The sequence below is a fragment of the Pongo abelii genome, chromosome 1 (assembly GCF_028885655.2).
Source record: "Pongo abelii isolate AG06213 chromosome 1, NHGRI_mPonAbe1-v2.0_pri, whole genome shotgun sequence".
NCBI classification, from domain to species: Eukaryota; Metazoa; Chordata; class Mammalia; order Primates; family Hominidae; genus Pongo; species Pongo abelii.
In genome coordinates, this window is record NC_071985.2 from 185,807,249 (window position 1) to 186,076,262 (window position 269,014).

The following is a 269,014-nucleotide window of genomic DNA, read 5'->3' on the forward strand; positions in this document are numbered from 1 at the left end:
CACGTCCGGCTAATTTTTTTTGTATTTTTTTTAGTAGAGACGGGTTTTCACCGTGTTAGCCAGGATGGTCTCGATCTCCTGACCTCGTGATCCACCCGCCTCGGCCTCCCAAAGTGCTGGGATTACAGGCATGAGCCACCACACCTGGCCAGAGAAACATTTTACTAAGAGATAAGGGAGGGAATCTACCAGATCCTGGGAAGACTGTTCCAGGCAGAGAGAACAGTTTCGTGCGAAGGTTTTCAGGTGGGAGGAAAAACCCTGAGGCCCAAAGGGAGAGAGGAGGAGGAAGAGGAGGGGAGGGGAGCAGGAGGGTCTAGGCCAGGCTAACCAACATGTTCACCCATCCCTCTGGCTCCAAAATTGACAACAGACTGAAGGGAAGTGGGGCAGAATTTAGGAAGTTAACTTAATAATCCAGGAGTGAGATCCAGGAGATGATGGTGTCTGGGACCTGGAGGGTAGCGGTGGAGGCTGAGAAGTGGTTGGATGATGAATAATTGTTTGAGGGTAGAATCAGCAGGGTTTCCTGCCTGGTTATCGAGGAGTCTAGAGAAATGCGTATGAAGGTCTCAGTGCACATGCCAGGGGCATAGACCTGACCCTCAAGTAGAGGCTCCATAAGTGGGCTGTTAGGCCCCACTCAGGACTGCGTGGAAAGCAGCTGACAAAGAACAGCATTGCACCAAAAGCCTCTATAGTGCAGCCAAGCAAGAAAGTGGTATCCCCAGAGCCTGTGAGCCCCTCCCCACCACTCCCTGCCCGAATAGGACCGCAGAGGCCACAGGTTACGGAGAGGGAGCTCACACCCCGGCAAAGATTGATGCCTTTTAAACAGACCCAGAGTGAGAAGGACAGAGAAAGTCAATATTTGTCCGAGCAAGCCAAACAGGCCGGCTCGCCCAGGAATGTGAGGGAGGGAGGGAGGCCCAGTGCCCAGAGAACATTATTTCAACAGACAGATATTTGGAAACCGTCACTGTCCTGGGGATGGGGGAAGGGGGCAGTTCACCCAGCCCTCATTCCTGCCCAGGGATGGATGGGACCAGGCCTGGCAGCAAGGTGGTGAGAAGGGAGGGGACAAAGGGACAGTGGGGAGGGAAAAAGCAGATCAGGGCAGAGGAGCTGGAAACTGAGGGTCAGAAAGGGGAAGGGATTACCCAGGACGTACAGGTGAAATCCTCCAATGGTTTTTCACATCTTTCAATTCAACTGCAAACATTGTAGCCTGCTCGAGGCGGCTTTCCACCATCCGGACCCTGCCTACCTGTCTTGTCTCACCTCCCTGCACCCCCAGCGAGTCTGAGCATTTTATGGTACCAAAGCATACCCAGTGCTGAGCTTGCTTTTGCATACACCATTCCTCCACTGGACACACCTTTTTTTTAACTCAGATTCATTCTTCAAAACCTAGTTCAAGGTTCACCTGCACCAGCAGTCTTCTTGTTTGAGGTTAAGAGCTGGAGGCTCAAATCCAAAGAGGGCGGGATTTGCCAGTTACTGGCTGTAGAACTTTAGGCAAGTTCCTTGACCTTTGTAAGTCTTAGTTTTCTCATCTGCAAGACGGTGTGGGAGGCTGAATAATGCTCCCCACCCTCAAGATGTCCACATCCTCATCCTCAGAGTCTGTGAGTATGTTACCTTACATGGTGAAAGGGACTTTGCAGATGTGATTAAATGAAGGATCTCAGATGGAGAGATTACCATGGATTATCAGGGTGGGCCCAGTGTAATCACAAGGGTCCCTATAAGAGGGAGGCAGGAAGGTCGCAGTGAGACCAGGAGATGTGATGATAGAAGCAGAGATTGGAGAGATGCAGGGGCCACAAGCCAAGGAATGCAGGTGGCCCCTAGAAGTTAAACAAGGTAAGAAAATAGATTATTTCTCAGAGCCTCTAGAAGCAACAGCCCAGGTAACACCTTGACCTTAGTCCAGTGAAACTTGTTTTGGACTTCTGAACTTCAAACTGTAAGATGATAAATTTAGGTTGTTTAAAGGCGCTAAGTTTACAGTAATTTGTTACAGCTATAGGAAACTAACTCAGCTAAGTACCACATTCATACCTACCTCCAGGGTTCTTGTAAGTAAGAACTAAATAACTTTATATATAAAGTTATAGTACATATATATTATGTCTATATAGTTTATATATATATAAAAAAGTGACTGTATATATATATATATACACACAAAAACCCTGGAGGTAGGTATGAAGACCCCTTAGCATTATACCTGATACAGAGAAAGGTCTCAGGGGCTGTTGAGTATCCCTGTTGGTGCTACCACATCCACATCCCCGGCCTCTTCACAATCCCTTCCAACTTGGTCTTTAATTGTCTGTCTGCATCTCTGCCTGCTTCTCCAGATAGTGAGCAATTTGAGGGCAGGCACACAGTGTTATATTAGTCTTGGTATCGTCAATACCAGCCACTTAACAAATGCTCAAAAAATGTTGAATGAATAAGTGAATGAATGAATGAATGAATGCTGGCATTTGTCCATACACAGTGTGGCTTTAATCATACAAATTCGACAACCATGGGACCAAGCTTTAGAATCCAAACCCCAGAAGCGATCTCTGGAAATAGTTGGGTCCTGCAGGGCGGACAGGTGGATGGAGGATACCAATCACCCACCTAGGCTTGTCTCGGAATTTCCAAGTGGCTTCTCCTTGCTGACACTGCAAGAAGCTGAGGTTTCTCTTTTTCGAGACAGGATCTGGCTCTGTCACACTAGCTGGAGTGCAGTAGCGCAATCTTGGCTCACTACAACCTCTGCCTCCCAGGCTCAAGCCATCTTCTCACCCCAGCCTCCTGAGTAGCTGGGACCACAGGCGCACAACACCACACCTGGCTAATTTTTGTATTTTTTGTAGAGACAGGGTTTCACCATGTTGCCCAGGCTAATCTCAAATTCCTGAGCTCAAGCAATCCACCCGCCTTGGCCTCTCAAATTTCTGAGATTACGGGCGTGAGCCACGGTGCCTGACTCGAGAAGCTGAGGGTCGTACCCAGAGAGATGGTTGCCAACCTCTGGACCCAGGTTCCCACACGTGGCTGCTGCCTCCAGGTCAGAGGTAGTGCCTGGGAAGTCAGCACATGTGGTCAGCAGATTTGGGCATGCATCACAGTGATGAGGAAGTAGATGATCGGCATCCAGTGGCCTTTACTATGTGCCAGATATGTGCCTTGTGTAGTGTAAAGTGCTTTACATCGTTTTTTCATTTCATGCTCAAGTGTCTGTTATTCTTCCCATTTACCAGGGAAGAAACTGAAGCTTAGATAGGTTATGCAATTTGTCCAAAGTCATACAGCTTGCAAATCCCCATGCTGCTTGCCTCAAGAGCCTGTTCTTATCACCACCACCCTCCAACTGCCTATCAAGCTGTCATGTCCTCAGATTTGTATTGTCCCTTCTATAGAAGCTGGATGGGACCTCAGGACAGACAGCTTGGTATATTTATTTTTGCCCCCTCTAAAGTCATTCAGCAAACATTTATCAAGCCTCGTCTGGGTCAGGATCTGCTCTGGGCATTGGATTCGGAGAGGTGACCCAAGCAGAGGGACAGGCCCTGAACAATTGCAGCACAGTGCTACATCCTGAAATAGTGGGACATATGAGGCCATGGAAGACCAGATGAAGGCTTCAGAAATAAAGCTCCCTCAGGAATAGCCAAACACATGGCAAGGGGTACCCTTTGAAAGAAGGAATTCCAAGCCAAGGGAACATCATAAGCAAAGGCCCAGAGGAAAGAAAGTGGGACACTCAGGAAAGCACAGATCACTGGGGGTGGCTGAAAGGTAGTGGTGACAGAGGAATGAAGCTGGAGCATAAGCACGGCCATATGTAGACCACAGTACTGAGGATGCATTTGAGCCTGAGGGCAACAGGATGCTACAGAAAGGATTTAAGCAAGAGAAGGGTTTGGTTGAATTGTACAATCTTCTTAAAATAATAACACCAATATCTATCATGTATCCAGTTCTTGTTATGTCTCAGCTACTCTTCTAAGCAACCTACGTGGATTAATTAACTTAATCATCACTACAGCACCATTGCTATCATATAACATCTCCAGTTCACAGACGAGAAAACTCCAGCACAGAGAGGTTGAGTAACTTGCCCAACATCACACAGCTAGTAAGTGACAGAAATGAGATTTTGAACCCAGATCATCCGGCTCTAGATCTGAGGTACTCACTCTGGCTGAACTGCTCTCCTGGGACACAAGGTTTAGATGTGGCTGTGTGATACCGGAACCCAGCATAGGGCAAAGCGAAGAGGAATTGTCCAGGAATTCTGGGCGAGGCTGCCCAGCAAGTGGGCCTGGCTCAAGGAGATGGAATCTGCTCTTCAGGCTGCTGTGGGCCCAAGGCAGCTGGATGACTACTCACAGCCCTGCCTCCCTTGGACTTGGGCCTCCAGGACTGGCTGATGCTTCAGGAGCTCCCCTCTGCCCCATAGCCCACCCTCCCACAGTGCTGCTGTGAGTTCTTGGGCATTGCCTTATCATCTTCCCAGATTTCTTTGGGGTTTTTCCCAGCTGTAATTTTCTGAAAGGTCTTCCGCTTTGCTGCAGATCCTATCTCCCTGTGTGTTTCCCATTAGCAAAGCGATTAGCACTCATCCATTTACATAAGCACAGAGGCCCCCCAGACCCAAGCGAGCCACGGCCTCTCCTTGGCTGGAAAGGAGTTCCCCTGGCAAAACCTGCCCAAATACCTTCTCAGCAGCCACTTTTCTTCTCTAGGTGCCTCAGTTTCTTTATCGTAAAGTGAGGATGATGATATCACATATTTACAGGCTGTTGCGATGAATACCTGTGTAAGCATAAGCAATGTGTATTCAATGTAGTACTATACATACGGGGGCTATTACTATTATTGAAGTTATTACTGCCATCCAATCATCATAGTTAAAGAAAGACAGGTAAACTGAACATCCAATTGTGTCATAAATATTCTCTTTTTTAAAGAAATTAATAATGCTTTTTTGACAAATAGAAGTACATATATTTAGGGTTTATGACATGGTGTTTTGATGTACATTGTACACTGTAAAATGATTATCACAATCAAGCTAACTAACATATCTATCCCTCACATAGTTACCATGTTTTTGTTGTGTGTGCTGAGCACTTTAAGATCTACTCCTTAGCAAACTTCAAGTAGACAATACAGCATTATTAACTATAGTTATCATGTTGTACAATAAATCTCTTGAACTTATTCTTCCTATCAAACTGAAATGTTGTGCCCTTTGATCAAAGTCTCCACAACATCCCCTCCCGCCCACCCTAGGCGCTGGTAACCACCATTCTACTCTCTGCTTCTATGAGTTCAACTTTTTTAGATTCTATGCATGAGTGACATCATACAGCGTCTGCCTTTCTGTGCCTGGTTTATTTCATTTAGCATAATGTCCTCCAGGTTCATCCTCATTGTCACAACGGCAAGATTTCCTTCTTTTTAAAGGCTGAATAGTATTTTGTTGTATGTGCACGTTTGTGTGTACGCGTGTGTGTATACACATCTTCTTGATCCATTAATCTGTTCACAGACACTTGGATTATTTCCACATCTTGGCTATTGTGAATAATGCTGCCGTGAACATGGACGTGCAAAGGTCTCTTCAGCCTTAGACCCAAAAGTTAGATTGCTGGGTCTGTCACAGACATTCTGAACAGCAAAAAGGAACAAACCCACATCAAGAATCATTAACTCCTGGCAGGCAGTGAGGGAGGAGCTTTCATGACATTTCATGATGCTCTCTCATCTAATTCTCTCAAATTCTCTATGAGGTAAGAATTGTCCCCATTTTACAGATGAGAAAACTGAAGTGTGGTGATGTGAGGTCAGCTGACCAAGGTCATCTACCTTGTAAGTGGCTTTGAACCCAGATCTACTTGGCTGCACAAGCCTGGGCTCACTCTGCTGGACCATGCTCCCCCTACCCACCAGGCCACCTCTGAAATGAGGCAAAACCCGTGTGCCCTTGTGGAGCTGCCACTGACCCCAGTCATAAGACTCATAAGACAGACTGGCGGGAAGTATTCTTGTGCAAAATAACACAAATAAGAGCCAGCATTTGTTCGACTATTACTAGATGTCAGCATTCTCATGAATTTAATCCTCACAACAACCCTATAAAGTAGGTTATCCCCATTTTATGGATGAGAAAACGGAGGCACAGAGAAGTAGAGTGACTTGCTTAAGGTCCTACAACTAGTAAATGGCAGAGGCAGGATTTGAACCTGAGTAGTCTGGCTCTAGACCTTATGCCCTTAACCTTAACATCTACACACAATACTGGAGATGCCGAGGGGCGAGACATGCCCCTAACATACTCACACACACACACACACATACACACACACACACATACCACAACCTCAGTGTCCCCACTGTACCTGTTCTGGCCCAGCCCCACCTTCTACTATAGTGTATCCATGATGTCCCTGGATAGAATACCTGGGGGAAAGGTACATGCCCTACATGCCCAGGTTCCCATGCATCAGGTTCCAAGGCACCCACTTTGGAGTGAGCCACCCCGTGATGCATAGGAGGTCAGCAGCCTCAGGCCCACTTCCCTACCAGACCTTGCTGTCATTTTAATGTCACAGGCCTCTGATTGTGCTCACAATATGAGGACTTGCAACTGTTTCCCTGGGCCCTCGCCATGGTCCACAGGTTACCTTTAGCAGGGGCTCAGTGGTCCTGGCTGAGGGGCTGGGGAAGTGGCTCTGTGTATATGAGCATAACCCTCTCTGCCACCCAGCAAGCTTGCACCCCCAGCTTCTCAGTGGGCTTTGAGGAGAGAAAAGCACTCCGCCCTCTCCATATCCTCGTTTCCCCCATGGTTCCTGGGTGTCTAGGCCCTGCTTCTCTTCTAGAGATAACCTGGGGGAGATTCTGCCAACCCTTCTGGTGACCCAGCAGGCCCAGGAAATGCCCAGCACTTTAACCATCAAACGTCCAAACCTCAGAGCCATTCACTCCCATCCTCAGCATCCCAGGATCCAACTCGTCCCCAACTCTGGGGATCACCTGGGAACACCAACAACAGAGGCCTTTGCAGATAACAAAGCCTTTCAAAGATTCTACTTCCAGTGGCTTGACTGACAGAAACAAACAACTGACTGACCTATAGACAAAGGCTGCATCTATACAAGCAGCTCAATTTTGGAAGAAAGGGAATGAGTCTGCTGGTGTAAACACAACCGCCTGCCAGGAAAAGAACCTACTGAGTGCCGAGCACATTGGACCAGGCCTCCATCATCTAATTTGTTCCCTGGGTCAATGCCTACTGGACAAAGAAGCCAATGAACTAAACTCAACACGAGACCAGAATCTTGGTGTACGCATTCTGTCACTGGCTTTCTACATGACCTTAAGAGAAGACTTCTTCCCTGAGCCCCTATAAAATGAGGCTTTGGCCTCTGCACACTCCTACAACTGAATGATGTTGATTTCAAGGGCTCTGGTCCAGCACGATTCTGCTCTTATCAACTCCAGATTCTTGGTAAAACACTCACTAATGACCAGATATGATCACAGAAGGTGTTTCCACTCACCCCCCTTGCCTTATTCCAGTTTGCCCACACCTCGTCCCTTTTGGTAAGAGAAAACAAAGAGGCCAGACGCTGGGATAGGCTTAGAGAAGATTCTCAGGACATCTTGGATCTGCCAGAGGGCGGACCTCTTGGCTGGAAGCCCCAACCCTTGAGCCAAGCAATTGTCCCCTTAATTAAAGACATACCCCGGACTATGGAGAGAGCCAGTGGGGACTGACTCATTTACACTTGGACCATGAGCCAGGCTGTGCTAAGGGGTCTGCTCTCTGGCTCAGAGGAGGAGGTGGACCTTTTTATGGAAATGACTTGAGATTTTCCTCTTTCAGGAAAAACAATCTTTTTTTTTCTTGGAGTAAATAAAATATCTCAGCCAAGATAGAGGTTCTGCCATAAACTCCAAACCAAGAAGTCCAAGTCTCATTGCAGGAACCTTCCCTGGGGGTTTCCCTCCTCTGTGGGGGTATTGGCTGTGGGACAATGGGACATAAAGGGACAGAATTGCTCAGGTAAGGCTGTAGCTCCCATAACCTAAAGTCCATGAGATGCTCCAGAAAATGGTGGGTCCAGATGGATAGGGACCACCCCTTCTTGTTTTTTTGTTTGTTTGTTTGTTTTTGTTTTGTTTTGTTTTGTTTTTGAGACTGAGTCTCACACTGTCACCTGGGCTGGAGTGTGATGGCGCAATCTCGGCTCACTGCAACATCTGCCTCCAAGGTTCAAGCAGCTCTCCTGCCTCAGCCTCCCGAGTAGCTGGGATTACAGTTGCCCGCCAACACGCCTGGCTAATTTTTTTGTATTTTTAGTAGAGACGGGGTTTCAGTATGTTGGCCAGGCTGGTCTCAAACTCCTGACCTCGTGATCTGCCGGCCTCAGCCTCCCAAAGTGCTGGGATTACAGGCACGAGCCACCGTGCCCGGCCCAGAGCCACCCCTTCTTAAGGTCCACCTGACTCAGACACCCCCCACTGCTTCAGCTACATGGTGTCCTGCTCCCTGCCAATTCTCCATCTCTAGTCTAGAGAGGCTCAGAGACAGCTTCAAACTCCAGCCTCCCAGGATGCACCCCTGTCCCCACCTCCCCTGCCACCTATTGTTCCACAATCATGGACCTCTTCAGGCTTCTTTACTGCCCTGTCAATCACCCCAGCCAGAAACCCAACTCCTTCCTCTCTCTTACACCCCACACCAATTGGTCCACCAATCCTGTCAATGCAAATTCCAATGAGCTGCCAAGTCCATCCATGCCCTCACCTCTGTAGCACTGCCTTGCCTGGTCACTACAATCCGCCCTTCACAGGGCAGCCAGGATCTAAGCCCAAGTCTGACCATCTCTCCCTTCTTTAGTCACCCGTGCCTCCTCCCCACAGCCCACAGAAAGGAGAGGAAGTTGGCTCCGTGGCTGGACCAGCCGCTGGGGGCAGTCCACATCTCCGACACACACCATGTGTCCCCTGATAACGCCTTCTGCTCTGTGTCTACCCCATTCTCTGCCAATCCCCGGCTTTGTGCCTCTCCATATGCTGTTCCCTCAGCCAGGAATGCCTTGCCCCCACCTGCCTTTCAAGATTCAACTCGGGGCATTGCCTCCTTCAGGAGAGCATCCTGATGCCCAGGTTGGGGCAGACCTTCCCCAGCGTGTTCCAGCTCAGCCCAGGGTGACTCTGTTGGGGCCCTCATCTTGCCCTCATCTCACTATGTATTTTGCCATGTGTCTGATCCCTCAGGGTCTCCCCAGAGCTTAGTAAGAGCCTGGCACATAGTGGGTACTCAGAAAAGGTGGGTTTAACTAAGCTGAACATTTTCAGGGAAAAATAAGGAAAAGCTGAAGGAGTTGGTAGGTTTATATGTTGAGTCAAGAAATGCCCAGTGAGCTCTGTGTGCCAGGCTCTGCACCATGAATATAGAAATCAGTCACTTCTATAGAATTATGGAGTAGAAGTAAGAGTGATGAAATGACCCAGTACCTGGCAAAGTGCCAGAAACAGACTAAGTATTCAAAAACAACATGAATGAATTAATAAGTGGAGTACTAGAGGTAAACTCCAGTTGCCTTTACCCCGATGAACCACTAACCATCTAAGAGTGGCCAATTTTTAATTTCTTTATTAAAAAGTCATGATTGGAAACTCCGCCACCCGCCATTCTTCTTGACTATAATTTATTCTCTTGACATGAAAGATAGCCTTTCTGTGTAACCAGAATCCCTCCTGCCCTCTTGGATGCTCAATTCATCTTGTTCTTTCTGGGCACGGGACATTCCTCCCTGTCCAGCTGCCTGCTCCCTCACCTCCCTGCTCCACACAGCTGGATTCCTGTACTTGCTAGGAGGGCCATGAAGAAGGCTTGGCTGCCGTCTCTTCCTGTAGGTATCCTCATGGGACTCAGTTAGGGTAGCAATGAGCCTACCTCAGCTTTCCTGGCCCCACTTTCCCACAGGGAGCCCCCATTCTGACAGGATAGACACAAGCCAGCCCCACCCCTAAGAAGGGGGGGTGGTAGGAAACCCCAGTCCCTCCCACTCACTGCAGAAGCAAGGGCTGTAGCTGTAGTCACAAATAGAGATGATGGGCCTTGCAGGAGGAGGGAGGGTGAGATGGGTGGGGGAGGGCCCCTGCTTATTGTGTTCCAAATGACCCAGACAAGAGGCTTGCCAAGGGCTCCTTCTCACTGAAAGAAGCAATCAGGAGAACCACATGCATATTTGCATAACATTTGCATTCAATTTGCTTCTGATTTACATATGTCCCTAGCCAAGGCCCATCTTCTTGGGCAGTTCTCTAGGTAAACATGTACCTCCTGTCCCAGAAAGCACCAGCCTTGTCTCAGCACTTCTCAAGGCTCCTCTCTTAGCCTGCCTAGGTCATCGAGGGCATGGGGTGCGGGCTGGATTCCCAAAGAGCAAGCATGCCAGGCTGGCCAGGTCCTGCAGGACACACAGCTATGGAGACAGCCCAGGAAGAGATGGAAGCAGAAGAGAGATACCTGTCAGTCTCTACATGCTACCTGTTCCCACTCTCCTTTACCATCTGCCCTTCAACAAAGCACAGGAACAATTAGAACAGGAAGCGGGAAACTGACTGAGGTGGAGAAAGCAAGGAAGACTTTATGAAGCAAGTGCTTGAGCAAAGTTTTCAAGAAGGAATGGGATGTGAATAGGTAAATGGGGACTACAGTGTTGAGAAAGAGGTCATTCATCCACAGCATGATTTAACTATTCATTCAATAAATTAGATAAGTAGGTAGATAGATGATTGATAGATAGATAGATAGATAGATAGATAGATGCCAGGTGTCTTGGCTCACACCTGTAATCCCAACACTTTGAGAGCCTGAGGTGGGAGGATCAATTCAGGTCAGGAGTTCAAGACCAACCTAGGCAACACAGCGAGACCCCATTTATACAAAAAATAAAATAAAATAAATAAAAAACGTAAAAGATAGATAATAAGTGATTGATAGATAATAGACACATAGGTTACACTGGCAGATGATAAATGATTGATAGATAATAGTTACATAGATTACATAGATAGATAGATGACAGATGATAAATAATTGAGAGAGAGAGAGAGAGATGGATAGACGCTACTGCTAGCCCAGCTCTGTGCTGGGTGCCAGAGATGCAGTGATGGGTTAAGTGTGCTCCCTTCAGCCAATAAGATGGATGAGCAGCAATTAATTAAAATTCAGCGTGGCGAGTGCTATGCAAGAGAGAGGTACATATTGTTGTGGGAGCCCAGAGGAGGGAACTATTAATTCAGCTGGGAAAGGGGACACAGAAAGATGTGAAAGAGACAGTGTCACAAGAGTGGCATGTGAACTGAATGTCCTGAAGAATAAAAAGAAGGTTGGTGAACAGGAGAAGGTACAAGGAAGAGCACTCCAGGTAGAGAAAATGGTCTGAGACGAGGCATAGAGGTATGGGTGAAATACAAAAGGGCCAGGCAGAAAGGGAGAACTCAAGTCCGAGACAATAAGACTAAAGAAAACCAAGCCAAGGGAGACCCTAGTAGAAGGACAACTGCAGAGTCTGGAAAACCCTCTGAGCTTTAAAAAAAAAAAAAAAAAAAAAAAAAATTTAAGTGGTTATAGATACTTTGTAGAAGGTACCTACAGTGTCAAATGGATGGTTATAAATTGGAAGGTAAGGAGATTGGGAAGGCCACTCAGAGAAACTGGGTAGCTGAGATAAAGAAATGCCATGAATGATTCCTTGTCTGATATTGGGGAAAAAGAAAAAAAAAAGAAATGCCATGAAAAGGAAATCATGAAGGATGGATGGATGGATGGATGGATGGATGGATGAAAAATTAGGTTCATTATCTGGTTTATCATTGTTATAAATATTGAGTGAATTGAATCAGTGAGTGGGTGATTGCTGGTGGGTGGATTAGCATATGCAATGGAAGAAAGGAAGAAAGGGAGGGAGGAAAGGAGGGAAGCAGGCAGGAAGGCAGGTAGGCTGACTGAGAAGCTGAATGTACATGAATAATGACCTTGGTGTGGGAGAGGAACCTGCTCACCTATAAGGAGATCCAGGAAAAGACCTCCAGATTGATAAAGAAGACAATTTCTCACCTTGAGGGAGATACGGAGATGCTATTAATAATAGTAATAGTAATGATGAACATATACTTTTGAAGATAACTCTTAAAATGTACAAAAAAAATGACTACATACTTGTTTTATTCCAGTGAAAATTGTTATTGTTATTGTTTTGGGTTTTTTTGAGATGAAGTTTCACTCCTGTTGCCCAGGCTGGAGTGTAATGGCACTGTCTCAGCTCACTGCAACCTCCACCTCCCGGGTTGAAGCAATTCTCCTGACTCAGCCTTCCAAGTAGCTAGGATTACAGGCGCCCACCACCACACCTGGCTAATTTTTGTATTTTTAGTAGAGATGGGGTTTCACCATGTTGGCCAGGCTGGTCTCTAACTCCTGACCTCAGGTGATCCACCTGCCTCGGCCTCCCAAAGTGCTGGCATTACAGGCATGAGCCACTGCATCCAGCCATTTCAGTGAAAATTAAAAAGATGTGAAATTCAGGTTTGACACCCCGTACCCACCTGAGTTGGAAATCGTACATATGTAGTGACAAGATTTTCCTACCTGACATTCAGCACACCTGCTAACTCCCGCTCTGGGGAATCGAGTGACAACAGAGTGGAGCATATGACAGAGGTATTGTCCTGAAGAACCTGGGAGCTGTGGTGGCTGTCAGCATGACTCCAGTCACCACCAACAATGATGGCAGAGGTCTAACCCACAGGCACCCACTGGGTCAGGAGGTAGGCAGGGAGAGGAAGGAGTGTGGTGAGTGGTAAGGGTATATGAAAGGAAAAGTGTGGGCACACATGCACCCTACACAAAGGCCACACAGAGGTGCCAATCCAGGAAAGCTTGACATGACCAGAGCTTGGCAGAGGAAATCAGGGAAGCTTCCTGGAGGAGGTGAGAACTAGGCTTAGGTGAAGGATAGTGTCTTTGCTAAGACAGGGATACCAGAGGAGGAGCAGTTTGGTGGATGGGAGAAGTAGAAGAGGCCAAAGGGACACAGAGTTGGGAAATTGTGGATTCAGTCAGCCCCCTTCTTTCCATCTATTACTCCATCTGTCTAAAAACCTCCCCATCCTTGGAGTTTTAAGGGACAACTCTGGAAAAACAAGCCCACAGCTCCACCCACATGTCTCCTGCTAGCGCTCAAATATCTTTCTGCCTGTCCTGGGCCAGCTCAGCCACCTTCCCCCTCCCCTCTTCCCGCGTTCCCCAGCTGTCATAACTGGAAAAGATTTCTGCCTCCTCTATCCAGAAGAAACAAGGTTAGCTGTGTGACCTTAGTCAAGTCAGAAACTTATCCAGTATTCAATTCCTTTGCCTCTAAAACAAATTTAATAATCCCAGAGGTTTTAATGAGAAGGAAATAAAATGCAAACTGTCACCTGTTGTACATTCATTAAAGGTAAACCAACACGATGACATTAAGCTGATTTTTTATGTCCTTCTTTTTGCTCATAGTCACTTTTAACGTTTTTACAATGAATAAGAATTACTTATTTAATAAGGTGGGAAAGCAAAAATTTGAAAATATAAATTATACTTAGGGATTGAGAAAAGTTAGCATTTTAAAATTATAAGGGACATTTCCTGTATTGTTATTTCTTGTGAGGATTCTTAACTATAGGTATTGTTATCATCACTAACTATGGATTATTATTCTCATCTTACAGATGAGGAAATTGAGGCTCAGGAATACTAAGTAACTTGCCCAAACAGGTGTAGCCAGTAACTGATGCTGTCAGCACTTAAATCTTTTGTCTCCAACTCTAGTGGCCTTTACATTATAGGACAAACATGCTTTTGTGTGAAATCTTCCCAATGTTGACTGTGCTTCCATCTAATTTTTTAATTATCATATGTGTCCAATTGTCACAGATCTAAATATACATACAGTAAAACTTCAGCTATCTAGAAAGTTTGATTAATGTATTATTCCAAATACCTAAGCTTTTGGATGACTACAGACTTAAGTATCAATTTTAATCATTCTTGGCCAGGCACAGTGGCTCACGCCTGTAATCCCAGCACTTTGGGAGGCCGAGGCAGGCGGATCACGAGGTCAGGAGATCGAGACCATCCTGGCTAACACAGTGAAACCCCGTCTCTACTAAAAAATACAAAAAATTAGCCGGGCGTGGTGGTGGTCGCCTGTAGTCCCAGCTACTCAGGAGGCTGAGGCAGGAGAATGGCGTGAACCCGGGAGGTGGAGCTTGCAGTGAGCCGAGATTGAGCCACTGCACTCCAGCCTGGGCGACAGAGCGAGACTCTGTCAAAAAAAAAAAAAAATTTAATCATTCTTAGAAATTGTTCTTTAAAAATATGATGCTCTTTCTCTAACTTTTTAATCAGGATATACAGAAAGCAGTTTATCCATTTCTTAATGCCTAGGGGCATCCATTCTAGTCCCAGCTCAGCCTGAGTGCATGCAGCCTCATCATATCCCTTCTTTCTCAAACTTCCATTTTCTCAATAATAATAATTAATAATAATACCTTTTATTGTGCAGTCACCACATGCATTGTTCTAAGCAAGTATTACTTCCATTTTCTCAATAATAATAATTAATAATAATAATACCTTTTATTACACAGTTACCACGTGCATTGTTCCAAGCAAGCATTAGCTCATGTAACTGTCCTAACCCCTGGCAGGTAGATGTTGTTACTCTGGCTTTGTAGACAAAGCAAGGGAGGCACTGAGAGGTTAAATGGCTTGCTCAAGATCACAGAGCTGGCAGGCTGTGGAGCCAGGACTTGAACCCAGGCTGTGCAGCTCTGGCAGTGGGACCAGGTGCTTCTAGCTCTGGCATCCAGGGCCTCGTCTTCCAACCCTGAAGAGGAGTCTAGTGGGCACAGATCCCTACCCCCAGAGTAGCCAAGGCTCTGCAGAAAGAAAGCACACACCCTCCTCCAGAAACTCCATAGAGCCTTCCACAGGCCATAGCAGATGCTTCGTGGAAATTCTTCTTTCTTTTTTTCCCCAGCTCCTAATGGTTGCCGCAGCTTAGAAAACTCAAAGATCCTCAGCCCTTCCCTGTCTGCCCTCCAGCCCTGCCAGTTCTGAACTTTATACCTTCAGCTTTTTTCTGGCTCTTGACAAGTGGAAAAAAAATCATTCTTAGGATTGGTGTGCATGTGTGTGTGTGTGTGTCCTTATTCATAGAAAAAAAAAGATATTTGAGGCCCCTCCCCCAACTCCCAGTTTCATAACACCGGAAGAGACAAGGAGCTGGACAGAAACTCCAGGAGGTGGCCACAGACTCCTGCCCACCCACCCCCATCCAACCATGGGCCACACAGCAAATCCTCTGTGGCCCAATCCTTTCCCTTTCCTTTCTGCAGGGAATTACTGTTGTGGCCTCAACTCCAACCTGGAGAATGTTGCATTCCTGCCCGCCTTCCAGCCTCATCGCCCACAACTCCCTGGCACAAACCCTTTTTTCCAGACAAACCAGGCTCCTCATTGATCTCAACACATGTTTCATGCTTTCCTACCTCTGTGCTTTTGCCCACATGACTTCTTCTCCAGGAATGCCCTCCCTTCTCCTCTTCCTTTCTCCAAATCCTACCATCCTTCAAGGCTCTGCTGGAGACAAACACCTGACTGAGAACTTACTATGTGGTTGTAGATTCTGGAGATACAGGGGTGAGTGGATAGGGTCCCTGCTCTCAAAATAGTAATTAAAAAGCAATTACCCAATTGCAAGGAGTCCAAAGCCTTCCCTGTTACCCCTTTGCTCACTTTCCCTCTGCCTGAGTGCCTGCTCCATCACTTCCTACAGTGCCTGCACAGAGCGGCGCTCAATAACCATCCATCTCTCCCTTCCACTACCATCTCCACTTGGGAAATTCTCTTAAATCTTTACATCCTTCAACCAATGCCCATCTCCTTCAGAGAACCTTCCATAATCCCCTTGTCCTCTAAACTACCCCTCATTGGGCTAGGTGGGCTTCTCTGTGGGCAGCCCTGTGCTGAATCTCATTATTTCACTTTCCACAGTGGGTGTCATCACCAACCCCACAGCCTCAGGGCCTCTGACCTGCAACTTTCCTTCCACTTGTCCCAGTGTGCCATACAAGGACCATCATGTCTGATGTGTGCCATGCCACAGCAAATCTGGGGGCACTTCAGTGGACCGCCATGATGTGTACAGGGTACTTCTGATGTAAAAGCCTGCTGGTCTGGAAAGTCTCAGTGTTAACTGCACAGATGTAGATGTTTGTGTTGAGCAGTGTCATTCTTATGGTTAAAGCCAGATCATTTTTAACTTTATTTTGCTCAAAATTACTATATCGGATCGTCCTTTGATATTGTTTTAGTAGTTGTTGAATGGGTTGCTTGACAGACAAAACATGGCATGGCAAACAGGTACAGCTTCAACCAACAAAATTCATCTCTCCATCTACTGCCCCAAAAATTGTTCAGGAATTGGAACAATGAAAAGTCTTCATTAATGACTATTGGTCAAAAATAATCTGGTAAGATACAGAAACTCAGCGTGGAAAGGGGCTAAATCAGTGTAAGGTGGTGTTCTTTGTAGAGTACATTTAAAAGGAAGTGAGAGCTAAATCAAACTCTGTAATTTCAAGAAGCACATTATCACAAAGATAATGAGAAGCCAGTCAAAGATGCAATCGTGTCTCAAAACTCTTGGACAAACGATTGGAATTTCCTGAGGTGTTAGCTCCTTCGGTGAGGTTACTGCTTGCCCTAATAGGATGAGCAGGTTTCAGTGCTGATGGGGAGTAGGAAAGGCTTTGCTATTGAGCAGAGTAGAGGTATAGTTTAGAAGATGTAATGTGATCTTGCTCCAGCTCATCACACTCTCATATGATGATCCCATGACAGGCAGCTCCAGGGGCAGCCATCTGCCATGCTGAGGATGATCTCCACTCAGCCAATTGCTTTAGAAGCCACTGTCCCAGGTGGCCCAGCACTTGGTCCCACATCAGAAAGACAGGCATCACGGTGTGAGGACTTACCTGTCTGTAGAGGGTCCTCACACCTCCCTGGGGTGTGCTTGGAGCTACATGCAGAATGTTCAAGGCTTATCCAACAGACCTGAAACCATTGTCTCAGATGTCATGAAGGAGCAGAAAGTACCTGAAAGCCACAGCTTACTCTAAGATGGAAGAACTCCCTCCTGCTGCTTCCAGGCACATACCTGTCCAAGGAACCATCACTACAGGCAGGACTTTACATGAGTGAATTCAACGTCCAAAAACTAATCATTGGAATAGAAGCAGGACCACTCACTAGTGCATTAAGAAAGAGATCCTTGTGGAGAATGGAAAGCTGCAGAGGATCACAATTATTAGTAGTAACTACTATCAATATTATTAACTTGAGGAGGAGCGGAAAGATTCACTGCATCTTTACAAAAGAAAGTAACTACCCTAGTGACAATTAAATGACTCAAACCATAGGGATTGGGGCCACTGGAGAACTTGGTCCCCTCCGCTTGATAGGAAACTCCTTCCTCAGGTGGGTCTGATTAGGAACACTGAATGTGGTGCATGAGGGAGTTAGCATAACCTAGCCAGACCTAGAAGGGTCTTGCAATAACTTACCGGAGAAAGGTAGAAAAAGAAAAGACATCCGCTTACAATATGTAATAATATATCAAGTTCTTCTGCAGAAAAACAAACACCTCCATAGATATACTTCACTGGATGATCAGAATACCAGTGCAAATGATGCATCTATCCCTATCTTATGAAATTAAAATGGGATCTCTAAAAAGGTAGAAGATAGATGAAGGAAAATCTTGATAATTGTTGCATCTAAGTGGTGGGTATACACAGGGCTCATTGTACTGCTCTTTCTGCTTCTATATAGGTTTGAAAATGTTCATAGGAAAGAAACGTTCATTCTGTCGCCCAGGCTGGACTGCATAGTATGATCACAGCTCACTCCATCTTTCAACTCCTGAGCTCAAGCAATCCTCCCACTTCAGCCTTCCAAGTAGCTGAGACTATAGGTGTGCACCACCATGCCCAGATAACTTATTTTATTTTTGTAGAGAGGAGGTCTCACTATGTTGCCCAGGCTGGTCTCCCACTCCTGGGCTCAAATGATCCTCCCGTCTCAGCCTCCCAAAGTTCTAGGAGTACAGGCTTGAGCCAGGGCACCTGGCCAAGAAATAAATTTCTAAAAAGTGGCCTCAAAAATTCAGAGATACGGCTCCTACTTTTTAAAAACTGTTGAAGCTTTTGTTTGTGATTTAGGTGACTCTTGATTATACCAGACTTGAAACTACCCTCTTTGTGGTATATGCAAAATAAAGATTCTTGTGTGATTGCAGAAAAGAGAAGGTGGGGGTGAGGTGGGAGGGGAAGAGGGCATGACAAAGGGAGGGGGGCACAGCAGAAAGAGATGAGCTTTCATATGAGCTGGACAGGTTCCCATCCCAGCTCCATCACACTCTAGCTGTGTGATGCTGCGGAGGTGTGTGCTACTCTCTGTGCATCTATTTCTTCTGGAAAATTAAAATACTGCCCCCCATAGGCTTGTTATGAGGCTACAATTAAGTAATAGATGTTGAATATTCGGCACACATTAAGCACTCAAGAAATCCTGACTATTACTACTTTATAAATATCAGTACTTTAAAAAATAGGTACATTCGGGAGATTGTTTGCTTTACAAAAGAATTCACCACAGGGTGCCTTTAAGCCCTCAGCCCTGCCAGTGCATTTTAAATGGGATTGAGTTTGCAAACATCCATTTTCTCATGACTTTTTCAGAACGCAGCCAAGGTACTAATGAAGGCAGGCGGATCTACAGCAAGAGCTCCCTGGGCACACTCTCTCAGTCTCAGATCCTGTCCAGCAGGATTCTCTGAAAGATTGGAGACTAAAAACGTTTTCTCTGAAAATCCACAAAAACCCACTGGCTGCCCTCTGGGAAGCCTTTTTTCCATGCATATTTGGAAGGGCTGTGGTACCTCCAGCTACGGGTCCAGGCTTATGAGGACAATAGCAATAGCAATAGGCTAACAACATTACCTAACATTTATTGAGGGCTTCCTATGTGAGAGGTGCTGTGTTAATTCCCATGCATTATCCTGCACAAGGCAATAAAAGCTAATGTCTGCATAACCACAACAAGTGCTTTCAGATGAAAGAAGTTCTGGTTATTCCTCACAAAAGTCTCGCAGGGTATTATGATTAATGTTGTTGTTGTTTCACGTCGAGAAACTGAGGCACAGAGTAGAAAAGTCATTTGCCGAAGGTTACCCACGGTAAATGATGGGTTATTTAGAACCCGTCTGGCTCTGAAGCCCACCCTATTACAGACTCGCTGCTCCCCATCCCATACCCACCCCCCCCAGCAGCACTAGATCCAGCAGAGACAGGACTATAGGGCAGAGGGTCCCTGCGGACAGGCGCTGCCCCTCCCTCTACACCCTCCCCATCACACTTAGCCCTCCACAAGCTGTTGTCAATTGCACTGAAGTATTTACAGCAACCAGCAACTGCTGACACCTCTGCCCACGTGGGCTATAATTTGATGCTCAAGTTGTTAAACAGCCGCTTTCGAGCGCTGAGCTCTTCATACATGAGTGTCTCTCCCAAGAGCCAGGCTAGCTGCCTCTCTACTGCTCCTGAAGGCTTGCACACTTCTCCTGCTGGCCCCAGGCATGCACACATGTGCACACATGCCAAATACACCATCACACACAGACATCTTCACACACACCATCACCATCACACAACAATCCCAATTTGCTATTGAGGACACAGCCACCAACACACATGATATGTATCACAGACTCCCAGACTCACCTAGTTCACAATCCTCTTGTCATCAGCACGTGAGACACTACAGAGATAATGGCCGTAGATACTCTGTGTAGAGCAGTATTCACAAGTGAGTGATTGCTAGTAATGCCCATCCCAAACAGAGTCCCAGGAAGTATACTCTTCCCGAATAATTATCTATCAGAAAATTACCCACACGCTCAACTCTGCATTAGGGTAACCAGATAAACACTACATATATTTTTTCATTTCCTTGTGCTAAATGTAGCTTTCACTTGGATGCATTGCATTTGTATGTGGCTTCCATCCTGGTATACCTACCTAAACCCCTGACTCCATATCTATTTGCCAGGGCCTGTATGTGTTGTGGGATGGGGGCCGGGGATTGTGGTGTACATGTGCTCACACACCAATACATGCCTCTGTGTGTCTGTTCGCACAGAGCAGATCCAGCAATTTGTTGACGGTCCTCTCCCCAGGGAGTCTCTGCAAAGTAAAACTGCCCTCTGCATAACTATCCAAGAGCAAACACATCCCTAAACCATATTCCAGCCACACACCCCCCCAACCCCATATATAGCAATGGGGGGTCAGAAAGAAGAGAGAAACCAGAGAATAAGGAAGGAGATGAGAGGGGGTAAGGGCCATGTGGGCAGAGGAAGAAACTGGGGTCCATCCACCCAGGAGAGAACAGGTTCAGGAACATGTGCAGTCACTGTGAAGATGGCCCAGAGGCTGGGCGCAGCAACTCACGCCTGTAATTTCCAGCACTTTGGGAGACCGAGGTGGGCGGATCACCTGAGATTAGGAGTTCAAGTCAGGCCTGGCCAACATGGTGAAACCCCATCTCTACTGAAAATACAAATATTAGCTGGGCGTGGTGGCGGATGCCTGTAATCCCAGCTACTCAGGAGGCTGAGGCAGGAGAATCGCTTGAAACCAGGAGGCGGAGGTTGCAGTGAGCTGAGATCGCACCACTGCACTCCAGCCCAGGCAACAGAGCGAGACTCCATGTCAGCCTTAAAAAAAAAAAAAAATGGCCCAGAGTTGACCAGCTGAGGGTCTGAGGAGGATGCAGGTTTCCAGCCCCTCTGGGACCCTCCTGGATCCCTTGCTCTGTGAGGTGCTTTGGAAAGGGTGCCTAGGAGGCTCCACGGGGTGCAGGCAACAGAGTGAGCCCCAGCTGAAGAAGCCCTGCACATCCGCTTTCCTATGGAGGTTTGGGCCTGTGCAAGACAAGGAGATTCAGACTAGGCACAGAGATAGGCTAGAAAGATAAATGGGGAAAGAAAGAGCGGGAATAGCAAAGGAGAGGAAAAGAATGTCTGAATAGGATGGATGGGAAGACTCAAGCCCAAGGCAGATTCAGAGCTACGCTCAGAGATAAACGACAGTAACTGTTTCTCACTGCAAGAGCCATCGATGAAAGGACTCAGGGCAGAGGGATCTCTGCTGCAGCTTTAGCAGGCCACTGATAAAAGGCAGGTCCTACCCTGTGACCCTCTCAGCAGTTCGGGACAGGAACCATCCCAGGGGCCTACAGCAGCAGAGCAGGAGAGGAGTGAGCATACCTCCCAGAAAACCTGCAAAAGGATCTCACTGGGGTCCCCAGGACAAGCAGGAAGCCAAGGGGAGAGAATAAAAAGCAAACCTCCGAGTGGGGATTGGGGAGCACCTGGACCCATGGATTCAGAAGTTCAAGTTCTGATGCTATTTATGGTGCAAACCCACAGCAGCCACAGAACTTCACCAAGTCTCATCTGGAAAATAGTGGCTACAAGTGCCCATCTCAAGGCACCGTGAGGACTTAATAAGGCAATAAGGGTAGAAATGCTTTCTAGCAATTTCTGTGAATCTCCTTGTTAATCAAGATTGCCAGGAGGGGCCATGTGCAGTGGCTCATGCCTGTAATCCCAGCCCTTTGGGAGGTCAACATGGGTCAATTGCATGAGCCCAGGAGTTCAAGACCAGCCTGGGCAACATGGTGAATCCCCATGTCTACAAAAAAAATACAACAATTAGCTGGGTGTGGTGGTAAACACCTGTGATCTCAGCTACCTGGGAGGCTGAGGTGGGAGGATCACCTGAACCTGGGGAGGTTGAGGCTGCAGTGAGCTATGAATACACTGCTGCACTCTAGCCTGGGTGACAGAGTAAGACAGACCCTGTCTCAAGAAAAAAAAGATTGCCACCCAGGAGGGGAGAAGTCACAAGTCACAGGGTGGAAGTGACAGTGAGTAGCTCTCCATCAACATGGAGATTCTATTATTATTAATAACTTATGTATGCTTATGTGTCCTGCCTAATTCCACAAAGAAGTTCATTCCAGATGTAAATGTGATCAGGCAGTATTTGAGTATTTGCCTTTCTGTGTCTGGCTTTTTTCCCTTAACATATTATTCTCCAGATTCATCCATGTTGTCACAAATGACAGGATTTCATTCTTTTTCATGACTGAATAGTATTCCATTCTGTATTTATACCATATTTTCATGTGTGCGTGTGTGTGTGTGTGTGTGTGTGTGTGTGTGTGTTGAGACGGTCTTACTCTGTTGCCCAGGCTGCAGTGCAGTGGTGCGATCTTGGCTCACTGCAACCTCTACCTCCCAGGTTCAAATGATTCTCATGCCTCAGTCTCCCAAGTAGTTTGGACTACAGGTGCATGCCACCATGCCTGGCTACTTTTGTATTTTTAGTAGAGAAGGGATTCACCATGTTGGCCAGGCTGATCTCGAATCCCTGACCTCAGGTGATCCGCCTGCCTCGGCCTCCCAAAGTGCTGGGATTGCAGGTGTGAGCCACCGTGCCCAGCCAATACCATATTTTCTTTATCCATTCATTCGTTGTTGGACACTTAGATTGATTCCATATCTTGACTATTGTGAATAATGCTGCAATAAACATGGGGATGCAGATATCTCTTCAGCATGTTGATTTCATTTCCTTTGGATATATACCCAGTAGTAGGATTGCTGTATCATATGATAGCTGGATTTTTAATTTTTTGAGGAACCTCCATACTGTTTTCCATAATGTTGTACTCCACAAAGCATTTGAGTTGGCTGAAAGGGAAAGATTATTGACAGACTGGCCAGGCGCGATGGATCACACCTGTAATCCCAGCACTGTGGGAGGCCAAGGCAGGTGGATGATGAGGTCAGGAGATCGAGACCATCCTGGCTAACATGGTGAAACCCAGTCTCTACTTAAAAAAATACAAAAAATTAGCTAGGCCTGGTGGTGGGCGCCTGTAGTCCCAGCTACTTGGGAGCCTGAGGCAGGAGAATGGCATGAACCCAGGAGGTGGAGCTTGCAGTGAGCCGAGATTGTGCCACTGCACTCCAGCCTGGGGGACAGAGCCAGACTCCGTCTCAAAAAAAAAAGATTACTGACAGACTGTCTGAAGGACAGTTGGATAGACAGAGGAACGAGGACAGAGGCAACAAGAGGGAAAGAGATATCCAGGGAAAGATCATCATTCATTCAGATGTTCAATGCAACATTTATTTAATGAGCACCTATTATGTGTCAGGTACTGTTTAAGTCCTGGTTATGATCAGGGAATTCAGGCGACTTTACCCAGATTAAAGCTATGGCAAATGTGACTTGATTCCTCTTCCTTCCACACACACTTATGTGAGCCTCTTTCGTGCACCCATGTGCTACCATTCTCAAAGAGGATCATTTCCAATGGAATCTGGTGATGAGAATGAGGTGGAGATGGAAAAGTGTTGTCTATGGAGCAGGTCTCCATCTGGGGATCCCACAGCCTGCTGGGAAGGCTTTTCTGGGTAACCTCTCTGCATAGGGTAGTACATGGGGTGTGTAGGAGCCAGGGAGAGGAGAGCTGTACTTGGCTCTTGGCTCTAGGAGCCACTCAGCACAAATCAGAGCCCAGACATCTGTGTGCCACTTGAACTGGACTTACTAGACTTGAAATATCTCTGTCTTCCTCTCTCCTTTTCAAGACATCATGATGTCCTCTGTGTTTGTCAACAAAGCTAGTCAGTCTCTCACCTGGATCTTTTTTTTTTTTTTTTTCTTGAGATGGAGTCTCACTCTGTCACCCAGGCTGGAGTGCAGTGGCGTGGTCTTGGCTCACTGCAACCTCTACCTCCCTGGTTCAAGCGATTCTCCGGCCTCAGCCTCCTAAGTAGCTGGGACTACAGGAGTGTGCCACCACACCCGGCTAATTTTTGTATTTTTAGTAGAGACGGGGTTTCATTATATTGGCCAGGCTGGCCTCAAACTCCTGACATTGTGATCCACCCACCTCGGCCTCCCAAAGTGCTGGGATTACAGGCGTAAGCCACCATGCCCAGCCCATCTGGATCTTTAAAACACTGAATGGGGCCGGGCGCAGTGGCTCACACCGGTAATCTCAGCACTTTGGGAGGCCAAGGCAGGTGGATTACCTGAGGTCAGGAGTTCAAGACCAGCCTGGCCAACATGGCAAAAACCCCATCTCTACTAAAAATACAAAAATTAGCCAGGTGTGGTGACACGCACCTGTGACCTCAGCTACTCAGGAGGCTGAGGCATGAGGATTGCTTGAACACGGAAGATGAAGGTTGCAGTGAGCTGAGATCGAGTCACTGCACTCCCACTTGGGCGACAGAGCAAGACTCCATCTCAGAAAAAAAAAAACAAAAACAACAACAACAACAACAAAAAGAAATACTGAATGGAACAGAAGACTCAAGGAGACTCTACATGGCAGCCAATGTTGCGTAGTCATCAAACCCCATTTCCCTTTCCTCTTGCACATACAGCAAGACTTCATTTCCCACTCTCCCTTACAGTTAGGTGGAGCCAAACGACTGGGTTCTGGCCAAGGAATGTGGTTAGAAGTGACTCTTGCCACCTGCACAAATTTTTTTTTTGAGACAGAGTTTCACTCTTGTTGTCCAGGCTGGAGTGCAATGGTGCAATCTCAGCTCACTAAAACCTCCACCTCCCAGGTTCAAGCAATTCTCCTGTCTCAGCCTCCCGAATAGCTGGAATTACAGGTGCATGCCACCATACGTGGCTAATTTTTGTATTTTTAGTAGGGACGGGGTTTCATTATTTGGTCAGGCTGGCCTCAAACTCCTGACCTTGGGTGATCTGCCCGCCTCGGCCTCCCAAAGTACTCGAATTACAGGCATGAGCCACCATGCCTGGCCGTCACAAAATTTTTAAATGATTTTGATAATTTAATCTCAATATAATCGGCTTATTTCATAGTCCTGTAAATTTGATTTCATGAATTAAAAAATGTTTATTTTTAGGTATCCATAAGCTGATCATTAATCTACCTAAGGGTGTCCATGGTACAAATAATAATAATAAGAGCCCTTCCCCTAGAGAATGATGGAACCCCTAGATGGAAGGCCACTTGGTCTCTGAATGACTATGTAGAACAAAGCTTCCCCCCATCTCACTACCACCACCAGTGATCCAATATTTGGACTACGAGATGAGTGAAAAATAACCTTTATTTGTTCAACAACTGAGACCTTGAGGACCATTTATAATGTAGAGGGATTCTATTACGTGACTACGGGAAGAGTACAGGGAAGACCTCTCAGCTTAAATTAACTTTGAACTCACTCAGCTCTCCCAAATGCCCTCGCTCATAAAGGATGAAATGCCCTAGATGTCTTCCCCTCACACCCAACCTTCTACGGTCCAAATTCTCCCCAACTTTCAAGGCCCAATTCAAATGCCACTTCCTCCAGGAAGTCTCCTGTGCCTGCTCTCCACTCACAAAATGTATCGCCCCTGAATTGAAGCACCAAGAGCTATTAACTTCAGACTATGAGCTTTCCCAGAGAAGAAAGTTGCATAAATTCCCTTCCTGTCCCCAAACCTACACCCCACACCCACAGTGGGCCTCTTCCAGGGATACCCAGACATAGTAGGATCAGTAAATGTTGCATGGGAGGCAAGACGGTAGTCAGAAAATGGTTTGATTCAGCTCTATCCCCCAACAGCCTGGCCCAGGTCCCCACAGATTATGTGTGTTTAAGGAGAATGTATGATACAAGCGGGGCTGGGGAAGTACTAGTGTTTTCCCATATTAGGGCCTCAATCTCCCTTCTCTAAAACTACCTTCACCCAGGCTGGATTTTCAACCAATGTATATCATCCTCCAAGTCTTTGTAGTTTTGGTAGCCAGACAAGGCTAGAAGTCACGAAGGGGTTAAAAGAAAGATGGTTCCTCTCCAACCCTGGAGAATGATACCTCCTCAGGGGTCCCAGGAGAATCAGCCTCTTTGTCCTACACCCTTGAAAGCCACTCCCTCTGCTCAACCCCTCCCTTCTTCTCCTGCCTCCGCCCTATCCCCAACAAGCACTTGGAGCCTCTGTCCTTGGGCTGGGAGCACTCATCTTCTCTGTGCAGCTCTAGAGAGCTGGGGCCTGCTCCCTGGACAGCTGCTGCACCATGGGAGTGTAGGGATGGTGGGGAAACAGCTCTCTAGCCCCCTCCCTCAAGGTAGAACTCCTCCAGTCCAAGCTCCTTTTGTCTTGAGAACGGAGGTGCTCTGAGCTTGAGTACAGGCTGCCTCTCTCCCTTTGGGTTATCTTGCGACACTGGGGCTCAGGGGCCCCCAGCCACTGCTGTTCTGGACACTCTTCCCCCACTCCCCCTTCCCCACCACGCCAGGCACCAGAGATCATTATTGCTCTATGAAGGGACATATTTCTGAATCATATTAACTCCACTTGTGTTTGGGCAATGCAACACATTTCTGGGGCCCTTCTACACATGCAGTTGATTCATTCTTTCATGTTCCAGGCCTCGTGCTGTGTACTGGAAAAAATGAGGGAGGGGGAACAGCAAGCAGAAAATAATACATCACAGTAAGTTCTTTAAAAGTATGAAGAGTCTTAGGATTGGGAGGCTGATGTGTGAGGATTGCTTGAGCCCAGGTGTTTGAAACCAGCTTGGGCAACATAAGGAGACCCCATTTCTACAAATAAATAATTAGCCATGCATGGTGGCTAGCTTGTAGTCCTGGCTACTCAGGAGGCTGAGATGGGAGGATCGCTTGAGCCCGAGAAATCAAGGCCGTAGTGAGCCATAATCATGCCACTGCACTCTAGCCTGGGTAACACAGCGAGACCCGGTCTCCAAAAAAAGAAAAAAAAAAAAGTCTGTGGGAGTGGGGAGATGCTAGTGAAGGCTTGGTGGGGGAGGTGACCCTGAGTAGGGAGTGAACCAGGTAGAAAGTGGAAGAAGGAACAATCAGATAATCAGACCCATGAACCACAGAATCACTCTGGCTATTGGGCTCATTAAAGAGTAGGCTCCTAGAATTATCCTTTTAATCAACAACTATTTATCGTGCCAGACAGCATGCTGAATAGAGACCTCAGTGTGACTGTGGCCTTCAGTGAAAAAGAAAGAGAGGGAGAGAGAGACAGAGATCTCAGAACTGAAGCGATTTCATATCCCAAAGCCAGCCTGGCTTCCACACCCTGGTCTTGAGGGGCAGACTGCCTCTTTCAAATCCAAGACCTGGGGAGAGGAAGCTGCTCTGGGTGCTGGAATGAAGGGTGAATCCCTCCTGGTGATATTGGAGGAGGGCTGCTCAAATAGGAATCTGGGATGGATGATGACACACTGGGAGGGGCTCCTGGCTCCCTATAGTTGCCATGACCAGCAAGCCCAGTGGTTAGAGGTCTGTTGACTGAAATAGGAGTCAAACAGGATCAAGTACGGGGTGACGAGTTCTCCCCACAGCAGGCTCCAGAGCTGGGGAGGAATTCCCACCCCATGACATCCTTCAGCTATTCTCTCTCAAGGCAGTTGGCATTCTTCCCTCTGCGCCCATATTACAGCTTTAATTCCACATGCATTTGTGTTTCTTTCTCTCCTCCACTAGATTGTCACCATCCTGAGGACAGGAACCACATCGATTTTGTTCACCACTGTATCCCCAGTGTAGACGAGAGGACCAGGCACAAAGTGAGTAATAAAAGAATGGTGAAATGAATTGAGACTGACAAGGACATTCCAGCAGATGAGGGCAGAGTCTGGTGATAAGCTCATTTCATTTTACAGAGAGGGAGAGTATGCCCAGGAAGATGGAGTGGTGCAAAAATAAAGCCGCTTACCTATGTGGAGAGGGTGTGGGTGTGGCAAGGCGGGGCTCTGGGGTCAGGAGCACAGACAACAGAAAAGCACTCACAGTCCTGGCCCCCAAGATGCCCCAGCCTCCATAAAATCAGTTCCCTCCCCACAACTCAGCCACCTCCTCCTTGAGGTTGTGAACTCCTCCTCCCAGAGGTGCAGGATGTGCCCAGCCATGGCAGCCTGCTCTCCAACCAGGTGTCCCACAACTGCCCCCAAAGGGCTGGGGGGAGGAATAAAGCAGCTACCAGTTTGGGGGTGGAACAGGGCATCCCTGCTGCGGCGCAAGAGCTACAGGGACCATAACAAGGACTGCAAGCCTTAGCACCTAATCGGTGCAGGGTAAGCCTTAAGAGGGAGCTCACAAAGCCAATCTTGGTAGCGCAAGCACATCCGGTTAGCATAGGATCTGCCTCGGTCAGTTTAAGGTCATCTCTGTTAGCACAGGGTCAGACCGACTACAAGCAGAGTCACCCCCGGTGGTATAGGGTCATCCCTTTTTAGCGCTGGGTCGTCCCGCATAGGAGCAAGATCGTCCTAGTTTGCAGAGTCAGCCTCTAAAGGAGGGTCAGCGCGGAGCGGGGCGGGGTGGCCCGGTGAGCGGAGCGTAGGGTAGTCTCTGCCAGCCAGGGTGAATCCTGGTCAGCGGAGGGTAAAGCTCCCGGTACTTTGGGGCCAGCGGCGCCCCCAAGTGGCTGGGCCCGGCCTGCGCTCAGGATCCGGTGTCAGGGAGGCTTTCAGGAATCTCGGTCCGGAGCCCTCCACCCTGGCTTCGCTCACTCGAACTGGGAGCCTCGCCGACTCAGTCCCGGGCCTCGCTCTTCAGAAATTGCTTCTGCTTCTGAATATTCTTTGTACGCGTGTTTGAGACTTTTTCTGTTCACAGGATGCAATCTGGGGGCGCGATTGCATCTGAGACCCAGAATCCGAAATGTAGGCAGAGAGGAGAACTTCGACTGGAAAATTGGAGCCCCAGCTCCAGGGTAAGCGGCAACAGAGCCCGCCCCACCCCATTCCCTTCGCGTCTCCATCCTCAGACACTCACTCGGCGGACTTGTCTCTGAGAGCTCCGGTCCCGGCCCCCAGGCTTCGAGTACTTCCAGCTACAACCCCACAAAAGCAAGTTCTTTAGTTTGGCCTGGGCGGGGACTTTTAGGGAGGCAGCCAAGCCACAGCCCCCTCCCCACTCAGGCTTTGGGAACGTTCTGACCCCCTCCCCCACATTGACAGGTTACAGCCCTCCAGCTCCTGTGGGGTGCCCCGCCTCTCCCCACTACCCAGCACTCATCCGGGCAAGGCTTCCCGGAAAGAAGCTGGGTGGCTCAGGGTGAACAGAGAGGAGTAAAAGGGACCTGGGTTAGAGGCTCCCTTTTCCATTTTGTGCCACCCTATCTCAGTGCCACGGGAGACACAATGGGATGGGCTGAGCTCTGCCAGCTTCAGGCAGCGACTCGCCTTCAATCTCATCCACATTTCTCCTTCTCCTCAAAGGAGGTACATTTATGCAAAACCGGCAACCAAAACATACACACAGATTTGGCCACCCCTCCATGGCCCTGCCAGGGAAGGAAAAAGCTCTGGGTCCCACGTGGAAGCCTCTTAGATCCAGAAAGGAAGTGAGCCAAGCTCCCAGTAAGTAGGCAGCTATGGTAGAAGTCCTGAGGCAGCTCCTGAGATGTCTCCAAAGTCCAGCACTGTCCCATCCAGCACCCTTGCTGCAGAGGGACAGCTGAGGGAGGGGCATGAGCTGTTCAGTAGACTAGAGGGAGGAGCTGGGAAGCAGCCACTGACCACAGACCCAGGAGGTGAGTCCAGGCTAACTTTCCCCAGCTCCATTTCTGAGACAGAGAAATGGAAGCCCAGTGGGGATAGGGGGAGTACTTGCCCAAGGACACAGAGAGTCAGCACCCCGGCAAGAATCAGGAATCTTCTCACCTCCTCCCCTTGTCTACTCCCAATATTAAATAAGTATCTTCAGGGTAGGTGCTAAGATAGAGATCCAGGAGGAGTGGAAAGAGGCACCAAAAAGCCCTGGTAGCTTCCAGAGGTAAGTGTAATTCAGAATTCCTAATGCTACACTTGAGCCTACACACACACACACACACACACACACACACACCAAAGCCCTGAAGCTTGGTCAGCATATCTGACCCAGGAAGGAATGGCTCCAGCCAAAGCTGCCTGGGACCTGAGTGGCCCAGATTTTCTTTGTTTATTCTTCACTTTATAAAAGGCCTAGAGTCAGGTGGGGTGAGGGAAGCAAGGCTTGGAGCACTACAGTGGGCCAACTGACAGACAGATTCTCCAACAGACTCATGGAAGCAAAAGAAGCAGGGAAGCCACCACACTGGAAGATCTGAAAAATAGAGACATTCACTGGCAAACTCTGACCATTCCCCCACCCCTGCCTCTCCTCCAAGGGGGTCACTGGCGCTGGACCTTCTGCTCTGCCTAGGGCTAGGAGGAGAACTGGACCACCTCTCCCAGCCCAGGAACCCTGGGGAAAGTGGAGTGCCAGACGCTCTTGCTAGCCTACACTTCTCCCTAAAGCCACGAGCACCTCTCTCACCTAAAGGTGATCTATTCCATGCCTGATTTATCTGGATAATTGTCTGCTATCCTTCACCTTGATCTTGACCTTACTCCCATCCTGCCTTTAGGAAGGAAGGGGCATTCAGAAGCATTGACAGCCCAGGTGACATTTGAGATTTCTCTAGAGACAAGAGGAGATGCTAGGTTTTTAGTTTCCTCAAAATAGCTATACCTTAATTAAAACAAAATTGCAGCAAGATAGGAGAAACAAGTTCTAGTGTTCCATAGCACTGTAGGGTAGATATAGTTAACAATAATTTATTATATATCTTCAAAAACCTAGAAGAGGATTTCTAATGTTCACATCAAAAAGAAATGATAAATGTTTGAGGTGAGAGTTATGCTAATTACCCTTATTTGATTGTTACATATTGTATGCATGTATCAAATATCATTCTGCATCCCACAAATATGGGATTTACATACAATTAAATCCCATATTTGTGTGGTTGTAATAATTGTAGTAAATTATTTACTACAATTATTATGCATCAACTAAAAATAAAAGGAAAAGATCTGGACCAGTGTCTATTGTCTATGTTATTTGTCTATGTTAATTGTCTATGTTAATTTTCTATGTTAGTGCATAGATGCTGCAGGGTCCAACTTTATATCTAGGATCCTGCTGAGCAACTCTGGGCAAATGCCACCCCCACCTCCTCTAGACCAGTTTCCCATACAATGTTAGCCTTGGAGACCCTGCAAGCTCTGGCATTTCAGGCTCTACAGCCTGCACCTGCCTCCTTGATGTAGGTCAGTTTTCTGGCAATGGAAGGGAAGACTCCACAGTCACCTAGGACCAGTAGCCAAGACCCTCTGTGTGGTCTAGAGGGGAGGAGACTAGCAGCACCAGGCCAGAGAACAGGTCCAAGGCCACACAATGGAGCCTCTCAGCTGCTCTGGAACAACCTGGATCCTGATCCCCAGGCAGGCTGCAGGGGCTGGACATAGCAGGAAAGGTAAGAGGTAAGAATCTTGGGAGGAGGGCTGACTGCTCCACCACTGCCCTCACTGCACTCCATTAGCACCTTCACTTTGTGCTCCATGTTCCCATCCTTGTCTGCAGTAGGGAAGGAAGCTGGAAGAAGGATACGTCCTAATTTTTGTTAAGGAACAGAGGAATAGGCTGGGAACTCAGGCAGGGACTCATTCCTAACCCTTCCACTCCAATCCTCTTCACTCACATTTCTCCAGCCTCTGCCCAAGACAGTCAGGGAGACTTACCGTACTCACAGACTCACAAGATACATCACAAGTATACCTTAGCACACACATAGTCATTCATCAATATTCACCCCTAAGCACATTCTCCTGCACACACTGATGCATATCCATACCCTCTCACACACAAGCATAAACACAGTCACAGACCCCAAACACCCAGAAGGCACACATCTATGGGCTGTAATACCTGCAGCCGTCATGACAAAGTGAAAAGCTACAAACTTAACCCTTAAAACACCAAAGTTCTTTTTTCTTTTTTTTTCTTTTTTTTTTTTTTTACTTCAAATATGGTGATAGTCAATCGTTATATCTTTCTTTGGTTTCTCAACTACCAAGTTAGATTGCTTGTAATGATGCCAGGCAGAAGTTCACTGCTTGTACCTCCAGGACAACGCCCAGCACACAGTAGGTGCTCACTAAATATTTAAGGAAGGAAAGAAGGAGCCAGACAGGAAAAAGATCTCCAGAGTTGGGGGCAAATGAACTCGCCTGTGTTTGAGCATTATCAGGTAACTCCTCAAACAGGAAAACTGTTCTTGGTCACACACTGAGCCCTGACGCTGGCCTTACACATTTTAGATGGTCAGCAGATGGACCAAGGTGAGGGGTGCTCAGATCAGGGGCCGGAGAGGTCGCGTGGCTCATCGGAATCCGGAACTCGCTTCGTAGTTTGTCTGCCCTCGCATTGCAAGACCCATGGGCTTCCAAACAGACACTAGGAACGATCCTCAGTCCTTGCAGATCTTCGATCTGCGATCCTCCTGCCTGCCTTCGGGCTCTGCAAACCATAGCTGACTGGGGCAGCCGGCACCCAGTGAACTGGGGCCAAACTGGCCTTAGGATACATATCCTCATACCGTTCGGGTCCAGGGCTCATCTTCCCAGCTGCACAAACTATCTGCTGTGTGACCCCCGCCAGGTAGGTTCCACTCCAAAGCGGAAAGTAGAGCCGTGCTGTCCTCAGAACCCCCAAGCTCCTGCAGTCTGGGTCAAAGGCTAATTCACGCAATAGCCTCACTTAGTTGCCCTCTTTGACTATGATGACTGTTGAGGAGGCGAGACCTATCTCAAAAAGATGTACAGGCAACTCAAAGTTGAGACAGGAACACAAAAGGCCCAGAAGGGGCGTCGGGGAAGGAAGGTTTGGGCCGGGGTGGGGGTGGGGAGGTGGACTCCTCACACTCAACCCGAACCCAGCACATTTGCATCTGAACGGGATGGGGCATCTAAGCCCAGGAGTCCGAACTCCACAGACACCTGCTGGGGGAGGGGGCGCGAATCGAGGGTCCTCTGTAAGCACCGGTGAGTTAATGTGAACAATAAAGTCCACTCCTGTACCCTCAGCGCTTACCCCACCCTCCGCCACCACACACACACCGGCAGTGTCTACACAGATAACTCGAAATGCACTTTTCAGGTCTGCAGTGATTTTTAGGAATCGAAAGGACAGATTTGAATTTTTTGTTCCCCCAATGATTCGCCCTTTCCAGAACTGAGATCCATGCAACTGCAATTCCAAAGATCCTTCTGCCTGCGTAGACAGAAATGCCCCAGAGATGAAAGCAGCCTGAGGCAACTTTCCAACACCTGGAGAAGTGAGCACAGATCTCCAATGCCCGGGCTTCCCGTGGTGAAACGCGCGGAATCCCTGTAGCGGCATCGGAGCGCATCCTTCCCAGCCGAGCGCACTTGCGGGGTCTGATGAAAACCCCTCGGAAGCCGCGTATCTCTTAAATAACCGAGCAGGCAGTGGAGTGGCAGTAAAGCCTGGGACTCGGTTACCCACTCCGGGACGACGAAATTTCGGCGAGGAGGCTGGCGTGCCGGGAGGAAGGCACCGGGCAGAGACCCCTGCTGCGGGAGAAATGCAAAGTCGCGGACAGCGAGCGACTTCCGCTCAGAGTCCGCGTGGAGCGAAAAGACAGCGCTCCGCAGGGACCCAGGACTCGAGGCTGAGAGCAGAGGGAGGGCCAGAAACAACCCAGAAGGTGACGGTGCGGAGTGCAGTACCCGGGCGCTGCGGAGGAAACCGCCTTCCTTCCCCACCAGTCCAGCAGTCCGAAGCCTCCAGGCCTCCGGAGCGGCCGCAGCCTCGAGCGGCAGCTCTAGCTCCGCTACGGAAGGAGGCGGTGCCCGCTCCGCCCAGCGCCGCGCCGCGCCCACTAGCCCGCGGAAAAATCCGTTCCCGAAACTAGAGCTGGAAACCTCAGTCCTGTCTACAGGTTCTCTGCTGGTACGTGTCTGCGCCGACCTTAAAGAACAGAGTAATTCCGCTCCAAAAAACCCAATCAACATTTGTTTTGCTCACAAATGCTTTAGGAGGATGAGTTATCCTGCCCGACCGCTGCCCATCTTTAGTTTTCTTTCAACGTTTCTCCAGAGCGCCAAACCTCAGAGCGTCAGCCCCAGAGACAAATGTGGGCTGGATGTCATCGTCCTGGTTGGCCCTCCTGAACGCCTCCCCAGGCCCCAGCCTAGACAACCTTTTGAAGCACGTATCAGAATTAAGTTAGGCGCAAACCCAAACTCGCCCCGCTTTTCTTTGGCTTGATGCATAGGGTTCGAAATAAACTCCGAATTCGGTCCGTAAAGACTCTAGGCGAGCTGCCTCCTCCCAACTTCTCCTAAGCACGAAACCTTACGAGGCACGCTCCACACACAAAATCTTTTCTCCCTTTCTCTTACAGGGTCCTTCGTTTAAACAGCGTCGGCGCCTTTATTCGCCTGACCCTGTGCGCAGGAAAACCCGCCTGGTCGGTCATTGTCTGGTCCGCGACTGCCCCCGCCCCCGCCCCAATCAGTGTCACAAAACGCCCCTTTCAACAGATTCCAAACCCTCTTCACCCGGGCTCACCGAGCCTTCAACTTCATTAAGTGCGCGCTGCGGCGGCGCTGGAGGAGGCGAAGTTTAAATAAACCGGAGCGGAGAGGGAGGAGGGGTGGGCCTGGGGAGGGTTGCTAGTTGAAGGTGGGAGAAAGAAGTGTTTTTGAAAAGGGGAAAAAAGTCATCAGGGAAAAAGCGCTTTGTAACCACGAAGACGCGCCCGCTGTGGCGAGAACAAATTGGATATGGAGGGGAAGTGTCCGCCCCCACCTCAACTCCGGCTCCTGGGTGGTCCGAGGAGCCCCAGGAGAAAGAAAGAAAGATGGGGAGGAATAAGCGGTGAAAAGAATTAACCGCTTTAATTGGGCTGCAAGAGAGAAGTGCGGAGAGCCTCACCGATGTGCTTCGATCACCCAAACCAAATACCTTTCAATAAAATAAAATGTCTGCTCTTAGCGGCGGCTGAAAAACGTACGTCAAAGTTTCAGAATCAAGGCTGTTTTTCACAGCCCTAGAAAGTAAATCTACAAGATGAGGGAAATTCGCCCGGAAAGACCCCCTCCCCTTCCTTGTGGCCTCGGGCCTCCGGGCGCTGGATGAAAAGGAATGAAATTGAACGAAATTGAACGAAATGAAGTGAAATTGACCAGTGAAATTCGCCAATTTTCTTTCCCTTTAAACTGCCCGCTCTCAGCAGCACTCTCTGAACCCCAGGCCGATTTCCTACCTTCTTTTTTTTCTCACCTTAGAGAGATGAAGGTATGCCCTGAATATTTTCTTATTATTGTCACTGATTGTTGGGGCCTGCAGGGCAGCAGAACCTCAGTTGCCTCCACCCAAGCACAGACGGAACCTACAGGAGCCCCTCCAGATGGGATAGCCTGTTTCTCCTCTCAGGATGCCTAGTGAATCTCCTTAAACTGAACACCCACCCTATGCACCCATAGTTTGGGAGGAGTCACCCATTAGACCCTTCCAGTCAGGAGGAATTAAAAAACATCCAGGAGGATTCTACCATACAAATCCTAAAACTCTCTCATCCTTTGCCTTGAAGTCCAGATCCCAAATGGGCCCTTCCCAGCTCCTAACAGGTTCCCCACAAAGACAACCTAAAGGAGCCCCAAACTCTAAATACCCTCCCTTCTTCTCTGCCTTCAGCATCTGGAGCCTTGGGAGCTCCCGCAGCAATTCCCTTTCTGAGGCCAGTTAGGCATCAGTGGCTTCTCTCTGACTCCTGATCCTCAGACCACAATCTTCTCTGGCTCAGGTCTACCCTTCTTGGCCCACTGAGAAACTGGGGTCTGAGTCATGGGTCTGGGGCTCCAAGATCCCTAGAAGCCCCTATAAGGGTACATCTTGCTCTTGTTCCCCAGTCCTCTTTTTTCTACCTTTTCCTGATATGGATTCTCCAACACACATTGACACCAAGCAATATGCTCAGATAAATTCACACACACACAAACATACACACACACACACATACACACACACACACACACACACACACAGAGAAGGGTCTGCTGCTTCTCCTATAAATAGCAGTTGTGGAAGTATCTCATCCAACTATCCACCATCAGACATAATTCTGGCTGACTTAATTTTCTCCTCTAAAGAGGAAAAACCAATTAATAAATCTTTTACGTAAACCTCCAATCTAATATCTGGGAGTGACATATTCATGGTAAATGAGATCACATAGCTACAAAGTGCTTTACTGGCAGCACATACACACACACACACACGCTCACTTGTGTGGGTGCATGTTCCTTCAGTCATAGTCACCATTCCTCAAGTGAAAAGAAACAAAATTAAACTCAGAGAAATTTAAGTAGACGAAGCAACCAGCCAGAGACCTTCATCCCAGTATCAGCAGATGTTTCTCCCTTTATACCATCCAACCTAACCTTACTTTGCCTGGGCCATTTGATAAAATGGTGGGAAGGTGGCCCACTCCGTTTGACCTCCCTCCACTTCTACAGTCTCTCAACAAGGAGAGGGTTGCCTTGCCTCTGGCAGAGGGACTGCGTGTACTCTTTGCACCTTGAGCCTCATCTCTTCTCCACTGGTGAAGGCGATGAGAGACTTGGGAACCCCAAACAACCCTTCCCCAGCTCTGGTGTGTTCTTCCCACCCTAATCCTGACTTTGACACCCTTTCTACAGTAGTCTCAGTTCTCCACCTCCTCCTTCTTTTCTACTATTGCCAGCTGCAGGGATCCTAGCTGAAGAGGCCTGTGTGGCTCATCTCTCTCAAGTTCCCTGCATCTGGGTCTCTGACCCTGTCTTCTTCCTTCTCTGTCTGTCACTTCATCTCCCAACCCTTGCCCTCAACATGTGTCTGTTTTCTGTGAAGGCTACACTGCCTCTTCTTGCACCTCTGTTTCTCCTCTCGTATAATCTCACTGGAATAGACAGAGAAAAGAGCTAAGCAATCATCTCTGCTTCACCCAAAGATCACCTCTCACTCAACACACTGGCAAGTCTGGCCACTGGGAGTCCTGGGCATAAGCAGAGAGCTGGGAGACTCAATGGGTTTATGGAAGACTCCAACCAGACCAATGGATTTGCTCTCAGGCAGTAGCTTCCAGCTATGAGTCTGGCTCAAGGGATGGGAAGTTTTACCTTGAGTGTTACCCCACTGACTCTTTCATTCAGCTCATAGTGCCCCTCTAACCCTCTTGGGCTGGAGGAAAGAAAGGTTTCACAGTCCCCAGTCCAAGCCTTTTACTCTGTTACATGTGTTGGGGGGTGGCGGGGGGAGAGGGGATTCCAGACAAGGCCCTAAAGCGGCCAGGGAGAAACCTCTCTCCTCTCAGAGACAAAAAGACAGCGACTGAGAATCACAAACACACACAAAGACATGTTCACCAACATACATAGAAATAAAAATGCAGATATTCTGAAATACAATTCACACACACACACAAAGGCAAAAAGCAAGGAGCTGTGCTGACCCAAACACAAAAACGAATCATAAGTTCCATAAAAGCCCTTCACTCAGAAACAGAGGCATACAGAGTACACATCACCAGATATATTCACCTTAAATTGTACTTAGTGGGTAGAGTGTTCATGAACCCTTAGCACCCAGATCTACCCAGGCCGTGCCAACATCCAAACTAGAAGGACATGAGAATGCTCAGGTGCATTGGAAACACCCCAGGCAAAACTCCAGGCAAAAACCTTCTTAGGACTAGAACGAAAATGAAAGTGCTGGAGAGGCCACAGGCTTCCCAGAGATTCGGCCTTATTAACAGCTGAAGGCCAAGACCAAAGTGCCCCTTGCATCCTCTAAGCTCAAACCCCTCTCTGCCTGCTTGGGCTGCCCAGGGGCCTTTCCTCACTCCCCCTCTGCTGGGGAGCTAAGCTTTTCTGGGAGAGCCCCATCAGGGGCAAGGGAGTGCAGGCAAGCAGACAGAGCTGGTGACTGCTGAAGTTCACATACATTTATTCAATTGACACCAATGGGGAATAGGGGGTAGACAGATTTTTCTTTTCTTCCACACAGACCATCAGACGATTTCACAGAGTTTCCCCACAGTGGAGAAGTTTAAATCAATGCACACCCAGTGGACAGAGAACGCCGACAGCAGCCCGCTGTACAGATATTTACACAAAATTATAGGACCCCCTGCCACAGGGTGTGCCCTTGCCCACTCCACCCCCACCTCTCCAGTCCCTGGCCCAGACCCTTCTCTTCCACCCAATCTCATTGCCTTTAGCCACAATAAATATTACAAGGTCTGGGACAGGGTGGAACACTGACAGGGTTGCTGGCCGGAGATGGCTGGACCCAGCCAGCCAAGAGAAAGGAAATAAATTCCTTTAAAAGCACCCAAACACAAAAGAGAAAGGATTTTCCTCAGTGGAGTGGGATCCAGGGTTTCTGCAGGGAATATAAACACCCCCTGCTTCACCTCTCCGTTCAGCTCCGCCTGCGTAGACACTGGTTTAGGCTTCAAAGGAAACGAACTTCCTTGGAGAACAGCAAAAAAAAAAAAAAAGGTTGAATTTTTCTTTTAAGCACAAAGCAGATAATAGATGTCTTTAAATTATAATATTGGACAAGCAGGGTCTCAACGTTGGGGAAGAAGTGAGAGGGGAAAGGCAGAAAGGGAGACCCTCTGTTGGTGTTTCTGGCGGGATCCGTGGAGCCTGGCCGGGCATCTCTCCCGGAATGTGTTCGCCGACAGGCGCAGAGGCAGGGAAAAAACGAAGCCCCCACCCCCCTGCTTTTATTTCTCAAATTGTAAAGGATCTTGGCCTGCGACTTCTTCGCGTAGCCCCGGGCCTGTCGCCCTGAGCGATACAGCCCGCTTAGTCCCAACTATCTGCGAGATTCTGTGCGTGGAGCCTGAAGTGCCGTGTCACGCGTGCCGGCCCAAGGTCTGGAGACTTCATAAATAGACTCCCTGAGTTCCTCTGGGACCGCAAGAGCTCCCGGGAGAGGCTGAGGAGTGCGGACCTAACCGGCCCTGGGCCTGCTGCGGTCAGAAGTGGCAGCCACTAAGGCCGGCGACTTTGCTGGCAAACGGGGACCCTGAGGACAGCAGCGCGTCCCCGGGATGCGAGAGACGAATGTGGCCAGCAACGGGAGCCAGGGCCGGAGCAGTCAGCATGGCCAAGACCTGGGCTTGGCCCCCAGGACCCGCGGCTGCAGCGAATGGCGGTCCTGGAGAGCCCTCGCTGGCGCCCGGGGGTGCTGCCCCGCCGCCACCGTGGCCCATGATGTGGTCTATAGAGAAGGAAGGCCTCTGCCCTGCCCCGGCGCCCCCGCCGCCTGCACCACCGCCCGCGTCCGTCTTGAGGCCCTGGCGCAGAAGTGCGGTGGGCAGACCCGCCGCGGTGCCGGCTGCGGGAGGGCTCAGGGACGCCGGGTAGAAGGCTTTGGCGCAGCCCAGCTCCGCGCCCAGGAAGGCGGGCAGGCCTGCGGGGCCCGGGCCCGAGCCTGAGGCAGGCGCAGGAGCTGGGGCCGATCCCGCGCCTGCGAACACCGAGGCCGTCGGAGGTCCGGGTGGAGGCGCGGCGGCGCGGCCTGGGGGTACCGACAGCTGGCAAGGAGCGGCGGCGGCTGCCGCGGCGAAAGCGAAGGCGTGCGGGTGCGGGTGCGGGTGCGGGGCCGGCCCCGGCGGGGGTGCGCCGTAGGCCGGGAGAGCCAGCCCGTAGCCGTAGCCGTAGGCGCCGTAGGCAGCGAAGCCGGGCAGGAAAGCGCCGGGGTCCCCGGCCGCCGCGGCCCCGCCACGCAGCAGCAGCTCCGGGTGAGGGTGCGGGTGTGGGTGCGGCGGCGGCAGGGGCTGCCGCTTGAAGCGCTTACGGCGCCGCAGGAAGCTGCCGTTGTCGAACATGTCGGCCGACTCCGGGTCCAGCGTCCAGTAGTTGCCCTTGCCCGGGTTGCCCGGCTCGCGGGGGATCTTGACGAAGCAGTCGTTGAGAGAGAGGTTGTGGCGGATGCTGTTCTGCCAGGCGGGGAACTTCTCCCGGTAGTAGGGGAAGCGGCCGCTGATGAACTCGCAGATCTCGCTCAACGTCAGCCGCTTCTTGGGGCTCTGCAGGATGGCCATGGTGATGAGCGCTATGTACGAGTAGGGCGGCTTCACCAGCGGGCTCCGCGTCGCCGCGCCCCCCGACGGCGGTCCCGGCCCGGGCCCCGCTGCGCCGCGGGCCGCCGCCGCGCCTGGCCCCGGGCTCCCCGCTGCGGCCGCCGCCCCCCGGGGCGCCAGAGCGCGGGGCTCGCCGTCCGAGCAGCCACCCGACTCCTCCTCGTCCTCGGCTACGTCTGCCTCGGCTTCCTCCGGGGGAGGCTCGTGGCCGTGGGGGAGCACGTCCCGGGGGGCGCGGGGCCCGGAGCGAGCTGGGAGCTCCCCCCCGCCGCTGCCGCCGCCCACCACGTCTATGTCTGCGTCGGCCTCGGACAGCGCGGCCGGGGAGCTCTCGGAGGACATGATCTCGCAGCAGCAGCTGCCCAGGGTCATGGTGCCGCTGCCGCCGCCGCCGCCACCACTCTCCGGCTCCGCTCCGGCAGCGGCTGGGGCTCGGCCGCGCTGCCTCTGGGGCGAGTGCGTTTTGCGCGCGGGCGGGGAGGGGGCGGGGGACTGAGGCAGGCAGGGAGGGGTGTCCCCCGGCTCCGCAGCGCCTCCTGGCGGCCAAGCTCAGCCGCGCTCACCTTCCAGGGCGCGCCCCGCCGGCGGCCCCCGCCACTACCCTGGGAATCCAAGCTGGGACCCGCCGCTATGGCGCTGCGGAAGGAGCTGAGGCTTTCCCTTACCTGGGCGGGCCTCAGCCCCTAGTCCCCTCGGGGCGGCAGTGGTTGGTGGTGGGGGATTGTCCCTCCCGCCTAGCGGCTGCCTAAGGCGGAAGAGCCGCGGGCTAGGGCGGAGCTCCCTGGGCGGGGTGGGGCGAGGAGGCAGGGGCGGGCGTAGCGCCTCCGCTGAGGGACCCGGCGGGAACAAACCGCCGCCGCGGCGGGAGCTGGGCTCGAGTGGCCGGAGGCGGGCCCTTGTCTTCGCCGCCGCTCCTGCACCGTGTGCTCCCTGAAGCCGCCGCCTTCAGAACGCTCAGCCCCTGGATGTTAAGGCTCACTCGGGCGCCAGCCGCAGCCAGGGAAGTAGCGGCGGTCCCCACCCGTCCTCTCCCCAAGGCGGCGCCCGGGCCACCGGGGCCGAAGCGCAGTGGGAGCGCGAGCCTGAGACGCCGGGACCCACGCCGCCCCGCCGGGACCCACGCCGCCCCAGCGCGGCCCGCCGGCGCCCACCCGAGCCCGCACGGCTTCCAGCCCGAGGGGAGACGCATTCGAGTGATCACCAGGAGCGAACTTGGCGCCCGCAGCCTTGGGCCTGGGAGAGGTGAGATTGCGGCGGCGCCCTCTCCTCCCTCCGCGGTCGGGCCCGCCACCCCTCTCCGCGCGGGGAGGCCAGGCAGAGCGCCGGCCGCTGTGGCCGCGTTCCCGGGGCGCGGGCCGGTCTACTGCTCCGAGTTGGCCTGTTCTCCGACCCTCTCGGTCTCGGCATCCGTTTGTCTCAGTCTCTGTGACTATCTCACTCTCCGTGAGTCTCTGTGGAAACGGCATTTGTCTGGGTGTCTGTTCATGGATCTGGGAATCCGCTTAATTTCTCCCTCCCCTCTCCCTGGCCCCAGTTGCCCTGAGGACTGGACATCCCCCACCTTCCTGGCTCCCAGGGTTCTGGGCCCCACCGACAGGCGGCAGGACCTCCTCCGCCCCCTGCCCGACACCCTCTCAGTGAACCCTGACCTCGACCAAGTGTTGCCTTCATCTCTCAAAAGTCTTGTGCAGCTAAGGTTGGCCCTGTGCCTTGTTTCTCGCTAGCCGGGTTCTTGTCCATCCTATTAGACCCCTTTCTCCCCCGGCCTCCCTCCAGGACCCAGAAACAAGAAGCTTCAACACAGAGTGGGCCCATTTCAGCCTCTGGGGCACGGAAGGGGAGATGGGCGCTGGACGTGAGCAAGAACTGAGCGGATGCCTGGGCTGCTGCCCCGACAGCGCCGCACAGTGGCCAAAGCTTGGGCGTGAGAGGCCGGAATCCCAGCTGCCTCCGCTGTCGCAAGGCTGTGTGACCCTAATTAGGTGACTTCCCCGCTTCGGAGCCTCAGTTTCCTGTCTGCATAGTAGTTAAGAGCAGCGACCTTAAGTCAGGCTCCTGAGGTTCCAATCCTGCCTTCACTACTTACCCTGTCTGTCACCTTGGGCAAGGTTCTTTGCGCTTTGTTTCTGCCTTTGTAAAAATGAGGCTAGTAACACCTACCTCAGAACTGATGTATAAGTGTAGCCATATTCTAGGCCATTTAGGAAAGGGTGCTGAGAACACTTTGCAGTTTCATCTAACAGCAGCCTCCAATCTACGGGATAGCCTGGTGTTAATCCAACTCTCCCATTCCACAGATGGAGCTACAGAGGCCCAGGATAGGGAGAAAGAACTCACCCAGGCTCCTGCAAAGAGATAGAACAGAGTCAGGTTGCAACCCTTTTCACAGAATCCTCAAAATAGAGTTCTTCATCCCCCCAAGGTAAGGGCAGAAAAAAATGGAAGGCAGGTCTGACTACTCATGTCCTTTGAGAGGAAGTCACCTGGGCCCTCTCTGGGACCTCTGACCAAGGGGATCCATTTAATGTGCTGTTCCAGCATAAACTGTCATTGGAAGAAAGAGAAATCTCGTCCTCAAACCATGGACAGCAAATTGGACAGGGACTAGTAGCCCTGGAATTGGAATTTCCTGGGTGACAGACTGTCCGGGGAAAAAGGTCTTGGAGAGAAGCTTCTTGCGTGAGTCTAAGTAAACTCACATACCTAGGGTTGCTAGATTTAGCAGATTTATTTTATCTGGCAACCCTACACATACCTCAAGCTTGCTCTTGACTACATGGATATCTCTCACACTCCCAGAACCCCACTCACAGATACCCCACACCATGGACCACACACCAACTCCAACCCAGCTTAGCTCTGCTAGTATCTAAATAAGTGGAGAGAAAAAGTGTTGGCGTCATCCTACTCCATTTCACCTTCTGAATGTCCTGAATGTCCTCATTTCTTTTTTTTCCTTTTTCTTTTTCTGTCTTTTTTTTTTTTTTTTTTTTTTTTTTTTTTTACAGTTTCGCTCTTGTTGCCCCTGCTGGAGTAAAATGGCGTGATCTCAGCAGCTCACCACAACCTCAGCCTCCCAGGTTCAAATGATTCTCCTGCCTCAGCCTCCCAAATAGCTGGGATTATAGGCATGCACCACCATGCCCGGCTAATTTTGTGTTTTTAGTAGAGAGGAGGTTTCTCCATGTTGATCAGGCTGGTTTCAAACTTCCTACCTCAGGTGATCCACCCGCCTCGGCCTCCCAAAGTGCTGGGACTACAGGCATGAGCCACCCTGCCCGGCCTGAATGTCCTCGTCTCTAAAACAGCAAATGGGAACCAGTAGCTTCCTTCCTTGCCAGCACTCCCCTGGCTCCCCAGGCTCCGATCAGGGTAAGACTAGCCAGGGTATTTGCTGCCCAAATTTCCTACTTCAGACAAGAAGTTCTACCAAGCAGCTACAGCAGCCAGCCCTTGCCTCTGCCTGGCCTTGCTGCACATTCACTGCTACTGGAGACCTACACTGGGGAAGGGGAGTACAGAATCCCCAGCTTCTTCTCTGCAGGGTTGGGGAGGGAGAATCCAGACCCTTCACATACATACTTTTTACAGGAGCGGAAACTGAGGTCCAGGAGATCATGTTACTTGTCAGGCTTTTGAGGGGCGCTAAGCTGGGGTGGACCTACGTGTCCGGGTTCCCAGCCCAGAACCCCTCTGTTTATCCAAATAGCTGTTTCTCTAACCGAGCTCCGCTCTGTATAAAGGGATTTCTAGTAGCCTCTCATCCCTTCCAAGGTTCTGGGCCAGTCTGTTTTCAACAGTGTCAGGAGTAAGCGCACTGGGGGCTGGGAGAAGGGCAACCGCGGGATTCGGAATTTATTTCGTTTTCTTTGCTTCTCCCGTGACCCTTGCTTCTTTCGCCTGCCGGCTCAGCCTGTTTGGCGTCCTGCAGCAGTGCCTGCGATCCCGCGTGAGTTCGTCGCTCCCTCCGCGAAAACCTGGACCCTTTCCCGGAAGCCTTGGGCTCCAGCACCATGCCTGCTGCAGCCGCCAAAGAGCGGGAAGCCACAGGCTCTGCGGGTCTTGGTTACAGCGTCTCTGGTCGTGCTGGGCCTCCTTCAGCATCTGTTCCACCGCCCGGCCATCTCCCTCGTGCAGCCCAGAACAATTGGGAGGAAGCGTTGGCTGGCGGAGGGGGATGCCTGTTGGGCTTTTCCACTAGTTATTGTTTTTTGCGAAGAGTACGTTGCTATCAGTGGCGTCCGGGTCGTCTCTCCCTCTCTTCCTTTTGGTCCCCATAAATGAGCTGTTCTCGGCTCTGGGAATGAAAAGCCCTCCAGCGATTATGCGGATCTAATTAAGTCAATCAGGAAACTGCCGGAGAGCGGCACTGGCTTGAAGCGGAGTTTGTCCTGAGGCACAGCGGAACGATTGCACGCGGCCCTTTTCAGCGGTTCGAGCTTGGCCAGCGCCGGGCTGCAAACGGAAGCCTGAGCTGGGCTTGGGGAACTACGCCCGCAGACTTCTCTAATTTTATTCACAAAACTGGACACCCTCAGGGAAAGCGGCAAAGCCGGCGCGAGCCTCCTTCCCACTCTGGACCTAGCTGCAGCTCCAAAGCGAGACAGCTGTCTAGCCTCAGCCGGTACATCTCCCGGCCCCTTTCTCCACCCGGATCTTCGGCTGCTCAGAAGCGATCAGCTCCCTTAGCCCAGGGGGAGGCGGGAGACTCCGGATCCTGTGACCCGCGGAGGCAGACCTCAGACATGTTCCCCATGCACAGAAATGACTGGGGCTCCAGTATGTGCACCTTCAACTCTGAAGCCCACCTGCCCACTTCAGGCGCTGGCGCGGAGATAACCACCACGCGTCTGCCGGGCAAAGTTCGAGAGTATGAATTTACATCTTCTCTTTCCACTACTCCTGGCCACCGTCCCCTCCCAGCCCCATCTGCCCCGCCCCCAACCCTGGACTATGTGGTAGGGGACTCGCTTAAGCACCCAAGTACTGCGCGGTTGTTGAGACCAAGGCGAGCTGCGGAGCCTGTGGGCCGTTGTTCGTGGGAAGAGGGTTGCGACCTCAGGAGAGACCGAAAACAGCGCCACTTGAAACCCGCTGGTCCTGAAGATCACAGAGTTCACGGAGTGATAGGGAAGGCTCCACGCTCTTGAGAGAAGAGGCGGCCAGGGGCAGTGGGGGACGCTTCCAGGTATGTGGGAAAGAGAACTTCATGTCTAAGTGCGCTCTTGTGGGTCTCTCGGCCCCCTGGGCCGAGCCTCTCTTTCTCTGTCCTCATGTGTCTGTCCTCTGGACAACAGTGGCTCTGTATGGCGGATTGCGACCCTGAGTGACGGGCGCCTGTCTTGCGTCCTGTGTCCTGTGTCCTCCCCTCCAGACCTCACGCTTGGTGTCCACAGAGTGGACCCAGGACTGCCTGGAAGGCTTATCATCCAGGCCCACGACTTCCCCCCAGAGTCTGAAGCCTTGCGACCTGGTCGGGGAGGACAAACCTGCTCGGGATCAGCAGCGAGACCCTAGTGGGGAATGAGGATGGGCGAGGGTGCGCCTGGGTTGAGGGTCTGTGACTGTAGCATGGAAAAGGAGAAGTTCATGCAGGGATCGCACTGAGGGACAGCCAAGAATACTCCAGCGGCAGCCTCCCTCCTACCAATTACACGCCGCCTGCTGGCACAGGGGCACCTCGGGAACCGGACGCCCTTCCCAGGCCCTGAATTGGGGCAGCGCAGGAGGGAGGGTGCAGAGCCATAGCGACCTATGTGTACCATAGACATGCACATGCGCTCGCCTTCACGTGTAACCCTTCTGAGTCCCAGACAGGGTAACTGGCGAGGCCGTAAGTACCCTCATGGGGGCGGAAATATTGCCGGGTCCCTGAGTCCTCTGGGCAGATACAGAGCCGCGTAAGCCTCATGGAAACAGCCAGGGAACAGTGGGAGCTCTGGCCTCGCGGTGCGGACGGTAGTGATGGATTCCTGGGGAACAGCGACCTCTGGAGGAGCCTCTCATCCACACAGAGTCAGGAACTGGAGGACTAGTTCTGAGACAAAGCACCCTTTCCTCACCCTACTCCCATTCCACCCGCTTGGAAAAGTTATCCAGAGACTTATAACCTCCGGACTCCACTCTTCGCTTATGTTTACTTTTTTTTTCCAACCTGTACCCACGCTTCAAAATCCCTGCTCCAGTCCTGCCTCTTCCAGAAAGAAGCCTTCTGGCCAGCCCAGTTCCTCTTCCCCTCTTCCTGTTCTGAGCTCATTCTCAGGCCACACTGCACAGCCAACCTGCTTCCTGCCTGCTCTTCTCCAAAAAGACTGTGAATCCACTCCACCCACGCCTTGTGTTGCATGCTGGGCATGCCGTTACCTGCCCCACCCCACCCCACCCCGCAGTGAATAAAGACTGAAGTTATTCATTCCAAAACTGGACTGTAGATTTTTCAAAGTTAATTTCACCAATGGGGAAATTGAGACCCAGAGAGAGGGATGACTTGTCCAAAATCACACAGCAAACTGGTAGCAGAGGTGGAACTAGAACCCTACACCATTTCCCAGGCCAGGGTGCTCTTCATCTCACCTGGATGGGGAGCAGGTAATTTGGGGGAGAACTCGCTTTGATGGGTGAGACCTGAATTGAGGTTTCACATTGGAGCGGGGAATGCGGGAGGAAACTGAGAGAATGGTCATTGCTCCAGGATGAGGCAGGGAGGGCAATGCTGTGCTGGGAGGCCAGACCCTTCTTTCTCCCATCCTCAGCCCAGATCAAGCTACTTGGAAGGACTTCACATTTCAGGGGTTGGCTGCATTTCTTACATCAGCAAGTGGGCAGGGCTAAGGTCTGGGAACAGACTCAACTCTGGAAAATACCACCCTCCCCCATCCACCACCACCACCCAAGGGAAGGAGGAGCTGAGAAACCTCTCCTGCTCATACACTCAGAGGGCACTGCTGAAACCCCAGATCAACAGGAGGCCTTCTGGTGTTTGCAATTCAATTAGTGGAAAAGGTGGAAGTGTGATTTGCATGAGGCTCCAGTGATACCTGCTCAGTAGCCTGAGGCCTTCTCAGAGCTGCATCACTTTCTGTGTATAAGGTCCTTGTCTGCACAGGATACCTGGCAGCCTGGCCCCTACCTGGTTGTCCAGCCCCTACCTCCAACTACTGTTCTCTACTCACACCTGATTTCCTCTTTCTTCCCTCTTCACCTTTGCAGGTGGCTCACTTTTGCCTGGCTCACTTCTAATCCTTCCTAGTTAATTTCACACATCAAGTTTGTGAGATGCTTTCCCTGACAACACTCCTGCACTCACCTGACCGCCACCTCTGTGTTCTTGAAGCTCTTAGCTCCATCTGTTTTTGTTACTTGTTTTTCAGTTTGTAGATTTTATTACAGACCAGGAGTCTTCAACCTTTTTGGCACCAGGGACTGGTTTCATGGAAGACAGTTTTTTCCACGGACCAAGGTGGTGGTGGGCAAATTGTTTTGGGATGAAACTGTTCCACCTCATATCATCAGGCATTAATTAGATTATCATAAGGACCATGCAACAGGCAGGGCACGGTGGCTCACACCTTGTAATCCCAGCACTCTGGGAGGCTGAGGTGGGTGGATCATTTGAGGTCAGGAGTTTGAGACCAACCTGACCAACATGGTGAAATCCCGCCTCTAGTAAAAATACAAAAATTAGCCGGGCGTAGTAGCGGGTGCCTTTAGTCCCAGCTACCTGGGAGGCTGAGGCAGGAGAATTCCTTGAACCCAGGAGGCAGAGGTTGCAGTGAGCCGAGATTGTACCACTGCACTCCAGCCTGGGCAACAGAGTGAGACTCCAATCTCAAAAAAAAAATAAATAAATAAAAAATAAGGAGCACGCAACCTAGATCCCTCACATGCACAGTTCACAATAGGGTTTGTACTCCTATGAGAATCTAATGTCGCCACTGATCTGACAGGAGGCGGAGCTCAGGTGGTAATACTTGCTCACCCGCAGCTGACCTCCTGCTGTGTGGCCAGGTTCTTAACAGTTAGGTATCAGTTAGTGGCCCGGGGGTTGGGGATCCCTGCATTAGACTGTGAGCTCCTTGAGAACACGGCTCATTTTGTGTTCATCTTTATCTTTCCTCGTCTGCAAAATGGGGATAATAATTGTACCTACCTCATTGGATTGCTGTAAGGATTAAAAGAGATGATGCACATGTAAAGCACTTAGCCTACTGCCTGAAACTTTGAAAGAGCTCAATAAAGGCCGGGCGTGGTGACTCACGCCTGTAATCCCAGCACTTTGGGAAGCTGAGGCAGGCAGATCACGTGAGGTCAGGAGTTGGAAACCAGCCTGGCTAACATGATGAAACCCCATCTCTATTAAAAATACTAAAATTAGGCCGGGCGTGGTGACTCACGCCTGTAACCCCAGCCCTTTGGGAGGCCGAGGCGGGCGGATCACGAGTTCAGGAGATCAAGACTATTCCTGGCCAACATGGTGAAACCCAGCCTCTACTAAAAATACAAAAATTAGCTGGGCGTGGTGGTGCATGCCTGTAATCCCAGATACTCGGGAGGCTGAGGCAGGAGAATAGCTTGAACCAGGGAGTCGGAGGTTGCAGTGATCCAAGATCGTGCCACCGCACTCCAGCCTGGCGACAGAGTGAGACTCCGTCTCAAAAACAAAACAAAAGACAAAAATTAGCCAGGTGCAGTGGTGGGCACCTGTAATCCCAGCTACTTGGGAGGCTGAAGCAGGAGAATTGCTTGAACCCGGGAGTGGAGGTTGCAGTGAGCCGAGATCATGCCACTGCACTCCAGCCTGGGCAACAGAGTGAGACTCTGTCTCAAAAAAAACAAAAACAAAAAAAAAGCCTCAATAAATGTTTTGCATCATCATTATTAATCACTCTACCTCCTGCCAGGCACAAAGCCTGACACACAGTAGGTGCTCAATTAATGTTGGATATGTGGATATATTAATGAAAGAAAAGAGGAAGGAAGAAAGGAACGTATGGCCTATCTCTCTCTCTGGGACTCCCTATAGAACTCTAGGGAGTTCATCAGTAAATCATCAATGGAATTCTGTATTCACTGAGAACAGAGGTTGTAGCTCAGATCATCAATAGAACTATGTGTTTGCTAAGAACAGAGGGTTGCTTCTCTCCCATCAGTCCCCATCTTTGAGGGGAGGAGAACATGTCTCCCTCTCAGACAGAGTTTATCCATGGTTTCTGGCTGTAGCAGTCATTGGATTTGTCTGTTGTTCTCTCTGCCTCAGTTTCCTCCTTTTAAAATGGTTGTGACAAATCAAACCAGCTTCCAGACTGAGCCCTGCCAAAGTCTTCCAGGGGCTCCACATTGCTTGTAAGACAAAACGCAGTCTCCCTGGCATGATGAGCTGAACATGCTTACGGTTTTTGCATGTCTCGGCCCTCTGTTGAAGGAAACCTTCCCTCCTGTGTTCCATGTGGTCCTGATGGGGCTGTCCAATTTGTCCCCCTCACAATTACTCTCCAGGAGCAGACAGGCAACCAGCTGGGTCATACATACCATTGCAAGTTCAAGGCCCAGTGATTGGTCCAGGCAGTGGTAAGTGACCTAAGTAGCCAGTCACCCCTTCTACATGATTTGACATATGGACTCTGAGATTTGGGACTATGTAGACCATGGGACTGGCACTCTGGGACTCTGGGAGGAGCGCCTCTCCTTTTGGATCAGAAGACAAGCACACAGGCTTAGCTGTCAGAAGCCATCTCCCTGCCACATGGAGAGTGTTGTTTGACACCAAAGCCCACACACAGAGGAAAACAGCCTAAAGAGAGAGAGAGACTTAAAAATAGTGTTTGAGTCCCTGGATCCAGCTCTGCCTGAAACTAGAACCCCTAGACTTTCCAGACATTGAAAAAGAAAGAAATCTCCCCTTTTGCTGAGCTAGTTTGAGGTGGATTTCTGCTAGTTGAGTTGAATTTCACAAATAGCAGAGCCACAAAAGAGAAGAATCCTGGGTCTCCGAGACCACTGAACTGCCATACCACCCTGAACTGCCTGCACTGATTTATGTAAAAGAGAAATAAACTTTGGTCTTGTTTAGACCACCGATGTGAGATTGGGGGGGCCAGTCTGCCATTCACAACTGAAACTAACCCTGCTTAACGCACGAAGGTTTGAGAAAATGTCCTATAAACACGAAAGAAAGGTCTGAGGTAATTAGCCTGGAGAATAAAGGCTTAACACAGCCAGCATCTCCCAGTCTCCACAGGGCTGATCTGGGGCAGAGAGACCAAGGCAAAAGAGAGCCAGAAAGGGGTAAAAAGCCTCGCTTTCTGTGTCTCCATGCAAGGAGAACATTCTAACAGGGCTGTCTCTGAGATGTAGTAGATTACCTCGGTGGCTCTGAGCTCCTTGTCACTGAAAGTGCTAGAGTGGAGGCTGGGTAATCACTGAGTATGAATCATAGAGGCACCCAGGTGTAGCAAGAAGAGTTCATGTCTTAGAGCTGGGTTCAAATTATGCTCTTGTCACTTATTAGTCTCAGACAAATAATCTCTGTAAGCCTGCATTTCCTCATTTGTAAAGTATCCAGATAGCTGGGTTGAAAACGGACTAGGGAAATTTCTTATCCTGCCACCTCATGGGGACTCCTGAGACCTAGTGCTCTAGCTGGAGCCCGTCATGGATCAGGATGTCTCAGTGAGGTTCCTTGCCCTCCTCTCCAACCTTGACATGTTCAGGGACACCTCCATCCTGCCATGAAAATGCATTACCCACTGGTTTGTTCCTGCAACTGCAGAGGAACAGTGGGGCCTGAGCCAAGAGGCCTGGGCCCTACTGTCTGTCTTCTCCCTGACTTCCTATGTGACCTCAGGCATGCCCCTGCCTCTTCCAAGGCCTCAGTTTCCTCATCCTACATATGAGAAGTATATCTTCATCACAGACAATCTGGGTCTAGAACCAGGGCTCTTAACTACTGTGCCATACCTATCACAACAATCATAATCATGTTACTGCCTGGCCTTGCCCTGCCCAGCCCCCTCAAGGTCTGCTAGAACAGGCTACTCCTCATCCTCCGCCTAGGTCAGCCCAAAATGGTGACAACTGCTACATGAGCTGACATCACAGGCCTGGGCAACCCAGAGGTTCCCAGTCTGCTAAGGGCCTCATTTCCAGCCTTGAAGTTTGACTCCCCATTAGTTGCATGAACACCTCTCACAGGGGCTCTGTGTGATCTTCCCTCATCCACGCCTTCCTTCAAAGTTGGGGCCACTCATATCTGGGGGACTAGAGGCAATGAAATGGGAAATCTGAAACAGTAGAGGAACAGATCTTACAGCATTATCCTATGGTCAGAAGAAAGGAGTCACAACTGGGGACCCAGATGGGGAGACAGCACCATTTGGCAGGAAGCCTGGAGGCCTGAATGGTGGAGGTCCAAAAAGCTGGTTCCCTACACCTGCCATGGATGCCCAGGATTTGGGGGCTAAAAAGGAAAAAGAGCCACCACCTTGAATGGATTGACAGCCAGGGCACAGCACACCCCAGGGTGGGCATGGCAAGTACCCACACTGCCCAAATCGAGAGGCCAGGATACCTTGTGAAGGGACTGGTGGCAGACTGATGGAAAGGCCCTGGAGAAGAAGGCAGTCGGGTTTGAGAAGGTGAAAATCTGACTGTGGTCACCAAGGGCCCCTTTGAGAAATAAAAGGGGACTGCTGTTAAAAGGAGCCAGTGTGACCACACAGGGGATGTAGTGTCTTGACAAAGGCTGCATGGAAATCCACTTCCAGGGATTTCTCCTGCTGGTGTATCTGCACACATATGGTATGACATATGTACAAAGTCACATTGCGGTGCTGTTTGGAATGTCAAAAGGTTGGAAACAACATAAATGTCTATCAAGGACAGGTTAAGCAAATAATGAAACATCTGAAAAAGGGACTAGTATACTATAAAAGTAGAATATAGAAGTTCTTTATGTACTCATCTGGAGAAAGCTCCAAGATACGTTGTTTGTTTGTTTGTTTGTTTTTGTTTTGTTTTTGTTTTTGAGACGGAGTCTCGCTCTTTCTCCCAGGATGGAGTGCAGTGATGTGATCTTGGCTCACTACAACCTCCACCTCCCGGGTTCAAGCGATTCTTCTGCCTCAGCCTCCTGAGTAACTGGGATTACAGGCAAGTGCCACCACACCTGGCTAATTTTGTATTTTTTGCAGAGACAGGGTTTAACCATGTTGGCCAGTCTGGTTTCGAACTCCTGACCTCAAGTGATCCACCCACCTTGGCCTCCCAAAATGCTGGGATTACATGCATGAGCCACTGCACCCAGCCAAGATACATTGTTGAGTGAAAAAAAAATTTCAAAATGTATAGAACAGTGTAAACATGCATCCAATTGTGTTTTTCAAGGAGAAAATAATGTATACTTGTATTGGTTTATGTATGCAACAAAAATATCTAGAATGATGCATAAAAATCTAGTAACTGATTATCCACTAGAGCAAACTGGAAACAAATGGGAGACTTCATGGATGACTTTTTTATATTTGTAAAGTGAAGTGAATGTATTACTTATTCAACAATTAAATAAAAACTTTAAAAGAAACAGTTGGATTATTTCAATAAATAAGACTGAGTGTGCACAGCATAAGAATAAAAACCGTTACTATGGGCTGAACACTTTTTATGGGCTCCAACTTGAAAATATGGTTGGTGGCTATGAAAGTTGAAGCAAGGGATGTGAAGCCAGACATGTGATGTGCCTGTGAGTATCACCTGCCTGCCCATCAGACAGGGAAGCAGTTGAGTCTGCTAGCTAGGACCCCGGATTTTCTGCCTTTCCTCCTTCCTGTTCTGTTCCCATCCCTCCGTCTTTGGCTCCCTCCCTCTGTTTGTCCCATCTAAATTACTTTGAAAGTAGTCCGTTTTTTTCAGTCTGCCAGCTGGACAGGGGTTAGGATGGATAGAGGAAGAAGAGATTTCATAGGAACAAGAGCAGCAGGCCCTCCCCTCCCTCCTTTCAGAACTCCAACCCACCACCTTCAGGAAGCCTTCCTTTGTGAAGCCCACAAAACCCCAGCCCCTTCATAACTCAAGGGAGACAGACTGATGCCCAGGGTGGGTCCTGTGTCTCCCTCAATCAGGGTCCAGGCCTCTTGTCTCTAAGTCTCATCAACTCCCTAAACCCCAAGTCCAGCCTCCAGATAAGGGCAGTTCAAACCAAAGCTGCAGTATGCCCAGCTCTATCCAGGCTTTCCAGTGAGGGACATAGTGGAACAGAGAAGACACAGGCCCTGTCTGGGAAGCCCCCAGTCAGGCAGGGTAGAAAATCCTCACCCATCATCACAATGCTTTAGCAGTCACAAAGGCCATCCCTACCCAGGCAGAGAGGATAGGGCACATTCTCTATTTCCAGAGGTAGACTGAGGCTGAGTCAGGATAGAGGCTGGAATTGGTGAGTGACCAAGGAGACCTAGCAACCCCTCATCTCATAAAGCATTCTACATACTATATTGTCATCTGCCAATATTTGAGCTCTCTGAGCGGGGACAGTGTCTGATCCATCTCTGAGTCCTCAGCTGGGAAAGAGCACAGGGCCTGGCACAATCAAGGGACTTGGGGAGAGGCAGTAATTGCAATGAAGTGCAGAGAAAGGAAAGGACTTGCCTAAGTGTTTGACCTGAGACTAGACCCCAGGTTTTCTGCCTCCAGCCCAGCCCCCTTTCCTCTATCTCCCTCTTACAGAGTAGATAAATTGTCTGCACCTAGGGCCACCAACCTCACACCCATTCCAATTCCATTTGCAGTGGAGCAACTACCAAAGCCTGTCAAGAGGAAGCGGGGAGGGTGAAAGATCTGGGAGGGTTTTCTAGAGGAGGTGGGAACTGCAGCTAGTTTTCCTCTTCTGCACCAAACAATTGGTTTCCCTGCTGGAGCAAGTGCCTTTCAGCCACCAGGGGCTCCTGCCAGCCCAAAATAGCATCCAAATGGATCCTGACTTCATTCCAATGATTTCCTGCTCAAATCAGGTGCACACGAGGTGGCCAATAGGTGGCGCTTTTATCTCCAAAAATTGATGGGAGAAAGGAGATTAGAAAGAGGGAAAGGGGAGAGAGGGGAGTATTCGGGTTTGGAAAAGGTGTGGGGAGTGGAAGACAGACAAAAAAAGAGGAAACCAAAGACCTGTCATCACGGCTGGAAAGGCTCTTTTCAAGATCGGGACAGTGAGTGCGGGTGTAGGGGAGGGGGATATTAGGGTGAACTGAAGAATTTTATTGGTGCCTGGGGCTTTTGATCCAAGTTTCCACCTCCATTTGTTTCTTCCTGAGAGAAAGGAGAATGACTTTGAAGTCAGGCAGACCTGGAAGCAAGTCCTGGATCAGTCACTTTGCAGCTTGACCTGGGCAAGTCACTTAACCTTTATGAGCCCAATTTTCATCATCTATAAAGGTGATGATGCACAGTTCCTACAATGGGGAGCAAATAATTCTAAGAATGCCATCTTTGCATTCCAGGAATAAACTGCACGATTGCATATTTTTTTTGTAATACGTTACTAAGTTTAATTTGCTGATATATTGCTGACAAGTTTTGCATCATCTTTCATAGGTGAGATTAGGCTATATTTTGTGTATTCCTTTATCAGGTTTTGATAACATAATTAGATAACATAGTCCGTAGAATTGGGATGACTTCCATTTTTTTCTGTGTTCTGGAGCAATTTATGTAACTAGAGAAACAGGTTCCTCAATGGTTTGACAGAATTCACAGGAAAAAAACAGCTAACCTAGGTGCCCTCTGGTGGGAGCAGTGGAGGAACCATCTCTGACAATGTTGTCTGTTCCTTCTGAGCTAATAGGTCTACTGAAATTAGTTACTCTTTAAATTAGGCAAGCCAGACCAGTGGTGACTACCAGCAAAATGACCACTCCAAGCTTTCAGGGTTGGCCTGAGGCTATGATTAAATGGGAAAGCGTTTGGCCTTGGTAGATTAGGATGTTAGCCAATGGCTGATTCTTTCTATAGCTTTGCATATCTACTTTTTTCCACTTGCACCTCCACCTCTACCAAACCACCACCCTTTCCTGCCTGGATGCTGCAGTAGCCTTGTAACTGGTCTCCCTACCCCACCCCAGGGCCCCTCTAACTCTGTCTCCATGACATATTTGGGGCTATGAAATTTCCTCTGAGCACAAGTTTGACTACATCCTTTAGATTTTAATATGTACTGTTCTTACCTTTATTAATTTATAAATAGTCTATAATGGCAACTTTCTTCTAACCAAAGATTTATTTAGATAAATGTTTTAAAATGTTTAATTGCTTAGTTTGAAGTATGGTCCAAGAATATATACTTTTTTTTTTATTTTTGAGACAGAATTTTACTCTTGCTGCCCAGACTGGAGTGCAATGGCACGATCTCGGCCCACCACAACCTCTGCCTCCTGGGTTCAAGCGATTCTCCTGCCTCGGGCTCCCGAGTAGCTGGAATTACAGGCATGCACCACTACACTTGGCTAATTTGTATTTTTAGTAGAGACGGGGTTTCTCTATGTTGGTTAGGCTGGTCTCAAACTCCCGACCTCAGGTGATCCACCTGCCTCGGCCAAAGTGCTGGGATTACAGGTGTGAGCCACCGCGCCTGGCCCAAGAATATATTCTTATTCATGTGGGAATTTATAAAACTTTTTGAATGTTGTTTTTTTCCACCATAGTAAGCACATTCATATAAGCATATTCTGGATCACATAGATGACTTCCTTGTAAGAGATACCTAATACTTGAAGCCTTTATTTGCATTTATTATCAAGTAGTGCTACTTTAATCTTGAGATTTATAAAATGCAGATTTTATAAATATATGCTGTATTTGGGCCCGTTGGTATCATGGCCTGCTACATGAAGGAATGCCTGCAGTTCATTCAAAAGAAAAAAATGGTGTTAGCCAGGCATGGTGGTGCAAGCCTGTAGTCTCAGCTACTCGAGAGGCTGAGGCAGGAGGATCGATTCAACCCAGGAGGTCAAGGCTGCAGTGTGGTATGACTGCACCACTGCACTCCACCCTGGGTGACAGAGTGAGACCCTGTCTTAATCAATCAATCAATAAAATTAAAAATGGTGACTTTAGTCATCACATGGCCCAAGGAATGACAAACCCAGAAAACCTGCTATGGAGAAGTCAGAGCCACATTCACGGAGCAACTGATGTAGTCTCAGCAAAACCATATATATAGTTTTTGTTTTGTTTTGTAGATGGAGTCTCACTCTGTCACCCAGGCTGGAGGGCAGTGGCATGATCTAGGCTCACTGCAACCTTTGCCTCCTGGGTTCAAGCAATTCCCCCGCTTCAGCCTCCTGAGTAGCTAGGACTACAGGCGTGTGCCACCAGGCCCGGCTAATTTTTTGTATTTTTAGTAGAGATGGGGTTTCACCATGTTAGCCAGGATGGTCTCGATCTCCTGACCTCATGATCCGCCCACCTCAGCCTCCCAAAGTGCTGGGGATTACAGGCGTCAGCTACCACGCCCAGCCAAAATATATTCTTTTACATTTGACTAATGTTATGAACTTGAATTTTTATTTCATTGTTTGAATTTAATTTATAAACAGTTTTAACAAACACATAAGAAATACAAGTCTAGGGAATTTATACCTGCAAATACTGACATTATAATAAAAAAATTAAAGTCAGTACTGGAAGTCCACAGAATTCTTTCCCTTTAAAAGTAAACCACAATAACCAGTATCGTGCAAAATCCCCTCACCCCCATACTTCTAGGATCTCCCAGAGAGGTAATACACTTGGGCTCAAAACCAATCCAGTCACTACAGTGGAGGACTCTCTTGAAGGAGCCTCTCTGTTACCATGTTTGCCAGTGTCCCTGCCAAGGGTGTCACTTTCCTATGTACTCAATTTTCCATGTGCAAGGGTAATGTTGGCTTCCTTCTTAAATGGATCCAGGAGACCCTGAAACCAGCTCAGCACTATCCTGGGCCCAAAGCTACCCTCCCTGTGTTCCAATTCCCCCTAAGTCAGGAAGTCACCCCTCTCAGGGCTTCTCCTCTCAGGTTTCCTTCTCCTATAAGGGAATCTCCTGAGTTCTCCCTCCCTGTCCTCCTGCCAAAACTCTAACCCCTCATTTCCGTAATACTCCACCACCTTCCCTGCTTCCCTACAGGTAAAGCATACTAAGCTGAGAAAATATCTCCCATTCTCTGATTCCCTCCAAAAACAAGGTCTACAGAGAAGCACAGCATTGACGCAAATATTTCATTGTCAAATGCCTGCTTAGCTTCTCATGCTAAAACAATTTCAGATGTGCAAAGTTTCCAAAACATTTTACCTCGACTGAAACAAGGGAATAAACTAAGAAAAAAGGGAAAATAGTGACATCAGGAAGTAGAAGATCCAAAACAGGACACAGAATTCCCAAGGTAATGGTGAAGGGAATTTCCAGATCCAGCTCTGTTCAGCCAACCTGGAGCACCATCAGTCCAGATGAGCCGAAGGTTGGAAGGTTCTGGGAGAGATGCCGCAGGAAGGGAAAAGCACAACCACCAAAAGCAATTATAGGTTTCCTGGTAAGTTTGACCTCACCTCATGAAAAGCTGTACCACAGTGTTACTGGAAGATATGGGAAGATTTAGCTTCCCATAGATTTAGCTTTGTACCTTTGTAGATGCAAAGGAAGTTGAACAAATGAAAAAATAAGGCATTATTAAGTCCAGGTAAAATAAAAGGTTGCACACACACACAAAAGGAATTATAATTATAGTACACTAGTAGCTTATCACAGAACAATATTTACATAGTAACAATGTAAATGCTAAAACTTTAACTGAAAGCTGGTAATTTGAGGGGGAATGGAAGGAGATAAGAGATTTTAGAGGTAAATGTTCATCTATCATAATAGGAAGTTAATCGTTACTGTTTCAAGAGAAATGAGTATAAGCATGGAAATATGGAAGTATATTTCAAGAGAAAGAAATATGAATCGAAAGCAGATTTTTGTATGGAACAAAGCAGAGATCCTGAGAGTGGTGCAAGATACCACTATAAGCCTATGATTGCTACTTGACTTGTCAAATTATGTACTTCTTTCCATTTTTTTTTTTTTTTTGAGACAGGTCTCGTGTCGCCCAGGCTGGAGTGCAGTGGCATGATCTTGGCTCACTGCAACCTCCGCCTCCTGGGTTCAAGCGATTCTCCTGCCTCAGCCTCCCAAGTAGCTGGGATTACAGGCATGCACCACCACACCCGGCTACTTTTTGTATTTTTAGTAGAGATGGGGTTTTACCATGTTGACCAGGCCGGTCTCAAACTCCTGACTTCAGGTGATCCACCCGCCTCGGCCTACCGAAGTGCTGGGATCACAGGCATGAGCCACCATGCCCGGCCTGAATAAAGGAAAATTAAGGAAGCATTTAAAAAATAAAAATCTGATTTTCCAGTTCAAGGGTGACCCTCCTAGTATTTCCCTACAGATGTTTTCCACCTGTCCTCGAAGTGTTCCAAGATCCTGGGACCCAGACCTGCCGGGTAGTAGAAAGAATTGAATTCATAGCTCAGGAAGCAGTTCCTGGCTTCAGGAGAGCGAGAAGAGTCCTTTCCTTCCCTGGGATTTCTTAGACTAGGAAGGAATTTAGCAACAGATGCTCTGAGGCAGGAGGAGGGGCTATAATACTGTTTGGAGCAAAAGCAAGTTTGCATTTTGATCTTTACGGAGCTCTACTTCCTAGAGAATCAAGGGCCGGATCTTTCGCTACCTGCTGGGCCTAGGGAGGGGCAGTTTACTAAACTTAGAAGTTGGGAAATAGCCTCCACCTTCACCTCTTTCACCCTTTCTATAGGTCACTATGAGGATTGCCAGTGGATAAGAAGGTGCCAAAGTACTGTCCACTCAGTCATTATTCTGTAAGTCAGGCACAGTATCAGACAGCAGGGATTCATGCCCTTGAGCAGTCAAAATATGTTAAGTGAAGGACTGCTGTGCATCAGGCAAATCAGATCTGACCCTTGCTCAAAGGGGCTAATAGCTGGTGGAGGGGGTCTATCCAGGTCACTTCCTACCATACTGTGTAAACCTACTGCCCTACCCTCAAAGAGGGCCTTCCTGGTCTTCTCAGATTTTCATACTTTCTCTTCTATGGGCGGCCCATCGTCCACCCTCATCTTCCATCACCACTCCAGAGCTTCAAACTCTGGTATCCAAGAGAGGCACATCCTGCACGTCCTGCATGCAAATCACACTCATCCTGGGTTCAAGACACACTGACTCCCTCCCCCATCTTCTCGTACCCCTAATTCAGGCTCAACTAGACTGGGAGCCCTGGAGTAGGGGAGCTTGAAAAAGCCTGATGCTTAGCATTTGGGTCAGCACCAGACAGCAGGACAGGGTCAAAGGCTAACTCCCTCCCTCACACCTCAGAGTCTCTGCTCAGTGCTACCCTGTCCTTGGTGCTGGGGACAGTCAGGAATCAGCTCAGGTCCCTTCTGCCCTATCTTACAATTCAGCAGGGGAGGTAAGACAGGGGGCATAGCCAATGGTGCAGTGCCTGGAAGTTCAGAGTGAGTGGGGTGTGGTTCTGTGGCCTGGCCTCACTCTTTATAGTAGAGAGCTGTAATCCTTTAGGCTGAGCCCCTTGCCTGAGGCCAGCGCCTTTCCTCCAGAATACTATGCATACTAGTCACTTGGGAATTTTGCTAAAATGCAGAATCTGATGATTCAGTGAGTCTGAGTGGGGCCAAGATCCTGCATTTCTATTTACTTATTTATTTAAATGAGGTCTCACTACGTTAGGCCATGCTGATCCCAAACTCCTGGCCTAAACCGATCCTCCTGCCTTGGCCTCCCAAAATGCTGGGACTACAGGCATGAGCCAGCACATCCTGCCAGATTCGGCATTTCTAACAAGCTCCCAGGTGATGTTGTAGGTCTGTGGACCACACTTTGAGTCCAAGGCTGTAGAGCACTTATCTTGTTTCTCTAAGCGTTGATGGTTGGATTAATGACTATTCCCACTGGCCCACAACCTCCATGAGGCAGGGATTTTGCCCATTCATTCAGTAATATTTCCCCAGTGCCTAGCACAGGCTCGGCACATTAACTAACTGGAGGAGTGAATCAACGGCCAGTGCTCCTTTATCCATGGGAGCTGGGAATAATCCCAGAGAGCAGACAACCTGCTGCTCAGATACATTCACGCAAGTGTGTACACACACATGCCCAGCCCATCTCGTCTCTACCGGGCTGAGATGCAGGAGATGGCATTTGACTAGGCCTACTATGTGCACAGCTATGGCTGAATCACTTCCTTTTTAAAACAAAATTGTGTTAGCCACTAACCCTGCTGGAGAATCACTTCCTAATCCCATTTCATGAACTTCTGATTGATGTCTCACAAGGAGGTTCACCCCATGTGGCAACCCAAGATCTAGAATAAAGCTCACCCGTCTCCCCAGACCACTCCCCCCAAGTCACCAGCCAGCACACCAAGCCCAGAAAAAAGTTTCTTTCTTTTTAATTAAACCAGCTTTAATTAAAAATAATAATAACCCAGTAAGTCCTAAGTTTTCCAGGGGGTGGGGCAGACCTAAAGGCCCACCAACTCCCCTTTCAGTCAGGAGCCCTGGTGCTGCCTGTCTCTGAAATCTCCAAGAAGTGTCCTCAGGGCGTGAAGAAGGCAGCCAGGTGTGTCTACGTGAAAGGGGGGCTCTCTCCCAGGAAGAAGCTGAGGGCAGACAGGTAAGTGGAGGTGGGGGGCAAACTTGTGGGGAAATGAAGGGACGCTAGCAAGTAAGTCATGAACCCAGGAGTCTGACCTCTATAAAGTGTCGGAAAAACATGAGAAGGCTGATGAAGTACAGTCGGCGGAGGAGGCGGCTTGGGATCACAGATCTGGCTTCCAAAGGCTTGGAACTCACCAGGAAACCTGGGGTATGGACTCACTGGAGGCGAGTCAGCTCCGGGGCAAGGGACCCACAGACAGCGCTGGGGTGGGGGACGCCGCAAAGCTGGGGGCGCTCACAAGCGGAGGGAGAAGAAATGAGAGGCTGGCAGGTCAAAGGGGACGCTTCTGTCCGGTGGCGAGATGGTGGGAGCCTCCCCAGGGATCGGGGTCGGAGAAGGATGTAGCAGGAGTCTGAGTCCAGGAGGCCACGACGAGGGGCGCAGGGTGTGCTCCAAGCCACGGTGGGGGGCAGAGGTGGGGCGCTCGAGGGCGGCGCCCCTCGAGCACCGGGGCACAGGTCGGTGCCCGGGGGCACAGGTCGCACAGGTGACTGCCCGCGCGGTGCAGGCTCACAGGTAGCGCTCCAGTCCCGACGCGAAGCCCGGCTGCCTCAGGTAGGCCTCCCCCGGGCTGAGCGGGCCGAGAGCGGCTGCCGGCCCGGCCAAGGCCAGGAGGGGCTCAGCGGGCAGCGGGCTGGGGCCGGGGCGCGTTGCGGGCAGTACCAGGCGGTCGGGGACCTGCGAGTAGAGTGGCGGGGAGGCGGCGGCAGCGCAGGGCGGGAAGGCGGCGGCTGCGTCGGGCGCGGCGCAGCAGGGCGGCTCGGGGGCGCCCAGCCCCGCCAGCTCCGGCTGCAGGCTCACCAGGCTGTCGACGCTGAACAGGCGCGCGGGCGGCGCGGGGCCCGGGCCGGCATGGGGCTGCGGCGCCAGCAGCGCGGGGCCGGGCGCGGGCGTGTAGGGCGCGTAGGGGAAGGGGAGCGGCGGCCCAGGCGCGGCGGCCGCGTGCGCGGGCAGCTCGGCGCGCTTGAAGCGCTTGCGGCGCCGCAGGAAGCTGCCGTTGTCGAACATGTCGGCGGCCGCGGGATCCAGCGTCCAGTAGTTGCCCTTGCCCGGGTTGCCCGGCTCGCGGGGCACCTTGACGAAGCAGTCGTTGAGCGTGAGGTTGTGGCGGATGCTGTTCTGCCACTTGCGCGGGCTGTCGCGGTAGAAGGCAAAGCGCTCGGTGATGAAGCGGTAGATGGCGGCCAGCGTGAGGCGGCGGCCGGGGGCGTGCGCCAGAGCCATGGCGATGAGCGCGATGTACGAGTAGGGCGGCTTCCCGCGCTGCAGGGGCCGCCGCCGCCGCCGCCCCGGGCCGGGCGCGGGCGTGGGGGCCGCCTCCCCGCGGCCAGCCGCCGCCTCTTCTGGCTCCCGCCCTGGCTCGGCTCCTGCGAGCGGCGACGGCGGCGGCCCCGACGGCGCGACCGCTGGCAGGGCAGGGAAGCCAGAGAACACGGCAGGCGGATCCATGTCGCTGCGCCCCGCCATCGGCTGCGCGCCTCTGCCCGCGCGGCTCCGGGACCGCAGGGGCCGCCGACCCGCTTTTTATGGACACGGCCCCCCCCCAACCACCGCCGGGAGAGAGGGCTCAGGCCTTCCCTGCTGGCCAGCGCCTCCCCTCTAATTTCCTCTCCCAGCCCCCTTACTCTGTTCACGGTACCCTCCTCCATTTCGCCCCTCCCTTTCTGCCTTTGGATCAGTTTTTCCCAGACCCAGACTCACCCCTTCCCCATCTCGGTTAGATCAACCCCTGGCCCCATCCCACTGTATTTGGTCAGTCCCCTTCCCTTTCCACCCCTCCTTCTATCCCCTCTCCTTTGGATCATTCCCAATCACAAATCCACCCATTCACTCTCCCAGCCCCCTCCCCATTTTGCTCCTCCCAGTAGTCGGTCCCCCCATCCTTCTCCTGGCCTTCCATCCCCAGCTGGGACAGAGATGAAGGCCGCCTTGCCAGCCTTCAGTATCCTGATGGGGAGGCGTCAGGCCAACTCACAGACATTAGGGAACCTGGGCCAAGGTAATGAAGCAGCGGGGCAGGGCAGAGCCAGGCCGGTTTTGTCTCTGGGAGGATGTTTGACTGCTCCAGATCAGGGTCACCGTCTGGCCTCTCTGCCACCCCCATCCCCCATACCCCTGTCCTGCCCTCCCCCCAGGCCTTGAGAGCATTCTCTGAAAAAACAGAATCGTGGAAAGTGGTGCGGCCGCTTTAAATGAAGAGCCCCCAGGAAATCCACAACTTGGAGCTGCCTTTCTGGCTGCCTCCTCTCCACACCCCCCTGTTAAAGAAAACAGCTTTTCTTCACATACACACACACACACACACACACACTACAAAATGTAGGCTTCCACAGACTGGGGGTCTGAAAGAGCCGCCTTCTGACCCAGAAACACCACACTCACATCTCACTGGGGATGGGGGGTCTTTGGCAGTGTTTGTTAAAAACTCAGTCTGAGAAGTTCCACCCACAACTGGCATCCAGGGGGATGCAGCACCCAGCCTATTTTGGGAAACTTCTTCTCCAAAGAGACAGGAGAGACCCATCCCCAGCTCCAAGGGGACCACAGGGTGAAGGAGCCTTGTCTTAAAGTGGGTTGTCTTGGGGACAGGCAGATCAAGAGACTTGGACATGGAACAGGGCTGGAAGGACAGTGAGCCCACTGAGGTGCCTGAGGTGCTGTTTAAGGAGAGCTCAGTCTCAGGGCCTTACAAGTGCAGTCAGCACTTGAGAGCCAGGGCCTCCTTACGTTTGGGGCATCTCACTTGCCCCATCCTAGTCCCCCAGCCATGCTATAGAGTGTCCCTAGGTATAGGTGATCAAAGCTAGTTACAGCAGGCCTGTAAACTCTAAACTCAAAATCCAGTTCAAAATCCAAACTCAAAGCATGGAGCTCAAGGGCCCCTCTCTCAGCTCCAGTCTCAGCTGATGACATCACAGCCACCATTACTGAGCATTTTGTATTTGGTAAACACTTTATGTACATTATTGCACTTAAGTTTGGGCACCCCGTGAAGTGAGTACTGTTATTATTCCTGTTTTGCAAATGAGGAAACTAAGGTTCTGAGAGGTTAAGTGGTTTCCCTGACTTCACACAGCTAGTACTAAGTGGTAGAGCTGGAATTAAATGTGAAGTTCAAAGCTCTAGCACCCCACTCTTCTAAGAATGCCATCCTTTAAGGCTGAGCTGAGACATTAGAAATAATTAGAGTATTTCCAGCTCCCACAACTTCAGCTGCCAAAGTAGATTCTTAGCTTCTCTCCTCACTTCCTGGTCAGCATATCTAGGTGCCCACTGGGCATAACCACATGGATATTTCAAGGTATCTCAAACCCAAATGTCCTAAATGAAATGCATCTCTTCCTCTACCCAGTACATCCTCCAGCCCTGGCTGGCTCTCCTTCCAGCATTCCATATCTCAGCAAATGGACCTCTCCCCTTTCCTTCCCACCACCACCAACAGATGAAAGTGTGGTTATCGTCATCTTGGGCTCCTTCCTCCCCACTCACTCTCCACATTCAGGCAAGCGCCAAGTCCCGTCAATTCCACATGGATCCCAGATCCATCCCTCCTTCAGTTCTCCTGGCCTCAGTTCAGCCTTCATTGCTCACCAAGTACTTCTGGACCAGTCCCTTAGCAAGTGCTCCGGGCAAGACAGAGATGAAGACTCGAAATCTGGTGGAGAGACAGACAACTGCCAGTTATGATAGAGGTGGCCAGAGGGGCTACAGAAGCAGAGAGGAAGGAGATGACACTTGGAGATCTAGAGACAATCCCTAACCCACAACAATGAAGACTCAGCTCAGTTTATATTCTAGCAGGTCCTGCCTCAGAACCCTCTTCAACCTCACCACCCTGCATTCTTTTTTTTTTTTTTTTTTTTGAGACATAGTCTTGCTGTGTCACCCAGGCTGGAGTGCAGTGGGGCTATCTTGGCTCACTGCAGCCTCCAACTCCCAGGTTCAAGCGATTCTCCTGCCTCAGCCTCCAAGTAGCTAGGACTACAGGTGCCGGCCACCATGCCCGGCTAATTTTTGTATTTTTAGTAGAGACGGAGTTGCATCATCTTGGCCAGGCTGCTCTTGAACTCGTGACCCCAGGTGATCCACCTGTCTCGGCCTCCCAAAGTGCTGGGATTACAGGCATGAGCCACCGCACCGGCCCCACCCTGCATTCTACTGCCTGAAGGTAGGCCATATGGAACACAAGACGGTGCAGTCACAATGCCCAGCTCACCAAAGAAGAAGGCAGGACAAGCCACTGCAGCATCGGGAAATCTAGCTTCAAGAGCAGAGTGACCTGGGGCCAGTTCTCATTTGAGCCTCAGTGAGCCTCGGTTTCCTCAAACGGAATAATGGAAGCCCCCTCTCAGCATTTTGAGAGCCAAATGAGATCAGGTATGAAAGTGCCTGGCCCACAATGGCACTTAGCAAGAGGTGCTTTCTTTTCCTACTACACAATGGCATAATCAGTATTAAACCAGGGGAAGGAGAGAGGCAGGACCAGAGAAGTTATTTCAGCACCTGCATATTTTCAAGCAGGTGCAACATAATCCTGCAGCTAGACTCAAGTGCAGACCAGAGCTGACAAGGTCTCATCCACTGCCTTTCCCACCTTCCCTTAGTGATAGAGCCCCTCCAAAGCACCCACCACAGCCTCCATCTCACACCTCCAGGCAGTGTGGGGGTTGAGGGAAAAGTGGCTTTTATTACCACCCGTGGCTACGTGCAGTTTCCTTGTACTTTCAGTTTTCTGGTCAATGTGTACAGCCTAGGACATAGTACATGTTCAATAAATGAAACTGAATGTGTGGTTGGCTATGCTAATCCTGGGAAGGGTGGGGGTGGGGAACTAGGCCAAAGGGGTGAGAACCCAGACTTTTCCAGTTCTTTATGCCTGTCTGGCCCCCTCCATTGGGCCTGCTTCCCGGAGCTGGAGCCGAGCAGGCCAGTGTCAGGGGGCGGCCCAAGGGCTAATCCGTGTTTTCAGCGTGGCTGGGCCCTCTTTTCACAGGCCCTGGGCCGGACGTGATGCGGCTGAGCATCCGGGCATAAGATGGCCAGTGAAGGCGGCCCCTTTCTCATGGGCCTGGATTCCAGGCGGCCCAGCGTCTGAGTGGAGCCCCTGGGGCGGGAGGAACACAGTGGCTGGGCTGGGCAGTCCTTTGTCTGACCACACTGGGTGGATATTCGGGCTGGCAGGAGGGATTAATGGCCAGGGATTGGCCCTGGGGCCGGCCTTCCCACTGCCCTTTGGAGGCCAAAGGCCCAGGTCAGGGCACACAGTGTCGATGACTCTCTAGATAGGAGTGGAAATTCCCACCCTTGTCCAAAGCTGTTAGCACTAGCCCCCAAGACTCCCTGCCCCCAGCCCCAGCTCTGCAAAGGCACCACTAGCCAAGACAGACCTTGAGGCAAGGAACATGGGGTAAGGGCCAGGGCTTCCCAACTACTCTGCCTAGGAGAGAGGGCTGAAGCAGAAAGCCCTTTCAGTTCCTTGGCCCAAGATACCCATCCTCATGATTGCCCTTCAGAGCTCTGGGAAGAAAGAGCCATGTTAACTCAGTGAGTGCCCAAGGGACCAGCCTGAGGCTCCTGAAGGCTTCCTGGAATGTTCCTCAAACACCTCTAGTTTGAGGCCATCCCAGAGTCATTTGTATCTAAAGCCCTGCATCACAGCTTCCACCAATCTCAGAGCCCAGAGGCTGCAGAAGGGGCTCTGGAGCCAAGGAAATCTCAGATTCCCCAACACCATCTCTTGCCACTCAGAGGTCCTGAAGGCTGCTGCAGGGCTTCCTCCCTCTTACGCCCAAAACTAGAGCTGCCCAGAATACTTCTTGTTCCTCAGAAGCCCAAGGCAGGCAGTTTCCCACTGGCTGGGGGGTATCCTGGGACCCTCCTCTGGCAAGGCCTTTTCTGACCAGGCTGCTCCTGAACTAGGGATGACAGCCACAGCCACGTCCTTACCAGCAGGGTCTGACTCCAGAGGGCCTGAGCCAGGCTCAGGAAAGGTAGCAAGTTCAGGCCTGACTCTGGAGACAGCATCAGGGAATAACCCAGGAGGAGGATGCCCCCTTTGTGATTCTTTATTCCTCATGCTCTTTCATTCAGCAAATTCCAGTCATCTGTGTCCAGGCTGCCCTGGGTGCTGGATCCTATGGTGAGTCAGACTGTTCTCTGCCTTCACTGTGCTCAGGAGGAAGCAGTCTCTGAACTTCCCCCATAAAAGGTTGTTGGTGTATGGTGTGGGTAGAGTAGGGACTGCAGGAAGAAGAGACCTCACCCTGTCTGGCAAAGTGGGGAATGCATCCCAGAAAGGGTAAAGCTCTAGACGGCAAAGTGGGGAATGCATCCCAGAAAGGGTAAAGCTCCAGACGGCCAAGTGAGGAAGGCCCCAAACTGGATTAGGGGCTCAATCTCTGTGGCTCCATAACATCTCCATCACTGCGCTTACCTTATCATGTTATAATTGTTCCTTCATGTGTCTGTCTGCCCCATTCGACTTTGTATGCATTGAGGGCACATACCATGTCTCACTCAACTTTGGATCCCTAGTACTTAGTATAGTGACTGGGAGAAGTTAATGAGTAATAAATATGTATCAGATGGGTGGAAGGTTGATGGCCGAATACCAGGTGGAGACAACCTTGGGTGCAAGATCTGAAGGCAAGTGTGTATTGTCCATTCTGGGATGTGCAAGACTTTTTAGGAAGTGTTTTTCTTAGAGTTACGCAAGTTATATGTGAAGTTCTTAGAACACTGCCTGGTACATTTCAGTGCTGTGTAACTGTTAGCTGTTGTTGTTGCTACTATTATTCACTGTGGCTGGTGTAGACTGCCAAGGGACTGAGACAGGAATGTAAATGGGCTTAGATTGGAGATGACTTTGTGTGCTGGACCAAGTAGGACCTTTCTAGAGACAGGGAGTCTGAAATTTTTCTACCCGGGGAGTGACATGATCAGATGTCTCATTTAGGTCGCTCAGTCTATCAGGGGATGGGCTAAAGAGGGAAGAGGCTAGAGGCTAAGAGACCAGATAGAAGGCTGACCATGTGATGAGATGTGAACTAAGGCTATGGCTCTGAGCCACATCAGACACTTCGCTCCCCTTCACTCAAGACGGGGATGGAGAGAGAACCTTCAGCCATCCATCTCAGATGGTGGCTTAAACATCGACCTGTCACACAGTCCAGAAACTGGCCATCATCCTTTCCTTTCTCTCCCTCTCCAACCACCTCCAGTCACCAAGACCTGTTGGTTCTCAGAAAGTTCTGTTGAATCCATTCTCTTCACTGAAGACTGCAGCAGCCTCCTGGCTGGTCTCCCTGCCTCCTCCTCGGATTCCTTCACTCAGCAGCTAGAGCAATGCTTCATCTGTGGCCCCTGCTTAAACACCTCCAGTGGCTCCCTGTCACTCTCAGGGCTCAGGACCCATCATCAGCATAGCTGGCAGGCACCACACGACTGGCCAGTGAACCCCTCCTTCCTCATTTCTCACTGCCCTCCCTGTTCCCTGATTCCCTGCAACACACACATTCTATACTGAGCCAAGTAAGTGCCAAGTCTCCTCCCACTCTGTGTTTTTGCTAATCAAAATTACAACAACCCGACTGGCCAGCGTTAGATACAAATACTGTCTCGTGTATTTGTCTAACTAGCCCTTCCATCTCCAAGACCTTTATAGCAATAAGTCTCATCTTTCCCTCTGAAAAACTCCATTTCCACGTTGTCAAACAAAAAAGCAAATGAAAACCCGGAGAGTTTTCCCATCCAAAGGTAGAGAGGGAACTAATTACTTCTCCCACTGGCCCCTCTGCCAGCAGGGCCCTTTCTTCCCTGACCTGCCTGGTGTACTCCTGCTTGTCCCTTGAGAACCACTCACAGAAGATAACCATTTCATCTGCTAGAAAACATTTCCCAATTTCTTGCTCCTTCTCCAGGCACCTCTGGCCTGACTGTACCCAGAGAAACTGGATCACATGCTCCATGCCTGCCTCCCCAGCGGAATGGGAGCAATTCCTCCTTGGAACCTATGATAGGCTGCAGAGGGACACGGCTCAGTGAGCATTTGTTGAGTGCCTGACTGACTATCTTGCTGAATGAATAAGTGAATGAATGAATGACCACACCTGTCTGGAAAGGTAAAAGGTCTGTGTGCTGGCTTCCAGCTAGGAATCTGCCTCATGCCCTCACTGCCACTGCTCAGCTCTGTGGCCCTGGGCCAAGACCCCCCATGTGGGCCTTGCTTCAGCAGGGTCCAGGCTCAGCTCTGGCTCCAACAATGCTGGCTCAGCCCTGAGGGTGTAATTCCAGCCGCTCCTAAACCACACACAAGGCATCTGAAGTATGTTCCGTGTCATTTCAAGCTGTCAGCGTTCTGACATCCACCTCGCCCCCGCACCCTAGGCAATCTCAGTGCTCTCAGGCCTTCCTGCTTCTCATTTCCAGGGAAGCCGAAGGGGAGTGGTGCTGTCAGCAGGCTGCCAGAGCCAAGGGAACCCAAGCTGGAGAAGAATGAGTTTGAATCCACCATTCATGTGCTGTGTGACCCAATGCAAGTTACACATTTCCTGTGGCCCATGTTAGGGACATAAGCCCCTCATACTTGAAGGACTCTGAGATGATCTGGGCCGCTTAGCTAAAGGCATCTGGAAACCATGTGGCACCCAGTGCTGTCTGTAAACTACATGCACAGTGCGTCTCTCACATACAGTCTGAATGTTTTTCAAATGGATGTAGATGCTGCTGTGATTGATAAATACAACCACATTTAAAAGTGTGGCAGTTGTTTTTATTTTTGTTGTGATTTTTGGTCCATCAATGGATACTAAAAGCACAACTACTATCACATGAGGTAACTGGGAGGTGTTTTCTTAATCCCCATTCTTAAACTATTGCTAGAATCCAATATGTCTTCTTTACAGTTTTGGACATGGAGGTCCAGAAAGGGAAGGGGCTTGTCTAAAGTCCTGAAGCAAGTCAGTGCAAAGCCTAGGACTGTAACCACACTGCACTCAACCCTTCCTCCAGCCACCACCCAGCTCTTTCTTCTCTGCATTTATTCAACAGTATTTATTCAGCACCTGACTTGTGGCAGACTATGCTAGGCACCAGGGAGCCAAAAATGAAGACCAAGGATTCTTACTCTCAGGAGATGACATTTGGGGGAGGATGGTGGTTATGCAGGGAGGGACACATTAAACAGATTTGTCCTAAGTGTTAAGAGAAGCCATTGAAGAACCTCAGTGAGAAAGTGGTATAAAGCTCCTGTTGATTGAAGAACTTGAGTGAGAAAGTGGTAATAACTCGGCAAGCTGCTCATATGTGTCTGGCCTCTCCACTTGCTCTTAGCTCCTGAGGGCAAAGCCTGGGCCTCATCCTCTTGTGGATCCAGGAGAGCAGTCGCTGAAGAGAAAGAGGAAGAAAAGGAGTGGCTAGGAAAGAAAGTTTATTTCCACTGCAGGAAGCACTGCCTCCCATCTGAGAAATGTCCCAAGCAGGAATCAGGTAATAAGACTCTTTGAAAAATCATCTGGCTGGGTGATCTGGGGCAATCATCTTGACCATCATGAGCATCAGTTTCTCCTTTAGAGAACTGGGAGAGGATGTTTTTGTTCTTTAGCAACATTCACCTCCCACAAAATGTCAAGTCTCTATCACCTCAGAAAAGCCCCAGCCTGGGGGCTAAATGGGGAGGGGTTAAGAAGAGAGAGGGAGGAAAGGGAGATATGGGTAGCTAGAAAGACAAGGACTGGTGATCTGGAGCCAGTTCCAACTGGCTTGTGAGACTATGCATCTCATCCCAACACTGCTTTTGGTGACATCATGGTCGTAGTTTGAAATTGGCCACAGTGGGAGTGTTTACACCACAGAAATTGACAAATGCTACCAATCAGAGTGCCCCCCACCAGCCAGAAATCTAGCTGTTAAACATTCACCAGCCCGCCACTTGGCAAGACTGCAATGATTAAAATAATAAAGATCAGACAAGGCTGAGACTCCCATCTGGTTCAGTCAGCAAGCTCCAGGAAGGGAAGGTCTAGCAGGTGGGACCACCAGGCGAAGGGGCATACACATTTACTTCTCCTCTCCCTGGGACCCCTTAGGCTCACACTCACGGAACTCAGTGTCTGTGCCAAGCACTAGGCCAGAGTCTTACATAATTTATGTAATCCTTTAAGCAGCTCTGTGAATCAGGCCTGACTCTCCCTATTATATCCTGACTTCTAAAGGAGACATATGATTTGATTCAGTAATTCCCCTTCTAGGAATTCATCCTGAGGGGATGTGCCGAGTGATGTACGTTCAAAGATGCTCATCACTGTGTTATTTATCATAGAGGAGAAATTGAACCTAATATTCCTGGGTAAGTTTGGATCTATTCCTTGGAACATTAGGAGAACATTAAAAGAGCTATTTTTGAGGAATTTTTAATGAAGCGAGAAAATGTTCATGATATAATATTAACTATAAAAAGGGTATAAGTTATACAGCATGATTCCAATGTTCATATACATATATATTCACACATATACACACATATGTACATCGAAAAAGAAAATACACTAAAATATCAACAGTTTTATCTCTGGGTGATGGATTTGGGGTGATGTTTATTGTTTCTTTATCTTCTTAGGAATTTAAACTATGAACATTATTCACCATGTTGTGCTCTTGTGACACGTGCACTTTGCTATATATATGTTAATACTTCAACAGATTTTTAAAATATATCCCTAGTTAATATACAAAAAGCCAATAACAATGCTTGCTTCAGGCCGGGCACAGTGGCTCATGCCTGTAATCTCAGCACTTTGGGAGGCCGAGGCGGATGGATCACAAGGTCAGGAGTTCAAGACCAGCCTGGCCAACATAGTGAAACCTCGTCTCTACTAAAAATATAAAAATTAGCTGGGCATGGTGGCGCACACCTGCAGTCCCAGCTACTCAGGAGGCTGAGGCAGGAGAATCACTTGAACCCGGGAGGCACAGGTTGCAGTGAGCCGAGATCGTGCCACTGCACTCTAGCTTGGGCGACAGAGCAAGACTTTGTCCCAAAAAAAACAAAAAACAAAAGCAGTGGTTGCTTCATGAGGAGAGAACTGTGTGGCTATGAAACAGGAAGGAGAGGGAGACTTTAACTCTTTACTATTTGCATCTTTTGAATTTGGAATCATGTGAATTACATAACCTACTCAAAAATTATTTAATTACATTTTCAAAAAAAAAAACTACAAGAATGCATACATCCTTTAACTAGGAAAAAATGTTAATTTCAAAAACCATCCCCAGTTTACAGATGAGAGAACAGAAGGTCACAGCTGTGGAAGGAGCCCAGAGTTACCCAGCTAGAAGATGGCTCCAATGCCAGTACATATCCAGAGATAGCAATTCCTGAGTGTGTTTGAAGAATTAAGTTTGCAAATTACTGCCTCCCTACAGACTCATTACCATTTCATAGATGCAAAAACTGAAAACACCCAAATTTAGAACCCACCTCCCTCACCACTTTCCCCACTCCCAGCCTAGCACCTCTTCTCTCACCACCCCACCAGGCCTACAGGCATAGTCTCTGCAACAGTCTGTTAAGGCAAGGATCACCTAGACTGTCCCTGTGAGGCCCAGGGAGGACAGTCACTCACCCCAAGCCCCTCAGCGGGGCATATATCTCTCAAAAGACTATAACTCAAGAAAGAGTCCAGAACCTCGGGCGGGAGGAAGGAAGGGCCCTCCCAGAGGCAGGGAGCAACATCTGGAACAGTTTGTGCCTTTGGAGCAGGCGTGCAGTCATTAGTAGGGCTTTGGCATGTTGGGGCAATAACTGCATATTTTCTCTAGGGTGCATTGTGAGCCCCCTTTGCTCAAAATGTAATGAGTATGTCTCCTATCGGGGGAGGAGGGATGTTTACACTCCTCCCTGGCCTGCCTGGGCTGCTCTTCTGCCTTCTGGTTGGCCTTAGACTCACCCGCCTTCCTATTTTTAGAAGCGTCAGACAGCCCTAGACCAGCCGCTAGATGTCACAGCCAGTTTGGCTTCCCTGATAGGACCTGGGACCAGTGGGGCACCCTGATGGAGAAAGAATCATTTGCTCCAGTGCTCCTCTGTGGTCAAGAGCCACTTCTTTTCATCTATCTGCACTCAAAGACTCCACCCAGGGGATTTTCCAAGCTTAAAAAATGGAGAGGTATTTTGTCGTTGTTGTTCCCTGGAAGTTTCATGGGGGAAAAATACAAATAAGTTCAAGAAGAGTAGAGATGAACCTGCAGCCTCCTCTCTTGTGTCCCTTCCCCTCCCACCCAGGCTGTTGCTTTCTGTCATTCTCCTTTGGGCCCTTACAAAGGTAGGTTCTTCCGCTTGTAATACCTTTCCTTTTCTCTCTGCGCTCACCCCTGTCTGAAAAACTCAGCCATCTTCTCCAGGAAGCCTTCCAAGCAGGGATAAGTCCTCTGATTTCCCCACAGTGCCTGTGCTTCTCTCTGTCACAGCCATCATCACCCACGGTACTGAATCCTTTCTTACCTTTCTCCCCAACCTAACTATATGAGTCTTGAGAACTGGAGAAGTGATTGTTTCTCTAGTAAGATTGCCAGTGTCCAGCATAGGGCCAGGGACAGAATAACATGCACAGTAAATGCCAAGTAACTGATTGACTAATTGACTGAATGAATAAATAAACAAATACAGTAATAAAGTGTCAGAGATGAAAGAGGACAGGATGGGACCCCATCATCTTACAACTAAGGAAACTGAGGCTTAGAGAAAGGGAGATGGTATCATCAGGAAGGAAGTGACAGAATACCAACTCAAACTAACTTAAGAAAAATGTTGGCCGGGCACAGTGGCTCACACCTGTAATCCCAGCACTTTGGGAGGCCAAAGTGGGCGGGTCACCTGAGGTCGGGAGTTCAAGACTAGCCTGACCAACATGGAGAAACCCCGTCTCTACTAAAAATACAAAATTAGCCGAGCGTGGCGGCATGCACCTTTAATCCCAGCTACTCAGGAGGCTGAGGCAGGAGAATCGCTTGAACCCGGGAGGCGGAGGTTGCGGTGAGCCAAGATCGTGCCATTGCACTCCAGCCTGGGTGACAGAGCAAAACTCCGTCTCAAAAAAAAGTAAAAAAGAAAAGAAAAAGAAAGAAAAGAAAAATGTAGTGAGGAAATGTGTTGGCTCATAAATCAGGGCAAGGATGAGACTGGACTTCAAAATGTGTGAAACCCAGTGTTTGAAAGTCCTCTTCATGTCACCTTCACTCTCAGAGGCCACTTTCTTTACAAGATTGGGGTCTGGCTGTTGGCAGTAACAAGCCCCTCTCCTTAGAGTTCTGCAAATGAAGATACAAGAGCTGCAGTTGAAACAAGGCCCCAGAGAAGGATTCTGAGTGGCCCAGTGTGGACCCATGCTCACCCCTTGACAAATCACTGTGGAGTATGGCAGCTCCCAACTAGAGGAGGAGCAATTCTCCCAAACACGTGGGGAATCATAGCTATGACCCTTGGGGAAACCACTGTGAGTGGGACAGCCACCCAATTTAAATCTACTAGGGTCACCAGCATTTCTCGAATAACTCTGTACTCAACCCATGTTAGATATTTTCATACCCATTGTCTTACAATAACTCTGTGAGGTAGATATCATTACTCCCATTTTACAGACGAGAAAACTGAAGTTCAGAGGGAGTAAGTAATTGGGCCAAAGTCCTGGAGAGTTATGGAACCCAACAGGACGCTTAGTCCCATCCTCCTCTGTGTACAGATGAAGAAACTGCAGCCCCAAGATGGTAGAGACTTGCCTGAAGTTGCAGAGTAGGTCAGTAGGATAGTCTAGGAATTAGAAGTCATATGAGCATTTTGTCACACTATATTATACGTGTGTAATGGGCATCTTTGGGATATCTGCTCTGCTCCTATTTCCCTTCTTTCAGAACAGCCCACTCACCAATCCACATGACTATAAGAAATGACCCCCAGAGGTGTAGCCTAGCAGCCATGTTTGTTTTATATGACCCCATGCCACTACCCAAAGCTGATTGGGCCAGGGTTGGACATGTGGTTCTGTTACACCAGTCGCCTCCTCTCTTGGGAATTTGGAGATTGTTTTTACATGGCTGGACCTGTCAGGTGCTGTCAGCAGTCATGTTTTCCTCCATGTGATCTGATTGGTGGAGAAGGTCAGTCCGGGAAGAGAAAAGAGCACAGAGGCAGGGAGAAACTCCCATCTCCTGGGCTCTCCAGAGTGCTTTCACAAGTCTGGGCCAAGTCCTTTTATGCGTTTGGTTCTTTTAGACTTCCAGTTCCCTTGTAGTCACTTCCCCTTTCTTTGTCTGAACTGACTGTAGTGGATTTCTTATGAAAATAGCATCCTAAGATAGCATGTAGCAAAGTACCTTTACTAGAAAGGGTGCTGTTGTGTGAAATCATATCGGTACTTCAGCCATTTGAGATGATCAGATGAGGAGGCCAGTGTGGGCCAGAGTGGTTGGGAAGGCTTTTCTGTAGCAAGCAGGACCACTGTGTCCTTGAGGTGATGCAAGGGAGGCTGACTTGAAGGAGCTGAATGTGCGGCCAGGCAGGGAGGTGAAGCAGTAAACAAGAAAGAGTTCTTCTGGTCAAAGCCATCCAAGGTGTCAAGTGGGTATAGGGAGGGACTGGGAGGCATTAACTCGTGGAGGGGTGTCCCAGGGGTGGTTACAAACCAAATCATTACAGTGAAAGCAGTTATGTCCCCACCATATGCTCTAGCCTGACCCTGACATCAGAGGCTTTGCCATTTCCTGAACTTGTACCACACTATCCCACCTTTGTGCCTTTCCTCATGCAGTTCTATCTCCCTAGGAGCCCTTCCATCCTACCTCAGCCCAGCTCAAAGGCTGCGTAATCCCTAAAGCGTTGGCCTAGCCCAAAGAGAAAATAAGCTCTCTTCTTGCAGGTTCCCACTATCGTGTAGTTTATATTATAATTACCTGTGCAACATATACACCATGGAATACTATGCAGCCATAAAAAATGATGAGTTCACGTCCTTTGTAGGGACATGGATGAAATTGGAAATCATCATTCTCAGTAAACTATCGCAAGAACAAAAAACCAAACACCGCATATTCTCACTCATAGGTGGGAATTGAACAATGAGAACACATGGACACAGGAAGGGGAACATCACACTTCGGGGACTGTTGTGGGGTGGGGGGAGGGGGGAGGGATAGCATTGGGAGATATACCTAATGCTAGATGACGAGTTGGTGGGTGCAGCGCACCAGCATGGCACATGTATACATATGTAACTTACCTGCACATTGCGCACATGTACCATAGAGCCTAAAGTATAATAATAATAATAAAAAAAAAAAAAAAAAAAAAAAAATTACCTGTGCAAGTACCTGTTTCCCCCAGTAGAATGTGAACCCTGAGGCCAGAACTCTGATCTGATTCATCAGCTTCTCTATTGCCTAATGCTAGGGCTGGCCCGTGCATAGGTGAAAATTTGCTCAATGCCTGAGTATGTCCACTGTCCATGCTAACCATGGGAAAAAGTAATATACTTGCTGCCTCTTTATCAACCTCCTACCCCACCTACCAATAAGTAAAGAGAGAAAGATTTGAGGAGCCGGAAGTCCATCCTCCCATGGTGGGGGGTGGAGTTGGGAGCTGTGTGTGGCTCTGCATGTGTGTTACATGTGTGTATGTGTATGTATGGGTATGTGCAGGAGCTTTCTCTGGGTTGCAGTCAAGGAGGGCTTCCCCCAAAGGGAGGCCATGGGCAGTACCGCAGGGCCTAGCTGTGTCTGCCACCCGCTGCTCCAACTCTTCATTCTAGTGGCATGGTCTTATAGGCCAACAGGCATCAGGCCTGGAGGCTGATGGGAGATTTAGTTAATTGCAACAAAGCCAAGCATCCTGGGGCACAGTAGAGATCAGTCTAATCTGTCAAATTATGCCCCTTAAAGATCCTGTTAACCTTTGTTAACCTGCAGTTGTACATTTAGGATGATTAGATGCTTCCCTTTCTCATACAGCTCTTCATGCTTACACAGGGCCAGGAGAGAGAACAGAGTGGCCAGGTAAAAGGTCTGGATGTTAAAAGACTTGACAAAGAAGAAGGGAGCAGAAAATGAGCTAGCACTTATTGAATATCTGCAGGTTCCAGCTCTGACAAACATTTCACTTGTACCTCCCAACCAGCCTAGGAGCTAGTTATCGCTTCTTTATCTTAGAGATAAGGAAGCAAGTACTCCAGCACCAAGGTGGCTTGCTCCAGAGCACATGTCTTGGACGTGGCACAGTGGGCACTTGACCCCGTTTGCAGATGGTTGCCCTCTGCCTGGAGTCCCATCACCTTTAAAGGGCCTAGAAGTCACAATCTGAGCTTCTCCAGCATCTTTTCCTCCCAGAGCTTTGTGGCTCCAAACCCTCATCACCCTAAACTCCAATCCTCTCACAAACAGCTCTTCAGAGTAACTCACAACAGTGTTCCTGGCTACAGTCAGACCACTGTCATTACACCTGCTACTTCCCTACCTAGCATTTATCAACATGCATCATTCAGTTGCTCAGTCCTGTGGGTGACTGTCTGATGTCTGCTTCTACTGTCAGACCATAAGTTCCTTGAGGGCGTGGGCTTTATATATTTCATTGCTCTATCCCCATTAGTTCATTCACTGAACAAACATTTATTGCCCACTATGTGACAGACACTGTGCTAGGTGTTTGGGATACAACAGAGAGAGAGAGAGAAGACAGAAAATCCCTGCCCTCTGGAGTTTGACCCCTAGAAGAGAGAAATAGACATTAAGCAAGATAAATAAGCAAATTTTGCAGTGTATTGTTTTGGATGGTCATAAGCAATATGGACAGAAATAAAGCAGGAGAGTATACTAGAGAAGGAGGGGGTCCAATTTTATGTAGGAAAGTCAGGAAGGGCTTTGGAAGAGGTTAGAGAGGGAGCCATGTAGATACACACAAAAAGCATTCCAGGCAGTGGGAATACAGTGGGCTAGTACTAAGGTTTGGAGGTGGGAGAGGATCTGGTGTTTTCCAGGAACAGCAAGGAGACCCGTGTGGCTTGAGCAGAGTGAGCAAAGGGCAGGACATGAAAGTCCTGCGGGGCACTGTAAGGGTTATGCCTTTACTCTGATTTGGGAAGGCACTGGAGAGTGACAGAGGAGTAACATGATCTGGTTTAGGTTTTCAAAGGATCATTCTGCCTACTGTGTTAAGAATTGATAGTCAAGCTGGGTACAGTGGCTCACGCCTGTAATCCCAGCACTTTGGGAGGCTGACGCTGGAGGAGTGCTTGAGCTTAGGAACAGCCTGGGCAACATAGTGAAACCCCATCTCTACAAAGAATTTAAAAATTAGCGGGGCATGAGAGACTGAGGCAGGAGGATCGCTTGAGCTTAGGGGTTCAAGGCTGCAGTGAACTATGATCATGCCACCGCACTCAGCCTGGGTGACAGAATGAGACCCCATCTCTTTTAAAAAATGGAAAAAAATATAATTGATAGTCTCTGATGCACATTAGGTATTTAATAGTTTTGAATAAATGAATGAATTGCACATAGGAGAGTGAGAGGAAAGAAAGAAAGAAATTGCTATGGAGGGAAGATAAACCCAGAGGACACTTACAACCTTGATGCCCAGTGATCTGAGTCTAGTTATAAGGAGCTGAAAGAGGACAGATTTCTGCTGAGCAGAGTGTGAATCTTCTAGCTGTCCGTGTATCTCAGTAAATGTCCCAGGAGATCTAAACTCCTCATCATGGAAGATATACAAGTCAGGACTGGATGGCCTCAGGAAAACCTATGAGCTATGGCTTTCCACAGCTAGGAATAGCCTGTGTCCCCCAACTTCCCCTCCAGTCTTTTAGTTCAGATTTTGTAAGTGATAGAACTCAGAGATGTTCCTGTCTCCTGCTAAAGGACCTCCACCTGACCTTCAGAGTTGTGAGTCTTCTTGGTACATAATGACAGAGGAGACCCAGGAAGCAGGCCTGCAAGGACACCTTGGCTGTGGAGCATTAGAAACAATATTTGGCTGGGACCAGGAGGCTATCCAGGGTAGCGGGCACTCTGTGGCCAGAGTTCTGGATTCCAGGGAACCAAGGCCAAGGCAGGCCAGAAATTCCTTGCCTTGATTTTTGCCTCTAATTCCTCCCAGAAATGAGGCGTGTCCGTCTTCAAACTCTTGGGTTTTTATGAGGCGATTATGGTGATTACTATAAATCTCCTGTGTGTTGTTTTCAAAGGGGTAATTAAGTGGAGGAATCAGCCACCATTTTCATTTCTCATTAAGTGATTAGGGTTTGTTTGGCAAATCCTAGCATCTGTGGCTAGAGGCAGGCTCTGCTGAGCTTGACTTGGACCATTCACTGCCTACACACAAGCTAAGCATCCAGCACCTCCCTTCTGCCCTGGCCTCTCCTAACCTGAAGGAATTAGAAGGAATCCGTTCATTGTGCAGATGAGGAAACTGAGGCACAGAATGGGAAACTGACTCAGCAATATTATACCACACTAGAGCCAGGTTCTGCCTCCCAGAGCAGAACTCTAGTCAGCACACCATGCTGTCTATCTAAAGAAGGAGCTTTCAATAGGCTTGTTGCCACTGAGGCAGCTTTGCTTCTGGAAGTAGGGAAGCCTCCTTCTTTAGCCTTGGATCATTTTCACACCTAACTCTTTTTTCTCCTAGAGTCACCACACCAACAAGTATGGCAGACACCGTTGGTTGTCCACCCAACAATCATTTCCCTCTTCCTTTTCCTTTGCCCATTTCTCTCTTGGTTAGGAGAGGGTACAGCCCAATTCTGGCCAATGAGATATGCAGAGATAATACTGGGGGACTTCTGGGTTAAGATTTTCCTCCCTCTTAAAGTCACTCAAGGAGAAAGCCTTTGCTCTGTACTCACTTCTGCTTTTAGATATGGTTGTTTGAAGTGATGCTTGGAGGCCAGGTGCAGTGGCTTATGCTTGTAATCCCAGCACTTTGGGAGGCCGAGACAGGTGGATCACCTGAGGTCAGGCATTCAAGACCAGCCTGATCAACACGGTGAAACCCCATCTCTACTAAAAATACAAAATTAGCCGGGTGTGGTGGCAGGTGCCTGTAGTCCCAGCTACTTGGGAAGCTGAGATAGGAGAATCACTTGAACCTGGGAGGCGGAGGTTGCAGTGAGCAGAGATTGTGCCACTGCACTCCAGCCTGGGCAACAGAGTGAGACTCTGTCTCAAAAAAGAAAGAAAAAAAAGAAATGATGCTTGGAGCTGAAGCAGCCATCTTGTAACTTGAGGCAACAGGCTAGAAGAAGAAAGCCAATTGTTTTAATTATCTATTACTGCTTTACAAATCACCCCCAAATTTAAGGTACCAAATTTGGTACCTTAAAACGATTTATTATTATCTTTCACTGTTCTGTGGGTTGACTGGGCTCAACTGGACGGGTCCTACATGAGGGCTGTCATGTTCTTGCAGCCTGACCAAGACTCATTTAAAGACTCTACTGGGCTGGATGTGCAAGATGGCTCACCCACATTGCTGGCAGTTGATGCTGGATATCCCCTAGGAATTCATCCAGAGCTCTTGACCAGGGCACCGCCTTATGGCTCAGGTGTCTCACAGCATGGCAGCTGGTTTTCAAAGGCAAGTGTTTTAAGACTGAGACTTTTAAGAAGCCCAGACAGATGCTGCAAGACTTATGACCTAACGTTGAAAGTTCAAAATGTCATTTCCTCCACCTTCTATTGGTTAAGCTAGTCACTAAGGCTAGCCCAGATTCAAAGGAAAGAGAATTAGACTGTACCTGTTGATGAGGGAATGACAAGGTCACACTGTGGAAGAACAAGTGGCATGGGAGATATTGTTGTGTCCAAGTATTATATTGGGTAAGTACAATCTGCCATGCCTATATCCTTGGGATAATGATATAGTAAGATGGAAAGAGTTGTGGTCCCTGTTATCTCTAAGTTACTGCACCATCCCTAGAAGGACTTCTTGTTAAGTAAACAAATAATATCCTAAAGGTTTAAGCCAGCCGGGGGTGGTGGCTCATGCCTGGAATCCCAGCACTTTGGGAGGCCGAGGCAAGCGGATCACGAGATCAGGAGATCAAGACGATCCTGGCTAACATGATGGAACCCCATCTCTACTAAAAATACAAAAAATTAGCCAGGCGTGGTGGCGGGCGCCTGTAGTCCCAGCTACTGGAGAGGCTGAGGCAGGAGAATGGCGAGAACCTAGGAGGCGGAGCTTGCAGTGAGCCAAGATTGCGCCCCTGCACTCCAGCCTGGGAGACAGCGAGACTCCGTCTCAAAAAAAAAAAAAAGAAAGAGAAAGAGAAAGAAAGAAAGAAGAGAAAGAGAAAGAAGCTATGTATATATGTATAGAATATGCTTATTTTATGCATTGTGTACCTAGGGGAAAAATATACAGGAAACTTGGCATTGCTTTTTTGAGGGGGGCTTGTGGACAAAGAGAATGGGGGTTGAATGAAGACATCATTTTCACTCTTTGAAATCTTTACCATTTATTCTGCCTACATTAAGAAAAAAAGGCAAGAGAAGCATAATACATATATAGGGGCAAGTCTTAGAAGAAATGGCTGAGTCTGAAGTCTTTTACGTCATAGAAGGTGTCAGGCAGATGGAGCCTGTTGCTTTTTAACAATGATATGCATTACTTTGATGAGACTATTTTAAAAATTGTTTTTATTGTGGTAAAATAAACGTAACACAAAATTCACCATTTAACTTTTTTTTTTTTGAGATGAAGTCTTGCTCTATTGCCCAGGCTGGAGTGCAATGGCACCATTTCAGCTCCCTACAACCTCCCCCTCCCAGGTTCAAGTGATCCTCCTGCCTCACGCTCCCAAGTAGCTGGGATTACAAGCATGCGCCACCACACCTGGATAATTTTTGTATTTTTAGTAGAGATGGGGTTTCACCAAGTTGACCAGGTTGGTCTTGAACTCCTGACACCAAGTGATCCACCCGCCTTGGCCTCCCAAAGTGTTGGGATTACAGGCGTGAGCCACCACACTCAGCCCATTTAACCATTTTTAATTGTACAATTCAATGGCATTAAGTACATTCATGTTGTTATGCAAGCATTACCACCATTCATCTCCAGAACCTTTTTCATCTTCCCAAACTGAAACTCCAGACCCATTAAACAATACTCCCATTCCCCAGTCCTCCCAGCCCCTGGCAACCACCATTCTGCTTTCCGTCTCTATGAATCTGATTACTCATATATTTGGAATCATACAGTATTTGTATTTTTGTGACTGGCTTAGCTTATTTTATGTAGCATAATGTCTTCAAGGTTCATCTGTGTTGTAGCATGTGTCAGAATCAGCCTTTTTGTGGATGAGTAATATTCAGATAAAACTATTGTTTAAATAGAGGAATAGGAGGAGGAGGAAAAAAGGAAGATGTAGGTAGATAATAAGAGATGGCCTAGGTCAGGCAAATGATGTGCGGTTTGCCCGGCATAATAGTTTTCTATTGCTGCATAACAAATTACCACAAAGAGCAGCTTAAAGCAATCCCGTTTATTACCTCACAGTCCTCTAGTTCATATATCTGGGCGGTGCAACTGACTGGGCTCTCTGCTCACAGTATTACAACGTCTGAATCAAGATGTCAGTGGGGGCTGGGCGCAGTGGCTCACATCTGTAAACCCAGGACTTTGGGAGGCCGAGGCTGGCGGATCACTTGAGGTCAGGAGTTCAAGACCAGCCTGGCCAACATGGTGAAACCCTGTCTCTACTAAAAGTACAAAAATGAGCCAAGCATGGTGGCGTGCACCTGTAATCCCAGCTACTTGGGAGGCTGAGGCAGGAGAATCGCCTGAACCCGGGAGGGGGAGGTTACAGTGAGCCGAGATCGTGCCAGTGCACTCCAGCCTGGGTGACAGAGCAAGACTCCGTCTAAAAAAAAAAAAAAAAAAAAAAAAGACATCAGCAGGGCTGGGCTGTCATCTAGAAGCTCTTTCAGCCTCATTCACACTGTTGGCAGAATGTTCCTTCCAGCTGTGGAACTGAGGTCCTCATTTCCTTGCTGTCGGCCGGGGGTGAGGGGAGCTCCTAGAAGCCATTCTCCCTTCCTTGCACATGCCCCCGCTACCTTCAAAGCAAGTAACGGCAGGTCAAGTACTTCTCATGCCTTGATTCTCACTTCCTTTTCTCTTACCAGCCAGAGAAAACTCACTTTTAATGAACCCATGGGATTTGATTGGGCCCACCCAGTTAATCTATCTTTTGCCACATAGCATAACATAACCTTACAGGTTCAACACACACTCAAAGGGGAGGGCACTGTACAAGGGTGAGGGTCACTAGGGACATCATAGAACTCTGCCTGCCCCAATGACCTTCACCCTTGGATAATTAGCTCTTCTGTGGAATATGTTACATTACATGGCAAGAATTTTGTAGATGCAATTGAGGTTACTAACCAGTTGACTTAAGATAGGGAGATTAACCAGGTGGGCCTAAGATAATCATGTGAGCCCTTTAAAAGCAGAGTTTTGTCCAGCTGGTGACAGAAAAGAAGTCAGAAGTTCAAAGCATGAGGAGGACTCTATCTCGAAAGTGGAGAGTGCACGTGGAAGGGACCCTAGAGCAGCCTCTAGTACCAAGGCCACCCCATGGCCAGCAGTGACCAAGGTAATGGGGACTTGCTGGGAAATGGATTCTGCCAACAATGTGAATGAGCTTGGAAGTGATTCTTTCCCAGGGCCTCTGAATGAGAGCCAGGCCCAGCTGAAGCTTTGATTTCAGACTTGTGATACTGTGGGCAGAAAACCCAGTCAAGCCTGCACAGACTTCTGACCTACAGAACTGTGAGGTAATAAAATGGATGGTGGTTTTTCTTTTTTTTTTTGAGACAGTCTTGCTCTGTCGCCCAGGCTGGAGTGCAGTGCCACGATCTCGGCTCACTGCAACCTCTGCCTCCTGGGTTCAAGCCATTCTCCTCCCTCAGCCTCCCAAGTAGCTGGGACTACAGGGACGTGCCACCATGCCCAGCTATTTTTTTTGTATTTTTAGCAGAGACAGGGTTTCATCACATTAGCCAGGATGGTCTCGATCTCCTGACCTTGTGATTCACCTGCCTCAGCCTCCCAGTGTGCTGGGATAACAGGCGTGAGCCACCGCACCCGGCAATGGATGTTGTTTTAAGTCACTAAGTTAACGGTGATTTATTATGTAGCAAAAGAAAATTAATACACTTGGCTGTCCCCCTACCCGTCTGCTCCCAAAACTCTTACTCTGTTTATGTTCCAAGAGGTGTTTTAGACTAGACTGCAGACAGGCAGACCTGGATGAGAGCTTTCCCTCTGTAAGGATTTGCAGTCATGAGCACAGACAGGCAGACCTGGATGAGAACTTTCCCTCTGTAAGGATCTGCAGTCATGAGCACAGACAGGCAGACCTGGATGAGAACTTTCCCTCTGTAAGGATCTGCAGTCATGAGCACAGACAGGCAGACCTGGATGAGAACTTTCCCTCTGTAAGGATCTGCAGTCATGAGCACAGACAGGCAGACCTGGATGAGAACTTTCCCTCTGTAAGGATCTGCAGTCATGAGCACAGACAGGCAGACCTGGATGAGAGCTTTCCCTCTGTAAGGATTTGCAGTCATGAGCACAGACAGGCAGACCTGGATGAGAACTTTCCCTCTGTAAGGATTTGCAGTCATGAGCACAGACAGGCAGACCTGGATGAGAGCTTTCCCTCTGTAAGGATTTGCAGTCATGAGCACAGACAGGCAGACCTGGATGAGAACTTTCCCTCTGTAAGGATTTGCAGTCATGAACACAGACAGGCAGACCTGGATGAGAGCTTTCCCTCTGTAAGGATTTGCAGTCATGAGCACAGACAGGCAGACCTGGATGAGAACTTTCCCTCTGTAAGGATTTGCAGTCATGAGCACAGACAGGCAGACCTGGATGAGAGCTTTCCCTCTGTAAGGATTTGCAGTCATGAGCACAGACAGGCAGACCTGGATGAGAACTTTCCCTCTGTAAGGATTTGCAGTCATGAGCACAGGAAACATTCACTAAACAGCAGCTGTAATGATCGTTTTCATACTCGTACTCCCTCTGTAATTGATCCCAATTCCCTGCCCCACTTCTCTGGAAAGTTTGCACGCCCTCCCCTGCACTTTGCACTTATTCTCCTACTGCATTATCAGACGTTGCCTCAGCCCCTGTCATGATGAAAGAGCTCTGAGAATGTGGAAGAACACAGCGGAACTTTCTGGAAGTCTGAGCTATGCAGTGAAGAGGGCTGCTCAGGGAGGGGTGAGTTATCTGTTGCTAGGGTAGCTACCTGTCAGGGATGCTGGAAGGGGTTGACTTCATGACATCTTGAGTCTGCCTCTAGCTTGTGTTTTCAAGCTGGTATTGGAGGGGGGGGGCGCGGTGGGGGGGATTTTTTTTTTTTTTTTTAAGATAGTCTCTCTCTGTTGCCCAGGCTGGAGTGCAGTGGCACGATCTCAGCTCGCTGCAACCTCCACCTCCCAGGTTCAAGAGATTCTCCTTCCTCAGCCTTCCAAGTAACTGGGATTACAGGCGTGAGCCACTGCACCCAGCCTGGCATTTGTTTTACTGAAATACACACACACACACACACACAAGCCAGGAGGCAGGTGCTAGAAGGTGAGAGACCTCTCCAGCTGGGGTTAATGGGGAAGCCAGAGTCAGGTATTAGAGTGGGGCATTAATTCATTCACTGAATTACTTGAACATGTATTCTTGACTCTGGCAGTCTTGCACTGGGAGATTCTGACATAGACTGAAAAATAGGTGAGATTTTGACAGCTGCTCCTGTGGAAAAAGTTCCAGGTAGAAGTCACATCATGATCAAGACCTGACAGATCCATTTCTCCATGGAGCAGCCACAGGACAAGCAGGGAGTTCTGAAGCATGCGTTCTGCTAGGAGGGAGGAGGGATGGGACTTGTGGTTGTTTTGGTAGTGTGCGACAGGGAAAGGATGAGAATGAGCACAGTGGATCCTGGAAGGTTGGGGCTGGGATCAAGGAGTCTCCTAGTTCTGTGCAGGGATCCAGAACAGGGAGATGCAGGCTTGTGGGTACAGAAACAATTGACCAGCTGGCAGAAGCCATGAAAGGTGGATGCAGGATGGATCCTGGGCGCCTCTTGGTGGCCATACTGATAACTACACCTGGTAACACCCGGACAGCCAGTGCCCAGCTGATGGACTGCTTCACTTAACTCTGCACTGGGAGGACACACATACCTACCCCGGACTATCTCTCATTGCAGTAAGAATGATTTGTGTAAATGCATCTGTGCCTGAGGCTGTGTGTCTTGTTGCCCAAATGCGTTGGTGTATACTTGTGTATGAGTATATGCATGTTCATTTGTGTGTCTGAGAATGTGTGTATTGGTGCTGGTGACTGTGCACATGTGCAAGTTGTGCATGCATGTATGTACTAGGTGCTAGCATGTAAGTATGCATTTAAATGCACTAATGCCAAAACATGCATCTGTATGTGTGTGTTTGTGCAGATGCGATCTCTCGTGTGCTTGTGTCTGAGTGCATGTGTGCTAATTTAAGTGTATGGGGCTTGGCTTTCTGTTACACATTGAAATAGTTAAGCTCCATAATCTTATTGTTTGTTTAAAGTTTGCTCTTGGATGCAGGCCTGTTCCAGAATAACTAGCAGATGCGAAAAGCATCCATTATGTATTTTTGCAATTAGCCGAAAACCCAGAAACTTTTCTTAAATAACAGACACAATTCTGTGGGTTGCTTATTGCTGGGAGCCACCTCCTCTCCCAGCTCGTCTAGTGCCCAGCCCCAACCCTGGCCAAGCCAGAGAGGGTTTGCAAACTGTCCCTAGTGAGATGGAAAAACCATTAAGGGTTTCAGAATACAGCTCAAGGGACAGCTTACAGTGAAGAGGAGGAAGAGGAAAACGGAGCAGCCTCCTAAATCTAAAAAGCCCTTGTCAAACTGACTCATCCAGCCCAGCTTTCTAGTCTGGACTCAGCTAAACAGACACTGGATAAAATTCACCTTCCTTTACCTGTTATGAAAGGTTTATCGCTTTATCTTTACATACTCCTATCTCCCATTATTTGGTGCAGGGGCCCTCACCCCCTCCAGCTAAGTGGGTCTCTCCTGTCCCTCACTGCTATCTTTTTGCTACTGCTGTTTCTCTTTTCCAATGCAAACTGGGCACCTCCTGCCTACCAACAGCATTAATGCCAGTAAACTTGGTTAAGCACTTATCCCAGGCACTGGGGAGAACACCCACGGAGGGGGTGGGAGGCGGAAACAGAGGCTTAGGGAAACTTCTCAGCATTTGGGTTCTTATGGTAAGGCACAGATCCTCATGATGCCCCTTACCCTTTCCTCCCCACTTGTATATACAGGGAACTCTTATGTGTCAGAGAGTATGCCTGGAATTCCGGGTGGACTTCAGACTTAGATACCTACTTGAAGAAGATGATCCCCAAACCACAGAATCTCCAGAGTGAGACTAAAGCATCCTGCCAAATAAGCATCCAGGGCCTGCGTGCACACTTCCAGGGATGGTGATCACATCCTCAGGCGCTCCAATTCAGTGTTGGGTGGCTCTGACCTTAGACGGTCTTCCTTATGTTGTTTCCACTGCCCTAGCTCTGTCCTCAAGCCCACGTTGAATACATCTACTCCATCTCCCTTCAGAGGATTGTAGACAGTGGTGGTAGTCCCCTGGCCTCTCCTCACCATTTTGTTTTTGTTTTTGATATGGAGTCTCACTCTGTCACCAGGCTGGAGTACAGTGGTGTAATCTTGGCTCACTGCAGCTTCCACCTCCCGGGTTCAAGCAATTCTCCTGCCTCAGCCTCCTAAGTAGCTGGGACTACAGGAACGAGTCACCATGCCTAGTTAATGTTTTGTATTTTTAGGAGAGACGGGGTTTCACCATGTTGGCCAGGTTGGTCTCAAACTCCTGACCTCAAGTGATCCACCCGCCTCGGCCTCTCAAAGTGCTGGGATTACAGACATGCGCCACCGTGCCTGGCCTCTCCTCGCCTTTTAAAACAGTGGCAGCTGCTAAGTAAGATTATAGAAAGCCCACTATGCCAAAGTGCCATCCATGTGACAGCTCCCTTAGTGGGAGAGCATTTGTGATACTGTTGCAGTACTTCCCTCTCACTCTGTGAGCTCAGGAATGGCAGCAGACTAAGCAGCTGTTTAATTTGTGAGCTTTCACTATGGTTTGTCACCAACTGTCAATTCATCAACACTAAGTACCTACTCTGTGCTAGACACTGTGGATAAAAAGACCAAGACTTTTTTTTTTTCCAACTTTTATTTTAGATTCAGGGAATACATGTGCAGGTCTGTTAATGGTTATATTGCATGATGCTGAGGTTTGGGGTACAATTGATCCTGTCACCCAGGTAGTGAGCATAATTCCCAATAGGTAGTTTTTCCTTGCCTCTCACTCTTTTGCAGCCCCCAGTGTCTATTGTTCCCATCTTTGTGTCCATGTGTAGCCAATGCTTAGCTCCCACTTTTAAGTGAGAACATGTATTTACTTTTCTGTTCCTGTATTAATTCGCTTAAGATAATGGCATCCAGCTGTATCCATGTTGCTGCAAAGGGCATACTTTTGGGTTTTCTTTATGGCTGCATAGTATTCCAGGGTGTATATGTACCACATTTTCTTTATCCAGTCCACTGCTGAAGGGCACCTGACTTGATTCCATGTCTTGCTATTGTGAATAGTGCTGCGATGAACTTACGAGCGAATGCGTCAAAAAGACCAAGTTGAACTTATGAGCGAATGCATCAAAAAGACCAAGACTTGATCCCTTGCCCACAAAGATACAAGGCCGTGAGTTTTCATTATCTGCTCTGATCACTTTGTTTACTATGGTGGTTCTCAAAGTATCAATATCGGTATCACTTTACACATAAAAGAAGTGCAGGCCGGGAGCGTGGCTCACGCCTATAATCCCAGCACTTTGGGAGGCGGATCATGAGGTCAAGAGATTGAGACCATCCTGGCCAACATGGTGAAGCCCGTCTCTACTAAAAATACAAAAATTAGCTGGGCGTGGGGCCACACGCCTATAGTCGCAGCTACTCGGGAGGCTGAGGCAGGAGAATCGCTTGAACCCAGGAGGCAGAGGTTGCAGTGAGCCAAGATCGCGCCACTACACTCCAGCCTGGCAACAGAGCGAGACTCTGGCTCTAAATAAATAAATAAATAGAAGGCCAGGTGTGGTGGTTCATGCCTCCAATCCCAGCACTTTGGGAGGCAAAGGCGGGGGGATCACTTGAAGTCAGGAGTTTGAGACCAGCCTGGCCAACATGGTGAAACCCCACCTCTACTAAAAATACAAAAATTATCTGGGTGTGGTGGCACGTGCCTATAGTCCCAGCTACTTGGGAGGCTGAGGCAGAATCACTTGAACCTGAGAGGCAGAGGTTGCAGTGAACCAAGACTGCACCACTGTACTCCAGCCTGAATGACAGAGTGAGACTCTGTCTCAAAAATAAAATAAAATAAAATAAGTAATTAAATTAGAATTTCTGGGGGCAGGGCCTGAGGCATTGGTTCTTGTTTTAAATATGGTTTAAAAGACATTCAACAAATGCTCAGCATACTGAATGAAATCCTGGTACATAGTAACATAGTGGTTCTGGAGTATCACAGGATACTACTTTGCTTTTCCAAGTGTTTGTTAGGAATGACTGAGGTAAAAGCATGTTAGTGGCTGGACACAGTGGCTCTGTGGCTCACACCTGTAATCCCAACATTTTGGGAGGCCAAGGCAGGCAGATCACTTGAGTTCAGGAGTTCGAGACCAGCCTGGGCAACATGTCTCTATAAAAATTTTTTTTAAATTTGCTGGGCGTGGGGGTGCATGCATGTAGTCCCAGCTACTCGGAAAGCTGAGGTGGGAGGGTTGCTTGAGCCTGATCAAGGGCAGAGGTTGCAGTCGGGCAACAGAGTCAGACCCTGTCGTTTTTTTTTTTTTTAAAAAAAAAGCAAAAAAAAAACAAAAGCATGTTGGTGTTGAGGAGTAAGAGCTGGGAGAAAGGAGAACTGGGTTCTACGCCTAGTTCTGCTCCTAACTGTCTCAAGGGCTTTGAAGAGGACACTTTCCTTCTTTCAATATACAAACATTTATTTATCTACTCTGTGTCAGGTTATTAAGACAATAGAGAAATCCAACTAAGACCTCTGAAATCTCTTTCCCATTCAAAGACTCCATTGATTAAGAACCACAACACACAGCTACAGAGGAGAAGGCAGGCTAAAAGCATCTAACTTCATTCTTTTCGAATTTAATAAATAGGTGTTAAAGTGCTTAGGATGTACTATAATCTTATAAGGCTTCAAGTAGAAATTTATATTAAGTCGTTTCAAATCTGTGGCGTGAACAAAAACTGTCAAAAGCCTTCAGAAAGCAGAGATTTCCCATGTCTTAACATATTAATAGTGAAACAGAGGTACAATAGGTAAAAAAATCTATCAACATAGATTGAACTATGGATGGGTGGGTGAGATTTTTCGCCCAAACATTGTTTTCTTATCCCTTTCTTTTTTTTCTCCAAGATAGTCACATTGTAAGTCTTTTCATGAGTTGTGTACTGAAAACAGAGGGAAGCTGATGGGGTCCCAGTACTTTACGATTATCAGCTCCCAATCTTCAGGGGGAACGAAAATAGAATCCTAAGGAGGTCACACGCAGACTCTACTGGGATCCAAAATTCAGTGATATAACTTGTAGCTACAGCTACTGCCAAAAATATCTTTCCTTTTCAGTTTATTTTTTCAACAAATATTGAGTGCCTACTATGTGCAGGCACTGGTCTAGGTATTGGAAAACAGAAATAAACAAGGTAAGTGCTCTTCTGGCACTTAAAATCTAGAGGGGAAATCAACAGTAAGTAAAAGTAACTTCACATGGTGATATATGCACTGAGAAAATAAACAAGAGTAATAGACTAGTGATGGGAAGCACGGGGGGTATTAGAGGTCACGCTGCCTTATTACAGATAGGCAGCAGGGGCTACTAGACAGGAGGCAGATCTTTTTTTTTGAGACAGAGTCTCGCTCTCAGGTAGGAGTGCAGTGGCGCAATCTTGGCTCACTGCAACCTCCACCTCCCAGGTTCAACCAATTCTCCTGCCTCAGCCTCCCAAGTAGCTGAGATTACAGGTGCACACCACCATGCCCAGCTAATTTTTCTATTTTTAGTAGAGATGGGGTTTCACCATGTTGGCCAGGCTGGTCTCAAACTCCTGACCTCAGGTGATCTGCTCTCTTCAGCCTCCCAAAGTGCTGGGATTACAGGCATGAGACACCGCGCCCGGCCTGGGAGGCAGATCTTTAAGGCCCAGAGGTCTGGGTTCTAGTTCCAAACCCACCACTCTCTAGCATAAAGATTGTGGCAATTGACTTGAACTCTCTGGGCCTCAGTTTAATCATCCTTGAAACAGGAAAATCACCATTCCAACCTGCCTCAGAATTGCTGGGAAAAGAAAACAAAATCATAGAGGTAAAAAAGTTTGCCAGCATTAAAAGCACTATACACAAACACAATCAGCTAAGAAACCACTGGATTTGAGCTTATCTAGTAAGCCTGTTGAGGGTAGTGGTTGCATATTAACTGACTGTTGTATCCCCAATGTCTCCAAACGTATTTTGAATGAATGGCCAGCCAAATTTTGTAATGTGATTATTTTGGTGCTATTGTCATCCCTTGGTCCAGTGACAGTCGCATGGCCTAAGGAAGATGTGGACTACCTGCAACAAATCTGATTCCAGTCACAGGGGTCAGCGTCTCTGAAAATTGGCTTGCTGGTGACCAGTTAGCTAAATTAAAATGACAGACCCTTGCATGAATGTGATTACAGACTGTGGTAATACCTTCTATGTGTACCTAGCTATTATTTCACCAACTAGCCATATTCTGTGTCATATAAAACAATGATTTAGCTGCTGACTATAAACAGCTACTTTCTTAAGTCAAATACATAAACAAAACTCAGAAATAGCCACAAAATTACTGAAACCACAAGTTAAAGATAAATGAAGATAGATGGTGTTAAGGAAATCACATTCCTTAATCCCATTTTCATCAACAAAATACTCGTGGAGAGAAGTGCGAGTGTGGTCTGTGAACCTGAAGACTTTTGAACAGATTAAGACACAGTGTTTTGTGGGAGTGATTATTCACAGAATAAAAAGGTTCCAGCAAGAACCATCATGTCCCCTGTGGCTGGTGGCTGAGCTGTGTGTCTCCTCCTCCACGGCTACCATTAAAAAAAAAAAAAAAAAGGAAAAGAAAAAAGAAAAGAACAATAAAAAAGAAGCATCATGTATAAAGTAGAACTAGATGGAACAAAATCCTGCTTCTCTATACAAATGGTTTTACTCTCATCCCATCACATCCCCTGCATTTCAGAATTTCCATTTGCAAACAGTAGCAGCAGCTGCAAGTCCAGGAATTACCTTCTTTCCCCAGACAGCACTTATCCAGACCTAAGTAAAGGCCTTAAACTGAGAAAGGAAGGAAGGAATATAGATACAGTCTCTGCTCAATCATCTTTGATACTGAATATAACATAGACATTCTGACAGTTATTTTGGAACCAGGGGGATTTTGATGTAGCTGTTTCAACTTGTTCAGTTTAATGTTTAAAGACTAATCAAAAATTAGTCTTTATTTATTTATTTATTATGCGACTTGGAACACTGGCCTGATCTGGATTGCAGTGGCATGATCTCAGCTCACTGCAACCTCCACCTCCCAGGCTCAAGTGATTCTCCTGCCTCAGCCTCCTGAGTAGCTGGGACTACAGGTGCACGCCACCATGCCCGGCTAATTTTATGTATTTTTAGTAGAGACGGGGTTTCACCATGTTGGCCAGGCTGGTCTCAAACTCCTGACCTCAAGTGATCTGCGGGCCTCGGCCTTCCAAAGTGCTGGGATTACAGGCGTGAGCCACCACACCCAGCCCCTAAAAAATGAGTCTTTAAACTTCAGCATTTTTCCCCTCCAAATCATGTAAATAATGTATCACTTGACTATTATCCCAGTTGAGGATAGAACAATGGTAGTGCTTATTGTGCACCTGGTTAATTAAAAAGAAAACAATGTGACATTTTGTCAAGGACATTTTGATGCAGTCTCTTCACAATCATACCTACTAGACTGGCCAAGTGTTGGCAGCTGTTTTGGAGCCATTTGTGAAAATCCTTCTTGATAAAACTAATAAACAACTTAGGGTGAGCCACGCACACAGCTTTGTCCTTTTAAGTACCAACTAATGAACCTATTCATTGTCTTTCCCTTCTGGAAGTTCTTGGAGCCAAGCAGCTATAAGAAGACCAGTTCAACCCACAGTCCTCAAAGGGCTGCAAAGTCTTAGACATTAGCAAGGAAACTTAAGTCAGTTCAGGGTTTTTCTTGGAAGCTCATCTTGAGAACACATATCATTTTTTTTTCTAATGTCATAGAAATAGCTACTGAGAGTACATATCTTCCAGAAAGCCTTCAAAATAGTAGTGTAAGAACATACCCAAAGCTCACATTCATGGCTTTTTTAAGATTTTACTTTCTCTTTTAATATGTGGTTCTTCAATTAAATGAGGATGCATATGTGGTATGCTGCTTAACTGCTTGATTTCATTGTGTGGAAGGCAATTCTTAGAGTGTATCTGTGCTTATCTAACATTAGGGCTGGCATGTGGGAAAGTATCTGGTAACCTGTCTCTGTAGATGCTTTTCCTTTGGATGGTGTCAAAGGCCAGTGTTCACAAGTCGCATACAGTTACTTCGAAATGTATCATAAATAAAAAATTATATTCTGTAGCTGAAAGAACCTCACCTAGAGAAATGTTCTGATATATTACCCTTGTCTCCCTAAATAAAACAAAATAATTAAAACCTCTTCTCTTACCCTCTTTATTTCAGGAGTACAAAGTCGTGAAGGAAAAGCCTCATTGATTGAAGAAGAGTAACCTAAGAGAAGCAGGTTCTGCTCTGATGAACTCCCATAAAGGCGTTCCCATAAAGGTGTGAGCCTGAGTGATAATCTAGATATGGTACGGTTGACATCAGGTATATGGCGGCAGCCAGAAATTCAACTTTGTCCATCAGCCTCTGCACAACAGGAAAGATGGTGACCTTCCAGGCTTATCTGAGGTCCAAGAGTAACATCACAAACACAGTAACTACACCCAGCCAAAGAAAAGCATACCTGAATCCAAGAGAGTATTAGCACTGGCCTCAGGGATGAGGAAATAAAGGAGTAAGTGATTAGGACCATTGTTTTCCTTTCTCTTTGGTACAAAATAAATGAGCTTCCTTTCTTTCATTAAAAATAAATGTTTACAATTAACGCATACTTAATTTAGCTGAAGCATACAGGTGGGCTAGGGAGAACTGAAATAGAATATATAAGAATGATTAAAGTTAACCAACAGAAGACATTAGAAGGTCTATCTATACCAAAATGTTTTAGAAAAACAAAAAACAAAAACAAAACCTCCTGGAAGGCAGAAAATATATTTTTTTGTTTTGTTTTTTTTGTTTGTTTGAGACGGAGTCTCGCTCTGTCCCCCAGGCTGGCGTGCAGTGGCGCAATCTCAGCTCACTGCAAGCTCCACTCACGGGTTCACGCCATTCTCCTGCCTCAGCCTCCCGAGTAGCTGGGACTACAGGCACCCACCACCATGCCCAGCTACTTTTTTGTATTTTTAGTAGAGACAGGGTTTCACCATATTGGTCAGGCTGGTCTCAAACTCCTGACCTCGTGATCCACCCGCCTCGGCCTCCCAAAGTACTGGGATTACAGGCATGAGCCACCGCGCCCGGCCAGAAAGTGTTTGTAGCACTATTTGCTTGTGCAATTAGTATGTGTTTGAAGATGACAACCAAACCTCCAGGGAGAAGATGCTGACCAGTACTTGCAGCCACTATTATCTCCAGGGACCACTGGAATGTTTGTGAACCACTTAAATTACAAGAGTAAAGCCAAAAGTCCACAAAAAGCCCACATCCTGATATACATTGCTTACTGTCATCTTCCCCCAAAAGAGATAAGTGATTGATGCTGCTAGTAGGTAATGAAATAGACTACTTGTCTCAGTGGAGATTACTTCTTGAAGGAATGGGATAAAATCATGCTTTCTGCTTAAGCCAAAACACAAAAACAGGATGAAAAATTTTCCTGGATCCTGTAAAGCAAAAATAAATTTCTAAGTGCCTCCACAACCATCTGAATGGACCCTTCCTCTAGGCCCAGGGCATTCCAGAGTTCATCTGAAAAACTAGTTTCAGGCCATGATGGGGAGAGCCAGACATGCCTCATTATACCTCTCCTCCCTTTTGAAATTACTGATAGAACACACTCTTAATAAAATAAGCATTTACAGTCTATTTTCTCTGAAGCCTGCTACCTGAAGGCTTCATCTGCATGATAAAACCTTGGTCTCCAACAAACCTTGTATCAACCTAGACATTCCTTTCTATTTATAGTAACTCTTTCAACCAATTGCCAATCAGAAAATCTTTAAATCTGCCTAAGGCTTGGAAGCTTTCCCTACACCTGCTTCCATTTGTCCCACCTTTCTGGACTGAACCATGTATACATCTTACATGTACTGTCTGATGTCTCATGTCTCCCTAAAATGTATAAAACCAAGCTGCACACCGACCACTGTATGCACATGTTCTCAGGATCTCCTAATAAGGGCTGTGTCACAAGCCACTCATCACTCATATTTGGCTTAGAATAAATCTCTTCAAATATTTTACAGAGTTTGATTCTTTGCATCGACAGTCCTGAACCCTGCCTTTGTAGTGTGAGGACCCACATGTTAAATAGGATACTTCTTGATCTTCAATATGCTTAGAGAACAGAAATCTGAACCAACAAATAGCAAAGGCCACAGCACAAAATTTATTGAGATTTACTAAATAATTCATATACATCCAACATCACTGAATGGAAATAACTTAGTTTTTAAAAATAAGCAAGGCTTAAATTGGGGTCTTTCAAAAAACTCAAAAAATTCTTGGTGACTGTATCTTTAACAAATGGAATGACAAAACTAGTTAAGTCAGATTATCTCAATCAACTCCAAAACTCAATGTTGCCAACATGTTTTTCTACTTAAAAGCAAACAAAAAGCAAAGCCTCATAATTTAGTAATTACCATGTTTCTTGGTTTCTGTTCTCAAATGCCACAGAAAGATATCTGATGAACGGAAGCAAAGCACCTAGTCTCATCAGTCTTCTTCAAAACTTTAAGGTTGCTTTCACAATCTCACTATAAATATTTAGATTCCTATCTGACAGATTTCTTCACTTATGTGAGTAGGAATGCTCTTGAAACCTTAGTCTTTACTCTTGCTTCATACTAGAGCTGTTTGATTAAACCACCTCTGTATTTGCTGGCCTGCAACATGAGATAAGAACTCATTCCTATCTCTTCCAAGAAACCAAGATAATCTCAATATGAATTTTAGTGGCCAATATGTTATAGTACTTAGCAATACTTTGTTTTCTAATGGCAAGTATGTTGAAAAATTTATCATTAAGTGAATTTCATAACACATAGAAATAAATGATTCTATTAAAATATAAAAACATCCATTAACTTGTCCTCACTATTTCCAGTGACTTTAAATATCAAATCTAATTATACAAAGACAAAATTATTTGCCCTATTTGACCCTGTGTACCAAATGATGTAAGTGCTGAAAATAAGAAACATTTTAAGATTTTAAATCTCACATTAAGAACCTTGGATACCACTTAGCATTGTGACAGAGGAAAAAAAAGTAAGGCGAAAACAAATTTCTCAGAGATTTTTAAAGGAAGAATTGATGTAAAAGAATATTCCTTTGGACTCTATAGCCTTTTAAAAATCATTTATCTTTCGGTGCTTCAACATGATGCCAAACAAAAATCTACTGAATAAAAATAGCAAGGAAGGGAATCAAACATTTATAAGATATATTTATTATTTTTCTGACCAAAGTGCAATGATTTTTAAATCTTTTTAAACAAATAACTACGAAAAAAATATTCAAGAAAATAAAATACAAATGGGAAATTTAACTAGATTGATTCTTCTAATTAATCCTAACCTTTTATTAAGTCTAGAAAACAAACAAAAAAAACCTTTGAAGTGTTACTAAAATGCTAACTGAATCATTTTAGCATAAATCTAGCCACATGCATTTCAAGGTTCCACTGCTAGGAATTTTGTTAAGATCAGCTGAATCATGAATAACACTATATAACAGAGTATAAGGAACACAAGCATTAGATGTGATCCTTGCCCCATACCCTTAGATTATGTCAGACTAAAGCTGACAATTCTGCCAGGCTCTGAACCCCTAGTGCCCCCAACCCAAATCTTGGAAGCAAAGAATATGCCCTGTCATACAACTTTGTACAAGTTGTAGTAAAACAAAGCTTAAGTTTTCTCATCTTTCTATAGCAAATGGTCAGTTATTTGATAAACACTAAAATGCTGCTAAGAATCCATTTTGAGTTTGTTTACCAAACACATTGTGCAAGAACTGACTACACAAAAAGTTCCTTTGAAATTTGGTCCACAAATTCACTTAAGGTTGGAAATTTAAAACTTGCAAGAAAAAGAGGAAGCGGGTATCCCTAAATCCTAAAATGTTGTGATTACTAGAGGGATATATACGCGTACTAAAAAGTTTTGCTCACAGAAGGCACAAACTATAAAAGGGATATTCTTTTTGAATTTAAAAAAAACTAGCTGATACCCTTCTTTGTTTAGTGAGCACCATAACTAAGATGAAGTTAAACCTGAATTCACTGTCTACTCCTGTGACCAAAAAAAAGAACATAAAAAATTTACTTTGTTTTACCATGTACTTTCCAGCCACGAATTGAGATGTAGTTATGAAAGATTTAAATTGCCTTAAAAAGGGGTCATGATAGCAGCTATCAAAGCAATATTCAAGCATGATTTCAAGGATGCTTTCAGGTTTAGAATTAGCCTTCCTTGTCAAAAATCTGCACAACTTCATCAAAAACCTGTAAAGGAAAAAGATGATAATTTTAAAAGCAGGTACTGTTAAAATACCATACAGCTAAGTTCTTATTAAAAATAATCAAATTTGGCCGAGCGTGGTGGCTCACATCTGTAATCCCAGCACTTTGGGAGGTCGAGGCGAGCAGATCACTTGAGTTCAGGAGTTCAAGACCAGCCTGGCCAACATGGCAAAACCCGTCTCTACTAAAAATACAAAAATCAGCCAGGTGTGGTGGCGGGCAACTGTAATCCCAGCTACTCAGGAGGCTGAGGCAGGAGAATTACTTGAACCCAGGAGACGGAGGTTGCAGTGAGCTGAGATCACACCATTGCACTCCAGCCTGGGCAACAGAGTGAGACATTGTCTCAAAAAATATATATAAATAAAATAAAATAAAAAAGAAAGACTCCATCTCCAAACAGGGTCACACACACAAAACTCAAATTTACATTAATTTTCAAAATGAATCATTTTTCTGAATCACATACTCAGTTTCATCTATTTTACTTTAGACAGTAATATTATATAAATAATACATATAAAATTATGACTATATTACATTCAATTAGTGCTTTTAGGACAAAATATTCTTGAGAGGCTACCAATAATTTGATAAAATATAAACTGAAGTGGCTTATCTTCTTAGTTCTGATTCTAAAACACAGTTTTCTCATGTGTTACCTCACCTCTATACAAAGTGTCAATTAAAGGGATTAAAAAAGATTCCCTGAAACTTCTTCCCCTGGGCCTTTCTTCCCCTGGGCCTTTCTTTTTTATCTTATGACTATAAGAGGATGAAGATTCAGGGAATCGGGGAAAGGGAGGTTAGGTTCCTTAAGAGACACTAGAAATTTTGTTGGGCTTGCAAACCACAATTTAGAGATCACTATGAAAAAAAAAAGAGAAGTGATAAGTCATGGAAACCTTCACCTGTGGTGCTATTTGTTCTGTGGAAGAAGAAAGAAGCCTGGAACTCTTGAGCTAGATGACTTGCCATTCATGTGATCCAACTCACATTTCTTAAAATACCAGTTTTCTAGTGCTTGGGAGCAAATTTAGAATTCATAAACCACCCATTTCTCATAAAGAACAAGTTTGAAGTTATAAATCTCATTTTGGGTTTTACTCAGAAAGGAAAAAAGCCCTAATTTTTCATTTAGTCTCCAGTGTCTTCTTTTTTTTTTTAAGAGACAGAGTCCCAGTATGTTGCCCAGGCTGGTCTTGAACACCTGTGCTGGGATTACAGGCATGAGTCACCATGCCCGGCTTCCAGTGTCTTGAAAAACTAACTAATCTGTGATAGTATTTCTTTTTTTCCTGCTTACCCCAAAACAAATAATCACATTTTTATTTGACATATTTTTTTAAAGACGGGCTAGGAACACTTACTTCATCAACAGATTTAGAAGCATCTATTTTCTTGACTTTCCCCATTTCTTCATATAAGTCAATAATTGGCTTTGTTGACTGAAGGTAGGTCTGAATTCTGCAAAAGAAGTAAATATTGCAAGGTTCTAGGTATCTATCCTTTCTTCTACATGTTATAGGAGAGCTCACAGAACACTGGATCTGACCCGACTGATTGACTTAACATCTTAAACAAGCCATTTTACATGTTTAAATGTGACTGTTTTTTTCCTGTACCAAATAGGGCAGGTCTGGGATTGAAGTGGTTGTATATAAAAACTGCCAAGTACCTCTTTTCCAAGCTCTCTCTGTTGTCATCACTCCTACCACTACTCTTTCCCCTCTCAAGACATCGTTCAATACAGATCTAAAAACAGATACAAAGTTATTAAAAAATGTAGATATGAATTTGCCATTCTTTTAACCTGAAAATAAAACAAGAGCTTAAAGAGATGACCAAAAAAACCCTGAAATAAATGTGTCTAATTCATTAATCAACATGCAAAGTCCTTTTAAATTTAAACATGTGGTTCAATTTATAGAAACTAGGTTAAATAAGTACAGAGCAAAATAAGAATTCATTCATGACTCAGTTTTTCCTGTGTATTTTTTTTCAAACTGTAATAAAAAGATCTGTATGTGTATGGTTCCATCTCAGATATATTATTAACTTATTAGGTATGAATTACATGCCTCAAACTTTGTTTCATTTTTGCCTGCTTTTTGATAATTCCATAAATTTGCAAATATTTGAGTCAACATATTTGCATTTGAATAAAGCATCCTTTGTTAATTGTGAATAAACATTCCTTGTTATAAAGCTGTGGTAACATTCTAAAGTTAACTTTGAAGGGTAAATGAAAACATATTTTTGGGGATTGGAAGAAGAGAGCTACGTTTTAAAACAATGCAAAAGGCCAGGCATGGTGGCTCATGCCTGCAATCCCAACACTCTGGGAGGCTAAGGCGGGTGGATCACCTGAGGTCAGGAGTTCGAGACCAGCCTGGCCAACATGGCAAAACCCCGTCTCTACTAAAAATACAAAAATTAACTAGGCGTGGTGCGCATGTCTGTAATCCCAGCTACTTGGGAGGCTGAGGCAGGAGAACTGCTTGAACCTGGGAGGTTGCAGTGAGCTGAGATCGTGCCACTGTACTCCAGCCTGGGCAACAGAGTGAGACTCCGTCTCAAAAAAAAATAAAATAAAACAATGCGAAGGCCACAGCAAGTCTCTCCACCAGAGGCACGTTTACAATTCAACCTAAGAACAGCCAGCTTCTTTCAAGGTACTAACTACTTCAGGCTTTTTAATTAAATGATTCTAAGAAATGTAGTTAGTTATTCAAAAGTATGTCTGGCTTCATTATTAGAACTACCAGAAAGAGGCCGGGTGCGGTGGCTCATGCCTGTAATCCCAGCACTTTGGGAGGCCGAGGCGGGCGGATCACGAGGTCAGGAGATCGAGAGCATCCTGGCTAACACAGTGAAACCCCGTCTTTACTAAAAATACAAAAAATTAGCCGGGCGTGGTGGCGGGCGCCTGTGGTCCCAGCTACTCAGGAGGCTGAGGCAGGCGAATGGCATGAACCCGGGGGGCGGAGCTTGCAGTGAGCCAAGATCATGCCACTGCACTCCAGCCTGGGCGACAGAGCAAGACTCCGTCTCAAAAAAAAAAAACCTACCAGAAAGAAAAGTACATTTTTTTACTTTTTTCAAGATTATTTCACTCTTAAGACAAATCAAGCTATCCTGTACATTTCTTTTTTTTTTCTTTTTTTGAGACAGTCTTGCTCTGTCACCCAGGCTGGAGTGCAGTGGTGCGATCTTGGCTCACTGCAACCTCTGCCTCCCAGGTTCAAGCAATTCTCCTGCCTCAGCCTCCCAAGTAGCTGGGATTATAGGCGTTTGCCACCACGCCAGGCTAATTTTTGTATTTTTAGTAGAGACGGGGTTTCACCATGTTGGCCAGGCCAGTCTTGAACTCCTGACCTAAGATGATCGCCCACGTTGGCTTACCAAAGTGCAAGGATTACAGGCGTGAGCCACCGCACCCGGCCCTGTATGTTTCTTTAAAACAAAAAGTTTTCCCTACTTCTCAGAAATCTGTTTCTCTTCCAGTAAACAACACCCTAAGGCAAGATACTCTTTGATAATAATGTCTACCTAAGAAAGTAGTTCAGCTTCATTACCTAATATTATGTATGTCAATTCTTATTTTTTAAAAATCAAAACTCATTCTTGTTATTTTGAAAATAAAGGAAAATTTAGCTCCACAAGGCTGCTAATGCCAAACAGTTTTTAATACTCCAACAGCAAGACAGTGCTGTTCTGTCCATCCAATCTACCAATTCAAAAAATACTGCTGCCAATATAACATATAAGTAAAAAAATCCTTTGTTTTTTCTAATAGTTGACTAACAGTTGCTTAAAGCCTACATGGGCAGATGAAGATTTTCATTACCTCATTATTACAGTCAAAAAACAGAACGAAAGATACATCTGCCTTCCCATCCATGGTCTTGTTCCAACCTTGAAGGTTGTCTTGATTTCTTGGAAACCCATCAATCAAGAATTTATTCTTCTGAGCATTGGCAGCCATTGTCTGATCCATTTCCTAAAGGAAAAAGAAAATTTAGGTTCAATACTACATTAACAAAATGAAATTTCTCAAGAATGGTAGTGTATACATGGGTGTTTGTTTTATTATTATTATTTAAACCATAAGTAAAGGGTGGGGGGTACATAGCAAAAAAAAAAAAAAAAAAGAAAGAAAGAAAAAAGACTAGAAGGAAATCTATCAATGTATTAAGATGGTTGCCTCAAGTTGGTGTGGTTATGGGTATGTGCCCCTCTCAAAACCACCTCATTTTATACACACAATTTTTTTCTGTGGTTTCCAAATTTTCTAAAGTTAAGTTTATGTTACTTTCACGTACACGTTCACAAAGTTATAAATAAACAATAAGAGCAGCAATAAGAGGAAAACAACCATTAACCATTATCTTTGCTCCAGCAACTGGAGACCCTGTCTTGTGTTCCCTTTGCTCTTCCCAAGTCATTTTGCTGTAGTGGAAAGTATATTACTTCTACAGGTGCTCAACTCTGCTATTCATATAATTCAAGTCCAACAACACAAAGCTTTGGACAAACATAAAAGACCATTAGCATTAATTATTAATGTAGGATAAAATACTTTTTAATGGAAGCTAATTAAACCCAAATGTCACTGGCTGCCCCAAAACAAAGGGAACAAAACAACGCATCCAGAAAGATAGTTAGAGCAAACCATTTCACCGTCCTCTTCCAAGGCGTGAATTTAGGCAGAATGTGGGAATATGTAAATAGGAGATGGAAATCTCTAATCTCCAAATCCTTGCCACTTCAATCACCACAAGATAAGCACAGGAACATGACTGTAATAAACCTTAGAGGAGCCTCTATTCCAAAGTGAACTGACATTCAGTACTCTCCATGTTCAAACTTCTCTGGTTCCTCAAGAACAATGGCTGTCAGGACCCATGATCCCTTTATCTGAGAATTGGTTTTAACCAGCATCTAGCTGCTTCTTTGATATTCGCAAAACTTGAGCAGAATGCTTTCGGGCCTCTGCTATAACCTTTCTACGACAACTATGGTAGTGGAAGATATCTGAAGAAGGCACATCAATATCATACTCATTCAGCATACATTTATTCGAGGCCTACGATCAGGGAACATGAAGAGCAAGGTCATAACTCTTGTCTCTGGGGGGACTCACAGTTGAGTGCATGACAAATACGTATACATACATGTGCTAAGTTCTATAATCAAGTATGCAAAGGATGCTATAATAAAACAAAGAAGTCAGCACAAACTGCAAGGAAACTGCCAGAGAAAGCTTTTCCAAAGAAGTGGCAGTGGAACTGAATCTTGAATAATGAAATGGCACATGTGGGCGGACAGGGATCAATGTCCTCCAGATAGTGGAAACTGGAACTATAAATGAGCAAGCACAACCGCTTCAATGAATCTATAAGCCGGGACAACTGAATCTTAGGATATGTGTGGAGAGTGGTGGGAGATATGACTGGAAAGTAAGCAAGGAGTAAGACTAATGAAGAACTTTGTATGGGATACCAAGGAGTTTGAGTTTTATTCTGGAAGCAATACAGGAACATTTAAGAATTTTAAGCAGTAAAATAACAGGCTCATATTGCCTTTTAGAAAAAAAATCACTCTGACTGCACTGAAGAGGATGAATCAGAAGGGGACAAGGATGGAGTAAAAGCAAAAAGACTAACTAGGAGTCTCTACTGATAGTCCAGGTAAGAAAAAAAGAGGATGTGGCCGGGTGCAGTGGCTCACGCCTGTAATCCCAGTACTTTCAGAGGTGGGTGGATCACGAGGTCAGGAGTTCAAGACCAGCCTAGCCAAGATGGTGAAACCCCGTCTCTACTAAAAATACAAAAATTAGTTGGGCGTGGTGGCTGGCATCTGTAATCCCAGCTACTCGGGAGGCTGAGGCAGAGAATTGCTTGAACCCAGGAGGTGGAGGATGCAGTGAGCTGAGATCGTGCCACAGCACTCCAGCCTGGGGGACAGAGCAAGACTCTGTCTCAAAAAAAAAAAAAAAAAAATAGAAAAAAAGAGGATGTGAACTAAGGTGATGACAGAGAAGAGACTAACAGAAGAGGATTAAAAGAAAGATAACTGAAAAGATATGCTCACTGAATGGATTTGGGAAAGTGAGGAAGAGGCAGGAGAATATAGGATGATTCCCAGATTTATGCCTTGAGTAGCTAGGTAGATGGCAGAACCATTAACCAAGACAGGAAGTAAAGGAAAATCACATTTTAGACAATACACTCAGCCTCTGACATGTTGATTTTGAGACACTTGTGAGACATTCAAATAGAGGCCTAGTAGTTAGGTAGTTAAAAATATATGTCTGGAATTCAAAACAAACATTTTGTTTTAGAGCTATAAATAGACTTTAGCAGCATTAGCAGAGTGAAAGCTTTGGGTATGGCTAAAACCATCCAGAAAGAAACATATGAAATGAGAGCTGAATAAGACCAAGTATAAAACCCTGAGAAGCATCATGGTTTTGGAAACTTGCAAAAGAAGAATAACTATTAGAGATGATACAGAAATAGCAGTCACTCAGTAGGGAGAGAAGAAAAAGAGATGCTGTCATAAAGAACAAAGGAGGAATGATTTTCAAACAGACTGATCAAAGTTAAATACTACAAGAAAAATAATGACAAAAGTATTATTTGATAGAGATCATCATTGGTAACATGCAAGAGCAGCTGCAATGGAGATGGAAACAGAATCTGACTGCAAAGGGTTGAAAAGTAGGGAGTGAAAAAGTAAAAACCATATGCTTTTTCATAATGCTTTCTCTGCTTTATAGAGCAGAGAAAGGACATTAGAAAGAGTGAATGGGGAGAGAGAATTTGTTTATTTTGGAATGGAAGCAGGTTACTCCAACCTCTGAGACAAGAGTTAAGAAAGTGTGTATGAGCCACTTTTCATCCCCAATGTCTTTAGTTCCAAACAGATGCTTACACAGCTCTTTTCCATCAGGCTTTGGCTATTTCTTGTTGTTCTCAATATTGCATTCCTTTTTCTCCCTCACTGTTCTTATATGTGAAAATACCTGTTAATGATTTTAGTTTTAGGAATCTAGAATGAAGAGTTACCTAGTAAATACAGGGTGTTTTTCAGATGTAACATTTATTATTTATTTATTTATTTATTTATTTATTTTTTGAGGCGGAATCTCACCCTGTTGCCCAGGCTGGAGTACAATGGTGCGATCCCAGCTCACTGCAACCTCTGCCTCCTTGGGTCAAGCAATTCTCCTGCCTCAGCCTCCCGAGTAGCTGGGATTACAGGTGCCTGCCACCACGGCTGGCTAATTTTTTTTTTTTTTTTGTATTTTTAGTAGAGACGGGGTTTCACCATGTTGGCCATGTTGGTCTTGAACTCCTGACCTCGTAATTCACCCACCTTGGTGTCTTAAAGTTCTGGGATTACAGGCGTGAGCCACCATGCCTGGACATTTTTTTTTTTTTTTTTTTTTTTTTTTAAGAAACGGAGTTTCACTCTGTCACCCAGCCTGGAGTGCAGTAGCATGATCTCGGCTCACCAAAACCCCTGCCTCCCAGGTTCACGTGATTCTTCTGCCTCAGCCTCCCAACTAACTGGGATTACAGGTGTGTGCCACCACACTTGGCTAATTTTTATATTTTTTGGTAGAGACGGGGTTTCACCATGTTGGCCAGACTGGTCTCGAACTCCTGACCTCAAGTGATCCCCCTGCCTCGGCCTCCCAAAGTGCTGGGATTACAGGCATGAGCCACTGTGCCCAGCTTCAGATGTGACATATTTTAGTTCTGAAAGCTGTTAAGTCTTAGCATTTCACACTGAAGATGGTGATGCACCAGAAAAGTAGACAACATGGCTGAGCGAACATCAATGATGAGAGGGACGTGAGTTAAAAAACAGAGAAAGGGCTGGGCGCGGTGTCTCACGCTTGTAATCCCAGCACTTTGGGAGGCCCAAGCGGGCGGATCATGAGGTCAGGAGATGGAGACCATCCTGGCTAACACGGTGAAACCCCGTCTCTACTAAAAATTACACAAAAAATTATCCAGGCGTGATGGCAGACACCTGTAGTCCCAGCTACTTGGGAGGCTGAGACAGGAGAATGGCGTGAACCCGGGAGGCGGAGCTTGCAGTGAGCCGAGTTCGCGCCACTGCACTCCCGCCTGGGCGACAGAGCGAAACTGCGTCTCCCCACCAAAAAAAAAAAAGAAAGAAGAAAGAAAGAGGTTATTTCAAAAAAAAAAAAAATTGGGGGCCGGGCACAGTGGCTCACACCTGTAATCCCAGCACTTTGGGAGGCTAAGACAGGCAGATCACGAGGTCAAGAGATTGAGACCATCATGGCCAACATGGTGAAACCCCATCTCTACTAAAAATACAAAAATTTGCTGGGCATGGTGGTGCATACCTGTAGTCCCAGCTACTTGGGAGGCTGAGACAGGAGAATCTCTTGAACCCGGGAGGCAGAGGTTGCAGTGAGCCAAGATCGTGCCACTGCACTCCAGCCTGGTGACAGAGCAAGACTCTATCTCCAAAAAAAAAAAAGAACAAAAAAAAAGGAAAAAAGGGAGCAGGAGAGGGAGGAAAAAAGATGAAAAGAAATGGAAGAGAATAACTGTCTGAATGTTGGGAAGAAAGGACCAAGTGCACATAAATGGATGTTAAGTTGAGCTATAGGTGATCCTAAATCAAAGCAGAGAATCCTTGCCACTGTCCGCTTTATTCCCAGGTGAAAGCAAAGTTTCCAGTTCTGCCATTCTCAAGCATAACCACCTTCCACAAGCAAGAAATTCAATACTCTGAGCTAGGTGTGGTGGCTCTCTCCTGTAATCCCAGCACTTTGGGAGGCCGAGGTGAGAGGATCACTTGAGCCCAGGAGTTCCAGCCTAGCCTACGCAACATAGCGAGACCCTGTCTCCACAAAAAATAGAAAAAAATTAGCTGGGTGTGGTGGCATGCACCTGTAGTCCCAGCTATTCAGGAGGCTGAGGTGAGAAGATGGCTTAAGCCTGGAAGGTTGAGGCTGCAGTGAGCTGTGATCAGGACACTGCACACCAGCCTGGGTGACAAAGACACTGTCTCAAAACAAAACAAAACAAAACAAAAAACCTCTGATATTTTTCATTACACATACGAAAGGTGGATTTATTTATTTTTATTATTATTGTTGTTTATTTATTTATTTTTGAGAGGAGGTCTCACTATATTTCCCAGGCTGGACTTGAACTTCTGGGGTCAAGCAATCCTTCTGCCTCTGTCTCACAAGCAGCTGGGACTACAGGCATATGCCACCACGCCTGGCTTTTTAAAAAAATTTTTTTGTAGAGATGGGGTTTCACTAGGTTGTCCAGGCTGGTCTTGAATTCCTGGCCTCAAGTGATCCTCTTGCCTTGGCTTCCCAAAGTGCTGGGATCACAAGCATGAGCAACTGCCTGGCCAAAAGGTGAATTTAATTTCTTGTTTCCTCGCTGGTTTGAACTGGTTGGCATTCACACTCCTTACCCTCTTTAATAAACTGATGGTTATCTCAACTGGTACAATCTTTCCTTCTTTAATGTACTTTTCAATAAGTTCACCATACTGTGAATCTGGGTTCTTCCTTTCATCACGAAGCAGCTCTCCTGCAGAAAGGTGTGTGTAGCCATATTTCTGAAAGAAGCACACATAGGAAAAATATCAGAATTCATTCAACCCAGTGGTAGGACTATACTTTTTTTCCTTTGTGTTAATTTCTATATTCTAATTTTTCTACAATAAAGAAGTTTTGCTTGTATATTAAATAATAAAGAAAAATTTAAGATATTTCCATAATCCAGTTTGCTTAATGGATATCTTTATTCTTCATAGCTATAATGTTCATATAAATATATCCTGGCTGGGCACAGTGGCTCACGCCTGTAATCCCAACATTCTGGGAGGCTGAGGTGGGTGGATCATGAGGTCAGGAGTTCTAGACCAGCCTGAACAACATGGTGAAATCCTGTCTCTCTAAAAACACAAAAATTAGCCAGGCATGGTGGTGCGTGCCTGTAATCCCAGCTACTCAGGAGGCTGAGACAGGAGAATCGCTTGAATCTGGGAGGCGGAGGTTGCAGTGAGCTGAGATCGCGCCACTGCACTCCAGCCTGGGTGACAGAGAGACTCCATCTCAAAAAAAAAAAAAATTTTTTTTAAATTAGCTGGGTATGGTGATTCATGCCTGTAGTCCTAGCTACTTGTAAGGCTGATGCAAAAGGATTGTTTGAGTCTGGGAGTTTAAGGTTGCAGTGAGCCGTGATTGTACCACTGCCCTCCAGCCTGGGTGACAGAGTGAGACATTGTCTCAAAAAATGAAAAAAGAAAAACAAAAAGAAAAGCTTCTTCTTCCACATAAACTTACAAGTTCCTTTTTATTAAATCAAAAGAACCATACAATTGATTTTAAAAATGCTTTTACTCTCAAATATTAAAGACACCAAGATAACTATATTTATCGCTCAGTTACAACAACCATATCATCCCAAATTCTTAAGACTCCCTCAATGGAGTTTTCATTTTATCCAAGTATACAATAAATATGTGATAAATTAAATGTTATCTTTAGCTTTGATGTCAAGATTTGAGGCAGCCCACACTCTCAACCCCCTTTTTAAAGAGTATTTCAATGGCACATTTTACAAAAGCAACTCTTTCAATTACCCAGGTTATGGTTTTCTGTTTTTGGATTACAGAAGCCATATATATTCTTTACTCCTTTTCTCATTCCCGAAATTGCTGGTTAAATTTGTTCTTGCTTACTAAATAGTAAGTTAACAGTAAGGTAGTCAGCAAATGAAAAGAAAACTCTAAATAGTTTATTTGCTGACTATAATTGAGTATAAAGTTTGATGAGAATAAACAAAATCCTAATATCATCCATGTCTCTCTGTCATACAGGACCTTCCATTAAAAGAAATGATCAGGCTGGGCAAGGTAGATCACGCTTGTAATCCTAGCACTTTGGGAGGCTGACACAGAAGGATGACTTGAGCCCAGGAGTTCAAGACCAGCCTAAGCAACACAGACCTCATCTCTATTAAATTTTTTTTTTAAAAGAAAGAAAAAAAGGCTGGGCACGGTGGCTCACGCCTATAATCCCAGCACTTTGGGAGGCCAAGGCGGGTGGATCACCTGAGGTCAGGAGTTTGAGACCAGCCTGGCCAACATGGTGAAACCCTGTCTCTACCAAAAATACAAAAAATTAGCCAGGTGTGGTTGCGGGTGCCTGTAATCCCAGCTACTCAGGAGGCTGAGGCAGGAGAATCACTTGAACCCAGGCAGCAGAAGTTGCAGTGAGCCGAGATCACGCTACTGCACTCCAGCCTGGGCGACAGAGTGAGACTCCATCTCAAATAATAATAATTATTATTATTATTATTATACAGTTTGTCAAAAAGAAAAAACAACCTTACCTGCAAAGTCCAAGGAAACAAAGAATTCAAATGAATATAAAGATGTCAAACCTATACACGTGTCTCATGTTCTCATCCACATTCCATTTTTGTAAATTCTCTATTTACCAGTTTTTTTATACTATATTTTTCTTAAAGATTTTGCTAATAATGCTTTCCTATTACCACAGTTGCAGCAACAACAAAAAAGCAACTATCACTTACATATAAGTTATTGTGGTATTTTAGTAACAGCTAGACTTTAAAGAGCATATTTTCAAAGCATTCTGCTGTCATTAAGTAATCACTGAAGCCAGTTTTGAGGAAAGCAAGAATAGATATTTTCCAGTCTTAACCAAAACTTTTTCACATTCTCTGAAATTTCCTTGCAATTAAAACTTAGTGGGTAACTAACAACAGTCTTAAGAGCAACACTCAAAACCATAGCAACTTACAAATACTATAACTACAATTACAATCTAATATTGAACTAAAAATGGTGGCTTTTTTTTGTTGTTGTTCAGACAGGGTCTTGCTCTGTCGCCTAGGCTGGAGCACCATCTCTGCTCACTGCAACCTCTGCTTCCCAGGTTCAAGCAATTTGCATGCCTCAGCCTCCCAAGTAGCTGGGATTACAGGCGTGCACCACCATGCCTGGCTAATTTCTGTATTTTCAGCAGAGACGGGGTTTTACCATGTTGGCCAGGCTGGTCTCGAACTCCTAACCTCAGGTGATCTGCCCACCTCGGCCCCCCAAAGTGCTGGGATTACAGGCATAGCCTAAACATAGTAATTTTCTAGTGACAAATATATAAACTTAATTCATTTAGAATAAGTGCCTAAAATTTTAATTGAAATTTCTCCTTTAAGAAGTTGAAAAACAATTCAATAACCTTTAGGGATCATGCACTAAGATTTGGAGGGAGAAAAAAGCACCATGTTCACAACAAGTACAAAATGACACTCTATTTTACTACAACTAGGCAAATGTTGACAACTTTATGGGGTCAAATCTCAAACCATCTTGTTCAATTTATCTCATCTTTTTTTTTTTTTTTTTTGAGACAGGGTCTCACTCTGTCACCCAGGTTGGAGTGCAGTGGCACGATCTCAGCTCACTATAACCTCCACCTCCTAGGCTTAAGCAATTCTCCCACCTCAGCCTCCCGAGTAGCTGGGACTAGAGGTACATGCCACTGCATCCAGCTAATTTTTGTACTTTTTGTAGAGATGGGGTTTTGCCGTGTTACCCAGGCTGGTCTCAAACTCCTGGGCTCAAGCAATCCACCTGCCTCAGCTTCTCAAAGTGCTGAGATTACAGGCATGAGCCATCCCAACTGGCCTAATTTATCTCATTTCTTAGCAACTGCGTCTCTCCTAAATTCAGAAAACAACCAAAAAACAAGACAAAAAAAAAACAAAAAAACGATCTTCAGGGTACAAATGATGCACAAATGGCAAGTCCTTGAAGGCAGGAAGACATCCAGATGACAGGCACTTCCTCCCGTTAATGTGGCAATTAGAAATTGCCACTGAACTGCTACTGAGCTTCTCTTGCATTATAGAGGGAACATAGCAGAGATATTAAATACAAATGTATTTTTAAAGCAACTGAAGTGAATTAAAACTATTGGGTACAGCCAGGTACAGTGGCTCACACCTGTAATTCTAGCGCTTTGGGAAGCCAAGGTGAGAGGATTGCTTGAGGTCAGGAGCTCAAGACCAGCATGCGCAACACAGTGAGCATGTTTCTACAAAAAATAAAAACATTTGCTGGGCAAGGCTGTGTGCACCTGTAGTCCCAGCTACTTAGGAGTTTGAGGCAGGAGGAAAACTTGAGCCCAGGATGTTGTGAGCTATGATCATGCTACTGCCCTCCAGCCTGGGAGACAGAGCAAGACTCTATCTCTAAAAAACAAAACAAAACATATATAAGTTCATATAATGTATAATATATAAAATTACATTTTCATATATTATATATTATACAATTTATATCATATAACTTATGGCATATAATATATAAAATTTATATGTAATATATAATTTATAATATATGTAATATATCATATGATATATGTAATATATTATATAATTTATGATATATGTAATATATAATTTATGATATATGTAATATATTATATAATTTATGATATATGTAATATATTATATAATTTATGATATATGTAATATATTATATAATTTATGATATATGTAATATATTATATAATTTATGATATATTATTATATATTAAAAATACAAATATATGGCTGGGCATGGTGGCTCACGCCTGTAATCCCAGCACTTTGGGAGGCTGAGGCGGGTGGATCACCAGGTCAGGAGATCAAGACCATCCTGGCTAACATGGTGAAACCCTGTCTCTAATAAAAATACAAAAAACTAGCCAGGCATGGTGGCAGGCGCCTGTAGTCCTGCTACTCAGGAGGCTGAGGCAGGAGAATGGCGTGAACCCGGGAGGCAGAGCTTGCAGTGAGCCGAGATTGCGCCACTGCACGCCAGCCTGGGCGACAGAGCGAGACTCTGTCTCAAACAAACAAACAAAAAAACCAAACCAAACCAAAACAAACAAACAAACAAAAAAACCAAACCAAACCAAACAAACAAAAAAACCAAACCAAACCAAAACAAACAAACAAACAAAAAATATATATATAAAACTATTAGGCATCCTTCAGATTAACATCTATGAAGCATTGAAGACTAAGGTTATGTTGCATTCTCCATTAAGACTACTAAACCTTAAAATCTTTTTTTTTTTTTGGCCATGAACCCATATCTAAAGGCAGATCCTTAAAATCTAAATGCTGGTTATGTGCTGTCAACGATCCACCTTCACCCAAACACCCCAAAATGCTGCAGGTACTATGGGGCGGGGGTCATCCGGATGCACCAGTCTGGTGCCTGCTGCAAACAATAGCTTTAGAGCCCACAACATCCCAGCAACACTTTATGTAAGTCTATTTATCTGTTTCAAAACATTTCTTTTCTTTTTTTTTTTTTTTTAAGACAGAATCTCGGTTGATCACCTAGCCGGAATGCAGTGGCGCAATCTTGGCTCACTGCAACCTCTGCCTCCCAGGTTCAAGCGATTCTCCTGCCTCAGCATCCCGAGTAGCTGGGACTATAGGTGCCCGCCACCACGCCTGGCTAATATTTGTATTTTTAGCAGAGATGGGGTTTCACCATGTTGTCCAGGCTGGTCTTGAACTCCTGATCTCATGATCCATCAGCCTCGGCCTCCCAAAGTGTTGGGATTACAGGCGTGAGCCACCGTGCCTGACTGGTTTTGTTTATCTGTTTTTGAGGCGGAGTCTCACTCTGTTGCCCAGGCTGGAGTGCACTGGTGCAATCTCGGCTCACTGCAACCTCCACCTCCAGGGTTCAAGCGATTCTCCTGCCTTAGCCTCCCAAGTAGCTGGTACTACAGGCGCCCACCACTGCACCCGCCACCATGCGCAGCAAATTTTTTTGTATGCTCAGTAGACAGTTTCACCATGTTGGTCAGGCTGGTCTTGAACTCCTGACCTCAAATGATCCGCCCGCCTCGGCCTCCCAAAGTGCTGGGATTACAGGCCTGAGGCACCACACCCGACCTCAAAACAGTTCTAATAGTACTTTTACCAATTACAGACAATCTCTGACTTAGGATGGTTCAATTTAGGATTTTTCGACTTTACAATGGTGTGAAAGCATAGACATTCAGTATGCTCCTCATTTATGATGGGGGTTACCTCCAAATCCTGACCAACATGGAGAAACCCCGTTTCTACTAAAAATACAAAATTAGCCAGGCATGGTGGCGCATGCCTGTAATCCCAGCTATTCAGGAGGCTGAGGCAGGCGAATGGCTTGAACCTGGGAAGCAGAGGTTGTGGTGAGCGGAGATCACGCCATTGCACTCTAGCCTGCGCAACAAGAGCCTGACCAACATGGAGAAACCCCATTTCTACTAAAAATACAAAATTAGCCAGGCATGGCGGCGCATGCCTGTAATCCCAGCTATTCAGGAGGCTGAGGCAGGAGAATCGCTTGAACCTGGGAAGCAGAGGTTGTGGTGAGCTGAGATCACGCCATTGCACTCCAGCCTGCGCAACAAGAGCAAAACTCCGTCAAAAAAAAAAAAAAAAAAAACCAGTAATATTTTAAAAGCTTATATCCTAGAAAGGAGAAAAAGGAAGGATATAATCCATTCAATTGCAGACAATTACAACATTTTCCTCAATGTTTTTTCCCTTGTGATCTGAAAGACCAAAATAGACATCCCTTTATCAACTAAGATGGACCCTAAGGTTAAGGAAACAAAAGTTGCTTACAGGTCCGGGGCTCAGGGCCTGGCTGGCATGGCAAATTTCTAAATTCCTATGGCTACAAGAAACAATCACACTCTTGCAAATTATCAGACCCTTCCTAACTCTGATTTACAACCCAGGCCACTATAACTGTGATTGGACAGAGGACCAGCCTCAGAAACATTCTTTTCTGACATGCAGTTGCAGATCTTAAGCCAGTTTCAGCCACTTTATAGAGGCTGCACACAAACTTGTCTTTGTGTCCTATAGTTCGCCCTTTGAAATAAAAAGCCAAATTCCACCTTATTTTATTTATGTATTTATTTTTGAGACAGAGTCTCGCTCTGTCGCCCAGGCTGGAGTGCAGTGGCGCAATCTCGGCTCACTGCAACCTCCACCTCCTGGGTTCAAGTGATTCTCCTGTCTCAGCCTCCAGAGTAGCTGGGATTACAGGCGCGTGCCACCACACCCAGCTAAGTTTTGTATTTTTAGTAAAGACAGGGTTTCACCATATTGGCCTGGATGGTCTCGATCAGTTGACCTCATGATCCGCTGGCCTCGGCCTCCCAAAGTGCTGGGATTACAGGTGTGAGCCACCATGCCCAGCAAGTCCACTTATTTTAATGCTAAAAGCCCACCCCAAAATGAACATGGGATGTATGTTACATATATGTTTACCCATTGCACATGTGCCCAATTCCCCTCATAAATATATATAGCTTTTCTCCCAAACCAGCTTCATATTTAAGACTACTATATAATATTAAGCCATGTGAAGCATAAAACCCAACCTGCCCGTCTCCTCCTCAAAGATGGAACACAATCTATGCCAGGGACTCTCTCCCCAGTATGCAAACTGATATCACCAATACAGCTCTTCTTTCTACTGTGTAGCCATCCTGATGGTCTTTTGGATGACAATATTCATGTAAGAAAACCTTAATTCAGGCAACACTTCAACTTACTGTAAATCCATAAATATTTGCTGTCTACAAAGTGCCAAGCAATGTGCTGACACAGAGGAAGGAAAAGGGTTATATTAACAAAGGATGCAATAGTGACTTGCATTTATAAAGTGACTTGCATCTATAAAATGACTTGAGCCTCACTACTAATTAATAAAGGTAATTGTTCATATTTGCATAACTTAAAGTCTTTATGACTTTAACGACTTGATGATTGTCTGCTTGGGGAAGCTGATTCTTCAGAAGTAATGGCAAGAAAATAGAATAAATAAAACTAAACAGTGAGTCAGAAGCCACTAAAGAGATTGTTTCCTCATCTGTGTAAGGCCTGGATGTCCCTCTAACATTTTACAGATGGCTTCTCAGATAATAGAGGATTATAGTATCTGATTTATATGCCAAATGGACCCTATAGAAAACGTAAACTGGAATTTTCACACTCTAATTTTGTTCTGTAATTGGTCAATTCCAGTATTTTTATTTAATTCAACTCAGCCATTTTGAATCAATTTGCATTCCCTACATTAGAAGGAATGGAAAATGGTCAAAGATGAAGACCAGGCTTAGACACCTTCAGGGAGTCCAGGAGCTCAGAGGCAATAATTTGAAAACTTCCAGCATTAATGGATAGGCACAGAGGTCTTGTTACTCTTAGGAAACGCTCACTTAGTCTTGTTAATTAAATGATAAATTCTTATTGTCACTGTAGAACATACAAGTTACATACTCATCTTATTTCTAGGAAGAAGCGATATCTTAGGAAGTCTCTCATGTATCACTACAACCTACATATTGTTGCAGGTAGTCTAAAAGCCTAGGAATCAGTTAATTCAGTTCTTAAGAGAATACTTGGAGAAAGGCACACTGCAAAGGTAACATGGATCTTTGTATACATCAAATCACTCAGATGAAGCCCTAGACTCTCCTACTTCTCCTTACAAAATAAAGGTTTCAGGCTGGGTGCGGTGGCTCACACCTGTAATCCCAGCACTTTGGGAGGCTGAGGCGGGTGGATCACTTGAGGGCAGGAGTTCAAGACCAGCCTCTCCTGTTTCTCCTTATAAAAGAAAGGTTTCAGGCCAGGTGCAGTGGCTCACACCTGTAATCCCAGCACTTTGGGAGGCTGAGACGGGTGGATCACTTGAGGTCAGGAGTTCGACACCAGCCTGGCCAACATGGTGAAACCCCATCTCTACAAAAATACAAAAAAATGAGCCAGTCGTGGTGGCGGGCACCTGTAATCCCAGCTACTCAGGAGGCTGAGACAGGAGAATCGCTTGAACCCAAGAGGCAGAGGTTGCAGTGAGCTGAGATCATGCCTTTGCACTCCAGCCTGGGTGACAGAGCAAGACTTCATCTCAAAAAAGAAAAAAGGTTTCTTAACAGCCGCTAAACAGGCCACACTGTACTTCTTTCTTATTTTTTATTTTTTTTTAGAGATGGAGTCTCCCTCTGTTGCCCAGGCTGGAGTGCGGTGGCACGATCTTGGCTCACTGCAAGCTCTGCCTCCCGGGTTCACACCATTCTCCTGCCTCAGCCTCCCGAGTAGCTGGGACTACAGGCACCCACCAACATGCCAGGCTAATTTTTGTATTTTTAGTACAGGCGGGGTTTCACCATGTTAGCCAGGATGGTCTCGATCTCCTGACCTTGTGATCCGCCCATCTCGGCCTCCCAAAGTGCTGGGATTACAGGTGTCAGCCACTGCACCTGGCCTGTACTTCTTATTATAAAAAGGTAAATAACATTAAAATGAGAATATCATTTGCCTAAGAAATTTCAAAAGCAAGAAAGTCAGCCCAAAAGATTCAACTGCTTGAAAATGCAACATGTAAAGATCCTCTTCATGAAATAATCACATTTTAGTATCTCAGGTGGTCTTTAGGAACTAGAATTTATTTGAATTTAAGAATCAACACCAGAAAAATGTACAAAGGAGACAAAATCCTAAATAATAGTATTAAGCAAACATAACATTTGAGCATTTGCAAAATTATCAAACTAATGGGGAAATACATTTAGAGAAACACAAAGAACTCAGCAAAGATCACAAGAACCTGAAACTTACATGAAATTACACACTCAGAACGCTGAACTAGAGTGCTTAAGGTTTTATAACTAAAACTAAAGTTTTATAACTCTGTCACAACCCAGTGTGACAGTGGGTAATTAATCTTTCTTGGATCTGTTTATTTATAAAACAGAATATGTATGCTACCAAAAATGACATCTACACATACTATACTATACTATACTAACAGCCACAGCAAAATATCATTATTAGATGTTACAACTAGAAGAATCTCTTGAAGAACAAACTCCTAAAAACAGGGACTACACTACTAGATTTAAGACCTACTAAGAGTGGCTGGGCACTGTGGCTCATGCCTGTAATCTCAGCACTTTGGAAGGTCAAGACAAGAGGGTTGCTCGAGGCCAGGAGTTTGAGATCAGCCTATGCAAAATAGCAAGATATCATCTCTACAAAAAATGGAAAAATTAGCCTGGCATGGTGATGTGCACCTGTAGTCCTGGCTACTCGGAAGGCTCAGCCAGGTGGGTAGCTTGAGCCCCAGGAGTTAGAGGTGGCAGTAAGCTCTAACTGTGCCACTGCACTCTAGCCTGGGAAACAGAATGAGACTCTGTCCCTTAAAAAAAAAAAAAAAAAAAAAAAAAAAGACCTACTATGACAGCACTCAAGATAGGTCAGAGAAGAGATAGACAAACTCATACAGGTTACTCCTAGACCAAAGTCCAAAATAATCAGTGGCTTAACTACAAATTACACACCAATAAAGGAACAGAAATACCAAACCGGCTCAATATCAATATTATGTGCTATGGTTTGAATGTGCCCCAAGTTCCTGTGTTGGAAACTTGATCCCTAATGTGGCTGTGTTGGGACGTGGGGCCTAATGAGAGGTGTTTGGATCATGGAAGCCCCACCCTCAAGAATGGATTTCTGCTTGGATTGTATTTGACATAAAAAAGAATGGATTGGCCGGCACGGTGGCTCATGTCTTTAATCCCAGCACTTTGGGAAGCTGAGGCAGGTGGATCATCTGAGGTCAGGTGTTGAAGATCAGACTGACCAACATGGCGAAACCCTGTCTCTACTAAAAATACAAAAATCAGCCAGGCATGACAGCGGGTGCCTGTAATCCCAGCTACTCAGGAGACTGAGGCAGAAGAATCGCTTGAACCTGGGAGGCAGAGGTTGCAGTGAGCTGAGATCACATCACTGCACTTCAGCCTAGGCAATACAGTGAAACTCTATCTCAAAAGAAAAAAAAAAAAGAATGCATTAATGCCGTTATCACGTTATCACGGAGTGGTTTCCTTGTAAAAGGATGAGTTTGGCTCCCATCATGGGATGATACAGTGAGAAGGCCCTCACCAGATGCTGGTGACGTTTAGGAATAAATGTAAAACTAAATGTGAAAGAATTATATGAAGAAACTAAAAACACTTTAGTGTAAGACAAATAAAATCAATATCATAAAAAGAAGGCAGGGCCGGGCGCGGTGGCTCACCCCTGTAATACCAGCACTTTGTTTGGGAGGCCGAGGCAGGCGGATCACCAGGTCAGAAGATCGAGACCATCCTGGCTAACACGGTGAAACCCCGTCTCCACTAAAAATGTGAAAAATTAGCCAGGCATGGTGGCAGGTGCCTGTAGTCCCAGCTACTCGGGAGGCTGAGGCAGGAGAATGGCATGAACCAGAGAGTCGGAGCTTGCAGTGAGCCAAGATTGTGCCACTGCACTCCAGCCTGGGTGACAGGGCGAGACTCCGTCTCAAAAAAAAAAAAAAAAAAAAAGCAGACCAGGTGCGGTGGCTCATGCCTGTAATCCCGGCACTTTGGGAGATGAAGGCATGTGGATCACTTGAGGCCAAGAGTTCAAGACCAGCCTGGCTAACATGGTGACATCCCATCTCTACTAAAAATACAAAAACTAGCCTGGCATGGTGGCACACATCTCGAATCCCAGCTAGTTAGGAGGCTGAGGCACAAGAATTGCTTGAACCCGGGAGGTGGAGGCTGCCGTGAGCCTTGATTGTACCACTGCACTTCAGCCTGAGTGACAGAGCAAGACCCTGTCTCAAATAAATAAATAAATAGAAGGCATTCTGTATTACTAGATAGAAAAATTCATACTGTAAGTATTCAGTTTTCCACAAATTAATCTATAAACTTATGGCAACTTCAAGCAAACTTTGATTGGCATTGGTCTTTTTGGTTTGTTTTAAATGAAACTTGGTAAGTTGATTCTCAAACTTATCAGAGAGTAAATGTGAGTGAATGGCCAAAACTGAAATAATATTAACAACTACAAATGAGGACTTGTCCCACCAGGTGACATAAGATTTTATAAAACTACAGCAAGTAAAACAGGGTGGTACTGGTATAAAAATAGACAAATAGAACAATGAAACTCAAGGGAGTCCAGAAATAGACCCAAGTATAAATAAGAATTCAACAAGTAATAAAAGCACCTAAAATAGGTGCTTTTATTTATTTCTATTTAGTAAATGATACTTGTGCAACTGGCTATCCATCTGGGAAAAAATAAAATTAGATCTCTGCATTACACTACAACAAAACTAAACCCCAGGTGAATTAAAGTTCTAAAATACAAAACAAGTAAAAACCCTATGACAGTACTAGAGAAAAATAAACTGAGATAGGAAAAGACATTTTGCTTGGCACTAAACAAGAACCAAAACAGCTAGGATTTATGTTTGACCACATTAAAAATAAAAACTTTTGAACAAAGAAAGGCATCATAAGTATAATCAGATAATAAGTAACAGCCTGGAGGAAAATATTTTCACTATACAAAGGTGATGGGATACTATATATTGCATATAAAGAGATTCTGGCTGGGCACAGTGGCTCACACCTGTAATCCCAGCACTTTGGGAGGCTGAGGTGGGCTAATCACCTGAGGTCAAGTTCGAGACCAGCCTGGCCAACGTAGTGAAACCCTGTCTCTACTAAAAATACAAAAATTAGCCAGGTGTGGTGGCACACACCTGCAGTCCCAGCTACTTGCGGGGCTGAGGCATGAGACTCATTTGAACTCAGGAAGCAGAGATTGCAGTGAGCCAAGATTGCACCACTGCACTCCAGCCTGGGCAACAGAGCGAGACTCCGTCCCCCCAGAAAAAAAGGGCCAGGCATGATGGCTCACACCTGTAATCCCAGCACTTTGGGAAGCTGAAGCGGGTGGATTATTTGGTCAGGAGTTTGAGACCAGCCTGGCCAATATGCTAAAACCCCGTCTCTACTAAAAATACAAAAATTAGCTGGGCATGGTGGTACATGCCTGTAGTCCCAGCTGCTTGGGAGGCTGAGGCAAAAGTTAGCAGAGATCACACCACTGACTCCAGCCTGGGTGACAGAGCGAGACTCTGTCTCAAAAAAAAAAAAAAAAAGGCTGGGCGTGGTGGCTCATGCTTGTAATCCTAGCACTTTGGGAGGCCAAGGCAGGCGGATCACCTGAGGTCAGGAGTTCAAGACCAGCCTGGCCAACATAGTGAAACCCCATCTCCACAAAAATACAAAAATTAGCTGGGCATGACGGTGTGTGCCTGTAATCCCAGCTACTTGGGAGGCTGAGGCAGGAGAATTGCTTGAACCCGGCAGGCGGAGGTTGCAGTTGAGGTGAGATCATGCCATTGCACTCCAACCTGAGAGACAAAGATTCCATCTCAAAAAAAAAAGACAATGTGATTCCATTTTCCACTGAATTAAAAGTAAAAATTTTATAAAACTAATGTTCATAAAATTAATATAAAATAAAATGTTATATTCAGCAATGGTAAGAATACAGAGAAACCAGTATCTTCAAACTTCATAGAAGTATAAATCAGTTCAGTCTTTTAGAGGACAAATTATTTAAGTTTATTCAATCAAAGTTTAAGTTTGCTCAAACTTTGACTCAGTAATTCCATTTCTAGGAGTTATGGTACTGTTGCACATGTGCACAAAGACATATGTACATGAACGTTTACAGCAGTGTCATTTGTAAACAAATGTCTATGTCCACCAAAACAAATCTAAACTTCCACCAATATAGGAATGGCTAAATAAACTATTGTGCATATTATGAAGTAGAACTATCTGTATGTTCCGATATGAAACGCTCTCCAAGATATACTGTTAAGCCAAAAAAAAAAAAAAAAAAGCAAGTCACAAAACAATAAGCAATGTGTATGTGCATACAAATGTGCATTATATCTGAGTATAAATACATCCAAAAAGGACCAGAGAGGCACGCACGCAAAAACCTGACAAGTGATTACATAAGGAGGGTAGGATGAGATTAAAGAGAACTTTCATTTTTTACTTTGTGTACTTCCAAAATTGTTTGAATTTTTTTACGATATACACATATACACATAAACTTTATTAGTTTTAAAAAAGTATGCACTATCCATACATCTTTATTTATTTATTGAGGCAGTGTCTTGCTCTGTTGCCCAGGCTGGAATACAGTGGCACAATCACGGCTCACTGCAGCCTTTACCTCCTGGGCTCAAGTGATCCTGCCGCCTCGGCCTCCCGAGTAGCTGGGACTACGGGCATGCCATCATGCCTGGCTAATTTTTTCACTTTTTTATTTTTGTAGAGATGGGGTTCACTATGTTGTCTAAGCTGGTCTCAAACTCTGGGCTCAAGCAATCCTTCCACCTTAGCCTCCCAAAGTGCTGGGCTTACAAGACTGAGCCACCATGCCCAACCTATACATATTTAAAAGGTAAATATCAGGCCAGGCGCAGTGGCTCATGCCTGTAATCCCAGCACTTTGGGAGGCCAAGGCAGGAGGATCGCTGGAGGTCAGGAATTCGAGACCAGCCTGGACAACATGGTGAAACGCCGTCTCTACTAAAAATACAAAAATTAGCCAGGCATGGGAGCGGGTGCCTGTAATCCCAGCTACTCGGGAGGCTGAGGCAGGAGAATTGCTTGAACCTGAGAGGCCGAAGTTGAAGTGAGCCAAGATCACGCCACTGCACTCCAGCCTAGGTGACAGAGTGAGACTCCATCTCAAAACAAAAGGTATATATCACAAGGAAAGATTGATTATTTAAATGTTTTATTAACATCAAATCCTAAGAGCACAGCAAAATAAAATTCAGTTGTCTCACATTAAGTAAGGATAAGAATCCCAATATAAAAGCCACCATATGATATTAAGAAAAAAGGGAAACAGTACCTGCACAATCAAAAACTTATCTAAAATTTAAAACTAAATCATGATAGAGAATAGCAGCTCTGGAGACATATTGGTGAACTGCTCTAAATACAAAAATCAATTCAAGTGTTTAGATAAAAATTTTTCTGGAAAGTGATCCACTCCTTAAACAAAGAAGAAACAAAAGTATAATATAGTAACACAGAAACACACTGCATGGGCATGAAGTCAAGAGTTACAGAAGGAGACAGAAAACAGTCCAGTTTTATAGCCTAGAAACAGAAGGAAATTTAGAGACATACTCAGTTGAGAGGATCCATAAGGTACAGCAGCAAAAGTTTAAAAGGAAACATATTTCAATGAAGCTTTACTCCAGACATTAGAGTTCAAAATTATAAGCAAGATATTCTGGAAATGCCACTTCTATGGCATAGACAATACAAGCATACTACTCTTAGTTAGTCTCCAAAATAACCCACTGGAGCACTTTCATAACTTTATTGTGCCAAGTAACCTCTCTTAATTGACTTTTTAGAAAAACATCAATCACTGCTTAGATAACAAAGAATCACCTTCATTGTTACTCCAATAACCTGTGCTAATAGAAGTGTAAGAGAAATCATTATTTGGCTTGAAAAGTAGTAATTTTTTTTTAATTTTGGTATAAAATTTACCTTCATAAGTACATTTTGCTCAATCTAAAATTAAAGTCAGTTTAGTGATATACATTTTTAAACAATATCGCAATCAAACCACAGCCCAGCATGGGATTTAATGATGACCATAAATAACTGTACCCATTTCTATAATGTAGAGCAGACTACATGGGCCTCTTGGTTCTTGATTAGAGCCTAACTTCATCAAGGAAAATGACCTAAGAAGTGGTAATCTTATGGAAAATTTTTCCATATATTTTTCCTGTCACGACTACACAATAGAAAAAGCATTGAAAACCATTTACAAAATAGGTGACTTTTTGCTTAATGGGCATCCCACTAATCTGATTTAATTAACTTGAACTCAGTTATGCCCTGGAACTGGTCAAAGAAGTAATGAGAATCTGTGACCCCCTATCCCTCCCCACCTTCCTTTCCATTTACCACTACCCCCTCTCTTTTCCACTCCCAACTCGTGGCACTATATAGATACCAGTTACATCTCTATTTTTGTAGTTTTGGACTAGCTTATCAGCCTTTTTAATCTCTGCACCATAGGCAATAGAAAGCATACTGTATGTTCTATTGTACAAGATGTAAGATCTCCTCAAAATTTAAAACATTTTACTTTAAAGGACACTACCAAGAAAATAAAAGACAGCCCGCAGGATGGGAGAAAATGTTTATAAATCATATATCTGGATAAGGGACTTATCTTTAAAATATATAAACTCTTACAGCTCGATAAGAAGATATATAACCCAATTAAAAGACATCTTTTTATTTTTATTTATTTACTTTTTTGAGATGAAATCTCACTCTGTTGCCCAGGCTGGAGTGCAGTGGCACACTCTCAGCTCACTGCAACCTCCGCCTCCCGGGTTCAAGCAATTCTCCTGCCTCAGCCTCCCTAGTAGCTGGGATTACAGACGTGCAACACCATGCCAGCTAATTTTTTGTATTTTTAGTAGAGACAGGGTTTCACTATGTTGGTCAGGCTGGTAATCAACTCCTGACCTCAAATGATCCGCCTGCCTTGGCCTCCCAAAGTGCTGGGATTACAGGTGTAAGCCATCACACCCAGCCAAAGACAATTTTTTAAATGCACTATTCTGAGAAAAAAAAAAAAAAAACCCTTCACACCTACGAGAATGGCTATAATTTTAAAAACAACAACAAAAACAAAAAAAATAAGCATTGGTGAAGATGTGGAGAAACTGGAACCTTTGTACACTGCTGGTGGATATGTAAAATGGTGCAGCTCCTGTGGAAAATAGTTTAGTGGTTCCTTAACAAGTTAAACACAAAATTACCATGTGACTCAGCAATTCCATTTCTATGTATATACCCCAAAGAACTGAAAACAGACTCAAACAGATACTTGTACATCAATCACTGCAGTATTATTCACAGTAACCAGAGGTGGAAACAACCTAAGTGTCCATCAACAGATGAATGACTAAGCACAATGTGCTGCATATAATGGAACATTATTCAGCCATAAAAAGGAAGGAAGTTCTGATACATGCTAACATGGAGGAAGCTTAAAAACATTATGGGCTAGGCGCAGTGGCTCACACCTGTAATCCCAGCACTTTGGGAGGTCGAGGCAGGTGGATTGCGAGGTCAGGAGATCGAGACCACCCTGGCTAACACAGTGAAACCCCATCTCTAATAAAAATACAAAAATTTAGCCGGGCGTGGTGGCATGTGCCTGTAGTCCCAGATACTTGGGAGGCTGAGGCAGAATCACTTGAATCTGGGAGGCAGAGGTTGCAGTGAGCTGAGATCGTGCCACTGAACTCCAGCCTGGGCAACAAAGCAAGACTCCGTCACAAACAAACAAACAAAAATTATGTTAAGTAAAATAAGCCAGACACAAAATGACAAATATCATATAATTCAATTACTTATATGAGGTACCTAAAATAGGCAAACTCATAGAGACAGTAGATTAGAACTTACCAGGAGCTAGGGAAGGGTGGGGGATCTGTATTTTCCAATTTTTCTTTTTTTTTTTTTTGAGACAGAGTCTCACTCTGTCGCCCAGGCTGGAGTGCAGTGGCATGATCTTGGCTCAATGCAACCTCTGCCCTCCCGGGTTCAAGCAATTCTCCTGCCTCAGCCTCCTGAGTAGCTGGGATTACAGGTGCGTGCCACCACGTCTGGCTAATTTTTTGTGTTTTTTTTTGCATTTTTATTAGAGACGGTGTTTCACCATGTTGATCAGGCTGGTCTCGAACTCCTGACCTCATGATCCACCCACCTCGGCCTCCCAAAGTGCTGGGATTACGGGCATGAGCCACGGCACCTGGCCTGTATTTTCCAATTTTTCTATAATGTATGCACACTACTTTAAATAAGAGTAACCAAAATAGCTGGGCACAGTGGCTCATGCCTGTAATCTCAGCACTTTGAGAGGCTAAGACAGGCAGATCACTTGAGCCCAAGAGTTCAAGACCAGCCTAGGTAACATGGTGAAACCCCACCTCTACCAAAACAACATCCCCTCCCCAACCTCAACCCATAAATTGGCCCCAAGTAGCTGGGACTACAAGCTTGTGCCTGTAGGCTGAGGTGGGAGAATCACCTGAGCCCGAAAAGTCGAGGCTTCAGTGAGCCATGATCATGTCACTGCACTCCAGCCTGGTGACAGCACAAGGTCCTGTCTCAAAAAAAAAAAAAAGAGTAGGCAGAGCATGGTGGCTCACACCTGTAATTCCAGCACTTTGGAAGGCTGAGGTAGGCAGACTGTTTGAACCCAGGAGTTTGAGACCATCCCGGGCAACATGTTGAGACCCTGTTTCTATATAAACAATAAGGCTGAGCAAGATGGCTCATGCCTATAATCCCAGCACTTTGGGAGGCCAAGGTGGGTGGATCACTTGAGGTCAGGAGTTCGAGACCAGCCTGGCCAACATGGCGAAACCCCATCTATACTAAAAATACAAAAAATTAGCTGGGCGTGGTGGCACGTGCCTGTAATCCCAGCTACTTGGGAAGCTGAGGCAGGAGAATCACTTGAACCGGGAGGCGAAGGTTGCAGTGAGCCGAGATTGCGCCACTGCACTCCAGCCTGGTCAACAGAGCGAGACCCTGTCTCAAAAAAAGAAAAATTAGAAAGTTGGGCAACAGAACAAGACCCTGTCTCCAAAACAAACAAACAAACAAAAAAGAACATTTAGAAAGTTGGCCCTAATAGCACATTTCTTAAAAATTTTTAATTAAAAATACATACAAGCAACTGTTACATTTCAAAAAGCTTTCCTTTTCTCAACTTTATAGGTGCAATGTTACCACTGTGAAGTTCTAGATGAACATGAAATAAAGGAATTTATTAAACACAATTCCTTGGTGCTCCAACTCATATGCCACAGAATAGCAAAGAAGGCACACATATTCATAGTAACTGGATATTTTGCCTTTTGGGTGTGACTATATTGGGTTATATGCTACCTAACACAGAAGTTTTGAAGTACAGATCTGTTTTGGAGCTGGCAAGACCATCTACTCCTCTATACGCTTCATTTTACAAAAGGGAAAATTGAGATAAGCTGACTTGCCAGTTACTGGAAAGAAATCTGGCACTTGAACCCAGGTCTCCTCACTCTCAATAACTCTATTATTCCACAACAGGCCTCTGAGGTAATTCCTAGGTGACCCACATGGAGATGCAGTCTTTTGTCTTCAAGCTACTATGGCCATTGAATAACAGAATCTAGTGGTGGGAGTTAAAGAAGAGACTCAAAGTTGATCATTTTGTTATATCCTGGCTTGGAGATGAGATCAGAAACTTTATCCACACACAGAAAGCTAGGCATATTTGATCCACCTTGATTCAGCCTGATTCTGACCATCCTTCTTGCTTCCTTTGCTTCCTCCTTGCCTTTCCCCACTTCTGAAACATTACCATTTCCACTTTTCACTTCCCTTGCCCTTCAAATGATACATAGCAAGGAAAAACTCTATTTGAAAACCTAAATTAACCATTAAGTCAACACCCAATTATACAATCAAAACATCTGTGCTGTCTCTATACTCCCAGTAGGCATCAAGAAAATGAAAATTCATGTCATTACCTAACTAAATCACACATAATTATACAAGTAAAGCTTGTGGGTTAAATTAAACATGTAACATTTTCCAATACCAATCAATGATTAACACATTCTGGAAGCTCCAAACAGAAAGTGGGTACGGAAACCGACTTTTGCGTAGCCCCAAATTAGGCATATTCAATTGCTTGTTGACATAGGATACATTCCAAGTGGGAATGGAACCAGCTTATGGGTCTTCTGGAGAAGACTGATGGAAACCAGGCATGGAAGAACATGTTTCATGGGACCCAGTTCCTCAAAGTGAAGGCCTCTGAGACTAGTAAGTAATAACTGGTGCTTTTTCCTTTACCAAAGTGATGGTTTGTTAAGTTTACGCACCAGGCAGCATAAAACTGTCAGCAAACAGTATGTCTGTCACACCTGTTCCCTATTAAAGTTCTAAATGCTCTTATCACATGTTTAGTCTGTAAAAATGTTCTTAATTTGTCAGGTTAAAGCAACTAAAATGTAAGAGCAAACACATTTTCATACGGCAATTGGGCTAAAAGTATTAGCTTTAAGGTAGTAAGAATCAGTGTGACTAGGCCAACATGAAACAAAAAAATAAGACATCAAAATATATGTGCTGTCTCTATACTACCAGCAGAGTCCCCATCCTTTCTGTCTCTAACCTGGACAAAAAGTCCCACTACTAGATTGATTTCTCTAATCCTCTGGATTTCAATTCAGAAAGCTACCCGTTAAAATACTGTACTCCCACGTGACTTTTGGAGGTCTTCAGTGATTACAATCCTTTTGCATTAGCATCTAAACTGGAATGTGGTACAGCAAATTCACAATAGTGCTCTGGGTTTAATTTTTTAAAGGAAACACAGCAATAGTCAATGTGACACTAAGTGAACACAAGATAGTTAATTTTCAACTTAAGATCATGGACTGGGCACGATGGCTCACACCTGTAATCCCAGCACTGTGGGAGACTGAGACAGGCAGATCACTTGAAGTCAGGTGCTCGAGACCACCCTGGCCAACATGGTGAAACGCCGTCTCTACTAATAATACAAAAATTAGCCAGGCATGGTGATGGCGCATGCCTGTAGTCCTAGCTACTCGGGAGGCTGAGGCAGGAGATTCGCTTGAACCTGGGAGACGCAGGTTGCAGTGAGCTGAGAATGCACCACTGCATTCCAGCCTGGATGACAGAGTGACACTCTGTCTCAACAACAACAAAAACCAAAAACAACAAAAAAAAATCATGGTACATTCCTTTCAATTACATCATATCTTTGTGAGGTTGATTTTTTATGGGCTGTTGCTGTGATAAAAACAAGTATCACATGAAAATTAATGTGGGACAGGCACAGCAGCTCATGCCTGTAATCTCAGCATTTGGGGAGGCCGAGGCAAGAGGACAGCTTGATGCCAGGAGTTCAAGACCAGCCTGTGCAACATAATGAGACCTCTCTCTACAAGAATTTTAAACATTAGAGAGGTATGGTGTGATGTGCCTATAGTCCCAGCTACTCATGAGGCTGAGGTGGGAGGACTGCCTGAATCCAGGAGTTGGAGGCTGCAATGAGCTATGATTGTGCCACTGCACTCCAGCCTGGGCAACAAAGTGAATGAATGAGAGAATGAATGAATGGAAGGAAGGAAAGAAGAAAGGAAGGAAGGAAGGAAGGAAGAAAGGGAGGGAGGGAGGGAGGGAGGGAGGGAAGGAGGGAGGAAAGGAGGAACAGAAGGAGGAAGGGAAAGAAAGAAAATAAAAAAATAAAATAGGCCGGGTACGATGGCTCATGCCTATAATCCCAAGACTTTGGGAGGCCGAGGCAGGTGGATCATCTGAGGTTAGGAGTTCAAGACCAGCCTGGCCAACGTGGTGAAACCCATCTCTACTAAAAATACAAAAATTAGCCGGGTATGGTGGCGGGCGCCTGTAATCCCAGTTATTTGGGAGGCTGAGGCAGGAGAATCACTTGGGGAAGGGAAGGGAAGGGGAGGGGAGGAGAGGGGAGAGGAGGGAGGAGGAGAGATGGGGAGGGGGAGGGGAAGGCAAACAAACCGGCCAGGCACGGTGGCTCATGCCTGTAATCCCAGCATTTTGGGAGGCCAAGGCAGGCGATCACCTGAGGTCTGAGGTTCGAGACCAGCCTGGCCAACATGGTGAAACCCCGTCTCTACTAAAAATATAAAAAGTAGCCAGGCATGGTGGCGCACGCCTGTAGTGTCAGTTACTTGAGAGGATGAGGCAGGACAATTGCTTGAACCCAGGAGGCTGAGGTTGCAGTGAGTCAAGATCACACCATTGCACTCAAGCCTGGGCGCCAGAGTGAAACTCCAACTCAAAAAAGAAAAAAAAAAAAGAGAGAGAGAAAGAAAAGAGACAGGGAGATAAAATTAATAAGAAGTGCAGGTGGAAGTGTCCAATATGATTCCAACGTATGAGAAACAGTGCACAACAGGCATATATATTTCATTAGTAAGTGTGGTTACTTAAGAATGAAATTAGGCTTGGCGCAGTGGCTCACGCCTGTAATCCCAGCACTTTGGGAGGCCAAGGCTGGCGGATCACGAGGTCATGAGTTCGAGACCAGCCTGGCCAACACGATAAAACCCCGTCTCTACTAATAATACAAAAATTAGCCGGGCGTGGTGGCGGGCACCTGTAGTCCCAGCTACTCGGGAGGCTGAGGCAGGAGAATCTCTTGAACCCGGGAGGCAGAGGTTGCAGTGAGCCAAGATGGCGCCACTGCACTCCAGCCTGGGTGACAGAGTGAGACTCTGTCTCAAAAAAAAAAAAAAAAAAAGGCCAGGCATTGTGGCTCACACCTCTAATCCCAGCACTTTAGTAGGCCAAGGTGGGCGGATCACCTGAGGTCAGGAGTCCAACCAACATGGTAAATCCCCATCTCTACCCAAAATGCAAAATTAGCTGGGCATGGTGGCACATGCCTGTAATCTCAACTACTTAGGAGGCTGAGGCAGGAGAATTGCTTGAACCTGGGAGGTAGAGGTTGCAGTGAGCCAAGATCAAGCCATTGCACTCCAGCCTGGACAACAAGAGGGAAACTCCATCTCAAAAGAAAAAAAAAAAAGGCCAGGTGCGGTGGCTCATGCCTATAATCCCAGCACTTTGGGAGGCCAAGGTGGGGGGATCACGAGGTCAGGAGATCGACTAAAAATACAAAAAATTAGCCGGGCGTGGTGGTGGGCACCTGTAGTCCCAGCTACTCGGGAGGCTGAGGCAGGAGAATGGTGTGAACCCGGGAGGCAGAGCTTGCAGTGAGCCAAGATCCCGCCACTGCACTCCAGGCTGGGCAACAGAGTGAGACTCTGTCTCAAAAAAAAAAAAAAAAAAAGAAATTAAATTGCTACTTTTTTTCTCCTAATTTTTTCTCCTAATTTCTATGTATCATTTCTTCAAACAGCTACTAACTTGTTAGAAAATACTTCTTAAGTATTGTTTACACCTAATTACTTACTTAATATAGCTGTTAGGTATTTCTATGAAAAAAAGCTGAGACACTAAGGGCATCATAAACTGAGAACATTTGAGAGTCTTTAAGCTAAGATCTGAAGGATGACTAAGGCGTTTCAAAAACCATGTAGTAGAATGAAGGCCGGGCGTGGTGGCTCACGCCTGTAATCCCAGCACTTTGGGAGGCTGAGGCGGGCGGACCACCTGAGGTCAGGAGTTTGAGACCAGCCTGGGCAACATGGTGAAACTCCATCTCTGCTAAAAATACAATAAATTAGCTGGGCATGGTGGTGCACGCTTGTAATCCCAGCTACTCGGGAGGCTGAGGCAGGAGAATCGCGTGAACCCGGGAGGCAAAGGTTGCAATGAGCCGATATCGCACTACTGCACTCCAGCCTGAGCAACAGAGCCAGAGTCCTTGTAAAAATAAATGAATAAATAAATAAATAAATAAATAAATGAAAAACGCGTAGTGAAATGAGAGGGAAAAGATAGGGTCCCCACCTTAAAGACATTACACTCTAGTTAGGGAGGCAAAACTAAAAGATAAACAGTTTTGAAATAATTTACAGTTAGGCCAGGCATGGTGGTTCACACCTGTAATCCCAGCACTTTGGAAGGTGAGGCAGGCAGATCACCTGAGGTCAGGAGTTCAAGACCAGCCTGGCCAACATGGTAAAACCCCATCTCTACCAAAAATACAAAAATTAGCCAGGTATGGTGGTGTGTGCCTGTAATCCCAGCTACTTGGGAGGCTGAGGCAGGAGAATCGCTTGAACCCGGGAAGTGGAGGTTGCAGTGAACCGAGACTGTGCCACTGCACTCCAGCCTGCACTCTGTCCAGGTGACAGAGTGAGACTCCATCTCAAAAAAAAGAAAGAAAAAAAAATAATAATTTACAGTTGAACTTTAATATCTGCAAACTTCTTTCATATCTGTTTGCATTCAAGGGAGTGTTTTTTGAGTCAGCCTCACTTATGTCGATTTACTCTCTCACACTTTACTCAGAATTGAATCCTCCAGTAACCCTATACAAGGATAACTGCTTTAAGTGTTTTCCATCTCCCAACTGCTTCTTTCCCACTGTCCTTCAAAATTGAGCTCATACACATCACCTCCTCTGGGAAGCCCTCCCTGACTCATTAAACTGACATTTAGATGTCCCTTCCCTAAATGTCCCTAAATGGGATATTTGGTATATTTATATCATAGGATTTATCATTCTATCCTGTAGCCATCACCAATTAATTTCCTTGTTTCCTCACTACATTGTAAACTTTTGGCAGCAGGGTCTGTTGTCTTTTTTTTTTTTTTTAAGACATGGTCTTGCTCTGTTGCCCAGGCTGAAGCACAGTGGCGTGATCATGTCTTATTGCAGCCTTGACTTCTCCTGCTCAGGTGATTCTCTCACCTCAGCCTCTCAAGTAACTGGGACCACAGGCACGCACCACCAGGCCCAGGTAAGTTTTTGTAGAGATGCGCTTTTTTTTTTTTTTGAGACGGAGTCTCTCTCTGTCACCCAGGCTGGAGTGCAGTGGTGCAATCTCGGCTCACTGCAAGCTCTGCCTCCCGGGTTCATGCCATGCTCCTGCCTCAGCCTCCTGAGTAGCTGGACTACAGGCACCCGCCACCATGCAGGGATGGGCTTTTGATAAGTTTCCCAGGCTGGTCTTGAACTCCTTGGCTCAAGTGATTCTTGCACCTTGGCTTCCCAAAGTGCTGGGATTACAGGCATGAGCCACTGCAACTGGCCAATCTGTGTCTTCTTACTCAACTCAACAACCAATATCACAGTGCCTAGCTCTCAAAAAGTGTTTTCTGAATAAATGACAAGTACAGGGAAGTTTTGTGTTTTTTTCTGAGACCTTTTTTTTGAGACGGAGTCTCACTCTGTTGCCCAGGCTGGAGTGCAATGGTGTGGTCTTGGCTCACTACGACGTCCTCCTCCCAGGTTCAAGCGATTCTCCTGCTTCAGCCTCTGGAGTAGCTGGGATTACAGCCTCCTGATCCACCCGCCTTGGCCTCCCAAAGTGCTGGGATTACAGATGTGAGCCACCGCGCCCAGCCAGGAAAATATTTTTTAAAAATACACACAGGGCCGGGCATTGTGGCTCACGCCTGTAATCCCAGCACTTTGGGAGGCCGAGGCAGGTGGATCACTTGAGGTCTGGAGTTCAAGACCAGCCTGGCCAACACGGTGAAACCCCATCTCTACTAAAAATACAAAAATTAACCGGGTATGGTGGCATGCGCCTGTATTCTCAGCTACTCGGGAAATGGAGGCACAAGAATTGCTTGAATCCGGGAGGCAGAGGTTGCAGTGAGCAGAGATCACGCCACTGTACTCTAGCCTGGGCGACAGAGCGAGATTCCGTTTCAAAAAAAAAAAAAAAATACACATGGTTAATTATGCCATTTCACTTTAAAAAAAGAATTGCCAGGCGCAGTGGCTTTTGCCTGTAATCCTAGCACTTTGGGAGGCTGAGGCGGATGAATCACAAAGCCAGGAGTTCGAGACCAACCTGGCCAACATGGTGAAACCCCATCTCTACTAAAAATACAAAAATTATTTGGGCATGGTGGCACGGGCCTGTAATCCCAGCTCCTTGGGAGGCTGAGGCAGGAGAATTTCCTGAACCCAGGAGGCAGAAGCTACAGCGAGCTGAGATGGCACCACTGCACTCCAGGCTGCGCAACAGAGTGAGACTCTGTCTCAAAAAAAAAAAAGAAAAAAGAAAAAAAGGAAAAGATTCTCAAAAACCTCAGAAAATAGATTAACAAATTTGTAAAAATTAAAATAATCATCCAAGCTGATATTCATATACTTTTGATAGAAATATAATAAGTGTAATGTTTGTGATGATTAATTTTTGGTGTCAACTTGACTGGATTAAGGGATACCCAGATAGCTGGTAAACATTATCATCTGTGAGGGTGTTTCTGGAAGAGTTTAGCATTTGAAGCAGTCGAGTGAGTACCAGCCTGGGCAACACAGTGAGACCTTGTCTTTACAAAAAATAATTAGCCAGGCCTGGCTAACTGGGAGGCCGAGGCGGGCAGATCACCTGAGGTCAAGAGTTCAAGACCAGCCTGGCCAACATGGTGAAACCCCGTCTCTACTAAAAATACAAAAATTAGCCAGGTGTGGTCGTGGGCACCTGTAATCCCAGCTACTCGGGAGGCTGAGGCAAGAGAATTGCTTGAACCCAGGAGGCGGAGGTTGCAGTGAGCCGAGATCACCCCACTGCACTCTAGCCTGGGTGGCAGAGCAAGACTCCATCTCAAAAAAATAAAATAAAAAATAATTAGCCAGGCCTGGTGGTGTGAGCCTGTAGTCCCAGCTACTCTGAAGGATAAGGCAGGAGGATCGCTTGAGCCAAGTGGCTGCAGTGAGCGGTGATAGAGCCACTATACTCCAGCCTGGGGGACTGAGCAAGACCCTGTCCCCAAAAAATAAAAATTGGCCAGGATCGGTGGTTCACGCCTGTAATCCCAGCACTTTGGGAGACTGAGGTGGGTGGATCACGAGGTCAGGAGATCGAGACCATCCTGGCTAACACAGTGAAACTCTGTCTCTACTAAAAGTACTAAAAAATTAGCTGGGCGAATCCCAGCTACTCGGGAGGCTGAGGCATGAGAATCGCTTGAACCTGGGAGGCAAAGGTTGCAGTGAGCCGAGATCACACCATTGCACTCCAACCTGGGCGACAGAGCAAGACTCTGTCTAAATAAATAAATAAATAATAAATAATAAAAATAAAAATCTTAAAGTAGACTGTATTAGTCCATTCTCACACTGCTATAAAGAAATACCTAATGAAACACTGTCTCCGCTAAAAACACAAAAATTAGCCAGGCGTGGTAGCACACACCTGTAATCTCAGCTACTTGGGAGGCTGAGGCAGGAGAATCTCTTGAACCTGGAAGGCAGAGGCTGCAGTGAGACAAGATAGTGCCAAGGTTCTCTAGCCTGGGTGACAGACTGAGTGAGTCTCCGTCTCAAAACAAACAAACAAAAAAACACAAATGAATTAAATCTATAGGTAAAGAACTGAAAGGATATCCATGATACAGTCAGCAAAAAATACAATAATCTCACTTGAAGGTAAAAAATATAAATATTTGCATTTTTGTTCACAAGAACATTGAGAAAGAGATGGGAAAGCAGTTCATAACAAGCAGTTACTACTGGTGATCTCAGGATTAGAAAAGATGTAACATTTTCCCAATGGACATGTGTTACTCATATAACTTAAAATGGAAAGGCAAAAAATGAAAGTTTTCAAAATTAAGGGCAATAAATAATCTGAAGATCTCCCCTCCTCCAAGTTCTTAACAAAAATCCCATGTCATAAGCACACTTAATGAAACAGTGGTGCTTCTGAAGAGTCAAGTATCCTGTGGACCACCTCTTTTACAGATAATGTAAACTTTCTTAAAAAAGAAAAAATTTGCCAGGCATGGTAGATCATACCTGTAATCCCAACACTTTGGGAGGCTGAGGCGGGCGGATCACCTGAGGTCAGGAGTCCGAGACCAGCCTGACCAACATGGAGAAACCCCATCTCTACTAAAAATACAAAATTAGCCGGGCATGGTGGCGCATGCCTGTAATCCCAACCGCTCGGGAGGCTGAGGCAGGAGAATCGCTTGAACCCAGGAGGCAGAGGTTGTGGTGAGCCAAGATTGTGCCACTGCACTCTAGCCTGGGCAACCGAAACTCCGCCTCGAAAAAAAAAAAATTATTATTCCACCAAAAGGAAGGAAGCATATTCTTAAACACTCGACCTTAATATCCAGTGGATTTTCCTATCTAGTTTCTTCTGAATGCTGCTCTGTTTGAGAATTTGTAATGAGGAGCTAGGAAATGAGGAGCTAGGAAATCTGCTCAGCAGATTTTCACAAACATATCATTGATTCATTCATTGAGAGTAAACAAAAGTGTTACATGAGAAATCTGAGGAAGACAGGCTGGGTACAGTGGCTCATGATGCAATCCCAGCACTTTGGAGACTGAGGTGGGAGGATCGTTTGAACCCAGGAGTTTGAGACTAGCCTGTGCAACATAGGGAGACCCCATTTCTTTTTTTTTTTCTTTTTTTTTTGAGACGGAATCTCACTCTGGGGAGACCCCATTTCTACAAAATAAAAAAAATTAGCTGGGCATGGTGGCATGTGCCTGTAGACCTAGCAACTTGGGAGGCTGAGGTGGAAAGATCAGTTGAGCCTGGGAGGTGGAGGCTGCAGTGAGAATGAGCCACGATTGTGCCACTGCACTGCAGCCTGGGCAACAGAAGGAGAGCTCCTCTCAAATAAATAAATAAATAAATAAATAAATAAATACATAAATAAGAAAGGGGAAGGGAAGGGGAGGGGAGGGAAGGGAAGGGAAGGGGAGGGGAGGGAAGGGAAGGGAAGGGGAGGGGAGGGAAGGGGAGGGGAGGGGAGGGGAGGGAAGGGAAGGGGAGGGGAGGGGAGGGGAGGGAAGGGAAGGGGAGGGGAGGGAAGAGGGCGGCCGGATGCGGTGGCTCACGCTTGTAATTTCAGCACTTTGGGAGGCTGAGGCAGGCAGATCACCTGAGGTCAAGAGTTTGAGACCAGCCTGGCCATTATGGTGAAACCTCATCTCTACTAAAAAATATAAAAATTAGCCACGCATAGTGGTGGGCGCCTGTAATTGCAGCTACTCAGGAGGCTGAGGCAGGAGAATCGCTTGAACCCGGGAAGCGGAGGCTGCGGTGAGCCGAGATCATGCCACTGCACTCCCATCTGGGCAACAGAGTAAGGCTCTGTCTTAAAAAAAAAAAAAAAAGAGGAAAGGAAGAAAGAAAAAGAAATCAGAGATCAGAGGAAGATATTCAAACACTCTGGTCCTGAAAATGGGAGAGCCAACTGCCACTGGAGCGCCCTCTGGGGATCGAATTTTTAAAAATTTTACATCTTCAGGACAAACAATAAACTCTATGAATCCAATGTATTCAACTTATAATTACAGTAAGTGCTTAATAAGCAGTTACTATGTGTCAGGCACAATGTTCAACACTGGGGACACAAAGATAAATGAAATCAAGTTTCTGATTTATATATGCTTAAAGTCAATTATCATCCAAAACTTTTTCTAAGTGCAGTAAGTAGGATGGCCAGGCAAAGTAAGTTACCCACACAGGCCCTGGAGGAAGTTGACACAGATGATAAAATGCTTTCTGGGTGAGGCCAGGCGCAATGGCTCATGCCTATAATCTCAGTACTTTAGGAAGCTGACGCAGGTGGATCACCTGAGGTCAGAAGTTCGAGACCAGCCTGGCCAACGTGGCATTCATGGTGGCATGTGTCTGTAGTCCCAGCTACTTGGGAGGCTGAGGCGGGAGAATATCTTGAACCCAGGAGGCGGAGGTTGCAGTGAGCCGAGGTCACGCCACTGTACTTCAGCCTGGGCAACAGAGTGAGACCCTCTCTCAAAATAAAAAAAAAAAAAAGTTTTCTGGGTGCTACAGAAAGCAATTTGGCATAGTTATAAGCTTTAGTCATAATTTGTTTATGTAAGCAAAATGTTCACAATCTTTAAAAGAGAGGTTTAAATATTTCTTCCAACTAATGCATGTAAAATGGTGGTTATTTTCAAATATAAATTTAGGTTACATTGACATAATTTCATTTGGGCCAAAACAACAAATATAAATAAAGCTTAATTTTTAAAATTCAAGAATGACACAGTATTCCCATCATGATTTTATAAATAAATTACTGCACAATAATTCCATTCTGGAAACTTTAAGTATCACACTGATTTAGAAAATAGCTCATTTTCAAAAACAAATTCAGTATTAGAGGATACAGATTTACAAACAATTAGAAAATAAAACAAATTCTCCTTCAAGTCTGGGTATTTGGTAAAAAAAAAAAAAAAAAAAAGAAGATAAAGAAAGAACGGGAAGGAGGGAGGGAGGGAAGGAGAGAGGGAGGGAGGGAAGGAAGGAAGGAAGGAAGGAAAGAAGGAAGGAAGGAGAAAAGCAAACAAAACTGAAAAACATCAGTACAAATAAATGTGCAAAATCAATCCAAAAACCTCCCTCCAATCTTTCCTTCCCAGTACAGAACACTTTCAGAAGACACTGTATCAGATTTGCCTTTACCTTCTCTAGGTCTCCAGGAGCAATTTGCAGAGCAGAATTCACCTCCAGAGAAAAAATACCAGCTTCCCTCTAACACCCACTTCACTAATTTCAGTGCCTTAGACAGCAAGATATCCCTAAGGGTTTTTGGTTTTCTCTTTTTCTTCTCTTCCTGTCAACTGAAGATTCTGTAGCTAGGACTCAAATATGTACTTCTGGCAGCCTGAGTTGGAAATCAACATACTAAAGTAACAATTTCAGGTGCCCTGTGAGCTGCATTAGCTTCAGCCAGATTAACTGGAGAATTTAACGTGGATTTATATAATTTTTTTCTTACAGGAAAAAAACCTCCAAAAATTACATTATTTTGGAATTTAGTTTATAATTGCCTGTATAAAAAAATATTGAGTCAAAATAAAGAGATTCACAAAGGAAAAAAACAACATACTGCTGTCTTCACTAACGATAGATACTCCAGGCCGGGCATGGTGGCTCACACCTGTAATCCCAGCACTTTGCGAGGCCGAGGTGGGTGGATCACGAGGTCAGGAGTTCGAGACCAGCCTGGCCAACATAGTGAAACCCTGTCTCTACTAAAAATACAAAAATTAGCCGGGCATGGTGGCGCGCGCCTGTAGTCCAAGCCACTCAGGAGGCTGAGGCAGAGAATCGCTTGAACCCGGAAGATGGAGGCTGCAGCGAGCCGAGATTGCCCCACCGCACACCAGCCCGGCCGACAGTGTGAGACTTCGTCTCAAAAAAAAAAAAAAAAAAAAAAAAAGATATTCCAGTGTCTGTCTAGCCAGCTAGGGAATTCAGCAATTGCTAAATTATAAACTATTTGGAATTAGCTGATTGACAGCTTAATAAAGTTTACGGCAACTAGACTCAAGAGAAGACATTTTCATTAAAGAAGATAACAGTTTAACGTCAAATAATTGTTGAAATCTTAATAATATAATACATTACAGAACATATCTCATCATGGAATCTTGTAACTGATAATTAACAAGTTTAAAATATTATTTGCCATTACTGAACAGAATAAAGAATAATTGCAGAATGTGTAGATTATTATTTCATTTATGTACTTTTTATTTATTTATTTTTATTTTTATTTTTTGAGACGGAATCTCGCTCTGTCGCCCAGGCTGGACTGCAGTGGCGTGATCTTGGCTCACTGCAAGCTCCACCTCCCCGGTTCATGCCATTCTCCTGCCTCAGCCTCCCGAGTAGCTGGGACTACAGGCGCCTGCCGCCACGCCCGGCTAATTTTTGTATTTTTAGTAGAGATGGGGTTTCACCTTGTTAGCCAGGATGGTCTCAATCTCCTGACCTCGTGATCCGCCTGCCTCGGCCTCCCAAACTGCTGGGATTACAGGCGTGAGCTACCGCGCCCAGCCCAGAATGTGTAGATTATTTTTTAACCAGTGTAGTAGTATGGGTATTATTAATTTAGGTACAGACATTTTAAAGGCATATTATGATTCAGAAACAGCACACTGTATTTAAATGCATTCAAATATAACATGCATAAAGTAATTTAAAAGAAAAATACTATTTTGCAATAAAAATAACCAGGCCAGGCGTGGCGGCTCATGCCTGTAATGCCAACACTTTGAGAAGCCAAGGTAGTAAGATCCCTTGAGTCTGGGAGTTCGAGACCAGCCTGGGCAATATAGTGAGCCCTCGTTTCTACAAAAACCTAAAAAAAAAAAGTTAGCAGAGAGTGGCGGTGCACACCTGTCATCCCAGCTACTTAGGAGACTGAGGTGAGAGGATGGCTTGAGGCCAGGAGGCAGAGGTTGGAGTGGGCCAAGATGGTGCCACAGCACTCCAGCCTGGGTGACACAGACTCGATCTCAAAACAAACAACAACAACAAAACCCACCAATAAAAATAACCAATATAATAAGATCAGGAAGTTTAAAGTAGAGGTAATAAGATCAGAAGTTTAAAGCGGAGAAAAAAACTATCTGCATCTGTCTCTGTGTGCCAGATATTTTACCTCATTTAATATTCACAAATACCATACAAAATAGCCATTTCTATGTTTTCCCTTTTCACAGGGAACTAAACATAACAACATCTCTGGGCCTACAGAAACAGTAAATGGCAGAGTCAGGGTTTGAACCTATATCTCTTTGACTGTAAAGTCTTTGCCCCTTCCCCTATCATGCTATTTAAGAGAGATCACATATATTAAACAAAAATTTGAAATCACTCCCACTTTTCACTTGCCATTTATTTATTTATTTATTTATTTATTTCTGAGACGGAGTCTCGCTCTGTTGCCCAGGCTGGAGTGCAGTGGCCAGGCTCTTTGCTTTTTAATAGATAAGTGACAAGGCCAGGCACGGTGGCTCATGCCTATAATCCCAGCACTTTGGGAGGCTGAGGCGGGCAGATCACGAGGTCAAGAGTTCAAGATCAGCCTGGCCAACATGGTGAAACCCCGTCTCCACCAAAAATACAAAAATTAGCCAGGCGTGGTGGCACACACCTGTAACCCCAGCTATTCAGAGGCTGAGGCAGGAAAATCGCTTGAACCTGGGAGGCCGAGGTTGCAGTGTGCTGAGATCGCACCACCGCACTCCAGCCTGGTGACGGAGTGAGACTGTCTCAAAAACAAAAAAACAACAAAAGAAAGTAAAGAGAACCAACAATAAAAATTTTTTTAAAGAGGATGTAAATGTTATGTATTTTTTTAGTTGGACTAGTTCCACTTTGACACCTAAAATGATTTTTTTTTTTTTTTTTTTTGAGACGGAGTTTCACTCTTTCGCCCAGGCTAGAGTGCAGTGGTGCAATTTCGGCTCACCGCAACCTCCGCCTTCTGGTTTCAAGCGATTCTCCTGCCTCAGCCTTCGGAGTAGCTGGGATTACAGGCGCCCGCCACCACGCCAGGCTAATTTTTGTATTTTTAGTAAAGACGACGTTTCGCCATGTTAGCCAGGCTGGTCTCGAACTCCTGACCTCGTGATCCGCCAGCCTCGGCCTCCCAAAGTGCTGGGATTACAGGAGTGAGCCACAGCGCCCGGCAAAATGATCAATATTTATAAATACATCTGTCCAACACATAATGACTTGTTGAACTCATCTAACTTTCTCTGGATGCTATTTAGGGAATACAATACAGGACAGGAGTTGATTGTTATGAACATATAAGGAGAGAAGCAAAAGCCCAATGCTAATATTGGCCATATCCTAATAGAGGAGGAAATTAGAAGTTCTAGGTCAAAAAAACTTTTGTTGGTTACAGAGTTTCAGAGTGATTTCACTAGAGGCCACCAATGGGCGCCTCTTCTGTTTCTAGATATCTTGTTTTCCTTCTTTCCCAAACATTCTCCAGATTGTCCATGAAGCCTTTTTTTCTCACAGTGTCAATGCAGCTAACCAACCATACATCTAGCTCAAAAATTGTTAAAAGAATTGAACTGGTAACCTGTCTCAAAGCAAAAGAAAAAAAAGTAACAGCATTTTACATTTGGGAGGTGTTTTATATCCTGAGAAAATCTGGGTTCAGAGACTCTTTTTACTGTATTACAAGGGCTAACTGAGGCTGGGAGACAGGAAGTGACCGAGGGCCGAGCGTTGAGTTGGCAGCAGGGCCAAAGGTTGAAGCTTGATCTCAGAACAGCACTCTCGGCTTTCCCCATCCCCGACCCGGGCCGAGCCTCAGGGCTGGCCCCGCCCTAAAGCTTGCGAGGACTGGGCTCGAGAGTGCCAGCGGCAGCCCACAGCACGCCTAAAATAACACCCCGCCCCACGGGGCTCCTTTCTAGGGTAAAGGCAGGTTAGGTGACAGTGCGGAGTTTAGAGAACCAGAGGGAAAGCGCGGAGAAGAAAAATAGGTTTCCCCTTCAGGCAACTGTGGGCGCACACGGCCTCTAACCCAAATTCGCGCTCCTGCTGCCTTCACCCGCCACACGATCAGCGACACGCTAACCTCTGCGCGCTGGGGGACCCCCAAAGGTTGGCCTCCGGGATCCCTCTCCCAGCCCACTCTAGAGACCAATCTGGTCCCCAAAATGTAAGAAAAGAAGGGGCGCAGGAACAAAGCGACCTCAAGCGGTGCCCCCCAAAGCGGGCGGGCGCGGACTACGAGTCCCGGCATGCCGCGCGCCGGCGGCCCTCGGCCACTGCCACGCGGGCGGCGCGGTGGCCGCCGGGACTCGTAGTCTGCGGCTCGGCGACTCCGGGGGGCGCGGACCAGGGGCGGCGGGACAGGCCGGCCCGCGTCCCGTCAAGCCCCAAGGAACCCGCCTGCTGCCTGGGCCTCACCTCGACGATGCGGGAGCACTGGGTCCCCTTGCCAGCGCCGGGGCCGCCAAGGACGAACACGACCAGCGGCTTCATGAGACGTGGAGGGCAGAGGAGAATCGGCCGGCGGCTCTGCAGCAGGAAGCTAAGGCCCAGGACGTGGAGCAGCCGGCTGTGGTAGCGGCTCAGCATACACCACGCCTCGGCCGGACGCTGAGGGAGCTGACAGCGGCCGGCGCGGAGCGGGGCGGGGCGGGGCGAGGAGGCGGCGGGAGAAAGGGGCGGGCTGAGCCGGCGCCCGCCGCGGCCCCGCCGCCGTGGCTGCCCAGTCGTTCGCGGCGCTGTCGGAAAGGGAGGAGCTTCGCGCTGCGGCGGCGTCTCGGCGACACTCGTGCGGTACGCGCCGGCTTTCCTCCACCCCTTGGGTGGTTATTAGTGCTTTCTGACTGCAGATATTTTATCCTGCGCCCCCAAGTGCCTGGTGCTGAGCTGGAGGCTGGGACGTGATCCGCGGGAGAGCAAAACCCATTGTCTCTGCTCGCAGTGAGTTTCCATTCCAGCCAGTGAGGTATGGGGAGGTAGCCAGTGTGAATGAGTAAACACCAGTAGATACAAAAGGCATTACGATTTTGAAGAAATAACAAGTAGGACATAAGATGGCCAGGGTCGCCAGAGAAGGCTTCAGAAGAGGTGACATTCAAGCCAAGACAAAAGGATAGAAAAGAGCGAAACGAGGCTAACACCAGGATAGAGTGTCCCACAGAGAAAAGCATGTGCAAAAAATCTAAGTTGGCTTGGCATGTTAAAGCAATTGAAGGAAGGCCTGGCTGGGCGCGGTGGCTCACGCCTGTAATCCCAGCATTTTGGGAGGCTGAGGCAGGAGGATCGCTTGAGCCCAGGAGTTCGAGACCAGCCTGGACAACATGACGAGACCCCGTCTCGACCAAAAATTTAAAAGCCGGCTCCGTGACCCGTGCCTGTGATCCCAGCTACTGGGATGTTCACTTGAGCCTAGGAGCCGTAATAGCACCACTGCACTCCTGCCTAGGTGACAATGAGACTGCTTCAAAAAAAGAAAAGAAAAAAGGCCAGTGACAGTGAGACCAGGGCTGAGTTAAATGAGGGGAGAATGGAAGGTGAAAAGTTGAGAAAGTGAGGTCGGTGGCAGATCAGGACTTTTGGTTATGGAAAGGAATTTGGGCTGTATTCTAACTGCAATGGAAGCCCTTTAACTCCGTTCGCCTGCCCCCTTCATTAGGGAAAAATCTTAAGGGAGAAGAAAAGGAGAAGTTCAAGAACTGAGCCTTGGTGCATACGGGCCTTTAAAAGGCCTTCTGGCTAACGTTAAAAGCTCATTTGATATTTGAGGTAACAGATTCAAAATAATTGAAGATGTTTGGCCATTCAGGCACAGGTAGAGAAGGCAGCTTGTTGCATTTACTGAGGATTGGGATTTTGCCTGGCAAGTACAACAGAAAGAGGGGGCCAAGTGATGAGAGTGTTTGCAAGAGAATGTTCATGATGCTGTCTGTAGAATCAAAACCATACAGGAAAGCAAATAATGGCACATGAAGCCTGGTAATGGAGAGGTTGGAGGGTGGTGGGGAAAGGGACCAATGTCTTAGAGCATTGGCCCAAGAAAGGTTGCAGTGGGGTATATGAGCAAGTGCGCTGGCAGTATAGATGCTGCCGGTCTGAGTGGGATATTTGGAATTGAAATATCCCAGCTTGTGAGTTTCTGATGATGCCAAGGTCCAGGGTGAGACCATGAGAATGGAAGGGTGAGGCAGAATGCATGCCCTGTTTTTAGAACTAGGAGTCCAGGGTATTAGATTTGTCCTACAGGTACAAGTTCAAGTCAGATAGTGCTGGAATGAACAAAGACTATGGGAAAGGAACTAAGCTGTTTAGTGCAGAGTGACCAGGACGTTAGTAAATGAAAGCAAACAGGAGAGGAAGATAGTGGTATAGCCCTCTGTCTGACCACCCCCATTCTCCTTTTTCTTTTGGTGGTCCTTTGTTAGCTCACTCAGCATTTTCTGGCTCTTCCCCATCTCCACTCTCTCTCCTTGCTTTCTTTTTGTTGTTGTTGTTTTTACTTATTCCCATCCTTCCTACCCTTCTTTTCCCATTTATAAGTCTCTCCCTTCTCCATGTCTCTTTTCCTGTCCTTCTCCTCACCTACTTGCCTTTGTTTGCCCTTCTTTCCCATTCTCCCTTTAATTTCTACCTCTTTCCTCTACACAACTTCTAACTTTTCCTTCCCACCATAGAAAGGAGAATGGGATATTTTGGATTATCACAGCTGGAAAAAAATTTTTTTGGGGGGGATGGAGTCTCACTCTGTCACCCACGCTGGAATGCAGTGGTGCCATCTTGGCTCACTGCAACCTCCACCTCCCAGGTTCAAGCGATTCTTCTGCCTCAGCCTCCCAAGTAGCTGGGATTACAGGCACCTGCCACCACGCCTGGTTAATTTTTGTATTTTTAGTAGAGAGGGGGTTTCACCATGTTGTCCAGGCTGGTCTTGAACTCCTGGGCTCAAGTGATCCTCCTGCCTTGGCCTCCCAAAGTGCTGGGATTGCAGGCATGAGCCACCGCGCCCAGCTAGGCCTACACTACACTACAGATGGTGGTGTGCACCTGTAGTCCCAGATGCTCGGAAGGCTGAGATGGGAGGCTGAGGTGGGAGGATCCCTTGAGCCCAGGAGGTGGAGGCTGCGGTGGGAGCAGCCTTTGAGCCCAGGAGGTGCAAACTCCAGTGAGCCAAGATCGTGCTACTGCATTCTAGCCTGGGCAACAGAGCCAGACCCTGTCTCAAAACAAAAACAAAACATTTTTCTATGGGTACTGAAATTTGAATTTATATAATTTGCGTGTGTCCCAAAATATTATTTCTTTTTAAAATCCATTTTAAAATGTGAACGTTATTTTGAGCTTGAAGGCTATACAAAAACAGGGACCCACGTTTAGATATGTGAATTTTCACATAAAAAAACATGGCCAGGCGCAGTGGCTCATGCCTGTAATCCCAGCACTTTGCGAGGCCGAGGCGGGCAGATCACCTGAGGTTGGAAACCAGCTTGGCTAACATGGTGAAACCCCGTTTCTACTAAAAATACAAAATTAGCTGGATGTGGTGGTGCATGCCTGTAATCCTAACTACTTGGGAGGCTGAGGCAGGAGAATTGCTTGAACCCAGGAGGCGGAGGTTGCAGTGAGCTGAGATCGCACCACTGCACTCCAGCCTGGCAACAGAGCAAGACTCTGTCTCAAAAAAAAGAAGAAGGCTCCAAACCCTTCAGCTTCTGGGGAGGAGGAGCTAGGACATGGGCAGCCAAGAACAAGGACAATTGGTCATATTGGGAACGGGTAGCAGGAGTATGAAAAAGGCCATATCAAAACAAATGTGCCTTCTTTCCCTTTGTTCACACAATTAGAGTTAAAAGATCTTAAGGATATGGTGTCTGTGAGAAAAAGGGCTAGGAAGCTATTGGCATACTTTTAGTGAAGGCCTTGGGCCAGAGACAAAAAGACAGTCTTTGTTGTTTCCATGATAGAACACCAGAACTAAGGATTCCACACAGGGGTTTGGGTCTGAAACTTTCTTGTATACCTACTTAAAGCAATATGTGGTGATTTTTTTTTCACAGAGAAAAAAATCTTTCTGGATAATTATGACCACAATTGGTTGAGTACTTAATGTCCTGTTCCTTGCCTGTCTCCTTCTGCCAGTTATGTTAGGCAACTAAGGAAAATATTAATGTGGAAAGATTTCTAAAAACTGAAACCCAGACACCCATCTCTGCCAAGGGTTTTCCAGGGAGTCATTTCCAGGAATGACAAGGTGAGGCAAAAAAACACTTTATGACTAGTTGGCCCTTTGAGTCTGTTCCTGTTATCTATTGCTACAAAACAGCCATTCCCAAATCAATGACTTAAAACAAGAAACGTTCTTTTTTTTTTTTTGAGACAGTTTCACTCTTGTTGCCCAGGCTGGAGTACAATGGCACAATCTCGGCTCACCACCACCTCTGCCTCCCAGGTTGAAGCGATTCTCCTGCCTCGGCCTCCCAAGTAGCTGGGATTACAGGCATGCACCACCACACCTGGCTAATTTTTTTGTATTTTTCGTAGAGACGTGGTTTCTCCATGTTGGTCAGGCTGGTCTCGAACTCCCGACCTCAGGTCATCCGCCTGCCTCAGCCTCACAAAGTGCTGGAATTACAGGCGTGAGCCACCAAGCCCTGCCTTTTGTTGTTGTTGTTGAGATGGAGTCTTGCTCTGTCGCCTGGGCTGGAGTGCAGTGGCACGACCTCAGCTCACTGCAACCTCTGCCTCCCAGGTTCAAGCAATTCTCCTGCCTCTGCCTCCTGGGTAGCTGGGATTACAGGCACCCGCCACCATGCCCGGCTAATTTTTGTATTTTTAGTAGAGACGGGGTTTCCCCATGTTGGCCAGGCTGGTCTCAAACTCGTGACCTCAAGTGATCCGCCCGCCTCAGCCTCCCAAAGTGCTGGGATTACAGGCATGAGCCACGGCGCCCAGCCAAAACAAGAAACATTTATTTTGCCTATTACCTGAAAATTGGGCTGGGCTCAGTGGGGACAGCTAATCTTCATCCCAGATGGCATCAGCTGGGGCAGCTCAGCTGAGGGCTGGAGGATCCATATCCAAGAAGGCTCATTCACATGGCTGATAGAGGATACTTTTTTTCCTCTTATGAGTGTCAATACTTAATTTTGGTGTAGGGACGGGAAGCTGGAAAATACACTATTTAAATTTTTCTTGGCTCTCCCTAACATTGTGGAAACCCTCTTTCCCTAAAGACCATGGGGTTTACCATGAGTTGCTTAGGTTTCTTTCTACAGCATGATGGCTAAATGTTACTCTTCAAGAGTAAACATTCCAGGAGATGGGGAGTAGAAACTGCCAGTTTTTAAAACCTGGGTTTAGAAACTGCCACAGCAACTCTTCTTTCATCATATTCTTTCAGTCAACCACACACAGAGCCCAGATTCAAGGAGAGGGTACATAGGCCCTACTTCTCAAGAGGAGTGTCAGAAATTTTGGTGCCATGTTTTAAAGTTGCTACAGGGTCCAAAAGCCCTCTGTGGAACCTTAGATTTAGTGAGCTGAGATGGATCTTATAGAGCTTAGAGAAAACTCTCTTGTATAATCAAGGCAGGCCTAAATAACCTTCCATCTCTTAGACTCCTCCCCGGCAAGCTAGACCAGATCAATAGGAACACTCAAAAAGAGAAATACTCCAAGGAAGTGAGGATCTCCAAGTAGCTTTGGGCCTATTTTATCACACTGGCAGTCACATGGAGCCAAGCCAAGTACATGGAATTAATAAAAGACACAATACCACACTGATGCTTGAAAATTCAATCCTGCTGCTTGTCCACAGTGTAAGGTCTACCGCTTAGCATCTTGATCCTAATTTGTCTCCAAGGAATCCATTTTGTCTTAGCCATATATTAGTGCTCCTTGGAGGTGGCAGAGAAGCATTGAATTACACCTAAGGGTAAGCCACCAGATATGCAATAATAGTATGCCCCAATAAATATATACAGAATAAGTGGATGTCACCCAGTAAAGGGGCATTTCCTAACTATATCCATAGATTGAATCTATAGGCTAAATACATTTGATTAATATCTATTAAATGTCTACTATGGTGGCTCACGCCTGTAATCCCAACACTTTGGGAGGCCAAGATGGATGGATCACCTGAGCTCAGGAGTTCGAGACCGGCCTGGCCAACATGATGAAACCCCATCTCTACTAAAATACAAATTAGCTGGGCATTGTGGCAGGTGCCTATAATCCCAGCTGCTCAGGAGGCTGAGGCAGGAGAATCACTTGAACCTGGGAGGCGGAGTTGCAGTGAGCCGAGATCACACCATTGCACTCCAGCCTGGGCGACAGAGCGAGACTCCGTCTCAAAAAAAAAAAAAAATGTCTACTATGTGCCAGGCATTTTTTGGATAATATTCCAACTTTTAAAATAAATCTATCAGAATACCTGTAAAGATTTCTGTGCTGTCTTTTTTGTTTGTTTGTTTTTTTGAGACACACTTTCACTCTTGTTGCCCAGGCTGGAGTATAGTGCGCAGTCTCAGCTCACTGCAACTTCCACCTCCTAGGTTCAAGCAATTCTCCTGCCTCAGCCTCCTGAGTAGCTGGGATTACAGGCATGCGCCACCATGCCCAGCTAATTTTGCATTTTTAGTAGAGACAGGGTTTTGCCATGTTGGTCAGGCTGGTCTTGAACTCCTGACCTCAGGTGATCTGCCCTCCTTGGCCTCACAAAGTGCTGGGATTACAGGTGTGAGCCATTGCACCTGGCCTCAGATATCTTCTAATTGCTAGATTGTGGGGAGGTCCAGTGTGTCCCAGGGGAGAGTTGGAGAACACTGGAAGTGCTTAGGGAAGTAGCTATATGCCAACTCATATGTAAATGTTTCAATATTTTTGTTGTTTCTTTATTTTTGAAACGAGGTCTAACTCTGTTGCCCAGGCTAGAGTGTAGTGGCGCATCACAGCTCACTTTAGCCTTGACCTCCTGAGTAGCTGGGACTACAGGTGTGCACCACCATGCCTCGCTTATTTTTCTATTCTTTGTAGAGACAGGATTTTGCCATGTTACCCAGGCTGGTCTCAAACTCCTGGGCTCAAGTGATCCACCCAGCTCAGCCTCCTAAAGTGCTGGGATTTCAGGCGTGAACCACCATGCCCCGCGTGTTTCAATATTTTAATCACCAATACAGCCTTTCCAGTTGGGTACTAGTTAAATATCAGCCTTGCCTTGCCTATGAAATTCTCATAATGCTGTGAAGTTAGTACTATCATTTTACATAGAGCCAGGACCACAAGGCAATGCCAGGCGCAGTGGCTCACCACACGCCTGTAATCCCAGCACTTTGGGAGGCTGAGGCAGGTGGATCACCTGAGGTCGGGAGTTTGAGACCAGCCTGACCAACTTGGACCAAACCCTGACCTGACCAAACCCTTTCTCTACTAAAAATACAAAATTAGCCAGGTGTGGTGGCGGGGTGCCTGTAATCCCAGCTACTCGGGAGGCTAAGGCAGGAGAATCGCCTGAACCTGGGAGATGGAGGTTGCGGTGAGCCAAGATCGCACCATGACGCTTCAGCCTGGGCAACAAGAGTGGAACTCCATCTCAAAAAAAAAAAATAAACAACAAAAAAACCCCACAAGGCAATAGATGACAAAGTCAAGTTCAAATTCAGCATGTTTGACTTTAAAATTTGCATTTCTATACAACACTGACTCTATGAAAAGTTCCATACTCACAAAAATCCTGTCAAAATATGTTATATTACAGACTAGAAGACTGATCTCAGAAAGATGTATAGCAAGAGCTATCCTTAAAACCCACCCTTACCCATAGATGTTTATCATTGAGTACCTTAGGTCTTTTCACATACATTCAGTACCTGCATACTATCCCCACGGTATATCTATGTTCCTAGCACCCTTTGTAGGGGATTAAGAAATAAGCTTTGTCACCATTCATCAATCCTATTTATCATAATTGCCTCTTAGAGATAGATATCTGTTCCCATACTTTCATTTTCCCAGCCTTGACTACTCCCCTTTGCTGCCTATGTTATATTCATGTTTCAGAATTCAGCTTGAGCCTGGGCAAACTAGTGAGACCTTGTCTTTAGAAAAAATTAGAAAAATTAGACAGATGTGATCCCAGCTACTCAGGAAGCTGAGGCAGGAGGATTGCTTGAGCCCGGGAGGTTGAGGCTGCAGTGAGCCGTGATCATGCCACTCCAGCGTGGATGACAGAGTGAGACCTTGTCTCAAAAAAAAAAAAAAAAAAGAAAAAGAAAAAAAAAGTTGGGCATGGTGGCTCATGTCTGTAATCCCAGCACTTTAGGAGGCCAAGGCAGGAGGATCACTTGAGCTCAGGTGTTCAAGACAAGCCTGGGCAAGATGGTGAGACCCCATCTCTTTTGAAAAATTGATTGATTGATTGAGACAGAATCTGGCTCTGTCGCCCAGACTGGAGTGCAGTGGCACGATCTCGGCTCACTGCAACCTCAGCCTCCTAAGTAGCTGAGATTACAGGCACACGCCATTGCACTCCAGCCTGGGCAACAAGAGCGAAACTCCATCTCAAAAAAAAAAAAAAAAAAAAAAAAAAACCAACCTCCCAAGACTGGGTTAGGTGCACCTCTTTTGTGCTTCTACCCTCCCCCACCATGTCCCTTGTTATTTCTGTTGTAGGCCTATGTTGTTTTGGGTATCTCCACACTAGATTTAGAGCTCTATGAAGGAAGGGACTCTGTCTGATTACTCTATGTACAGCATTGAACTAAGAGCATGACCGTGTGTTATTGTTACATGATTCACTCTCTTAAGCAAGCAGGTGCATGCTTTGTCTTCAGGCCTTCATAGCTGTCTATTATATTGTAATCTATTTCCTGGAGTGATGCTTAGTACATTGCATAACCTGATACTTAATAGAGTTTCTAAAATGAAGGTCCCTGCTACTCAGATTTCCTTGGTTATTGTTGTGAGGCTTTATCAAAGGACCTGTTCTCAAAGATTCTGAACATTAGTTCAGGGAAACATAGTATTTTTTTTTTTTTTTTTTGGAGATGCAGTCTCGCTCTGTCACCTAGGCTGGAATACAATGGCACAATCTCGGCTCACTGTAACCTCCGTCTCCTAGGTTCAAACAATTCTCCTGCCTCAGCCTCCCCAGTAGCTGGGGCTACAGGCTCACGCCACCACACCCAGCTAATTTTTTGTGTTTTAGTAGAGATGGGGTTTCACCATGTTGGCCAGGCTGGTCCCGAACTCCTGACCTCAGGTGATCCGCCCACCTTGGCCTCCCAGTGCTGAGATTACAGGCGTGAGCCACCACTCCTGGCCCACATCACATCACTTTGGGAGGCTGAGGTGGGTGGATCACCTGAGGTCAGGAGTTCGAGACCAGCCTGACCAACATGGTGAAACCCCATCTCTAATAAAAATACAAACATTAACTGGGAGTGGTGAGACACCTGTAATCTCAGCCACTTGGGAGGCTGAGGCAGGAGAATTGCTTGAACCCAGGAGGTGGAGGTTGCAGTGAGAAGAGATCATGCCACTACACTCTAGCCTGGGTGACAGAGTGAGACTCCATCTCTGAGCCACCGCGCCCAGCCCATCTCAAAAAAAAAAAAAAAATGTGATGTGACAAATCTGGCAGCAGACAATATGACTGCTCTCCTGGGAGTGACTTTGTCAGCTGAGCTTAGCTTCATACTGCAGAACTGCAGGCAGACCAGTGAAGGGAGACTGACTGTCTTTAGCTGAATTTACAGCATCTTTGCTAACTTTAGAAGCTTAGGTAGGTTGGTTATACCTGCACTTTCTTTGTCTGCAAAATCAGGATGATGGTCCATTAGCTCAGTTTAGTAAATACTTTTAGAGAATTTACCAATATGTGATATTTGATCATTGTATTCATTCCAAATAATCCAAACTTTAAAAAATAAGTAAAATAAGTCAACATGACTTGAGACATAAATTGTAATTGTTGCTGCTCCTAAGATTTTTAAGTGTCTAAAAGGAATTTGGCCTAAGTTGACAGATTAGCAATCTTCTTTAAAAATATGTTTCTTAAGGCTGGGTGCAGTGGCTAACACCTGTAATGCCAGCACTCCTTGGGAGGCCAAGGCAGGTAGATCTCCTGAGCTCAGGAGTTTGAGACCACCTTGGGCAACATGGCGAAACCCCATCTCTACAAAAAATACAAAAATTAGCCTGGTGTGGTGGCGCACGCCTGTAGTCCCAGCTACTTGGGGCGGAGAGGGGGCTGAAGTGGGAGTATCACTTGAGCCCAGGAGGTTGAAGCTGCAGTGAGCTGAGATCTTGCCACTGCACTCCCACCTGGGTGACAGAGAGAGATCCCATCTTTTTTAAAAAAATAGACATAAATAAAATAAAAATATGTGTCTTAAAAGCAAAGCTGTAGTTGTTTTTAAAAATCAGTAGTACAATTTAGCTTAGAAGTGTAAATTGAGAAAGGGAAAGTTGGGTGTTTGGAGAAACAGTACAGTAATAAGTAACAGAACCAGGAAGAGGAGAAATAACAGATTCCAGCTTCCCTGTTCCTGGTGATAACAATAGCTCTTTAATCCCCATAGCCAGTCTGTTAGCAGGCACCATCAGGGTTTATAGCACTGAACATTTACTTAGTCTAATCATAAAGACCATGTCATGTGGACAGGGACTGAAAAGGAATAAGGAAAAACAATTGATGTCTTTGGGTTGCTATAACAGAATACCATAAACAGGTAGCTTATAAACAGCAGAAATTTATTTTTCACAGCTCTCAAAGCTAGGAAGTTAGAGATCAAGGAGCTGGCAGATTTGGTATCTAGTGAGGGCCTGCTATCTTGGTTCATAAACAGCCATTTTCTCCGTGTGACTTCACAGGGAAGAAAGCAGCAAGGGAGCTCTCTGGAGGTTTCTTTTATAAGGTACTAATCCCATTCATGAAGGCTCTGCCATCATGACCTAATCACCTCCCAAAGGCTCCAGCTACTTACTATCATATTAGGGGTTAGGACTTCAACATATGAATTTTGTGGGGAACACAAATATTCAGTCTACAGCAGTTAGAATATAGAATTCTGGATGAATTTTTCCTTTTATGATTTTTTTCTTGTTATAACATTGTTTATGCAACAAATTCATACTTTTAAAAAAATGACAAACTGGAAATGGTTATCTGTGAAGCAAACTAAAGAACTTGGAAATTTAAAAAATAAAACCAGTAGCTTTTCTCTGTAAGGGCCAAAAGTAATAGCAATTCCACAGTGTCTCGAAATGACACATAAATGGCCAGGTGCAGTGTGGCTCACGCCTGTAATCCCAGCACTTCGGGAGGCCGAGGCGGGTGGGTCAGCTGAGGTCAGGAGTTTGAGACCAGTCTGACCAACATGGTGAAACCCCGTCTCTACTGAAAATACAAAAATTAGCTGGGCGTGGCGGTGGGTGCCTGTAATCCCAGCTACTCAGGAGGCTGAGGCAGGAGAATTGCTTGAACCCGGGAGGCGAACGTTGCAGTGAGCCAAGGTGGCGCCATTGCATTCCAGCCTGGGTGACAGAGCAAGACTCCATCTCAAAAAAAAAAAAAAAAAAAAAGAGAAAAAAAGAAATGACACATAAATATATATAAACAGAGATCAAAGACTAGCATGGTATATCTTCAGTCTACTTAAACTGGCCTGTCATCTAACAATTATTCATATTTGCTTTGGGTAATTACCTCTTATTACACAGCCTATAAAATTGTGCCTTCCCTGTTCTATGCTTATCACGTCCTTTCAACTCCCCATACCAGCTAGCACAAAGCTTAGTGTATAGTAGGTCCTTGGTATAGCATTTGTAGATTTTATTCCATTAAACTTAATTCTCTTTCTTTTTGTTTGAGATGGAGTCTCGCTCTGTCGCCAGGCTGGAGTGCAGTGGCGCAATCTCGGCTTACTGCAACCTTGGCCTCCCAGGTTCAAGCGATTCTTCTGCCTCAGCCTCCCGAGTAGCTGGGACTACAGGCATGTGCCACCACGCCTGGCTAATTTTTTTTTTTTTTTTTGAGACGGAGTCTCGCTCTGTTGCCCAGGCTGGACTGCAGTGGCGCGATCTCGGCTCACTGCAACCTCCCCTCCCGGGTTCAAGAGATTCTCCTGCCTCAGCCTCCCGAATAGCTGGGAGTACAGGCATCTGCCACCATGCCTGGCTAATTTTTTTGTATATTTAGTGGAGACAGGGTTTCACCATGTTGGTCAGCCTGGTCTCAAACTCCTGACCTCAGGTGATCTGCGCACCTCGGCCTCCCAAAGTGCCGGGATTACAGATGTGAGCCACTGCGCCCAGCCCTTATTCTCTTTCTGATTTAACAAATCAGTTCCCTTAATCTCTTTGAACACAGGGCAATGTGTTGCTCATTTATTAATAATGTCAATTGCCAGTACACCTAGACTAATAATAATATATGGGTGGCCCCTTTAACTTTCACACTCATTATGCATTAACTCTTTTTTATGATAATGTACAATATGCAAATGAGGAAAATCAATCTCAGAGAAATTAAATGGCAGAATTGGGGTCAGATCCCCAAAGCTATTGATTATTGCATTATAATTCAAAAAAAAAAAAAAAAGAAAACATCTGGGGAAATAAGCTCTTTAGTCACTTCCAAGCTCTCCTAAATATAACGCTGAATCATTCCTATCCTAAAATGAAGTCAATAATTTTCATTTCAGTCAAAAAGTATTTATGCATAGCGTTAAATGCATATCCTGCTTAGAAGTCCAGTGGTAGGCCAGGCATGGTGGCTCATGCCTGTAATCCCAGCACTTTGGGAGGCTGAGGCAGGCAGATCACAAGGTCAGGAGTTCGAGACCAGCCTGGCCAAAATGGTGAAACCCTGTCTCTACTAAAAATTCAAAAATTAGCTGGGAGTGGTGGCAGGTGTCTATAATCCCAGCTACTTGGGAGGCTGAGGCAGAGAGAATTGCTTGAACCGAGATCGTGCCACTGCACTCCAGCCTGGGAGACAGAGCGAGACTCCATACAAAAAAAGTCCAGTGTTAATAAAATGTTTAATTGAATTCTCATTGGTATTTGTGTTATTACTAAGCAAAAAGGAAGACATGCTTTTTAGTTGTTCAAAAGATTAGCATATGCCTCAGCTCTCACCTTGTACTTTCCTTTTTTCTTCGTAATAGACTCTTTAATTTTTTTAATCCTAAGAATTTGCCTCAGTCAGGCACGGTGGCTCACACCTGTAATCCCAGCACTTTGGGAGGCCGAGGTGGGTGGATCACCTGAGGTCAGGAGTTCGAGACCAGCCTGGCCAACATCCTGAAACCCCGTCTCTACTGAAAATACAAAAATTAGCCAGGTGTGGTGGCGGGCACCTGTAATCCCAGCTACTTGGGAGCCTGAGGCAGGGAGAATTGCTTGAACCTGGGAAGCAGAGGTTGCAGTGAGCTGAGGTCCAGCCACTGCACTCTAGCCTGGGCAACAGAGCAAGATTCCGTTTCAAAAAAAAAATTTGCCTCTAAAACACTTTTTTTTTTGGCTATTGTCTCTTAATGGAAGGATTTTTGTTTGTTTTTTAAAAATTATTTTATATTTTATAATGAATAGAGATGGAGTCTCACTATGTTTCCCAGGCTGGCCTTGATCTTCTGGGCTCAGGCAATCCACCCACCTCAGCCTCCCAAAGTGTTGGGACTGCAGACGCAAGTGAGTGTACCGGGCTATACTTTATTTTTTTAGAAGTTTTATATTTATAGAAAAATTGAGAACATGGTACAGAAGTTCCATACCCTACACCCAGTTTTTCATATTATTAACATCTTATATTAGTATCGTAGGTACATTTGTTACAGTTAATGAACAAATATTGGTACATTATTATTAACTAAAGTCTATATTTAGACTTTCTTAGTTTTTACCTAATGAGGTTTTTTTCGGTCTGTGATCCCATCCACAGTATCACATTACATTTAGTTATCATATCTCTTTAAGCTTCTCTTGACTTCTGACAGTTTCTCAGAATTTCCTTGTTTTTGATGAGTTTAACAGTTTTGAGGAGTACAGGTCAGGCATTTTACAGGATTCCTCACTATTAGAATTTTTCTTTCTCAGGATAATATAAGGTTATAGGTTAATGGGAGGAAGACCACAGAGATAAAGTGCCCCTTGCTTTTTTCTTGTGACAGAATCTCACTCTGTCGCCCAGGCTGGAGTGCAGTGGTATGATCTCGCCTCACTGCAACATCTGCCTCCCGGGTTCAACCGATTCTCCCACCTCAGCCTCCTGAGTAGCTGGGACTACAGGTGCATGCCACCACATCCGGCTAATTTTTATATTTTTTGGTAGAGACGGGGTTTCCTTGTTGGCCAGGCTGGTCTTGAACTCCTGACCTCAAGTAATCCACCTACCTCAGCCTCCCCAAGTGCTGGGATTACAGGCGTGAGTCACCGCCTCTGGCCTAAAGTGCCATTTTTTTTGAGACGGAGTTTCGCTCTTGTTGCCCAGGCTGGAGTGCAATGGCATGATCTCTACTCACCACAACCTCCGCCTCCCGGGTTCAAGCAATTCTCCTGCCTCAGCCTCCCGAGTAGCTGGAATTATAGGCATGTGCCACCACGCCTGGCTAATTTTTTGTATTTTTAGTAGAGACGGGGTTTCTCCATGTTGGTCCGGCTGATCTCGAACTCCTGACCTCAGGTGATCCGCCTGCCTCGGCCTCCCAAAGTGCTGGGATGACATGCATGAGCCACCGTGCCCAGCCTAAAGTGCCATTTTAATCACATCGTATCAAGTGTGCATAGTAGACTGGGTGCTGTGGCTCACGCCTGCAATCCCGGCACTTTGGGAATCTGAGCACTTTGGAGGCCCAGTACTTGAGGCTAGTAGTTCAATACCAGACTGGACAATATAGAGAGAATACTTGCTACTGAAGAAAAAAATAAAAGCTGGGCATGGTGGCACCCTCCTGTGGTCTCAGCTACTTGGAGGCTGAGGTAGGAGGATCATTTGAGACCAGGAGGTTGAGGTTGCAGTGAGCTATGATTGTGCCACTGCACTCCAGCCTGGGCAACAGCAAGGCACTGTCTCTAAAAAACAAAAAAAGGAAACAAAGAAGTGTACCTACTATCAGCATAACTATTGAGGTTGGCTTGATGACCCACCTGAAGTAGTGTTTGTCAGGTTTTCCCATTGTAAAGTCACTTTCCTCCCTCTGCCTTTCTCCCCCAACCCAATACTATACACTTTGAAGAAATATCATTATGTGCAGCCCACACCTAAGGAGTGGGGGGTTATGTGTTATGCTCACCCCTTCCTTTTTATCTAACTCATACTACATTTCTCTTTCTAATATCAAAGTAGTTTTAAAGAAAATCATAAACATGAGAAGCCGACACAGAGTTCCTTTCTTTTACATGCTAAATTCAATCTAGGATCAAATCATATTGATTATTCCTTCAAAATATATCCAGAATACAATAACCTCTCACCACCTCCATTGCTACCATTCTGGTCCAAGCCACCATCAATCTCTCTTCTAAGTTATTGCAGCAGTTTTTTAACTGGTCCCCTTGCATCTCTGCCCTTGCCCCAGTCTATTCTCAATATAGCAATCAATTGTCCTTTTAAAACCTAAAATCATAGCCTCACCCAGGCGCAGTGGCTCACGCCTGTAATCCCAGCACTTTGGGAGGCTGAGGCGGGAGGGTTGCCTGAGGTCAGGAGTTTGAGACCAGCCGGGCCTATATGGTGAAAATCTGTCCCTACCAAAAACACAAAAATTAGCTGGGCGTGATGGCATGGGCCTGTATTCCCAGCTGCTCGGGAGCCTGAGGCACGAGAAATGCTTGAACCTGGGAGGCGGAGGTTGCAGTGAGCCTAGATGGTGCCACTGCACTCCAGCCTGGGCAACAGAGCAAGACTCCATCTCACAAAACAAAACAAAACAAACAAAAACCTAAAATCAGATTATGTCAGTCCTGTATATAAAATCTTCCAGGCCGGGGGTGGTGGCTCACGCCTGTAATCCCAGCACTTTGGGAGGACGAGGCAGACGAATCACGAGGTCAGAAGTTTGAGACCAGCCTGGCCAACATGGTGAAACCCTGTCTCTACTAAAAATACAAAAAATGAGCTGGGCGTAATGGCGGGTGCCTATAATCCCAGCTACTCGGAGGCTGAGGCAGGGTTGATCACTTGAACCCAGGAGTTGTAGATTGCAGTGAGCTGAGATCATACCACCGTACTTCAGCCCCAGCGCCAGAAATCTTCCAAAGGCTTCCCATGTAACTCAGGGCCTTTGCACTTCATGTACCCAATGGCAGTCATTGAGATGTGTCAATGATCTCAATGACTTAGATCTCTTTCCAGAAAGAACTTTCCAGTCAGCTGCAAAGACTGCAGTTGCCTGACAGCCTCTGCTGTGGCCTTTGGAATCTGCCTTAGCTTTGGTGCTTGTTCTTTCTTGGAAGCCTCAGGCAATGATTAGGCACAGCAAGAATTCTAGGGCCTAGCCATTTCTGCCTAATGTGGGACTCCAGTAATGGGCAATCTTTGCTCTGGAGCTCCTTATTGGGCTGGCCAACAGTTTGTCAGACATGCATGGCTGTCTGAGGCCCTTCCTGTTCTCACACTAGAGCTCAGGAACTGACCATCATTCCCCTTAAAATTTGCGCCCTAGATGCCAAGAATTTTTTCAGGAAATCAGAGAATGATGCTCTACAGAGCACATATTTTTTTCTTTCTTTTTTGTTTTTTCTGGAGATGTAGTCTCACTCTGTTGCCCAGGCTGGAGTGCAGTGTTGTGATTTCGGCTCACTGCAACGTCTGCCTCCCAAATTCAAGTGATTCTCCTGCCTCAGCCTCCCTAGTAGTCAGGATTACAGGCGCCCACCACTACACCCAGCTAATTTTTGTATTTTTAGTAGAGATAGTGTTTCACCATGTTGGTCAGGCTGGTCTTGAACTCCTGACCTCAGGTGATCCACCCGCTTCAGCCTCCCAAAGTGCTGGGATTACAGGCATGAGCCACTGCACCTGGTCTTAGAGCACATATTTCTTTGCTAGTTTGATACATTTTTCAGAATAGTGTTTTCACTCTCTTAAAAGGGTAGCTGCTTATTCTGACCACAGCAGCCTACAAATACAGCTCAGACTTTAAGATATTTCCATATTGCTCAGGAAACTAACAAAAGTGGAGTGTTGAGCAAAATAAGTGACATTTCAAATCCTGTCTCTGCACTAACTAGCTGTGGGATCTTAACACATTTCATCTCTTGTTAAATAGGGATAACACGTCTCTACTTTGGCTGTTAGGAGAATAATATCAGATATTATTCTGAGAAATAATATCTGTTGGTGGAGAAAGCACTATTACCACATTAGCTGTGGAAATAATTATAAATTATCAAAGGAATATTAATAAAATATAAACAGTCTTCCCTCTGTATCCATGGGGGATTGGTTCCAGGAACCCCAGGGATACCAAATTTGGCCCACAGATACTCAAGTCTTTTATATAAAATGGCATAGTGTTTGCATATAACCAATGTACAGTCATCCTTATACTTTAAATCATCTTAAAACAAAAATTAATTGGGCATGGTGGCATGTGCCTGTAGTCTCAGTTTCTAGGGAGGCTGAAGTGGAGGATCACTTCGGCCAGAAGTTGAGTCTGTGGTGACAGAGTGAGACCCTGTCTCAAAAAAAAAAATCATCTCTAGACTACTCATAATAACTAATTGTATAGTACCTAACACATTGTATAATACCTAATACAGTGTACATGCTATGTAAAAAGTAGTTATAGGTGTTTTTTTTTTTTTTTTTTTGAGATGGAGTTTCACTCTTGTCACCCAGGTTGGAGTGCAATGGCGCGATCTCAGGGCTCACCGCAACCTCCGCCTCCCGGGTTCAAGCGATTCTCCTGCCTCAGTCTCCCTAGTAGCTAGGATTACAGGCATGTGCTACCACACCTGGCTAATTTTGTATTTTTAGTAGAGACGGGGTTTCTCCATGTTGGTCAGGCTGGTCTTGAATTCCTAACCTCAGGTGATCCACCCGCCTCAGCCTCCCAAAGTGCTGGGATTACAGTCATGAGCCACCATGCCCAGTCAAAGTGGTTATAGTTTTAACTTAAATTATTTCAGAGATAGGGTCTCGCTCTGTCACCCAGGCTGGAGTGCAGTGGTACAATCATAGCTCACTGCAGCCTCAAACTCCTGGGCTCAAGCATTCCTCCCACCTGAGCCTTCCCAGTAGCTAGGGCTACAGGCCTGTACTACCACACCCCACTAATTCTTAAATTTTCTGTAGAGACAGGGTGCTGCTATATTGCCCAGGCTGGTCTTGAACTCCTGGCCTCAAGCGATCCTCCCATCTCGGCCTTGCAAAGTGTTGGGATTACAGGCAGGAGCTACCGCACCCAACATGTGTGTCTTATTTGTATTATTATTTTTGAGGCAGGGTCTTGATCTGTCACCCAGGCTGGAGTGCAATGGCACAATCTCAGTTCACTGCAACCTCTGCCTCCCCGGCTCAAGCCATCCTCCCACCTCAGCCTCCCAAGTAGTAGGACTACAGGCATATGACACCATGCCTGGCAATTTTTTTGTATTTTTTGTAGAGATGGGGTTTTGCCATGTTGCCCAGACTGGATTTGTATTATTTTTATTGTTGTTATTTTGTTTTTTTCCCCTCCGAATATTTCCATTTGCGGTTGGCTGAATCTGTGGATATGGAACCCACTGATAGAGGGCTGACTGTATATAAATACATAAAATATCAATACTATATATAATATCAATGCTAGTTGTAGAGATAGGCATATATGGTTTATAAATTTAAGTCACATTCTTTTCTTCTACTCAACGGGAATTTAAAATTTTTATGTTACTTTGCTGGGGGCTGTGGCTCACTCCTGTAATCCCAGCAGTTTCGGAGGCCAAGGTGGGCAGATCACTTGAGGTCAGGAGTTCCAGATCAGCCCGGTGCCCAACATGGTGAAACCTGGTCTCTACTAAAAATACAAAAACTAGCCGGCCGTGGTGGTGCTTGCCTGTAACCCCAGCTACTCCGGAGGCTGAGGCAGGAGAATTGCTTGAACCTGGAAGGCAGTGTGCAGTGAGTTGCAGTGTGCTGAGATAGCGTCACTGCACTCCAGCCTGGGCGACAGAGCAAGACCCCGTCTCAATCAATCAATAAATTAATAAATACAAATTTTGGCCCAGCCTGGTGGCTCATGCCTGTAATCCCAGCTCTTTGGGAGGCCGAGGCGGGTAGATCACTTGAGGTCAAGAGTTCGAGACCAGCCTAGCCAACATGGTGAAACCCCGTCTCTACTAAAAAATACAAAAATTAGGCCGGGCGCGGTGGCTCACGCCTGTAATCCCAGCACTTCGGGAGGCCAAGGTGGGCGTATCACCAGGTCAGGAGATCGAGACCATCTTGGCTAACACGGTGAAACCCCGTCTCTACTAAAAATACAAAAAATTAGCCGGGCGTGGTGGGCGCTTGTAGTCCCAGCTACTCGGGAGGCTGAGGCAGGAGACTGGCATGAACCCAGGAGGCGGAACTTGCAGTGAGCCGAGATCGCGCCACTGCACTCCAGCCTGGGCGACAGAGCGAGACTCCGTCTCAAAAAAAAAAAAAAATTAGCCGGGCGTGGTGGTGGGTGGTGGACGCCTGTAATACCAGCTAATTGGGAGGCTGAGACAGGAGAATCGCTTGAACTCGGGAGGCGAGGTTGCGGTGAGCCGAGATCGCGCCATCGCACTCCAGCCTGGGCGACAGAGTGAGATTCCACCTCAAAAAAAAAAAAAAATTATGTCACTAAAACAGATGGCTTCCTAGGAAAGAAACTGGAAGAAATCTAGAAGTTGAGGATAAGTGATCACAAAAAGGAAAAATTAAAAACGTAAATTTTAGAATAAAAATTTAAAAAGTAAGAAACTGGAATAACTCTAATTTCTTGTCTTTTGTGCTTTCAGGTAAAGAGTTTGGAAACTGTTCTTTAGGTGTTCGCTTCCAGTCGCCGACCGATGATCGTCTTATAGAGCACTTCCGGCTTCATCTACCTTTCGCTCCTCCGTCTACCTAACTGCGCTTTCCATTGCGCTTGCGGAAAGCCTACCCCGCCCCGGAACTTAACCGTTGACGAAATGAAAGGTTTAAATCCTCGGAACCTTGATCCTGGAGCGCCGGTGGCGCCCGCAGTTCTCCAAGAAGACTTGGGATTGGTCAAGCGCGGAACCAGTGCGGGGCGCTGATTGGTTGGCACACCAATGCGCAACGGCGACCGTGCGCGTCTCTCTAGCACCACCCCCGCTCCCTGACTGGCGGGGTTTCTGACCAGTCAGCAGGCGTGGCGCGGCCTTCGGTTTCGCGAGCTTGTGTTTGCCGCCGCAGTTCCCGCGACCCCAACGTCCCAGAGGCGGGGCCGGAGTCGGCGGTGGCGCTCCCTGGAGCCGGCTCCCGCTCCTACCCTGCAAACAGACCTCAGCTCCGCGGAAGTTGCGGTAAGTGGAGCCTTGTGCTCCTGGTTCCCCCTTGAGGGGCGGCAGCGGGGCCCTGGGAAGGTTGGTGGGTAACATTCGAAGCCCTGTAGTGGGTTCCGCCCTCCAGGATCCTGGAGCAGATGACGAGAAGGGGAGCTAGTGGGAGAAATTAAGCAGTCCATGAAATCTTTGGGTATCATCTGAGCTGAGGTATGTGAAAGAGGTTTGCACATTTAAAGTTGTTTTTACGGTGGGAATTTCTTGAGGACTGAAACCTTGAATGCTCGCTCTTGCATCCTCACAATTTCTGGCTCACACTCTGCTACGTAGTAAGGGATCAGTTAATGTTTGAAGTTCATGCTGTAAACAGCAAAGTGCGAGAATGCTATGCGTGTGAGAACAGACAGTATAGTACCATCGCCACGGTGTCTGGGAGAAGGTTTCACAGAGGAAGTGACATTCGAGTTGGATTGTGAGGGATGGCGGGGGTTTACTAGGGCATTCCAAGTTAAGGGGGGCATCTTGTGCAGATATTGAAACCGGGGCACTGCAAGTAGTTCAGTTTGACTGGAATGTAGGATGAGTGGATGGGGGGGTTAAGGTTGGAATAATAGAGTGGGGCTGGATTGTGAGGATCCTTTATTCTGTATGTAAAGAAGAGCCATCGGCTTTTTAAAAAAATTTATTTTTATTTTTATTTTTGAGACGCAGTTTCACTCTTTGGCCCAGGCTGGAGTGAAGTGGCGTGATCTCGGCTCACTGCAACTTCCGTCCCCCGGGTTCAAGCGATTCTCCTGCCTCAGCCTCCGTAGTAGCTGGGATTACAGGCACACGCCACCACGCTCGGCTGATTTTTGTATTTTTAGTAGAGACGGGGTTTCACCATGTTGGCCAGGCTGGTCTCGAACTCCTGACTTCAGGTGATCCACCCGCCTCGGCCTCCCAAAATGCTGGGATTACAGGCATGAGCCACCACCCCTGACATGAGCCATTGACTTTTAAAGCAGGAGAATAATTTGATCAGATTTATATGGAAACACTCTTCTAGCAGCATTATGGGGACTTTTCCGTAAGTCTGGTGAGAGTTGATGAAGTTAGCAACTAAGGTGGTGGGTATGGAAAGATAATTTATATGGAAGAAGGGGTGAGGATGATTTGAACGTTTCTATTGTACACGATGATGACTTTACCTGAGAATATGTTTTGCTAGGTATAGATGTGTGGTTTTAGTTTTATTACCTTTAATTGCTTGTACAACACTGACAGAATGAAACTACCTTATGTGTATTGTTTTAAAATAAGAAATCAACATTATCCATCTTTTCACCCAAATGAATAAAGGAATAAAACACAAATAGCGCATTTTAAGACACTTCTGTTTAATGAAGAAAAAATTGGCACTTTTTATACTTTGTAAAGTTACAGTTATCCATGTGAATACTGTTATCCATGACAACCAAGTACTAAGGAAGGGTTTTAGGATTTAAAGCCTGCATTCTGTGGAAGCTGCATTAAACCTTTTAAGTCCAGATATTTTTAAGAAGGACTGTTTAGTCACCTTTTTTTTTTTTTGAGACGGAGTCTCGCTCTGTCGCCCAGGCTGGAGGGCAGTGGCGCAATCTCCACTCACTGCAAGCTCCGCCTCCCGGGTTCACTACAGGTGCCCGCCACCACACCCTGCTAATTTTTTGTATTTTTAGTAGAGACGGGGTTTCACCGTGTTAGCCAAGATGGTCTCGATCTCCTGACCTCGTGATCCACCCACCTCGGCCTCCCAAAGTGCTGGGATTACAGGTGTGAGCTACCGTGCCCGGCCTAGTCAATTTTATTAGAAGCACATTTTTCTCTGCTTGAACAAGGTATAAGAGCATTTTCAGTAGGATTTTCAGCCTCTGACTTTATCTAAAAAGTCTCTTCTAAATAATCTCTGCACCTGGATTAATAATCCTTTTCTCCTTTATCTTGCTTCACACAGAGTGAGACAGAGGCTCATTCTCTTGCCCAGGCTGGAGTGCAGTGGGATGATCTCAGCTCACTGCAACCTCGCCTCCCAGGTTCAAGTGATTCTCCTGCCCCAGCCTCCTGACTAGCTGGGATTACAGGTGTGCACCACCATGCCCAGCTAATTTTTGTATTTTTAGTAGAGACGGGGTTTCACCATGTTGACCAGGCTGGTCTCGAACTCCTCACCTCAGGTGATCCACCCACCTCGGCCTCCCAAAGTGGTGGGATTACAGGAATGAGCTCCCACACCTGGCCTTAGACAGTTTCTTTTTCCTAGAATTGATACAGAATGTGCAGGACCTAAAGAACTCTAAGGCTTGAAAGAATATAGGACATACTGAACTCTAAAGAAAGGACTACGAGGTCTGTGTTTTGCTTCAATAATACTTAGATGGAACTGTCCAGTGGGCAGTTAGAAATATGGATTTGAAACATCTGGGCATGGTGGCAAATGCCTGTAATCCCAGCACTTTTTGAGGCTAAGGCGGATGGATTGCTTTAGTCCAAGAGTTCGAGACCAGCCTGGGCAACGTGACGAAACCCCATCTCTACAAAAAATCCAAAAAAATTAGCCGGGTGCAGTGATGAATGCCTGTGGTCCCAGCTATTCAGGAGGCTGAGGTGGGAGGATCACCTGAGCTCAGGTGGTGGAGGTTGCAGTGAGCTGAGATTGCACTACTGTACTACTTCAGCCTGGGCTAGAGTGAGACCCTGTCTCAAAAAAAAAAAAAAAAAAGAAAGAAAGAAAAGAAAATGGATTTGAAACTCAGAAGAGAGGTGGAGCTAAAAGTTTGCTATAGATAAGTAGGTGTAGAAGCAATGGGAGTGGAGGAGAGTACCCAGAGAGAGCATGTGGAGTTAAAAAAGAATACTGGGCTGGGCGTGGTGGCTCACACCTGTAATCCCAGCACTTTGAGAGGCCAAGGTGGGCAGATCACGAGGTCAAGAGATTGAGACCATCCTGGCCAACATGGTGAAACCCCATCTCTACTAAAAATACAAAAATTAGCTGAGCATGGTGGTGCGCACCTGTAGTCTCAGCTACTCAGGAGGCTGAGGCAGGAGAATCGCTTGAACTCGGGAGGCGGAGGTTGCAGTGAGCTGAGATCGCACCGCTGCACTCCAGCCTAGCGACAGAACAAGACTCCGTCTCAAAAAAAAAGAACACTGATTTTTCACTGACACAAGTCAGTTTGTGGGAATGCATGCAGTACTGTTTTTTTTCCAATGAAGGTTCTTTAATGACTTCATTATAGGCCCCAAATAAATATCTAGCCCAAATCATTTTTTTCTGCTGCTTTATGGTTTTATGAGGGTTGTAAGAATTTTGGTCAAAATCTCATACATTTGATACTACCTGCCCTACCGAGCTCACTAAGTTGATACAAAGGTTTTGGGGCAGAATCCGAGCTTTCCTTAAGGGATAGATATATTGGTAGATTTGCCGCCTAGAATAAATATTAACAGTAATTTATTGGCAGAATGACTCTAACATATGAAAATGATTGGCAGAATCTACAAGCATTTAATCTTATTAATCTATAGTCACACTTCATGTAAGTAATCTAATTTTGCCTGTAATTTTAATATGTGGTTAAATCATATTTTTCTTCTTTGTTTTTATCATTCATTAGTCATATTCTCTTTAATTCTTTAGGATACTGAGGATTTGAAATTAAAGAAATCATTCACCAGACATCATGGAGCCTGTATATCCTTTTGCACGGCCCCAGATGAATACCAGGTATAGAAGTATATTTACAAATATTTGTCTTACAGCTGTTCACATAACTTGGGAAGGTAGGTTGAAAGAGAAAAAAGAATATAATCTTTAGAATCAGGAAATTCTGGGTTCACATCCCAGCTCTACCGCTTGTTAGGTGGGTGACCTTGATCAAGTTAATTAACTAAGCCTCAGTTCTTTATCTGTAAAATGAGGATGGTAATCTCTGTCTCACAGAAGATTATTGTGTGGAGTTGAATGAGATTACTAAACTAAAGGGTCTAGTACGTAATAGGCACTCAGTAAATACTAGTTTCATCCCTCCTTCAATTATTTTCATAACATAGATCTATATTGATGGGAAATAGTACCTGAACTTAGGAGGCTAAAAATTACATCGGTGTTTGTTTACTTTCTAGAAAAGTGGGAAAGTGGTTGGGTTCCTTCCCTCTTACAAATACTAATTCCTTGATGGGAATAATTTCACATTAGGTATACCAAGTTTCCTCAGATGTTCCTAAGCCTTTGTCATGTGAAGTAGGAGCTTGCCACCTGTCTTCCATTTTTCTCAGTCTGTCGTTACTATGGGGACTGGGCAAATCAGCTTGTATTGTTTGGCTCTTTGGATCATTTATTGCTCTTTTTTCCCCTAAGGAACAACAGTTAATGCTGACGTGTGAATTTTTTTTTTCTTCCAAACTAGAATTGCATTCATGGGTCGCCTTTATTCTCTGTAATGTCTTTCTTTGTGCCAGATGTTCTTAATGAAGATAATGGGAAACATGACCCAAGGAGGCTATCATATTCCTTTTGCTTTAATTTTGGCCCTTGTGTTCTACCCCCCTGCCATCTCTTATTTGAAAATTTGTCGGTGGGCAAGGTCGCTCATGCCTGTAATCGTAGCACTTTGGGAGGCTGAGGTGGGCAGATCGCTTGAGCTCAGGAGTTCAAAATCAGCCTGGGCAACATGGGGAAACCCCATGTTGACAGAAAAATTTTGTCTTCTATTCTTAGAAGGGTACAGTTGTGTAACAAGTTCAGCGTATTCTGTTTTTAATTTAAAAAATTTAAATTTTTGTGGGTACATGGTGTATGTATTTATGGGGTATATGACATATTTTTATAAGGCATGCAATGTGTAATAATCACATATGGGAAATAGGGTATCCATCCCCTTAAGCATTTATCTTTTGTGTTAGAGACAATCCAGCTGTACACTTTTAATTATTTTTATTTTTATTTTTATTTTTTTGGAGACAGAGTCTCACTTTGTCACCCATGTTGGAGGGCAGTGGCGCCATCTCGGCTCACTGCAATCTCTGCTTCCTGGGTTCAAGTGATTCTCGTGTCTCAGCCACTCGAGTAGCTGGGATTACAGGCGTGCGCCACCATGCCCAGCTAACTTCTGTATTTTTAGTAGAGACGGGGTTTCACCATGTTGGCCAGGCTGGTCTTGAAATCCTGACCTCAAGTGATCTGCCCACCTTAGCCTCCCAAAGTGCTAGGATTATAGGTGTGAGCCACTGTGCCCAGCCTAATTATTTTTAAATGTTATTATTTATTACTTTTAAGTTGTTATTGACTATAGTCACCCTGCTGTGCTATCAAATAATAGGTCTTAATCATTCTTTCTGTTTTTTTTTTTTTTTTTTTTTTTAAACCCATTAACTGTGTCTACTTCTCACCCAACCCCTACTACTCTTCCCAGCCTCTGGTAACCATCCTTCTACTCTCTGTGTCCATGAGTTCCATTGTTTTGATTTTTAGATCCCACAAATAAGCAAAAACATGTGAAGTTTGTATTTCTGTTCCTGGCTTATTTCACTTAACATGGTGATCTCCAGTTCTAACCATGTTGTTGCAAATGACAGAAATTTATTCTCTTTTTTCTTCCATTGTCTTTTTCTTTTTTCTTTTTTTTGTTTTTTGGGACAGTATCAGGGGACCTGCCCCGATAATCACGTAGGTTCTTTTCTATTTTCCTAAGCATCAGCTGGCTTGAGAAATAAAAGGACAGAGTACAAAAGGGAGAAATTTTAAAGCTGGGCTTCCGGGGGAGACATCACACGTTGGTAGGATCTGTGATGCCCCACAAGCCACAAAAACCAGCAAGTTTTTATTAGGGAGTTTCAAAAGGGGAGGGAGTATACGAATAGGTGTGGGTGACAGACATCAAGTACTTAACAGGGTAATAGAATATCACAAGGCAAGTGGAGGCAGGGCGAGATCACAGGACCACAGGACTGAGGCGAAATTAAAATTGCTAATGAAGTTTTGGGCACCACTGTCATTGATAACATCTTATCGAGAGACAGGGTTTTGAGATGAACCGGTCTGACTAAAATTTATTAGGTGGGAATTTCCTCTTCCTAATATGCCTGGGAGCGCTATGGGAGACTGGAGTTTATTTCATCTCTGCAATCTCGACCATAAGAGACAGGTACGCCCCGGCGGGGCCAGTTCAGAGACCTACCCCTAGGTGCGCATTTTCTTTCTCAGGGACATTCCATGCTGAGAAAAAGAATTCGGCGATATTTCTCCCATTTGCTTTTAAAAGAAGAGAAATATGGCTCTGTTCTGCCCGGCTCACCGGCGGTCAGAGTTTAAGGTTATCTCTCTTATTCCCTGAACAATTGCTATTATCCTGTTCTTTTTTCAGGGTACCCACATTTCATATTGTTCAAACACACATGCTGTACAATTTGTGTAGTTAACGCAATTATTACAGGGTCCTGAGACGATATACATCCTTCTCGGCTGACAGGATTAAGAGATTAAAGCAAAGACAGGCATAGGAAATCACAAGGGTATTGATTGGGGAAGTGATAAGTGTCCATGAAATCGTTACAATTTATGTTTAGAGATTGCAGTAAAGACAGGCATAAGAAATTAGAAAAGTATTAATTTGGGGAACTAATAAATGTCCATAAAATCTTCACAATCCACGTTCTTCTGTCATGGCTTTGGCCAGTCCCTCCGTTTGGGGTCCCTGACTTCCCGCAACAAGACAGAGTCTCACTCTGTCACTCAGGCTGGAATGCTGCGGTGCGGTCTCAACTCACTGCAACCTCCGCTGCCCTGATTCAAGCAATTCTCATGCCTCAGCCTCCTGAGTAACTGGGATTACAGGCGTGTGCCACCAAGTCCAGCTAATTTTTTGTTTGTTTGTTTGTTTGTTTGTTTTTGAGATGGACTTTCGCTCTTGTCACCCAAGCTGTAGTGGGATGGCATGATCTTGGCTCACTGAAACCTCTTCCCCCTGGGTTCAACTGATTCTCATGCCTCAGCCTCCCAACTAGCTGGGACTAGAGGCGCGTGGCACCACACCTGGCTAATTTTGTACTTTTAGTAGAGACGGGGTTTCCCCATGTTGGCCAGGCTGGTCTTGAACTCCTGGCCTCAAGTGATCCGCCCGCCTTGGCCTCCCAAAGTGCTGACATAGGTGTGAGCCAGCGGGCCTGGCCCCGTTAGTGGTCTTTTTCTTATTGTGGTTTTCTCGTGTTATACACTCATGTAAAATGAAAAGTTTTTGATGGTACCCTATATGATTTAATATTGAAACCTTGCTTTACACTGCCCCTGGCATCTTTGTTGAGAAATTATTTATAATTATGTCCTTTTGATGCTTCAATAATTAAACTTGTGCTGTATTTTGGTATTCCAAAATACCAAATTTGGAAACACTGGAAAATAATTAAGAATTTATTAAGTTTTTTTGCTTTTCATAACTGTTGGGTATTATCTAACAATTATCTGGAAATCAGTTCAGAAAGACAGATTTTAGGCCAGGAGCCATGGCTCATGCCTATAATCCCAGTGCTTTGGGAGGACAAGGTGGGAAGATTGCTTGAAACCATGAGTTCAAGACCAGCCTGGGGAACATAGTGGGACCCTGTGTCTACAAAAAATACAAAAGTAAACCTCATGTGGTGGTGCACATTTGTGGTCCTAGCTGCTTGAGAGGCTCCCTTGAGCCCAGGAGTTTAAGGCTGCAGTGAGCTATGACTGAGCCCCTGCACTCCAGCTTGGGCAACAGAGCAAGGCCCTGCTCTTTAAAAAAAAAAAAAAAAAGAAAAGAAAAGAAAGATTTTAGTTTAAATTTAAATGTAAATTTATGATTTATACTCATTTTTCTGTTACTTAAAAGCGATTTTGTAGGATTGTCTTGTTCTTTTTTAAAAGCTTGTGTATATATAAATTTACATATGCATAGATAAAAAAGGACAAATAAGCCAAATTTTGAGCGCCTATTCTCCTGGTAGTAGAGTTACAAGTGAATTTTCTTTTTTAAAAAGTATTTTTTGGGCCGGGCGCGGTGGCTTACGCCTGTAATCCCAGCACTTTGGGAGGCTGAGGCGGGTGGATCATGAGGTCAGGAGTTTGAGACTAGCTTGGCCAACATGGTGAAACCCCGTCTCTACTAAAGATACAAAAAATTACCTGCGTGTGTTGGCAGGCGCCTGTAATCCTAGCTACTCAGGAGGCTGAGGTGGGAGGATCACTTGAACCCAGAGGTGGAGGTTGCAGTGAGCTGAGATCACGCCATTGCACTCCAGCCTGGGCAACAGGGTAAGACTCCGTCTGAAAAACAAAAAAAAAAGGCCGGGCATGGTGGCTCATGCCTGTAATCCCAGCACTTTGAGAGGCTGAGGCAGGCTGATCATGAGGTCAGGAGATCGAGACCATCCCGACTAACGGTGAAACCCTGTCTCTACTAAAAATACAAAAAATTAGCCAGGCATGGTGGTATGCGCCTGTAGTCCCAGCTACTTGGGAGGCTGAGGCTGGAGAATCGCTTCAACCTGGAAGGCAGAGGTTGCAGTAAGCCGAGATTGCACCACAGCACTCCAGCCTGGGTGACAGAGTGAGAATCCGTCTCAAAAAATAAAAAAGTATTTTTTGGCCAGGCACAGTGGCTAATGCCTGTAATCCTAGCACTTTGGGAGGCTGAGGCAGGTGGATGACTTGAGGTCAGGAGTTCGAGACCAGCTTGGCCCACATGGCGAAACCCCGTCTCTACTAAAAATACAAAAAGTAGCCGGGTGTGGTGGCGCACTCCTGTAATCTCAGCTACTCAGGAAGCTCAGGCAGGGGAATTGCTTGAACCCGGGAGGCAGAGGTTGCAGTGAGCTGAGATCACGCCACTGCGCTCCAGCCTGGGTGATGGAGTGAGACTTTGTCTCAAAAAAAAAATATATATATATATATATATATATAAACTTTGAAAATTACAAAAGTAGTCTGAAAATACCATCACCTTAAGGATAGTTAGTTGTTTCCTAGCAAATGTCTACCAAGTTTGCTATTCCTTGTGCTTTAATGTTACGTTGTTTTTTCAAAAGGTTTCCTTCAAGCAGGATGGTACCTTTCTACTTTCCTCCATCAAAATGTGCACTTTGGAACCCAACGCCAACTGGAGATTTCATCTACTTACATCTCAGTTACTATAGGTATAACATGTTTCTTCTTTTCAAATCAAACCAGTATAAACAAGAGTAATAGAAAGATGTATAAGGCAAAGTTGATTACTATGACCAATTATTCATTTTTCTTTACTTTTCTTTTAGAAGCTCCCCTCAGGCAAAATTTTCCTTCTGCTGCTTCTTAACATCTGTTCCTTGTACTTTTGAGAGATAATCTTATCTTCCCAGTTTTCTGCAAATTCTGCATATTGTAGGAATTCAAAAGAGATGAAATATAATAAAAACTGAAAGTGCTTTTTATTATGTCAGCATGGTGTCTTTGTAGAACATTGAGAAGTCTGAACCAGTTTTTGAGTGGATCAGATTAGAAGGAATATAAAATCTTGTGGTTACATCCAGGACCTTGACAGAAAGACAAGAAAGTTTAGGTGTAAAGTAATAGAAAATAGATCTACTGAGGTTTTGTACATAAGAGTTACTTGTTAAAAGTAGTATTCTAAGAAGGATAGATTATGGTGGGGAGAGCCTTGAGTCAGCCTAGCTTCAAGATGCTTTTCTGTAATCACACAGGTGTATGTTGTAATGGTTTAAGGTGCTATAACTGGGCTGGGTGCGGTGGCTCACACCTGTAACCCCAGCACTTTGGGAGGTTGAGGCAGGAGGATTGCTTGAAGTCAGGAGTTTGAAACCAGCCTGGGCAACAAAGTGAGACCTTGTCTCAATAAAAAATTAAAATACAAAGTAAAAAAAAACAAAATAAGAAAAAAAAAACGGTCCAGTAACTGGAGCAGACTGCCTAGGGAATCAAATCCTGATTCTAGTACTTATTTATGCAACCTCAGTAAAGTAGCCAAGGATCAGTTTCCTTATTTATAAAATGACTATAATAATACCAGTTTCACAGTTCTCTTGTAGGGGTTAAATAAGACTCTGTAAAGCAATTGTCACAGTGCCTGGAATAGAAAGTATTTCATAAATGGCATCTATTATACATTATAAGGACTTAGAGCAATGTAGCTGTATTCAGATCAAGAGGAAAGAATGAAACAAGGTGTTTTGAATAAATAATTTGTGGTATTTGATGATTGACTGAATAGAGGAACTGAAGGAAAGATACAAGTCAGAAAGTATTAAGGTTCAACACTAGTTGGCAGAGAAGGGTGGTATCGTTGACAAAAATAGGGAGAGTCTTATGGAAGTTCAACTAAATAATGATTAGTCCTGTTTTTTGTTGTTGTTGTCTTTCTGTACATTTTGAGCAGTTTCCTTTGTTTTTCAAGTCTGCTTATTTTCTCTTTAGCTGTGCTTAGCTGCCATCTAACCTGTTCATTTAAGTTTGGTTGTTTTTTTTTTGAGAGGAGTTTTGCTCTTGTTGTCCAGGCTGGAGTGCAATGGCATGATGTCGGCTCACTGCAACGTCCGCCTCCCACGTACAAGTGATTCTCCTGTCTCAACCTCCCAAGTAGCTCGAATTACAGGCATGCGCCACTACGCCTGGCTAATTTTTTTGTATTTAGTAGAGATGGGGTTTCACCATGTTAGTCAGGCTGGTCACGAACTCCTGACCTCAGGTGATCCACCTGCCTCAGCCTCCCAAAGTGCTGGGATTACAGGCGTGTGCCACCACTCCCGGCCCTCATTTAGGTTTTTTAAATGTGGCGGTGTACCATATATATGAAAGGATACTTATAGTATATATGCATAGTTAATAGAATAACAATAAACATTTGTGTACCTATACCCAGTTAATTATATAACTTATTGAATTTTTACAAATTATATTTTTTATTTCTTTAAGTTCTGTATGGTTTTTTAATTCAAATTTGCCTGGTCTTTTTTCATAGTATCTTATTCCTGGCTTATATTTTGGTTTTCCTTTTACATTTTTTAAAACATTTAAATCATACTATATTTGGTATTCAATACAGTAGTTTCCCCCCTTTATACATGGTTTCACTTTCCATGGTTTCAGTTACCCACAGTATAATACAATAAGGTATTTTGAGAGACAGACTATATTCACACAACTTTTTTACAGTATACTGTTAAAATTATTCTATTATTAATTATTCTTGTTAATCACTTACTGTGCCTAATTTATAAATTAAACTTTATCATAGATATGTATGTATAGGAAGAAACATAGTATATATAGGATTTGTTACTATCTGCGGTTTCAGACATCCACTGGGGGTCTGGAACATGTCTCCCAGAGATAGGGGGCACTACTGTAATGCTAATTATATCTGAAGCCCATACACAGTATGTAAAGAAATAGATGTGACTATTTCAATCAAAATTTACTTACAAAAACAGGAGACCTACCTGCTGAGGTTCATAAAGTTAACAAAATGCCTGGAGAACAACTATAGTTTCAGTGTCTGTTTATTGCCATTCTAGTTTCCAAGTGGCCCTCCCTATCCCCTGCCTTTGACCCTGGGATTTCCTGACAATGATCTTTCTGTACATTTTTTAAAATGTGTGTTATAATTTAGACAGCATTTTATGGCAGGAGGGTTTTTTTTAAGAAATGAGGTCTACCATATTTGTAAAAGACTTGTTGTTTTTCAGAAATCCAAAGCTTGTGGTGACTGAAAAGACCATCCGACTTGCTTATCGTCATGCTAAGCAGAATAAAAAAAATTCATCATGCTTTTTACTTGGTTCTCTGACAGTAGACGAAGGTAAAACACTTTTAAAAATGGACCAGTGCTCACTCCTGTAATCCCAGAACGTTGGGAGGCTAGAGTGGGAGGATCACTTGAACCTAGGAGTTTAAGACCAGCTTGCATAACATAGTAAGACTCCATCAGTACAAGAAAACATTTTTTAAAATGACTTGTATGACTGCAATAGAATTTATCGATTCGGCCAACTATTGTATTTGCTTTGTGCTAATTTTCTTTGCTAATTAAAGGATATGAAGATGAGTAAAACTGTTAATTACAGAGTTCACTATCTGGTCAGATGGATCAATATATATAAGCAAGTAAGACTTTAGCATACGTTTATAAGAGTTTAGTTTACTGTAAGAGTTTAGTTTAGTATTTAAGAGTTTAGTGTACTATTGGTATGAACAAAGTGCTTTGCTATAATGTAGTCTTGCTTGGTTGATTTTATGTTTTTAATTAGTATGCTATATAATAGCTGTTATTTTTGTTCTACAGATGAAGAAGGTGTAACATTGACAGTAGATCGCTTTGATCCTGGTCGAGAAGTACCTGAATGCCTAGAAATAACCCCTACTGCTTCTCTTCCTGGGGACTTTTTGATTCCATGCAAAGTTCATACTCAAGAACTTTGTTCAAGAGAAATGATAGTTCACAGTGTAGATGACTTCAGTTCAGCTTTAAAGGTGCGATTCATTGACAACTTGATAGTTAATTCAACACAAGAAGCAAACTATGTTTAGTATGCTGTATTTTAGTAAAACTGTATTTGAGAATTATTCACAATAATTTGATTGAATTATCATGAACCTAAACTCCAACTAAATGTGTTTCTGAGGGCAAAAACTCTAGGTAAGCGATATGAGTAGCCTTTCAGAAGAAGCAGTGTAACCGAGATAAGAAAGTTCAAGATGTACTTAGGGTAGTGTTTAGGGTATACATTTTTGCTGAATTTGTGGGCAGTCAGACTGGAGTATTAATTTGGTCAGATTATAGAGAGGCTTGGCTGGGCACGGTGGCTCCTGTCTGTAATCCCAACACTTTGGGAGGCTGAGGCAGGTGGATTGCTCGAGCCCGGGAGGTTGAGCCGTGATCACACCACTGCACTCCAGCCTTGGTGGGAGCAAGACCCTGTCTCAAGAAAGAAGAGCCTTGTCTGCCACCCTAACGAATTTGAACTTTGTCATATGGGCCATGTAGTAATTGAAGGTTCCTGAAAAAAGAAAACACTGTCAAATCAGAAATAATTAATCTGATAGGGTAGGCTGACCGAAGTTAGAGAGAGTAGCCATTGTAGAAGTTGGGCGGGTGTGTATTACAGAGGGATGTATTAGCCTATAGTACAATGGTAGCAGTGAAACTAGGAAGGACACAGTGGGCATGGGCAAATACAGAGGGAGAACTAACTTGACAATTTGTGGTAACAAGAAAGGAATCAAAGAGGAATGGACTTTAGATTCTCTGAGGCTCAATCAGAATTATTTTATGAGGCCAGGCACAGTGGCTCACGCCTGTAATCCCAGCACTTTGAGAGGCTGAGGCGGGCTGATCAGGAGGATGTCAAGACCAGCCTGGCCAACATGGTAAAACCTTTTCTCTACTAAAAATATAAAAATTTAGCTGGGTGTGGTGGCATACACCTGTAATCCCAGCTACTTGGGAGGCTGAGGCAGGAGAATTGCTTGAACTGGGAGGTGGAGTTTGTGGTGAGCTGAGATTGCGCCACTGCACTCCAGCCTGGGCAAAAAGAACAAGACTCCTTCTCAAAAAAAAAAAAAAATTATTTTATGTCCATTTTTTCCCATGTAGTAAATATTTATTGGGGGTGACCCCCCAATAAGACTGAAGTGCTGCTATGATAATCTACATTGAAAATGTGTAGTGGAGCTTGGGACAGTAAATCTTACTTGCTTTGATATAATTATTCACATAATCTTTTGGTCACATGGAATAAATGAGAATTGAAATGTTGTAAATCAGAACTCATTTAATTTTATTAGTGCAAGATATTATATATGTATATGTATCAGTATAAAATAAACTTTGGAGATATGGGCACATTTCAAAGTTTTAAAATAATTATTTAATATTGATTTCTCAGGCTCTACAGTGCCATATATGTAGCAAAGATTCCTTGGACTGTGGTAAGCTGCTTTCCCTAAGAGTTCATATCACTTCCAGGGAGAGTTTGGACAGTGTGGAATTTGACTTGCATTGGGCAGCAGTAACTCTAGCAAATAACTTTAAATGCACACCTGTGAAGCCCATCCCCATTATTCCAACAGCTCTGGCAAGAAACTTGAGCAGTAATCTGAATATTTCTCAAGTTCAAGGGATTTATAAATATGGGTAAGTAAAAGATACATTAATCTCAACATTAGTTGCATGAGTATATTTTCAGAATGTCCATGTAATGTGAAAGAATTGTGCAGTCAGTTTATATGCCAGAGACATGATGGCTTGGTTAATAACCAGGGAAAGTAAAAACTGAAATGGTTTATTTTTGTTGAATATGAAGTTTTCTTTAAATTATGCCACCACCCACAGAAAATTGGTGGTAGGACCTGGCACAGTGGCTCACACCTGTAATCCCAGTACTTTGGGAGGCCCAGGCGGGCGGATCACCTGAGGTCAGGAGTTCAAGATCAGTCTGGCCAACATGGTGAAACCCCGTCTCTACTAAAAATATAAAAATTAGCTGAGCTTGGTGGTGCATGCCTGTAGTCCCAGTTACTCGAGAGGTTGAGGCAGGAGGATCACTTGAACCTGGGAGGTGGAGGTTGCAGTGAGCTGAGATCGTACCACTGCACTCTAGCCTGGGCAACAGAGACTCCGTTTCAAAAAAAAAAAAAAAAAAGGCAAAACTGAGTGGCCATAAAGTATAATGTCTGGATAACTCAGTTCTTTTTTTGAGATGATGTCTTGTTCTGTCACCCAGACTGGAGTGCAGTGGTGGGATCTTGGCTCACTGTAACCTCCACTTCCATGGTTCAAGTGATCCTCCCACCTCAGCCTCCTGAGTAGCTGTGATTACAGGTGCATGCCACTACACTGGCTAATTTTTGTATTTTTAGTAGAGATGAGGTTTCACCATGTTGGCCAGGCTGGACTTGAACTCCAGACCTCAGGTGATCCTCCTGCCTCAGCCTCCCAAAGTGCTGAGATTACAGGGGTGAGCCACCATGCCCAGCCCCAGAGACCTCAGTTCTAAAAAAAAAAAAAAAGTTGGTGGTAAAAATTATATTAAAATTGGAGGCCGAGGTGGGCGGATCACGAGGTCAGAGTTCAAGACTAGCCTCACCAACATGGTGAAACTCCATCTCTGCTAAAAATAACAAACAAACAAAAAAGCCGGGCATGGTGGCGCGTGCCTGTAATCCCAGCTACTGAGGAGGCTGAGGCAGGAGAATTGCCTGAACCTGGGAGGCGGAGGTTGTAGTGAGCTGAGATCACACCATTGCACTTCAGTGTGGGTGGCAGAGCGAGACTCTGTCTCAAAAAAACCAAAAAACAAACAAAAAAATTGGTTGATAATTTATTATTTGAAAATGTAAGGAGAAATTATGTTCTATATTGTATATTCTGTATTATTCTTTGTATTTTATTTAGGTTTTAGGCCTTTTTTTTTTCTTAACTATAACCTGACTAATTATGAACCCAAGGGAGGCTAGAGAATTTATTTATAGTATGCGGTTTTAACTGTGAATAATGAGCATTCCAGATAGAGAAAGGAGATAATTAAATAAAAAGTTATAGTACTCTTGCTTACCAAATTGCCAACTACTTGAGGGTGGAGTTTCCTCACAGAGCTGGAGTAGAATCCTCTCCAGCTTCCTATCTCCACTCTTAATTTCTTAGGAAATATAAGCCAAAATGCATGCTTTCTAATCTTCAGCAAGGCTGCTTCCCTGAATCTTCATCTATTTTCTTTATCTATTATCTACAAAACTAGGTTAGACAATGTAACTACTCTACTTTAAAGTTTGACCAGAGACTGCTCCAAGTATTACACTTCTGGCTTCCTTTCCCAGTGACTCCACCCTAGTTCCTGTTAGGCCTTTCAATCTAAAAATGTTTGCCGAAGTACACTCAATTCCAAGTCTTATTCTCTAAAAATACCTCTTCAGAACCAGATTCTGACCAGAGCTGTGCTTTCTGATTGGAGTGGCCCAAAGGAAAAATTGTTGGTATATTCCAAAATCATGGAGTGGTCAAAAGTGAGCAAAAATTGTTTGAGTTAAATGAAACATTTAATTTTCTTAATTAATAAAGTACTTCTCAAGTGGAGCATGGGATTTTTTGTTTAAATTAACAAAAAAATTAATTTGTTTTCCTTAGTACCCATGCCCATTTACTTGTATAGCATGAATTTACCTTTCTTAGAATTATCCATCTGTGACTGCTGGGCGGGCATGCTGGTAATAACCAGGATGTTCAGAATTCTGTCAATCACCTATTCTGCTTGCTATTTCCTATCTAGAATCATCTATTAAATTGGTGACATTTGCCATGCCAGGTGCATTGACACACACCTGTAATCCCAGCTGCTTGGGAGAGTGAGGCAGGAGGATGGCTTGAGCTTAGGATTTCAAGGCTGCAGTAAGCTACAATTGTGCCTGTGAATAGCCACTGCTCTCCAGCTAGGACAATGTAGTGAGACCCCATCATTAAAAAAAAAATTTGACATTTGCCCTTTATATACCCTAATATTTACTAGGGCCCATTACGGAATAGGTATTATGTTAGACATTGGAAATAAATAGATTAAAAACTATAGTTACTATCTATTGAATATGTTGACATGTAAACATGATGTGTTGTAATGGAGGTTTATATACAGTGCTGGGAAAGTAGGGGGAGGGATGTCCAAAATGCCTGGGGAAATCATGGAAAGCCTGAACTAATTCTTTTTTTTTTTTTTTTTTTTTTTTTTTTTTTGAGATGGAGTCTCGCTCTGTTGCCAGGCTGGAGTGCAGTGGCACGATCTCAACTCACTGCAGCAACCTCCACCTCCTGGGTTCAAGTGATTCTCCTGCCTCAGCCTCCCAAGTAGCTGGGATTACAGGCGCCCACCACCATGCCTGGCTAATTTTTGTATTTTTAGTAGAGATGGGGTTTCACCATCTTGGCCAGGCTTGTCTTGAACTCCTGACCTCATGATCCACCCGCCTCAGCCTTCCAAAGTGTTGGGATTACAGGCGTGAGCCACTGGGCCCGGCCAGCCTGAACTAATTCTTTTAAGGAGTAGAAATTTATCAGATGGGCAAGACATGAGGGAGAACTTTCAAAGCAGCTGTGTCATTGTTGATAATGTAAATCTTACACCAACTCAGGCTTAATATTCTTGTCACAAGACCTGACAAATGTATTGTCTTTGTGTTTTAGTGTTATTAGAGCAATAAAATATATCATCAGTGGTACTACCAAGGCTTTATATCACTAATGGCATTGTTTTTGTTTTGTGTTTTTGAGACGGAGTCTCACTCTGTTGCCCAGGCTGAAGTGCAGTGGTGCGATCTTGGCTCACTGCAACCTCCGCTTCCTGGGTTCAAGTGATTCATTCTCCTGCCTCAGCCTCCCGAGTAGCTGGGATTACAGGCATGTGCCACAATGCCTGGCTAATTTTTTTTTTGTATTTTCAGTAGAGATGGGGTTTTGCCATGTTGGCCGTGCTGGTCTCGAACTCCTCACCTCAAGTGATCTGCCCAACTCGGCCTCCCAAAGTGCTGGGATTACAGTAAGCATGAGCCACCATGTCTGGCCCACTAATGGCATTGTTTTCGAAGAAAGACATAACAATAAAATTAACAATTCTACTTTGGTTTTTTGTATTCTTATAACTTGCTGTCAATAATAAATATAATAAAATATAAATATAGTATAATGTCCTTTTAGGAAAGAGTGAGCTTTTGGGTTTTATGATGGTTCCAAAGTCCTTTGACAGTGGTTGGAGGAATATGGCACATGGCAGGTTGATTATACCTCTCCTAATTCAGTCTCCTTCACTTAGAAGTCACATCTGTTGCAGTCTTGTCAAATCACTTGGATACATGAACATTTTCCAGTAATAGGGAATTCAGTTCTTCCAAGGAAACCTTTTTGGTTCTGAAACTGCCTACCTTAATGTTAATGCTCTTGATTAAAGTAAATTGTAAGTAAAGTTATAGAACAAAACTTTTAAAAAAGGTGTATAATCTTCAATGTCTTTTAATTGATAGATGGAAGTTTTAAGGTATTAAATCTCTTTAATCTCTTCCTCTTACCAGAGTCTTTTTACTGAGTCAGTAAAAAGTTTCTGTTTCTTTTGTGTGTGCAAGACAATGTTCATTTGAATTATCTCCCCTTTCTAAAGTATGCTTCAGCATTTAGATTATGTCTTGTAGGTAAAAAGTACATAATTTCAGTTATTTTCACATGAATGTCTTCTGTTTAGATATCTTACCATGGATGAAACACGCAAATTGTTACTTTTGTTGGAATCTGATCCCAAGGTTTATTCTCTACCATTGGTGGGAATGTAAGTATTACGTTATTTATGAAAACCTTATCAGCCAAATGTTCAAATGTATATGATAAGCATGGACTCAGTTGTACTATAAATATTTAGATCATTTTATAAAGCCACAAAGATAAGTGGTTGTCAATTTTTCTTATTTTACTAGTAGCATCAGCTAAAATAAGATTTTACCCAATCTTTTTTTTCAGATGGAGTCTTGCTCTGTGCCCAGACTGGAGTGCAGTGGAGAGATCTCGGCTCACTGCAATCTCCATCCCCCAGGTTCAAGTGATTCTCGTGCCTCACCCTCCTAAGTAGCCGGGATTACAGGCGTGTATCACCATGCCTGGCTAATTTTTGGTTTTTTAGTAGAGACGGGGTTTTACCATGTTGGCCAGGCTCGTCTCAAACCTATGGCCTCAAGTGATTTACCTGCCTCAGCCTCCCAAAGTGCTTGGATTACAGGTGTGAACCATCGTGCTCAGCCAGATCTTGCCCAATCTTAGGAAGAACTCTAACATATAAAACAGATAAAAGTTTAATTCTATGGCCAGGCGCAGTGGCTCATGCCTGTAATCCCAGCACTTTTGGAGGCTAAGGTGGGCGGGTCACCTGAGGTCAGGAGTTCAAGGCCAGCCTGGATAACACAGTGAAACCCCGTTTCTACTAAAAATACAAAAAATTAGCCAGGCATGGTGGTGCGTGCCTGTAATCCCAGCTACTCGGGAGGCTGAGGCAGGAGAATCACTTGAACCCGGGAGGTGGAGGTTGCAGTGAGCTGAGATTGCGCCATTGCACTCCAGCTTGGGCAACAAGAGTGAAACTCCATCTCAAAAAAAAATAAAAATATAAGTTGAATTCTCCTAGTTGAAGGTGAGGCCTTAGAGCCCTGTTTCTTCAGTATTCTCTCACTACCACTCATCCTTAAGTCACCCTAAAGAACTCAGGGCTCATAATAATACCATTTAAAATCCACTGTCAGGCAATCTTGCAGAAATCTCCTTTAGTGTTAATGGCCTTCTCTTTAGAGTAGTAATTAATGATATTTATGTGTTTAATTTTTTTATATATGTGTATACATGTTTTGAGACAGGGTCTCACTTTGTCACACAGGCTGGAGTGCAGTGGCACAATCATGGCTCACTGCAGCCTCAATCTCTGGGGTTCAGGTGATCCTCCCACCTCAGCCTCCTGAATAGCTAGGACAAAGGCACCGGCCACCACGCCTGTCTAGGGTTTGTATATTTTGTAGAGGCGGGCTTTCGCCATGTTGCCCAGGCTGGTCTGGAACTCCTGGGCTCAAGCCATCTGAGTTAATGATATTTAGACAGAATATTTAGAAATTTATATTCATTCAGTATTGAGTACTTATTATATACAGTGTTATGCTTGATAATGTGTTGAGGTTTAAAGCTTCTTAAAGAATTTAAAATCAAAGTGAGGTGATAAAACATTCAAATATTCATACACAGAAAAATAAAGTATATGATTTACGATAAAATGACCAGTATGGAAAGTGAACACTTAGTATTTGTAAGAAATATATGATGGGGAGCATTTTCCTAGAGAAGACAAACTTGAGCTAGACTTTCAATTGTTTAGATAGTAGAAGGGAAGATTGATGGGGAAGGGAGCCCATGTAAGAGAATGGCACATGCAAAGTGAATGAGAATGCGCAAATGTTCTCTGGACCACGAAATCTACTTATAGTTTGCTACAGTCCTAATGTAGGCAATGGATTGTTGATGCCTAAGTAAATATTAAGGGCCTTCTGTTTCTGACTACCTGTATATATTACAACATTTAATCCTCAGCAACTCTGTGAAGTAGTTTTAGGCTGCAAACTAGTCTGTACTACCTCAGCCCATTCTTTCTAGTCCAAGCTAATTCATTCTAGCATACTGCTTTCGTCTCTGTTAACCATTTTCTTCCCCACATCTCAGGTAAAAGAGGACAGAGATACATGTGCTTGCTCTCTGTCTTTCTCTCTCTCTCGATATATATCTATATGTCTGTCTATATATATCAATATAGTTACATAGATACAATATCAATATAGTTACATAGATACAAATGTCTATATATTCTTCTCTTAATTATCAGCACGTTTTTAGATTTCTTATTAGTAAGGCTCTTTAATGTATGGCTGATAAAAGCCATACGTCTACTTTATTATCTTAGGAAGAATGTAAATTATGCTATATATGTAAGTGACTATGGTTTTTAATTTCTATCTTTTTCTTTTAGTTGGCTGTCTGGAATTATACATATCTATAGTCCTCAGGTATGGGCTTGCTGTTTGCGATACATATTCAATTCTTCTGTTCGAGAAAGGCAAGTGATATTTTATTCTGTAGTACTTTATTTCGATCCTTTCCCCCATTCATAGTTTATGGTCCCATTTAAAATTCATGTAATGCCTTAACCTTTTACAATACTTGTAAATAAACACGTACATTAAGAAAAAACAAACGTTATATTAAATGAGAATAAAATCAGATTTAAAAAAGATGAGGTTGCAGTATACCTGGAAATACCAAGGAATTCACTTGCCTAACCACAGAACACAAACCTTTTAGGGGTGGAAAAAAACTGTAGAGATTGTCTACTGTAGCATCCTATTTTGTTATTAAGGAGGTTAACTTTCAGTGAAATGACTGCAAATGAGTTTGGATTTGTTACCTTACAGGTGTTTTATTAAGTTACACAGTGTTACTACTAATACACAAAGAAATACTTGAGACAAGATTTTTAATTTCTTCCTGAAACTGAAGCCTAAACATTGGAATTAATAGTTAGGGAAACTTTACTTTTAACCTCAACTCATTTAATAGATGAGTTTTTTTATCTATTAAATGAGAAGGTCTATTTTTATCTACCTTGGGTGGCTGTAAAGGACTTAAAACTATATTGAAAAGGCAGTACAAGCACATAGTAATAAACTGACATATGTAAATATCTACAATAAAAGTAGATCTCTCTTCCTCCCCATTTCCCTAGACCCCATTCTCAGAGGCAATCACTGTAAAGTGATATCTTGTGCTTCCTTCCTGAAATAGTCAATATTTCAATATTCAACATAGACAAGTATCACCTTTTCCTGGCCTGTAAAAATTAAACCATAGCATCCTTTCTTTTCTTTATGTTGCTTTTTTTTGTATAAATTATACCTTGGAGATCATTACATCTTGGCATATACAGATTTAGTATACATATTTTACAACTGAAGAGTATATAATACATACTGTATTTTAAAAACTGGCCCTTTTGTCTTGCAGATAGTGGTAGACTGAACATTTTATGCATACATCTTCGTGTGCATATGCTAGTATATTTGTAGGATAAGTTTCTAAAAGTGTTTTTTTCTAGGCCAAAGAGTATGTAATTTAAAATTTGGTAGATATTGCCAAATTGCCCTTCAAAAAGACTGCACCAATTTATAATTTTTCCAGCAGTACACAAGAGTGCCTTTTTCTCTACCTGCACTAACACTGTGAAAGAAATATTTATTTATTTATTTATTGAGCACCTATTATATCTATTATGTTCACAATACTGGGGATCAGAGTAAACAAAATAAAGGTCCCCAGACCAGGCATGGTGTCTCATGTCTGTAATCCCAGCACTTTGGGACTTTGGGAGGCTGAGGCAGGAGGATCGCTTGAGGCCAGGAGTTCCAGACCAGCCTGGGTACCATAGCAAGACTCTGTCTCTACCAAAAAAAAAAACAAAAAACAAGTTAGCTGGGTGTAATGACACATGCCTGTAGTCCCAGCAGGAGGCTGATATGGGAAGATCGCTTTAGCCCAGGAGTTCAGGCTGCAGTGAGCCATGATTGTGCCACTGTACTCCAGCCTGAACAATACAGACCGTCTTAAAAAAATAAAATAGGCCAGGCATGGTGGCTCACATCTGTAATCCCAACACTTCAGGAGGCCAAGGCGGGTGGATCACTTGAGGCCAGGCATTAGAGACCAGCTTGGCCAACATGGTGAAACCCCATCTCTACTAAAAATGCAAAAATTAGCCCGGTGTGGTCAAGCACACCGGTAATCCCAGCTACTCAGGAGGTTGAGGCAGGAGAATCACTTGCACCTGGGAGGCAGAGGTTACAGTGAGCTGAGATCGCACCACTACACTCCAGCCTGGGCAACAACAACAAAAAAATAAATAAATAATAAAATAGTCCTGCAGAGACAGGCAATAAACAGAATAAATAAAATAAATAGTATATTAAAAGGCGATGAGAACTGTGGAGAAAAATAAAGCCTGAGAGGAGGATGTTGTGTGTCTGAATGATAGTGGCAAGTAAAGAGTTGCCATTTATTTATTTATTTATTTATTTTTAAATTTTTATTTATTTATTTTATTTTACTTATTTTTTTTGAGATGGAGTCTCGCTCTGTCGCCCAGGCTGGAGTGCAGTGGCTCAATCTCAGCTCACAGAAACCTCCACTTCCTGGGTTCAAGCGTTTCTCCTGCCTCAGCCTCCCGAGTAGCTGGGATTACAGGCATGTGCCACCACGCCCGGCTAATTTTGTATTTTTTCAGTAGAGACGGGGTTTCTCCATGTTGGTCAGGCTGGTCTCGAACTCCTGACCTCAGGTGATCTGCCTGCCTTGGCCTCCCAAAGTGCTGAGATTACAAGCGTGAGCCACTGCGCCCGGCCAAGAGTTGCAATTTAAATAGGTGGTCAGGGAGGCCAATTTGAGGTGAGGAAGTAAGCCTTGTGGCTGTCTGGGGCACTGTCCTAGGCAAAGGATGTGTTAAGTGTAAGGGCTCTGGGTGAAACAACACGTTACATCTTCAAGGAGCAGCAAAGAGGCCACTGTAGCTAGAGAGGAGTGAAGGAAGGAGAGAGTAGCTGGAGATGAGCTCAGAGAGGTAAGTGGAGGGCTGTTGTTAAACTTTTGACCTCTGCTAACCTGATAGATGAAAAATAATCTTTTCCAATGATTTATAACCTCATCTTCCAGGAACTGCCTAGTCATGTCTTTAGCCATTTTTCTCTTAGATTGTGTATATATCTTTTCTTTTTTTTTTTTGAGACGGAATCTTGCTCTGTCCCCCGGGCTGGAGTGCTGTGGCGCGATCTCGGCTCACTGCAAGCTCCACCTCCCGGGTTCACGCCATTCTCCTGCCTCAGCCTCCCGAGTAGCTGGGACTACAGGCGCCCGCCACCACGCCTGGCTGATGTTTTGTATTTTTAGTAGAGACAGGGTTTCACTCTGTTAGCCAGGATGGTCTTGATCTGACCTCGTGATCCGCCTGCCTCGGCCTCCCAAAGTGCTGGGATTACCGGCGTGAGCCACTGCACCCGGCCTGCGCATCTTTTCATATTGCTTGTGCTAGCAAGCTCTCTCTCTATATATAATGTAAAATACATAGATAAATACATATTTATAATATATAGCAATGGTTTTCCCCCAGATTGTCATTTAAGTTTAACAATATTTTTCGCAAACAGACTTACTGTTTTTTAGTCATATTTATTAATCTTTTTCCTATCGTGTTTAGAAAAGATTCACCCACTCCAGGTGTATTTATTGAAGTAAAAAAATCACTTGTATTTTCTTCAGATGCTTTTGGAGTTCTACTTTTAACATTTTGTTTTAACTTTTCAAGATAATTAGTTATATTTAGCAGAAATTAAATGTTAGTTTTAGTTCCTTTGCTATGATTTAGTACAATTATGTTTTATTATCAATTACTGATCATGCTTTAAGTTCATATTGACAGTAAATCCTCAGTAAAATTAATTTTGAATTGCTCTCTTTTTTTTTTTTTTTTTTTTTTTGAGACGGAGTCTTGCTCTGTCCCCCAGGCTGGAGTGCAGTGGCGCGATCTCGGCTCACTACAAGCTCGGTCTCCCGGGTTCACGCCATTCTCCTGCCTCAGCCTCCTGAATAAAATAAAATTTTTTTTGTAGAGAGGAGGGGTCTCGCTATGTTGACAAGGCTGGTCTCAAACTCCTGGCCTCAAGCAATCCTCCTACCTTTTGCCTTCCTAAGTGGTGGACCCTAGTTTTTGAACAAAAATTGCACCTTTTAGTCATTTTGTTGATTAGATTGGGAGACACATGAAGCTATTTGCGTGTAATCATGTTATCCTCATTAAATTTTAATTAAATGCCTTTTTTTTGTGCAGGGTTTTTTCAGAATCTGGAAATTTCATCATAGTTCTCTATTCTATGACACATAAGGAGCCTGAGTTTTATGAATGCTTCCCTTGTGATGGCAAGATACCTGACTTTCGGTTTCAGTTGCTAACCAGTAAGGAAACATTACATCTTTTCAAAGTAAGTGATTTGATTGCCTAGTACATTAGTGACTGTTTAGGGTTTTGCACTTTGGCAGTTTAAACCCAACAGCTTTTACCCTTTAAAATAGTAATCCAAACTATTATGCTTTGTTTACTTATAAATAATCTTATTAAATATTAACTTTATTCATTTATGGTTAAATTTTTTTAGTAAATCTGAGATCATATCTTCAACCAAATTACAATAGAGAACCAGAGGTTACCCACAGAATAACTTGCCCATGTTTTTCTAAAATCTTTGAAGAATATATCAGTTGTTCATATATCATTTTATACTTGTGAAGGTTAACTTTGTGGGATCTCAGTACTTTTCTTTGTCCTGATGTATTTTTTTATTTTTTTGAGATGGAGTCTCACTCTGTTGCCCAGGCTGGAGTGCAGTGGCGTGATCTCGGCTCACTGCAACCTCCGCCTCCCAGGTTCAAGTGATTCTCCTGCCTTAGCCTCCAGAATAGCTGGGATTACAGGAGCCCACCATCACACCTGGCTAATTATTTTTTTTTTGTATTTTCATTAGAGACGGAGTTTCACCATGTTGGCCATGCTGGTCTCGAACTCCTGACCTTAGATGATCCACCTGCCTAAGCCTCCCAGAGTGCTGGGATTATAGGTGTGAGCCACTGCACCTGACCGTGACTGTATTATTTTTAAAATGTGTGGGAATAAGAAATGGTTTTTTGTACTTAAAGGCCATTATTTATATTATGTATCTAAAGAATCAGAATGGATTGTTAGTATATCATCTAATAAAATACCTAGAAACACAACTAGATGATGATCATAGAAAAAGTAGATCTTTAGGCCAGGCGTGGTGGCTCACACCTCCAATCCCAGCACTTTGGGAGGCCGAGGCGGGCAGATCACCTGAGGTCAGGAGTTTGAGACCAGCCTGGCCAACATGGTGAAACTCTGTCTCTACTAAAAATACAAAAATTAGCCAGGCATGGTGCCGGGTGCCTGTAATCCTAGCTACTTGGGAGACTGAGGCAGGAGAATCGTTTGAACCTGGGAGGTGGAGGTTGCAGTGAACTGAGATCATGCCACTGCACTCTATCTAGCCTGGGCAACAAGAGCGAAACTCTGTCTCAAAAAAAAAAAAAGAGGAAGTAGATCTTTGAAACTAGGTGTCATTATATGAAAATATTCAAATGCTACTTTTCAATAAACATTGATTATTTTAGGTCTCAGACTAATAAAAGTACATTCTTTATTAGAAAAATATTGAATACTTTTAAATAACCACGTGTCCACTCAGATCTTATTTAATACCTTCTTTGAGATCATGTATATGTTATACATCTATATATTTATATAAATACTTATATATTTTAATATTATATAATATATATATTATATTACATATATAATATGTTATATATAAAAATATCTTAATATATATTATATACATTTTATATTTTATAGGTTATGTAAGCTATAAAGTTTTTGTATTTTAATTATACATATTTTAACTGATATCTAATATTTTATTTCTGTTTTAGAGACATATTTATCATTTTATTCTTTAGATGGTATTCTCATTTCATAGTTATATTCACTGAATCTGTGATTATAACACAAGTGATTAACTTTTTTACTTATGTAGCAGGGAACTGGACAGTTTGCAAAAGAGGGTTACAGAAATCAGAAGTCTGCCACTCCATCATCTAGTGTTTCAGAGCTACTTTTCATCTAAATAGAATTCTCTGGTGTTCTTATTTAAGTCAGATCTCAAAATATGACCTACTTCATTTCAGAATGTTGAACCTCCTGACAAAAATCCAATCCGTTGTGAACTGAGCGCTGAAAGCCAAAATGCAGAAACAGAGTTTTTCAGTAAGGCTTCCAAGAATTTTTCAATTGAGAGGTAAAAGATCTTTTTATTATTATGTGTATGTTTTTTAAAAAATTACATTTATTAGTTTTTGGTGAGTAATTAAAATAACTAAATTATTTCTGATGAAACGATTTTTTAAATCTTATGTATCATAAATGTCTTTGTTTTAAATGCATTCCTTTATATTCACTAGGAAGTTGCATAGTTATTTTAATGAAATGGCAACTCTAATATGGTTTTCATTTGGGCTGATGTATTATACAGGAAAAATACAAAAGTATTTGTCAAAAAATTATCTTGCTTAGCAAGAATCTGCTTCCTGTTTAGTTTAGTGCTTTCTATTTGTTCTTCCCTTCCTTATAAGTTTCTTATTTTAATATTTAAATTAAAGGTGGGGTCTCGCTGTATTGGCCAGGTTGGTCTCGAGCTCCTAGCCTCAAGTGATCCTTCTGCCCTGGCCTCCCAAAGTGCTGGGATCACATGTGTGAACCATCGTCCCCAACCCTTCGTTATAGTTTTAAATCTGGACCTATGAGATAAACTACTATGAAAGTAACTACTAGCTGGAGTGTGATGGCTCACGCCTATAATCCCAGCACTTTGGGAATCCAAGGCGGGCAGATTACTTGAGGTCAGGAGTTTAAGACCAGCCTGGCCAACATGGTGAAACCCCGTCTTGACTAAAAATACAAAAATTAGCCAGACACACTGGAGCGTGCCTGTAATCCCAGCTATTCGGTACGCTGAATTGGGAGAATCGCTTGAACCCGGGAGGCAGAGGTTGCAGTAAGCTGAGATTGTGCCACTGCACTTCAGCCTGGGCAACAGAGTAAGAACCTGTCTCAAAACAAACTCCTACCTAAAAAAAAAATTGTTTTAAAACTTCTAAAACACACTTGGAGAATATTAATTAAATAAAGTCTTGTGACTTCTTGGGACAGTATATTCTACCTTTTGTGGTAAAGAAGATATTCTCGGCCGGGCCCGGTGGCTCACGCCTGTGATCCCAGTACTTTGGGAGGCAGAGGCGGGCAGATCACCTGAGTCTCGGGACTTGGAGACCAGCCTGGCCAACGTGGTGAAACCCTGTCTTTACTAAAAATACAAGAATTAGCCGGGCCTGGTGGTGCATGCCTGTAATCCCAGCTATTCAGGAGGCTGAAGCAAGAGAATCACTTGAACCCAAGAGGCACAGGTTGTAGTGAGCCGAGATCGTGCCACTACACTCCATCCTGGGTGATACAGTGAGACTCCATCTCAAAAAAAATAAAAAAGATATTATCTTGTACTAGGGTTCTCCATATTAACAGAAACAACAAGATGTGTGTATGTAGAGATATTTGTTTTAAGGAATTGGCTTCTGTATTTGTGAAGGTTTGGCAAATCCAAAGTCTACAGGTAGAGGCTGAGCACAGTGGCTCATCCCTTTAATCCCAGTACTTTGGGAGGCTGAGGCGGGAGGATTGCTTGAGCTCAGGAGTTCGAGACCAGCCTGGGCAATGTGGCAAAACCCTGCCTCTACAAAAACAGAAAAGAAGTACAGAAATTAGCTGGGTGTGGTGGCACATGCCTGTAGTCCCAGCTACTTGCAGGGCTGAGGTGGAGGATCACTTGCCCAGGAAGTCAAGGCTTCAGTGAGCCATGTTCGTGGCACTGCACTGCAGCCTGGGTGATAAAATAAGACCCTGTCTCAAAGAAAAAAAAAAAAAGACAAAAAATGTCTACAGGTAGGCTGGTAGGCTGGACACCCAGGGAAGAATTGCAGTTTGAGTCCAAAGGCAGTCTGCTGGCAGAATTCCTTTTCCCTCCAGGAAGTCAGTCTTTATCTTTTTTTTTTTGAGAGGGGGTTTCACTCTGTCACCCAGGCTGGAGTACAGGGGTGTGATCTCAGCTCACTGCAACCTCCACCTCGCAGGTTCAAGGAATTCTCCTGCCTCAGCCTCCCAAGTAGCTGGGATTACAGGTGTGCATCACCACGCCCGGCTAATTTTTGTATTTTTAGTAGAGATGGGGTTTCACCATGTTGGCCAGGCTGGCCCCGAACTCCTGACCTCAAATGATCCACCCGCCTTGGCCTCCCAAAGTGCTGGGATTACAGGCTTGTGTCCCTCACCCAGCCAGGAACATCTTTACTGTGTTAAATTTTAAGACCTTATTCAACATTTTATTGAATATTTATGGAAGAAATAGCCAAACTAAGGAGACAATAGCAATTTCTTTAAGATTGTTATTAAAAGCTACTCAGAAGGCTGAGGTGGGAGGATCACTTGGGCCCAAGAAGTCGAGTTGGAGAGCTATGATCATGCTACGCCAACTGCACTCTAGCCTAAGTAATAGAGTGAAACCCGGCTTCAAAAAGAGTAATGTTAAAAAACCTTGTTTATTTTCCATTCTGGCCTAAGCTTTAATGAGGAACAGTCATTTTAAATGTTATCAAAATGTTTGTCTTTCCTAAAATACTGTTGTTATAACTATACAACCTGAAGTTTTTCCTTTTTTTCCTTGGGTACTAAAAAAGCTAAGAAATGAGGCCAGGCACAGTGGCTCACACTTGTAATCCCAGTGCTTTGGGAGGCAGAGGTGAGTGGATCACCTGAGGTCAGGAGTTCAAGACCAGCCTGACCAACATGGCGAAACCCTGTGTCTACTAAAAATATAAAAATTAGCTGGGCGTGCTGGCACATGCCTGTAGTCCGAGCTCCTCGGACACTGAGGCTCAAGAATCACTTGAACCTTGGAGGCGGAGATTGCTGTGAACTGAAGTCATGCTACTGTACTCCAGCCTGGGTGACAGAGAGAGACTCTATCCACCCCCCTCCCCCCCCAAAAAAAAGCTAAGAAATGGATTTTATTGCTCAGTGTCAACAGTTTTGTGTGTGTATTCATCTTAAGTACAAAACAGATATTAATCATGCCACAACTCAGGTATACAAAAGAATATAACTTTAAAAAGTTAGTAATTAAACTTAATATCTATTTTAAGCCCCTATTTATTCTACTGGATTATAGACACCAAATTTCACCTAATTCAAGGTTTCTTTATTCCCTTTTCTCTGGGATTATATATAATGTAGAGGGGACTAATGGTATGCCAGTACTGGTGATATGGGGTGACGTGATTCTCATCCGTCTGTGCTACAATCTGCTGAGGTGTTTTCATTTGCATCTGGTCTTTGTCAGATTTGTGCAAGTTCCTGCTACAACTTTTGACCCTGTTCAGGCCACTGGCTCTCTTGTTTCCTGTCCATGCTGCACTGAGCGCTTTGGAATATCATTATGTATCTCAAGCTGTCTTGGGTGTCGGAGAAGAGCTTTGTGGGACTGAAGACCCATTTCTGCTTAAACATAATCATGCAGACATTCTGATTGCTTCATTGTAATACCTTGTACAGAAGGAACTCTGTGAAGGTCTGCCTCTTCAGACAATCAGGGTTTAGGGCAAAAGGTCTCTTCTGCTGTTTGATTTTCAAACCTGCCTTGGAGTTCCTGTTGTTCTTCCTGCTAGGGAGGATTCAACTTGCATGAAACAGAATGCAGGGTGCTTTTTTAGGGATCCCATTAATCCTGAGCGCTGTTAGCTTTCATTCTGGCTTTTCTTTTCCCTAATGCATCCTATTGAGACTTTGTCTAGTGTAGGATGTAAAAAAGCCTGATGCATGTAGTATTCCAAATCTTTAGTCTTGAATACTAATTTCAGCTTTTAAAACTCGGTACCAGCACTCAGAAATTTTCTGTTTTGCTGGGCATGCCATCTGTGATACGATGAGTATTCCTGACTAAATGGGAGGGTAGTACCTTGATTTCTCAAAGTATTTTCCCATCACAGATACAAGTACATAGGAAAATATAATTCCTTATTTGGTTTTCCTTTTTAATACAGAGGGTTTATAATATAGTGTGTTTAATAACCTTTAATACTGGATTATAAATTTTTTGACAGCAAGTACTAAGTCTTACTTGTTTCTATATTCATCAAAGTGATCAACTAGAGGGTGCCCAGTGACTTGGTTTATTGTGACATTAACAATACAAGGTTAAACTTGCTATGATCAGGTAAATAGGGTAGTTTATTAAGGCTGGCTGGTCCAGCTTCCCTGGTCAACTAACACTGGCCTGAAAAATAAAATAATTTGTGGTTGTCAGATACTAAATTAAATGATCTGAGTACTACTGCAACTTATTAAAGGACTTTTATTCCATTTCTAGAAGAAAGAAAACACTGGATTACCAAAGGCTTTTCTGGTCTCCCCTTCTATTCTTTAGGTCTTCCCAAAAGTTATCTCCTGGGAAAATGCCAATACCTGATCACGACTCTGGTGTTGAAGATGAAGATTTTTCTCCAAGACCAATTCCTAGTCCTCATCCAGTGAGTCAGAAGGTATCACTGATTTTAAAATGCATTCACTTTTGTGGTTAGAGACCTAAGTCTCTTCATAATACTACCTGAAACCTAAGTATCATTCTTAGATATATCCAGCTATTTCTATCTCTATGGTTATATCTATATAGAGAGATATAAGTATCTCACAGTTATATATAATAATTTATATTATATGTAATGATACATACATATGTGTAATATCTATGTAATAAGCATGTATGGTTATTCCTAGAGTTAACTGAGACGTAGATTGGTTAAGTTACCTACCCAAGACACACAACTAGTAAGTAGTAAAGCTGGGATTTATAGACTCAACATTATATACTATCACTGGAGCTTGACATTGGTTTTTATCACTATATTCCGAGAAAACATTATACTTGCTTTCAGAGGTTAATTGTTAAAATTTTTGTCATAATTTTTTGATTGCTACCAACCTGTGGGTCATTTTAGAATTGTTTAATTGGTGTAATTACTTATTTTAGAAGAAAAAGGAATGGGAAGGATTTTTTTAAGTTAATATCAAATTATAACCAAATTCATCACAGCGAGTATTTTGTTTACTCTTTTTTGCTTTCCAACTCTTAGTTGATATCAATAGAAGGAATAACAGTGAGTGACTTCTTAGTGGAGAAATATTCTGAAACATTTATTGGAAGATTTTACTATTTAAGGTACATAAACATTTGCTGCTAGATCTGTGAAAACATTCTGCTTGTGACAATTTTATTTTTTGCAGAGAGGATTTAAAAAGTTGTATAAAACAGTTTCTCATATTGTGTTCTGTGATTTTAGCAGAGTTAGTGTTTTAATAAAAAGAATTCCATTATTAAGTAAGTTTGGGAAGTGTTTAGTTTTATTCTTTTAGGGCAAGGACCTTGTTTATTTTGCTTACAATTGCATTCCTAGTGCTTAGTACATAAAACATGCCCAGAAAAAATTTACTGATGGTCTAAATAAAGAATGAACACTTGTTAATATGTAATTAGATGTAATTTGGGAAATACTGGTCTGAGGAAAGTAAAGTATACAGTTTGTCCAAAAAAATACTTGTTTCTATTTCTTTCTTACTTGTAGATTTCTAAGATCCAACCATCAGTTCCTGAACTTTCGCTTGTGTTGGATGGCAATTTCATAGAATCAAACCCTCTGCCTACTCCATTGGAAATGGTGAATAATGAAAATCCTCCTTTGATTAACCACTCGGAACACTTGAAGCCATTGCAACCCCAGCTTTATGATGAGAAACGCAGTCCAGAAGTTGAAGCTGGAGAGCCTTCCTTGAGAGGAACACCAAATCAGTTAAACCAGGATAAACCAGCTCTTTTGAGACACTGCAAAGTAAGACAGCCACCTGCCTGTAAGAAAGGGAACCCCCATACCAGGAACAGTGTAAAACCATCTTCTCATAATGGGCCATCTCATGATATATTTGAAAAGCTCCAAACAGTTTCTGCTGGAAATGTACAAAACGAAGAGTATCCTATAAGACCCTCCACACTTAATTCTAGGCAGTCTTCTCTTGCCCTGCAGTCCCAACCACACAATTTTGTTTTTTCACCCCATAATTCAGGAAGACCAATGGAACTTCAGATACCTACTCCCCCACCACCATCTTACTGTTCCACAAAGGTTTGCAGGTGTTGTCAGCATCATAGTCATATTCAATATAGTCCACTATATTCTTGGCAAGGAGCAAACACAGTTGGATCCATTCAAGACGTCCAGTCTGAAGCCCTTCAAAAGCATTCATTATTTCACCCAAGTGGATGTCCAGCCCTGTACTGTAATGCATTCTGTTCTTCAAGTAGTCCTGTAGCCTTGAGACCTCAGGGAGGTATGGACAGTTGTTCTCCCCACAGCAATATTGAACCATCGCCTGTGGCAAGACCGCCTTCACATATGGACTCATGTAACCCACAGCCTTGCACAGTGTGCATGCACACACCCAAGACTGAGTCAGATAATGGAATGATGGGACTATCTCCAGATGCATATCGATTCCTCACAGAACAAGACAGACAGCTAAGATTACTTCAGGCACAGGTTTGCTTGGTGATTTCCTAGTTCTATTAATTTCTTGGTATTATGATTTCTTAAAAACTGGCACCTCTCCTCAGTAATGATGTTTTATAGAAGTATAGAATGTCAGAATTAGGAGGGACCTTGGAAACTGAATTCTAGGCCCTCTTGTTTTACAGGTAAGTAAAATGAGGATTAGAGAGAATAATTTAACCCAATGCCATGTCGCTAATTAGTAGTAGAACCATCTTATGCATATCCTAACCTACAATAGAATTGTATTTTTATTTTTTGCCTCTAATGAAAAGTCTGTTATAATTAACTAAACCTTTATATACAGCTAAATATAAAGTCTGGACAGTGGCTTATACTTCATCTCTAGTTTGTCAACCCTATATAATGCCTATCTGTATAGTTAGAGCCTTTCCGTATATCTATACTGTACTTATTCTACTTCTTGTATTCTGAAATGTTCCCTTTCTTCAGAACCTCTGTTGCAGAGTTCTTAGTCTTTTTTTGGGGCGGGGATGGAGTCTCTTCTGTTGCCCAGGCTGGAGTGCAGGGGCATGATCTTGGCTCACTGCAACCTCCGCCTCCCAAGTTCAAGCGATCTTCCTGCCTCAGCCCCGCTAGGGGCTGGGATTACAGGCACGCACCACCATGCCTGGCTAGTTTTTGTATTTTTAGTAGAGACGGGGTTTCGCCATGTTGGCCAGGCTAGTCTCGACGGAGTTCTTTGTGTTAATTATATCCTTGCGCAGTGTTCAGTGTGTAAGTGTTGTCTTTTTTCTTCTTTCCTCACTGACGTCCTTCCTCCACATACCTACCCCAAAACAGTTGTTCTCTCTTTCTCCCCAGCACCAATGGGAACAACCTGAAATGTAGTTTTAAATATTTTTCATGATCCTATAACTATGCAAATACATGTATAATGTGCATATATACATATGATTTTTTTTTTTTTTTTTTTTTTTTTTTTTTGAGACGGAGTCTTGCTCTGTCACCCAGGCTGGAGTGCAGTGCCACGATCTCGGCTCACAGCAAGCTCCGTCTCCCGGGTTCACGCCATTCTCCTGCCTCAGCCTCCCAAGTAGCTGGGACTATGCCCGGCTAATTTTTTGTAATTTTTTAGTAGAGACGGAGTTACACTATGTTAGCCAAGATGGTCTCGATCTCCTGACCTTGTGATCCGCCCACCTCGGCCTCCCAAAGTGCTGGGATTACAGGCGTGAGCCACTGCACCCGGCCATACATATGATTTTTAAAAAAATCTTTGTTTTATAAAATTGGAGTTATAGTGTTTGCATTTTATCAAAAAAAAAGACAATGACATTTTTCAAATCAGTGAAAATGCTTTGGATAGGAACACCTGAGGAAAATTTAGCTCTGCTGTTTTTTTTAAACCTAGGTAAATTCTTTGAAATTGTAAAGTATAATTTTTAAAAAATTTTTTACTTTTTTTTTAGAGAAAAGGTCTTACTATGTTGCCCAGACTGGTCTTGAACTCCTCAGCTCAAGTGATCTTTCTTCTTTGACCTCCCAGAGTGCTGGGATTATAGGTGTGAGTCACCACTCCCAGATAATGTAAAATATAAATTGGATTTTTACATTATAAACACTTAGCAAAAATTTGAATATACCTAAATATTTTTACGTTGAAAATAATTATTTCTCACTTATTTCCTGTCTTGTTCAAAAGAAGACTAATTAGAGGCTAAAAGGACCCATTATACTATTTAGAAATCTTAGTTACTTGGAATTTGTATACTTAAAATATAATATTATAGATCACAGGCCCTGGTCTAGACTATCTGAATCATTATATTTAGAAAATATGAAATATATAAAAAAATGCTTCTGTGTGTAAATACATATAGTATTTTCCTTATATATATATGAACTTAAATTTTTAGGTACCACTTTTTAAAAAGTATCTTGTACATTTTCTATATAAGTATATATCGAACTTCCTTACCCTGCATGGGTTTCTATTATGATGATATATAACACATTTTCTAATTGTTCTCCTATTGATTATTTCAACCATTTAAAGCTTCTGCTATTGCAAACAATGCAGCAGTGAACATTCCTATATTTGCATCTTACTACCTATGTGCAAGTATCTCTATACCATAGATTCCTAGAAGTAAAACTGTGAAGCCAAAGGGAATAAACATTTTAAATGTTCAAAGATACCCAAATTTGTTCCTGTTCTAATATTGCAAATCTCATTTTGGTATAAGGGTTAAGAGAGTGGGCTGTGGTACCAGACTCCTTGGATTCTGATCTGGTTTGTGGGTAGTGTAAGTTATATGATCATGAACAAGTTACCTTACCTCATTGACTTCAGTTTTCTCACATACAAAATAGGGTTATACATAAGTTGTATGGAGTTCTTTTGTTTTTTGTTTTAATTTTTTTTTTCAGTTGTTCACATGTATGGCGTAGTTGTATGGAGTTCTGAGGATCTGAATGAGTTACTAGATAAAGATGTAGAATATTGCTGACATATAGTTAGTGCTCAGTATATGTTAACTATTACTATTATTTCACTATTATTATCTTAGTTAATGGTATCACCTCTGATCTCGTCACTCAGGCAAAATTCTCAGGAGTCACAAACCCAGGCTCTGCTTTGTAGATATATACTGAACTTAACTACTCTTTACTGTCTTTCCCGCTACCAACCTAATTCAAACCACTGTCTGATGACACCTTTACATACCACTTCCACCCAGTACTATCCCCTCATGTTTCCTATACTTGGAAACACCATACCGTCGTTGTTTGTTTGTTTTCCCCACACCATCTTTAAAGCCCGGGTCAGATTGTAGCACTCTTGCTTAAAATCCTCCAGTGGATTTCCATTGCAATTAGAATAAAATCCAAATGCTTTACCTTGGCCCTTAAAGCCCTTTATGACTTGTCTTTCTCTGCAAACTCATCTCTTATCACTGTCTTCTGTGTTCACGACACTTCAGCTGTAGTGCTTTTTTCTTTAACTTTTTGTTCTTTAAAAATGCCAAAACATGTTTATACTTTAGGTTCTTCAGCTTTTGGTTCCCTTTGCCTGAAATATTCCTCCTTGGGCCCTTCTAATGGCTATTTCCTTTTCATCATTCAGGCCCTTAATCACGTTTTTTTGTTCTATTTGTGATAGAAAGCTCCAGGGAAGGAGCTCACATTCATCACTGTTTTCTTAGCACCTTGAATAGTACTTGATGTGTAATCGTTGCTTAATACATAGTTTGTTACTTGAATGAGTGAAAATGGCTGCTGGAAAGGCTATATCTATTTATTTATTTATTTTTCTAGATGAGATGAATGATGCCAGATTATACCAATTTAATATCCCCAAACCAAAACCATTTTTCCACATCTACATGTCCAACATTAGGCAAACTTAAATTATTACCAGTCTTAGAAGATTTTTTTTTTTTTTTTTTTTTTGAGGCAGAGTTTCACTCTTTCACCCAGGCTAGAGTGAAATGGCATGATCTGGGCTCACTGCAACCTCTACCTGCCCCCCGGGGTTGAAGCAATTCTCCTGCCTCAGCCTCCCAAGTAGCTGGGATTATAGGTACCCACCACCACACCTGGTTAATTTTTGTATTTTTAGTACAGACAGGGGTTTCACCATGTTGGCCAGCCTGGTCTCAAACTCCTGACCTCAGGTGATCCACCTGCCTCAGCCTCTCAGAGTGCTAGGATTACAGGTGTGAGCCACCATGCCTGGCCTAGAAGTTGTTTTAATTTACATTATATTAACATATGTAATTGATTATTTTATTATTTATAAGAGCTCATTGTATATGAAGGAAATTGGTCCTTTATCATATATATATGTATATGTATATGTATATGTATGTGGTGTTTCTTACAGTTAGTCTTAAGTGTTTTGCATTTTAACCATTTGTTTTGTACAGAATATTCCAGTTTAGATACAGTTAAATAATGTAGGCCAGGTGCAGTGGCTCACACCTGTAGTCCCAGCACTTTGGGAGACCTAGGCAGTTGGATCACCGAGGTCAGGAGTTTGAGACCAGCCTGGCCAACATGGTGAAATCCCGTCTCTACTAAAAATACAAAAATTACCTGGGCGTGGTAGTGGGCGCCTGTAATCCCACTACTTAGGAGGCTGAGGCATGAGAATCGCTTGAACCTCAGAGGCGGAAGTTGCAGTGAAGTGCACTGTACTCCAGCTTGGGCGACAGAGCTAGACTCTGTCTCAAAAAGAAAAAAAAAAAATATCAGTCATTCTCCTTCTGGGTTTTATGTTTAGAAAAGCCTTCTTCCTTTCAAGATTATACAAAATTTATTCTTGGCTGGGCCCAGTGGCTCATGCCTGTAATCCCAGCACTTTGGGAGGCCAGGGTGGTTGGATCACTTGAGCCCAGGAATATGAGACCAGCCAGGGCAACACAGTGAGACTCCATCTCTACAAAAAATAAAAAAGAAATAACTGGCCATAGTGTTGCGCACCTGTAATCCCAGCTCCTTGGGAGACTGAAGCAGGAGAATTGCTTCAGCCCAGGAAGCTGAGGCTGCAGTGAGCCAAGACCGTGCCACTGTACTCTGGCCTAGGCGACAGAGTAAGATCCTGTCTCAAAAAAAAAAAAAAAATCTTATTTATTTATTGAGATGGAGTCTCACTCTGTCACCCAGGCTAGAGTGCAGTGGCGCGATCTCAGCTCACTGCAAGCTCTGCCTCCCGGGTTCACACCATTCTCCTGCCTCAGCCTCCTGAGTAGCTGGGACTACAGGCGTCAGCCACCAAGCCGGGCTAATTTTTTGTATTTTTAGTAGAGACGGGGTTTTCCCATGTTAGCCAGGATGGTCTTGATCTCCTGACCTTGTGATCCGCCCGCCTCGGCCTCCCAGAGTGCTGGGATTACAGGAGTGAGCCACCGCGCCCAGCAAAAAAAAAAATCTTTTTAAAAAATTCTCCCTCTCCCTTCAGGATTATATTTGTTGATTCTTTTTTATTTAAGTAAGTTTTTTTTTTTAATCAGATGACTGGACTCACATATTTATTTAATAAATACATATCTTTTTACGAATGATTTAGAGATGCTTTTTGTTGTTGTTGTTGAGACAGAATCTTGCTCTGTCACCCAGGCTTGGAGGGCACTGGCTCAGCTCACTGCAACCTCCGCCTCCCAGGTGCAAGTGATTCTCCTGCCTTTATCACCTGAGTAGCTGGGATTGCAGCAGTGTGCCACCACGCCTGGCTAATTTTTGTGTTTTTAGTAGAGACAGGGTTTTACCATGTTGGCTAGGCTGGTCTTGAACTCCTGACCTCAGGTGATCCACCTGTCTCGGCCTCCCAAAGTGCTGGGATTACAGACGTGAGCCACTGCACCCAGTGAGAGATGCATTTTTTATTGTATAATGAAAGTATCATATGTTTGCATCTATTTCTGAACTATATTCTGCTCCACTGATCTGCCTGCCCCCCACCACTTGTTACTGTTTGATATAATCACCCACAGCTTTATATTTCAATATTCCAACTTCAATGACTTTTTTTTTTTAATGGAGAAGATGCAGCTTGAGGAGAGGAACTTTAAAAAATAACACTGAAGTCCTGCCAAACGATCCCTAAAAGTTCTGAGAAAGAGGCGGGGTGTGGTGGCTCACCCCTGTAATCCCAGCACTTTGGGAGACTGAGGTGGGTGGATCACGAGGTCAAGAGATCGAGACCATCTTGGCTAACATAGTGAAACTCCGTCTCTACTAAAAAAAATACAAAAAATTAGCCTGGCATAGTCCCAGCTACTCGGGAGGCTGAGGCAGGAGAATGGCGTGAACCCGGGAGGTGGAGATTGCAGTGAGCCGAGATACGCCACTGCACTCCAGCCTGGGCGACAGAGCGAGGCTCTGTCTCAAAGAAAAAAAAGAAAAGTTCTGAGAAAGAAAGAATATTCGCTGTTTCAAATGTTAAAATGCACTATAGAATTCTAGTGATTAATGTTTTAAAAACAGTGGGTGATCAATTTTAGGACCTGAGTGTGTGTAATGTCTTTTATTGTACATTTCCTATGTGATTTCCATTGTTATTAATATATCCAATTTCAACATGGGCAAACATGGGCAATTCTGATTTACCTTTGTAATAATCTTGTGTGATATGTTCAGTATATGGTATATGGAGTCAGAGAGTCAGAGTATACCTCCAATCTAACTTTTGATTTATAAGTGAAATAGGAATATAATGTTAGTTTGAAGTATTAACCGTTCACACTTTTTTACATGAGTATCAACTTATGTATACTAAGCTAAACACCTTTATGTATTGCTTTTAAATGTATACTTAAAGGCTGAGGTGGGCGGATTGCTTGAGTCCAGGAGTTCGAGAACAGCCTGGGCAACATGGCAAAACCCCATCTCTACAAAACATGTGAAAATTAGCCAGGCAGGGTGGTGCATGCCTGTAGTCCCAGCCACCCCAGGAGGCTGAGGTGGGAGGATTCATTGAGCCTGGGAGGTTGAGGCTGCAATAAGCCATGATTGCACCACGGGTGGGTGACAGCTTGGGTGACAGAGCAAGACCCTGTCTCAACAACAACAAAAAAAAGTATACTTAAAGTGCTTCTTAATAACTAGTGATAATGGCTTTTTATATTGAATAAGTTTCATGGTATGGTCTAGTTGAAATTTGAGAAAATAGACTTAAAAGTCAGTTTCTTATAACTAGGGCGCTTTGTAATTCATTATTAAACTGCTGCCAGTTTTGTTGATTACTTCCCTGCCAGTTTAAAGTATGTTTTTAATTGATACAGATTCAGCGTTTGTTGGAAGCACAGTCTCTGACGCCCTGTTCCCCTAAGACAACCACTGTTGAAGATACAGTGCAAGCTGGAAGACAAATGGAGTTGGTTTCCGTGGAAGCACAGTCTTCCCCTGGCTTGCACATGAGAAAAAGTGTAAGCATTGCTGTGAGCACAGGTAATTTCAGTTTTTTTTAATTTGTAAGGAAATTGTTAAAAATGCTTTTCATATCTGGTTTTTGAATTTTATGTTCAAATTGGTGCATGGTGCAGTAGGACCAAAACCAAGGTGACGAGAGTATGACTTAAGTTTTTGTGTAATTTTAGTCTTTGTGAAATAAAACTACACCTGCAAACTGCATAACATGATATAGTGTTTGGTTTTGCTACTTTTCTAGGCTGGACCCAATTCTTTTTTTTTTTTTTTTTTTTGAAATGGAGTCTCGCTCTGTTGCCCAAGCTAGAGTGCAGGTCTCAGCTCACTGCAACCTCCACATCCTAGGTTCAAGCAATCCTCCTGTCTCAGCCTCCCAAAGTGTTGGGATTACAGGCGTGAGCCACCACGTCCATCCAGTCTTGGTTGTATTAATTTATTTTCATAAAATCACCCAAGTATATCCTCAGAGTAGAAACCATTTTGACTAGGATTTACTTTTTTTTTTTTTTTTTTTTTTTTTTTTTGAGATGGTGTCTCACTCCGTCACACAGGCTGGAGTGCAGTGGCATAGTCTCGGCTCTCTGCAACCTCCGCCTTCTGGGTTCAAGTGATTCTTCTGAGTAGCTGGGACTACAAGCGCCTGCCACCACACCTGGCTAATTTTTGTATTTTTACTAGAGATGGGGTTTCACTGTGTTGGCCAGGCTGGTCTCCAACTCCTGACCGCATGATCCACCCACCTCAGCCTCCCAAAGGGCTGGGATTATATTATAGGCATGAGCCACTGCACCCAGGCTACTTTTTGGTTTTAACCATCTGTTTAAATCATTATGTATTAGCAGTATTCCCCAAATTATAGAATGCCTATGGCTCGTGGTACAAAAGATGATTTAGGGTGTTATACAGATTAATATTTATATTTTGTAAATATATCTTTTCCAATACTCATAGGTATAAATACAATAAGCATATCAAATCTGTGATTTTACAGAAATAATGTGGCTCAGTAAAAAAAGTTAATTTAAAGAAAGAGTAAGTAAACAATATTACATGCAAATAGCTCTGAAGATAGGTGTAAGTGGTTCGTAAAGATTGAGAAGTAGGCTGGGCGCAGTGGCTCATGCCTATAATGTTTGCACTTTGGGAGGTCAAGGCAGGTGGATTGCTTGACGCTAGGAGTTCGAGACCAGCCTGGTCAACATGATGAAGCCCCATCTTTAAAAAAAATACAAAAATTAGCCATATATGGTGGCGCACACCTGTAGTCCCAGCTACTCAGGAAGCTGAGGTGGGAGGATCACCGGAGCCCAGGGACGTTGAGGCTGCAGTGAGCCGTGATTGTGTCACTGCACTCCAGCCTGAGCAACAAAGTGACACCCTGTCTTAAAAAAAAAAAGAAAAAAAAGATTGGGAAACACTTGATTTTTTTTAATACCTGCCTGATATTACAGATATTACACATGTCTGATGCATCACCAATATAGTCTTTTAAATATTGCATTTAAGTGTCAAAACCAGAGAACCTAGGGATTTGTATTTTATATATTATCTCATATTATTAAGAGCAGCAGTTTTCAACATGCATACCCCATCCCACAGATCATATTCAGAACCTCAATATGTAAAGCAAATCATTTCAGAGCCACCCTTCTTGAAAAAGCAGAACCCAGAATGTGCCCTTCCACCCGACCCATCCCCCAGTGTTTTGTCTTTCTGTCTTCCACCTACCTCTTCCTGGCATTTCTGAGGGAATATAATCTAAAAACTCAGTTCTAAGTAATTGTGTGTGTGTGTGTGTGTGTGTGTATATATATATTTTTTTTTTTTTTTTGAGCCAGAGTCTCACAGTGTTGCCCAGGCTGGAATGCAGTAGCACAATCACAGCTCATTGCAGCATCGACCTCCTGGGCTCAAGTTATCTTCCACCTCTGCCTCCTGAGTAGATGGGACTACAGGCACACCACCACACCTGGCTAATTTTTTTGTAGAGACAGGATTTCTTCATGTTGCCCAGGCTGGTCTCGAACTCCTGAGCTCAAGTGATCCTCCCGCCTCTGCCTCTCAAAGTGTTGGGATTACAGGCGTGAGCCATTGCACCCGGCCGATATGGCTATTCCTAACAAAGGTTTGGCAGAGTATTATTTTTAAAGTTGAATGTTTGTTTCAGTATCTTAAATTATTTAACCTCTAGGTGCTAGCTTGTTTTGGAATGCAGCAGGTGAGGATCAAGAGCCTGACTCTCAACTGAAGCAAGATGATACCAAAATTTCCAGTGAGGACATGAATTTTTCTGTTGATATTAATAATGAAGTCACAAGTCTTCCAGGTAGTGCATCTTCATTAAAAGCAGTCGATATTCCCAGTTTTGAAGAGAGCAACATTGCTGTGGAAGAAGAATTTAACCAGCCACTTTCTGTATCCAAGTAAGGTCTCTTTGATTTAGTCTTTCGTCCTACTTTCAAAAAAAAATTTTTTTGATAGACAAATAATAATTGTATATATTTGTGGGGCACAATGTTTAGATGCATGTTTACGGTATGGAATGATTAAATCAGACCAACAAATCTATCACTTCACATACTTAACTTTTTCTGTGGTAAAAACATTTAAAGTCTACTATTAGCAATTTTGAAATATACAATGCATTATTATTCATTACAGTTGCCGTTCTGTTCAGGTTTTTTTTTTTGTTTTTAATTCTAATTTCTTTAAAGTCTTCTAACTCAGAAATGATATATTTTCTAACTGGTATTTTCATTTATGTCTTTACTTGATATGATTTCTATGTAACCGACAACTCTGAGCCTTCTAGAACCATTTCCAGATGCCAGTCTTTGGCTATATTAATAGTCTGGATAAATCAGAAATCAGAAGAAAACTTCAAAAATATACAAGCTCAGGCCTCACCCTAGAGTTTCTGATAATATTGGGTTCCAGATACAGATGGAGAAATTTTTTTTTTTTTTTTTGACGGAGTCCTGCTCTGTTGCCCAGGCTGGAGTGTACTGGTGCAATCTTGGCTCACTGCAATCTCCGCCTCCCGGGTTCACGCCATTCTCCTGCCTCAGCCTGCCGAGTAGCTGGGACTACAGGCTCCTGCCACCATGCCTGGCTAATTCCGTTTTTGTATTTTTAGTAGAGATGGGGTTTCACCATGTTAGCCAGGATGGTCTCGATCTGACCTCGTGATCTGCCCGCCTCGGCCTCCCAAAGTGCTGGGATTACAGGCGTGAGCCACCACACCTGGCGGAGAAATTTCTTTTCTTTATTTTATTTATTTATTTATTTATGAGACGGAGTTTTGCTCTTGTTGCTCAGTCTAGAGTGCAATGGTGCGATCTTGGCTCACTGCAATCCCTGCCTCCTGGGTTCAAGTGATTCTCCTGCCTCAGCCTCCTGAGTAGCTGGGATTACAGACACCTGCCACCATGCTGGGCTAATTTTGTTTGTATTTTTTTTAGAGATGAGGTTTCGCCATGTTGGCCAGGCTGGTCGTGAACTCCTGACCTCAGGTGATCCACCCACCTTGGCCTCCTAAATTGCTGGGATTACAGGCATGAGCCACTGTGCCTGGACTGTTTTATTTTATGTATTTATTTTTTGAGACAGAGTCTCACTTTTTCACCCAGGCTAGAGTGCAATGGCACTGTCTTGGCTCACTGCAACCTCTGCCTCCCAGGTTCAAGTCATTCTTGAGGCCCAGCCTCCCAAGCAGCTGGGATTACAGGCGTGCGCCACCACGCCCAGCTAATTTTTGTATTTTTAGTAGAGATGAGGCTTCCCATGTTGGCCAGGCTGATATCGAACTCCTCACCTGAGGTGATCCGCCTGCCTCAGCCTTCCAAATTGCTGGGATTATAGGCATGAGACACTGTGAGATGAGGAAATTTCTAGATTCTCCATATTGCCATTATATATAAAAGAGTCTGTTTTTGAGTGATAGAACCTTAATATTTGTATATGAAATGTTATCTGAGATTTGCTTCAAATTAATTCTGTGGGAGAATGAAATGGCTAGGAGTATAAATGAAATAAGATTGGCTATTTGTTGGTCATTTTTGAAACTGATTGTATATGGTGATTTGTAAAATAATTCTCTCATGTTTGAAATTTTTCATTATGAAATTTTCCATTAAATAAGGATCGTAGGCCAGGCTCAGTGACTCTTGCCTGTAACTGGGCATGGTGGTGCACACATGTAGTTCCAGGTACTTGGGAGGCTGAGGCAGGAGAATTGCCTGAACCTGGGAGGTGGAGGTTGCAGTGAGCCGAGATTGTGCCACTGCACTCCAGCCTGGGTGACAGAGCAAGATTAAGTCTCAAAACAAAACAAAACAAAAAACGGATTCTAAAGTAAATTTTTTTTTTTCTTTTTAGATACGCGCTGTGTCGCCCAGGCTGGAATACAGTGGCGCAATCTCGGCTCACTGCAACCTCAGCCTCCCAAGTAGCTGGGACTACAGGCACAGGCCACCACACCTGGCTAATTTTCTTATTTTTGGTAGAGACAGAGTTTTGCCATGTTAGCCAGGGTGGTCTTGAACTCCTGACCTCAGGTGATCCACCTGCCTCGGCCTTTCAAATTGTTGGGATTACTGGTATGAGCCACTGCACCTGGCCTAAAGTAATTTATATCCTCAGCAAATTTGGAAACAAACTCAGCAAATATTTGAGTTTCTGGTATGTGCTACCACAAAACTAGACACTACATATCAAATACTAGGTTAGGCAAAGCTCCTAACTTTATGGAATTTAACCACATGAGCAGCAAATAACATAATTTCATATAGTGACAACTGCTCTGAAAAAGTAAACTAGAGTGATCAAGTGGAGTGTAACTGGGATGGTAGCCTGGGAGCAAGGTGTTATATTAGGTAGAGTGGTGAAGGAAACCATCTCTGAGGGGGTGACATTTGAGTAGTGACCTAAATGTTGAGAAGGGGCCAGTCATGGTAATATCTGGGGATGAGTATTCCAGGTGGAGGAAAAAGCAAGTGTAACGGCAAGTGTGAGTTTAAAAGTTACAGAAACAAGCATGAAAGCCAGTGTGGCTGGACATAGTGATTGAGAGGGAGAGTATAGGAAATGAAGTCCGAGATACAGGCAGGAGCCAAGTTATGTGGGGCTTTGTAGGATATAGAAAAGAATTTTTAATTTATTGCATGCTCATTAAAGCTAGTGGAAGATTTTAGATAATGGAGTGTTATGATCTGATTTTCATTTTTTGAAGACCATTCTAATTGTTTCGTGGAGAACTGAAGGATGTTAAGAGTGGAAGTTAAGATACTAACTAATTAATAAACTAAATACCAAGTGAGATGAAGGTGTCTTGGACTTCTGGAATTCGTGGAAGGGATCAGGTGTAGGATAAATTTTGAAGGTAAAAGAAAAATGTAGGTATAAAACATCCCAGGATAATAGTACATGAAACAGTTTAAAGAGGTTAATTTGAAATTCGAGACCAGGCTAGGCAAAATAGTGAGACCCTGTCTCTATAAAAAAATATTTTAACTTAGCCGGGTGTGGTGGTATGTGCCTGTAGTAGTTCCACCTACTCAGGAGGCTGAAACAGGAGGATCGCTTGAGACCAGAAGTTTGAGGTTGCAGTGATCTATGATAAGTGCCATTGTACTCTGGCTTCAATAACAGAGTGAGACTCCATTTATAAAAATAAAAAAAGGTGAACTAGTAAGGTGACATGGGGCAGGCAGTGGATTACTTTTTAGAAATTAATAAGCCTTGTGATATTTGACATTTTAAATCATTGTGATTACAATAATGGCTAAGACAATAAACATGTCCCTTCAGAAAACTACAGAGGAACATCTCCTTTTAGTATAGTATATGTTTTAATCATATGATTCAATTAAGCACTCATTGTGTGTGTCACAGTATACAGAAAAGCTCTTTTGTGTATGTTAGATTGAGTTCCTGCAGGGTAAGGATCATAGTAATTTCCATATTTTTAGAATTTGCTGGGCTTGGTGGCTCATGCCTATAATCTTAGCACTTTGGGAGGCCAAAGTGAACCGATTGCTTGTGCTAAGGTATTTGAGACCAGCCTGGGTAACATGGTGAAACCCTGTCTCTACCAAAATTACAAAAATTAGCCCTTGGTCCCAGCTGTTCAGGAGGCTAAGGTGGGAGGATCACTGGAGCCTGGGAAGTTGAGTCTGCAATGAGCTATGATCACGCCACTGCACTCCAGCCTGGGTGACAGAGAGAGACTGTTTCTTTCTTATTTATTTATTTTTTTTGAGACAGTCTTGCTCTGTCATCCAGACTGGAGTGCAGTGGCGCAATCTCAGCTCACTGCACCCTCCGCCTCCCAGGTACAAGCGATTCTCCTGCCTCAGCCTGCCAAGTAGCTAGGATTACAGGCACCTGCCACCACGCCCGGCTAAGTTTTGTATTTTTATTAGAGACGGGGTTTCTCCGTGTTGGCCAGGCTGGTCTCCAACTCCTGACCTCAGATGATCTGCCCGCCTCAGCCTCCCAAAGTGCTGGGTTTACAGGTGTGAGTCACCATGTCTGGCCAACTCTGTTTCAAAAAAAGTAATTAATTAAAAAAAACTACAGTTTGACCCAGTATCTGGTTCCCCATGGGGTGAGCCCCAAAGTAGGTCTGCAGTTTATTTGGAATAATTATAGAAACTGAGGACAAAGAGGAGCAAACCATCGGATCTTTATTTATTCTCCTTAACTCTGTAAACTTCAGACTACTTTCTAGAATAATGGGGGTTTTCAGATTGGAATTTTAAAAAATATCCAATCTTGCGGTGTTTTTTTTTTTTTTTTTTTTTGAGATGGAGTGTTGCTCTGTTGCTCAGGCTGGAGTGCAGTAGTGTGATCTTGGTTCACTGCAACCTCCACCTCCTGGGTTCCAGAGATCCTTCTGCCTCAGCCTCTCAAGTAGCTGGGATTACAAGTGTACGCCACCACACCCAGCTAATTTTTGTATTTTTAGTGAAGACGGTGTTTCACCGTGTTGGCCAGGCTGGTCTCGAACTCCTGACCTCAAGTGATCTGCTTGCCTCGGCCTCCCAAAGTGCTGGGATTACAGATGTGAGCCACCATGCCCTTGTTCTGGCTTTTTTTTTTTTTTTTTTTTTTACCTTTAGAAATAGATCTGAGTTAATTGATAGAATGAAGTTAATTGCTTTTTCAGAGCAATTAATTAACTCTGTCGATCCCAACACATAACTAGATGTAAATCTAGTCTTTGCTCAGCATTGATTTGGGTTGTTGATTTGGATTAAATACTTTCTCCAGTGTTGTCTATGATGGTTTCGGTGCTTCTCTGGGATCCTTCTCGCACTGTTGGTCTGATTCGTGCTCTGGTTCCCACTGCTGAGTATTCATAGATGACACCCAACTCCGGGGCTTCCAGTCCCCCTTAGATATCTTGTTGGATCAGTGTTTCTGATGTTGAGGTAGTCTGTGAAAGATAAATTTATTTGCCTTGCAGCTTAATTGGTTATTGATTACTTTTTCCCCACAGTGAGTAGTGGTATGTAGTATTTATAGAGACTTTCTTTTAAAATGATCCATATTTTTCTTTAGAAGCTGTGCTTTGGACATACCTAATAATACTTGGCATATTAGAAGCATTTTAAAATTTTTTATTTAATCTTAAATCTTTTGTTGAGATTTGACATTTTTATTTATTCCTTTTTCTTCCCCCTAAAGAGCGTAGACATTTATTTATTTATTTTGGCTTATAAATAACAGAAATTTGTTTCTCATTGTTCTGAGGGCTGGAAACTCCAAGGTTGAGGCACCAGCAGATGTAATGTTTTGTGAGGATCCATTTCCTGGTTCATAGTTGATGCCTCTTCCTTGTGTCCTCACATGGTAAAAGGAGCTATCTAGCTCTTGGTGTTATTTTATTAAGGACCCTTGTAAGCTTTAATGTTTTGGGTTTGTTCTTTTTCAGTTTTGGTTTTTGCTTCCTAGGTTAGACACCAAGACAGATATTTTTAAATCCTTGAGGCCAGGTGCAGTGGCTCATGCCTGTAATCCCAGCACTTGGGGAGGCTGAGGCGGGCAGATCACCTGAGGTCAGGAGTTCGAGACCAGCCTGGCCAACATGGTGAAACCCCATCTCTACTAAAAATACAGAAACTAGCCGGACATGGTGGTGCACACCTGTAATTCCAGCTACTCAGGAGGCTGAGGCAGGAGAATCACTTGAACCTGGGAGGCGGAGGTTACAGTCAGCTGAGATGACGTCACTACACTCCAGCCTGGGTGACACAGTGAGACTGTCTCAAAAAAAAAAAAAAAAAACCCCAAAACTTGGAATGAACAAATAACATATCTAAAATATTTAAATGCTCTAAAAATTTCCATTGCCATCAAGTTCAGGAGAAATCAACAGCTTGTTTTCCAGGCTTCAAAGAAAGTTGTCTTAAATATAAGTAACACAAGTTAAAAAGTACCATGGTTTAGTTTATATGCAGCCTGTTAAAATGAGGCGTTTTCTTTTTTCTTCTTATAGAAACAGGGTCTTGCTCTGATGCCTAGGCTGAGTGCAGTGGTACAATCATAGCTCACTGCAGCCTCGAATTCCTGGGCTAAGTGATCCTCTTGCTCAGCCTCCTGAGCAGCTAGGATTACAGATGCATGGTGTCACACCCAGCTAATTAAAACAAATTTTTTGTGGAGATGGGGTCTCGCTATATTCCCCAGTCTGATCTTGAACTTCTTACCTCAAACTTCTCTTGCCTTGCTCTCCCAAAACACAGATTACAGGCATGAGCCACTGCACCTGGCTAAGATGGGGTGTTTATGTAGCATCATCACTAAGAGCTAAAAATATAAACCAGATGCTTCTTGAGTCTTAACCCTTTATTCTAAAGTTACTACATTTCAATTATATGTTAAAGGTACCTCAATGACTAACACATTATATATCCTTCCCAGCAGCTCTTCTCTAGTTGTGAGAAAAGAACCTGATGCACCTGTGTTCTTTCCAAATGGCCAGCTGGCAGAAAGTGTAAGCATGTGTTTACAGACTGGACCAACAGGGGGTGCCAGTAACAATTCTGAAACATCAGGGGAACCAAAAATTGAGCAAGTAATGCAACCCTTGCTTCATCAACCATCAGCTAACCAGAAAATTTACCAGGATTTATTGGTAAGAAAATGTAGAGCATTTCATCTTTTTGAGAAGGTTATTCAGTATAGGATATACTAGTTAAACTTTTCCTAGGTTTAAACTGATGGAGACCTTAAGATAAAAAGATTTTTGCCTAATTAACAATGTAGCATTTCTTTTAGCTTTTCATAAATTATAACTTAAATTCAGTAATTTACTGTAAACATACTTAAGTACTTAGAAAAACACAGCTTTATTTTTAAAGTATAAATATTGATATTATGCCTAATTCAAACCAAAATTAGTATTAGAAAATAAGCAAGAGTTTCTCGGAAATTTGAAAATTGGAAAGTAGTGGGATATTTATGATAATATTTACTGATTTTAGTTCAGGTAAGCCAATGTTTATTACTTAGCTTAGTCTAAGACAGTAGGCTAAGTGAAATCGATAATATAAAGGTGAATATGACACTCTGTGCCCTTGAGAGCCTAGGGGAAACAACAGCACATGCAGACTAGTAACAATTATAAGACAGGCTGTTGAGGTGTAGTAGTGTAAAGCAAAGAGAACACAGAATAAAGGGATAATTCTGGTTGGAGGAACTAGTATTATAAAACTTAAAATGTGATCTGGGACTTAAAGGATAGAGAAACCCTGACTGTCACTTTCATCCAAATTGTAGAACATTTGATTTGTCCATTTGCAAGAAGGCAACATACTTCACAGGGCCCTATGTATTCATCAATGAACACATATTTGTTATTTGCTTGCTAGGTCCTAGACTGGTGCTAGCAGCTTGTATGCTCAGGGAATGAAATATGCAGAAATAGTATCACAGGTCATTCTTACTTTTAGAAAGTGAGAAGAAAAGGAGCCTAACTCTGTGAATATCATAAAGGCCTAATTTATAACTGAAACATATTATCACTTTTCAAATGAAAGCATTATTTAAAACTTGTTTATAAAAAATTTAGCATAAGTCCTCGAAAATACTTGGAGAATTACTCAAAAGATTTTTTTTTTTTTTTTTTTTTTTTTTTGAGACAGGGTCTCACTCTGTCACCCAGGCTGGAGTGCAAGTGACATGATCTCAGCTCACTGTAACCTCTGCCTCCCGGGTTCAAGCGATTCTCGTGCCTCAGCCTTCCAAGTGTCTGGGACTACAGGCACCTGCCACCATGCCTGGCTAATATTTTTTGTTGTTGTTGTTGAGACAGAGTCTCACTCCGTTGCCCAGGCTGGAGTGCAGTGACATGATCTCAGCTCACTGCAGCTTCTGCCTCCCAGGTTCAAGTGATTCTCCTGCATCAGCCTTTCAAGTAGCTGGGACCACAGGTGCACACCGCCACACCCGGCTAATTTTTGTATTTTTAGCAGATACAGGGTTTCACCATGTTGGCCAGGCTGGTCTTGAACTCCTGGCCTCAAGTGATCTGCCCGCCTTCGCCTCCCAAAGTGCTGGGATTACAGGTTTGAGCCACACGCCTGTACTCAAATGATTTTTAAATATGTTGGTTTTTATTTTTATTTAGACAGAGTCTCACTCTGTCACCCAAGCTGGAGTACAGTGGCGCCATCTCAGCTCTCTGCAACCTGGGCCTTCTGGGTTCAAGTGATTCTCATGCCTCAGCCTCCCGAATAGCTGGGACCACAGGCACGTGCCACCACACCCGGCTAATTTTTGTATTTTTATTAGAGACAGGGTTTCACCATGTTGGCTAGGCTGGTGTTGAACTCCTGACCTAAAGTGATCCGCCCACCTTGGCCTCCCAAAGTGCTGGGATTACAGATGTGAGCCACCACGCCCAGCCTATGTTGGTGTTTAAGGGAATGAAGTCTGAACAAGCATTCTGTTTTCTCTAGGGTCTGATGAAATTGTTCATTAGGATGTGCTTCTATAAAAACTTCATAATACCTGGAAATAATACCATAATACCTGCCTACTTGATACTTTGTGGAATTTGACAAGATACTGATTTTCCCTGGCCTTGTTTGTATCATAAGGTCTTATTGTAAAATTGTTTTTTAACTTCTTTTTAATTTTAATTTTTTTAGACACAGAGTCTCACTTTGTCACGCAGGATATCATGGCACAATCACGGCTAACTGCAGCCTCAGCCTCATGGCTCAAGTGGTCCTCCTACTTCAGCCTCCTAAGTAGCTGGAACTACAGGCGTGTGCCACCATGCCCAGCTAATTGTTAGTGTTTTGTAGAGACAGGGTCTCGCTGTGTTGCCCAGGGTCTTAAACTCCTGGGCTCAAGCAATCTTCCTGCCTCGGCTTCCCAAAGTGCTGGGATTATAGGTGTGAACCACCACACCCAGCCCTAACATTGTTAATAGTGATTTTTCAAAAATTTTTTTTTCTTTTTGTCAGGGTCAAGTAAACCACCTATTAAATAGTTCCTCCAAGGAAACTGAGCAGCCGTCTACCAAAGCAGTAATTATCAGTCATGAATGCACCAGAACCCAAAATGTTTACCATACAAAGAAAAAAACACATCATTCAAGACTGGTGGACAAAGATTGTGTTCTTAATGCAACTCTTAAACAACTAAGAAGCCTTGGAGTAAAAATTGATTCTCCCACTAAAGTGAAGAAAAATGCACATAACGTGGATCACGCCAGGTAACTTTTAAAATTTTGTTTTAAAGGGCGAATAAATTTTATTTTTTAAAAATTTTTATTTATTTTTGCCCATCATTGGCTAGATGAATAAATTTTAGATGTATTGTGGCAATCTCTTCAGAAAAGTTATGTTTGTGCCTCAATTCAGTTGATTCACGATTTATTCAGGGCCTACCATATGCATGATGAATAATAGATTCTTCATATTAGTGGGGGAGAGGGTTACATACATAAGTAATTTGAGAGATATTGTGGGATGACTCCTGGCTGGATAGGCCAACAAAATACTTTAGGAGTCTTGAGGAAAGAGAAAGGAGTTTTGCTTGGTAGCATCTGAAAAGTCTTTCTGGAGGTGATAAGGTCTGTGCCAGCTACTGGATGTACAGTTACACAGTCGTGCCATCTAAAAAGCAAAAACATTTCTTTTTTCTAGGAATGTGCCCAACTGGTCATGTCCTTCTGTTCAGATTCCTTTCTACCAAAGATGACCTCAGCACATAACTTATTAAAAAGAAAATAAAGTCTGGAGATTATATTATTAAGGCTAGCATATTTTCTGTTAATTATTTTTTGTTTTCTAATTTAAAAAGTGATAAAAATTCATGGTTTTAAAAAACAATACAGAAGAGAGTATAAGATAAAATGCAAAAGCCACAACTCCCCACATCCCTGCCTGACTCTTCCAAAGTTACTTCTCTTAGGCTGGGCGTGGTGGCTCCCGCCTGTAATCCCAGCACTTTGCAGGGCTGAGGCAGGTGAATCATGAGGTCAGGAGTTCAAGACCAGCCTGGCCAAGATGGTGAAACCCCGTCTCTACTAAAAATACAAAAATTAGCTGGGTGTGGTGGCGGGCGCCTGTAATCCCAGCTACTCGGGAGGCTGAGGCAAGAGAATCGCCTGAACCCGGGGAGGCAGAGGTCGCAGTGAGCCGAGATAGGCCACTGCACTCTATCTAGTCTGGAGGACAGAGCAAGACTCAGTCTCAAAAAAAAAGGCCAAGCGCGGTGGCTCACGCCTGTAATCCCAGCACTTTGGGAGGCCGAGGTGGGCGGATCACAAGGTCAGGAGATCAAGACCATCCTGGCTAACACGGTGAAACCCTGTCTCTACTAAAAATGCAAAAAATTAGCCGAGCATGGTGGCGGGCACCTGTAGTCCCAGCTACTCAGGTGGCTGAGGCACGAGAATGGCGTGAACCCGGGAGGCAGAGCTTGCAGTGAGCCGAGATCGCGCCACTGCACTCCAGCTTGGATAGCAGAGCAAGACTCTGTCTCAAAAAAAAAAAAAACAAAGTTACTTCTCTTAACCATTTCTTTTGTATTCTAGAAATGCTCCATGCATGTTCAAGTATATGTGTATGTAATAAGCTTTGTGATTTGATTTTTTGTTGTTGTTGCTGTTGTTTTAATTTTGAGACAGTCTCTCTCTGTCACCCAGGCTGGAGTGTAGTGGCATAATCACAGCTCACTGCAGCCTCAATCTCCTGGACTCAAGTGATCCTCCCATATCAGCCTTTTGAGTAGCTGGCACTACAGGCATGCACCACTACTTGGCTAATTTTTTATTTTTTGCAGAGATGGGGTCTTGTTATGTTGCCCAGTCTGGTCTCAGACAAACTCTTAGACTCAAGCAGTCTTCCCACCTTGGCCTCCCAAAGTGCTAGGATTACAGCCGTGAGCCACTGCACCTGGCCTGTTTTTTTGTTTTTGTTTTTGTTTTAAACATGATATTATAATATCTTGGATACTTTTCCTTATAGGGATATACAGTTCTTTCTCATGTATTTAAACAGCTGCATAATATTCTTTTGTACCCTCGTACTAGAATATATTGAACCCCAGTTCTCTATTAATGGACCTTTAGGCCAAATCTCTTATTTGTTATTTCAAACAATCCTAAGTGAGCATCATTCTACAGGTACAAGTATCTTTGTAGGATAAATTCCTAGATAGGCAGGCTCAAAGAGTTTGTGCATTCAAAGTCTTAGTAGATGCTACCATTGCTCACCAAATAGTTGTACCAGTTTATATTCCTACCAATAGTGTAGAAGAGTAAGGCTAGCATTTTTGAGTTTTTTTTATCCATGTTGTAAGATAGAGGCTATGTATCCTAACCCTTCCCCTCTTGTCAGAACTGAGAACCAACTTTTCACGTTAGTTGTGGTTTCTTACTATTTTAAATGTTGCTATGATGATCTTTTGCAAATATTGCTTTTCAGTTTTAGGATTATTTCCTTAGAATAGAATCTTGGAAATGGAAAGACTAAGGTAAAATAATACAAAAATTTTAAAGCTGTTGCTAAGTTGCTTTCTGAAAGAGTAAGTATTATTACCAGCTACACGTATACATGTGCCAGCTACCATTTCACCAATACATTCACTTCAACAAATACATACTGAGTTTCTATGAGCCAGCTTATAAGAGATATCGTAATACACAAGATAACCTGATAAAAGAGTTTACAGTTCAGTGGGGAAGACACAGATAGTCAATATCTTTTATGCCTGCTATGAAATGGAAGGATAGGGAATGCCATGGAATCACATAGGAAAGGTAGCTAACTTAATTTATAAAGAAAAGGAAAGGAAAAAGGAAAGGTAGCTAACTTCAGGAGTATTTTCATACTGTGTTGTAATTACTCTACATCAAAATGGCCCCTTTTAAAGATCTGTACTAATTAAGACCAAAAATATCTTAAAGTTTTAAAAGTTATATTTTATTATTGATGCAATTTCTGTATATTTAAAACTTTTTTTTAGTTTTTAAAAATAGGATCTTGCTCTGTCGCCCAGGCCTGTCACCCAGGCTGGAGTACAATGGTACAATCATAATTTATGTAACCTCAAGCTCCTGGGCTGAAGCCAATCCTCCTGCCTCAGCTTTTTGAGTAGCTGGGACCACAGGCGTGTGCCATCATCTCTATGTCATTTTGATTAAATAGGAAACGGTACTGCAATAGTTTCTCCAACCTAAGAGTCAAATTTAGTTTCCCTGTTATCTTAGGCTTACGTCTGGAATGTCCTCCCAGCCTATCTGAGGCCTACCTGATTAATTCGCATTGTTTCAGTATGACTTAAACTTAGTTTTTTAGTATAATGTCCTACCACTCTCTACCAAGTTCCAGCCTACTTGCCATTGGCATTTGCAAGATTCCTTGATGTTACTTTTATCTGAGGTGCTCTTTTTTACCTTTCTGCTTGCCAAAATCCTTCTTATCCTTCAAAGCTGAACTCAAATGTCACCTCTTTGGTCAGAGTTTCCTGGACCTCTCAGAGTGTATTGATGTTTTGTACTCTTTTTTTTTTTTTTGAGACGGAGTTTCTTTCTTATTGCCCAGGCTGGAGTGCAGTGGCATGATCTCGGCTCACCATAACCTTCGCCTCCTGGATTCAAGTGATTCTCCTGCCTCAGCCTTCCTGAGTAGCTGGGATTACAGGCATGCGCCACCATGCCCGGCTAATTTTGTACTTTTAGTAGAGACAGGGTTTCTCCATGTTGGTCAGGCTGGTCTCGAACTCCCAACCTCACTCAGATGATCCACCTGCCTCATGGATCCAAAGTGCTGGGATTACAGGTGTGAGCCACCATGCCTGGCCAATGTTTTGTACTCTTAAAATACCTTGTTCTCAGTAAATTGTAGCATGTACTTGTGACAGCATTTTCAGCAAGATTTTTTTTTTTTTTTTTTTTTTGAGATGGAGTCTCGCTCTGTCACCCAGGCTGGAGTGCAGTGGCATGATCTTGGCTCGCTGCAACCTCCACCTCCCGGGTTCAAGCAATTCTTCTGCCTCCACCTCCCGAGTAGCTGGGACTACAGGCGCGCACCACCACGCCCAGCTAATTTTTGTGTTTTTAGTAGAGACGGGGTTTCACTATATTGGCCAGGCTGGTCTCGAACTCCTGACCTTGTGATCTGCCAGCCTCGGCCTCCCAGAGTGCTGGGATTGCAGGCATGAGCCACCGCATCTGGCGAAGATTTTATATAGCTCTAAATCCTCATTGCCTCTACCACTAACTTAGTGGGCCTTCAATGAGTCATTTGCTGAATGAACAACATTCCTCCTACTCAGGTCATCACCGACGCTTACAGTGAAGGTTCATTTTTAGTGTCTTTGTAGTATTTACTGTCAGTATTTATAACCTTATATTGTTATCTTTTTAACATGTGTAGGTATGATATAACTGGTATACTAAAAGTTTATAAGGCCGTTGTTTAGAATGTAAGACACATTTTTCTATAGAAACAGTGTTACAGATTATAGGTTAAATATTCTAGGAAACTAATCCTTATAATCCATACTGTTCCTCTAGCTCTGTAAATCAGCCATCTTTCATCATTGTGTCTATGTGAAAACTCATTTCATGTTCCAATTCTGGACTCCAGGAGCACATCATTCTGCCAGAAGAATGGCTAAGGCAGGGGAAGGAAGACCTGCTTTCTATTTTCCTGTTAATAGAATGCCGCAGAGATTAAGAGAGTCTAAAGGCAGGAAGGCAGGGAAAAAGGGTGCCAGACAAACCTAGAAATTGTGCAGGAAATGGAGTTTGTGGGTTCGAGGTCTGGAAGCAACCTCTATATATTCCCAATTGGAGTGACTTTTTTAATTCAAAACCTGTCTCAAGTAGTCTCTCTAGTTGCTTCTTTACCTTGCTTCCTGGCTATCTGCTTAGTAGTTGAAAAACTCTGTGTAGGATAAGTAGTAGATAACTAATCTGGATTCAAATAGGATCATGAATCAAAGTTGACTTTTTTTTTTTTTTTTTTTTTTTTTGAGAGACATGGTCTCGCTCTGTTGCCCAGGCTGCAGTGCAGTGGCACAATCATGGCTCAACTGCAGCCTCAATCTCCTGGGCTCAAGTGATCCTCCCACCTTAGCTTCCTGAGTAGCTGGGACTACAGGTGTGCAGCAGCACACCCAGCTTATTTTTATTTGTAGAGATGGGGGTCTTGATTGTCATCTGAGTTGGAATAATTTTAGAGCTTCCCATAAATTGTTGGCATGTGGCTCTCTAACTCAAATTTATTCATGGACTTTCATCCTTCCTTGTGGCTGCACATCTAATGAGATTTTAACATAGGCATATATTTGTGCTCAGGCTTTTAGGATTTGATTAGTGGAATGGGTTCCTTTTTGCTTTTTGTCTTAATTACCCTAGTGTTTATATGCTTTGGTTCTGAGTATTATTGATTTGTTTTTTTAGCGATGTGGTCTCTGTTTTGCCTAGGGTGGCCCCTTGAACGCCTGGGCTTAAGCAATCCTCCTGCCTCAGGCTCCTGAGAAGCTAGGACTACAGGTGTGCATACCACTGTGCCTGTCTTGATTTGTTTTGCTATTAAAGTAATGATATCTCATTGCCCCTGGCCCACCCTCCAAATTGAAATTGGCTAGCTTGTGTTAGGCATTGAAACTTGAATAGCCTTCTAAACTGATATTGACTATTTTATGGATCTTTTAACCATTCTATAAAAGAAGCCCTAGTTAAAATTAGAGGCTGGGCATGGTGTCTCATGCCTGTAATCCCAGCACTTTGGGAGGCCAAGATGGGAGGATCACTGGAGCTCAGTAGTTCAAGACCAGCCTGAACAACATAGTGAGACCCCATCTTTACAAAAAGAAAAATTTTTTATTAGCTGGACATGGTGGCATGTACCTGTAGTCCCAGCTACTTGGGAGGCTGAGGTAGGAGGGTCACTTGAGTCTGGGAGGTCGATGCCACAGTGAGCCATGATTGCGCCACTGCACTCCAGCCTTAGTGGCAGAGTGAGACCTTGTCTCAAAAAAAAAAAAAAAAAAAAAAAAAAACCCAAATTAGACCTGCTTTCTTTAAATATTTAACATTTTGAATTAGTAGTTTTTCTTTGCTTTTATCAAATTATTTACATTAATATTATCTATAGACTGAGGAAATAGGCAAAGTAGAAAAAGACTTCCAAAAGTATTGTCACTATGAATAAAAGAATAATGTCTGGATAAATTAGTAGTATCTCTTTCATCTTATTAAAATAGTCTTCAAAGCATTAAATGCCAAGAAGGTTAAGGGAGAATTTCAAGGTTATAAAGACCAGCATTATTGAGCACACTGTTCCAGTGTTTGGTGATGGCATTACTGGTTTCAGAGAATTTTTTTTTTTTGAGACAGAGTCTCACTCTGTCGCCTAGGCTGGAGTGCAGTGGCACAATCTCTGCTCACTGAAACCTCCGCCTCCCGTGTTCAACCGATTCTCCTGTCTCAGCCTACACAGTAGCTGGGATTACAGGCGCCCGCCACCACGCCCAGCTAATTTTTTTGCATTTTTAGTAGAGACGGGGTTTCGCCATGTTGGCCAGGTTGGTCTCGAACTCCTGATCTCAGGTGATCTGCCCACCTCGGCCTCCCAAAGTGCTGGGATTACAGGTGGGAGCCACCATGCCTGGCCTGGTTTCAGGGATTATTAATGGTTGGAAATAGTTTTTTGCAAATTTCAGGTGCTTATAAGAATGAAAATATATAATGGTTGTTTGATTTTTGTGGGTCTGTGAATGCAAGCAGTGGCTAGCACATATAAAACAGCTGAATTTCTTTATGGGATGATGTAGAAAGCCATAGCATATTTGACTAGAATATAATGTTCACTACAACAAATAGTGCACAAAGGACTCTGATAGAAAAAATCCAAGTTACTGAATATAGTACAGTAAAACAGTGGTTGCAGAGTCCCAGAGAGTAAGGCAGTCATGGATTATCTCAGCTTGCTATGTACTATTTAGCTTGGAAAAATTAGCTCAAATCTCTATTCCTCAGTTTTCTCAACTGAGAATAAATATAACAATAGTACCTACTACTTTTATTCATTCAACAAGTATTTACTGAGTGCCTACTATGTGTCCAGTCATCGAGGATACTGCAGTGGGGGCCGGGGGAACAGACAAAACTCTACCCTTATTGGCTTTCATGAGGGTGCCAGACAATAAATAAGAATCGAGCATTGATTGAATATGTAGATGTGTGTATTCAATGTATAGACCGCGATAAGTGCTAAAAAGAAAACAAAAAAGTAGGGGAAAGCAAATGTAAGGTGTTGAAATGGAGAATAAGATAGAAATATTCCATAGAGAATACCTCCCTGAGAAAGGTTACTCTAAGGAATGTATATGAATAATGCATGTAAAGCATTAATAGAGTACCTGGCATATATAACGACTCAGTAATTAGCAGGCTGGGTACAGTGGCTCACGCCTGTAATCCCAACACTTTTGGGAGTTCGAGGAGGGAGCCTTGCTTTACCTCAGGAGTTTGAGAGCAGCCTGAGTCTGTAATTGTGCCAACATTAGCAAATGACATGCAATTGCCACTGCACTCCAGACTGGGCAACAGAGCAAGACCCTGTCTCCAAAAAAAAAAAATTAGCAGCTATTCATTATATATGTGGTATTAAGGAAAAGGTAAGTCAGTTGACTTAACACTAATCAAAGTAAGTTGAAGGTTAGAACTAATGAAAAAAGTATTAGTGTGTGCGTGTGTGTGTGTGTGTGTGTGTGTGTGTATAAGCCCATGTCCAGAGACTGGTTGATGTTTTTTATTAATTGCAAATGGAATCTCTTCAACTATGAACAATTTAATTTTCTGAGCTACTTACTAAAGCTTGTACTGTTATATAATCAAATGTGTTTTGTGTTTGATTTTATTTTTATGTTTTACTTCACATTAAACATTAGCTGATCTCTTGTGCTGTTTGGGCTAATAGTCATAAATTAAATGACTCATAGCTATGTTGAATGACTTTTACATTTGGGGCCTTGTATTCTTAAAACCATGACTGATATACAGATTTAGGAAAATTAATTTGTATTCCACTTTAAACCTGTAAATCATGGATTACCTTCTAGGCTATTATTTGTATCCCTTTTTAAATTTTTTCTTTATTTTTTATTTTTTAAGAGACAGGGTCTTGTTCGGTTGCCCAGGCTGGAGTGCAGTGGCACGATCATGACTCACTGTAACTTTGAACTCTTGAGCTCAAGCGATCCTCCTGCCTCAGCCTCTTGAGTAGTTGGGACTATAAATGTGCACCACCATTCCTGGCCAATTTTTAAATTTTTTTGTAGAGACAAGATCTTGCTATATTGCCTAGGCTGATCTTGAACTCCTGGCTTCAAGCAGTCCTCCCACCTCAGTGTCCCAATCTGCTGGGATTAGAGGCTTGGGCCACTATACCCAGCCCATATGTATCCTTTGTGTATCTGGATCATCAAGACTTAGATGTCTGAGTAGTTAGATAAAAGGACCATGAACTTAAAGCTGAAGATCTTTTGTTGCTTGTATAGAATGGAACACATTGAGAACTATGTATTACTTAGAATATGGTAAATGATGGCTTACTACTTTGTGTCTTTCAGTGTGTTGGCATGCATCAGCCCAGAAGCAGTGATCTCTGGATTAAACTGCATGTCATTTGCTAATGTTGGCATGAGTGGCTTAAGCCCCAATGGTGTGGATTTGAGCATGGAGGCAAATGCTATAGCTCTGAAATATTTAAATGAAAATCAGCTGTCACAACTGTCTGTCACTCGATCAAACCAAAATAATTGTGACCCATTCAGCCTTCTCCATATTAATACAGACAGAAGCACAGTGGGGCTTAGTTTAATTTCACCAAACAACATGTCATTTGCAACCAAAAAATATATGAAGAGATATGGACTCCTACAAAGCAGTGACAATAGTGAAGATGAAGAGGAGCCTCCCGACAATGCAGATAGCAAGAGTGAACATTTATTGAATCAGAACCTTACGTCCATATCTGAACAGCTTGGTGGTCAGAAAGAGCCTTCTAAGAATGACCATGAAATAATTAATTGTTCTAACTGTGAATCTGTGGGCACCAATGCAGATATGCCAGTATTGAGAAATATTACAAATGAAGTTTTGCAGACAAAAGCAAAACAGCAGTTGACTGAAAAGCCAGCTTTCTTAGTAAAGAACCTTAAACCAAGTCCTGCAGTGAACCTTCGAACCGGGAAAGCAGAGTTCACTCAACATCCTGAGAAAGAAAATGAAAGGGACATTGCAATTTTTCCTGAAAGTTTGCAGCCTTCTGAAACGCTAAAGCAGATGAATAGCATGAATTCAGTAGGCACCTTCTTAGATGTAAAACGTCTCAGACAGTTACCAAAATTATTTTAACCTTTTAACTCCCTGCCCTTTTAATACAGGGACAGGGTGTCTCCTGAAGATACTTAGGGAAAACAGAGAGCCTTGTGGTAGTTTTGGGATTTCCTGATCATTCTGGAGTCAGTCTGTTTCTTGGTAGCAGCCAATTGGGAAGAGTGACTTCTGTGAGATGGCTGGCTGGTGATAGGACTAAGTTCTCATTGTTCAAATAGAGCTGTTCAACATCACTGAAACCTTTAAGAAAAGCCCTGAGATCAGTTATTCCTACAAATTTAAGTAGTAGACAGATACTATCCAGCTGTAGGTCTCAACTGCTCTTTTATACTGTACTTTTTTTTTTTTTGAGATGGAGTTTTGCTCTTGTAGCCCAGGCTAGAGTGCAATGGCAGGATCTCAGCTCACTGCAACCTCTGCCTCCTGGGTTCAAGCAATCTTCCTGCTTCATCTTCCCGGGTAGCTGGGATTACAGGCATGTGCCACAACGCCTGGCTAATTTTGTATTTTTAGTAGAGACGGGTTTCTCCATGTTGGTCAGGCTGGTCTCAAACTCCCGACCTCAGGTGATCCGCCCGCCTCGGCCTCCTAAAGTGCTGGGATTACAGGCGTGAGCCACTGTGCCCAGCTATACTATATATTTTAAGAAGTTCTAGCATATTGCATCTCTGCATTTATCCCATATCATTAAAAGAACATAAGTTATCATGGTGTTGGGTAAATTAGCAAAATCAACCCTTCCTAAGTTAAGTTTAAGGGAAAAGTTATTTTTAAAAACAACTTAATAAAAACTTACACTCTTTTATACAAGAATGTATTTCCTCTTAATTAGGATGCATGTTGATTAAACTCAAGATACAGCTTTTTGCAGTATGGTGGATTGGTTTTGGTGTAACATCTTCAACATGTCGCACTGGCTATCAAAGAATAAGAAAATTATTGAGTACGAGTGTGTTTTATAAACTTTCTGAGTTTTTCAAATGTCTTAATATTTTTTAATAGAACTTAATAAAATGTCTAGATTGACTATTTTCCTTTGTTCTCTGTTATAGTTTATTCTCCACTTTTTAAAAAACTCTTAGACTGCCCCCAAATTACAAAAATAATACAGAGAGTTCCCGTATACCCTTCTTCCAGTGTCCTCCAGTGATAATATCTTACATAAGCATAGTAAATGAGCAAAACCAAGCAACTGACATTGGCTATAATGCCAATAACTGAACCACAGACCTATCAGGTTTCACAAGTGTTTACATGCACTTATTTATTTACTTTTTGGTATATAGCTTTATGAAATATTATCTTTTTTTTTCTTCTTCGAGATGGAGTCTTGCTCTGTTGCCCAGGATGGAGTACAGTGGCGTGATCTTGGCTCATAGCATCCTCTGTCACCCTGGGTTCAAGTGATTCTTGTGCCTCAGCCTCCCGAGTAGCTTGGATTACAGGCACACACCACCACGCCTGGCTAATTTTTGTAGTTTTAGTAGAGATGGGGTTTCACCTTGTTGGCCAGGCTGGTCTCAAACTCCTGACCTCAAGTAATCCGCCCACTTCTGCCTCCCAAAGTTCTGGGATTACAGGCATGAGCCACCGCTCCCAGCCATGAAATTTTATCTTTTTTTGAGACGGAGTCTCGCTCTGTCGCCCAGGCTGGAGTGCAGTGGTGCGACCTTGGCTCACTACAACCTCCACTTCCCGGATTCTAGTGATTCTTCCGCCTCAGCCTCCCAAGTAGCTGGGACCACAGGTGCACGCCACCACAACTGGCTAATATTTGTATTTTTAGTAGAGACAGAGTTTCACCATGTTGGCCAGGCTGGTCTCGAACTCCTGACCTCGTGATCTGCCCACCTCGGCCTCCCAAAGTGCTGGTTATAGGCATGAGCCCCTGTGCCTGGCTGAAATTTTATCTTTTATAGAATCATGTAACTACTACCATAGTCAGCATACAGAACTATTCCATCACCACAAACTCCCTAGTGCTACCCTTTTAAAACACACGGTCTCTCCAACCCTAACCCCCAGCAGCCAGTGATCTGTTCTCCACCACTAGAATTTTGGCCTTTTGAGAATCTTTTATATAAATGGAATCATATAGTGTGTACCTTTTTGAAATTGGCTGTTTTCACTTGGCATGATGTCCTAAGATACATCCAAGTCGTTGAGTGTATCAGTTCTTTCCTGGCACATCCCCCGCAACCTTTTTAAAAGGTCTTAAATTGTTACATTTGAATATAAATTAAAAAGTCCTCATTGATTTGAAAGATAAAGCTTTTCTGATGAAGTTAAATTGAGATGTCATTGCTTCATATCAAAGTTGATATGTAAACTGGAAATAAATGGACTTTGGATCCATTTTCAACCCAGCTGTGGCTTTCTGAGACAACCTGATATCACTTTATAGTAGCAAGCCCAAGTGTAGTAACATGGTGGTTCCCTACTGTTCCCCACTGGAGCCATGGACCAGTTAGTGCATCTTTCCCTACATCATTGCTCTTTGGAGTTAAAATTAAGACATGTAAATGGCAGTGGTGATGTCTTGCCCTGTGTTTCCATGCACATTGTTTGGGACTTTAGTTATTTTAATAAATAGCATAAAAATTCACTTACATGTTTTATTGGAGTAAGTTTACGTAATGGATTTGTCAGTGCCACTTCAAGTGTGTTCTGTTTAGCCCTCAGTTTCACTCAACGAATGTAGATACGATTTATATTGCACACTATTGAAGAAACAAAGTGAATTAACTGACAGCCTCATCAAGTACCTTTATCACTGGGAGCCCTGTAATGTTTATACCAAACAAGAAGCTATCTTAATAGTAAAACTGTAACCTAAGCTTTTTAGGCAAAGTCTAATTACCACATCCAATTTAAGGCCACATCTAATTTTTTTTTTTTTTTTTTTTTTTTGAGACAGAGTTACTTTTTTGCCCTGGCTGGAATTCAGTGGTGCGATCTCGGCTCACTGCGACCTCCACCTCCCGGGGTTCAAGTGATTCTCCTGCTTCAGCCTCCCGAGTAGCTGGGACTACAGGGGCGTGGCCCTACGCCCAACTAATTTTTGTATTTTTAGTAGAGGCAGGGTTCCACTGTGTTGGCCAGGCTGATCTCGAACTCCTGACCTCAGGTGATCCACCCACCTTGACCTCCCAAAGTGCTGGGATTACAGGCGTGAGCCACCGCACCTGGCCAAGGCCACATCTAATTAAAATGTCTAAGCAGTTTTGGAGCCTGAATTTAGACTGCAGATTAATTCAACAAAACAATGTCTCTTTCTACTAAACATGTGCCAAGAGAAGAGGAACCATTACTGAAGCCTACTCTAGAAGGTGTTTTACAATGAGAAGGGTGATAGAGTTTGGATGTTTGTCCCCACCCAAATCTCATGTTGAATTGTAATCCCTAATGCTGGAGGTGGGGCCTGGTGGGAGGTGTTTGGGTCACAGGGGCGGGTCCCTCATGGTTTGGTGTTATCTTCAAGATAGTGAGTTCAGGTGAGATCTAGTCATTTAAAAGCTTAAAAAGTGTGTGGTGCCTACCCTGCACCCCCGCCACCACCGCAAACCTCCTTTCTTTATAAATTACCCAGTCTCAGATGTTTCTTTAGAGCAATGCAAAAATGGCCTAGTACAAGTTATTCGGCAAATTAGTTACTATGATAGCTTTTAGGCATCTTTAGAGAAAGCATTAGTACTGGGAAAATTGGATTTTAAAATTTTAGGTCGGGCGTGGTGGCTCACACCTGTAATCCCAACACTTTGGCTGATCACCCGAGGTCAGGAGTTCGAGACCAGCCTGGCCAACATGGTGAAACCCCACCTCAACTAAAAATACAAAAATTAGCTGGGCGTGGTGCCATGCCCCTGTAGTCCTAGCTACTCGGGAGGCTGAGGCAGGAGAATCACTTGAACCTGGGAGGCAGAGGTTGTGGTGAATCGAGATCGCGCCACTGCACGCGCCTGGGCAACAAAGTGAGACTCCGTCTCAAAAAAGAAAAAAGAAAAACTTTGGAGATACTTGCCTATCAAGTGATATATCTCTGAATTTCTTTCCTCCAGTCCTGCAGCATACTGTTTATAAGATAATATGGATGCTACTTCAAATGGAATAGGAAAATGATGGAATTTATATTACCTAACTTCTGGGAAACAAACCTGTTAGTCTGAGTCCTGGCCAAGTGGCAACCACTCTTACCCCACTTCGCCAAAGTTCTCCTCACTCAACCTCTAAGCCCCTTGCCGGTTAGTTTAAATCAATAACTACTCCATGCTCCACTTTTGTCCTCTGCTTTATCCTGCCCTGTGCTAAGCCCCACAGAAGTGGATGTAGACATGTTAAACAGAATCCTTGCCTTTGCCAGCTGTAAAGATTCTACAGAAAACAGATACACCCAGGAAATAGTCACAAGAGTTATGAGAGTATGATGAAAAGCCAACATGAGTGATCTAGACTCTAAGGAGCCACAACAATATATTGGTGATCATGTCCACCTTTTTAAGACTTACTGTGTGCTCACAGGGCATTGTGCAGAGCACTTCACATGCATTAGTTCATTTAAGACTCCTGGCTGACACCAGTTGGTGATAGCTATGGTTTGAATATCTGTCCCCTCCAAACCTCATGTTGAAACTTAATCTTCAATGTGGCAGTGTTGAGATGTGGGGCCTTTAAGAGCTGATTGGGTCATGAGGATTCTGCCCTCTTAAATGGGTTAATCCGTTCATAGATTCATGGATTAATGGTTTATCATGGGAATGAAACTGGTGGCTTTATAAGAAAAGGGAGGCCAAGTGCGGTGGCTCATGCCTGTAATCCCAGCACTTTGGGAGGCTGAGGCGGGAGGATCACGAAGTTAAGAGATCAAAACCATCCTGGCCAACATGGTGAATGGGCATGGTGGTGCGTGTCTGTAGTCCCAGCAACTCGGGAAGCTGAGGCAGGAGAATCGCTTGAACCTGGGAGGCGAAGGTTGCAGTGAGTCGAGATTGCACCACTGCACTGCAGCCTGGCAACAGAGTGAGACACCATCTCACCAAAAAAAAAAAAAAAAAAAGAAAAGGTAGAGAGACCTGAGCTAGCATGCTCAGCCCCCTCACCTTGGATGCCCTGTGCCACCTCGGGATTCTGCAGAGTCCCCACCAGCAAGAAGGCCCTCACAAGATGCAGCCCCTCAACTTTGAACTTCTCAGCCTCCGTAACTGTAAGAATGAATTCCTTTTTATAAATTACTCAGTTTCAGATATTTCTGTTATAGGCAATAAAAACAGACTAAGACAGTGATTGTTATCTTCATAGTTGAGGGAAGAGCCTCAGGTAAGTAATTTACCCAAGTAAGTTGCTACCAGAGATTCAAGCTTAAGTATAACTCTAGAGCTCAAGGTCTTACTAAGCCATTGAGAAATATAACCTCTCAGGCCTGAGGAATTCAGGAAGAGCTTTCTGCAAGAAATAGATCTTGAGCTGAATAAATTATTTCAAATACTACAGCCAATGCTGTCTTTAAATACTGTGCTGTCCTCCAAGCTGCCCCACTTTCCTTTTCTTCAGGAAGGAATCTCTTGCCCTTTAGCCAAGACCAGAAGCAATCATTTTCTACTCATATGTTCTGAAGTAGGCAACCCCAGCTCTGTTAATGTTAAAGTGTTCACTTCCACTGATTTTACAATGTGATAAACTAGTAATGAGTCTGTACTATAAGGGCTCTGGGAAACTGAAGGAACAAAAAGTTCCTTCTGTGCCCTTGTTTTCTAGGCATTGCTCATGAAGGCAGAACCTTTCCTAGCCTCCTAGATTAACTGAGAGGCCCTTATACCAGCAATATAAATTTCCTGATAATGTCTGACGTTTGCAGACTCCTTCACACTTTGCAAAGTGCTTTTCCACATATTTTTCACATAGAATTCTCACAACAAAACCCACTGAAATATGTATGGCAGGCAAAATTGATCCCTTTTTACCAATGATGAGACAGAACCAAAGTATAACTGGGCTAAAATCACACACTTATAGTTAACAACCAGGACACCAGCCTAGTGTCCCTCCACAGCATCTAGCCCAATGCAGCCACTCCCTCCACCTTTCCTCTACGCAGTAGAGGAAAGTATCATTTTTGCACCTAGTGATTCAACAGATAAATAATGTTGATCCTGCTGGACACCGAGCTAGAAGCTGAGCATAAGATGATGAACAAAATGTGCCCTATAGGAACTCAGCCTATTGAGGGAGAGACACGCAAACATTAGCAATACCATTAGATAAGTGATTATAATGAAACTACACAACATGTGAGAATATAAGAGAAGGTGGGAGGTTATTTTCAGAATATTCTAGAGAGGCGGTGACATTTTCCCAGAATCAGGAGTAATAGGAAAGAAAAGAGGAGCCGGGGATATTTCTGATGGAGGGAACCACTTCTGCAAAAGCAAGGAGCTATGAATAGGTATAGCATTTGGAAGAGGGGATTTGGGGAAGGGAACCAAAGATAGGAAAGAAAAGACACACAGGTAGATAGAACACCAAATTAGGAGTCAGCAACAATTGGCTTCCTGTTGTTGCTCTGCCCCAAACTCTGTGACACTGGGCAAGTCACTGGCTTTTAGTTTCTCAATTTTTGAGGCGAAGGGGTTAGACCTGAGTGTCTCTGATATGCTGTGATTGTATGAAATGATGGTGTGGAAATTATATGTGAGCAGTTGTTTGAAAATCCAGAGGTGAGAAAGGCTTCCTGCAAGAGAGAGCACTGGAGTTGCGCTTTGAAAGATTTTGAAGGATTTCCACAGGCAGAAGTGAGATTTCCTTACTTTTTATTTAATATAGTGTTGAATATATTTCATAATTTAAAAGGAAATTCTGTCATTCCTCACAACAATGTTAAGTACTATCTGTTCAAAGTACCAACATATCTTTCTTCAGCTCTGAATTACGCATTCCGTTTCTAAGGAGCTCAAAACATAAAGCCCATGAAAAGGTGCTTTAAGGTTTGGAAGCCTGGACGATGCTCCCTATCTCTTCCTCCCCACTCCCCAAACCGGAACTGTCTGGGTCACAGAGAACATCCTCAGAGGAAATCCTGTTTTCCCACTTCCTGGTCAGAGGCTGAACTCCAGGAAATGGATGGATTTGGGGAGAGCTCTGTGTCCTGCCTCTTCATGGGAGGTCTGGGGCCACAAAGGGGTGAGGGAGGGGCTAATCACAAACACAACGGAAAGATGACATCAGGTATCCAAGAGTGTGAGAGCTTGAGGACCTTAAGCAATCACTTCGTCCTTCTATGCGTGAGGACCCTGGGGTCCAAAGAAGACATGGGACCTGCTCAAGTTCACACAGTGTTGTAAGCAAGAGCTGGGGCTAGAATTCAGGACTCTAGCCTTCCAGGTTTTACTACCATATGCCATGGCATGTGAGTCAGAAAGTTAGGTACTGAGCAATCAAACCCAGGCCTCTCTGTTCGCCTGGACATACCACAAAGGACAGAAAAGGAAGGCAGCCCCCATATGCACAGACACTCTTCAGCCTTCTTACCTTTGCTTACATTACTCCCTTTGCCTCCAAACTCTCTATGGGTTCAAAGTCCTGTGGACCCCTGAAAACCTCTGCCTCCCCTCCCATCCTAAAAGAATTTTCCTAGAATCCTCATGTGGAAGTGACATTATCCTTCTTTGAGACTTCATAGCAGGCCAGACACGGTGGCTCATGCATTATAATCCCAACATTTTGAGAGGGAGGATGACTTGAGCCCAGGAGTTTGAGACCATCCTGGGCACCATAGGGAGGCTCTGTCTCTATAAAAAAATAAAAATAAAATAATTAGCTGAGTATAATGCCACGTGCGCCTGTAGTCCCAGCTACTCGGGAGACTGAGGCACTTGAGTCCAGGAGATCAAGGCTGCAGAAAAGAAAAGAAAAGAAGTCCCATAGCCCTTTCTCTGGTCCTTTTCTTGTCCTCTCACAGAATTCATTACAACCAGCTTGAGAGCTCCTCAAGAACAGGGACTGTGTGTGATCCCCCTGTCCAAGGAAGAGCTACACGGAAAAGATCTGCTGAATGCTTCTGCTATGTCATGGGTGATGTGCTAGACTCTGAGGAGCATAACAAAGAAACAGAAGGTGCTGTTAGATCCTAGTGTTGTAGGTGTGCATGTATGCATGCATGGACACATATGTGCAGAATCATATTCATCTAACACTGATCGGAGTCCTACTCAGTATCTCATTTAGACCTCACAATAGCCCTTCCAGGTAAGTGGAAGCAAACATGCAGCTTCACATGCAGACACTCAGAAGTACTCAGAATTACCAAGAAATGGGACAAATCAGAAGAAAAGACCTGCAACAAGTGACAAACTCCTGGTTCAGGATGGTGGAATAAGAATGAGATTGAGGGAAGGGAAATGAAACTATTCTTAGAGATCTTTTTAAAGACCAGAAACTGCCTGCTATGGAGCCAATACTATTTGCTTGCCGCATTGGGGATCAGTAGGGTTCAAAGGAAAGCATTATTACACATATTCCTTCATCTAATCATCACAATTTGGTGCAGTAATAACAATACTTAACCTTTGCTGAACACACCTGCTATGTCTTAAGTCTGTTACATTTGTTAACTCATTTATTCCTTACAACTGTATGAAGTCGATACTATTCTAATCTCCCATTTAGTAGGCTAGAAATAGGAACAGAGAGGTTAAGTAATGTGGCCCAAGTTCACACAGCCAATATAATGATTCAAATCTTGGCAGTCTGGTTCCAGATCTCATGCCCTTCTTTTTGGTAGAGATGGGGTTTCGCCATGTTGCCAGGTTGGTCTTGAACTACTGGGTTCAAGTGATCTGCCCACCTCAGACTCCCAAAGTGCTAGGATTATAGGTGTGGGCCCCCACACCTGGCCCAGATCCCATACTCTTAACCTGAACATCATATTAGTATTATCCCTGTGAGGAAATGGAGACTCAAGCGTAAAATGACGTGCCCAAGGCTACAACAGGTGAAGTAAGTGGTGAAGTCAGGATTTGAACTCTGGCTGTCTGGCTTCAGAGCCTATGTTCTCCTTCTTTTTCTCCTCCTTATCCCTTGGGAGCAGCAGGTTGAAATAAGCATGTGCTTCAGTTCCCTAAAACAGATGTTCCTACCTTGATAAAGTGACACTAGGTCTTAGATGCTGGTTGGAAGGGGAGCAGGTTCATGTTTCATAGCTGAGTCACTCCTGTGAGTGACTTGCTCCAAACCCCCAAAAACACGAGGGGCCTGTGCTGTGACTCTCCAAGACCTCTGCTTGCCCTCACCTCCCAACCCACCACAGAGACCATCTGTGGAGATAGGGAGAGTCTACCCATCCCCAAACCCCCATTAAGGCCTACATTTCCTGGGCTGTCCCAGGAAGGGGCTGGGACTCACAGCTCATGCAGTCATGGAAATATTTATCTCTCCTCACAAGGACATACAGGATGTACTTTCACATTTCCCTGTGTCTGGTTTCTAGGACCAGGAGGGCTAGCCAGTTCCACTTCCTTCAAGTTCATGGCCCAGGTTCCTGCTGGGTGATTTCCCTTTCTCTCAATTTCTTTCTCCAGCTCTGTCTCTGCTCCTCTTATTTTTAAAACATACATATATTTGCTCCTACTCTGCCTCCATGATATGCTGGGGTATAGACAAACCATAGATGTGGTCCCAGTTTTTGAGAGTCTTGGTGGGGTACACAGACACCCAGATAAGTGTGGTTGGCACCATGTTGTGGGCATGTTTAAGGGACACAGGAGAAGGAGCTGGAGGAAGGGACACAGGAGCAGAGGAAGGACCTTCAGCTCCACTGGGAATCCCAGGGCAACCAAATTCCTTGGCTCTCTCTGCCTTGAGGAGGTTCGCGTGGTGTTCACCCTTCCCCCTCCTTCTGCCACCCAGTTCAGCAGGGCCCAATTCCCCAAGGGTCTGGGGAAACAAGACAATGTGCGAGCAGGGCGCGGTGGCTCATGCCTGTAATCCCAGCACTTTGGGAGGCCAAGTCAGGCAGATCACAATGTCAGGAGATTGAGACCATCCTGGCTAACACGGTGAAACCCCGTCTCTACTAAAAATACAAAAATTAGCTGGATGTGGTGACGAGCGCCTGTAGTCCCATCTACTCGGGAGGCTGAGGCAGGAGATTGGCATGAACCCAGGAGGGGGAGCTTGCAGTGAGCTGAGATCGCACCACTGCACTTCAGCCTGGGCAACAGAGCAAGACCCTGCCTCAAAAAAAAAAAAAAAAAAAAAAGACAATGTGGGAATAACCCGGGAGAAGCAAGATGCCCACCTGTGTGCCACCAAAGGACTGAGCTTATGTATACAATTTTATTCTATTCCTCTCAATTTTTGTAAGCCTCTAGCAGGCACACACCTTAGTCTCCTGAGGCAGTGCAAATGGACTCTTGGGTCCCCTCATATCCCCAGCAGCCAGCACAGGGCCCAGCACTACTGCTCAGAAAGTGTTTGTTTAAAATAAACAAAGAAGCAAGGGCTGTGCCCACTGTACAGACTATGAAACTGAGTTCCAGAGAGGGTGAATGACTGCCCTCCTCACAGGTTGCAGTGAGCCGAGATCGCACTACTTCACTCCAGCCTGGGTGACAGAGTGAGACTCTGTCTCAAAAAAAAAAAAAAAAAAATTGATACTTAGTAACTGTGGAATGAATGAATGAGGCTAGGCATGGTGGCTCACACCTGTAACCCAACACTTTGGGAAGCTGAGGCAGGTGGATCACTTGAGGTTAGGTGTTCAAGACCAGCCTGGCCAACATGGTGAAACCCCGTCTACTAAAAATACAGAAATAGTCCGGCGTGGTGGCAGGTGCCTGTAATCTCAGCTACTTGGAAGGCTGAGGCAGGAGAACCGCTTGAACCCGGGAGGTGGGGTTCAAGGGATTCTCCTGCCTCTCCTTCTCACTGCAACCTCCACTTCCCGGGTTCAAGGGATTCTCCTGCCTCAGCCTCCTGAGTAGCTGGGATTACAGGAGCCATCATGCCCGGCTAATTTTTTTTATTTTTAGTAGAGATGGGGTTACACCATGTTGGTCAGGCTGGTCTCAAACACCTGACCTCAGGTGATCCACCTGCCTTGGCCTCCCAAAGTGCTGGGATTACAGGCGTGAGTCACCATGCCCGGCCTCATGTGTTATTTTTACCTCTATTTTAGAGACGAGGAAACTGAGGCACACAGAAGTGATGTAACTTGCTTAGGGTTATCAGCTGCTAAGTTGTTGAAGAGGCATTCTAGTCCAGGGTGGCCTGAGGGTCAACCATGTGCTGTTAATCAGCTACCGGCTGTGTCCTGTGGCATGGGTCCTGGACCCGTGTGGAGGAGAGGGCCACAGCTGTTCTTGGGAACGCAGAGCTTCTGCCAGAGTCCAGCAGGCCGAATCCCCTGCATCCAGTGTGCCAAGCGTGTGTGTCTCCTGAATGGTGCCTTTCCAAATCTCTCCCCTTCCCTTTCCACCCTCCTTTTCATTTGCCCTTCTCCCCAATCCCATATAGCTGACAGACCAGCTTATGACTTTCTAACAGGTCCAGCCTGTCAGGAATGTAACAAGAGAATCGGCATGCCTTGCTTCTATGGGGAACCTGTGCACAGCTAGAGCTCTTATCGAGAGCCTGAACAGAGACCAAAAAAGAGGAAGGAGGCAATGATGACAGGCAGATTAAAGACAGAGATGGAGAGACAGGGCCGGGATAGGAAAGAGGAGCAGACTTAGAGACAGAGAGAATGCACATGCGCTTAAAATAGAGATGGCATAGATGAGAAGCAGAGTGAAAGAGATGATAAGAGATAAAAGGGAGAGAGAGAGCCTGTGGTTGCCCCACCCCATTCTTATTACAGATAGAGAAACTGAGGGTCACAGGAAGACGTAACCCTACTTCCTGGCAGATGTCTCTGTCACTTTTTCAAATACCATAATTCAGTTCCTCCCTTGTCTACAGATCCTTTTTCGTGCCCTGTGTGCCTGGCCCTGAGCAGCATGAGTTAGACTGTAACAGAGGGCTCCAGGGTATGCTAATCAGGAGAGCAAGTGGTGAGAGGAGGAGATATCAATGCAGCTGAGGACAGTATTGATCAGAAAAGGTTTCCTGGACAACATAAGATTGATGTGGGGCCACAAAGAATGTTTATAGTCAATTTTTTTAGGCATAATTTACATACAATAAGATGTACTCATTTTAGTGTACAGTTTGTTGAGTTTTGACAAATGCATACACTCATATAACCACCACCACAATCAAGATATAGAATATTTCCTTTATGCAGAAAGTTCCCTGTGCCTCTTTGCGGTCATATGTCCTCTTCCATCACCCCTGATCTGAGCTTTGCCATTAGAAATTAGCTTTGCCTGCCGGGCACAGTGGTTCATGCCTGTAATCCCAGCACTTTGGGAGGCTGAGGCGGGCGGATCATCTGAGGTCAACATGGTGAAACTCCGTGTCTACTAAAAATACAAAAATTAGCCGGGCGTGGTGACAGGCACCTATAATCCCAGCTACTTGGGAGGCTGAGGCAGGAGAATCGCTTGAACCCAGGAGGCGGAGGTTGTGGTGAGCCCAGATGGCGCCAATGCACTCCAGCCTGGGTGATAAGAGTGAAACTCTGTCTCAAAAAAAAAAAAAAAAAAAAAGCTTTGCTTTTTCTAGAGTTTCATATAAATGGAATCATACGCTAAATAGTCTTTTGTGTCTGGCCTCTTTCACTGAGCCTGTTGTTGAGGGGTCTATATTCTGGCATTTGTCACTAATTTGTTTCTTTTTTGTTGCCAAGTAGTGTTCTATTACATGAATGTACCACAATTTGTTTACCGTTCACCTGTTGATGGATAGTTGAATTGTTTGTTGTTTTTTGCTTTACAAATAAAGGTTCTATCACTATTAATGTACAGGTGTTCTTGTGGATATATATTTTTCAGCTATCTCAGTAAATGTATGTTTATAAACTGCACATTCATAGGAACTGCAAAAGAGTTCTCCAAAGTAGTTGAGTAATTTTTGCATTTCCTTCAACAATGTTGCTGGAGAACTCCAGTTGCTCCTTCACATCCTCAGCAATTCTTCGTATTGTCAGTCTTTTAAATTTTAATCATTTTAGTGGATGTGTCATGGCATCTCATTGTGGTTTTAATTTCTATTTCCTTAGTACAAGTTGAAGAATCTTTTCATGATAATTTTGGCTATTTATCTTCTTTAAGGTAAAAGGATTTAAACCAGGGGATATCACAATGCTATCCAAAGTGTTCAAGATTTTGAAATAGTTCTCCCAAAGTAACACATAGTTCATTCTAGCCAGCAGGAATGGAGAAGACACTGGGGCTGAGCTGACTTGGATGTATACCGAGTGAGTGACTGGGTGAGATGAGCCTGTTTCCTCATTTTTAAAGTGGAGATCACACAAGCAGCCCGGCAGGTTATAGTGGAGGATCAAGAGACAGAACAGAGGCAGAAGCAGGAAGCAGTGCAGGCACACATGGCAGTGCCCAGGACACAGAGTCCCCTTCAGGGGCCCAGGGGTCTTGTCCACATGTATTAATGTGTACTTCTGGGCCAGGGCTCTGTCTCAGTGAGCATCAACAACTATTTGCTAGCCAGAGAACTGGTGGCTATGCACATGTTCTGTCCTTTTCTAACAGCTCTGGGAATAAAATCATTGTTGGCAGAGCTATTGGGGTTCTCTGCTCATGAGGACAGTTAAGCTTAGACACTATCTCTTCTGTAAGTCTGGAAAGCAGCTTCGGTCTTCTGTACACTTTGGTCTTCCGCATGGGTTAGGGAAAGGGAAATGGCTTTGAAACATTAAAAAGCACAAGCCGGGGGTGGTGGCTCATGCCTGTAATCCCAGAACTTTGGGAGGCTGAGATCGGCAGATCACCTGAGGTCAGGAGTTCGAGACCAGCCTGGCTAACATGGTGAAATTTCATCTCTACTAAAAATACAAAAAAGTCCGGGTGTGGTGGCTCATGCCTGTAATCCCAGCACTTTGGAAGGCCGAGGCGGGCGGATCACCTGAAATCAGGAGTTCGAGACCAGCCTGGCCAACATGGTGAAACCCTGTCTCTACTAAAAATATAAATAATTAGCCGGGTGTGGTGGTGCGTGCCTGTAGTCCCAGCTTCTTGGGAGGCTGAGGCACAAGAATTGCTTGAACTCATGAGTCAGAGGTTGTGGTGAGCCAAAATTGTGCCATTGCACTCCAGCCTGGGTGACAGAGGGAGACTCTGTCTCAAAAAAAAAAAAAAAAAAAAAAATTAGCTGGGTGTGGCGGCGTGCACCTGTAGTCCCAGCTACTCAGGAGGCCGAGGCAGGAGAATTGCTTGAACCCAGGAGGCAGAGGTTGCAGTGAGCCGAGATCACACCACTGTACTCCAGCCTGGGAGACAGAGTGAAACTCTGCCTCAAAAAAAAAAAAAGCACGGTGTTTTCTTAACACAATTTTACTTTGGCCTTTGCTACAGATGGGGGTTGTAAACTAGAGAAGTGGTTCTCAAATTTTGTGTGTGTGTGTCAGAAATCATCAGGAAGGCTTGTGAAAACAGATTGCTGGGCCTCACCCTCAGAGTAGTAGTAGTAGGCCTGGGGTGAGGCCTGAGAATTTGCTTTTCTAACAAGTTCCTAGGTGATGCTGACCATCCACTTTGAGAGCCACTGAGAGTGAAGTTCCTTCCATCCCTGAGAATTCTGACAGCAGTGCTGGGGTTTGGAAGCACAGACGTGACTCCCAAGCTCGGAATTCTTGAGACCTGCTTACTGATGGGGTAGGGGTTCTTCCAGGGCAAGAGACAGAGGCAAAAATGGAGAGAATAGTCCTTTGAAAGTGGAAGAGGGAAATAATGACATTGCCTCAAATTGAAATTTTCCTCATTAAAAATAATCCTTATATTAACAGTATTATGTATGGAAAATGATCACCTCTCTTCTGCAAATGAGGAAAGTGAAACTCAGAGATTAAGTAATTTGCCTGGTATCATACAGCTGGCAACTAGGGGAGCAGGGATGGGAGCTCAGGTCTGCCTGACCATTGTGCTTGCTTTGCTGCTTTCGAAGCACTGTGGCCTGAAGCCAGACTGCCCTAGGTGTGAATTTTGCCTCCACCACTTACCTGCTGGGTGTTCTCTGCAAGTTGCTCAACCTCTCTGTGCTACCTACAAAATGGAGTAGTCCCTACTTCATTAGGTTCTTGCAAGGATTAACTGAATTAATACTTATAAAGTGTCTAGGACAGTACTTGCCACACAGTAACTGCAATGTAGATTTGTTAAAAATAAACTCGGCTGCTCATCAGAGTGCATGCATGGCATCTTTCCGGAGAACAAGCTCAGGGGAGAAGCTCAGAGATAGTCCAGTACTCAGAGAGGGCAGGCAGAAACACTTGAAAAATGGTAAGAGGCTTGCTTTGGGGTTTAGGGAAACCCAACCTTTGGTGGTGGGGAACAACGGCCTCAGGGCCAGAGCCTAGCTAGGCTGTTCTTGTCCCCTGCTCTTGCTGCCCCAGTTCCAGACTCCAGACTTACCAGTCTGGGTCTCAACCTTCCCTCCCTCCTTGCCACCCCCACCCCAGGCGCTCCGGGTTTCCTGCCCGACTGGGGCCTCCGTTTGGGGCGGGTGGAGGAGGGGTGGCATTTCCTGGCTGGGCCCCGGCCTGTCACTCTCTCATGGACGCTCGGACAACTCGCTGACCGACAGGCACCAGATGCTATTTCAGGCAGCGCCCCGCTTAGCGCGCAGTTTCCGTTTTTCCACTGACCATCGGAAACAGGGGAGGGGGCGGGTGTAGACGTCATGAGCCCCCAGCCCCTGGCAGGGGTTTGGGGGATGAGGTCAGGAGTGGCTGCCTGACTGTCAGAATCTGGAGCTTGGCAGAGAACAAATGTGTGGAATTGGAGGGTTGGTGAACGTCACCTCCTCGCCCCACAGACAGAGGCCTGGGCACACCCTCTGCCATAGGGCTGAGGAACGCCTTTCCACCTGTCCATATTCCTTCACCACAGGAAAGGACACCTTCCTTGGAGGTGCTGGCTGGGGACATTTAATGCCCTGTAAAATAATCCATCAGTCTGCAGGTGTCTCAAAGGCATCTAAACTTAAGGAGTTCAAAACCAAATATATAAGCCCTCCCCATGTCCCCTCGGCCTCCAGGTTCCCCATCTCCAGGAATAACCACCACTAGCTCTGCAGGACCGCCAGAAACCCAGGGGTTTTCCTGGATTCCTTCCTCTTCCTCATCCCCCCAAACCCAATCCTTTTTTTGTTTGTTTGTTTGAGACAGAGTCTCGCTCTGTCACCAGGCTGGAGTGCAGTGGCATGATCTTGGCTCACTGCAACCTCTGCCTCCTGGGTTCAAGTGATTCTCCTGCCTCAGCCTCCTGAGTAGCTGAGACTACAGGCGTGCCCCGCCACACCCAGCTAATTTTTGTATTTTTAGTGGAGACAGGGTTTCACCATGTTGGCCAGGATGGTCTCGATCTCTTGACCTCGTGACCCGCCTGCCTGGGCCTCCCAAAGTGCTGGGATTACAGGCATGAGCTACCATGCCTGGCCCAAATCCAATTCTTATAAACCCAGTTTTATACCCCAAATACATGTCATCTTCACTTGCCTCTTGTCATCTCTTCTGCCAGCATAGTGGTCCAAGCTCTAATCCACTTCCCCTAACCACTGCATTGGCTCCACAACTGGCCTCCCAGAGTCCTTCCCCCTCCACACTTCATCCAAAGAACTTTCTAGAAATGCAAATCTTATTCTATACAGGGTACCACCCCCACCTTCAAACCAAACAAACAAAAAAAAGTCAAAAAATCTTTTAACTTGTCCACAAGCATGCTCCAGCCATACTGGACACTTTTCTATTCTTTTCAGGAACCTACCACCCTTCTGTTCTAGCCCTTGGTCCAGCTGTTTCCTCAGCCCACCTGGAAGGTTTTGGATACTCACGCTTCTCCCCACCCCCCTTCTTCGCACCCCCAAATTTCACTGTTAGATCTCAGTCCAGGCCTCATTTTCTCAGAGAAGCAGTCCCCACCTGGGCTCTCCCATATGGGAATGGCTAGTCTGTTTTTACAGTGGCTCAGAGACATGAAATCACTTGTACAAGGGTCCCACAGCCCAGGATTGGCAGAGTTGTGTTTCAGACTCAGAATTATACGACTCTCATTTTCTATTAAGTGATGGAGCCAAGCAAAGGCCTTATGGTAGGGGGGAACTAGACTTTTTCTTAGGATGTGGGATTCTGTGAGAGTTATCTGTATCCCCATGACAGCCTGACTTCCTTCAGAGAGCACAGGAGGAACAGAGGGGACAGGCGGCACTGAATTAACTGTATCTTCTCAGAGGGTCAACCTGATGACCAAGGAGAAGCCAGATCCCAGACTGGGGCCATGCTCTCTGCTCAATCTTTGACTGGGACTCAGTTTGTTACCAGAGTAGGGGTTTTCCCCCATTTCTCAGGCTCCAAAAAAAGCTCAAAAGTGGAGATACTAGAAGGACAAATCAGCCTGGCATGGAAGGTAGAGTTGTGGACTGGGAATTGGACACCAAAGTTTGGGTCCTGGCTTTTCCTTTGGGTTACTATAAGTTTTGGCTAAGTCACATCTCTCTGTGTCTTAATTTCTTTCTCTGTGATGATAACCAGAACTCCCATGCAAGTGCATATGATGTTTTCCTGGGCTATGGACTGAGTGACGTTCCATACATTATTATCCTCACCACCACTTTTTAAGGTCATATAAGTTAGTTCTCACAACTTTGTGACGTCGACATTATCTCCCCATTTTACAAATGAGAAAACTGAGGTTCAGAGATCAGTGACTAAAATTCAAACATGTGTTCTTTCCACTCCACCATGAAAGAATGAACCCAGAGACCCTCCGTGGGCTGAGCGCATCATCCAGCTGGCACTGAACTCAGATTTCTACGCCATAGTAAAGACCTTGGTTCCAAATGAGTTGAGCCCAGGTCCCTATCCCTGGCTAGGTTTTGGCTGCCCCTCTTCATCAGCTGAGCCGCAGAGAAGACTCCGTGTCAAATTTCCTTCCAAGGCAGACTCCACCAAGCACTAGCTATGTGTCATTCGAAAAGTTACTTTGACTTTCTGTGCCTCGGTTTTCTCTTCTGTAAATTAAGGATCCAACTTCTCAGGATTGTTTGTGAAGAGTAGATTAGTTAGTATTTGCAGAATGCCTAGAACAGTGTTACAGTCGCTAGATTAAACTTTTTTTTTTTTTTTTTTTTTTTTTAAATACCATGTGGGGAGCAGTGTTCCTGGGCTCTGGGCTCAGCCTGAAACCTAGCAGAATGGGCATTTTAATGTCCCTATTGACAGGGGTTCTGCCAGGCCGCCGTAGAGCCCATGGATTTGAGCTACCGGCTCTATTTTAGAAGGGGGTGAAGAGGTAGGGAAGAGCTGGGGAGCTTTCTGGGATAGGGAGACTGCCCATTGAAATCTAGGTGTCTGGGACACTGGAGGAAGAATAAGAAAGAAACGCTGGGAGGTGACGATTTTGATATCATGGTGGTCTTCAGAGTGTTGGGGTGAGAGTCACTGAAGAAAGGTGTCTGAAAGGTTAAGGGACTGAGGTTGTGGGAAGCCGGGGTTCCTGAGAGGCCTTGGGATTCGAGATGGGGGCTGGATCTGCTGGGTCCTAGACAGCGCGTCCAACGCTCCCCGCAGCGCGTTCCGGAGCCGGTCCTAGCGCCGCTCAAACAGTCCCCACTCCCTCCGGTGAAATTGCCAAATTAAAATGAATCATTTGGCCCATAATGGCCGAGGCGCTTATCGGGGGCGGGCGGACCCGCGGCAGTGCCTTATCTCCGCGGCGCACACGGCCCCGGCGCGCCTCGGCCCATGCTAACGAAGCTTGGAACGTGAGTGGGATTAGAGCGCGTCGGTGGAGGGGCCTGGCGGGCGGGGTGCGGGCGGGGGAGCGGGGGCCGCGGGGGCCGCGGGAGGGGCCCGGCCACCGCCGCTCAGGACCGGGCCTCAAAATGGCCACACGCGTACCCCCGTAGCGGAAAAACGTGAGCATTCTGGCCTTTTTCTAGGGGAAAAGCAACCCGCGGCCTCCCACCGAATTCTTCGTCAATTTCCTCCTCTTTTTCCCCACGTCCGCAAAAGAGGTCTTCGCTCCCTTTCCCTCGGTGCCTTTCGATGGGGGTTGGGGGGGCATTTTCCACGGACGCCCCCGCCCCGGCTGCCGCCGCCCCTCCCGCCTCGGAGACTCTCTTCCTTCCTTCCCCCTTTTCCTTACGCAATATACAGAAATGCGCGAGGCTGTGGTTGGTTTTCATTTCTTCTTCGTGGTTGTGTGCATGCGGTGGGATTGTGAGAGTGCGTTCATGAGAACTGTGGGCGGCGTTGGCTGCTTCTAAGTGTGGTCTTCTTGGCGACAGGCTGTGTGTCCGAGTGTGGTGTGCCTGCGCGGTTGGGGTGTGTAGATGTGGACCCTTCGAGGCCCTTCTGCGTTTTCTTCGTTGCGTACGATTGTGCTCCGTTGGCGTTCTCAGCAGGGGTCTGGTTCTGTGTGTGGGGGTGTGTGGCCCCTGCGACTGTGTTTGGGTGGTGTCATCGTTATGTCGGGCGTGTGTGATCCCGACTGTGCTGAATTGTGTGTCCGTGAGCCGCTGCGTTTGACTGATTTCGTTGTGTCCTGTTGGGCAGTGTGCGGGACTGACCAAGTCGGCTTCTGGGGCGGTGCTAGGTGGTGTTTGTTTGCTGCCCTTCTGTGGGTCTGGACCCTGTGTGGTCCTGTCCGCACTGAGTTGTATGCCTGTGTGCCTGTGTCCTTTAGAGGTGCGTTTGCAAATCGCTGGAGGCGGGAGTGGGGGGAGGGCGAGCGAGAGATCGAGGCGCTGGTGGGGGCGGCGGCATGGGGGCGGGGAGCGGGATTTCACATTTTATTCCAAATTATGATGTATTCGGGAGCCAGTTGTTGGCTTGGGTGGGCGGACAGCGCCCGGTCGGCGGCTGCTCTGCCCGGAGGCCCGCCTGTGCCTGGGTGTTTGAGGGGTTCGTTGGTGAGTGGGAGGCTCCTCCAGGCTTGAAGCTGAGCAGCGCTCGCCGAGGCCGGCGCCTTCGAGCCGGTCGCTGCGGGCTTCGGTTCCCGCTGCACTCCGGCTTCATCCATTTCTGGTCAGTTTCGTGGGTGCGGCCGCCGGGGTCCAAGGGAGAGGCCCCGAAAGGACAATGGGCACATTCACCAGGCCTCGAGCCTCGGGCGGGGACATTCGGGATCACCTCCAGGGAAGATTTTCCCGCCCCCTCTTCGGGTGAGCGATGTTGCCGCTTGGGTCTGGTGCCCATCGCATCCGAGACCGAGGCCGAATCCGGGCTCTGGGAGGGACCGGGTTAGTGGGGCCCTAGCTCGGGTTGAAAGAATTTTGTTTTGTCAATTATTGTAATTGCTAATGCCATCACCATCACAATCGTCATCATTAACATCCTATTTTAATTAAAATAATCATCCCAGAGCGCAGCAGTTTGTCCTTCTGGCTCCTTTGGCGGGAGAACAAAGCAGCGGGTTTTTTCCCGCTACAGCCGTTTTCTAAGTTGCTGGGTTTGAGGTAGGAAGAGAAAATGGAGAGAGGCACGGACACAGAGACTTGGTCATAAGGCAAACATTAACCCCCAGCGAACACGCAGCATTAACCCCCCGCGAACGCGCCGGGAATGGATGGATTCCCCTCTTCTTTCCTCCCCTCCCCTCTTTTGGATTAGAAGAGGAGAAAGAAAATCTTCCGCATTGTATTGCAATCCGGGGAAGAATTATTCCTATATGTCCACCAAAGCCGCGGCAAATAGGAGGCCTTCGCAGTTAATCCAAGACTTCGATGTGTGATCATAAGCCTGACGATTTAGGCAAAACAAATTAAACAAAATCCACTAGGAAAAAATAAAAGCAAGCTAAATCCTGCTACATCCTTGAAAATAGTATCGGGTTTGTTTTTACCTTCCTTTCCTTTTACCTTGTTTATTGCTGTAACAAATCATTAGAATTCTTCCTTACTCTGTCTAAACCCCGAAAAATCGAAAATCATTTTGTAGGGGTGGTGGAGGGGAAGGTGGGGGCCTTTTCCCCTTTCTTTCTTTCCCCCCCTTTGTTGGTCTTTATTTCCTTTTCTTTTTCTGTCTCTCTCTTCCTCTCTCTTTCTTCTTTCTCTTAATCAGTAGGGAGACGAGAAAGGACCTGAACAGATCAGATATCTCTCTCCAAGCCCCCTTCCCAACTCCATTTCTGTAGGAAAGTACAGCCCCTGAAATTGGGTTCTGGTTTCGCTTTGGGCTGGAAGTGGGAGGATGGGCGTCAGGGAGAGAATGAGGTCGGGGGGACTTCAAGGTTCTGTCCCACCGACCAGAGTCTGAAGACTATTCGCCTTTCCCAACACGGACCTCCGCCCATCCAGGCCCGGGACTATCCCTTCGCGGTGTAGCGGCAGCCGCCGGAGACCTGGCTGCGGAGGCAACCGCGTAGACACCTCCCTGCTTAGAAAACAAACACTGAACCAGACCGATCCCAGTTGGAGGGTTCGAAAATGTTCCAGACAGCCTGTCGGAGGGGTTGTTGTTGTTATTGGACTAAATAGCTATTCCTGATTGGTCATGTATAGGGTTTTTTAAGGCGGGTGGGGGGAGGAGGGGGTAGAGGGAAGGCTCCAAACACCTGCAGGTTGGGAGCGGAAAGCTGTTTGCGATTCCCTGGACTGGTTGGTCGGGGACAGGAGGTAATTCCCAGCCATTGACCCCCATTTCTCTCTCTCCCTCCCTCTTGCCCTGCCTCTTTCTCTCCACCCCTATCTTTCCTGGAAACTCGCTTTGGGCGCGGCAGATCGCCCAGGACCACACCGCAGCGTAACTGCAGGCCTCTCAGCGAAAAAGGGGGAAAGCAAAGACCCGGGTCTGCATCCTCTACCTCGGCTTCCGCCCCTCTCCGGCGGAGTGGAGATCCTATTCAGAGGGGCCGGTCTCTCTAAATATGCCCCAGGTGAGTTTTCAGGGGAATGGTGCCAGTGGAAACGGTGTCTAGGAAGGCCTTGTGTTCTGGCCTGGGGTGAGGAAGGCTCAGGACAGAGGAGATCCCATTCTCAGATTGGGGGTGGGGGGAGGGGAGGACCAGCCAGAGCTTGGAATCGGGATCTGACTGCTGCTAGCTGCCTCTGTGGCCTCCAGCGGCTTTTTCCCTTTTCTGTCCTGGGTAAAACCAGCTAGTTGGACTTAGTCGTCCAGGCCGTTCCCATTGGTCCCGGTTCTGTGGACGTTTCGCAAGGCCAGTAACTTTGGGGCGGCTGTATCCGGGTGGTGCAGACTGTGCCTGGAGCTCCCGCAGGAAGAAGGCGGCAGCCTTCCTGGCTAGTGCAGTCCTAGCTCGAGTGGGCCCTGATCCCGGGCCTGAGGCCTAGGGTGGGGAGGCAAGAACACCCCTCTACTCCGGTAGAGGCGAGGATGGTGGTGCTGTTCCCTGGTGGGTTTGGTACTTGTGCAGGCTTGGGGCTTCTCCAGGGTGTTGTGCTGGTGTGGGCCCAGAAGAGAGACCAGAGGCTGGGTCTAAGGGCTGAGGCTGTTTTCATCTAAGAAATTCTCTGTATGGGGGATCGGGTCTGCTAGAGACCTGTCCCCAGGAAGAATCTCCTGGGGTCTTCTGTCTTGTTCTGGCACAGGTGGAAATATTCTGGCTGTCTGGCAACTGCAGATGAGGATTTCCTGTTGGGGGCTATAAGCAGGGTCTCCGTAGTACAAAGAGAGAGGAGCTGTAGTCGTCAAATACTCTAAAACGATTCAGTCTAAAATCTCCCTCCTCCTTCATTCTCCCCAAATAAAAACAAACAAAATCACTCGGGCATTCCTTTCTGTAATCCAAATCAATTGATACGGCTTAGTCGCCAACAACTATCAGTGTTTGTGAGTGGCTTCTTTGGGGCATGGACCTCTGGCTGGTGATCCTAGTTGCAGAAAAACTGGCAGGATTTTCCTAAAATGTGGGGAGGAGCTGGGAGAGGTCCTCCACAGATCCTGGGATCCAATCATATATTTCTCACAAGGAGCCTTGGAGATGGGATATTTATAGGTGTCTGGAGAGGACATTTGTGGCCAGGGTCAATTCATCTGGAATATGTACTCCCATTGCCTCTCAGGAACCCACCGCTAGAGCAGGAGCCGAAGAATTAATTGGAGGGTAAAAATGTGTCATAACAGAGCTTGAGCTCAGTCTGCAACTGCAGTGCACACTGTCACTCAGTTAGAAGCTGGGGCTTAAGCACGGGTCACTGGGCTCACACCAGTGTGTCAGGACGGAGAGCAGTGAGGTAGGGAACCAACACCTTGAAGCTTGTATGTTTCCCAGGGGTTGGTATATTTCTGGCACATTTCGCTGCTGCTGGGAGCAAGAGGACCTGGCTGATATACTTCTGGTGCATTTCCAGTGGCCTTGGTGTCTTGGTGGTTGCATTCTATGGATAGAGACCTATTGTCTCCGCCAAAATCATAAACTCACTTCCAATGAAGTGTCAGGGACCTACTGCCTTTACAGCTTGTATACACCAGGACTTAGGGAATTTTGTGGTTTCTCTGCCAGATCTGGGGGGCTGGCATTCCCAGAGAAGGTGTACAGCAGTCTGAATCTTGACTCTCTGTCATCCTGGGTATCTAGTGGCAATTGAGCTAAGCTCCAGAGGAGGCTGCAGTTGATCCATTCTCCCTTATAGGGTGGGAGGGATGTTTCCTAGGATGACTCCTGTCCAGAGCATTGTAGTGGCAGTATGGGAGCTCAATGGCTGCTACGTATGATTAGATGGACTCTGCATGGGGCTAAATTGTTTTTTTGTATTTGTTTTCTTCTTTTAAATACCCAGTTATATAATTCAGAGAGCAGAAAGTTTATTTTAAACAACTTATGTGGTGTTGATCATATATGTACAACTCACAACTCACAAACTCTGGTCTGGCCCTTGAGTCTCCTGATTTTTCTGTTTTGGTTCTTGCTGGTGCCTGGCTCTATCTGGATGAAGCCAGGTGATGGAAGAGCCCCAGCACACCTGTGGGAAGTAGAGTGGCTATGGTCATCTTGGAGTATGCTTGTGGGAGCACAGGGTGGTTTCACTGCTCTGGGAATATGGGAGGGTAGAGCAAAGTGAGATTACTGCTGTGGTCTGGCTCTCTCACAAATAGGATGTGAGTGACTTAACATTGGGCCAGGCAGTTTTCTCACTGGCCCTTTCTCCTTGTTAATAATGTTTACTTGAACGTTTGCACAGCACTTTCAAATGCATAAAGGAGGTATTCTTCCCATTTCCCAAAGAACACCAAGGCAGGAGGTGGTGGTGAGGGGGACTGGAAGAGTTCAAGGGCCTCATGACATCCTGTCCTGCTCTTGGATGGGAGTCCAGACCCCATTGGCCTCAGGGAACCCTTCAAATGCCCAGCTCCATTCTACCTCAGCCAGGCCTCTCTTTGAGACTCGACCTCACTTCAGAGTCCAGCTGAGCAGAGCGAGGTGGACTGTGCAGGGAGGTTGGGCCAGCACCATCTTCTTCCCTTGGCGACCTCTCATCTCTGTCTAAGTGGGAGTAAAGATCCGCTGGGCGGGCACAGGACTCACAGTGGATTTGCTCAGTGTAGACAGACACTCCCTCACTCCCCAGCGGGGGTGAATGTGTGTGTGTGTGTGGAGGGAGCTGGTTCCTCGGGATTATTCTCTGCCAGCTCTAGCGGAGTGGATCCCAGTCCCCGTAGCCTCCACTTTCTAATTCCCTACTTCCACCCGCACCGGGTTTCTGGGTGTGTGCCTGTAGGTGGGCTGGGGATATTGCCGAGAGGCCAAGGGAGGTTCCCAAAGCAACGAACCCCTGCCTGACAGATTCCCCGCTAAAACCAAAGAGCACGATCCGGAATTTGTTCCCTCCTCTTCCCCTTCGGCCTGAGAAAGGGGACAGAGTAATCTCTTTCTTGCCTCCTTGTACATTTCCTTCCTCCTGATTTCCCCTTCTGTGTTTCTGTCGCTGGCTGTATTCCTTTTCTTCCAGTGTCTCTGTCGTCTTCCTCCATCTCTGTCCTTTTGGCCCTCAGTCTCTGTGTCTCCCAGGCACCCCTCCCTTCTCCCAATCCAGAGACACTTTCCCTCCCACCCTAGCCCCACCCGGCCTCCCGCCCTAGCCCACGTGGCGCTAACTTTGTCTGCCTCTTCTCACGTCTCGGTGCGTGAGTTCCTCTCTCTGCCCTTCTCCCCTTTACCCCAGCCCACGTCGGTGGGTCAGGGGCGGTCGTCAGAGCGGGCATCCGCTTGTCTGTCTGTCTGCCCGCAGGATGACCGAGCGGCCGCCGAGCGAGGCGGCTCGCAGTGACCCCAAGCTAGAGGGACGGGACGCGGCCGAGGCCGGCATGGCCCCCCCGCACCTGGTCCTGCTGAACGGCGTCGCCAAGGAGACGAGCCACGCGGCCCCAGCGGAGCCCCCAGTCATCGAACTGGGAGCGCGCGGAGGCCCGGGGGGCGGCCCTGCCGGTGGGGGCGGCGCCGCGAGAGACTTAAAGGGCCGCGACGCGGCGACGGCCGAAGCGCGCCATCGGGTGCCCACCACCGAGCTGTGCAGACCTCCCGGGCCCGCCCCGGCCCCCGCGCCCGCCTCGGTCACAGCGGAGCTGCCCGGCGACGGCCGCATGGTGCAGCTGAGTCCTCCCGCGCTGGCTGCCCCCGCCGCCCCCGGCCGCGCTCTGCTCTACAGCCTCAGCCAGCCGCTGGCCTCGCTCGGCAGGTCAGGGGCCAAGGGCAAGGGGCTGGGCGGGAGGGGCGGGTGCGCAAGGCGACTACCCCCACTGGGGTTTCCCTTCTGCACATCGGAGGCGGCCTGCCCTGGGGGCCGAGCGGGTGGAGCGCAGGGATAGGAGGTCGTTTTAAACCCAGGGCCTCTAGAGCCCCAAGCTGGAGCCCCCGAGTGAGTGCCGGTGAGGGAGGGGCCTTCTGTGAGAGACAGTGTGCGTGAGGCTGCGGGGTGCATGGCAGTGTGGAAACCGAAAGGAGGGCGTGGACACCTTCGGGGGTGCAGGCGTGTGGCTGGTGTGCTGGGTGGTGGTGTCGTGGGGGACGGAGAGGAAGGAGTCCCCTGAGCGTGGGTACCAGGAAAGAGTGTGCCTGCATGTGCTTTGCTGTGAGCAGAGGTAGATGTTTGTGGCTGAGGGTGTGAAATTCATTCGGAAGCTCAGCGCTAGCTGGACAGGCAAGAGATAAGGATCTGAGGGTGGTGGCAGAGGCATCCTCCCCCGAATCTTTGCTGGAGGGCTCGCCTGAGGACTAATCTGTCCCTCCACTCCCAGCCCCTCTGCTCCTAGCCGTGGTCTCTGGCCCCAGGCTGTACTCCGGTTGGTGTCAGGGCATCCGTTTCCCTGCTGGGGCTACTGTGATGATGACGGAGAGAAGCGGTAGGGTTGGAATAGAAACCGGAAGATGGGGCAGGGATAGAGTGTGGGACAGTCAGTGAGTCTGGCGGGCACCCGAGACAGAGCTATGGGGAGCTTAGAGTGGGTGAGGGCAGAGAGCTAGGCGGAGCATTTCAGCGTAGGGGAGTCAGGGTTTCCTGTCTGTTGTGTATCCACAGTCCCTTATGGGTGGGGTGAGGTGGGGAGAGGGGACAGTGTGCCCCTGTGTGGTGACCAAGATGCACACCATCAGGTGTGAAGGTTACATTTGCCCGAGTGGGCACGTGTTTGGGAGTGGAGGTGTGTGTGGATTGTGTGCTTGTTTCCGGGGCGGGAGAATGGAGAGTGTTTCTATCTGTGAAGTGTGTGTGTGTGTGTGTGTGTTCATTTTTGTGTTTGTTCCATGTGTTATTCACCTCTGCTTCTGCCTATGTGCCTGTGTGTTTGTGTGGAGGGATGTGTGGTTAGGTGTCTCTTCCTCCTTTTGCTTGTTTCATGACAGACAGAGTGAGGGCATTCCATGTGTATGTGTGTGTGTGTGTGTCTGTGTGTGCCTATTCCCAGCTCAAGTGTGAAGGGAGCAGGGTTGCCCAGATGTGGGGGGCTCAAGACATGTGGGGAGGATCTCTAAGGAGCCTCTTTCTCCCCTCCCCTCAACATGGTATCTTGTGATCTGCCCGTTCCCTCCCACAGCGGGTTCTTTGGGGAGCCGGATGCCTTCCCTATGTTCACCACCAACAATCGAGTGAAGAGAAGACCTTCCCCCTATGAGATGGAGATTACTGATGGTGAGTCTGCCCCACCCCACCGTTGTACCTGCCCCTCACGCTGATTAGAGCCCTTTGCAGGAGGGAACATCTGGGACTACTCCGTAGGTGTCTCACAAAGATGGGCGGGCCACTTTCGAAGCCCAAACTGCCTAAGCCCTTCACCCTGCAGCTGAGCTAGGGCCAGGTAAAGTCCTGGGTGGGGCTAGCAGGACCACACTCACAGTCCTGCAAAGAGGAGACATGGGAGAGAGACACATAATGGCGCTTAGCCCAAACCTCTGGAGTTAGTTCCAGTCCCCAGTCCAGGCTCCATTCCTACACTTTGGCAAGGATCCCAAGTGAGCACAGAATCACACAGTGTCCCCCGACCCCCCATTCTAGGCACGGACCCTCAGGGATTCCCTGCACTTCCTCCCAAGTCTTCCTTAGAGTCTAGAGTCTGCTTCCTCCCTGCAATGGAGTCATCAAGGGTTTTCTCCAAGGTCCCTACACAGTAGGCTCCCCTTGTCTCCCGTTAACACATTCTGGTCTTAGACCTGGAGCTCCCTTCCTGACATCATGGATTCTAGTTTGCCCCCTGGATTCCCCGAGAAGGGCCTTGGCACTGCTCCTTTGAGGTACTTGAATATTCCCTGAACTTGCAGGGATGGTTTGGATAAATGGGAGATTTGGAAGACCCTCGCCATCTTCCCAAGGTTGACCTTGTATAGTAGATTGGTCCCAGCACCAGGGGTAGGAGAGCAGGCACTTCAGACCTGAGGGACTTTGAGCCAGACCCAGATGCCCCCAGAACTTTAGCTTGGCTGTGGCCTGGGGCTCCTGTAGGAAGGCTGCCCAAAGCCTCAGAGCAAGGCTGGGATTTATGCTCCAAACTGGTGGGAGGAATATGAGTATGGAGCTGGAGCCTCTGGAGTGGAGCCCTCTGTGGTGTTCTGGAGAGGAGTGGGGCTGGGGTCTGCACAACAGAAAAGACTTCAAAAGACCCAAGCAGCCTGGGGCACAGGTGTGCAGGGCTGAGAGGCAGGGGTGCCTTGCTGCTAGATTAGAGAGGAGTTCTCTAGTCTAAGAGAGGTGGGTGTACCAAACAGGAAGAAGACAGGACCAGTCCTGCAGTTCCCCGTCCTGCAGTTCCCCAGGGACGAGACATTTTCTACAATAGGCAGAAGAGGCAGAGCATAGGGGTGAGGGTTTGTGGGGTGTGCAGGAGTGTAGGGCAGTCATTACCCGTAAGAGTTGGCAATATTTACTGAGCACCTACTCAGTGCTGGGCAGAGAGAGGCAGAGAACATCAGGAGGGGTAGACAGACTCAGGAAAGAGGAAGGTGAGGAGAGGGGGTGGTTCTCTGGAAAAAAACCAGAGAGGAATAGGCAGACATGTAGGTGAAGGGTAGGGTATGGGTGTGCAGGATGTGTCTAGGGGACACTGAAATTAGAGATTGAACCTAAAAGGAGTCCATAGAAGTAGAACTAATGCAAGATCTAGAGTTAGGACTTGATGTGGATTCCTGTTGCTGAATTGCTACTACCATGTATTGGACACCTACTATGTGCCATGGACTATGTGTGCTTGATTTCTGTTTATTCCTTACCACAAGCTCAAGAGGGCAATATTATTGTTTTCATCTCACAGATAAGGAAATTGAGCCTTAGAGAGGTTACGCAGCTTGATCAAGGTCACACAGCTAAGTCCTGGGTCACACAGCTAAGTCGTGGACCACCCTCATAACACTGGTCTTAAGCTTTGGAATAAGTCCTGACCACTTCCCCACCATCTCCCCTTCTGGATGTAGTCTAGCTCCAGCTGTGCAGCAGTCATAAGTACCCCCTCCCCAACTAGGAGCTCCCTCAAGATCACCAGCATTAGCCATGGTGGAGGGACCGTCCTCCCTATGTCACTGCTGAGGGATGCTCTCTGTCTGGCCTGGAGGCCTGAAGGCAGCAAGTAATTTCCTCAGAGGCAGCCCAGGGTAGAACTGCCCTGCAGTTGTGCTGTGTTTTTCCCAGGCTGGGTCTGGCCTTTGGCAAACAGTCAGCTGGGCTAGGGCCTGCTATGGTTTGGAAAGGCAGCTTCAGAGGTACCTTGGGCAGGGGATGGCGATCCTTCCCAGTAAAAGTGTGTGTATGTGTGTGCATGTGTGCACCCACACATGCATGTGCATGCCTGTGTGCGTGTAGGAGAGAGAAAGAGATGATCAGGCAGTAAGTGTGGCATGGATGAGCTGATTCACAGACTGACCACTGAGGTGAGGTCTGCTTCCATCCCAGCCTCAGTCTCCTTAGCTATAAAATGGGCAGTGGGACTTAGGTGAGGTCTTAGCTCTTCTCCTCTACCCTGGTTTTCACACTCTGAGGTCTGGTTCCAGGGGTTACTAGAAGAGGGAAAATAAATATCCCAGGGCTGGCAGTTCCTTCAGTGCTCAGAGCTTCCTGGACTATGTGACCCTGGCTTGTGCCTCGATGTTAGGGAGAGAAGCAGTCTCCTCAGCCCAGAAGTTCAAGAGCACGAGTAGGACCCTTCACTGTCTTCCCCTGGCTTTACAAATCCCAAGTCAGTCTTGACCACAGCACAGTGCTTTGCACATCATAAGTGCCCTAGACATGTGTGCTGGTATCTGCCACTGCTCCATAAGTCTTTATACATGGAATGTTAGTGACTATTGGGCCAAGCCATAGTCAGTGCATTGTAGACATGAGGAGACTGAGGCAGCCTTCAGAAGCCTGTCTAGAGCTATAGGCCATGGCTGTGCATAGCTGTGTCTTCACTTGTCTCCTGGGTATGAGAGCCTTTCTGCATCGATCTCTGCTCTCCCCTCCATTCCCCACCTGCCACCATGATGGGTCAGTTAGCAGACATTTTCTAAGCCCCTACTCTGTGCTTTCCATCACCCTTAGGATAAAGTCCCCCCACCTTACTGCAGGGCCCTGTGGAGTCTGGACCCTGCCTACTCTGATCTTGTGCACAGGACTCCAGCCAGCCTGGCTTCAGGCCTTGTCTAGTGCAGGGCCTGTGCATTCCCTCGGCTTGGATACTCTTCTTCCTCTCCCCTTCCTGTGCCTGTCTGGTTCTTCACAGCCTCAGAAAAGCCTTCCCAGCCACTGGAGCTAAACATGGAGCTTCTTTTCATTACAATTCAGCCCTGGTTTGTTTGTTTTTTAATATTTGTTTCCCCATTAAAATGTAAGCTCCGTGAGGGCAGGCACTCGATTTAGTTCACCATTATTCCTCAGTGCCTAGCACAGTGCCTGGTTGTTAGCAAAAAACTGATACATGGATAATAATAGCTAACATTTATTGACTGCTAAGCTGAGGCAGGCATTGTCTTAAGTTCTTTACCTGTATTAGGTACTAGACCCATGTAACAACTCATGACTTAGTATTACCTCCATTTTGTAGGTGATGAAGCCAAGGCACTTCACAAGTTTTTATGTCACTTGCCCAGGGTCATTCATTTAGGTAGGGGTAGTCAAATAGGAATGGAGTCTGTCTCCTTAGACATAGCTGTAAGGCCTCTTGGCACAAGTGGATGGATGAATGAATAACATACGGTCCCTGTCCTCAAATATGTCACAGCCCAGGGAGGGAGACAAACACAGAAACATAAGTAATGATCAAGAATGATGAAACTCCAGGGATTGCGGTATCGTGGTGGTTGGTTAGATCTGTCTGGAGGGGTTGAGGAAGTTCCCATAGAGGAGGAAGCACAGGAACTTGAATTTGAAGGGTGGATGTTTTCTAAGTAAAAGGAAAGTAGGCATTCTAGGTTTCCCAAGTTTCCCAATGGATGGAGATGCCTTTGGGGAAGGAATCTCAAGCCCATTCTCCTAACTCTTGTCCTCCTAATCTCTAGGTCCCCACACCAAAGTTGTGCGGCGTATCTTCACCAACAGCCGGGAGCGATGGCGGCAGCAGAATGTGAACGGGGCCTTTGCCGAGCTCCGCAAGCTGATCCCCACACATCCCCCGGACAAGAAGCTCAGCAAGAATGAGATCCTCCGCCTGGCCATGAAGTATATCAACTTCTTGGCCAAGCTGCTCAATGACCAGGAGGAGGAGGGCACCCAGCGGGCCAAGCCTGGCAAGGACCCTGTGGTGGGGGCTGGTGGGGGTGGAGGTGGGGGAGGGGGCGGCGCGCCCCCAGATGACCTCCTGCAAGACGTGCTTTCCCCCAACTCCAGCTGCGGCAGCTCCCTGGATGGGGCAGCCAGCCCGGACAGCTACACGGAGGAGCCCGCGCCCAAGCACACGGCCCGCAGCCTCCATCCTGCCATGCTGCCTGCCGCCGATGGAGCCGGCCCTCGGTGATGGGTCTGGGCCACCAGGATCAGCCAGGAGGGCGTCCTTAGGCTGCTGGGATGGTGGGCTTCAGGGCAGGTGGGATGAGAATTGGGCGGCTCTGAAGCAAGGCGGTGGACTTGAACTTTCCTGGATGTCTGAACTTTGGGAAGCCTTTACTGACCCTGGGGCTGGCTTTTCTGTTTCCTGTACCAGTAGGAGAACAGAAAAATGGAGCAAAGTGGTAGGTACTTTTTGTGAAGACGGCACGGTCTTCCCTCTTCCCTCAGTCCCAAATCCTTCCCAAGTAAGAGGCTGGAGTTGTCACTGCTTTTGGCCTGGAGTTTGGGATCCCTGTCTTTCCTAAGACCTGGGGTTGTCAGCTCTCATCTGAGGCATCCAGCAGTCTCTGCCTTGCCTTTAGCCCCTCCCAAGCCGGCTGGGGTGGCCCGTGTGGCCACTTCTGTCCATATTTATAGGTACCCAATAGCTGCCCATTTCATGAGCCCCATCTTCACCCAGGCCTATGTTGATCCATCCAGCTTGCCAGATGCTGCAGAGTCACAAGCCTCGAGGTGCCTTCTTCAGGGCCTGGTTGAAGAAGATGATCAGTGGACAGTCTGCTCTAGATGAGCTGGGCCAGAGGGTCAGGAAACCCAGTTGCCCTTACTTCTTGCCCTGGGGATCGGAGTTCTGCTTTCTCCCCAATGAGACTTGCCTTCCTAAGCCTGTGGCTGTGGAGACCATGTCTGCAGCCCTGAGAAAGCCCTGTCGGGCTTTGTGTGAAGGCAGAGAAAAGGACAATGATAGTAGAGTGATATGGAGCAAGAGATATTTTGGGCATGTGGGCTTCAACTCCTCCACATCACTGTTCGTGCTGGCGAGTGAATGCCAGTGTGCTGATGGGCTTATGCTGGTGCTGAGTAGATGCGCAGCCCCATCTGTGCATTCTCCTGGATGCTCAGAGGGATTTCTTTGCTGTAAGATGTCTGCTTGCTGATGGTCTGGTTTGTGTTCCGAATTGAGCACAAACTCTGTCCTATGAATGCTTTGCATTTGGAATTTTTGCTTGACTTCAGTTATTGGTGGAATCTTTATCTCTCAATAGGACCAGGATCCAGCCTCACTTCTAGGGTATGGGAAATCCAATCAGAGACCAGGCCCTGGCTAAGACCCAAACATATGCACATTCACTTAGCAGAACCTTAAACACCCCTCAGTTGTGCAGCTTTTGGTCATCAAGGGTGTGTCTGGGGGGTTGGTTTAATGCACTAGAAGTGCTCCCCTCTGAAAGTTGTACATGAAATTTTTGTAAATCACATCCTTATCCTTCATCTTTTAAAGAAATAACCACTGCAAGTCCTTTTGTAAAGTGAAGAATCCTTTTGTAGAATGAACCACTGCCCCTTCATTGATTTCCTGTGTCAATCCAGATGGTGGGATGTGGTTTTCTTAAGGTGAGGCCTGTCTGTGACCTGCATCTAAGCCCATGGGACAAACTGCACAGAAGTCCTGTATGTCTGTCATTGTACCCTTAAGTCACCCTAGCCGTCTCCCTCTAGGCTCTGCCTTCGAGGTCAGAGGAGAGATAACCTGTGGCCCTGTCCTGTCATGCAAGAACTCATCACTGTGGCTGTCTGGAAAGCCCCCTTATAGTTTGGGCTTCAGCCCAGTGGCTTGTCCTCACCATCATGGGGCCCTAATTCAGCCATGTGCAGACAGAGAATATGTCTGTTCCCTTCCCCTTCCTTTTAAGTAAGGTCCAATTCTTGAGCTTGGGGCAACATTGTTCACCTCTGTAGCACTCAGGCTCTCCATTCAATTTCAGGCTCCCCAGATCATGTTTTGGTGAAAGTTAGGGTTGGTTCCTTTCCAACGTTTGGAAGATCCTGTGAGGGGCCCCATCTGTCTAAAGATAGAGTCATTGCTGTAGGATCTAAGGCTGTTTGCTTCACGGTGGATTTGCTAGAGTTAGGAATGAGAAGTAGCCACAGTATGGACGGGTGGATGGGTTTTATGAGATGGATCACATATTTTATTAAGAACTCAAACTTCTGGCTCCCTCTTCTTTCAGACTTGCCATGTGACTCTGGCTTGGCCTATCTCCTAGGGCTATGGTGTGGACTGAATGGAATCATGAAAGTAGACAGTTTTGAGAACTTAAAGAGCTTTTTCTTTTCCCTCAATCTCAACCCTGCGGTGGGGTTTTGCAGCCTGAGTCCACGACCTAGGCAGTGGGCCGGTGTGCCTGACTGCCCAGCATTTGGGTAATTTAGATTGTAAACCACTTTGGCCTGAGTTATCGAGATTGTCCTCATTTCTCCAGATTATCTTTTTTTTTTTTTTTTTTTTTGTGAGAGACAGTGTCTTGTTCTGTCACTCAGGCTGGAGTATAGTGGTGCCATCATTGCTGTCTGCAACCTTGAACTCTGGGCTCAAGCAATCCTCTCACCTCAGCCTCCTGAGTAGGGAGGACCACAGGTGTGAGCCACCACACGTGGCTAATTTTTACTTTTTTTTTTTGGTAGAGATGGAGTCTCGCTATATTGCCTAGGCTGGTCTTGAAGTCCTGGCTTCAAGCAATTCTCCTGCCTTTGCCTCCAGAAGCACTGGGATCACAGGTGTGAGCCATTGCACCCAGCCCAGATTGTCTTAATTTCTGTCTTGTTCCAAGGCCAGGGACAGTAATAAGAATGAAAAAAGAGATATGGGAACACTGGCAGACTGTGTAAAATGTAATGCAACTACCCAAAACAAGCCTGGTAGGAAAGGGCAAGGCTTTAGGTCTTTGTAAGAACTAAAGAAGATCTGTAATTTTTATTTTCACCCTCTGTACCCCATGACCTTATCCTTCCTCTCATTCCTTGTTACCCAAGAAAAACTGGCAACATTCCAAGAATAGCATCTGTACAAAGGGGAAAGAACATAAAGGTAAAACAAAACAAAACAACATTTTGAGAACAAAGATGACCATAACCACTGAAGGGAATCACATCTTTTAAGACAAATTCATATTCTTTTATTTGTTATGGCGGGTGACAAGATGGTACAACCTTTATTCTTTTCCAAAATAAAACAAAGGGCACAGCATCTATAGTCAGCCGACAACTATTTCGGCCTTTTGGGGGTGGGTCTGGCCGTACTTGTGATTTCGATGGTACGTGACCCTCTGCTGAAGACTTGCCCCCTGCCCGTGTACATAGTGCATTGTTTCGGTGGGCGGGCCCAGCACTTTCCGTCAATGTTGTACTGTATGTGATGAATTGCGTTGGTCTCTGCATTTTTCTGCAGAAGAGGAGTAACCGCTCCAGGTACCTTGACCTTTGTACAGCCCAGAGGCCAACACTGTGGGTGTGTGACTCTTTAGCAAAAAAAAAAACCCATGTGGTGATGATGTGTGTATATATATAAGGATATATCGGGAAGATTTCTAAATAAAAGTTTTACAAAGGGGCCTTAGGACTCTGTGCTTGCATTGCACCCCTAGGCCTGAGACTTGGGATATTGAAAGAAAAGTCATGGCAAGAACCTGTTTCTCCTGACATGGGGAGCCTCCAAGACTGAGCTGTAGTCTTAGGAAGTGGGATTCCGCCCTCAACCCTGAAGGCAGGCCTGGTGGGGAGGAGACAGCCTTCCTCCACAGGGTTTCCATTCTTTCCCTCCACAGGCCTCATAGAGGGGGCCTGTCCCCTCAGCTTCGTGCACCCATGCTTGTAGCTCAGGAAGCCTCAGCAGACATCCCCTCTTTGTGTTGGGGTGAGCTTCCATGGCTGGGACAGTTGTATGTATCCTAGGTTCAGGACAGATTAAGGCCATACCATAGGAGGGCCCCAGGTTCCCTGATGACTCAACGGCTGCAGCGGCGGCTGCAGCGCTTATGCCTGGCTCTTGAGGATTGGGGACTCAGAGATGAAGTCTGAAGGTAATGGAAGTCGAGAGCGGAGGCTCTGTGGCAGGCTCCATATCATCTGGGAGGACTTCCCTGGAGGCTCAGGAATGGGAATGTGGTTTAGATGATACAACCCTTATTCTTTTCCAAAAATAAAACAAAGGGCACAGCACCTGGGTCTGAGGGAAGCCACTGCCTGTGGACCATTTGATCCTCAGGGATTTCAGTAGGTCACGCAGGCACTTCTAATGAAGTATCATGCCTTCCTTTCTTTCTTTCATTTATTTATATATTTTTTCAAGATATGGGATCTTGCTTCTTCTAGCCTTTTACCCAGGCTGATCTTGAACTGAGCTCAGGAGTTCAAGGGTCATCAAGGTGAAAAAGAAACAAAAGGTGCAAAAACCAGAAGGTTTTTGTCTCAGTCCCTTGAGTAGTTAGGACTAGAGCATGTAGAACTGGCACCCTGTTTCATTTAACAAATATTTATTGAGCATTTAGTATGGGCCTGGTATTGTTCTAGGTACCGGGGATCCCACATTGAATAAAACAAAGATCCCTGTTCTTGTTCTGGTGGAGCTTAACTTCTAGCAGGGGAGACGGTAAACACACAGACACACACAACTGTAATAAATATGTTGATTCTATGCTAAGTTACAAAGTGATTAGTATTAAGAAAAAAGTTGTGCCAAGAGGTGAATTCAAGGACCTCACAGATAACTCTGGCTTTTTGGGGGTGAGCCTTGTTCATCCTGCCAGGCTCTGACTTGGCTGCTCTTGTCCTCAGGGTGCTTCCAACCACAGATAGGAGGGCAGAGGCAGGGTAGTCCTTGGGGACCATGCTCTGCCCTGCAGAGAAGCTCCTTGGTTTTTGGAAGCTCCCAGGTGTGCCTCTCCCTGGCACAGGACAAGGAGGTACCTGGGATGATAGGATGGTGAGATTTAGCCGTGGGGTGAGCTGGCTGTGGATCTCAGCAGTGGTGGTGGTGGCCTGGTCTGTGCTCACAGGTGAGAGGAGCAGTATGAGGAAGGGACCTGTTGTTAAGGGCTTGAGGGAGAGAAATGAGAAAGAGCAATCAGAGAGGAAGGAGAAAAACAGAGAGTGTGCTGTTTTAGAGACTGGTGTTTCAGAGGAAAAGGGTGAAGGAAGTGGTTGGGCAAGTCCAGTGCGGCTGAGCGGTCAAGCAAGAAAGGCCTGAAAGTGTTGATTGGATTTAGCAATATGGAGGTCACTGACGACTTGGATGACAGTGACACCAGGGGAGGGATAGAGGCAGAAGCCTCACTGTCCTGGACTAAAGAATGGGAAGAGAGGAGCACCGTTTCCAGAAGGATTTTTCCCAGGAGAGGGCAAGGCATTCCACGCTGAGGTCTGGAAGGGCCCGTGAACTCTGCGGCCAGCAAGGCAGAAACGATGAGGTGATAGAATGTCCAGGTTGGCCTGACCCTGGGGGGCCATGTGGGCTAGTGTCCATGTCTCCAGAAGAGGAGACAGGCCCAGAGAGGAAAAGAGTCTTTCCAGGCCACACGTCCCATAGTGATTGGCAGGGGAAGACCAGACTTCCCACCTCCCAGGACAGCTCAGTCCCTGAGGCACTGGGGGGCCCTCTGTCCTCCAGGGGAAAGGGCTGCAACTGGGGCCTTGCCTGAAATGGCCCTGCTGACCCGGTCAGCCTCAACCCTCACCACTTTTTTATTCTCTTTGCTCCGATTGTACCATCCTTTCTATTCCAGATCACATTATTTTATTTTTTTCATGACCTTCCGGTTTTTGCACCTTTTGTTTCTTTTTCCCAGGACAATCCACCCATCCTCTCTTTCCGCCCTCCTTTCGTTTGGTTAACTTGTCCTCAACATCCAGGAAACTGTCCTGACTACTCTATGGGGTCAGCCGCCTCCTTGGTGCCCACACGGGCCTTCCTTTCCTTGTCTGCTTTCCCATTAAAACATGAGCTCCTTGAGGCAATACCACGTGCGATCTATCTCTTCACCTCCAGCACCCTGTGATAGACCTGGCACAGGTTCCTTTCAGCATTTGCTGAATGAGAAGGTTCCCCTGTATGGAATCTCAGTTTTGAGGCCGGCATGGAATGAAAGAGTGGAGGTGAGTAGGAGGCAGAATCATTGTTACAGAGATGCAGCTCCAGTGCCTTCTGCTGAAGCCATAGTCCTGAGCTAGTCAGGGGCAGATGTACAGCTCTGCCCTTGCGCTGCTTTTGTTGCTGTGGGCAGAGGGGGGATGAGTGTGGGCTTTCTTGGGCTGGGTCACAGTTGCCTGGTTATCATACTGGACCTGGGTGGAGTGAGGTGGGGAGATAGGAAGATTGGGAGGCTGTTGATTTGGTCTGCTCATGGCAGCCCAGCCTCCTCATGTCTGCCCGCTACCTCCTTCCCTGTGTGCAAAACAACTAACTGTTCCCTAGAAGCCAGTGTTCCCCCTCTGGCCCCATTGCCCTTGTGAACAAGTAAAGTACCACTGACCAGCCCATGGGGACACAGGCCATGGTGCTGGGCATGGTGTCCAGCAACAGAGGCTCTGCAACTGTGAGTCAGAGTAAGGAAGGGAGTAAGTCTGGATCACCCAAGTCATCCTCTCCATTGTGCGGAAGAGGAAATGAGGCCTAGAGGGGAAGCAGCTTGACTAAGGTTACCTAGGATTGGAGTCAGATCTGAGTGCAGAGCCAGTGCTCACTACCTCTCAGGAAAAGAAGACAAAATAGTCAATAGGTAGTTGGTGCCCTTAGAGCAAATAGGCCTGTGCTGTGCAGGGACACAGCAGCTCAGCCTGCCCCAGCAATCTGCTAGGACTATGAGCAATCAGTGTGGGCGCTGGACAGCTTGCCTCAAGCAGTGGGCCCGGCTTGAGGACAAGCCCAGTGGACAGTCAGGGCAGTCAATTTGGTATCAGTTCAAGAAGAGAGAGGCCAGGGCACAGAAGGCAGTGAATGGGAAGGGCAATTGGGCCAACAGAAAGAGGCTGATCTTTGGAGTCAGACCACTGGGTTTAGGTTCCAGCTGTGTGACTTTGGGTAAATCACTTTACCTCTCTGAGGTTCAGTTTCTTCATCTGTTAAATGAAGATATTAACACCCCTCTTACAGAGCTGTCATGGGATTTCAAAATAATGTATGTGAAGTGTTTATGTTTTATAGAAAACAGTCATTATTATTCGTGGAAATGGGATTGGGATAGGGGATGTGCTTGGGAATGGCAGAAGAGAGAAACAAGAGGAAGATGTGGGAAACTTAATCATTCACAGCAACAGGAATTCCTGCTGAGCAGTGCAGGGGAGCCAGCAAGGGACCGCCCTGGCCCTGTCTGCAGGGGCTCACAGGCTGGGTGGAAGTGGGATGAAGGGAATGGATACAGAGCCCTTCCACCCTGGAGGAAAGTGCTGTGTGAGAGAGGCCTGGTGGCCACGGGAGATCCAGCTCTGGCAGTAGAGACCAGGGTGAAGATTAGCTAAGTTGAAGGAGCCTGAGGAAGAGGCTTGGGGAAAGCCTCCTGGAGGGGGTGCCATTTTCTGTCCTGGGCCCCAGCATCTCTCAATGGGGGATGCGGGCCGCCCCATGGATGCTCATCCTCCCTCCTAGGTCCCCTACTCCTGCCCAGGCCACCTGGCTCAGGGCGGAGCTGGTGGAGCTCCCTGCTGCCCACTGTGCTGTTCCTCTGGCTCCTCCTTTCTCTTCCTACCTCTCCCCACTTGCTTGGTCCGAGCCCTGCCTCCCTCCCCAGCTCCCGGCCTTTTCTTTCCACACAATAACAGGATGTGATCCGTTCGAAGAGAGGAAGTGGGGAGGACGGGCAGTGCTGATAGCGCGTTTCTGACTCTCCACTCCTCCCCTCCCCTTTGGACCAGCCCTTGCAGCTGCCTCTTCCCCTAGGCTCTGCCTGGGTCTCCCTCTGGGTTCAGAAGAGATGAGTTTGGGATCATCAGGCCCACTCTGGCCTGTTCAAGCCTATGGAGAGATACACACTGGCCATGCTCTCTGCAGAGCCTGCCTTCCTAGGAGACTCACTGGGTTAGTTTTGGACCCTGGGTTATTCTGAGCTGCTGGAGCCTGAGGGTCGGTCCCTCACCTCTAGGCAGCCAGGTGCCACCTGCCCATCTGCTTCCCCAAGTCCACATGTTTCTGATCCAAAGCAGTGGGATGATGGGATCAGTGGAATGTCCTTGTCAGGTACTGTCTATGCTTGGCCTCGCACAGCATGTCGGATGGCTGCACAGTTGAGGAAAGTTTCAGAGAGGCAAAGCAGGAACTAGGAATTAAACTGAAGCTAGAACCTAGATCTGCTGGTGTTCTATCACCATTCTTAGGTCAGCACTGTCCAATAGAACTTTCTGTGATGATGGAAATGTCCTGTGTCTGTCCTGTCCAATATTATAGCCACTAACCACATGTGGCTCTTGAGCACTTGCAGTGCAACTAGTGCAACTCATTGCATTTTTATTCATTTAACACAATGATTTATTTATTTATTTGAGACAGAGTTTTGCTCTTTTCCTCAGGCTGGAGTGCAGTGGTACGATGTCAGCTCACTGCAACCTCTGCCTTCCAGTTTCAAGCAATTCTCCTGCCCCAGCCTCCCAAGTAGCTGGGATTTCAGGTGCATGCCACCACACTTAGCTAATTTTTGTATTTTTATTAGAGTCGAGGTTTCACCATGTTGGCCAGGCTGGTCTCGAATTCTTGACCTCGTGATCTGCCCAACTCAGCCTCCCAAAGTGCTGGGATTACAGATGTGAGCCACCATACCCGGCCAACAACATGAATTTTAAGTTGAGTTATTCTGAATGTAAAGGGCCATATGTGGCTAGTGGTTGCCATGCTGGACAACGCAGTTTTAGCCTCTCTAATTCATTAAGTCATTGTAACTTATTGTCATCTTTGCTGAACAGGGCAGTTCTAGGAATGCAGGCCAATCAGGTAGTTGCAGGCATGTGGAGTGCTGCCCTAGAAGTCAGCCAGGGCAAGAGTCTGACTCACCTGGGGGTCGTGCAAGGCTTCCAGAAAAAGTTGATTCTTGAAGGATGAATAGGAATTTGTCAGGTATGCAAAGAGAGGAATGGCATTCAGGGTAGCAGGAACAGCAGGACAGAAGTACAGCCTTGGGAAGGAGTGGGCTGTGCTTTGGAAGCTGCAGCCTGGGCAGCTGGTAAGGCACCTGTGGTGGAGAGTGTTGGGGCTGACGAGGTCTCAGGGCCTTGAATGCTGCAGAGGCAATGGGAAGTCATAGAGGGTTGTGAGCAGGTAGGATGACATCAGATCTGTGTTTTAGGGACTCTCTGGTTAGTCAATGTGGAAAGGCCAGACTGAAGGCAGGGAGACCACTGAGGAGTCAGAGAGCTGCAGGCTCTCACAGCATGGCACAGCGAGGCTGCTTAGAGAGAGGCAGGAAAGGTTGTCTTCCTGCTTCCACAGAGTCAGACAGCAGGATATGTTTGAGAAAAGCAAGACTGCGGTGCTATGGTCCTAGGACTTGAAGGCCCGGAGCTCAGGAGAGCCCGGAATCCTCCTGCAGCCAAGCTTCAGTCAGCTCTTTCTTTTCCCAGCACACTTCCCCAACCTCTCCACCCATTCCACTGTCCTACTTCATTCCTGTTACGATGCCAGTCCCCAGGGGAGAGCAGAGCTGAGTCTCTGATGTGTCAGAGTAAGAAGACTTTATGCAAATTCTCTGTAAAGAGCAAGTGTTGGTAGAAGGAAGCCAGGGGTCTCCACATCCCAGACCTGGGAAGCTCAGAAAGAGGATGTGAGTCACCAAAGTTTAGCCTCACCTGCTCTAAGCCTTGTGCCATTTATGTCCAAGGGCTGTGCTTTCATTTCTGTTGTCCTGCTGTTCCCTCCCTAGAATCCAGTGTAGAGGGGACAGTTACTCCCATTTTACAGATGAGGAATGCTAAGGTCACAGAAGTGATTTGCCCAAGGTCAAGTGGCTAAGAGAGAAGCCTAACTGAGATTCCATTCTGGGCTGTTTGGAGAGCCAGTCCCCATACCCTACATCAGGTGAGCCCTTGAATACTGCCATGATCACTATAGACAGGCACTGCACAGTTCCAGGCTATTAGGACAGGACTTCTCTGAGGGGAAATCAGGGGATGGCCCCATATACAGGGGGAGGGGTAGTTTGGCTCTGCATTATTTCATGAGTTCCCTGATTTAGGGGAGACACAGTGTCTCCTGACCCAGTCTCATTTATGCAGATGGTGGTGTGATGATAACATCACCTGCCCCTGCCTGGCTCCCACACCCTTGCCATCCCACGACAAGAGTCCCCAAGACCCCTGCCTTTCCAAGACTGAGTAGAGCTACGGGACCAAGTTGGAAAACCCGTTCCCACCCTATGCCTGGTGACAGCTCAGCCAGCTGAGCTGCAGGAGCCCAGAGTCCTCAGCCCTTCCCAGCTAACCCTCTGCGGCTTGGGACCTGTGATGTTCCTGTGTCCCAGGCTCTTCGGGATCTCGGAGGGGGCTGCGCCTTCTGCCCTCTGGCAGTTCCCACACGGGCTGGCTGAGGCTTCTACTCTCTGTACTCCGCCCCTCTCTCCAGCAATCCCCTGGGAGCCACTGTGTTCAATGGGCTATCAGGCTTCCCCATCACTCTCACGCCCCCCTCCATTACCCTTGAATAGGTGGGATCCAGACCCACACAAGCACTCCCAGCCCCAAGTCCCCAGCCAATCTTTCCCAGGATTGCCTGGGACCTCACAGTTCTGATGCACTACCTGCCTAGCCCTGCTCAAGACTCAAAGTCCTGGGCAGCTGGCACTCCAAGAGGCTGCCATTCTATTGTTTGGCAACAGCATATTCTAAAGCAGCAGTGTAAACTCAGCGCCAACACCCTCAGATTGTAAGATTCTGCTCAGCGAGCCTCAGATGCCAAGATTCTGCTCAGCAAGCCTAGTAACAGGTAAAAGTTGGGATCTCTAAGATCTCAGTTTCCATCACCCTAAGCACTGCCATTCAGGGATTCTGTGTCTCCAGCATCCTTTGGGTTTTTGGCGGCTGTGGCAGCTTCTGGCCTCAATACAAGGAGAGGCCTACACGGGGTGGGGCAGGCAGGACAGGGGGTGGTTGCCTGGCTTGTTTTTTTGAGGGGAGGTGGGAGGCTGTTGGCCATGGGCCCCTTTAGGGTTCACATCTGCTGGGTTGGGGCTCAGCCAGAGCCTGGCTGGCCGGTCCAGTTGCCGGGCTGCGGAGGCGAGGCAGGGAGCCCGGCTGGCAGGCTGTGTGATGCTAATGAGGCAGGGAGGCGCGGCTTTTGTCCTGCACTTGTCCTTGCTGGAGGGTCCTCAGAGAGAGAGACAGGTCCCTCCTCAGACCCAAGTGGCTGTGATTAGCCTTCAATCACTCACTTTGATGGCTCCCAGTGCTCTGAAGGGCGTGGACAGGGACTGGGGAGGGCAGTGAAGCAAGCCTGGTCCCGTGCCCATCCCTGTATTTTCCAGGGAGTGTCCAAAAAAACTGCAATGAGGCAAGACCAGAGTGACAACACTGCTCCATCCTCTTCTCCCTGAAGGGCCCTCAAGCTCCCCAAGGGATCCAGCGAATCCTTTCTGACTTTCTAGCTCTGAGCCTTTGCCACACCTAAGATGCCCTTTCGGTAGATTCCCATGCCAGGAGCAGGTTTTGGGTCAGACTCAGTCTCAGATGCTGCAACTGCTGCTTCCCTCCACCCCGGAAACTGGGGCTTCTCCTATTTCTGAATGCACAGAGTCCCTGAGCTGTGTCTAGGTGCTACTCACCAACACCTGCATTCGAGTCCTGGCCTCATCGCCCTGTTTGTTCATGAGCTGCTCAGTCCTGGGTCAATGTGTCACTGGTTGGTTGCTAATGGTCCCATCCTGCCCAGTGTGTGTGGGGCTCACCCACAGGAGGTGCTTAGTGAATATTTGCTGAGTGATCTCATCTGACTCCAGGGTGGGCGAGCACAAATGAATCATTAACGTTTGTAATGATTCATTGTACAGATGGGGAGGGATGTGACTTGTACAGGGCCACGCAGGGTGGTGAGTGACTTAGCACCCCCAGCGTCAGCTCCAAATCTCTTCTAGAGCAGGGCATCTCCAAGGTGAGTCCAGGGACACCCAAGAACTCCAAGGAGAAAACTCAACGGGACATAAACCTGAATGGGAAAAATGTTACATCTTTATTTTCATCACCCTGTGACTGAAACATGGCTTTTCCTTCCATTGTTAACGTGGGCAGCAAATCACAGCACTAGCAAACAGTGTCTGCGACTTTCGTTACCAACAGAACTTACATCCCAGGTGATAGATTACCTTGAAATATTGTTCCCAGTCATTATCATTTTGAAATTATTGTTGGTGTTAGACCTGTTGCTAGATCTTTTCATTTAATCCACGAGTAAGGAGGCACACATACAATTACATCATAAAAATTTAAAATATCTTGACAATTGTATTTCAATGCCTTTGATTTTCATTATTCTATGTATTTTATTTTATGTGTTTAAGGCATTAATTTTTAAGGGGATCATAGATTCCACCACACTGCCCCAGAGGTCCATGGTACACAAGGCCAAAGCCTCTGCACAAAGGAGTGTCCTCGCTAACCCTCCAGCCCAGAGCTTGCATCTTTCCCGGCTCCATCTCTAGTCAGGAAGGGTTTGCATCATGCACTGGCATCCTGATTTTGCAGGAAAGTTGCAGGAGAGGTAGGCATCTGCTTGTGTGATTGAAGGGGGCTTGAATGCTCCAATGTAGCCCCTTGGCCTGTCACTTTTAAAATCAATGTTTGTCGAGCACATCACACATGCCAGGTCCTGTTCTTAAAGCAATGACCAGAATAGAGCAATGAAAAAGAAACATTTTCTTTGGTGAAGTTTATATTCTGAGTGGAGAGACAGATGATAAATAAGAAAAATAAGTTAAATAAATAGTGTATTGGATGGGGATAAATGCCAAGGAGAAGAATGAAGCTGGGAAAGGGAATGGTGAGCGTGTGTGTGTGTGTGTGTGTGTGTGTGTGTGTGTGTGTGTGTGTGTTTATGTGTGTTTTGGGGGTTTTCAATGAAGGGAGGGCCTTTTTTGGAAGTAAGCAAGAGGGTCTCGCAGAATAGGGGTCATTGGAGTCAAGACCTGAAGGAGATGAGGCAACAAGCCATGCAGATATTTGGGAAAGAGTGTAATGGAGGGGAACAGCTAGTGCGAGGGCCCTGAGGCTGCAGTGTGCCTGGCATGGACTGGTTCAGGGCAGCAAGGAAGCAGGAATGGCTGGAATGAGGAGGAGAGGAGTGAGAGATGGGTTGGAGAGGTACCACATGGAGCCTCTAGTCCACATAAGGACTTTGGCTTTTACTTTGGGTGGGATGAAATAACATTGGAGGATTTGTTTTATTATTCTTTTATTTATATTTATTTATTTATTTTTGAGACAGGGTCTCTCTCTGTTGCTCAGGTTGGAGTGCACTGGTGTGATTATAGCTCACTGCAGCCTTGATCTCCCAGGCTCAAGCAATCCCCCTACCTCAGCCCACTGAGTAGCTGGAACCACAGGCAAGCGCCACCATGCCTTTGGTTTTTAGTAGAGATGAGGTCTCACTATGTTGCCCAGGCTGGTCTCAAACTTCAGAGCTAAAGCAGTCCTCCAGCCTCGGCCTCTCAGAGTGCTGGGATTACAGGTGTAAGCCACTGCGCCCGGCCCCATCGGAGGATATTGAATAGGCAAGGGACTAAATTTTTGAAAGAATCTCTCTGGCTGTCATGGTGAGAGCAGACAGAATGGAGTATAGCAAAATTGGGGAGATCAATTAGGACACTATTGTGATAAGCCTAATGAGAGATAAGGGACTTGGATATTGTAGCAATGGAGGTGGTAGTAAGTATTATTATAGAAGTCTAGATATATTTAGAAAGAGCCAAGAGGATCTACTGATGGATCCAGTGTGGAGAGCGTCAGAGAGGAAAGTCAAAATCAACTATGAGATCCTTCCTCTGAATTGCTGGGGGGGGCCGGAACACCACATACTAAGTGGGAAGGCTGTGGGAGGAGCTGGTTTTCAGTGGGGTGAGCTCAGGAGCTCAGTTCCAGACATCTTATGTTTGAGACCTTGTCAGCGGAGTGGTCTGGGCTGGAAATGTAACTTTGGGAGAGATCTGCGTTTGGAAGGTGTATAATGCAGACAGGGCTGGGTCACCCGCCGCCATTCAGTGAGCACTGTACCAAGTGCTTTCTAGCACCTTCTCACCTCACTCCCCCAACAAACCCAAGAGGAGGGTGCTATTATCACCCCCATTATTTAGATGGATAAACTAAAACCCAAGGGGGCAAGGGACTCACTAAAGTCACACCACGAGGAAAAAGCAGAACTGGATCCCAACTTATATGTGTCCCATTTCAGAACTCAAGCTGTTTAACCCATATGTACTATTATAATTTCTTTTTTATTTTATTTTTATTGATACATAATATTTGTACATATTTATGGGGTACATGTGATTTTTGTTACATGCATAGGATGTATAATGATCAAGGCAGGGTATTTAGGACATCCATCACCTCGAGTATTTGTCATTTCTTTGTGTTGGGAGCATTTCAAATCCTCTTTTCTAGCTTTTTTTTTTTTTTTTTTGAATCAGAGTTTTGCTCTTTTCGCCCAGGCTGGGATGCAATGGCATGATCTTGGCTCACTGCAACCTCCACCCCCAGATTCAAGTGATTCTCCTCCTCAGCCTCCTGAGTTCTGGGATTACAGGCACCCACCACCATGTTCAGCTAATTTTTGTATTTTTAGTAGAGATGGGGTTTCACCATGTTGACCAGGTTGGTCTCGAACTCCTGACCTCAGGTGATCCACCAGCCTCAGCCTCCCAAGGATGCTGTCAATTTTTCTAATTTGAGCAACCAGTTATATGGTTCTCAAATTCTATGCTGAGGAGCATAGGACAACAGGGGGTACAAGGAGAAGAGCAGGCTTAGAGGAAAGAGTAAATTCACTCTGGGTATGCTGAGCTTGAGATGTCTGTGAAATCAAGTGGAGATGGTGACAACATAGTTGGATATGCAGACTTGAAACTCTGCAGAAATACCAAGCCTGTAAATATAGATTTGGAAGTTATCAACATAGAGGTGGTAATTTACATCATGGGATTCACCCACCAAGAGGGTGTGGAATGAGAAGTGGAACAAGATCTCTGAGGAATGCAGCACCTCAAAGCTGGGCAAGGGAAGAGAAACAGCTGGAGGAGACAGAAGGAACCACCAGAGAAGGAGGAGAAGAATGGGGAGATGTGGCGTGCTGGATAATGGGGAAGACAGGGGTTCAAGGTGCTAGGAAGTGCTGGGATTACAGGCTTGAACAACCATGCCCGGCTGTTATTTTGAAATATGCAATACACTGTTGTTAGCTGTAGTCACCCTATTCTGCTATTGAACAGTAGAACTTATTCCTTCTATCTCACT

The 269,014-nt window shown here is 45.6% G+C and overlaps 6 protein-coding genes and 1 long non-coding RNA gene across 14 annotated transcripts; 4 read left to right on the plus strand and 3 right to left on the minus strand.

Moving 5' to 3' along the window:
- Window positions 1-34,779: 34,779 nt before the first annotated feature.
- FOXD2 (forkhead box D2) lies at window positions 34,780-40,752 on the minus strand. The gene has a single exon (XM_054535072.2). The coding sequence runs from the start codon at window positions 40,621-40,623 to the stop codon at window positions 39,142-39,144; it is 1,482 nt and encodes a 493-aa protein (XP_054391047.1). The 5' UTR covers window positions 40,624-40,752; the 3' UTR covers window positions 34,780-39,141.
- On the plus strand, window positions 40,622-46,671 carry LOC112130789 (actin nucleation-promoting factor WAS-like). Its single transcript, XM_054549340.1, has 3 exons — window positions 40,622-40,711; window positions 41,022-41,493; window positions 44,164-46,671. The coding sequence occupies exons 1-3, from the start codon at window positions 40,622-40,624 to the stop codon at window positions 44,202-44,204; spliced, it is 603 nt and encodes a 200-aa protein (XP_054405315.1). The 3' UTR covers window positions 44,205-46,671.
- A 14,189-nt stretch (window positions 46,672-60,860) lies between these two features.
- Window positions 60,861-62,479, minus strand: FOXE3 (forkhead box E3). The gene has a single exon (XM_024233373.2). The coding sequence runs from the start codon at window positions 62,477-62,479 to the stop codon at window positions 61,523-61,525; it is 957 nt and encodes a 318-aa protein (XP_024089141.2). The 3' UTR covers window positions 60,861-61,522.
- A 1,812-nt stretch (window positions 62,480-64,291) lies between these two features.
- On the plus strand, window positions 64,292-94,598 carry LOC129050984 (uncharacterized). The gene is made up of 4 exons (XR_008514914.2): window positions 64,292-65,389; window positions 70,343-70,498; window positions 71,260-71,357; window positions 93,943-94,598. It is a non-coding gene; the product is annotated as an uncharacterized LOC129050984 (long non-coding RNA).
- A 1,311-nt stretch (window positions 94,599-95,909) lies between these two features.
- Window positions 95,910-141,953, minus strand: CMPK1 (cytidine/uridine monophosphate kinase 1). Of its 2 annotated transcripts, XM_002810857.6 has the most exons (6): window positions 141,527-141,953; window positions 107,555-107,701; window positions 101,922-102,074; window positions 99,750-99,826; window positions 99,442-99,538; window positions 95,910-98,053 (listed from the first exon to the last, which is right to left on the minus strand). In XM_002810857.6, exons 1-6 carry the CDS (start codon window positions 141,695-141,697, stop codon window positions 98,012-98,014), a joined length of 687 nt encoding a protein of 228 aa, XP_002810903.1. In that variant the 5' UTR covers window positions 141,698-141,953; the 3' UTR covers window positions 95,910-98,011. The 2 variants fall into 2 exon arrangements, with proteins under 2 accessions (XP_002810903.1, XP_054391068.1); XM_054535093.2 differs by lacking the exon at window positions 107,555-107,701 and having other exon boundaries at window positions 141,527-141,858.
- Window positions 141,909-223,287, plus strand: STIL (STIL centriolar assembly protein). 7 transcript variants are annotated; one of them, XM_063712569.1, is made up of 19 exons: window positions 141,909-142,073; window positions 161,075-161,602; window positions 165,243-165,329; window positions 170,651-170,758; window positions 173,303-173,415; window positions 173,899-174,086; window positions 175,502-175,544; window positions 175,686-175,749; window positions 179,834-179,917; window positions 182,144-182,230; window positions 186,044-186,194; window positions 187,972-188,081; window positions 192,315-192,429; window positions 193,510-194,478; window positions 201,237-201,402; window positions 203,573-203,804; window positions 210,307-210,520; window positions 212,859-213,109; window positions 221,488-223,287. In XM_063712569.1, the coding sequence occupies exons 3-19, from the start codon at window positions 165,286-165,288 to the stop codon at window positions 222,272-222,274; spliced, it is 3,726 nt and encodes a 1,241-aa protein (XP_063568639.1). In that variant the 5' UTR covers window positions 141,909-142,073; window positions 161,075-161,602; window positions 165,243-165,285; the 3' UTR covers window positions 222,275-223,287. The 7 variants fall into 7 exon arrangements, with proteins under 7 accessions (XP_063568639.1, XP_063568647.1, XP_054391054.1 ...); XM_063712577.1 differs by having other exon boundaries at window positions 210,310-210,520; XM_054535079.2 differs by having other exon boundaries at window positions 175,502-175,749.
- A 24,262-nt stretch (window positions 223,288-247,549) lies between these two features.
- Window positions 247,550-257,155, plus strand: TAL1 (TAL bHLH transcription factor 1, erythroid differentiation factor). Its single transcript, XM_024255982.2, has 3 exons — window positions 247,550-247,996; window positions 249,351-249,445; window positions 253,276-257,155. The coding sequence occupies exons 1-3, from the start codon at window positions 247,551-247,553 to the stop codon at window positions 253,728-253,730; spliced, it is 996 nt and encodes a 331-aa protein (XP_024111750.2). The 5' UTR covers window position 247,550; the 3' UTR covers window positions 253,731-257,155.
- The last annotated feature ends 11,859 nt before the right edge of the window (window positions 257,156-269,014 follow it).

Coding starts and splice junctions, on each gene's coding strand:
- LOC112130789 (XM_054549340.1), top strand. CDS start 40,622: ATGGTGCCGCTGCCGCCGCCGCCGCCACCACTCTCCGGCTCCGCTCCG. Junction 40,712..41,021: donor GCTGCCTCTGGGGCGAGTGC/GTTTTGCGCGCG, acceptor GCCGCGGGCTAG/GGCGGAGCTCCCTGGGCGGG. Junction 41,494..44,163: donor CAGCCTTGGGCCTGGGAGAG/GTGAGATTGCGG, acceptor CTGCCGGCTCAG/CCTGTTTGGCGTCCTGCAGC.
- FOXD2 (XM_054535072.2), bottom strand. CDS start 40,623: ATGACCCTGGGCAGCTGCTGCTGCGAGATCATGTCCTCCGAGAGCTCC.
- FOXE3 (XM_024233373.2), bottom strand. CDS start 62,479: ATGGCGGGGCGCAGCGACATGGATCCGCCTGCCGTGTTCTCTGGCTTC.
- CMPK1 (XM_002810857.6), bottom strand. CDS start 141,697: ATGCTGAGCCGCTACCACAGCCGGCTGCTCCACGTCCTGGGCCTTAGC. Junction 107,702..141,526: donor AGTGCTCCCGCATCGTCGAG/GTGAGGCCCAGG, acceptor TGCTTCTTTCAG/AAATATGGCTACACACACCT. Junction 98,054..99,441: donor CTTCTAAATCTGTTGATGAA/GTAAGTGTTCCT, acceptor TTTCCTTTACAG/GTTTTTGATGAAGTTGTGCA.
- STIL (XM_054535079.2), top strand. CDS start 165,286: ATGGAGCCTGTATATCCTTTTGCACGGCCCCAGATGAATACCAG. Junction 174,087..175,501: donor ACTTCAGTTCAGCTTTAAAG/GTGCGATTCATT, acceptor TTGATTTCTCAG/GCTCTACAGTGCCATATATG. Junction 186,195..187,971: donor AAACATTACATCTTTTCAAA/GTAAGTGATTTG, acceptor ACTTCATTTCAG/AATGTTGAACCTCCTGACAA.
- TAL1 (XM_024255982.2), top strand. CDS start 247,551: ATGACCGAGCGGCCGCCGAGCGAGGCGGCTCGCAGTGACCCCAAGCTA. Junction 247,997..249,350: donor CCGCTGGCCTCGCTCGGCAG/GTCAGGGGCCAA, acceptor TCCCTCCCACAG/CGGGTTCTTTGGGGAGCCGG. Junction 249,446..253,275: donor TGAGATGGAGATTACTGATG/GTGAGTCTGCCC, acceptor CCTAATCTCTAG/GTCCCCACACCAAAGTTGTG.